This window comes from Ischnura elegans, chromosome X, assembly GCF_921293095.1.
Source record: "Ischnura elegans chromosome X, ioIscEleg1.1, whole genome shotgun sequence".
NCBI lineage: Eukaryota > Metazoa > Arthropoda > Insecta > Odonata > Coenagrionidae > Ischnura > Ischnura elegans.
Window position 1 is genome coordinate 107,495,084 of NC_060259.1, and position 288,358 is coordinate 107,783,441.

The following is a 288,358-nucleotide window of genomic DNA, read 5'->3' on the forward strand; positions in this document are numbered from 1 at the left end:
TTTTTAAGCAATGTGAAATAAGAGGTAAAGTTGCGTGGATAGTAGAAAAACTCTTGTCTTACTGATTTGTAATTGGTCTCCTAATCTCTCCAAGCTGTCATTTAATTGAATTTTGATGATGGTGATGAAAATGTCTCTAGTGGCAATCTTAAATATTCCAGAGGGCAAATCAATGACGTACATTGGATCATTAGGTATTCCTAAGTACCTCTAGGGGTAGCTTCATTATTAAGTCAGTTATATTACTGTTTTCACCAACTCCAAAACTCTCGGCTGAGAATGTGCTCGAGAATATTTCATCAATAAACATTATGTTTGGTTACTGTGTGTCAATCTTTGGTGTATTAAAAATCTAAAACTATGTTAGCATCAATTAACTTCGGTGATCATTGAATAGTAGCATAAACATTGTTCTTAATCTTTCGTAAATTATTTCCATTCAAATAATTTAAATTTAAATTGTTTTCGTCCGTTCGACTTATTTGGGAAGACCGCAAGTAAAACAATATCACGTTAACTGACGTTGTGATGCTGGCATCTAGTATAAATTTAACACTAACATTAAAAGAATCTTCACAGCAATAATAAGATGTCTTGCCGTTGATATTTTTGGTTATCTCGCATTGCTGCAGTTAACCATTTCCTTCGCACACGAGAATTAAGAGGCACAGTAATAAAACGTTTCCCCGGATTTCTTATTGTGGTAGAATTACAAAGCGGTAGAAAGCAATATATATATACGCCTTCTTCCTAATTTCCTCCATTTTCACCCTCGTTGTTTCTTCTCTGACGCAGGATCACAGGTTTTTCGACCGGGTTGACGGCTTCCGCGAGAAGTTCGCTGTGTGTGACGTCAGCATGCCTTCGGCAACCTTCGTGCGCTTTCGGAGCGTTTGAGCCGGCCCTCGGATTCCACACTTTTCGCCTAGCCTTTTTAGGATTAAATTTTTGATTAGAAAAGCGCTGAAACTGTCGCCGGTATCCCCTCGGTGTGTACTTTCATTTAAGACAGTAAAAAAAAATTGGTGAACAACCCTATTCTGTGAAAGACTTGACGCATCTACCCTTGAAAATGAAGATTACAATGTATATACTTTATTAATTTCATTGCAGATTTCCGAGTTGGCCTTAATTGGAGGCAACACTTCTAAATAAATGATTTTAACGAACTATCCGGTATGTCATGAAAGACATCTTGGAAGCCAACTATAGCTGGATAGGCTACAAAAATAAAAGAGTATTTTCTGAGCTTGGCCTGAAAACAATAATTTTTGGTAAGTTTTATATTACATTTTTTCAACATTAGAGGAGAGATACTATCTGAGGCAATTCTAAATCAAAAGGATATTTCTTTGTGAAAACACCCCAAAAAACATCTATCCCTTTCTTCAGTAAGACTTATTTCTTATTAAGCTCTTCATCCCCACTACATAAGTTATTGTCTAACATATCTCTTCCTTATTTTCCATATAAATTGATCCTTCAAAAATTTTATAAATTACTATGATGATTAATTGGACTACATGTTGTTGATATCATTGTCATAGAGAATACCCCTTCTTTTACAGATGCAGTTCGACTTTATCACCTAAGTGCTTCATCTAAGGAATTAGAAAATTACACAAAGCATTCGCTCAGACATGACAAATTTAGGGATGCCTAGAAGAAAGGCCATCATATTGATCATCCTAATCAGTAGTGCAGTTCTCACTTCTTTGTAGCATTAGTGTGTAATTAATTTTCCCATATTATGTCAATTGGTGTTTTAACTTTTAAGTTATATTGAATAACAATATTAAATTTCCTAAATTTGATATCTTTGTGGAAGTATTCTGAAGCTGTTTATTAGTGTGGCTTCTTTTAAAATTCTGCTAGAAAATAAATAGAGTTGTGATAACATAAATGCATAAAATTACTAGAATTTATTTTTCTGTTAATAACCAAATGAGTTTTATTAATGGTTGCACAAAAGTCCGCAGAGGTGATGACCATGTTGTCAAAGCTGGCCAGCGATTTAAATGGAAGACATAACACTGGCTTGGGGAAGAAGAAAATCTCAGGAGCCTGGCTTCGTAAGTTACTTCAAATTTTATTTTACCTATTGGCTTAATATAAGTTGGCTGGAATCAACATGGTATGAGGTAAAATAAATAAGAGCAGTAACTTAAGGGGTTGTCATTTATGAAAATGTTGTGAAAAATAAGGTTCTCTCAACCACTGTTTCATTTCATTAAAAAAAAGAAAGATTGTTTTGACAGAAAGTGTAATGTTATGCATTAAACCAAATTTTTGTCCATTTTATCAAGTTATAAAATTTTGCTTGACAAATGACCTTAATTTTACTTTTTCATTTAACAGGAACTATCAAGATCATCAAGAGGGAGTAGAGGAGGCAACAATTGATGATTTATAGTTCTTCTTCAAACAGCAATAAAGATTGATTTTTAAACATTCCTGCATTTATGTTTTTAATTTTAATCCTAATTGCATGGTACCCTTGTTACCATTATTGTACACCTGTGTACTAAATGGTACTATAGTGTACATCATGTACCACTGCAGACTCTGTACTCACTGTACACAATTCAGCGCCAATTGCTACACAAGTTACACACAAAACCTACACAGATTGGGCCACTTTACCACAAAGTTACACAGATTGTACACTGGAGTTATAACTATGTACACTATGGTTACACACAGCCTTCACAGAGTTTACCATTTTCCTACACTAATGGTACACTCAAAAGTTACCATTAGGTTACACAAATGTTACCATTCTTTTTCGCCAGGGTATTTCTTTCTTAAGGCATATTTAAGGGGTACATTAACACGTACGTGTTAATGCGTGAATGCATGAACGTTTTCGGTCGATATGAACGGAATATTTCACGAATGCATGAACAAAATTAGAACAGGTTCTATTTCCTGTAGATTTCCTATTCGTTTAAGCTGGGTGGTTACATGGCCAGGGCCGGCCTCTGGGCGGGGCGACCCCTTTGGGGGCCCCGCGCTTTGGGGGGCCCCGCGTTCGTGAAAAAATTAAAATATACGATAGTTTTGAAAGCCCAATTTCAACTAATACTGTATTGTTAAGTCCAGGCTAGACAAAAAATAATATCATGAAAAAGGAATAATAATGCAGTAAATTTATTGTGCAATTGCGTTTGTCAGTACAGTACTGTGTCGTGTGAGTGATAACAACGAACTCAACTGCGTGATGGTATCATAACGGCGTAATTACGAAGTCTGAATTTGGGAGGGGAACACATACTTAGCCAGAGAGTGGTAGGGATTAAAAATGCTCGAGTTTGTAGATGGGGTATAGAGTTTAATATTTTAAGTGAAGGGCCCCGCACTGAAGGTTCGCCCCTAGCCCCGCACCTACTAGGGCCGGCCCTGGTTACACGGTGCATTTTCATGTTCATTGACGCGTTTATACATTCAGACATTAAGTTGTAAATGGTCGATGTTCCGTGTAAACAGGCCGTAATTGTCGTTCTCTTGTGTTCATTTTTACAGGTAAATTCTTCATCCCCGTTTTTTCAGGGAAATGATCCTAAGGTTGATCTGCTCTACTGTGTGACGTTACGTCGTAAAATCTGGTTGATTTTTCACGTAAGTCTAGACAAGGGAAATACTCCAACCGTCGGTCACAAGCTGGATCAGGGAAAGACTCCACAAACAAGAAAAACAGCTCACAAGAAAAAGGTAGCAAAAAATAATTTACGAGTTATTACCGTTCGATATCTATTCAAAATAGAGTATTCAAAAATCAGAAGTATTACAGAAAACAATGATAGTAATTCATGATGCCAAAGGAAACATTACCAGCTAAAAACCAGCAGAATAATTGCACAAAATTTGCCATGTCTCACTAGACATGTGACAACGACGACTCCCCGAGCACAAGCGAGCTTGGCTATGCAGGACAAGACAGCATGTGAGGGGAGGGATTCTTCCAGGGAGTGGAGGGGTAGCCAGGCATGCATCAAAGTTCACGAGAATTTTCAAATGCAAGTGAGAAGGCACGGCGGCACGGCCATAGTATAGGTTGCATACTTGAATACATGCGACGGCGTGGTTATGATTCATTTATTGAAGTGCAGACTTATCGGAGTTGTTCATTGTGACTTCAGGGCTATTATTTGATCTATTTCTCCTCCATTGAAAGCGATAGATTGCGTAAAGATAGATAGCGATAGATTGCGCATATGGTTATTCTGAGGCTGATCCTAGCAAGCTTCCTGTTACTGATTCCATCATGATAACAGGGTATTTTAGTGAAACTGTAGACTTCGTCGGCGCCGAAAGTCGATGCCAAGAAATGGAAAGGTAGCCGATGTGCATCTGAAATGTTTTATAGTTCATAACAAAGTGAGACTTGCGTATAATATTGGCGAAAGCGTATACTCATGTGAAATGTGTATTCTTTTGGCAGTCCGGTAGAGAGTCTTATGGTGAACTTATTTCCCCCTCGAAGCTGTCGATGATACTTTCAACTTAAAAATACCTTGCCTGGGGGGCGACAGGAAGCTCTGAGGAAGCCAGACTATCAATGTTTCAATGTAGTAGCGATAATATAGACGAACTTCCAACACAATCTTGTGACTCAAAAACCCCGAAGCCACTTCCTATTCTGCAGAAAGAATCGGTCAATCGCACTTCGATCAATATAATAAACGCAACGTCTTCAGGAGTTAATAAGTTACTTTTGTAATGAAATCATTCCTAAATTAGCATTAAAATGTGAATGTTTTCCAAACAGAGTCTTTAATACATTTTGGGAGCTTTTCTCACGATATCTGAAACCTACTCTAAAGGCGAGCTCATCGTCATTGCGATCGGTAGTCACTTAAAAATTCCGTATCGGAAATCCTAGAGGGATGACCTTCGACGATGACCATGATCACCTGCACTCTCACTATCACTGGAACCCGTGGTGAAAATATCATCCCAATCCTATTTCTATTTGGTTTTAACTGGAGAAAGAGCAACAATGAACTGCACATTCTTTGGGCAACTTTGGGTTTGACTTTCCCTCAAACACCCCATTTCCCCTGTAGTGCACATTAGTCCTATCTTTATACGATGGCCTGACAACCTTTAAATGGATCCTTGGCTTATCCTGACAACCAACTAAATGGAAATTGCTGATCCACACGTCTTCCTCTATCACCACAGTTTCCAAATCAAGGGCCGCTGAACGTTCCTCTTGTGACTCAACTTTTTCTGAAAAGCAACCCAGACGGCACAGAACCCTCCGTATCTAATTCGTATGTACATAGTACCCATTGACTACGGGGATACTATGCCGCTCCGTCGGTTTTCGTCAATGGATAATTTCCATCCGCGGCCTGTCCGCTAAGAAGCACGTACGATAGGATACGAAGTGCGCAGGAACACAGCACTCAGGCTAATCTCAATCGATTAGGTCGAAAATTAGATATATCGTAACTCGCACGATCGAAAAATGTATCGAACGCAACACAATCGATTGCTACCGACCGTAGCGAGGACCTTGATACGAATCATTATGAATTGTAAATTCTCAACAGGTAAATAATACTATATCATGGTATTTAGAATTCATGATACAGTATTATTTACCTATTGAGAGCTTACAAAACTTATTCGGCCACTTAAATAACTGCGAAAAATGAGAATCTCAAGGCTAATTCACGCATCCCCAGCATCCAGCATTCTTAAGTGGCTCGTACTTACTTGGAAACCTTGAGATGTTAATAAGAGTAAATTCTTATTAATTTTGACACTAAATAAGACATCACATAGCCCACGAGCATTAAAAAGCTTACCCTAAAGCCTGACGAAATAAAAATTTTAAATAAAAATTGCCGATGAAACAGGATTGCTGACACATCTGCTATTAGTATGATCGAATTCATCAAAATGCGAGCAAAAATTAACGTATAGTTCAGTCTCAGCTACTAAAACTTACCCATATCAGGCGCTAAAGTATTTGAAAAATTATTTGGGATGTGTAAAAGCCTCTAGGTCACTGCAGTAAATGTATCAACCTATTAAAAATATGAAAGTCCTGCCAAATCACCAGCATAAACACTTGTAAAATAAAACATGGTATCTCTTAGATCACACCTCCGATTTTATACTTACTTTGCATGAAGTCATCACCACAAGAAATTTTAAAGAGGCAGGAAAGAAAAAACCCACAGAAATACAATACATATATTATGTATTTTCTATTGTCAACCACAATAATATTTCCAATTTTCTCTTCTATCCCACATCTAATTTAGCGAAACAATTACTCTTATTCTCTTTCGAATAAAAAATTATTTAAAAGAGGACTAGTCGATACATAAAAACTATCTTCAATACTTTCTCCGACGAACGTCCACTATCACAGCATCAACTTGCACAAATCAAATCCACATCCACAAATATGTCACTTCTGCCACAATGTCTGTCTTCTTGGCGACAGGTAACAGTGAAGCAATGGTACCTTCCTCAAATCTGGACACCTTCAATTCAGCAAGAATTTTCTCCTCGTCTTCTCGGCCAAGGCCACAGATTATTTTCTGATATCACAAGGTGCGATGTGAAGCTCACACACCTAAAATTAATATATATAATAAAATACCATGTAACTTATTAGGTCAAATCATTTCCAATTTTTGGTATTTCTGCATGAGAAATCAAATTACTAGGCTCGTAAATATAGTAAATATTTGTATGCCTGATATTTTTATTGTTTTAAACTATAGCATAAGATAATTTGAAATGATGAAAGCCGACGTGTAATACACCATAGGGCAAGCTAAGAAGCAATATTCGATCCTATAAACTTGGCAGCTTATTCCTAGTTTCTCCTTTAACCACACGTTTACCGAATGAATTAATACAAAAAAGACAACTAAAAGGCAAGAACTTTCAAAAGCATTGCTGCTACAATATTTTGAATCACCATTTTTAGTACTGAATAGTACTATAGTACTTCAGTACTGAATAGTTCGGGATGTTGATGCATCAACATCCCGAAGCCACTTCTGACTTAAAATTACATCCAAATAATTACAGCGAGAATGAGTACATACCTCACAGTTTTTCGTAGGGGTGAAATGTTTTCTTCTTATCGCCCAAATGCACTACTTCTTCAACTCAGGATCTTTTGGAAAGCTAAAAACTTGAACCATGTCCCGGAGTTTCCATTACATCCCGACAATACACACACGAAAGGCATTTTTAACAAAAATATCTCACAAACACGTTTCTGAAGCCCAGTGAATGAAATTAAAGAATAAGGGAAACTTCACCATTACCAGACACTATTTTTCACAAACTTAACCACAAAAATCCCTGAAATGTGGTGAGACGTGACGTAAACGATGCGATCTCCAACGGCTTGTGCCAGCTTGTGATCTTTCTAGGAGGATATGGCACGATGGCACCACCCGCGAAAGAAAATAGTCCCAGACCAAATACAGTTTTATCGATGAGATACAATTTTATCGATGCATATGAATTTGCCAGTCCTCTTACATCTTTTTTCGTCATTAAAGGAAATAAAGAAACAAAACCTTTTTAGTAACTTCCTAAGCGCGATTTTTGTATCTTGATGGTCCACCCTCGTATTCAGGTACGAAAACTTCCTGTACCGTCTGGGAAGCAACGGCGTAGAATAAAATCAAAGAATGCTGCGATTCATTTTTTGTGACCACCTCTGGATTCCATTCTTTTTCCATCTACAACTTCCTATATCTTTCGGGGTAAACTATGGGACAAGATAATGTTTAAATATTTTCATTAATTTATAACAAAATAGAAGTTCTAAAAATACCCAAAAGCCATTTTATTAACCCGCACTGATGAGTGTAAATTAATGTGGAGGATGAATGCTGTAGACGTAGTAGTTTTCCTTAGGTTGAGTTGCAAAGTTCATGAAGTTGACAAAACGGCTAATTTTTCGGTGCGCTGAGTCATTTATTGCACTGACCGTGTCTACATTTTTCAATTTTTTTGTAATAAAATAAATCAGAATTTAGGATAAAATTTCCTTTAAAATGACGTATAGTTCATTATTATAGCATGCAGTGAAGCCGGGATATAAATTTGCAAATTACAGCGGCACATCATTTTGACGCCGACAGTAGAAGAAAACGCTGTCTTCTTGGCTGGCACTCGAATGCATGAGGATCAACGTTGCTCTATATTTTCATATTTCCTCCCTTGATTTTGAACATCATGAAATTTTCTATGTCCTTCCGTAACTGAAATTGAACAAGTGCCATAAATAATTTAAGTCCATCGTAACCATCGAGAAAAACCTATCTCGATTTTTGTTGTGAAGTTGAGTTTTTATTCTACTGCGGCCGAATTATCGAAAAATCTCAGTTTCAAGTTATTCAGTCAATGAAATATGGAAATATCATTTATATTAAAGTTATCTTCGCTCACATAGCACACGGGTTTATCATTCCGTTTATTATACTCTTATTTTTCCGTAACGCTCATCCCGACAGACGGCATACATCTAGGCTTTTCTTCTAATTTCCTCCGTGGGAATGCAGATGAAAATTTTTCTGGGGTGTTATTGCACAGAGGAACAATGCACCACTTGTAATTTTTCCTTACTTCACCCATGTTCTCCTTTAAACGCAACGTGGCTCGTCCAAACCTGCAGTTACTGGCTTACTGGGCTTGGATCTTGGACTCCTACTGAACTATGACGTCACGGCCAAAGATTAGTGGGGGCGGTATTTTTTAGCCCGCGAAACTCGGGAGACTTTTGGGAGTCATTTTCTAGTGCATAAACTGAATTTTAAGCGGAAAAAAGTATATTGCGGTACTAAGTGTTTACTGTAGTATATCAGCATACTGTTTATAAAAAGTATGCAATTTCCCTATTGGGATTTTATGGATTTCAAAATACGGGTTTAATACAGATTTAATACTTTCTGTGTTTGTAGAGAATGAATCGTGCAAATACCATTTTCAAAGTAAATTGAATATATACGTTGTAAGCATGAAAGTTCGAAATCGATGGATTGCAGCCTAAAAAAATATTTTAAAAAATATCCATTGCAATTGAGGATAGACATGTAAAACCTTTACAATTAAAAGTACTTCAATCTTAGTTTGACAAATGCCTTCAAACAGTGCCTAAACATAATAAAGAACAATTCACAAGGCACCAATACAGGAATTAATAAGGTGTACCTCAATATTCATGTTTGAAGGAAATTTAAACGCAATACACTTCACATATTCGTACTTCATGCAATGACATATATGTATTTTTCGATCGCGTCTCGTCGCCCTCATAAAATGTTTTTTCACTTTAAGAAAAAATAGTAAACCTTTCAATTTTTAATTATTTATTGCATGAAAAAATTATTAGAATCAATATATATTTTTACGGATAATTCTTAGAAAATGTCAATTTTTCAGAAATCATGCTTACAAATCTATAAAAAAAAGCTAATTGACTCACGAGCGAAAGTAAAGACTTGTTTTTTGCGAAAATTCCAATTTGAAACTTTCTATTATTTTTTCTCATTTTTAAAGGCATTTGTTCAATTTTTTATTTAAAAAAATAGTGAAAAGTTAGGGTTTTGTGAATGTTTTTTTTTAATTTCCGCCCACTGCACAGTGGGCGGAATACCCAATCTAGGCGGAAAAAAATATTTTTTTCTAAATTTGGGAAAAATATTAACTATCTCCATATTTTTGTTAATTTATTAGTGAAAATTATTAGCCCATGATATTTTTAATTATAAATTCGCTTTAAACTCAATTTTAGCCATTCAATACCATTTAATGGTAGTTAGGGTCTAGTCCTAAACCAGCGGTTTGACAATGGCAACCTTGCATGCACATCCGATAATGGTACTTCCTTTTACTTGCCCAGGAATTGCGATTGTCTCCAAAACTATATCTTCCAAATAGTAGAAAATAATGGCATTTTTGTTTGCGGGGGAGGCGAATTATGGCAGTACATGCGACAGCGTACGTGCGGCTAACAAAGAAACTTACCGTGATCACCCGCCTCCACGAATTCGATTCCGCACAAATTTTGTTGATTTTGACTGAGGCAGAAGTAAAATATAGAAAAGAGATATAAATGATTTTATTGTATACGATCAGGTATTCAAATCATTCCTCAAGACAAAACAAAAACAAATATGAGCAGAGCAAGGCTACAAACATTCATTCAAACATTTCATTAATTCACTCAGTACAAGCGAAGTAGAGCAAAATAATAGTTTTATACAAATGGTAAAGGTGGCTAAAAGTTTAATTAATATTAAGATACGAGTCAAAATTTTTAATGCATGTAATTTTCCCTGCGGCAGAATGATAATATTCACAATAATGTTATCATATTATTAGTCACTGTCTGATGTTTCGATTTCACTGCTATAATCTACCTCACTTTCTCCTGGTTTCGCATGGCTCTTTTAATAATTACAAAACTTCAGCAGAAATACCATTACTTTTCTTTGTACTTTGTTGACGTTTTGATGAAATGAGAGGATCTGAATAAATTAGCAACCTAATGAAGGCATCCTCATGTGGCATTTTTTAGTGTGTCCCCCCCCCCAAAAATTTCTGGTACCCCCCCCCCCCCAGAAATTCCTCGAACTTCCTCGAACTTCCTCCGAACTTATCCGCAGAACTTCTCCCGCTAAGGATTTTTCGCGCTAAGGTTTTTCGCGCAAAGGATTTTCGCGCAAAAGGCCTGAAGCAAAAGGCCCTGTCTCGCAAAATCCTGTCTCTGGAAAATCCTGTCTCTGGAAATCCTGCCTCTGGAATCAGCCTCTGAAACAGCCCCGAAACAACCCCGAACCAACCACGAACCAACCTACCTGCAATGCAAGACTTATATAGGACTACTGCGGAGAAATACTTACTCCTTGGCAAGCAAGGGGAAATCGGTGCTAAGGCCTTAGTATTGGACTTGGAGTGAGAAGTATTACCATCGTCCTATCACAACTCTGTCTCCCTCCAACACCTCACCCCAGTATCTCCCTCCCCTCCATGTGTTCCAATGAACTATCCCTCTGATTCCTCTGATGTCTCCAACCCAGAAGTTGAGGGGAAAATTCTGGGGGCAGTGCTGTTGTCTCAAAACCAGGGGAAGGCTGATTTTGTGGAGCGGCCGTCCTATGCAGAGTGGCGCCGTAGTTGAATTCGCCTGCCTACCCCTCCACTCCCTGGAAGAATCCCTCCCCTCAAAATACTGCTTGTCCTGAAATGGGGAGCCCTCTTTCTGGTCGTGACCTGCTGGGAGTCACATGTCTTGTGAGGCATGGGATTTTTAGAGCAATTTTCTGCTGGTATTTAGCTGGTAATGTTTCCTTTGGGATCATGAATTTACTATCATTGTTTTCTGTAATACTTCTGATTTTTTGAATACTCTACTTTGAATAGATATCGTACGGTAATAACTCGTAAATTGTTTTTGGCTACCTTTTTCTTGTGAGCTGTTTTTCTTGTTTGTGGAGTCTTTCCCTGATCCAGCATGTGACCGACGGTTGGAGTATTTCCCTTGTCTGGACTTACGTGAAAAATCAACCAGATTTTACGACGTAACGTCACACTCAATATTTGCGGAACGAGAAATCTTCATAGCATGTCTACTCCTAATTTTTTAAAATCCTTTTCTCTTGCCTCCTGTGCCTCTTCTGACAACTGTCCAATAAGAAGAATTGCTGATTCTATTATGGAAGCATCATGTATTACTTTTATTGGCCAGCAGAATTCAGTGGACGACGGTTGTGGATTTTTCCACAGTATCGTTCGATTCCCCACTAGTCCCTGCATTTCATATAATTCTAGAGGTACGAGAGAGATGACAAACATGTATGAATCATTCTGAGCACCCTCGTTAAGTTTCATAGCGCTGTTTATATACGCTTTGACCACTACTAGCGTCACACCCCCATTTCAACATTAAATGCAGTTCTCTCTTAATAGTGCACTGCATGAGAACATCCTTTTGCACTAGTGCAATGCGTTCGATTGTGTGGTCCAAAAGAGCTAGTAATTTATTTCTGCACACCTTTCTGGTACTTTTAAAGTTTCCTTAGGAGGATAGCACTGCAATTTTGACTATTTTAACACCTCATAAGACGGGTAAATGTTGCTTAATCTGTCATTCGCTCCTGTCCTGATTCTCGTGTACTGCGCCTTTGTCAATCCAGTTTAAATCAGAAGCGCTAGCGCCTCCTCTCCAGGTATTGTGTGTTATGGGGGCGAATTGTAGGCTTTCTTTAGTTTATTAGCCCTACTAAGTAGTTTGGGTAACTGCTGTCACCATAGCTGCAGCGTCTCGTTTCCCAGAAGAAAGGAGAGAATACTGGGCCGCGAACACGATTTCATCCTCTGTGCGCGACTTAATCAACGGCTGCACTCTCGTCCGTTTCGCTCTATCCGTGCAGTGTTTGAACACTTTTCTGGATTTTGATGGCTTAGCTTCGGCACTAAAGTTAATTTTGAGACGTTTTTCTGTCTCTTTTTTGGGCAGGAGCAATGGGTTTTGAAGCCACGTATTATATTTCTTTAAACGCCACTTTTTTTAAACGCCTGGCGTAATTGTTTAAAAAATTCCTAATAGCTACACTGTTACACTTCTTAGCATCAATTTCACTGTGACTCAACTCAAATTTCTTCATTAAATAATCTGGTAATGAGACTTTTGTCTCGATTTTGTCGTGAAGTAGGCTACATAGCTCTCCGTGCGTCACGACAGCGCTCTCCATGTCGCCAGAAAAAAACACAAAAACTATATTTCCGCACTTTTCCGCACCAAATCCTTTTATGGCCTCATTTTTAAATACATTCTCTAGACATTATTACTTAAATTAGCTTGACATCCCTAGAACATTTTTTTATAAGTCAAACCAAACATTTGGTATCACAAAAAATCAAGTATTTTTGCAATGTTTATTTCAAAAAACAGTAAAAAATTTGAAATGGCAAATGTAACTCTAAATATCATGAAAAACGGTGGAACATACCTTAAAAATAGTAATCCAAATTCTACATATATGCCTTTTGCACTGGTCACCTTACTGCAAGCTCTTCACTTCACTGCCAAAACACAACTGAGCCTGGTCGGAAATTGGTCTAGAAAGGGTGCCTTTAAATGGCCATAGCGGCGCTATTTTGCCGAGGGTAGTGACCTCAATGGTGAAAAGGGGTGCTCCAACTATCCCAGGATAAGGCTAACGGCAAAAATTGTCCCAACTGTAAAGTCGGTTTTTGGACTTTTTTCCGCCTAGATCCTGGATTCCGCCCACTGTGCACTGTGCTCCGTAGAAGGGTGGATTGGCATGAAATATGGTGAAAATTAGTATTTTGGCCAAAAATTATAATTTTATTTCGTATTAGGGCGATAGTAACTCGACTTCTATGATGCTGTCAACGTCCAAGATTCGCTTCCATAGTGAAACATTCTCCATATGTAGCTTCTGATTAATTGTTTCCTTATTTCTACGAAGCATTGCCGTGTATAAAAAATAACTTCTTTTGATTTCTGTAAACGCTGCGCAAATTTCTCTTAATACCTTCTAGGTGTACCTTTCCTCGACATATCGTAGCAAAGGAACGGTTTGATCAGAATCGAGGGCCGTTTCTTTTTTCAACTTCCGATAGCCCATCAAAAACAGAATACAAGCGACGTGCGGGCACTGCGCGAATAGGGCACCTGCATGTCCTCCACACCACACGCTCAAGTCATTTCTGACCGTAAGTTGTTATTTTAAGGTTACAATAGCAATATCATTAACTATATCGCCTCAATTGATTCTCCCGCCAAGTGTGCACTGCGGAGAAATAGACAGTAAACTCGACGAATGGCTTCAGCATTGACATGTCTTCACCTTTATGCCGATAAAAGAGGATTTCAACGTTAATGCAGCTGCTCATGTTAAAAAAATTACGTCCATTCCCATTCAAAACAAAAGAGGAGACATGCTGGCTTCAGGAAGTGTTCTGATATACGACAACGCCCGTCATCTCAGCGCTGATGCAGCCCAACTGCTCCTTGAGCAATTTCAAAGGGACATTTTCGATCACTCGCAGTAAAATTCCGATCTATTGCCGCGTGACTTTCATCTTTACGCTGAATTGAAGAATTGGCGAGGAGGGAATCATTTTAAAACGGGCGATGAGCTTTAGGACGAAGGCGTAATTCATTCGAAGTAACTGGCGGCAACCTATCCTATAATAATAATCAGTCAGAATAGCGTCTACCATTTTCCGAGCAATGAAAATGCTAAAATTTCCCAGGGGGTGGGTTGGCGAATCCGTCGCTGAGAGGGGGGGCCATCATGAGCTTCAGCCAAGGGCCCCCAATCACCTATAGACCGCCCCTGGGTGCAGCGAGATGCTTAGAAGAGAACGGCATAATTACGTAGAGAAGAGATGTAAGTGTTTGTAGCCAACTTAAAGTGGCGACAATACGTGTTTCATATATGTGAGTACATTTTTAATCTTCTGAACAAACAGCCCCTACTTTATGCCTCGTATTTATAGGAGCGACATGGAGATTATCATCATCTTTATTTCCAGGTCCGACATAATAGGGTAGTTTCCTTCATCAAAGAAAACGAAAGGCATTGATTGCGATTCGTTACCCACCATTAGTGTATTCATAATATACAATTTATTTGGTTTTAGAATTCTCAGTTTAGACGAATGACAATGGTAAATTTTAACCTCATTTGAAAAAGGCCAGATTGGCGCCAATGCGATGCCACTCCACGTGACGTCACAGGGACCTAGTTTCTGTACGAGTAGATAGGAGTTTAACATCGTCTGAGATTACCATTGCATGCATGAGGCACAGAGCTCAGGGATGGCCTCCTTGTCGCTCCTGAACATACCTATTCTCAATTGTTCAAGCAATCTTAGCCTGGTGCACAGCCTCCGAGTATCCAGCGCCTACCAACCTAATTTGCTTAACATCTGGTTAATGCTGCCTGTTATCCCATTGCAGTTTTTGACAAATCGCACAGCTTTCCTTTGTATTTTATTCAGTTCACGGATTAAGCCTTTCTGTACCAGATCCCATATGCTCGCTGCATATTCAAGGTGTGGTCGGACGAGTGCTATATAGCACCTTCCCTGTACTTTCTCATCCAAAAATCTTCCCACAATACGCTTGACAAATCCTTACTTCTACAGGGCTCTGACACAAATGTTCCTTATAGGTTCCTTGCCCCACGAGAGGTTCATAGTTATCAAAACTCCCAGGTACTTCACTTCCTCTGTTGCCTTTATGTTAGTACCACCCATATCAAAAACATGATTATATCGTAGTTGGATGAACTCTGGAAAAAATATACTGCCGTGCATTTGCTCAGATTAAGTTTGAGTCCCCACTCTTGGCTCCACAAATAAACATTCTTTAAATCTGATGACAGAATTTCAAAGTCAGAGCATTTACTAATTTCACGATAGAAGACAGCGTTGTCAGGAAATAAACATATTTTACTGCTAATTTTGGAGCAGAGGCCATTAAAATATGTACTGCCGCTCCACTGCCATGTACTCGTATAATCAGCGCCCCTTCCACATGGCTACCTAGGTTTACATGACACTGCCCCCAAGAATAAAAAAACGCTCCCACAAGGGTAAACTTCAAGTCTAATCCAAAGCTCTTCCTGGTTAACAAAATTTATTATAGCACAAATCAGTTTCTGGAGGGATTTGTCTACCACAGAAGTATATAATTTTGAATGTGTACGTATTTTGTATTGACTTGTCCTATACTTTACAGTTTAAAGTTTTAGGACCAATGAAATTAATATTATTACCTACATTACATAATCCAAATGATGGGAAAAGCATTAGCAGCTCTGAATTCAAGGGAGGTAGAATGTTCTAATGCAATTGTTAAATAATTTTTTATAGTATGTCAAGGGTAAACCCCTCTAAATTGATACGTTGAAAGCCTAAGAGTAATGATTTTCTAATAATTCTTCAACCACTCATACAAATTTAATTCAAAAATGTTATCATCTACAATACAAACCAAGCAATGAAACAGTTGCAGAATATTGTCACAGATTCGATATGTTGGCTTGGAGATTAAGGCAAGCTGGGGATCCCATTGATGACTTGAACACGGTCATGTTCTTTTTATCCACAGTGCCCGCATAGTTGGAAAGTATTGTTGTAGCTCTGCAGTCACTGGATCTAGATCGACTCTCTATGAAGAGCACCCAACTTCATATTGAGGAGTTTGAAATGAATAATAAGGGTGAGGCATCTAAAAAGTTCAAGTCCAGAGTAACTCCCAGTACTGTCTTCAGTGGGCACTGTCGGCGAGGGAGGTTCAACTTCACTACAAAGGTCAATCGACCAGTATGGCAAAACTGCCAGAAGCCAGAGCATAAACAGAATGAGTGCATCCTGGTGGTGGTGCTCATGGTTCAAGGGGAGGATTTGCTGTTTGTGGCAGAGGCTGAGATGGCCAAAGTAGTGTTGGAATTCGTGGAGGCCAAGGATCAACATTCAGGAATCAGCACCCAACAGAGAAGGCTCGTGTGTGTGTCCTAGCAGGTTCCTCAGATTAGTCAAAACATTCTGAGTCCTCTGAACTGGTTTATTCATTCATAAGCATCCCATTATGTGAAATTTTAAAGCAAGTCAAAATTAATTATGTTGTCTCTTCTGACGGAGAGACAGCCATGACATCATCTTGGGTGAATGGAGAGACATTGTGGTGGTTGCTGGACTCTGGGGTTTCGAGGCATTCGGTTAGACCAGATCAACCATTGAAGACAATTAGAAAATCAATCCAAATATAAATTGCTAAATCAGAAGTGTTACTCATGGCCTATGAAGTTGGTAATGTTGAAACCTTTGATTTGATTCAGGGTCAGTGCAGGCAGCTAGTGTTGACTGATTGCCTTATACTAAACGAGTTGAAAAATAACCTTTTTTCTATTTCTCAATTTGAAAACAACAGAGGTGAAGTTTTATTTTGGCATAATCAGTGTTTTACTTGTGATAGTAATGTTGATTCAGATGTAGCTGCTGTGGAGTTACATGACCAGGGTCTCTACAAATACCTGCAGGTTTGGCATTCCCAGCAAAAGTTGTTTTTAGGCTGTGGGGGCATAAATTTAGAACAAAAAATGGGACATCTGGGTGAAAAAATCTTCAGAAACTTCCAAATGTGGTGAACGGAGTTAATAAGTTAAATTATAAGGATTTTAAATTTTGTTAAATTTGTGTTCAGGGCAAGCGGACTAGACTGCCTAACCTAGCCTATGGAATAGACCATATACCAATAGGGTGCTTTCCTATTATATTTTTATTGCCTAAATCGAAATATTATTACTCCTGGAGTACGTATTTCACGCTTTTAGACTTTTAAATGACGATGTCTATTTTTCGTGCTTAAATTAAAAGTGAAAATTTTCAAGTGAGTGAAAACGCGACGGGTAAGTATGAATGCCGGGAAAACTCCCGTGTGACGTCGTTCTGGTTCCCGCTGCCGCAAGTAAGGTGACCTTGGGGCGAGGCTCTGAGCACTGTAACGTTGCAGGTAGCGCTTGGCTTAAATAAGGATTAACGAGGACATCTAAGAATGGAAGTTTTCCGCCTTCCTCCACCTCCACGACACTTTTATCATTTGGACGCACGGCAAAGAAAAGCTTCAGGAATTTTTTACTTATTTGAACGGGATCAACAGCAACATAAAGTTTACAATGGAGGTGGAGGAAGGCGGAAAACTTCCATTCTTAGATGTCCTCGTGGAAAAGAAGAAGGACGGAACATTGGGGCATGCAGTGTATCGAAAACCTACAGCAACAAATCGGTAGCTGCACGCCTTATCTCACCATCATCCAGCGCAAATAAATGGAGTGGTCAACACGTTAATTCACCGCTCCTACAAAATAAGCGACCAGAACAACTTTGCCGAAGAGAGGAAGAAGCTAGAGGCCATTCTACGGGCAAATGGATTCGACGACAGAGTTATCTCTCGAACTTTTAATAAAGTTATCACAAAGAACAACGAGATCAAAATCAACACCGCAGAAGCAGCGAACTCCTCTGTAAATGACCTCAGCGACCAGAAGAAAGCCTTCCTGCCATACATTAAGGGTGTTATTTGTAATCTTATAATTGTAATATCTACGCAGAGACACCAAGTGTTATGAAGGTGAACTATCTTCCTCTTTGTATGTTTTTATTTTTACTTGTATTTCCGGTTGTCGTTGTTCATCCGTGATCGCGAATAGACGTGTGAAATTAATATCCGTCTTATTTATTTCCAATCCTGATCCGTTCCTACAGGTTATGGGCCCAGCACGATTAATTCCGAAATAACGGCTTAAGTATTTGTAGCACGGTGTAGCTCGGTTGTGTGTTTATCATTCTTTTTACGTGAAAAGTACGCGATGGCCGAGTCACATGGCGCGAGCGGTGGTTTGCCGGCTATTGGAAAGCTTGAAGGTCGTGAGCATTTTTGTGATTGGAAATTCGCGATGAAAATGTATCTTATACATGAGAACCTTTGGTCTTGTATTGAGGGATACGATGCGGAAGACAAAACCAGCCCACAAATGAGAGCACGGAGAGATCAGAAGGCCCACGCTAAAATTTGCTTAATGGTCAAGCCGTGTGCCTTCTCTCATGTAAGGTCAACGAAAACAGCCTTAGAAGCTTGGGAGAGTTTGTCGGCAGCCTTTGAAGACAAGGGCCTTAATCGACGCTTGCGATTATTGCGGTCCTTGTGCTCGGTGAAGTTGACGAACTTCTCCTCCATAGAGGACTACGTGAACGAGGTGATGTCCCTATCCCAGAAGCTTGCAGCGGTGGACAAGGCTGTGGACGACGAGTTCCTTGGTGCAATTATGTTGCAGGGGCTCCCGGAAGAGTATGAGCCGATGGTGATGGCTCTGGAAAGCTCTGGGGCCGAAATATCGAGTGACTTCGTGAAGTCGAAGCTGCTAGAAGACGACAAGTGGGGCAGTGAAAAGCTAAGTGGTCGATCTGCTCTAGTTTCCAGGGCTGGCAAAAAATCGAAGCCCAAAATAATGTAGAGCCAGAGATGTGGTATTTATTGAGGACTCGTATCATGATACTGATTTTTGTAAAGACACTGGCAGCTCATTCAACAAGAGATGCAAAGTTGAATTGGGGGGTGGAAATGATTGTGTTCTTTTGGAAGAGATGTTTTCACCCAGTACAGGAGAGTTGGTTCCGGAAGATGTGAATGGACTCCCTGAGGAGACCCAGCCATCAGATATTGCCATCCCAGAGGTCCAGTTTCAGGCAAACCCAGAGGTCCAGGAAATGGGTGAGGGTGAATCCAGGTATCCACAGAGGGAGCGGCAGAGGAAAGACTTCCCAGATTATGTCCTGTACTACACCTCTGAGGAATCACATGAGCCTGTAACTGTGAGTCAAGCTCTGTCAGGTAAGGACAGTGCCAAGTGGAAATGTGCAATGGAGGAAGAAATAAAATCATTTCTTGAAAATAATGCTTGGACTCTAGTGGACAAGCCTCTAGACAAAAATATTGTGAAATCCGGGTGGGTTTTTAAGGTAAAAAGAGACTCTGATGGCAATGTCTCGAGGTGGAAGGCCAGGTTGGTTGCAAAAGGTTACTCGCAAAGGCAAGGGGTTGACTTCACGGAAACCTTCTCGCCAGTGGTCAGGCATGCCACCATCAGATTGCTGTTTGCCATGGCAGCTGAGTTGAAACTTGAAGTGCATCACTTAGATGTAGTAACTGCATTTCTGAATGGGGACCTTAAGGAAGAAGTATACATGCACCAACCAGAGGGTTTTGTTGCTAGAGGTAATGAGAACAAAGTTTGCCTTCTGAAAAGGGCAGTGTACGGAATGAAACAATCCTCAAGGAACTGGAACGATAAAGTTCACGTTTCACTAATTGAAATGGGATACAGTAAATCTGGTTACGAGTCTTGCATGTATTTCAAAATTACTGGTGAAAAAATTGTCATTATTGCGGTGTATGTTGATGATTTTTTTGTATTTTTCAACGACTCGACTGAGAAGACACACCTTAAAGAGAAGTTGATGATGAAATTTAAAATGAAGGACTTGGGGGAAGTAAGTCATTTCCTGGGCATGAGGGTTATCAGCAGGGTTATTCCACTAATCGTATAGCCGGGCCATAAGTCGAAATCAACCATAACTACGGCCTCGAGACATACGTATGGCTTCGAGCGATTCTACTCTGAGCGAAAGGCCATAAGTCGGGCGGTAGCTATGGCCTAAAGGCCGTAATAGTATGGCCTGCCTAAGAGGCGGTCATATCTCGGGCCATACGAAATAACATTGCTCGCCTACGGAGTTATAGAAGAAATTTACGGAGTGTCGTCGATTATATAGCGATTGTTTCAAGAAATATATGAATATTGCGGGGGAGCAGATGTACGGATTCAACGGGCATTGGCTAGTTATATAAAATAAGGACGCCGATTTCATCTGGAAAGAAGGAGTATATGGGATACGTGTAATCCGTTCGCATCCGATGATGGATATTTTCGTTAAATATTTCCGCGCGTCAAAAGAAGTTATTCCTTAATTCGTAAATAGATATAGTGGATGAACTAAAAGTTCGCGTGTATTTAAAAAGTTAGTAATACTTTTTTAATGGATGCTCTGTTAAAGTGAACGGAGGAACGGGCTTTTATTTGCTTTCTGTACTACATTTGCTGGCAGATTTCTTACTTGTTTCGAAAAGCTTTAGGTAGCTAGAAATATCCGCTATTAAATGTTTTATATTTTAAGATTCTCGTAGCATTACGGTTCATGAGGGAGGATATCTAAGAAACATAAGGCAACACATTTTTTGGTAGTTAGGCAATCTTCAGTAAGTCGATGCGTAAAGGACAAATGTTGTCCATAAATCAAGGAAAGAATGATAGTTTCATATTGATATTTTAATTTTATACAGCTACCTAAACATAAGCCTCTGATAACAAAATTAATGAAACTTAAAGCTTCAATTTCATCTTTAGATTTCGAGCATTGGCTGGATTTCTACGGCTTTTGAGGGCAAATTATTGCAGCCATGAGACAATAGTTACACTATTGGAAGGAGAGAAAGGGGGTTATAACTACAATAGGATGTCATGTTCTAACTCCATCCATTACAAGAAAAATTCACGAATATTTTAATACTGTAGGGTACAAATCGTGTACAACTTTCTTCTGCTTCTTCTCGCCCGTGATTTGCGTTCTTCACTTTTTTTTAAAGATCTCCAACGTCTGCCGCCAGATCAGAGTTTAAAGAAAATACAAATTCATCCTTTAATAAGAGTCCATTTCAGTTAAGGAACATAGAATTAATTTTTATCCACGTTGGAACAAACTTCCTTCTCAAAAAATGACTAGTGTTAAAAAAAAGTGAACCCAACTTATAGTACCAATTATAATTCTCATACTCGCCTGCAGAAAGGGCGTTAAGACTTTTGGCCGGGCCGTACGATATGGCCCCTCGAGAGTGGAATCGGTATAGGCCGTAATTTCGGGTCGGGCCATAAGAAACTTACGGCCGGCCATACGTATGGCCCCGTTTAGTAGAATAGCCCTGCAGGGATAGATGCAAAAACACCATAAAAATTGACCAGAGGCAGTACATTGTAGAGTTACTGAAAAGGTTTGGTATGGAAGATGCAAAGGCTGCTTCGACCCCCATTGAACCCGATTTGAAATTAGAGGCTTCCTCAAATGACATGACTAATTTCCCTTATCAGAACCTCATTGGTTCACTCTTGTATATATCTGTGTGCTCAAGGCCCGACATAATGTTTGCCGTGAATTACTTGAGCAGATTCAATGTTTCGCATGGTAAAGAACACTGGGAGTACGCCAAGAGAGTGTTGCGCTACTTAAAAGGGACTATTGATTTTGGACTTGTGTACAGACAAAACAGAAGTGACATAAGTGGGTATGTTGATGCAGACTGGGCAGGTGATGTGAGTGACAGAAACGGGTATGTGTTTATGTACGCTGGTGCTGCTGTGTCGTGGGAGTGTAGGAAGCAGCGGACTGTTGCTCTCTCGAGCACTGAGGCTGAGTATATGGCCATATCAGATGCTGCAAAAGAAGCAGTGTACTTAAAGGGATTGGTTGGAGAACTGCTCGGGAACTGTGGGGTCATAAATGTATATAATGACAACCAAACTCAGGGAAAAATTTCTGCTGTGTAAGTCATTTGGAACTGTCATTTATCTGATTTGTACCACTGATTTGTATGTGCTTTTGAACTACTGTGGAATTGAAACACGGTACACAGCAGTTCATGACGTCATAGCATCCTACCATGTCATCAACTCATTTGTAACATATTTTGAACTGCCTTGGATTTCCATTGGAAACTGCTATGGGAATCATTTGGATTTAAATTTGGAACTCGTTTGTACCACTCGTTCATCCGTTTTGAAACTGAATTTTACCAGTTGGACACCCATTTGGAACTCATTTGTACACCATGCCACCTGCTTTGTAGCAGTTCAAGATGGCGTACTCAATTTTCTTGAAGTTTATTTTAGTCTGTTTCGGATATTTAGGCAAGATGAATATTACGAATTGAAGTGCGGCAGTGCCGCCATTTCGCAATAGCTCCATTGCTTTGAACAGCATTAGTCATAAACGAAAGACCAGGCCTCGCTCACTCCCATAAGGCCCTATAGTATAGCTTTTGGCGCTTTTGGCCCTCTCTCTATCTCTCTTTCGACGGTGGAGACATCTGGCTCGGACTTATTTTGCAGCTATCGATAGAAGGTCTCACGATCGATTGTGGCTCTCACAATCGATAGGGGTTCACACTATCGATAGAGATGGTCACCGATTAGGATCGAATTGTCGTTACCCGGATAAATTCCATTGTTTGTTTTGGAAACGGTGATGCATGTGTATCAGTGTGTATCGTTATTTTGATCCCATCACGCGCTGCTATTTAATTATTGATTGTTTTCGTGTGCGTGTGCCTGTACTCCGGAGTGTTTTCTTGCTCCTTGGGAGTTGTGCCGAACTTTTACAATATGAATAGCGGACTTTGAAAGAGATGTATCTGGCGATTATACCACGGACTTGTGAAGTTGAAGTTTTGCGTCTGCGAATACCATCAGTTCATATCGTGATGAAGGACAAAATAGGAAATAGTGACTTCTTCAAGAAATCCAAATTTGATTAGGTTGGCCCGTTAAATGATGCCGTGACTTTCGCATGTTCAGTGAGTAACGCCATTAACAATGTTGTAGTAATGTAAATCATTCTCTTTCTCAAATTGGTGGACACTAACATAGTGAAGCAATAAAATTGGATGAACCAAAAAAATCCATGATTAATGTAAGGTATCCAGCAAATAAATTCTTAAACAACGATTGCTGTCTTATTCTTTATCTTTTGTAAAATTATGTTAGTAACAAGGAAGGAGGAGGAGGATTGCGCTTCCTCTCCTCCTACTTCCATAGTAGTAGTCTATTTCCTTTTTTTAAATTGATTCTTTTCATATTATTGGTTTCATTGCATACAATACCATTTACTGAGATTTTCCTCATATTGTGTACTCTAAATACTATTTATGCATATTAATTTAGCAATGTAGTTTATGATTACAATATAACTTGGCTATTCTTAATGTAAAGGCATGGTATTCTAGTTAACTGCTTACTTAGTCTCGACAGTGGACATGGCCGGGCGACCGAATTTGATTGGGGTTATTCCATACCAAGCCCCTTGTAATTCGGGGATATCTCATGCCAAAACCCCCAGTAGGTGGGCGACAAAACAGCAGTTTTCCGTGGTAAGTACTTTGCCTTGAGCCGGCCCTGACAGTGTACGTCGAGAAAAAGAGTGTAAGAGAAAAAGAGTGAAAGTCAGCCGGTAGTCTTATTTAAATGATAGAGGTATCTTGGCTACCTTCGTTTCCCAGCCGGTGAACAACATGAACGTAAATGTCTCCTGCTACATGGTTGCGGCATTATAGCGAGAGGAAAATCTCAGCCAATAAAGACATAAATTAAGTACGTACAAGGATTTCCCCCGTGGATTTTCGAATTCGCGCTTTAATCAGTGCCGAGCCGCCAGAGGCGCTGCTCGCGCCGACTGCCCTGACCAGCCCCCGGCTTCTCCCTACCTCTCCCCTGCTGGCTCATGCGACCCTTACTGTCCGATTAGTTCGTCATTTTCACCGCTGGCGCTACTTGTGCACTCGTCCGACGTCAGCCTTGCGATTGCATAGGAAGTAATGCGTCTTGGTGATTCATTGCGATAAACCACGTTTTTTTACAGTCTTTTCCTGCAACGGAGGCCAGTTTTACTTATGGTATATCGTTGATCGAGTGTTTAGGAGTTGGAAAAACTCTCTATTTCAGTGTAAAAGGAAAATGGTGGGCAAAAGATGTATCGTGCCAGGTTGTATGTACCTCTGGGTATGACTCTAACTTAGAAAAGGTGCATATCTTTTTGGTTTCAAGGGAAGAAAGACTACGAGCTGAGTAGCAGAGGTGCATTCCTGGTGATAATTTTATCGTCAAGTATCCGCAAGTTGTTTGTGAAAAACACTTTATTGAATCCGATATTCTTCGTGAGAAGATTATCACGGACAACGAGGGAAACGTCGCACAGTGGTCCGGATCGCGAAAAAGTCAGACAAAAATCAGATTTTCGTTGGATGTTTTGAAAAATTGCTCCCTACATGTTATTTGGCGAGGTATTTTCATTTCTGCAGTTATTTTTACGAAAAAACTATTATTTCATGCGATATCGTGGAACTTTAACTTATTAACTGGCTAATTGTAACGCTGACTTCATAGATAAACGGTAATCATGATAAAATATGAAAATAAATGATAATTAGTTGTATAGAATGAGTTAATATTCTTTCAAATTAGTCAATAAACAAAAAAAACGGCTAAAAGTAGGGTTTTTTGGTGCATTGACTTACGTTAAAGAGGTACGATTTCCAGATTTCGAGAGATTCTTCTGTATGGACTAAAAAGTAATTAATAAATTAGTGTCAAAATAGTATTTAAGTGACTCTTTTATTCTCATAAAAGCATGGTTAATTCCTCATAAATTTACAATTATGTATTACAATTGTTCAGCATCAGATTCTTCTGAATCCCTCCCATCCTCCTCTTCTCATTCACTCGAAGAATTTTGAGACTCTTGCAAGACCAAGAGATCACGAACCTCCTGCGGAAGATATTTAAGGCCCCGGCATTTGTTTAGTTCAGTTCCTAATGTGCTAATAAAAGGATCCGATATTAGGATCAGTCTCCGGAAAATATCCTCATTAGTTTGAAGTCGAGATATTTTTATCGCGTGATGCTCACGATATATTCTAATGTCTTTATTGCGAGATTCCTGGGCCTCCTCCGACAGTTCTCCAATACGAAGAAGAGCCGACTCGATGTCATCTGCACCACTTTTTGCACAGTGGGTGGCATGTAAAACCAACCATAATGTCTCACAAAATTTTCCGCTGTATCCATACAGAACTTTTTAAATTTTACTGAATCAATCAAAAATCCGCAAGACAAAGACCTTAAAATTGTTGAGAAGTGAAAGATTCTTCTCAAGATGAAGAAAGAAGAAGAAAGAAAGAGGAAGAAGAGATCTTCCTCTACTCCTGAAAATTAATTAACTATGTTATATCATGTGAAAAATACTGCATAAAGCAATAATAAAAATATGTTATATTGCAACAATGAAAAGAAAGCATTCAAAAATATTGACCCTCGCCAGTAGGCTCAGCCGATAGGCGAGAATTTTTTAAAAAGCCCCTAGCTGAGTTTTCATCATTGGATGTACCATATTTTGGCTTCGGCACATCAACTAAAAGGCCCATTCTCTTTTTAAATTCGTAGGTACCAATTAAAAAATAAGACTACTAGGACAATATCCCAGGGGACCCCATATCACCATTAGAATACAAGGAAAATACGAACCTGAGGTGCTTTGAAGGTTGCGAAATGCAATATCAGGAAAATCAACAATTTTGTCCAACCAAGTGCAATTCCGCTTCAAGTGCGATTAAAAAAATATGGCAAATCCTGGAATGCCAGCGAACTTATTCTTAGTGATATCCCCGAAAGGAACGACCTTCCCTTCCCGTGCAGTGAGCATCGAGAAATGATGCTTGCTGCCATCATTGTCCAGTTTTTGAATTCAAGGATGAGGCAAGCTGCACGGGTGGAGAATGCCGAGGTTGGCCGAGAGTATGCCTCCAGAAGGAGAAACTTAAAGTTTTTGAAAAAATAAATGCTATTCATTTTAGCCTTGTAGAAATATCTTTTTTGATCGTTCACACCATTATATTGTTTAACCATTCCTTTGCTTGTAGTGCTTGTAAGTATAAGTATGCCGTGTGTTGCTTTCCAGATGCTGAATCTACAATTACAGTTATCATAAGGATTAATATTTTCAGTTTATAGGAATTCATATTGGTATCTATCCAAGGAATGGAGCAGCTAATACAGCAGTGGCGAAACAATGGGGGAGGCGTGAGGAGATAGATAGGAAAAAAATTAATGAAAAGTAGAAAAAAAGATGATTTTCGGTGGGTATTGGAAAAGAAAATTAATTGGTCTGAGCTATGGAACTCGAGAGGTAAATATTCGGTCTTAAGTTTTACTGTTGAGAGGACTTACTTAGCAGTTACGCTTGTTACAAATAATCAATGTGAAAGCTGTAGCGGCAAAGTTACGCGAAAGCTTTTTGGCTAGGTCGGCACTCGTTTCTCCTCAACTATCTAGGAATAGTAAAGGGAGATTGCCATTGCTTCTTTATTGCCGCTTCATTTACTAAGTTTTCAGCCTAATACTTGTCCAAGCCATAAGTCCATGCTATTGAGTACCTTACCGATATTCTCCGTTAACACTTCGCAGTTTTGCTTCCATTGCAAGGTAATTTCGACCGATGTCCTTTTCAGGTGGGTATATTATCTTCACACCATCGTCCTATTTGTCTTAAATGGCTCGCGGAAATGGGATCTACAAAAAACACACCTTTATTACTTATCCCCGCTGGATTAAGCATTCAAACACCCGATTTCGTAGACTATTTTATGACCACTACTGCACCAGTTTTCACGAATGAAGCTATTTTATATTCTTTAAAACTGAAGCGCGTAAGAGTGAGTACATGCGCGAAGCACGGCTTACAAAATTTTTATAAATATAGTGCATCAAGTTACCTCACAGCCATATCAACCCATGTAATACGCCCGGAACGACCGGACGAGTGTACTGCTAGCGCTTGACGGCCGGTATGGGAACTAATCGGACAGTAAGGGAACGTACGTGGAGCCGCGGACGCCGGGGGCTGGCCCTGACATCTTCAGGCATTCGTTAGCATCTGCATAGTGAGCGGGGCCTGCGAAAGACCTTCAAGCTCGACAAGCTAAACACAAGTTTTATATTTTCTGATTGCGGAGTGAGGGGTAAGTGACTTTGGTGGTCAAGAAAGTCCTTATCGAAAGCTAAATAATTCCGATCTTACGAGGTTGATGTGGATCATTCAGTGTCCATTTTTGAGTGAAATGCCTTCGTTTCTGGAAAATTTTCTTGAAAACCGTCATGTTACATATCTGAAAATGCAATGGGAAATGCGAAAAAAGGCTTTTCCGGGTAATCGAACTTGTCAACCTCGACATAGAAATATATTTTCGAAGGAGGGATTCATGGCGAAAAAATTCAGCCCTAAAATACGGATCCAAATATGGACATAAACCATTTCCTAGGGATCGCGAAGACAATACATCGGTATGTTTTATCATAGAGTAAGTATATTATATACTTACTCTATGGTTTTATGTATATTAATCTATGCAAAATACTACTTTTCCGGTAATATCAAAGAACGAAAGCAATGAAAGATAAGGTTGCTAAAATGCCGTAAAATTCGCAATATTTATAATTGCGAAGTATACTTTGAAAGTACAGACATTGAATTTTTACGATAATAATATACTTGGAAACGCAAAAAAACGCGAGCGCTATGAATTTGTTATTGAATACCTTTATTATACGCAAACAAAATTCTCGGTACGTAGTGAAGATAATCTTGTCGCATTTCAAATCGGACCCAAAAATACGATTTAAGCCACAAGGAAAATAGAATAATTTTTAATCTAATTCGAGTGATTATTTTTTAGTGTGTGATTGATATTGTGTATGATTTAGAGTGAGTGATATTCGAGTGAGTTCCGTTTCTATTAACTGACTTGCGATTATTCCTTAAACCACTTATGCATTTTTATTGCATATATTAAAGAATTTTCGTTTTCTCGACCAAACGTATCAGACCCCAGACGGCACAGAACCCTCCGTATCTAATTCGTATGTACATAGTACCCATTGACTAAGGGGATACTATGCCACTCCGTCGCTTTTCGTCAATGGATAATTTCCATTCGCGGCCTGTCGACGAAGCGCGTACGCAGCATGTGAATGTCCGCTACTAAGCACGTACGATTGGATACGAAGCGCACAGGAACACGGCACTCAGGCTAATCTCAATCGATTAGGTCGACATTAGATATATCGTAACTCGCACGATCGAAAAATGTATCGAATGCAACACAATCGATATGTACCGACCGTAGCGAGAACCTTCATACGAATCATTATGAATTGTAAGTTCTCAATAGGTAAATAACACCATATCATGAATTCTAATTACCATGAAAGACTCACGACCGACAAAGTTTTTGTCGGTTGTGAGTTTTTCATGGTAATTAGAATTCATGATATAGTATTATTTACCCATTGAGAACTTACAAAACTTATTCGGCCACTTAAATAACTGCGAAAAATGAGAATCTCAAGGCTAATTCACGCATCCCCAGCATCCAGCATTCTTAAGTGGCTCGTACTTACCTGGAAACCTTGAGATGTTAATAAGAGTAAATTCTTATTAATTTTGACACTAAATAAGACATCACATAGCCCACGAGCATTAAAAAGCTTACCCTACCCAGACGGCACAGAACCCTCCGTATCTAATTCGTATGTACATAGTACCCATTGACTAAGGGGATACTATGCCGCTCCGTCGCTTTTCGTCAACGGATAATTTCCATTCGCGGCCTGTCGACGAAGCGCGTACGCAGCATGTGAATGTACGCTACTAAGCACGTACGATTGGATACGAAGCGCGCAGGAACACGGCACTCAGGCTAATCTCAATCGATTAGGTCGACATTAGATATATCGTAACTCGCACGATCGAAAAATGTATCGAACGCAACACAATCGATAGCTACCGACCGTAGCGAGAACCTTGATACGAATCATTATGAATTGTAAGTTCTCAATAGGTAAATAACACCATATCATGAATTCTAATTACCATGAAAGACTCACGACCGACAAAGTTTTTGTCGGTTGTGAGTTTTTCATGGTAATTAGAATTCATGATATAGTATTATTTACCCATTGAGAACTTGCAAAACTTATTCGGCCACTTAACACGCGCAGGAACACGGCACTCAGGCTAATCTCAATCGATTAGGTCGACATTAGATATATCGTAACTCGCACGATCGAAAAATGTATCGAACGCAACACAATCGATAGCTACCGACCGTAGCGAGAACCTTGATACGAATCATTATGAATTGTAAGTTCTCAATAGGTAAATAACACCATATCATGAATTCTAATTACCATGAAAGACTCACGACCGACAAAGTTTTTGTCGGTTGTGAGTTTTTCATGGTAATTAGAATTCATGATATAGTATTATTTACCCATTGAGAACTTACAAAACTTATTCGGCCACTTAAATAACTGCGAAAAATGAGAATCTCAAGGCTAATTCACGCATCCCCAGCATCCAGCATTCTTAAGTGGCTCGTACTTACTTGGAAACCTTGAGATGTTAATAAGAGTAAATTCTTATTAATTTTGACACTAAATAAGACATCACATAGCCCACGAGCATTAAAAAGCTTACCCTAAAGCCTGACGAAATAAAAATTTTAAATAAAAATTGCCGATGAAACAGGATTGCTGACACATCTGCTATTAGTATGATCGAATTCATCAAAATGCAAACAAAAATTAACGTATAGTTCAGTCTCAGCTACTAAAAATTACCCATATCAGGCGCTAAAGTATTTGAAAAAATATTTGGGATGAGTAAAAGTCTCTAGGTCACTGCAGTAAATGTATCAACCTATTAAAAATATGAAAGTCCTGCCAAATCACCAGCATAAACACTTGTAAAATAAAACATGGTATCTCTTAGATCACACCTCCGATTTTATACTTACTTTGCATGAAGTCACCACCGCAAGAAATTTTAAAGAGGCAGGAAAGAAAAAACCCACAGAAATACAATACATATATTATGTATTTTCTATAGTCAACCACAATAATATTTCCAATTTTCTCTTCTATCCCACATCTAATTTAGCGAAACAATTACTCTTATTCTCTTTCGAATAGAAAATTATTTAAAAGAGGACTGGTCGACACATAAAAACTATCTTCAATACTTTCTCCGATGAACGTCCACTATCACAGCATCAACTTGCACAAATCAAATCCACATCCACAAATATGTCACTTCTGCCACAATGTCTGTCTTCTTGGCGACAGGTAACAGTGAAGCAATGGTACCTTCCTCCAATCTGGGCACCTTCAATTCAGCAAGAATTTTCTCCTCGTCTTCTCGTCCAAGGCCACAGATTATTTTCTGATATCACAAGGTGCGATGTGAACCTCACACACCTAAAATTAATAAATAATAAAATACCATGTAACTTATTAGGTCAAATCATTTCCAATTTTTGGTATTTCTGCATGAGAAATCAAATTACTAGGCTCGTAAATATTTGTATGCCTGATATTTTTATTGTTTTAAACTATAGCATAAGATAATTTGAAATGATGAAAGCCGACGTGTAATACACCATAGGGCAAGCTAAGAAGCAATATTCGATCCTATAAACTTGGCAGCTTATTCCTAGTTTCTCCTTTAACCACACGTTCACCGAATGAATTAATACAAAAAAGACAACTAAAATGCAAGAATTTTCAAAAGAATTGCTGCTACAATATTTTGAATCTGCATTTGTAGTACTGAATAGTACTGTAGTACTTCAGTACTGAATAGTTCGGGATGTTGATGCATCAACATCCCGAAGCCACTTCTAACTTAAAATTACATCCAAATAATTACAGCGAGAAAGAGTACATACCTCACGGTTTTTCGTAGGGGTGTAATGTTTTCTTCTTATCTCCCAAATGCACTTCTTCTTCAACTCAGGATCTTTTGGAAAGCTAAAAACTTGAACCATGTCCCGGAATTTCCATTAAGGCCTGTTTACACGGTACATTAACACGTACGGGTTAATGTCTAAATGTATGAACGCGAGAATGAACGCCAAAATGCACCGTGTAACCACCCAACTTGTGCAAATGCATGCACAGAAAATAGAACCTGTTCTAATTTGGTTCATGCATTCGTACATGTTCCATTCCGATCCACAAAAATCATTCACGCAAACGTACATTAACTCGTACGTACGTATACTCGTACAGGCCTTTACATCCCGACAATACACACACGAAAGGCATTTTTAACAAAAATATCTCACAAACACTTTTCTGAAGCCCAGTGAATGAAATTAAATAATAAGGGAAACTTCACCATTACCATACTGTAGCGGTACGGACCGGAGCCGGCCCGACGCATCATGTTTTAACATCGCGGCTGGGGGGGTTACGTCTGCGCGCACACTCACAATTTTAGCATTTTTTTGTTTAAGGAGTTCTATACTAGATTTATGTAAAGGGTTTAGTATTTGTGTTTATTGTAGTATATTTTTTATGTATGTGAAATTGTGTGAGAGTGGATTTCCGGGAGAGGCGACGCAGTGGTTCTCTCCCGGAATACGTTTGAAAACCCGCCTTTCGGCCGGGGAAAAAGAGGGCGTTGTGGTGCACCAGAGGTGATTGTGGGTAGTGCAGAGTTTATAAAAGGGAGAGACGAGAAGGATAGCTCTCTCTCTCCTACGGTCTGGCACGAGATAAGTCAAATAGTGGTGTTCAGTGACAAGCAGCAGCAGCCAAGCTACGGCACGTGGAGGAGGCAGATACGAGGACAGCTCCTCAGGGGTGGCGAGAACATCGGATAAAGGAAGTAAGCTTGGAAATTACCAAAGCCCGAATAGATCCTTTTGTGTCCAGATTGTTCCCCCCTTTGAAAGTCCCAAGTGTGCTCCCCACAATAAGGCCCTTGTGAATTTACTGTTAGCTGGCCTTAGTCACGGCCCTGCAAGACTTAAGTGCGGCACGTGGTGAAGTTTGAGCATAATATCTGAATGTTAGTGTCACTTGGCGGATCATTGAGCCCGACTTCAAGACGGGTGGCCACGTGACCAGACTAACGCCCAATTTATACTTGCTTTGCACGGAAAGTTTTTTTTGTGTAAGTTTGATGTCACTAATTTTTACGTTGCTCATTCGCCAAAGAGCGTGGGTATAGTTTGTTGTTGGAAACATCATTTTTTTATAATCATTGAGAAAGTGCTATTGTAATTTTGAAGGAGAAGCCGAAGGTGCATATTTCATGTTGGAGGTGACGCCGATGGATTTTGGAACGGGGATTTATTGTGTGTTTGGGGAATACTTTAGTGTCAGTGTAAATTTTAGAACTTATGGTAGTTCAGTTATTAAAAATCAATTGTAAAAGGGATGTCATTGGAGTTATTTGTTTTGCTATTGCCACGATTTCCTTAAATCCTGTTGTAAGTGAGTGTGCGTGCAGGCACGAACAATTGGGGAACTTGATTTTAAGCCCGGATACGGTAAGTCTCCGTAGGGGCAATTTTCTATTTTGGGGGAGTGGAGAGTTAACAATCACATGTACGGGGAGATATCGAACGGGAGGCGAGCGGGCGGCTCTCGCGGTTTGAACCGTTACAATACACTCTATTTTTCACAAACTTAACCACAAAAATCCCTGAAATGTGGTGAGACGTGACGTAAACGAAGCGATCTCCAACGGCTGGTGCCAGCTTGTGAAGGCATGTGATCTTTCTAGGAGGATATGGCACGATGGCACCACCCGCGAAAGAAAAAAGTCCCAGACCGAATACAGTTTTATCGATGAGATACAATTTTATCGATGCATATGAATTTGCCAGTCCTCTTGCATCTTTTTTCGTCATTAAAGGAAATAAAGAAACAAAACCTTTTTAGTAACTTCCTAAGCGCGATTTTTGTATCTTGATGGTCCACCCTCGTATTCAGGTACGAAAACTTCCTGTGCCGTCTGGGACTGAACCTGGCCATGGTATGTTGGCGCGTAGAAGACAGTTCCAAAACAAATGATGACGTATATAAATCGCATGGATTTGTTCACAAAGAATTACAAACGTATGGAAAGCCGTTATACATGAATCTTCTCAGTACACAACAGTTACAATACGAATGATGACGCCCGGAAATCCTGTCATCTCGTTCAAAGGGAGTTCCAAATGAATTTTCTCCGTACACTGCAGTTACAATACGAATGATGACGTCTGAAAATCCTGCCGAATCGTTCAAAAGTAGTTCCAAATGAGTAGAAAGCAGTTCCAAACGAACACACTCTGTACAAAGGAGTTCCAAAGGGGATTACAAATGAGTTACAAACGTCTTCATATTTCTAATTTTTGGTACAAATGAGTGGAAATGAGTTTCACAGCAGTTCCAATGCAGATTTTGGTGTTCCAAAGCAGTTTCAAAAGGGTTCCAAAGCAGTTGCAAAGCAAAAATTTTTCCCTGAGAAGTGCCCAAAAGATTGCCTCAAATCCTGTGTTCCACAATAGAACAAAGCATATAGATGTGAGGCATCATTTTGTGAGGGAGGTGGTATCAAGTGAAGTGATAAATTTACTGTATCTTCCCACGAATGAGATGATAGCTGATGTTATGACAAAGGGACTTCACAGTCCAAAACACATTTTTTGTGTTGAAGGTCTTGGTTTGAATTAATCAATATTATTGTGCTTGGACAAATTGAACATACTCTTGGTTGTAGTACAATTAAGCTGGTACATTATTAGATTATAGGGGTGTGTTATTTGTAATCTTATAATTGTAATATCTACGCAGAGACACCAAGTGTTATGAAGGTGAACTATCTTCCTCTTTGTATGTTTTTTGTTTTACTTGTTTTTCCGGTTTGTCGTTGTTCATCCGTGATCGCAAATAGACGTGTGAAATTAATATCCGTCTTATTTATTTCCAATCCTGATCCTTTCCAACAAAGGGGACGACTGACAGAATAGGAAATATCCTACGCAAATTCCAGATAAGGACAATATTCTCGCCTCACGTACAGTTAAAACATCTATTGAAAACCGTCAAGGATAGAACTCCACTACAAGTCGAAGGGGTATACCGAATTCCTTGCCAGACCTGTGGGAAGAACTACACCCTGACAAAAATAAACTCCACCATGGTGGGTACAGGAAGGGTACAGGAAGGGTGGCATCCTTCATGGTGGGTAGTTACCCTTGCACAACCCACGCCCTACCCACCCCTACAAGCACACGGGAGACTGTCTCTTGACGACAGGTAAGAGACCCCGAGGAGATGGCCGCCCTCTCCCCCTTCTCCCTTGGTTCGTCAATTTTCGAGTGTTCACCCCCACCCACTTCCGCTTCTTTCCGAGGTCAACACTTCGCCTTTCCGAAATTACATTATCTTGAAGAGGCATTATGCGGATACCGAGTGATCATGGCAGTATATTTAATTATTTTCTAATTTTATATTGGTAATTCGTCGTAGTACAACACGAATTAGACATTAATTAGTATAGTTATATCACTGACTAAGCCGATACCGGAAAAGAGCCCTTCCTCCCCCTTGCAACATCCGTTTCGTCTCTTTCACTTTGTGCCATAACTCCTCAGGGAAAAATTTTTGCTTTGCATCTGCTTTGGAACCCTTTTGAAACTGCTTTGGAACACCAAAATCTGCATTGGAACTGCTGTGAAACACATTTTCACTCATTTGTACCAAAAATTAGAAATATGAAGACGTTTGTAACTCATTTGTGATCCCCTTTGGAACTCCTTTGTACAGAGTGTGTTCGTTTGGAACTGCTTTCTACTCATTTGGAACTACTTTTGAACGATTCGGCAGGATTTCCAGACGTCATCATTCGTAGTGTAACGGCTGTGTACGGAGAAAATTCATTTGGAACACCCTTTGAACGAGATGACAGGATTTCCGGGCGTCATCATTCGTATTGTAACTGTTGTGTACTGAGAAGATTCATGTATAACGGCTTTCCATGCGTTTGTAATTCTTTGTGAACAAATACATGCGATTTATATACGTCATCATTTGTTTTGGAACTGTCTTCTACGCGCCATTAACATACCATGGCCAGGTTCAGTCTGATACGTTTGGTCGAGAAAACGAAAATTCTTTAATATATGCAATAAAAATGCATAAGAGGTATAAGAAATAATTGCAAGTCAGTTAATAGAAACGGAACTCCCAAATAATCACTCGAATTAGTTTAAAAATTATTTTATTTTCCTTGTGGCTTAAATCTTATTTTTGGGTCCGATTTGAAATGCGACAAGATTATCTTCACTACGTACCGAGAATTTTGGTTGCGTATAATAAAGGTATTCAATAACAAACTCATAGCGCTCGCGTTTTTTTGCGTTTCCAAGTATATTATTATCGTAAAAATTCAATGTCTATACTTTCAAAGTATACTTCGCAATTATAAATATTGCGAATTTTACGGCATTTTTGCAACCTTTTCTTTCATTGCTTTCGTTCTTTGATATTACCGGAAAAGTAGTATTTTGCATAGATTAATATACATAAAACTATAGAGTAAGTACATAATATACTTACTCTATGATAAAACATACTGATGTATTGTCTTCGCGATCCCTAGGAAATGGTTTATGTCCATATTTGGATTCGTATTTTATGGCTGAATTTTTTCGCCATGAATCCCTCCTTCGAAAATATATTTCAATGTCGACGTTGACAAGTTCGATTACCCGGAAAGGCCTTTTTCGCATTTCCCATTGCATTTTCAGATATTTAACATGACGGTTTTCAAGAAAAAATTTCCAGAAACGAAGGCATTTCACTCAAAAATGGACACTGAATCATCCACATCAACCACGTAAGATCGGAATTAAGCTCTCGATAAGGACTTTCTTGACCACCAAAGTGACTTACCCCTCACTCCGCAATATGAAAACATGACACTTGTGTTAAGCTTGACGAGCTTGAAGGTCTTTCGTTTATGACTAATGCTTTGCAAAGCAATGGAGCTATTGCGAAATGGCGGCACTGCCGCACTTCAATTCGTAATATTCATCTTGCCTAAATATACGAATCAGACTAAAATAAACTTCAAGAAAATTGAGTACGCCATCTTGAACTGCTACAAAGCAGGTGGCATGGTGTACAAATGAGTTCCAAATGGGTGTCCAACTGGTAAAATTCAGTTTCAAAACGGATGAACGAGTGGTACAAACGAGTTCCAAATTTAAATACAAATGAGTCCCATAGCAGTTTCCAATGGAAATCCAAGGCAGTTCAAAATATGTTACAAATGAGTTGATGACATGGTAGGATGCTATGACGTCATGAACTGCTGTGTACCGTGTTTCAATTCCACAGTAGTTCAAAAGCACATACAAATCAGTGGTACAAAGCAGATAGGTGACAGTTCCAAATGACTTACACAGCAGAAATTTTTCCCTGAGTCGAATCTGAGAGGTCCTGCCTTCGAAGTTACGATCACCGCACGTGTTTATCCTCATTGTTGGAGCTTGCCGGTTCTTGCAATCGCTTTTTCAACTGCGTCCATTTTCACCGGTTTGAGGTAAGTACTGATTAATTTGTATCCCTGCTAATTTTTATGGTATTATCATATTGTCTTCACGTGTCCCAAAGGACTTAGATTTTGTCATTTATTCGGTAGTGTATTCGATTCGCTTATGGTTGCCTTTTACATGTATTTTCATGTGTTACTCATTAACCTCATTAAGGATAAGTGATAATATTCGTTATCTAATGTACCTACCTTAGTGTTGATCTCAAATCGCCTCGTGCGGGTCGAAAATATTCACGAAGCATGGCCGTTATCCTTCCGACGCTATTATTTACTCTGTGGACTATTATTAAGTTTTGTTGAATTCCCGATAATAAGGAAAATTAATGTAAACAGCAGATTTATTTTGAGACATTAAAATTAATGAAAGTTGATATGTTTAATATTCGGCTAGCCGCCATGTTGTGTGGCACGAGGTGCATTGTCACATTTACTGATATAGATTATAATAATGAATTGATGTCCTTTAGTCTCGCTAATACTCGAGAACCGATTTGGCTCATTTTGATTTTAAAATGTTGGTGAGTGAAAGTTCAGGGAAGGTTTAAAAGGTGAGAATATTATGAGGTAGGGCCCATGTGGCCTTGGAATGGGCCCTGAATATTTTCCGTAAGAAGGACAGGTAAAGTTCGTTATGAACGACTGCAATCTTTTCTTTTGCATATTTAAATTAGTGATAATGGTTGCACATAGTTGGAGCTTATAACATTGGAAAGAAAAATAAATTCCCATTCTTGCACTCGAATTTCGTCTTCTGCGTTATTTACCTTGAATTTGGGGAAAGTATTCGAAAAAATGCTAAAAATTTAGTGAACTACAGGCTCACTATCCCCTTGATTGTTGATTTACCTCATAAAAAGCTCATTTATCATTGTGGGTAAACTTTTCTCGGGATTCCCTCCGGGTTAATGTTTTTATATCGGCCAACGTTTCAAGTACCGTCTCGGCACACATCTTCAGGGCTGAATCATAAGGGCAGCTCATTTATCTCTGTTTATTCACAAATAGGGTGCGCGAAATGATTTTCACATACTTTACGTTACTTTCGTCACTATGAGTTCATTGTTGATGTTTACGTAGTCAGTTGATTTTGTAGTTTGACATAGCGCCAATATTTACGTTTAAGTGCGCGAGAAATTTTAATACTTTGATCATTCATAATTCTAAGGAGATGGCGACCAAACTTAGGTCGTTCAATTCAATCAAATGTGCAAATGAGGTTAATCGGTTAAGACGCAGTACTCATGTGATCCTGCAATGAGTAGCATTTAACTATGATTGGGTTGTAAATTATTGTACCGATAAATCAGTGCAGTTGGGGAAATACTAATCATTTGTTAATATTGCAAGGCGTTTCTCTTCTGACTTGGTATCATAAATAAATATGGAAAGTGGAACTGGTTGATTGGCATCTAAGTGGATGTGCCTGTTAATAGCGGTGGTTTTTTATCTTGGTGAGTGCTTCTTGTGATTTATCAATATCCACCCTTATAGTTTATATGTATGGACTAACAGAAATTTTTCACATCTTCATTAGTAGGTGGTGAAGTAACAACCTTACTATTTGATCATCGTTCTTCTGATTCTGGCGGGCAACAATTACTCCAGGGTGATTCTCTTCTGACTTGGTATCATAAATATCTATGGAAAGTGGAACTGGCTGATTGACATCTCAGTGGATGTTCCTGTTAATAGTAGTGGTTTTTAATCTTGGTGAGTGCTTCTTGTGATTTATCAATATCCACCCTTATAGTTTATATGTATGGACTAACAGAAATTTTTTACATCTTCATTAGTAGGTGGTGAAGTAACAACCTTACTATTTGATCATCGTTCTTCTGATTCTGGTGGGCAACAATTACTCCAGGATGATTCTCTTCTGACTTGGTATAATAAATATCTATGGAAAGTGGAACTGGCTGATTGACATCTCAGTGGATGTTCCTGTTAATAGTAGTGGTTTTTAATCTTGGTGAGTGCTTCTTGTGATTTATCAATATCCACCCTTATATGGGCTACAACCTTGTCGCGGTGGAAAGGCTTGCGCGCTCCTATGACCCCTAGAGCTGCACTGGCGGGATTAATTCTAAATTATTCCAGGTTGGGCCACCCATGCCAGATAGGTCGAAGGGTAGGAGCCAGACGAAAGGTAGTCCGCGTGATGGTGTCACGTAAAAAACACTGTTGGAATGGAAGTGGGAAACCCTACCAACTATCTCTTCCCTGAACACATGGAGTACAACCAAATGAGCCTCGGAATCTCATCGCCCGGGACCCGTCCGCAAAGGGCGGGTGTCGGGCACGGCAACGAGGTCGGCAAGGTCCTCGGGGTCGCCAACATGCGAAATCCTTGCAGAGACTTATCATCATCAACATCAGTGGCAGCAGCAATGAAGCAAGAAGAAAAGAAGACCAAGAAGATGGAGAAGAAGAAGTCTGCTATAAATGTGGGGACGTGGAATGTGAGGACTATGATGAGGGCGGGAAAGTTAGAAAATATCAAAAGGGAAATGGATAAAGGGAGGATAGATATCTTAGGATTATGCGAGGTGAGGTGGAGGGATGGGGGGGATTATTGGAGTGATGGGTATAGGGTTATATATAGTGGAGGGGAAGAAAGCCAGCGAGGGGTAGCTTTAGTATTAAACGGGAAGATGGGTAAGCGTGTGGTAGGTATAGACCAGGTTAGCGATAGGATTCTGGTGGTAGAAATTGAGGCGCGGCCCACCAACCTTGTGGTTGTCCAGGTTTACATGCCCACTAGTAATCATAGGGAGGAAGAAGTAGACGAGGTGTATGAACAGCTCGAGGAAATAATTAGAGACACACCGGGTAAGAAAAATCTGGTAGTGATGGGGGACTGGAACGCCTCAGTCGGGGAAGGGAGGGATGGAAACGAAATAGGAGATTTTGGTCTAGGAATACGGAACGACAGGGGAGAGAAAGCAGCAGAATTTTGTAGGAGAAACAAATTATTCATCACAAACACGTGGTTCAATCATCATAAAGGGCGAAGGTACACGTGGAAAAGTCCAGGGGATGCGGGGAGATATCAAATAGATTACATTATGGTAAGACAGAGGTTTAGGAACAGTGTGAAAAACTCGCGCAGCTTCCCTGCAGCAGATGCGGATTCGGACCACAATCTAGTGCTCATGAAATGCAACGTAAGATTCAAAAGACTTATGAAAGTTAGGAAGGCGAAGAAATGGAACGTAGAAGCCCTGAAGGGGAGTATGAGGAGAGAATATCAGGAGCTAGAGGACATTACCCAGACGGCACAGAACCCTCAGTATCTAATTCGTATGTACATAGTACCCATTGACTAAGGGGATACTATGCCGCTCCGTCGCTTTTCGTCAATGGATAATTTCCGTTCGCGGCCTGTCGACGAAGCGCGTACGCAGCATGTGAATGTCCGCTACTAAGCACGTACGATTGGATACGAAGCGCGCAGGAACACGGCACTCAGGCTAATCTCAATCGATTAGGTCGATCGATCGTAACTCGCACGATCGAAAAATGTATCGAACGCAACACAATCGATAGCTACCGACCGTACCGAGAACCTTGATACGAATCATTATGAATTGTAAGTTCTCAATAGGTAAATAACACCATGTCATGAATTCTAATTACCATGAAAGACTCACGACCGACAAAGTTTTTGTCGGTTGTGAGTTTTTCATGGTAATTATAATTCATGATATAGTATTATTTACCCATTGAGAACTTACAAAACTTACTCGGCCACTTAAATAACTCTGCGAAAAATGAGATTCTCACGGCTAATTCACGCACCCCCAGCATCCAGCATTGTTAAGTGGCTCGTACTTACTTGGAAACCTTGAGATGTTAATGAGAGTAAATTCTTATTAATTTTTAACACTAAATAAGACATCACATAGCCCACGAGCATTAAAAAGCTTACCCTAAAGTCTGACGAAATAAAATTTTTAAATAAAAATTGCCGATGAAACAGGATTGGCTGACACATCTGCTATTAGTATGATCGAATTCATCAAAATGCAAGCAAAAATTAACGTATAGTTCAGTCTCAGCCACTAAAACTTACCCATATCAGGCGCTAAAGTATTTGAAAAATTATTTGGTATGAGTAAAAGTCCCTAGGTCACTGCAGTAAATGTATCAACCTATTAAAAATATGAAAGTCCTGCCAAATCACCAGCATAAATACTTGTAAAATAAAACGTGGCATCTCTTAGATCACACCTCCGATTTTATACTTACTTTGCATGAAGTCACCACCGCAAGAAATTTTAAAGAGGCAGGAAAGAAAAAACCCACAAAAATACAATACATATATTATGTATTTTCTATTGTCAACCACAATAATATTTCCAATTTTCTCTTCTATCCCACATCTAATTTAGCGAAACAATTACTCTTATTCTCTTTCGAATAGAAAATTATTTAAAAGAGGACTGGTCGATACATACAAACTATCGTCAATACTTTCTCCGATGAACGTCCACTATCACTGCACCAACTTGCACAAATCAAATCCACATCCACAAATATGTCACTTCTGCCACAATGTCTGTCTTCTTGGCGACGGGTAACAGTGAAGCAATGGTACCTTCCTCCAATCTGGGCACCTTCAACTCAGCAAGAATTTTCTCCTCGTCTTCTCGTCCAAGGCCACAGATTATTTTCTGATATCACAAGGTGCGATGTGAACCTCACACACCTAAAATTAATAAATAATAAAATACCATGTAACTTATTAGGTCAAATCATTTCCAATTTTTGGTATTTCTGCATGAGAAATCAAATTACTAGGCTCGTAAATATAGTAAATATTTTTATGCCTGATATTTTTATTGTTTTAAACTATAGCATAAGATAATTTGAAATGTTGAAAGCCGACGTGTAATACACCATAGGGCTAGCTAAGAAGCAATATTCGATCCTATAAACTTGGCAGCTTATTCCTAGTTTCTCCTTTAACCACGTCACGTTTACTGAATGAATTAATACAAAAAAGACAACTAAAATGCAAGAATTTTCAAAAGAATTGCTGCTACAATATTTTGAATCTGCATTTGTAGTACTGAATAGTACTGTAGTACTTCAGTACTGAATAGTTCGGGATGTTGATGCATCAACATCCCGAAGCCACTTCTAACTTAAAATTACATCCAAATAATTACAGCGAGAAAGAGTACATACCTCACAGTTTTTCGTAGGGGTGAAATGTTTTCTTCTTATCGCCCAAATGCACTTCTTCTTCAACTCAGGATCTTTTGGAAAGCTAAAAACTTGGTATGTCCCGGAGTTTCCATTACATCCCGACATTACACACACGGAAGGCATTTTAACAAAAATATCTCACAAACACGTTTCTGAAGCCCAGAGAATGAAATTAAAGAATAAGGGAAACTTCACCATTACCAGACACTCTATTTTTCACAAACTTAACCACAAAAATCCCTGAAATGTGGTGAGACGTCACGTAAACCATGCCATCTCCAACGTGTTCCAACGGCTTGTGAAGGCATGTGATCTTTCAAGGAGGATATGGCACGATGGCACCAGATGGCACCACCCGCGAAAGAAAATAGTCCCAGACCTAATACAGTTTTATCGATGAGATACAATTTTATCGATGCATATGAATTTGCCAGTCCTCTTGCATCTTTTTTCGTCATTAAAGGAAATAAAGAAACAAAACCTTCTAAGTAACTTCCTAAGCGCGATTTTTGTATCTTGATTGTCCACCCTCGTATTTAGGTACGAAAACTTCCTGTGCCGTCTGGGTAGTATACGGGAGATTGAAAGTACCAAGACGGTAGAGGAAAGATGGGATAATATAAAAACGGGAATAGTCAAAGCGGCGGAGAAGTCAATTGGTTACGTTGACAGTAGAAGGATAAAGAAGCCGTGGATAACGGAGGCAATGGTTAATGAAATGGAGGAGAGGAGGAAGTGGAAGAACGTGGACACAGAACAGGGCAAAAGAATGTATAGGGAATTGAATAATCGATTACGACGTGAAACTAAGAGGGCAAGGGAGGCTTGGTGGAAAAGACAGTGCGAGGAAATGGAAAAGTTCCAGAAGGATGGAGAAGTAGGCGCGTTGTACGCCAAAGTTAAGTCGCTATCGGGCGGCAAAAGAGGACAAGCCATGTCTAAAATTAAGGCTAAAGATGGGAGGATGCTAACCGAGCGGGAAGAGGTACAGGGTAGGTGGAAGGAATACGTGGAGGACCTGTATGACGGAACGAACAGACCAGAGAGATTGACTCTAGAGGAGGAAAGTGCAGTGGAGGAGGATAATCTTGGGCCGGAGATATTAGATTCAGAAATAGAGAGAGCACTCCGTGACATGAAGGCTAGGAAAGCAGTAGGCGTGGACAACATCCCGTGTGAGCTTCTGAAGAATCTAGGGAAGGAAGGTAAGAAAAGGTTTTTCGAACTAGTGCGCAAGATCTATGAGGAGGGATGTTGGCCGGAGGATTTCGTGACCACCCTATTCGACTGGGGCAGTCAACGAAGTCCGCGGTCCCGCGGTAGCCGAACACGCAGCGCTGGGCCACACAATCGACCTTAACCTAGGATCCGCCCAAAATATTTTTTTTGAGATTAATAATTCATATTCTAGGGGAATGGTAAGGGTCTCATTTTTACTACATTCTGAAAATATTTCGTTGATCGGTGGTGTAGTTTCCGAGATACAGGCTGTGACATAAATGTCACATTGGGCGGATCTGTTGTCTTTTGGTGCAAGGTAATATTTCCCCAGAAAAAGCAAATATTTTTCGCATTTGAGCTGCACTGTTCATTTTAATGATAAAAAACACTATAAAAACATATTATTAATTACGTACACTATTTTCAAGCTTTTGTTTAAATTTAAAGTAAATTGTTTAAAAATTTAGCAATAATTTTCAGAGTTCCATTGCCCGCGATTCATAATTTTTCGATGTAAATTGTGATTTTTTAAGATCTAGAAGTGTTTTGGATTTTTTCAATGCTATTTCACAAGTTTGGGGTATATTTAAATTTATAATGTTTATATTATAAACTTGTCAAATACACATCAAGAAAAATTATTTTAAATTTATGTATAAATTTAAGTTTTCGGCAGTAGTGTTATGAAATTACAGAACCTTGAATTGACACAATCAATGGATTTGTTGAAGGTACATTTAAATAATATTTTTACATGGCTAATAAGTAAAATAGTTGAAAATGCATTTCCCAATTTTGGAAAATACATATACATGTTTGAAAAATATTCTCACAATATATAAGGGTGTAATACCTTATAAAATTGAATTAAATTTGAATCAATTTGTTTCATATAAACTAAAGATTGCTTTAGAGTTCAATGCCGGCGTATACGTACCATTTTGAGTGGTAAATAGTAAAGCAATATTTGTTCATATTTCATGCATCGCATGCAGTGTATTTGACGGAAGCGCAATGTTCTCCAGCACGGCGACGCAATCTTTTGAGACTAATTGATCATTAGCATCGTAACATATTTCACTGCCTGCCTCTGTTGAAAATGAAGTAGTACGGCGGCTATACTTGCCTTTGCATCGATGTATGGTCAGTAAAATTTGAATTATTACACGCCTGATCTCTAATTGTGACATGCAATGACCAGATTTCGCTCGTGAACAGATTGTGAACAGCTTCAGATTGTGAACAGCTACATCCAAAAGTCAAGGAAAATATTCCACCATTACCACCAAAACTGATTGTCCTCCGCCGAATGAATTACATGCAAGGATGGATACCAAAATACTCCACAATCATACTCCTGCCAAAAGAGAGTTTTTTCAGTGGGAAAAATCCCTCTGAAACGTTCTTTCAATTTAGTGATCTACGGCGAAGCTACCACAATTTGTCTATTATGTCGGGCATCGTATTGTCTGCACAGTGAAGGTATCTACTCATCACAAAGAACCTATTCCTTCGCTAGGCTATGGTAACCATTGAGTTGTGAGCACCCCCAGAATCTTCCCAGGAGCATCGCTTGGATGGAAACCAGTTACAACCTCATAACAGTAAAATCCCAATGAAAATTTTCATCTCCTCTTTACTGATGCTAGAAGATAAAAGACAATAGAAGTAATATAATTATCTAATTCTGCCATGAGAAAAAAGAATGTCATCCAAAAAAACTATTTAAAAAATTTCTACACCTAATTTTTCCCTCTATTCAGGACGATCTGTTTCGGGGAATAACCTATTTCTTACAAAATGACCTTCTTGTCACAAATTGGCAGCTTCTCTTTTTACTTTTTTCTATTGGAGAAGTGATGTAAGCTTCGTTGACTTCGAATCCTTTTCCTTACATCTAACTGGTACCGAAATACTTCAGGACTTTTCTTGAAATTCATTAGTATTATCATTATCAAGCTGCAAAACAAGCTCCACTCTTGCCCGAAGTTGTCTTCCCGTTAAATTTTCCACAAGTCCACCAGCCTGGTCATCTGCAATGTCCTTATCAGTGACAATTGCTGCTTCTGGTAGCTCAAGGTATATTGTACTTCGTCAAAGTTTTCGTTTTCCGGAAGCTATTTGGCTTCACACAGTGTAATATCTCGGAGCTATCGATATCCCTAACATTAAAAAATTTAATTCAAAAGTAATTACCGGAATAAAAGTTAATAAATTCAAATTTATCGACTAATTGATAAATAATAAATCTTTTGGCGGGAATACTAAGGAAAAAACGTTGAAAATGGAATAAATTATAACTAGAGCATAAAATTCGAAACTTTGAAGATTTGCATAGGGATCCGCCCAATGTGACATTTAGGTATGTCACAGTAACATTTATCAGAGTATATTACAGAAATGGAAAGCAATACCAAACATATTAATGTATTATTAATAATTTTGCATCATTATGTTCATCCATACCAAAAATTGTCGCTGTAGCGCATATAGTTAATGAAAAAATTAAATATTTACACAAAGCGAACGTCCATTTTTAGTGTCTAGGGAAGGCGCATAAGTACCAGGGGTACTCAAAGGATAGGTCTTCACTCTCACTTGACAATTCTTACCTTGAATTGAAGCACTTAGCTTCCTCTTTCTTATAAGGTATAAAACACAACAATATATACCGTGCCCGAACGATGCAAGAGTCATTACAGTGGAGCGATACAAGGTGTGACATTTATGTTACATTGGGCGGATCCAGGTTAAGGAAGCAAAAATTGTTGCGAGAGTGAAAGGCTTAAAACAGAGACTCGTAAGAGAAGCAATAGAAATATCTAAAGAGGAGAAAAACAACTTCAACAGAGACACTGGCCTTAAAATCAGCCGTACTTGGCAACCCGTAATCGGCAAAAATAATCGACAACCTACTCCTCCAACCTCTCACTCCCCTCCCCCCACCACCTGACACGTATATCTATATATGCTATATATATTAATTTCAAATCCCACCTCTTCAGATTCCCTTGAGAAAGCGACCAGCATCGGTCGGGAAACATTGGAGCCACCCAAAATCTGACGCGGCGACATAGCCCAAAAGTTTTAATTCAACATGACGAGCACCCGCGAAAGTTTTAACAAAGAATTACACTAATGGTGGGTAACGAATAGCAATCAATGCCTTTCGCTTTCTTTGATAATTGAAACTACCCTCCGGAAAGAATGCATAGTGACTTATGCAGGCCTATCACTCCAGGGACTTACAATTAGGTCAAGTATATAGTGACTATTATTGATGATTTTTCACTTTTCTGTAGCGTTTGGCCGGCAATCAAAGAAGTATCATAACCTAAAAATCTACGAAGCTAGGGTAAGAAGCTATTTCTCATCAAGGACGTTATCATTTAGGTGTGACAGTGGAACTGAGTGTATTAGTAGTAAAGTTTATGGATACTCCAATGAGTTTAGAATCATTTTTAAACTGATATCACCAGACACACCTGAGAAAAATGGGGTTGCTGAGCATTTTAATAGATCATTGTTAGGAAAAGCCAGGTGCATGGTAATTAATTCATGTTTGAGGAAGAGTTAGTGGATAGAGGCTGTAATGACTTCTACTTATTTAATTAACAGATGTACAACATCCACTTTTTGGGATTCATTACCAGCTGAGGTTTGGTTCGGGGTCAAATGAGATTAATCAAAGTTAAGAGTGTTTTGGTTGTGTAGCTTATCTCAGGAAAAACAAAATTCAAATTCAAGGTAAATTTGATTCTCAAAGGAAAATGTGTATCAAGCTTGGATATTGTGATGAGGTTGTTAAAGACTTTGGTCTTTTGATGAATGTAGAGTGATCAAGGGGTGTTATGCAATATTTGATGAGAACAAATATAGTAATGAAAATGGGGATGACAGGATATTGGAGGATCCAAGTGATTCCAAAAGTGTAGAGGTTGGTAAAGGTAGAAATTCAGGAGGATATAATTCAATTGAGGAGACAACCCTTCTATCTGGGTTAACCCAAGAAAAACATCTCTTACACTAAAAGAGCCCTAAAATAATAACCCAAGCAGCAATAGTATCTTAGGAAGGTCTAAGAATGTAGGACTAAGAACAAACATAAGCTCCAATATTGAAGTTATCATCAAGCAATCATGAAGATTTGAGTTATCACTTTAGTGTGGAAACTTAGACGTCGACAGAAGAGGGACAAAAAAAGAATGAAGACATCCTAGATGTGAGTATAAAAAAGAACTTAATAGGTGAGATGGACAGAGAGGAAAAGAAAAAGTGCTATTCATAGTGGAGAGATTTGAGGTAGGGGGTAGGGGAAGGATGAAAGTATGGATATGGGTGGAATGAAAAGGCCAAATCCAAATGGGCATTACTGTTCATTTAAGTGGTTAGTTCAAGTTAGGAGGGATGCAGGCTGCATGATTCATGAAATCTGCTATGTATTCCAACATTATCAGGATACGAAAAATACACAACCTTGGTAAATTTTCACTGGAAATTATTTATTGGTACGATGCATTTCGATGCTGAGGCATCATTCTCAAGGTACTTGAGACACCTTAGCGTTGAAACGTGTCATACCAATAAATAATTTCCAGTGAAAATTTACCAAGGTTGTGTATTTTTCATTTCAACATGGATTTTCACAAAGCCAAATCGATTGATTTTATAAGGATACCTTTAATTAATCAAATATACTCCCTTTTTCATTTCAGAAGGGCAGGTAAATTTTATTTTTTCATAACCACCATAAATGGCTGACTCACAATCATAATGCCACATTGATGTTGCTCGAACTATTTTCCTTAAAAAAAACCCCTGAACAGTACTAATGTACTAGCATTCCCCGGAAAGAATAGGACAACACTTTCTATGATGCATTGTGGTCTAAAAGCCTGCCATTTTACACAATGCTCCTAAATATCTCTCGCTACTTCTTTTAGTGAAAAATTATATTTATCTTAAAAGCAACTGAAGCCAATCTGATTGCTCATCTAAAATTAGAGTGCAATACTTATTATCTCTCATAAAAATATTTCCTTATCAGTAGTTTTTGCCAGGTAAAATTAAAATACTTCCTCTTATTTCCTATTTACATCATAGAAATAAGTTGCGGTATTCAAAATATAGGCAATACTTGCATTCCAGATAACCTGAAACTCAGGGAGTAACTGCTATTTCACCTGTAAAGATTGAAAAATGATTGAAAACCCTACGCCGCCGACACAGGTGAACATGAGCACAGACAATATTAACATTGGCGTATATATATTTACAAATTCTTCTCTAGACAATGTGGAGGAAAAATATTGGAGTATTTACTATGCTGGATATGCTCCAACAATTTTATTTGTGCAATATGTGCTGTATAAGTTTACCAAATAACTCAGATGTTCCTCTCTCTTCCTCGGGTGATGGGTTACTTGCCGGAAAAAACCTTTTAATTATTCCCTGCTTTCTTCGATGGTGGAATTGTTTGGCTGTGGGGGAGGGAGGGTTCACGGGGCTTTCCTACCTCTGAAATATTGCTTGGGGTTCTTGGTGAGGGTTAAAGTAATCAAGTAGCACAATTTGCTCAACCTGATCAAGTCAAATCGATCCCCAAAGGACAAGGAACGAGTAAGCAGTACGCTAAGGTCTACTTCGGAAAATAATGGAGATGGCTGTGCCGGGTTTGCAGACCAACTTTTGAAAGTGACTGTACTTGAACCAGCCAGAAATCCATGCTATGCAGTTATTTATATCACTGAAAATTTTTATAGCATATTGGTGGTTAAGTATTTGTTTTCTCAATCACCTAAAATGCTATTTATAAATAGCCCCAAAAAAGTTCATAGCTAACCACTCATTCTTTGCAGAAATTTGATTAGCAAAGGTAAGCTATAATGTCATGAGTCATTCTGCTCACTCAAGCACACCATTTCAGAGGTGTCAATGATGGAATAACATTTACACACAAGCCGTCACGTAATTTAAGATACAGGTTTAAACTACCTCTCCCTTAGAAGTACAATAAATTAACTGATAACTGAATTCTTGCTTTGTTAATAAGTTTACATACTACTGCACAATAAAATACATTTTTCACAAGTTTTTCGACACTGACTCAGACCTGAGAACGATTATTGATCTACATGTCAAAATGTCAGCCATCAGAGCTGGAATGCCCAGTGTTCTAACCAAGGTAACACAAACTCAAATATCTATACGTTTCCACCAATATCTTCCCCATTCAAAGTAACCCATTATAAAGTGGAATCCTAAAATCCTTACTTCCTTCTTCAATGTAATATGATTCCACCAACTTGGCTGTCTTTCTCATGATACATTTTTACTTGCGAAGAAAATCCCACGAGCAAATTTATTCCTAAAGACTATACATATCATGCTAAGATGAACTTTGTTGTCCATTTCATTGAGAAATGATGCTCAAAATCTTAACCTGGGATCCAATTTGTCAATGCTCTCAACTTCCTCCATCACACAAGTTTATTTTCCCAAACTGTTTTACCATGAAATAAGCGTCCATTGGACTATTAGTTAATAATTGATATGTGATGGGATCCAACCACTTTGGCTTTTTGTCTCTCGTAACGCTGCCTCCCATTGCACATCCTTCATTGGGAAAGAGAAAATTGTTCTTCCAACAGGAGATCAAATATGCTGAGGGACTTCCTCTTTCCAATGCATGAGGCTGTGCCTCATTCATTAACCAAACTTCCTTCTAACAGATTTATATCTACTATCTAAATGTTTTAAATTTATTTGGAGAGGTTAAAAACTGTCTCTTTAATTCTGAGGTTGGTACAAAAGATTACAAAACATTGTTACAAAATGGATCCAAAAGTATCACAATGCCAATAATCTCCATTCCTTGTAACTAAATGCCTCATCAAATTACCAATTTAATTGACAATGGAGAGCAATTAAAAACAATCACTGATTGTATAAACTTGACAACAGTCAAAGTGCAATTGAATGTCAAGAACAGATGTCATTCATACAACACATTTCACCCCCTTCCTTAAATTTTGACCTCAAAAAGGCACTTGAATAAACATTTCCAGCATATTTCAAAGCAATAATGATTCCAGGGGATAAAAACTTTAAGCCACCAATAAAAAGGCTTGACTAGGGTATTATAAACATGCATATAAGACAAATGTACACAAAAAAGTGCCAACAGATTATCATATCTGGGAACCACTCATTCTTAAAGAAAACAGAATACACTACTTACTTTTCAGACTGTACAGCCAATGGTAAATTATAAAGGTTTTTAATTTTTATCAAATAAATATACTTTAAATATCTCTGGGCATGAAGAATATTCAGATGACCTATATAGCTATAAAAACTGATAATCTAGATAAAGAAACTTTATAAAAATACATAAAATATTCCATACTCCCAAATACAGCTGTTATAAATTCAAGACTTGACTGTTAAATGTAAATTAAATTAAATTATTTTTAATGCACTCATGACCTTAAGGGATGCTAATGGCGCTGTACTGTGCTATAGCAGGAATTCTTCCCCAAACTGAATACTTTAGGAGAACAGTACTAGTTTTATGTACTCCCTGTTTATATTGAGCTGATAACGTGCCTTTTACAAAATTTAACATTTTTTCTACCAAGAAATACACGTAATTCATTATAAAACAATTTTTTTAAATACTGCTGCAGTCTGCTTCCCATTCATGTGACTGTACTCATCATACAATACCACTTAGCACAGTCCAGGACCACCAGCTTTGGCTGTGCCTCCAAGTTATGGTGCACAATACACTAATTTGCACAATAATATAGCAAACAAGATGCATATTCTAATATTTTAAAGGCTCCTTAGCCCTGAAATACTTGTCAACAAATACATGCACATTCATAATGCACAGAAAAATGTATCCTTTACTGGGAAATTTTTAAGAATGATATTATGGCACAGCAATCGCTCAGTAGAGGTACCTCAAGAGGGAACTGGTAGTGCCAAAAATACATACAAATCCAATGAAAATACGAGTAGATCCTTAAAAGCTTCCAACAATAGTTTCGCAACATATTTCAAAATATTTGGCATGAAACTTAGTTGAACTCCTCATGCACGATTCACTTTGTGCTCCATAAAAGACACTTTACAGAAAAGCCTACCATGTGCAACAGGCCCTATCAGTAATTGTTGTCTTCCTAAGAATATAAAACAAATTATCAGATGCTTGACAATTTTCTCCAATTACTTCGTTGTTTCGCAAGTTTAACATCCATAAAGCACATGATTGTGAAATGCCTTAAATAGCATTTTTCTACACAAACCATACACAATAATTTAGGACGGTATGTATACAACTCAGTCAATATAATAATAAATATATCACCATTTCCATAAAAATGATGCTGAGAAAACACAAAATCACAAAACTAGACTTAGAGGCTTGTGCTCATTTCAATTGCCATATTTAATTTTTAATCGATTGTGCACCACATGGAAAAAACCAACAAAATATCATCTGATCATTTTTAAACAAAATAAATCAAATTAATGAAAATAAATCAATTGATAAAAATTCAAAGGTGAATTTAGAGAATTGAATAATATTGCCTTTTTATCAAGAAAACAATTAATAAGCAAACCCACTAACCCATTTCAAATCACTGCAGTTTCCTTTATCACATATCTTACCCCCTTGGAATCAAAAAATCAATAATATACTTACACAATTAAACATGTTATGTCATAAATGTAAGTGAAAGGGGATTAATTTGAAATGATTCCAAACAATGATAAGAGTATCATTTACCAAAAAGGAAAATACCTCACGCTAGTTGATTCAAAAGTTTCAGAGTTCCTTCACATACCTTGGTAAATTTAGTACAAAGATTCCCAGTATGATTAACAGAATTATGATATATACCCTCATAACTTCAATCATGCAATTCAAGATTTTAAAACATAAAATATTATGGAATGTAAAAACAATTCTAATACTACTATCATTTTGGTAGTTATTTAGCTTTGAAAATAATCGCCCTCCTCAAACAAATGAAGTTAAATGTTACAATTGCACAAATAAGCTAATCCTTGTTTAACAGTAAATTTAAACAAACATAAAATGATAAGCTTCATAATTGAAACAGGATATGAGAGAAAACAATATTCTACACAAAACCTCATGACTTTTTCACATCCATATTAGGAATATAATCCATTGCCATCAGGCAGGCAAACACGGTCATTATCATTTTAGGCTTAACCTCAGTGATGTCTTCAGGGAGTGCATAAACTGTGGCTCCAGTTTTACGAGCCATTGAAATGGCATATTTTGCATTTGCCAAATTGTCCTGGAAAAGATAAAATTGATTATTGATAGAATAAACCAATGGAGAAAGACAATCACAAGCCAATTCACTAAATACCGTATTTGCACGAATCTAAGACGAACACGATTCTAAGACGACCCCCCCTTTTTTGGAACTCCACCATGGGAAAAAAATTTTCTAGGGGAAAACAATCAATGCGCGAATGTTTGGCTATGTTGCCTATGTCCCAGGAAACGCAGGATTTTTGGCACGTAATGACAGGAATAGTGGTACTTAATCAAGACACTTAGGTCTTATTGTTGATTCGACTAATAGTTTCTTCGGAGGGGCCATGGTCCGAAGACGAATAAAATTAAACTAGTGAAAATGAAACCTGACTTTATTAAACCCACACGGAAAACACTCCGTGGTATGAAGGCAAGCCACCCTGGAAAGTATGTAACCACTCGTACGAGCTATGCTATCGCGTTCGGCGTACACAGAGCATACTGCAGGGGGTGAAGCATGACCATATGACTGCGCCATGAAATTTTTTGTCCCAAAGATAGGGCAACTTACCCATTCTTCTCTAATTAGCGTAGCGTCAGATGGGCGGATGAATTCGGATTGTTAGTAGGGAGGAACAAAATATCCTGAGAAGATATCCCTTCCTCAGTAACTCTGACAAGTGAGACTTATGGTATAACTCGTAAATTGATAACTGATAATAACCTGATATCCTGTTTTCGGAAAAAATGCTGCATTAACTGCCAAGAAGCTCAGCAACGAGGATATCGAGTTTTGCCAAAAATCACCATCGTATTTTTCCAACTAGTTCCTTGCTTAAAAATGCTTAAATAACGTTAGAAATACGTCGTGTTTGGTCTCGTTCTTTTTAGAATTACGAGCACATTGCACATATTCCAGCCTAATAATAGTATAATACCAATTGCCGAAATTCATTGTTAGACACCTTATGAGCTAATAGGTGATTGGATGCAGCGGTTGACCTCCAGAAACCGGGAACTTTAAGCAAGTAGGCTGAAAAAGGTCAGTGGGTGAGAAAAGGGGGGCATGAAACGCGTTTCTATTGTTCTCGTGTAACTTGATATTTTTTTCGAAGCTAAGGTCTTCGTAATACGATCCCTGCGCTAGCTGGGACCATTTGTTTGATTTTGGAGAAGAGGAAAGCGTCAGAGGGGGGAGGCGAGAGATGTATGGAGGTGGATAGCGGATCTTGGGAAATGCGCTTATGCTACTACCCCAAGGCTTTTAGCTTCTCCCAATGGTGATTTCATTTCGTGGGGAATATTTAATCTATGTGCCTGTAGTTATTAGCCATAAATGACACATTGTATTTATTTCGTCTCATTTTCGTCAAAAGATTGATGTGGGAAAATTATATGTCGGGACCACCATCTTCAAACAATCAATGCGGTAAAAACGATACTTTTGAGATGCGGGAAAAATTACATCGTCTATATAGAACCTTATTTGTGACCAGAAACGGCGAACGATGAATGCGGAAAAATGATCAATACGGGTACGATAGATCGGAGTTCCACTGAATAACTTTTCTTTTGAAAGCGGCAGTGTAATAATTTCTTTTCTCTGCCATTGTAATACTCTGAAAGGCACGGAATCACAACTAAATCGATTTCTCTAATCAGAGGCAAATCATGTTGCCATCTTACCGTTGCTCTGAGAAAAATGCGACGACTTTGTAGCAGTTTATCCCACTACGGCATTGAGGCTTTAACGTTACAATTTAGGTAAATTGTAACCAATCACACGAAAATTTTGTGAGTTGATCGAGCTTTAACTTGAATGGAGCCGAACCCAGGGTAAAGCAGGCAATCTCGTGGACTCGGCAGAAGTGCACCCAGCAACTGATCGGCACGCGCCGAATCTTTGCCTGCTGCCCAAAAATGGATTTTTTTTACTTGAACGCAAAATTAAATATGCTAAATTACTGTTAAGCTATTTTTGATGTTGATTTTTCGTTGTATAGCTATCAGGTGGCAACCTCAGGTGTCCATGATTTTTCCGACGTAAATTATGCAACCCGCTTGACGTCAAAAATTTTGCATCCGATTCTAAGACGAACCCTCTTTTCCGCAGGAGTTGCGAGGGAAAAAAACCTCGTCTTAGATTCGTGCAATACGGTATTATGTAGTTTATTTTTCATAAAAAAAACTCAACATAGCTGCTCCCATTTATGACACCAGAATGCAGGAGAGGAGAAAGGCATGGACAGAATGAATACAGTCATAAACCTCACGCACGCACAATGATATTGATCCAAATGCTGTATTCCATACCCTAAATTATCTCCCGCATCGATAATTACAAAAATCATACACCTTGGCAAGCATTCACAAATTAGGCAATGTATTTCAAGCCATTTTGCAACCACTTCATCATAATCTTAACACATGGCACTATTTGATTAACACAACCCTTAAACCTTTGTAGCCCAAGGTCGAGGCTGGCTCGACAGGCCTGGTGCAAACATTAGGTCCAACGTCAAGTAGAGCTCAACATCACATGGTTATAGAAGGGGATTATACAAGGGTAATGGTTCATAAATATCACACATGGATAATTATCAAATAATAAACTCTTTAATGGAACCAATGGCATAATATTAGAGACAGTGGAAGTTTACTTGGGCCGCAAAAGGTTAAAGACCTATTCCAGAAGAGAACTTCATCACTGCTTCTCTCTGCCTCGCATATGTATTCATCATTTTATGCATTTTTAATTAATTAACTTTGTAACACAGTAAAAGTACCTACATAACATTATTTTTTATAATTTTATGTATTTTTATAATTTTTAATAAACATAATATTATTCTTCCAAATTGGACAATCTTAGACAAAAAAATTAATCACCTTTGTGTAGAGAGACGAATGAATCACTACAAAAAGTAAGCCTCAGAGGAGTGGACATTTATTGTCAGTGCAGAAAAGGAACAGGAACTGAGAACCGTTGCTTGGAACCAGTGCCTTTGGGAAGTTTATTTTTCTAATTAGATGATAACTTGTCAATACGATTTAATGTCAATAAATCCCTACTTTTGGCATTCACATTTTCCGTAAGTATTAGTACTACCTGTGGTACCGCTAAATCCATTTAGTCACACACATAATGGAAGAGAAGCACATCACCGTAGTTCTCCAACCTTTATAGCCCCTCGAGAGCTCTCTTCATAGACCGTAGGCTCCTTCCTGCATTCTCGGATCTATAAATATTTCATTACTTCTCTAAAAGTTGGTAACATCAATTTGTTTAATGCTGACGAGGTGCCAAATAAGGGACAAGTCGTCTCACTACGCATCCTCTTTTACATTCTACCATCCTCCGATTTACATTATCAAAGATGAACACCCTCCTTGCAGCACACGCGGAATGAAATTTGCTGTATTTGAGGCGTGGGAGGGGGAGAAGCGAGCAGGGAGGGGATGGGATCAGCCTGCCGCTCTTGTATCCGCGACGCTGTGTGGGCATAGGAATATTTTCTTTGCGGACGCGAACTCAAATTAGGCATTTTGTGGCTAAATGGTGGCAGATACGTCAAAATGCACGAATTTTTTGCCCTATAAGAAAAGTAACTCATCAAAATCTATAGGGAATGACCATAAAATATTATGTTTTTAGAATTGTGACCCTCCCCTCTAAATTGCATTTGAGCAAGGGTCAGGGGTTCACGTAGAGGTCTCAAATTTTTCAGGCCTTGTTTTTGATCGGTCCCACAACTTTTTTCATTGGGCCAGATGGATTTGAAAAAAATCGATTTTTTCGATCCGCCCTATTGTGCACGTCCTGGAGATATTGGGGGATCATTGTATCCAGGTGTTACCGTACCACTGACCATTGGAACTCAATCTGAATTATTCTTTTTCAGGAATTCAGCATCAGCATCTATGCATTGTATGTAATTGCATCCAGAATTGAAGTAAAAATGGGCCACGACCATTTCTCTGCCCTCACACTACCATTCCAAATTCTTTAGGTTTTCTCTTTCCTAGGTTTTACGAAGTAGCTATCTGAGCTATTGAGGCATCACCACTTGTTGCCAAACCTTATTGGCCTCCCCCTCACAAATTGCTGACAGCAATGTCTTCCAAAATAGGATATTATTGACTCATTGAAACTCAATCACTGTTTTTCTCTGAAATATCCACTGAATCCCTTCTTTTACCATCTCCATAAAAGAGTGCATTTTCCGCATCTTATCTGATTTATCCATAGTGGTGTTATAACAGCAAAGAATAAATCTACTAATTTGTAGAAATCTGTCACGTCTAATTGTGTTATACACAAGTTCATTTCTGGTGTCTGGTGCTCAGGGACGCCGACTTACAAAAAATATTGGGGGGGCCCAAACCGGGGATCTTGCCACGGGAAATTTTCTAAGTAGTGACTTTTAAGTTTTTTAAGCATTTTAGGAGAGTCATATGACAAACACTAGAACCCTGATTAATCGAATCTCGATATCAGGACACTCCGGGGAAAATCGAGAAGCCTGACACATTTTTTCCTCACACACATAACGGATTTTTGAGGGGGCTCGGGTCCCCTCAAGCCCCATGGAGTCGGCGCCTATGCTGGTGCTACATCACAATAGTACCTTTTATTGGGAGTCGTATTATACCCACTTAGGAAAATAATTGCAACAAACACTTTCAGTTTCTCAGGCGTTATATTTGAGTCATTACAGTTGCAGAATTGTGCATACTCATTCGACTCTTACACTAATTGCACAAGGACTTCTTCATCAAAGAACAGTTCACAAATAGTGGTTGGGGATGGTTCGTGAAACAGTAGGTTGATAATCAGGATTACGAGAAATCCTTTCGTGTGCTACAATCTCTTCATCACCCCAAACGGGTTCTTGCTCCCTTTTCTTTGAGACCTATTGGGTGTTTTGCGGCTCGGACTCCCTTCACTTCACTCTTCAACATTCCTAAATATTTCTTGTGACATAAACTCAGTTGATTGTCCACCTTTTCGAACAACAACTTTAAATTCGAGCATCCACTCAAGCTATTCATCTTTCCTCAGTCATAAGGAAGGTATCGATCCTCTCTTTACAGTAGCACATGCTACATTGTAAGCAGTATCTGTAAGTTATTTTGGCTTTGCAAGCAGATGGAAGTGTGCAAAGTGTCTGAGTGGGATTGAGATACGTAAGACTAAAATAATTGAAATGGTTAGGCTGCTTCTTGTCGAAGAGATGCCAGTCATGTAGTCGTCTCTTGCCGCCAGCTGCCTTTGGATTTTCCCCCCAGCAAGTACCCGCTCATACCCACTTCCTAATAGGGTGGTTTCCTATTATTTTTTTATTGCTTTAATCGAAAGATTATTACTCCTGGAGTACGTATTTCACGCTTTTAGATTTTTAAACGACAACATCTATTTTTCGCGATTAAATGAAAAGTGAAAATTTTCAAGCGCGCGAAAACGCGACGCTTAAGTATGAATGTCGGGAAATATCCCCGTACGTCGTATTTCTGGTTCCCCCTCCCGCCCGGTGAGGTGACCTTGAGGCGAGGCTTAGCGCTGATACGTCGCAGGATGCTAGCGGATAGCTGAGTACCTTGCTGAAAGGTAGCGCTTGGCTTAAAAAAGGTTTATTAATACCTTATCAAACGCAGAAAACTTTCCGAACTTAGCCAGTTTTAATAGGTGATTATTAAGACACGTTTCCCTGAGCTCTGTGCCTCATGCATGCATTGGTAACCTCAGACGATGTATAACTCCTATCCTCTCGTGTAGAAACTAGGTCCCTGTGACGTCATGCGGAGTGGAATCGCATGGGCGCCAATCTGGCCTTTTTCAAATGAGGATAAAATTTGACCCTTGCCATTCGTCTAAACCGGTATTTCAAAAACCAAATAATTTGTGTATTATGAATACACTAATGGTGGGTAATGAATCGCAATCAATGCCTTTCGTTTTCTTTGATGAAGGAAACTACCCTATTGAGTATATATTCTCTTCCTTCTGTATAGGGTTTAGGTTTACAATTATGCATCCCACCTCTTGAGCCTTGGTGAGGGAGTTCACATACGGTATGAGATTCTGAAAGAATGGGGACAACTAGGGGCCTCAGATATTTGGATGACATCATTATGTGAAAAAAATTAACCTATAGACACGTTTTATATCTGTAATAACATTCGAATAATGCTAAATTTATAATATAAATGATGAAAATAAATAATTTCAAAATAAAAAACCGGTGGAAAACAACCACAAAAATATTCATATGGTACCACATAGTACCACCAAAATGTTTTGCATCATAGCATCCCAAACATGCCCCCATGGCCAATAGAGAACCAATGCCTAGAACCTGTGTCTTCACGATGATTTTTTGCTATTTAGAGTCTATTTGTATTGCTAAAATTTACCACATCACCAATAGGCACTACAGGTAAACAGCATATATTTACCTCGTCAGCACCACCATCTCGAACTAGTTCATAGTTGATAGCTCCGGGCTTAATTGAATCAATCAGATCAAGAATAACTCTTGCATCGGCCAAGGATGAATCCTAGAATTAGGAGAACATTGTCATTGACAAAATGTTTTGCATGAGAAAGGTCATTGGATTTGTAATCCCTTCAGACAGTCCGAAGGATCAGGAATTATTATGTACTATGTAATGATACAAACAACTATTCCAAAAGGTAATTACATTTAAATTGGACAGAAAAATACAGTACAGCTTTGCTTAACAATCTAAATGGAGGGGAAAGTCCGAAAGAATAATAGGAAAGAAAATTGATACATTCAAGATTCCTTCCCTTGCAATTTTTACTTTCATTCCATTCTCATGCTTTCTACACCTCATGTGGGCCTTTCAATACAAAAATAGCTGCTATGAGGATGAGAGAGGGAGAATGGAGCAAATTAGGAAATGGCGAGAAGGGGAGCAAGTGGCTAGAGAAGTGATGAACTAACCAAGCAAATGACAAATCAAGGTTCTACTGTACCAGAGAAAGTTGGATCCCTAGATAAATGTGAATCAAGACAAACACTAATATTGCAATAGAGGATTCTACTCTGGCCCGGTATATGAGCTGTCACACAATAAGCATTGAAATGAATTAACTAAAGATGTAAAACACATCCCTGGTGGTAGAGCAATCTGAATTTCAAAGGGAATATACAACTAAGCCTCTAAATCAAAATATAAAATCCTGATAATATACTCCAATAAAATTTCATTACTTTTCAATGTCTTACGAGAGAAAATACTCTATTGCAAATATGCCGACTAAATGGATTGCTTTGCTCCAATTGCCACACTGTGGATAGCATTGAAAATCAATTTAAGACCAATGAAGAGACAGCATACATAGATTTTCTACTGGACGCAATACATATGTGGTACCCATTAGATAAAACACGAAAAATATTTACCTGGAAGCTCTTCAAACTGCTTGTTTTACCTGCCTTTGTCAATTTGTTATTTACCCACTGAACTATTTCCTTTTCAACTATTGGACTGCCAGTGTTAGCAAGCTGGGTGAGTATTGACAAGGTATAGGCTCTCATTAATTGCCAAATCAAAGCTGTAACAAAGAACATCACATAAAATGTGAACTTCTTAAGTTCATGCATCCATCTATTAACTAAGCATGGTTCCCTATCAAAATGAAAGAAGAAATTGGTACATATTAAAAATTGAAACTTCTCTGTTCACAAAATGACTTTCGAAAGTGACCCATAATTAAAAATTTACATATTTGAGTTTATTTGATTGTTCCGCATGCATTTATTACCTTCGGTCATTATAAAAGAAGCAATCTGAAGGAGACAGAAGCAGGCAATTCATCTTTAGCAAAAATAGACATTAATATTTTCAAACTGTGCAAAACAAGAACTGACAAAAGACATAATGATGAATACTGGAGAGGACTAAAGTGAGCTGAATTCAAGTACATATGTGAATATATTATCACAAATGGAGAAGGCACTGATAAAACAATTACTTAACATTGGCTATGTAAAATGCAGCACAATTTCTATGCCCCCAATAGGCTGCTTCACTACTAGCATTAAAAACAGCGATATGACTCAAACAGCATTCAGCGACTAATGAAAAAGGGAGAAGTAAAGGAAAAACAACCACTCCACATTTTTCATTCCTAATTCATTCCATGAAAACTGAGCACTTATTGAAACAGCAATATTCAAGTCCCCTTACGACTAATGCTACTGACTTGAAGTCATCCTTGAAACATCAATTCTCGTCTTAAATTTTCTTATTTCTCTTATGAAAATGACATGATGCTGTCAATACATAAGTCAATAAAATAAAAATCTTCATAAATAGATAGTTTGTCTCCATTTGTTAGACATTCTGCCCATAAATATGGATAAATAATAATAATGGCTATTGATCTATAGGCTTTACCTCAAGCCAAAGGTGGGTCAGTTTCACTTCATTTCAGTTCCGGACTGGTTCTTCCTAAATCATTCCTAGATCATGAGAGACTGCCTTCTAATGCTACATTCTGCTCAAATTTGACTTCAATTATTAACTGACGACTGACGACACCAGTCATTCTACGTTCTACAAGGGCAGCTTGCTTTTGTTTTACTTAAGTGACATCAGCATAATATCTGCATTATATTTTTTCGTGCAATAATATCACGTTAATATATTTTCTTATGTTACCAATTTTAATTCAAATCATTTTTATTGCAGTGCCGTGGTAAACTCAGCGTGTTATTTCAAATTTGTTTAGCAAGCGTAACACTCAAAAAGGAACTTTTTTTAATAACGGCAATTTTAATCACATTGTTTTGCATGCTTAGCAAACTGTTTACCGTGGATAATGAAGATGTTACATTGGATGATAGAAAAAGCCTCCTGAGGCAGGATTGTTATACATATAACCTTCCACCGTTTTTGTCGGCAGAGACAAATGCAATACATTATTTCACTCAACTACCGCTTAACGTACAGGAACAAGAAACATACACTAATGGAAGCATTTGAGGCATTAAGTAACCGTGATACAGTTCTTCAGTTTTTTTTCATTTTCAGGGGAAGATACCCAAATAATAGAATAATCACATTAATGCACTAAGTACATCCATAAATGGCTTCGTTGGTTGTGCAATGGCATGATTGACAAAGCAATGCTTTGTAAGACTTTTATTCAGTACGGCGCTTATAAACTGTTTGAATAGTTAGTTGTTATTTAAGTAAGGAAATTTAGTGATGCAAAAAAACATTGCCTTTCGTCTGGATTTATGCTAACGTTTATCGGATAGAAATTTCTCTGTTGCTGCACCACTCCTGTTCCTGTTTAACTGTTTGCAATAGGTATATTAGCTATTATTTGCTCCACCTCCGGTAAAGCGACAATTCACTATAGCGAGTGTTTATTTGAGAACAGTAGGGTCTCGTTTTATCGAGGTTGCACTGTACTTGACTACCTGGATGAACAAATAGTTGCCATGCATTTAAATTGTAGCCAATAAGAATTATTACTCAACAATGAAGACATGCATTATAACAATTTTTTAGGAATATTACACCTGCCCTTGGAAAGAAAACAATGCTTGTACATTATAGTCCCCATATAATCACCATAATAGGGTAGTTTCCTTCATCAAAGAAAACGAAATGCATTGATTGTGATTCCTTACCCACCATTAGTGTATCCATAATATACAAATTACAGTGGAACTTGGTTAGTACGTTCCTCGTTAGTACGTTTTCCTCCTCAGTACGGCGATTTCTCTCGGTCCCGGTACAATCCGAACAAAATACAGGTAAAAGCATCTGGTTAGTACGTTCGAAAAAATTGCGCTTTCCTGGTTAGTACGCTCAATTGCTTGCCGTGACGCAACCCGCAATTCGTTCTCTAGTATCTTCTTAAGGGTCGTAAACCTCCGAATTCATGATATAACTTATCATTACATTAACAGTAGAAATAAAAGAGATAACATTCTACAATTGGTATTATACTGCCTCCTTTTAAATGGTCTAGATTAGGGATCAGTCGATTCCACTTTTTTTCGATTCCGATTCCAATTCCGATTCCTTAAAATCGATTCCCGATTCTCGATTCCGATTCCATCGATTCTTATTCCTTCTAACAGGTGGGATTTTGATTTGTCTGTAGCATTGCTGTCATTAAAATTTAAGAATTGAATGGAATAAAATAACTAGGGATGGACAGATCCAGGATTTTTGGAACCAGATCTTTCGAATCGGATATTTTCTAATCCAAATGCATTTTCAAATTCCTGCCATTAAACAGGGTCATTATTCAAGTTTATTCTGGATACATGCAATAAATGGAATGAATTTTAGATTTTCATACACATTTTAATATTTTTATAAATTAAAAATTATTTTATGGGCTTTCAAGTTGTTTTTGAAAAACATCTTTACATACTCAGGGCCTAAACTGTTATGTTTGGGTTTGGAAATGAAAATAGGAAAAATCTTAGGATGAACTACTGACCAGTGGCGTAGCAAGAGGACCCCCAAAATATAAAAACACAATTACTTTCCCTCATAAAAGGAAACAAAATATTTAAAAATCATGAATTTACAAAAATGAAAAAAAATGAATCTTTGAAAAAATGAAGTTTTTTTTCTATTATGAAGGGTGTTAAAATTAGTTTGAACCCCTCTCCTTTGTACCCTGCTGTTTAAAAATTCCCCCCCCTGGTTTTGGACCCCCCCTTAACAAAATTCCTGGCCACAGCTGAAATTCTACTCGTAACCTCTGCGAGAGCTTTCAAACAAAACGGTTCATGAGTAGGACAAGAATCGCATACGACGGCGCCTTCGAAGATAGAATCGGTCCACTCTTTCCACTCTGATTGCATTCACTGAAGTTAATATTTAAAATTTCGGATCCAGATCCAATGTCTTCCGCGACTTTGGATCCGATGTATCCGATGAAGGGCAATATCCGCGAATATTTGGATCCGAAGTATCCGATCTGACCATCCCTAAAAATAACAATAGCCGCAGTGGCTATATTCTCGCTTGGCCACGGTGGCTAAATAATGATGTAGCGTTCATTGCGTCCATACATACCAGAGCAGCCTGGCGGGTGTGCGGTGGCGGCCGAACGCAACCTGTCGAGTCCGCCCGGAGACCTATGGCGGCGGCTTATGCCAAGCAAGTATCAACTTTCTCAAGGGTTGATAAAACTGGGTTATATGTCTAATTTTTTTATTATTGACGCAGATGCGTGTTAGTCTAAAAATAGTAGCATAAAAAACCCGCTCTCAGCGCGTATATATAAGAAACTTTTTTTTCACAGGAAAACTCGCTCTCTGCACGTTTTTATTATCATCAGACTTCAAATATCATTCGAAAATAAAAAAATATATTTCGATCTATTATACTTTAAAATTGGTGGTCCAGATGAATTCTCCGAATGTGATTCATAATCGCAATAATTTGATTTGCCGTGACCAGCGGTTAATGAAAGAACTGAAAACGCATGCGTTGCTTCCCGATCCCGTGGTTTCCAATTTTTTTTCTCTGAGAGCTCATGAACACGCGCCATTTCAGGGTTCGTCGATTTGTCGCTCTTGCCGACATTTTCATGTTTCCGAGGCCACTTAGGTATGTTCGTCGCAGCACCCGCGTGCCGGGCGTATCCTCCGTGCGGGCAAGGCTGACACCGCGGCCGCTTAGGTGTGTAGCGGCCTTTATGCCCCAAGCTTATCGTCTATGCTCAAAACATTTATCTTCCTGGAATCGATGGAATCAGAATCGACTTTAGGCAATCGATTCTCGATTCCGATTCCGTGCCCGAGAATCGGTGGAATCAAGAATCGACATCTGGAATCGACTCATCCCTAGTCTAGATTAGGTCTAGCGTATTTGACTAATGCTGCAGGACCAGACGATGCTCTGGATCTCCACGCAAAACTTAGCTTGAAAATACGTTATCTCGGCACGTAAGCAGACGACATTATACAAATTTCTTAAGTAAATTTCAACTGTGTAATATAAAATCTTCTTGTAATTACGTCGTAATATAATAATCTTGCGTGTTATTAATCCATATAATAATCGATATGGTTTTATTTCAGAAGCGAATGTGTACAGCTGTCGCCGTAATTTAAGGTTAATACAATTTTGTCCCATTTTTGAGATGTTTAAAAACAACCAGTGGACATAATCAGGGTTGTTGTTATATTCTCCGAGTATGCTGTGAGAAAGAAGAAATGACTTAGCTTTACTTGTCCTCTTTCTATAAATATATATAGGATAAATCACGGGAGATAGACGCCGTTTTCATGTAATTGTCTTCGGGAAACCTATCAAAACATTGTGATTTTTATTCACATGGTATTGTTTTTCAATGTAGCGCTCATTTTCGTGATTTTAAAGGTGAAAAGAGTTCAGGAAGGCGATCCTACGAGAACTACCGATAGTAATTGTAATTATGACGACTTTTCCACAGATTGCAATTACCCTGACTGGTATTATTTACTTTCCTCGTTAGCACGTTTTCCTGGTTAGTACGTTCATTTTTTGTGGTCCCTTCAGAAACGTACTAAACAAGTTCCACTGTATTTGGTTTTAGATATCCCAGTTTGGACGAATTGCAACTGTCAATTTTGACCTCATTTGAAAAAGGCCAGATTGGCGCCCATGTAATTCCACTCCATGTGACGTCACAGGGACCTAGTTTCTATATGAGTAGATAGGAATTTTACATTGTCTGAGATTACTAATGCATGCGTGAGGCACAAGAGTTCAGGGAAACATCTCGTAATAATCACACATTAAAAATACCTAAGTTCGGAAAGTTTCCTTCGTTTGATAGGGGAATAATAATCCTTATTTGAGCTAAGCGCTACCTGCTAGCAGGGTACTCAGCTACCTGCGTCGTATCAGCACTCAATCCCAAGGTCACCTCACGTGCCGACAGCTGGAACCAGAAGTACGTCACATGGATTTTTCCCATCATTCCTACTTAGCTGTCGCATTTTCGCGCGCTTGAAATTTTTCACTTTTTGTTTAATCGCGAAAAATAGATATCGTCATTCGAAAATCTAAGAGCGTGATATGTGCACTCCAGGAGTAATAATCTTTCGATTTAGGCAATAAAAAAATAATAGGAAACCACCCTATTGATAACCCTTCACGAATTCCATGTGGAAAGTTGCACACATTAATCGAGTCATTGTTGACATAAGAGAGTGGACGAGAAATTCTAGGATATTTTCTGACACTTCCATGACATTTTCCTTAATCAGCATGATGTTAGAGAGCAATGAAAAATTAAGCAAAGAGAAAGTTGTAAAAATAAATTGATATAATTGCTACTCATCAAATTTAAGGAACAGCTAAAATGATTGAACTTTGTGGCTAATTATCCATTGCTCCATTGGGGCGTGCCAGTCACTGGCTAATTATCCATTGCTCCATTGGGGCGTGCCAGTCCCTGGCTAATTATCCATTGCTCCATTGGGGCATGCCAGTCACTGGCTAATTATCCATTGCTCCATTGGGGCGTGCCAGTCACTGGCTAATTATCCATTGCTCCATTGGGGCGTGCCAGTCACTGGCTAATTATCCATTGCTCCATTGGGGCGTGCCAGTCACTGGCTAATTATCCATTGCTCCATTGGGGCGTGCCAGTCACTGGCTAATTATCCATTGCTCCATTGGGGCGTGCCAGTCACTGGCTAATTATCCATTGCTCCATTGGGGCGTGCCAGTCCCTGGCTAATTATCCATTGCTCCATTGGGGCGTGCCAGTCACTGGCTAATTATCCATTGCTCCATTGGGGCGTGCCAGTCACTGGCTAATTATCCATTGCTCCATTGGGGCGTGCCAGTCACTGGCTAATTATCCATTGCTCCATTGGGGCGTGCCAGTCACTGGCTAATTATCCATTGCTCCATTGGGGCGTGCCAGTCACTGGCTAATTATCCATTGCTCCATTGGGGCGTGCCAGTCACTGGCTAATTATCCATTGCTCCATTGGGGCGTGCCAGTCACTGGCTAATTATCCATTGCTCCATTGGGGCGTGCCAGTCACTGGCTAATTATCCATTGCTCCATTGGGGCGTGCCAGTCACTGGCTAATTCATTCACTTTGTCCTACCCAATTTTTCCCTCACTTTTGCATGATTAAGCTGAAGGGTTTCAAATTCCTTGAAATTGCTATGTTTTCATTGATTTCCCCAATTGTGACACCACTGATATTTATCGACAAATGATACTTATTTCACATTAATTCAACTATTATCCAATGCAAAATTAAAGAATAGGAATACAGTCACACTACTCCCTTAGGTGAACTACATACACACTACATTATTTTTAACAGTTAAACAAGTTTATTCTCACCCAGAGTGAGCGTAGCATTTCCATCATTGAGATCCTGGCCTGCAATTCCAACCAAGGAAAATTTCAGTTGCTTCCCAAGTTCAACAGCATAATTACAGTTTTCAAGTTTTTCCATAAACTTCCTCAGCTTTGAGAATTTTCTGAAAGATAAAAAGAGAGTGAACAATTTCACCTCCGCTAATAGATTTCCATTCCAATCATGTTCAGTTGGTAGCAATCATTTCTGATGTAATTTTTCTCTTAACTCATCCTTATTTCTTTCAACAAAACATCACTACGCTAGTTTACTCTAATGGAAATTGTAAGAGGAAAAAAAGTTGATGTTAAACTCGCACCCATAATAGAGCTGAAAAATCTTAAATTTTTTAGCTCATATTTAGACTTGTAAGTGATTTCTATGTAATACAATGTCTCCAGCTCATACAAAAGTTAATTACATAAATTATTTCACCAATAAATTGGTGATTGAATGAATATCAAGAGATAAATTCAATTTGTTTGCTACAGAAAGGAATGGGTCAGCATAGAGGAGCAGTATGACAGGGTATGCAAGAATATTATTGAATACAGGAATGGAAGTCTTCAAAGACAAAAAAGTAAAATTATAAACCAAAACTTACCGATGCACTTTGTTCCAATTCACTATTCCTGGCTTGATAATATCATACAACTGGAAAATTATTAAGCCATCAGCCAAATCAGAATACAGCCAGTTTACATGGGGGGCAACACCCATTGAATTCATCCAATTTCTGTATGCTGAAAGGTTAAAAAGAAAGATATAGGTAATTGGATTTATTTTCTTAGCATACTTTAAAATATAAGAAACAGAAATGTAAACCAGGTCAATCACATGCTGCCAATAAGTTACATCGCCAATAACGATGACAGGATGCCAAAATTTGAGAAAATAGATATTTTTAATAGTGAATGTCAAACTTGAATGAACTTTGAAACAAATTACAGAATACCTCACAATGCTTCCAGTGTACCTACTTGGTGGGGCATTTGAATAATGAAATCTTATGTCTTCCAACAGTTGAGATTATGCATCTTCACCAACGTTTCAAACCAATATGTACTCTGCTTACATTATGAGAACACTCGTGGCAAATGAATCAAAGGGGTTCAATTTATTGTAGGTTTAAATGGTAAGCGTCAACCAGTGGAGGACCCAAAAATATTTTAATCCTAGAATTAAAATATTTTTAGTTTCAAGACTTTTTAGGAACCTCCACCATAGGATAATTGGTGAAAACCAGATTACAATAATTAGACCAATGTATTAGGACAATTACAATAATTAGGACCCACCCCTGCCTCTGATAGGAAAATTATATTTTAATCGACAATCACGCCATTTTGAGACAAGGAATTAATTAGAAGGAAATTCATACATGAAACTTGAAAATCTCTCATCACCCATTAATGAAGGATTCAGGAAGTTCTTACAACAATGCATTCAAGCCAGAAATACCTGATTTGATGAGAAAATTTTACTCTAACTTTATCTATAAAAATCATCACAAGATGTGAGAGGTCCACAGAGTATTTCTGATAGATGCAAAATTTACATGATTAGCATGTAACAACAGCATTAACCCTCCGGAACTCACACAGCCTGCTAGGCTCACATTGTTTATATTTTCTTAAAAGCTCTTGACCAATTCTCATTAATGCGCTCACATTTTCTCTACCTTTTCCTTACTCTTTTGGTTACGTTTTACATATGCAGAATATCCCAATCAACCTATCATAAGGTTCAAATATGATACTTTTGCTTCGTATGCATGCCGTCTGAGCCCCTCAGGATCTACGCGAGTGCTCGCGTTACATTTTTGATTCTCTCCCTAAGTCTATTCTTTTTCTCTGATTGCCTGTATAGACAGAATGTAAGCTGTTATGGATAACTTCTAACACTATACTCCTAGTAAAGGTTCTTTTTCTGCCAAATCAGCTTGATATTTTGAAAGTCAAAACTAGAGATGTGCGAATAGTACCCGCGAATACTCGAATACCTCGAATACTAGAAAGTATTCGATATTCAAGATCTCGAATAGTTATGCCAAAGATACCGTCTCGAATACCTCGAATACTTTGAATTTCGCTTCATACACTGTCACTCGCACGTCGTTGGTAGTTGACTCAGAAAAATTAAGAGAACTCTAGTCGTTTAGTGCATGCAGCGCCGTTTTAGGCAAGCTGACGAAATACATCAAATTCGCAGGTTCGAGCGGTGAAAAGAGTTCGACGTGGGGAACCGAAATTGATTGGGTGAAAAAAAATCCGAAAATCCCAGGTGTCCCCCATCAGGAGAGCCTCAATGCCGTGGGATAGCAACATTGGTGCATTTCCCACGATCCGCTATCCCCCTCCATTCAGCATTCACCCCACCCAATCTGACGATTTCCTCTTCTCCGAAATCAAACAAAAGGTCCCAGCTCGCGCAGGGATCGCATTACGAAGACCTTAGCTTCGAAAAAATATCAAGTTACCGGAAAATAATAGAATCGCGTTTTACCCTTCACTCTTTCTCCCCCACTGACCATTTTCCCGCATCTACTCAGGGCCGTGGGATAGTGACATTGGCGCATTTCCCACGATCTGCAATCCCCCTCCATTCAGCGTTCGCCCCACCCCCTCCGACGATTTCCTCTTCTCCAAAATCAAACAAGAGGTCCCAGCTCGCTCAGAGATAGTATTACAAAGACCTTAGCTTCGAAAAAAATATCAAATTACACGAGAACAATAAAAACGTGTCTCACGCCCTCCCCCCTCAACTCACCCACTGACCTTTTTCTGGCGACCTGCTTCGAAGTTCCCCATTTATGGAGGTCAACTGCTGCATGAGTCATCTACTAGCCCAAAAGTTGTCTAACAATGACTTTCGGCAATTGAGATTACACTTTTATTGGATTGAAATATTAGTAATGTACACGTAATTTAAAAAAAAGAATAAACGACCAAACATGACATATTAATGAGTTTATTTAAGCATTTTACGCTGGTAAATAAATGCCGGAAAGACAAAGAAATACGACGGAGGCTTAGCATTTTGGCGTAATGCTCAAATAGGGGGTTTCCTATTATTTTTTTATTGCCTAAATCGAAAGATTATTACTCCTGGAGTACGTATTTAACGCTTTTAGATTTTTAAATGACGATATCTATTTTTCGCGATTAAATGAAAAGTGAAAATTTTCAAGCACGCGAAAACGCGACAGGTAAGTATGAATGCCGGGAAAAACTCCGCGTGACGTTGTTCTGCTTCCCGTTGCCGCGAGTGAGGTGATCTTGGGGCGAGGTTCTGAGCGCTGATACGACGCAGGATGCTAGCGGGTAGCTGAGTACCATGCTAGCTGGTAGCGGTTGGCTTAAATAAGGATTATTAATACCTCATCAAACGAAGGAAACTTTCCGACCTTAGGCAGTGTTAATAGGTGATTATTAAGACCATGTTTCCCTGAGCTCTGTGCCTCATGCATTCATTGCTAATCTCAGACGGTGTAAAACTCCTATCTACTCATATAGAAACAAGGTCACTGTGACGTCACGTGGAGTGGCATCGCATGGGCGCCAATCTGGCCTTTTTCAAATGAGGATAAAATTGACCATTGCCATTCGTATAAACCGGTATTTCTAAAACCAAATAATTTGTATATTATTAATACACTAATGGTGGGTACCGAATCACAATCAATGCCTTTCGTTTCCTTTAATGAAGGAAACTACCCTATTGTTTACATAGAATTAAAATATTCCATCAATCTGCTAAATTCCTGTTTGAATCCTTTAAAGGAAATCACAATTACTCGCCAAAATCTTGGGTTTCCTGCTGCATAGGTGACCAAGTCAAACATTCCTGCATTCATCGTTTAGTATTCGAGGTATTCGAAATTCGAGATATTCGAATATTCGAGCAATGATTTGATATTCGAATCCGATATTCGAATTCGAGAAATCTGCTATTCGACCCATCCCTAGTCAAAACTATTTACATGGGAGTAGTTATCGTTATAAATAGACCTCTTCTCAAAAAGTGTATTCACTTCGCCACTCAGCGGCCATTAAATTCGGAGGACACGGTCATTCCGACTAGAGATCATGCAGAAATCGGAGGGGCTCTCCTCGCTCAAGTTTCAACTGCACACAAAACTGTGATTATTCTATTTAAGCATGCTGGCAATTATTTTTTGCTTGCAAAAATTATAGAAAATACAAAGAATAACAGCAAAGAAGACCAAAAAATTGATAGGCTAGCTCCAATTTATAAGATACTTGAAAAATTTGACAGTCAATTGTAAAAGTTCTTACATTATTGGTGAACACACAACCATTTATGAAAAAAATGTGGATTTTTGAGGTCTTTGCACATTCCAGCAAGAAATCCGAAGTACAGGCATCCCCCGAGTTACGTAACAGATGCATTCCGGCAGACTCTGCGTAAGTCGAAATTTACGTAAGTCGAACATTTGCATTAGTGCTTCAGAGATTTCGATCGGTGCGGTGAAATTCTAAGCGGACAAATGTGCGGTAAATTCTCAGTCAAGTTTCATTCAATTCACTGCGATATTCATGAATTCTTCCGCGTATTCTTACATTATTAGATACAAAATCAATAAGCATTTATATAGTCTGAGAGTTGCATCTCGACCATTGCCAATCAAAATACGTAATATTATTCCCCAAGTTGACCGACGCTATATTACTAAACTGAATACTTAAATTGATTCATTATGTTATACTGCGATCTACGGGCCCATAGAATGCATTGTCTACCTACCTTTAATCATTATATCTTCTGCCTTTTATGTATTACGTTGATTGATGAATCTGGTGGTTTCACTGTCACAGTTAATACACGTAGGAGGGGTGTCGAGGATTACGAGGAAATAATACACAAAAAATACCAGTAAATCACGACATTCTTAGATACATTCACATGCACATACACTCAATCTTTCACATAGAGGTCCCTGGAGGGGACATAAGTGCTCTGACGTGAAGGTACTCTTGCCCATTTAGCCATCATGCCAGGCCCCGCTTCGTCAATTTGCCGTAAGCGTACATGTAAAGAAAATATTAATTTTTTCTGAAACCAGTGACTACAGAGGTCATATAAAGGTACGTAAATATTTAGTAGTGTGTTTATTTTTCTGGATATTATTATCTATATCCAGAAACGTTCCATTAGGCAGATATATGCTATGTAAACTTTGCATTCGCATATGGTTTGTTGCTCGGCTTACGGGTGCAATAATCGCACAGATAGAAGGATAACAGCCACTGGTGAGTAAAAAAATTGAATAAAATAGATAATTGTGAATTGCAATCGCCTTATACTGTTTGCAGATCGGTTTTGCATTTTAGTCCTCACTAGTCAGCTCATGCATTGTTTATGTTTACATTTGCTGTTGACCTGCCTAAGTTGAATATTGTATTTGATCAATGTAAAAATGATTTTGTGTCATGAATTAATGTTTTTGTAATTTGCCGATTAAATGAATTTTTATGCTTGATTTTGTTTTTCTTTGACAATCATAATGTTTCGACCGTTTCGTCAGGTTAAATTTAGAGGCACGCTCTTAGACGAGTTCACTTGCGTGCAAAGGGGCTTTACTTGATGTAGTATGGATATTTTCCAGGGGCTTAGGTAATAAAAATAAAATAATTTATGTGTAAAAATTATTTTAACTTCGGGTTTGATCAATATTTGTAACGTACAGGAGCAGTTCATGACGAGTTCAATGGTGACTACTATGTTCGTAGAAGAAACGACAGTTGTATAGCAACATATTCAATCGATCTTTAATTTCCGGACTAAGGTTCATACAATTGAAATTAATGCAATTTTCGAATTGCCAGCCTTTGATTTGCGAGTAACATTGGGATAATTACAGTAGACTCTCGTTAATACGAACAACGTTATTACGAAGTTCTCGTTTTTACGAAATTACAAACCTCAGTCCCGGTCCTGGCGGATACAAAATGAACTTTATTACGAAGATCCACGCACAAGTTATGGCATTTAGATGGATATTCACTACGCCAAGTTTTAATAATCACGCCATGTTTAAGTTGTCCTCGTGTACTGTGACCAAGAGCGTCATTTATGGTTATTTCTTCACCATTCGCGCAACGTCATATAATAAGCTTCATTCCTGGGGAATCATGGTGACAGACTCATTACAGCTCTTAAATTTGATGTACAGTGAGTCCTCGTTTAACGTCACTTACCTTTCCTGAAAAATGTGACGCTAAACGAAATGACGTTAATCGAAACATAATATCCCATAAGAAACAATGTAAAAAGTGAATATTGGCTCCTAAACCTCACAATTCCTACGCGAAAAAATTTAAGCGTATCATATCTGGGGCATTTTTTACGATGGGAATGCCAAGCTATGGCATAAATACGAGTTCCTGTCTTCATCAACGACAATAGCAGCACTGACGTAAATCCTTCTCCATTTTTGTATCTTCCCGCGTTTGCTTTTTGGCTTCGCTATGGTGGCCGCCCGGGCAAGCGTCGCCTGGGCATCATCATCGCTGAAACATCGTCGAAGTTACAGGAACCAAAATTATTGTGAACACGGCGAAAAAAGTGACGACAAAAACTCCGAGTTCTACACAGAAAAATTCCTTGAAATCACTTTTTAGGTTCCTGAAAACCATTATGTCAAGTAAAACCTTGCGCACCTACCTAAGAATTCATTTTGCAGAAAATTTGTTAAAACCGTAATTGCAATTAACAATAAACACACAGTTTTACACTTCGTTTAGACTGACTGTCATATTACCGCCGACAAAGCGAACAACCTGCAACGCCCGCCGCTTTGCATTTTTTTCTGGCGCGAAATTTAAAAGCCTTGACGTTATCGCGAAGCGAAGGTGCGATAAACGAATGACGGTCTCAAAATTTTCGTGACGTTATCGCGAAATGACGTTAAACGGGGTGACGTAGAACGAGGACTCACTGTACAGTTAGTTCTCTTCTTACGCACATTCGATTTACGAACTATCAGAGATGACAGCATTCAATAATTTCAAATTTCGAATTTGGTACCTTTTGATTTGGCCGTTGCTACGCCATGCCGCGTAGAGGAAATCGTACTCTAGGCATAATCTGAACAGAGTATCATTCATTCCTGTGTGAAGTTAGGAACTGTTCAGCGTTTCGCCCGTTGTTCCTTGCCGCGGAGAGCAATTTTTTCGGCTCCGGCTGCGTTGCACGCCCAGCTAGATCAATTCGTCACAATCGTGAGTTAGCGCACCCCCAATCGCTGTCCCCCAAACGCACCTCACACCATCGCCTAGTCATACAAAGTTGTCAAATGCATACAGAGCAGCGAAATAAGTCTGATCCACTAAAACATGCCCTTCCTTCAAATCCCTAAAACAAGTGATTCTTCCACTGGGTCCTTCACGCTCTTCGTCCTTTCCGCCTCCTTTCTTCACGGAGGCCATTATAGGCGTTTCACTTTCTCACCTGCCCTGACCCAGAATATCCGTCATCAGACAACTCTCAGCGGCCAGACCGTAGGTTTTTATAAACTTAGGAACAAGGTCTTGGAGCGCATCTAATTCATAAATCGGACTTAATGTACTCGGGAGGATATCAACCCTCGATTACATCATGCCGCATGCCGAAACTGAAACGAATTTTCCTGTTTATATATATTTCCGCGTAATTTAATCGCATTTGTCACATACAGTTTTTTTCGACAATTCCTAAAAGAAACGTTCATACGAACTTCATTATTACGAACCTCTGGATTTTCGGTCCCATGAACTTCGTAATAACGAGAATTTATTGTATGCTTGACTAAATACCTCATTGTCCGTTGATGGTCTTCCTGCAGGTCGCAAGGGCTCTGATCCAGCATAAATTTCTTCTTTGGGCATGTACAGGCGGTCCTCGACTTTCGTACACTCGACTTTCGTACAATTCGCACTTTCGTACGTTCAAAATCGACACCTTTTACTTGACTTTCGTACGCTAAATTCGGACTTTCGGACGTTGGTTTGTAATTTTTTTTTAATTCCCGCGATGTTTATTGTGCATCCCAACATTCAATTGTTTCAAATGGCAGTATATGCGAACAATACGAACGTATATAATAAAGGGAATTGTTAGTAGTTGACTCTAATTTAGGTGATTTATTTGGGAGAGAAACTGCCTGCTACAGACTCCTTTATCAAAAGAAGAAGAAAGCCTTCATTGAAGATATTTTTCAAAAGAAGTTGACTAGACATCATCAAATGGCTTTCAATAAAACTAGTAAGATCTTCTTTCTAATTGTGTTTTTTCGTTTGAGTGCTGTTTAATTCATGTACACCTTCAGCAACGATATTGCACAAAATATCACCCTAATTCCATTTGTCTTTTGTCTTTTTTGAATAACATGCGAAATATACGCGATCACGAATGTCACCTGCCAAATGTCGAATTTTGGTGTAAAAATTAAAAGGTATCCAGAGTGCGGGTTCAACAACTACATTTTGTTATGCTTCTTGATATGTCTTTTTATTTATAGTGGACGTAATAAGTGGAATGTCAACTTAAACGCCAAGAGGAAGTTTCACTCGATAGCCAACGGAGTTCTCGTTTTTTAAACTTTTATTTGCATTTTCTGCATATATTCGAAAGAAATTACAGTGCAACCTCGATATAACGACACCCCACGGTGCACTAATAAACACTCGCTATAGCGAATTGTCGCTTTACCGGAGGTGGAGCAAATAATAGCCAATATACCTGTTGCGGACAGATATACAGAAACAGGAGTGGTGCGGCGACAGATAAACATCTATCCGATAAACGTAAGCATAAATCCAGACGAAAGGCGATGTTTTTTGCATCACTAAATTTCCTTACTCGAACAACGACTAACTATTCAAACCATTTATAAGCGCCGCACTGAATAAAAATCATGGAAAGCATTGTTTCGTCAATCATTATGCTAATGCATAACCGACGAAGTCATTTTTCTATGCACTTAATTAGTTCATTTACGTGATCATTCTATTATTTTGGTATTTTCCACTGAAAATTCAAAAATTAACTGACAAAACAGTATCGCGGTTATTTAATGCCTCAAAGGTTTCCATTGGTGTATGTTTATTGTTTCTGTACGTTAACTGGCAGTGAAGTGAAACAACGCATTACATTTGTTTCTACCGGTGGAAGGTTGTATAACGCTCCCGCCTTGGAAGACTTTTTCTATCAGATAATGTAATATCTTCATCATCTACGGTAAAAAGTTTGCTAAGCTTGAAAAATGACGTGATTAAAATTACCGTTGTTGAAAAAAAAGTTTCTTTTTGAGTGTTACGCTCGCGACGTATTTGAAATGATACACCGAGTTTACCACGGCACTGCAAACGAGAGTTAGTTGTTCTGTGAGTTCTTCCAGCGGCCACCAGGGGATGCTCGGCTACCCACGTAACAAAAGAGAGCGCCAGTACGACTCCGACCAATGACCCGAATAGTTCACCCTTGTAAATCCGCAACGGAGAATAAATACGTCCATCCGGACAATTCACGCTGAGTATCATTGCTTCGTACATTCTACATCATCGCTAAGGCGCACTACCTACCTTTAGAGGCATCATTGCAAGAAATACCTCATACTGCAAGGGTTTTGTCGGGGAGTTGTATGTAAAAAAAAGTTCCGTTTCGTCTATGTTATATGACGCGGGGAATACTTCTAAAGATACTTATGATCGGAGTCCTCTCTTCCACGACTTCAGGTTTACACCGCAGGCATCACCAGGGGAGTTGTGAGGGGAGATAACGCTTTGGTGCTTCGCATTAGTATAATCAACCTTCCGCACTCTTAAAATTCTCGATTCGCAATCTATCCCTAAAATACTCCGCTTCAGGCTTGGGCGTAGCCCCTTTCTCAGAAGTTCCCGCAGATTTGAATGGGCAAAACCACCCGAACAAAGCTCCTTATAACTCTTCATCGTCTGCATTCCTTGGGCGCTTTTGTTTTTTTTAATTTTGCAGAGCGAATAGGAAGATGAATTAATTTCGACACTCATATTACTCCTTTATTTTTATTTTCTCGCTTAGACGTGTTTGGTGTTTTTTGGCCATGGTGACTGCCATCACATGCTTTCTATTCACGCAACTCACGGACGTGCGGGTATGCTGCCGACTGCTTTCTGCCGCCCGAGGAACAAAAGAAGATGAAGCATTCGCCAAAAGAAGATGAAGCATTCACCAAAATTAACTACTTATGTATCGAACGACAGTTTACCACATAAATTTGAGACTGAGCACTCCATTAACTTAATATCTAACAGATCGCTAGCAATTACAGAGGTTAAGGAGTCTTGATGAAAGTCTTCCGGCGGTGAAACCCTCGCTATGGCGAGAGCCAACACCAAAAGGGTCTCGTAAAAACGAATTTTTTAACACGCTTATTGTAGGGTCAATTGACGGTGCATCGGCTATCTCTCGTTATAGCGGGAGTGTCGCTATAGCCCGTACTCGCTTTAACGAGGTTCCACTGTAGATGATTTGAGGAGTTTTATGAACATATTATTAAAATTAAGTCAATTGAAATGAATTCCATGAAAAAAAAGGTTTTAGTACGTATTTTCCGCTCTTTGGGAACGTAACTCCTAATTAGTATGGAAGTCAATGGTTCGACTTTCGTACATTCGACTTTCGTACACGTTTTCGGGAACGCATTGTGTACGAAAGTCGGGGACCGCCTGTATTACTATTTATTTTCATCGTACCTTTCGCGAAAAATGCCCAAAGGCATTATTTAATGAGTTAAGAGGAAAAATTGGTCGTTGCCTCGTAAGACTTTGTGTTATAGCGGGGCCCGGCATCATGGCTAAATGCGCAATTTGGCCATGCCCCCCTTGCTTCACTTCCCGCAATTGGAGAGGATAGGGCATAGAGATAGGAGAGGATAGTAGCCCCTACAGTAACCTCTATAATCTTTCACGCACACAAACATACTTTCATTCTCTCATATCTCAATAAAATAACGTGAAAATGTCATCATTTGAATGTTTACTTCTCTGAAAACATCGAAGAGTATTTCCAATGCACGAAGCTAATTAAAAGTGAGCTTTTATTCAGCCAACTCAGTCATTAACGTGCAACAAAGTTAGTGGGGAAAAGCTTTCAATGACGCAATATTCATTTACATTTGCACACAATATGAGAGAACGAGAAAATGCAGCATAATAAAATCTTTGTAAAATACAACACCGTAACCACCAGGAACATATAAACAAGTACACAATTAATATCGTCCGTCAACTTTTTCTTCACTTTTTCGCAGCGTTCATTGCTAACACTTAAATTTCAATGCCGTTACGTGGGTACTAACCAATTCTTTTCCCCAATAATGATTTCTGCTCGAACTTCATTTTCTTTTAATTCCACAGCTGGAAATGTCCAAACTTAAGGATACAATTTTTAAATAGTTGAAAGTCGAAGTTCGGGTGTGCATGCTGTAAAACAAGCTGTATCATACAGGAGTGAGCGCAACCACTTCCATTGCTAGAACTGCAAATTGTCACGTTGATTGCTGACTTGGGATTTATAAGCAAGTTTTCTACAGATATTAATGAAAACTCCTTCGAGGAATGAAAAAAATGGGTCACTTTGTTATGTTTCGCACGTAAAAAACTCAACAACTATTCGATATTTTTTCTACTATAGGTTGTACGAGCAAATATCTACTTCTTTGGATCATTTTCGGTCAACAACAGCCCATCTGATATTGTGAAGAGATTATGCTCCCCATCAGCAGTACTGGTAGAAATGTTTTGATTGACAATTTGTTTGCCAGTTATTGTTTAGTAAAATGAACTCTTGAAATTCTGACTTGCCGTGGTTGGAACAATTCGCAAAAATAAGCGGGAATTGCCTTTTTTCGTTGAAACAAAAAAATCTATATGAAAAAAGAAATGTTTCCTTTTTATGACAAGACAAAATCGGGAGTAGATACACTACATCAGTTGTGCACGGCATACAATGTATCAAGAAATGCACGGCATTGCCCTATGACAAGTATTTACGCTATGCTAAATATTTCTGTGGTAAATTCCTACATTTTTTACCTCGGAAACAAAAACTTAGAAGTAAAATCTCGGAGAGTGTTATTTAGGCAATTGTCAGCTGGGCTCGTAGATGAACATGTGAAAAGAAGGGGAACCATAAAAACACTCCCCAAAGAGTTAGGGCTAATTATAAGATGAGCCTATCAAGACTAACAGAATAGAATAACCAAAGGCAACTAAAAAAAACAGAGAACCCATAGTGCACTGGAATTAGAAAAAGGTGTGCAGACTGTGGATACACGAAGAATATATTTACAGGATATGTCTGCGAAAATTGTGGAGAGTGTATTTGTCTCGAGCATATACATTTCTTGTATGACGCATGCTTGCAGAATAATGTTAATTTCTAATTTTACCTTATAATGTTCTTTCTATCCTAATATTAACACTGTGTAGTGGTTTTGCAAGTCAATAAATCAATAACAAGAAATGGTAATCTATTTAATATCACACTTGATATGAAGTAATAATTACATATTTTATCAGACGTAAATGGACTTGATTTTCATAAAAAGGACCATTTTGGGATTATTAGTTTGATTTAAACAAACAAAAGAGGAAAAATAATCGACTTTCATAGGTGAGGACCTCAAAAAGGAAATAGAGCCTGACAGGCTCAGCGCGAGTCCTGCAGGGTTAAAACACAACTGATCCCCTACACCTATTATTTATTTGATACTGGTTCTGGAAGGGTGATGACTCACTTTTCTCTTCCCGAGTTTCCTCGATATTCCCCAAGCCTTCCAGGCTTTGCTCCGTTTGCTCCAACCCCGGGTGGTTGTTGAACAAGTTGGCCACAAAAGCCAAGTTAAGTTTATAAATTCCATTCACCACATCATTTGGAGTTACAAAACTTCGACATCCAAGCTTAGCAGCTTCTTGCAACATCAGTTCAGCACGAGCTAAATGATCAGGTTCCTAAAAATAAAGCAGACACTATAATTAAACCATCAACCCACACAAGTATGTGACCAGAGAAAAATTACGCAAAGAAAATGCAAAGCTAATGGAAACATGAACTATGTACTACCTGTATTCATTTAACACACAGTCAACACAGACATGCAAATGTATTTTTATGGCTAAAGGGTAGTTCACAAGAGCACAATGTTGTGCATTCTTTCCGTGATCCAAGTATCAAAGCCTTTGCAAATGACCTTAGTTGTCGAGGCACCCTAAACACAAAGTATCAAAGCCTTTCTCTTTCATTGTTTGACACCATTTGCAGCACTGCCGACAAATTTTTGGTATATTGAGTGGACAACAGCTTTACATAATCAAAAACCATTTCTAAGCCATCTCATGGAAATCACAGGGCCATTGTCAGCAGCGGGTAAATAACTCTTTAGGCAGCCAAAAAAAATCTAGATACTGCATGACCTAACATGTGTAGTTCTTTTATCCCTGCATCATATTATTTAAAAAGGAATCTTTTTGCAAAACTGTACAGCACTATCCAGCTATTTCCAAAATTTAGTACTTCTCTTTCATTCCCCCTTACTTTCAATTTCTAAATGAAAGAAAGCAACTTTTGCAGAATGACAGGATGTGAATAATTACAGTGGAAGCTTGGTTTAACAAGTGCTCATGATCGCTTCCTAATTTGGCAACTCCTTATATCAGAAGATGAAGAATAAAGCCTCATAATTCCCACATTCACCTTTACTTGCTGCATTTCTTTCGTATCAGTGCTTTTCTATTAGGAATAATACCTGCATTTACCTAACTTGTAGTTCACATGTAAATTTTCAAATGAAATATCACAAAATAATTTTTGGTGCTCATTTCCGCATCCATGGCTGTGTCACACAGTGAGTAGCTGCGTGATCACGGACTAGGGATCATTCAGGATTGGTAAGTTGCAATAAATCATTGCTCCAAGGCAGGAACCATATATCCGACACCACACAACAGGTGCATCAGAAAAAGTTACATGAGAGGCAGTCGTTCATAGTAGGATATATTTCCCTGAGCATGCAACACAATCATCCATGAAACTCAAAAATAATAAAACAGAATTCTCTTGTGAAGGTAAGTTATATGAGATTGAAAAATTATGCCTCCTGAAGCCACAAATGTGCAGTTCTTGGATACAAGCACTTAAAGCCACAGATATTTTCACAGGCGAGGTTGCTATTGCTCATTCCCATAAGTCAGAGTTGCTCAACTTTTGTTTTCACACTCAGGGGATAACTTAGACAATCTGACATGAAAAAAAGCTTCTGAAAGCAGTAAATGAAGATGTCACTGAGGCAATTGTGTTTAATTTAATTCAGGTTTACAGATGCAGGTGCAGACTGTTGTCAACCAGATTCTTTTCTGCTTGTGTATTTTCTGACCAGTCTATCCCATGCAATCCCATGCAAATTCTAACTTGAATTTGACTAACCATGCTGATAGACAACAAATTAGTTTGTGCCGAGATCCCTGCCCAGCTCTAGCATGGTGCAGGTGAGTCTGATACAAGGCCTTAGCAGGCTATTGACACTGCCCTTGATCGATGACTGACTGAGACCGAGTCCTCCACCTGTATGAAACTATGCTCGCCTTAATGCTGCAGATCTTTCATAAATACTCCATGTCAATACTCCATAAATACTCCGCAAGCTGTCACATTCAGTAGAGTTAACCTTACCAATTGAATCTGTGCAGTTACATGTATTGTAATCATAATGTTTGGTGGTTGGCCAAATAAGCATTGCACACATGGTTTCACAAATAATTATTTCTGTCATAACCAGTACAATGGTGATCCCCATTCACTTTCAAGCAGTTATGCACCTCTCTGAAGAGTTAAACCTCATAATACCACAGGGACTTCTTGGCCTTGCTGCATCTGTATATTTTTACCTATTAATCATAGGCTCTTGATAGTAAACTGCCTATCACTCGTTATAACATGATTCTTGCCATATGCTGTACTCACTAAAACAAGCTTCCACTGCACGTAATACTAAAGGAAATGACCATTTACTATTTTTTTAAACATTTCATTCCCAACTACTAGCTTCAACATACTGTATCATATTCAAGTACATTGAAACTAATGGTTACAAATAAAAATTTATCCAAAACCCCTCCACACCCAAACTGTACAGCATGCGCTTGGGCACTAGATGAGGCAGCACTTTAATTTCCAGCATGCCAGAAAATTAGCACTGATGCTCAGCAATGAGATTTCAATTTAGATTCTGAATACATGACTCAGCGCTAAATATACTGCAAGTCATTATGCATCTTGTTTCTCCTCTTCAACTCCAAAATATATAAAATGCATACAAAAGGTGTACCAAAACTCCAAGAGGTTGAAGAATTCAACAAATATTGGGTAAGGTTCCAATGAACCCAGATTCCTGAAGATAGGTGAAAGAGCCTTAGCCATACATGCAATGAGGAGAGAGCACTTTCAATGATGGAAAAGTTGTGTAATTATGAAAGAAATGAAATGTGGTCATAAAAGAAAAATTATGAGCCTGCATTGACTTGCACTTGAACCAAGACCCCTGATTGTGAATCGACATTCATGAAACCTTCTCTCAGTACACCAGATGGCTTGGAGGACGGAGATTTTACACGCTACCAGGACATACAATCTGAAGAGGCAATTTCCTCACAAAATTCAACGAAGGGTAGAGACAATTATGTGAAGGATAGGGTATGTATTCCTCCAGAGGTATGCTTAAAGAGTATTGTCATGGATTTTATAGAATTTCTTAAGTACTTACTATTAGTGAAGAGTTAATTTCTTAAGGGAAGGGAGACAAATGCAAACAATTGCTGGTGCTACAACAGTTAAAGCAGTTCATGGATGCAAAACTACATGGGAAAAAGTTTAACAAATTACATACACCAAATCTTTTCCATAAGCTAGAATGCTGTCGTGGTGGTAAGGCATGCAAGTTCCTATGAACCCTAGAGCTGCTCTGGTGGGAGAGTAATTCTCAATTACTCCTGGTAGGGCCATCCATGCCATATAGGCTGAAGGGTAGGAGGCAGACAGAAGGTAGTTAACCAAATAGTGTTAGATTAAAAACCCAGCAGGAATGGAAGTGGGAAACCCCACCATCTATATCTCCCCAAAAAAATATGAGGTGCAATCACATAAACCTTGGAAAGTCATAGAACAGGACCTGTCCACAAAGTGTCGGTTTCATTCACAGCAGCAAGGTTGGCAACAAGCAAAACCCTTGCAAAGATTTATCATCAGCAGCAGCATCCAAGAAATAAAACAAGAAGACCAAGAAGATGGAGACAAAGGCAGCAATGAATACAGGGACATGGAATGCTATGACAATTATGAGGGTGGGTATGGTAGAATAGGATATCAAAAGGGGAATGGAGACAGGGAGAAAAGATACATTGGGACTGTGCAAGTTGGAAGGATAGCGGTGATTACTGGAGTAGAGGGGACAGGGTTGTGCTTAGTGGTGGAAAGGAAAGTCAATGAGGTGTAGCTTTGGTATTCAACGGGAAGCTCAGTAAGAGAGAGGTACGCATAGGTGAGGCAAGCAAAAGGATTCTGGTGGTAGGAATTGAGGGGTGATCCACCAACCATCTGCACCTCGATTATGTAAATGTGACAGCGACCACGGCGATAGATGACCATCACGTTCTCCTATCACGTTCCGCTGTATCACGCGATCATGTAAGCCACCGTCATCGCGCGTATCATACAGGTACGAGCGCGTGAGGTTGGTATCATTGAGAAATCTGAAGAGCCAATGAAATCCTTCGACACATCCCTGTCCGAGAATGCGTCGTCTCCAGAGAGTTTGAAATAACAATAACAAACAACTAAAACATATAATGGAGGCAGTTCAAAGCTAAGTACTTCGCTTCGCCAATAGATAATATTATCAATAAGTACTCCTATTATGGTAAAGTTATGGGGAAAGTGTAGTATTACTTTTCGATGTGTGATAACGTAATCCATTAAGCTAATGCTTGCCGGGAGATGCTGCAGTCATTATATTCACTATATCGTAGAGAATGGCCGAAAAGTCGTGATCTTGGATTGAAACTAATTAATGTTGAAATGATAATGGAAGTGTAATCGCGCTAGCGATTTGAATGTAAGTAGTTAATAGTTGATTTATGATGATTAAAAGTCGAAAAGGAGTTTAACGATGCTGATATGTTGGAGAACGTACTTGGCAAATGTTGATAATTTAACTTCGATATAAAGTAATTGACGTTTGAATCACGGATGTACTTCAATTAGCAGTACTTTCCAATTTGCTGTGTGAAAATAAAGCTGCTCAATCGAATTCACCACCATGCGCATATAACAATTGAACAACGTGGACAACTATAAAGTCAACAGAGCACTCCAGTTGAAATAATTAAGAATTAAATTGGTTTTTAATCGATTATAGGGCATTTTAAATTAAATAAACAATAATGTTTTGCTAATGTATGCATTTAGTGCTCGTTTTAATGTCAGCATATGCTTGTCACCAAGGGTTTCGAACGTGATAGGCCAATGACGCTCGCAGCGTGATAAAGAGAGCGATCACGGTTTCATAATCGCTGCTATCACCTTCCGTCGTGGGAATCGCGTTGCCCCTGGCAACGACATCGCTCTCACCCTTCTCACAGTTACATAATCAGGGTGCTGGTGGTCCAAGTTTACATGCCCAACACCAATCATAGGAAGGATGAAGTAGATGAGGTGTATGAACAGCTTACACATATAATCAGGGAAATCCTAGGCAAGAAAAATGTAGCAGTGATGGGGAACTGGAACGCCTCAGCTGGGGAAGGGAGAGGTGAAAAGAAAATGGAAGAATTTTGACTAGGAATGCAAAACCACCAGGGAGAGAAAGCAGTAGAATGTAGAATCTGAGCTTTTCCCGGCGTATGCTCTGCAGGAATATTTCTCGGGTTTCCCACCGGGTGTCGTATCGGGTTGTAGTTCCCAACGTTTCCATGACTAAGTCCGTCATCGTCATCAGGGGTTAATGTTGAGCCAAGTTTTTTCTCCGGTATTTATACTCATGAGGGCCGTGCAAGTGGGCCCTGATTGGTCCTTTCTGAATTGGGATGATTTATAGTGATTGATCACTGACTTCCACGTATTACTTAACTGGAAGCCTTTGTCTCTGTTTAGGTTCTTTTGGTGTATGTTGATTTGTATGGCTTCTTTGACAATTCGATCCTAGTAGTTGTCTGTGCGGCATAGCACTTTGGTACTTTTAAAATCTACTCGGTGACCGAGGTCCAGGCAATGCTCCGCCACCGCTGATTTCAGTGGGTGGAACAAGCATATGCATCGTTCGTGTTCCGTCAGCCTTTTTTCTATGGTGCGGCCTGTTTCCATTGGGGAAACGTTTACATTGGAAAATACGGAGGGGAAGGAGCGCGCTCCCTCCCCTCCGTATTTCAAGCTACGAAGCTATGAGCGAAGGAGCAAGGGACGAACACGTCCGATCTTGCATGTGACTTCGTTGCCTTCAAAGCGAAGTGGCAAAAGCGCAGCAATGTGATATACGCAGTTTGCGGTGCCTGAAGTAACCAGTCCGTCTCGTCTTGTTTGAATGCACTTATGCTACGCTTGTTTCTTCCGAAAGTGTGCTGTTTGGACTATTTTGAATATTAGTAGCCTTGTTGTAACTATATATCTTTGAGTCAAAAGATTACAGCTTAAAAAACTTAAATTCTGTCAGATATGCGTCGCGTTAGATCTCTTTCTTTTTTTGAACCTCGTGCGTGTCATACAATTATTGAAAGCTATCGAGATATCTTTGGGCTCAGTAGATGACTCGCCTTGCATTTGGCCTCCAGAAACTGGGAGATCGATCAAAGTCAGTTGCTGAGACGGGGTAGGGATGAAACACGTTTCCATTGTTCCCCTGTAACTTGATATTTTCCTGTGGGGTCTCGGAAAGGAAAGAAAACGGCAGAGGCATTGGCTGATGGAGGTCCGAGTGTGGCTCCGTTAAATCTACGACGTGCTTATTATCCTACGGCACTGACATTGCCCCGATTGTTGTCCAAGTTCTTGGGAAGGTTCATGCTATGTGCCTGTTGTGTTTTGCCTTATAATTTTCCACAGCAGCAATTCTATTGCAATACTTCTGCGAGAGCATTTAAACAAAATCGTTCGTGAATAGGACATGCATCGTAGAGCAACGGCGTATGCGAAGAGAGAATCGGAACTCTTTCTACTCCCTCTAATGCCGCTATTACCGCCGCAGTTATCAAAATTTCCTCTTTCAATTAGGATTAAAAGAGGAAATTTCGATAACAGTCGAAATTCCAGGCATACGTCTGCAACACCGCGCGATAGTATTAAAAAAATTCTGCAAAATTTTTTTCTTCATAGCTTCGATGCTCAAAATAGGGGTGCGCCTCTTACACACGCTTATACGGCAATGTCATGAACATAAAATAATACATAAAATGAGCATGAAAAAAAAAATAAACAATGGGCACTAACTAGTAATCCTGTAGTCACAAGCAAAACCCAATCACAAAACCATAGGCTATATGCATTACTCTTTTAGGTTTTCATAAAAAAACTGCTGTTATGCTAGAGAAGAAGTTAATTAGCATTCTAAAACCCTATCTATGAAAAAGGTTAACACAACCTATACCTTGGAAAATTCATAAGAATCACCAAAGCTATTCACTGTTTTGGAATTATATATACCAAATAAATGAATAAAAGAAATAATAATTATTCTGAGGTAAAACATAATTCAATCACAGAAATGCAGAAAATATGTAATCTCATTCTTTGACTATTCATTTTTTTATTCATGCAGCTGATGGATATAAACAGCTAAAAACCTTAGTTGATACCTATGATAAAGGGCAGTCCATTAAGGGCATAAGCCCATCAAATTCAAAACATGAAGACCACTACATTTGCTTCAATAACCTGTAAAATGTACCCAAAAAGACTACACATTTGCTCCAAATTTAACACTGAATCTCACTTCACTACATTCTCATATGCCCTTCAACACATGAATTACTGGTAGTTTCAGCCAAACTTGGAGGAACATGCCCACACTGAAATTAACTATTCTGATTTATAACTTCATGGGCCAAAACCCATAAGTTATAATTTTACTTAGACTCTAAAAATTACAACCCCCAACAGCAAATCATACTTGTGTTTTCAGTGAGTGAAATCCAGAGAGGAAATAGAACATGAGTGGGCTAAGATTTGAACCAGGATCTCCAGACTTTGCGCTAGTTGTTCAACAGCCTGAACTATCAAGGCTTTTTCTTCCGCCATAGAGTTTTCTATTGGCTATAGAGGACGAATTGTAAGACATTTCACCAATAAAAATGAACTAACAATAATAGCTCTTTGTATAGCAGTAGGCTTTTCCTATACCAATAGTTAGATGCATATGATATATTTTCACACATGGATTATTATCACAACAACTATGAAATTCAAGTCTCTATCTAATAATCCAATAATACCTTTAAACACTCTTAAAAATAGCAAAATAACAAAACTTGTATGACATAAGACTTGACTGGATGGTAATTACATACATCCCTTATGCTCGAGTCTTTTTTAAATAAAAATACAAGTGTAGTAGGAAGAATTTAAAGAAAAATCCCTTCAACCAAGATTAAAAAGGCCACAAGGGAGCATCACTGTCATCGTCAAGTGACCTACATCAAGAGGTTGCAAGGGTTTCAACTTCACGCCATTCAGCAATGCATTTCTTATCAGGCTGCCGAGATTCATTAATACATAATTCTAACTGGAAAAAGGATGCTAAAGAAAAACTTTCATTGAGCACTACAAATAACTTATTATGAAAAGATATGCAACTTCTTCCTCGCCATTGCCCACGATTAAATCCTTACATTGAGAAACTTTACCCATGGGACTTTATCCTTTTCTCCCTTGGCATTTCTGCGACATCCCATCACAGTGCCCTGATCTGACTTGATGTTCCCAAATAAAATGTTCAGAGGAACTGTATGAACAAACAAAATTCTCCCCCTCTTTCAGTTGCATATTCCTCCAATTCCATTACGTAATGACTGTGTAATTCATATTCCCCAATGCAGCCTCTCCATATCTCAACACCCTCCTTTCCACTGATTCCCCTCCTTACATTACTATTCCTATCTATTCCTCAACTTCACCTCCTCTGCCACCATTTTCAAATCCTCCACAAACAACTCCACGCCCTCAAACCCCTACTTTTATCTTGATGATTTGTTATTTGTGTATATTGTTCCAATTTTTTTAAATGATATTTGATTGGTCAATTAAGTTTTAGGCCTATTTTCTATTTTTGGTGGTGAGTAACTAATTTTACAAAGTTCAGTGATCAATGAATTACTCCAAGATGTAATGACAAAATCCTTGACCAAACTATTTTGAAAATTATTCTTCTTCCATAAAATGTATTATAGACAATATTCAGGTGTATTCAGGTTTAAAAAAAGGGATTTTCCATTCAGAATTAAATGGATGGCCTCAGTGATAAGGGGTGAAGTCCTTGCCTGTCAATAAAGTAAAAGGTTTGACTCCCACCAGGGTAGGTAGCCCCTACCCACCGCATAGGTGTTTGTGACATTTATTGTCGTTTGTCATAAAAACCTGATGTCAAAGGCCTCTCTCTCTCTCTGCTGTTTTTGGGGGCAATGGAGACAAATAAGTAAAACTTTAGCAGAACACAATTCTGATGGAGAGAAAGGGTGCACTGGGACTTTTGAAGAACAGTTGAGCATTAAACAGGAACAGGGTCTAAAAATGAAATAAGGGCTAATGCAGAAGAGTGCTAATCGGAACAGCATTATTCAGGGAGTAGGTATATTTTCATTAAAAAGCTGTACTGTGTGTTCCAGATTTTTGGAATTGCCCAATAATAAGTACAAATTTCTCAATAGATCAAGAAATATGCCTACAGGTGAGAAAATTTAAAATACCAAGCCAAAGCAAAAGGATATTGAATCACCAAGTTCTCAACAAGTAAAGGGTCCATGAAATCATGCACAGGTACATAATACATCAACAGGGGAGGAGTTAGGTATATAATCACAAGGAACAAGCCTAACTTTGCTGTTAGAAAAGCTCAAACACAAAAATTAAGGGTCTCAAAAGAGCTTACATAAGTGCATACATCATCCAAAGAGACGGCATAATTGGCACATGAGCCAAAACATTTGAAACATGAGTCTGTAAAACAAATTGTGATAAATTAGTATATTCCACTTCAGTATATTTCAGACCAGGTAAAATACTATAGGGATGAACTAATGGAATCAAAACAAACCTATTTAATATTTAAAGAGATTACAGGCAGTCCTTGACTTTCGTACACTCGACTTTCGTATAATTCGTACTTTCGTACATTCAAAATTGACACCTTTTACTTGACTTTCGTACGCTAAATTCGGACTTTCGGACATTGGTCTGTAATTTTTTTAAAGTTCCCGGGGTGTTTATTGCACATCCCAACATTCAATTGTTTCAAATGGCAGTATATGCGAACAATACGAACGTATATAATGAAGGGAATTGTTGGTAGTTGACTCTAATCTAGGTGATTTATTTGGGAGAGAGACTGCCTGCTATAGGCTTCATTATCAAGAGAAGAAGAAAGCCTTCATTGAAGATATTTTTCAAAAGAAGTTGACTAGACATCATCAAATAGCTTTCAATAAAACTAGTAAGATCTTCTTTCTAATTGTGTTTTTTCGTTTGAGTGCTGTTTAATTCATGTACACCTTCAGCAACGATATTGCACGAAATATCACCCTAATTCCATTTGTCTTTTGTCTTTTTTGAATAACATGCGAAATATACGCGATCACGAATGTCACCTGCCAAATGTCGAATTTTGGTGTAAAAATTAAAAGGTATCCAGAGTGCGGGTTCAACAACTACATTTTGTTATGCTTCTTGATATGTCTTTTTATTTATAGTGGACGTAATAAGTGGAATGTCAACTTAAACGCCAAGAGGAAGTTTCACTCGATAGCCAACGGAGTTCTCGTTTTTTAAACTTTTATTTGCATTTTCTGCATATATTCTAAAGAAATTAGATGATTTGAGGAGTTTTATTAACATATTTTTAAAATTAAGTCAATTGAAATGAATTCCGTGAAAAAAAAGGTTTTATTACGTATATTCCACTCTTTTGGAACGTAACCCCTAATTGGTATGGAAGTCCATGGTTCGACTTTCGTACATTCGACTTTCGTACAAGTTTTCGGGAACGCATTGTGTACGAAAGTCGGGGACCGCCTGTATTTGCGAAAAATTCTTGGCTTTCCATATTAAGCTTGAACATCCACACTGCCATGGAAAAATACATCTGACAAATATAAACTAAATGACGTTTATGCTCATTTTAGACACAGCTCACATAAAACAAACCAGCTATACAAAAATCATTTTTTTAAAGCACAAGTTCATAGAATTTGGCTAACTATTTCATCTTGTTGCACTATAGATGAAAAAAATAATCAGTGCAGAAAGAGAATCCAGCATCCAAGCTAGTAGCTAAATTGATATCAAAAGCTGTTTTGGCTATGAAAAGAAAGACCTTAAATAAACAATTTAGCTTCTAAATGAGAAGTCTCACTGTAAAAAAATTATAATTTGCATCAGCATACTAATGCAGCAAGAAGCATGGACAAGCACTATTATGTTACAAGAAGCACTACACCTAATTCTGGAACCTAAGCTTAAGTTACATATCACTATGTACTTCTCCGTTTATTTATATATGGAAAATACTCAAAAGATCCCAGTAATTTTCATAACGGCTACCTGGAGGGAGGAATCAAATGATACCATAATCTCAATATCCCCTATCAGTATCAAGGAGATAAATTATTATTACTACATATGTGTGTGGATAAAATCCATTGATGTCTGCTTTAAGAAATGTTATGAGAAATTTTTCAAAGAAGAAAAATCAAGTTTGCAAAATTTAGCAATATTTATTATCAGCTCAAGATATTAAACAAATCACCAGTGCTTTCACTCTACAGGAAAGCAGAGGCACAACTGACCCTAAATTAATATTACCCGAAACAAAAAATTTCCACTAAAAGCAATACTTATACATAATTATAAAATAACCTTAGAGACCATTTTCAACTTTTTAGCCATGATGGATTACATATATGAATGGCATTGCTGGCAATAATTTTTCAGCCAAAATTAATATTGTGCAAGCTGTCCATCTCATGATAAAAATAATGCTGAGAAAAATACTCCACAAGGCTTCATTTACCATTCCTTTATTTATTACTGCACAAGTTTCTGAGGGTTGTGGCATTCCATGCACACAGACAAGCACCGCTCAACCCTACAAGAATACTCTTTCTCTAAACGCACCAATACTGACAGCATCATAAAAAATGCACATAATAAATGTGCGAAAAATCCACAGAGAAAAAATCATTCACCTTGACCGGCGAATTCATTTTTTTCTCTGTGGATTTTTCGCACAATTGTGCATTGCGGGTGACTCCCGTAAAAGTTATCACCGTGGCTAGTCCCGGTATACTTAAATTCACATAATAAATTCTATACTTGAAAATTTTCAACACTTATTCTTATACATGTTCCAGAATTCCAATATTATTTCTACATTTTCATGAGAGGATATTGATTACCCCTTCCCACGCATGCTAGCTTGTATTATATTATGCAGATATCTCGAATTCCTTAAACTCAACCTCGTGAAAGATAATAAAATTTTAACAAAAAATTTCCCGAGATATTATTCTGACAGATAGTTCCATCCAACAGATAACAACTGCAGGTACAAATACACATCAGCTCTTCCTCATATACACAAGTATTCAGGGTTATAATTTAGTCAACCATGTAGAAAAAATGAGGACAGGAGATACGTCTATTTGGTCAATTGAGTCACCATCTACAAGATGATGCCAACTGCTGAATGAAACCAGTCATCATTAAAAAGAATACACTACAAATATGTATAAAGTATACTAATTACCTCAATATAGATATACTTGAATTGGAGGCCTAGGTATAGACAAACTCGTGTGAAAGAAATAAGAAGTTATAGTTGAAGTATCGACTGAAGATGGAATAAGAAATATGTTTCATGAGAACCAAAACCCTGAATATGCCCTTCACCATGCATAGGATATAGATTCTAAAGTACTGCAAGAAAATGAAACAATTTTTTTTTTTAAATTGAAACATATGTCTTCCCAACTACCACAGCACACTATTAACATGAAGAACCTGAACCGGAGAATATAAATGTTCAAAAATATTCATTGACTCACCATCAATGCCATCATTGACACACCACTATCAGCAGGAGCAATTTGCTTAATAAGGTAGGTGTATACTTCAGAATCTTGGATATCACTCTGAAAGTTATTACAGCGCCTAAAAAAATACCAGTAAAATGCAAAAATAAAAGAATGTTCTGAAAGTTACAATTCCATGCAAACACATGCTATATCAGAATTCAGAATACCATGTTTGTAGACCGACAACAGCTTAATAAACTTATGAAAACCACTCACATGGGAAGGAATTACAATTTTTTGTAGGTAGTTAACCAAGAGCCATCTCTCATATTAAAAAACATTGGATTTGCATCACACTCATTCTGTGGAATATTGCGAATTATGAATGATATAATTTAAGGGGTCCCATTAAAAGAGTGACAACCATCACACCTAGGGTTCTGAGATACATATTCACATTTAAACTTGGTTAAAGCCATAAATATTTGCAATTATTTAACAACCAATTCAACATATTAGTATTAAGTCCATAAATTTAAATGTTAAATCACATGCAAGGTTTATTCCTAGATAAATTAATATGGCTCCTGTATTATTTTTATTGTCAATCCAGTTTTGCCTAAAATGATGCTTGGCACTCTTTTAACCCAATTAATCCCAATTAATCCCTTTTAATCCCTTAAATTGTCATATATATGTCATTGAGTTGAAGAAAAAAATAGGGTAAGTAGAGGTACATTTATGTGACTGCTATAATGAACAAAATTTTCTCACAAGCTAGTTTTTAACCTGGTAACACTTGGGAAAAAAATTTCTCCAAATAACATGGTTAATTAATGTTTAACATCAATATTCATTTTTATACTTCTAGCCCTATTAGTTATTAAAACAGTGCCTGGTACTATATGGTAACTCTAGGTGCTTCAGGGGTGAAAAATTTAGATTTGAAGAACACTCTGAAATTCAAATGATAATGTCAATAACCTAAATATTTCAATTTTTTGCTTAACACTGTTCTTTACATTAATCTATGATTAAAATTATTTATTCAATAAAGAAATTAACTTAAAAACAATTTATCAATATAGTCAAAAAACAATAAAAAAGGCACAGAAATCATTTTAAGTTTTCAATCAGTCACAAATAGAATTAAGAGAAACAGTTAATGCATGCAATGCATGGTACTTAGCAACATGGCATTCAATTAATTCATATTCTTGGTATTTCAAGAATTTTACTCCAGCCTTGATGGTTAAAGAACCATTTTCATACACAAATTGTCGCCACCAGTACATGATTGATTTAACATGTACCCATCATACAGGCACAATGAGGAAACGAAAACTTGGAACTGGTAGTGGTTTGATATTTACGTTGTAATTAATTATTTTTCATGCAGAACTTTTATTACGTCATATCACTCCAAAAAGCAGCACTGCCTCCACATATGACTGATGGAGTGAAGATTAGCATCTTTATCTACCACTGCAAGGACCAGGGTTCAAGGCTTCGTATTGGCAGTATATTATATTGTCTCCAATTTCATCATTTGGCACCCAGTTACAATTATTTTTAACTGTGGCAAGCATAGGTAGGAGAAGAATTTTCTATCACCGTACAGGCTTTTATTAAGGTATTTAAGCAGTCTGATTTTGAAGATGGAGACAGACAGAAAGACTGCACTACAAAGAGTTGGTGTGCACTAAAATGTTAATGTTTTGCATAGCTTAAACAAAGGGCAGAAGAATTCCTGGATAAGGACCAATTTGGATTTAGAAAAAGCATGGGCACAGATAAGCAATTTTGGCTCTTACGCTGCACCTAGAGAAGGGAATAGAGAAGAACAAACAGACTTTCATAGAATATTTTGATTTAGAGAAGGCATTTGATAACATGGAATGGAATTCAATGCTTAGAATTCTGTAAGAAATCAGAATGCTTTACAATGATCGTAGAATTGTTCATAGAATGTATAAAAACCAAATACCTGTGATCAAATGTGGACCCAACGATGGAGAAGCAAGAATAGGAAAAGGGGTGAGACAAGGGTGTGCACTTTCCTCCTTAATTTTTCAAGTTTTCATCAAGAAAGCTACCAATGGAATCAAGGAGAAAGCTTTGGGTGTCAATATCTACGGAGATAACATTATCACGCTGCAATTTGCTGACAACATAGCATTCATAGATGAGGCAGAGAAGGATTTGAAGAAGACTTTGACATATATGGAAAGAACAATGGCCAGATATCAGCTGAAAATCAACAAAAAAATGACTAAGGTAATGGTGTGCAGCAAAAGAGAGGTGGTGAAGACAAACATGAACCTAGGAAAGCATAAGCTAGAAGAAGTGAAAGAGTTTTCTTAGCTGGGAAGCCAAATTACCAATGATGGACAAAGCAAGAAAGAAATAGTCATTAGAATAGCACAGGCAAAAAGGGCTTTCTGCAAAAACGAGAATCTTCTTACAGCTGAGAATACAAGCATAGAACTAAGGAAACAATTCATCATGTGCTACATATGGAGCATGTTTCTCTATGGAAGCGAGGCTTGGATGTTGACAGCAGCAGAGAAGTCAAGAGGGGAAGCATACCGGAGTGCTACCAAAGAATGATGAGGATATAATGAATCGACCACGTAAGTAACAAGGAAGTGCTAAGAAAATTGGGAGAAAAGAGAAGTCTCCTAAAAACCTTAATCAGAAGATGGGACAACTTAGCAGGCCACATAATGAGACATGATGGCCTGATGAAGACAATCGCTGAAGGACAGGAGGAGGGGAAGAAGGGCAAGGGACGGCCCCGAATGAGTTGCATAGAATAGATTATAAAGGATGTTAATGAGAATAAATACGTCGCTATGAAAAGGTGAGCGGAAAGGAGAGAGGAATGGAGAGCTGTGTCAAACCAATCATAGGATTGTTGACTAATGATGATGATAGCTTAAACTGATTAACTTCCAAATTGAAAATGAAAACGACTTTTTGTAGGAGCATTTAACATTAAAGCTCGAGGTAGGTGGCAACATGCACACAAATATACTAAAGAATAACACAAAACACATATTAATTACCATATCTATCAAACACTTGTAATTCACATTGCTGAAAAAGGAGTTTACTAACGAAGAACCTAAACAAAAAAAGGACCATTCCAAAGTATTATTATTTCCATTTAAAATATTAAAAAATAAAAGTATATCATTTAAAATCAACTATTTCCTCCAAATGTGTCTTTTGCTCACCAATTCCCAAAACCTTCAGTAGCCCTTCCTCCACGAATACAGGCAGTCTGCGCGACCGCCTGCAAATGTCACTTCTTTGGAAAAAGCCACAGTTAGGCTCCCATTTAATCTTTCGGCATGTTTTCAGGGAGGGTAACTTTCAAACATTTCAGGGTGCACAAAAGATATGCCAATGCTTCGGCATTCCATCCTTCAACAGGGGCATTGAGCTAACTTACTTAAGCACTGCACATTCCTGTCAAGTGCTAGAGTGGTCAAAACGTGTTATTTAAGTTATTCACTCTTCCTGGTGACCATAGAAATTCTAGAGAAAGCTGAAATTTTCCTTTCTGGCCTTCCTATTTCAGCGTTTGGAATAAGACAGCATAAATGCCTAAAATAGCTATTACGACAATTAAAAATTCTTCTTCTACCCAGGCTAACTACAATTGATATTAAATTGTAGCTGGTTGCCTATTGAAGAAATTGAAGACTACAAAAATAACTGCTGTGATGGGCCGCAAACCCCAACGGCCCCCAACGCTGGGAGTTAACAATGCCAATCACTACACCATAACCCACATGGTAATAATGTAGCTATTTAGGACTAATATTAAACATATCAAAATTACAAAATGGAAAATAATTAGTAACAGCCAAACTAAGGCCCATTCAAAGAAACCACTACCAGTTCCAAGAAGCTTTTAGCATTCCAAATGCTATAAAAAATTTGGCATTGAAATAGGTGCTGCAAGGTACGTGGTCTCCCATTGTAAGTCAGGAATCAAAACATCAAAGGGGATGGAGTTACTCAACTGGTGGGAGAACCAAGAAAATTTCACACATTAATGTGTCAACTCTGCACACATTTAATTATTCATTAAAAAGTATGATATTGTGAAATAAAAAACAGCAAAATACCAAAGCTGCTAATATTCACACATCTATGCTGAAACGCATGCTGGTGCAAAAGCATTACAGTGGAAGAACCTAGGAGTACCATATGGTACCGGAAAAACATTGAACACCCAAAGCTGGAGAGGTCCACATCAACAAACTATCCTCAATGTGAAAGCTGTTTTATTCATGATCTATAATTTTTTTTAAATATGTGCATATTGGGGAACTACCAGCTAAATTAAATTATTCTAAAGGTCTGCAATGAAAATTCCAATATTTTAAGATAACTGAAAATAGTTCATTTTCAAATGGCTGTTGACGCGTTAACCCTTAGACTATGGGAACATTTTTAAATGTTTTGTATGCTGACTGCAGTGAAAATGTTTTTATACGTTTGACAATTGCTCGACTCCCTACTTCAGTTTCCCAAAATGTTTATTGCTACCCAGGCAGAGCCCAAGTGCACTTTCCCTCGTGCACTGTCGTAGGGATTGCCAATACAGCATAACTCTCCCCAGCCATCCCAGAAAAACTAAACGTTTATAAACATTCCCTAAGTGTTAAATATATAATTTTAAAAAAGCTAAATTGCCAGTATCACATACTTTAATACCTACTAATTAATGTCAAATTCTTAAAGCAAAATAAAAAATCAACATGTATCAATACTTGATTTAAAAAATATATAACCAGCTGGTACTGCATAGTACCACTTGACGTTAACGGGTTCATGTATTTTTCTATCTACCCACTGCTTATTTAGGCCTTACAAAAAAACTTTTATGAGAACTAAATTAGACTACCATTCTTGTTACAAACTGAGAGTGAAATTTGAAGGAATGACATCATTAATTTACTCCAGTGGTTAAAAAATCATTAAATCAGGCAAGCATTTGAACAATGGAGGCAACTCATAGCGATACGCACATGCATTTTGAGACTCAGCAGCCTCATTCTTACCTATGGACTCCTGCCCTTTCCAGGTGATGATTGACCCATCTGAGCAGGATAGCCTCAGGAGACAGCTTCATCAAGTCTTCAATTTGCTCACCAGTGTTTAGTAGTGTGGTTAACCCAGGACAATTCTCCAAAGTTATTTGATTGAATAATCCAATCTATCATCAAAGAAATGGCAAATTCATTTAACTCAACCCATTATGAATAAAATTCCTGAGAATATTATGAATGTACCAAGTATTCTGCTTTTATTTCCAAATAATTTGAGAAAGGAAACAAAATATCTAAATAATATTTCTCACATAAAAATTGAGTAATTTTGAATTTAAGAACTTGTTTTATATTAACAAAAAAATTGCTGTATTCAGTTATTTAAGCTCATTCTAGCCACTTTTTGATCTGATAGATAATTTTCTCTAAAAATAAATTGGGTACAGATTACATCATGAAGAAGAAGAATGAAGGTAAATAAAGCATTAAATGCAGTATAGAAAGAATTTAAATGCCAAAAATGATTTTACACGACAATATACACACTGCTGCAACACAACAATAAAATTGTTTCAGATACACAGTTTTTAATAAAGTATATTTCCAATGAATAGAATGCAAATAAATGTTATTGATGTTTAGAGCAGATCATATTCTCATCAAGGCTTCTGGATAAAACACAATGACACCAGAATTCTGTTCACTAAAATACATTTAATGAATGCAGTTTCTCAAGAGTTTATAAAAATATAAAAACAAAGACAACTCCCAAAATGTTTCGAACAATTATCAGTAACTTAATATCACTAAAGCAACATCAAATATATTCTAAGAAATCTCACACCTTATGAACTTCAAATAAAATATATCGTTACCCTGATTATCTGCCAAAGAAGGCCAAGCACCAAGTGTGGTGTTCCATTAGCTAAATCATGTGCATCTATGTTCACTATGTTGCATCCTATGGCTTGAGCAGAGTTGAGGGCTAACGTCAAATTCTCATGTTTAGTGTACAAGGTTAAGTTCTTTTTGTTGATAGCTCTCTCATCAATTGTGTCCGGACAGGAATGATTGATAATTTTACTGAAAAATGAAAGAATTGATTAAGTGATACAATATTCACTACAGCCACTTCATAGCAAGCCTGCCAATAACACAGGACAATATCAACCAAATATTTATAGAGATCCATTACTGAAAATAATGGTAAATATGACTTTAAAACCCTACAAAACTAACAAGACAACCCTCAATCTTGATATTGAGACTTAAAATACACATGGTACAGCCAATTAATCTTCATTCCATCAGTCATCACTAGCTGTAATCACAAATACCTAAATGCATTTAAAGCAAGGCATGCTATAAAACATCGCTTTCAAACAAAACTACTCAAAGACACGGGACTAAATTAAAGCGATGGCATTGGGAGTGATTCCATGAAATGAGACAATATTGTCGACACGAAACAGTCGAGCTTGTTCATAATTCTCCATTTTTTTGCTGTGATCGCAGTTTTCCCGCTTGTTGCTGTTGTGTGCCGAAGCGATGGGCACTGAGGCCCTGTCAAGTACCTCCGTCCGGACCCTTGAAAATGTCGGCACTCGGCAAGTCGCGATGCCAAGGAGAAGTGCGCTGCACCAACTGCGGATCAGAGTGGGTGGAAGCTCGCCCCCCCCCTGCCAAACCCTCACTGATGGGCCCCTCGCCTACCACACGCCGAACTTACATTCCTTTTTTTTCAATTATTTTTTATCCTTGTGCATTGCTTAGTTTTTTCATTAATTTGGAAATAATTTTGGTGGCATTGAATTTGCCTACGAGACGCAATAAAACAAAGGCGAGAACAATAAAAATGGTGCAAGAAAAAGAGAATGAAAATAGTCCATTGAAGAAAAAAAAACACAAAAATTTAGGAAACACTTGACTTGCATGATGGTTCACATAATTTTTCACTAATACTGTTCAAGTTAATTAATATGACCTCAGAATAAGTACTAATCCATTTGAGCATCAATGAGCATCTTGCTTATATGACAAAATTTTAAACCAAAAGCGAAAAATTTCTTTGAACAAATTCCACGATTTTACTATCCCTAAAACTTTCCCTCCACCAATAACTAAGAGTATGATGTCAAAATAGCAAAAACCAACTATTTAAATTCATAAAAGTTACCCCAGAGAAAAATACGTACAGTAACAAAATTGGATCTAGTTGACTTATTAAGACATTCGCTTCAGAAAGGAAAGTCAGGTTTGAAAGACACTAATGAAGTCCACTCACAAACCACATCTATTTTGAAACTAAAATCAGAAAGAACTATCAATAACATAATTTTTTTCAGAATTCATTTGAGACGGTTGGAATTTACTCTGAATACCATATTTAAACATATAATCGTGCCATGAGTAACCAAAAAATTGAAATAATAGCTGACTGTTTAACATAAATTGAAACTATGAACTCTCCTCAAGATGTTTCAATGCATTCAGGTTATATCCACATTCTTATTCACAACTGAGATTTTGATTGAATGCATCACCAGCCACATGTTTTTCACACAATATCTAATGACTATAACACATTTGGTGCAAATTTTAAGATTATACTCACCATAACAGTATTCCATCCTTCACCCTATCATACAAATACTTTCCCTCAGCATCTATGGGCAGTAGGTGTGATAGATCAACATCACTACTAAGATTGGAGTTTATCCAGTCCGAGAAGGCCAATTGCTCCTCTAATCGCACCGAGTGTGTTGTTCCTTCACTGGAAGCATTTGACATTCCTCCCAACGTCTCTAAGTTCTCTTTCTTTGACACTACTTTCTTAAAAGTGCTGCCAACTTCCTTTGCCTTGAGATTGGAGCACATCTGAGGAGTCGAAAGAAAGGTTATTAGCAGAGCATTCATACCTCTTCATAGAAAAATCATTGCACATAAATTATGGTAACACCTTCAAAATGCTGAGAAGATAAGCAAAAGGAATATTTAAAACAAAATTTTGTGCAGGTTTACCATTGGGCACTTAGTTTGAAAATAGCAGGCCTGGAAGTCCTGAAAATCTTGGCCACGATTACATATTTTAGTGGAAATGTACGGAAAATTTCCATTAAAGTTATTTTATGCCACTTTGCTCATTGAAATCCGTAACATAATTAAGCTATGGTAGTAATTTTTGAACTAAAATTAATACTTTCTTCAAAAAAATTAATTCATTTCACACAAACCTAAATTTCAAATTTTCAAAAATTCAAAATTTTCAAAACTAATTATTAAATTGAAATACATATTTTGGTGCTTTTTTCCACTTTCTCTAAAGCAAAATATTACTATTTTTACCGAGGCTTGCCATGCAAAATTCAAGATAGTACAATTAAAATTACTCAAAGGGAATTTGACTTTCGCCTTATACTTCACTTTCAAATTGTAAAAAACACACCCATTATTTCGTTCATTATTTACAGCGATTGTTTCACAGATTTTTAATTTTGTTTAAATTATGTAAATAATGCTCGCACTCTGCTACGCGCCCCCACTTACTTCTTCCATACAAGGCTGGCGCCGTCACATATGGTCATGATCAAGGTCACTCAATAGTGACCAAGATAATATTGCCTCGTAATCTATTTTAATGGCTATTACTAGAGCCTCAAAGGTAGACAAAAATCAATATAACAAAAAGAAGTTCGCAAAGTGACACGTTCTTCGGCGGAAATCTAAGTGGAATGGAATATGGCACTTCATCAGCGAATAAATTTGAAGAAGTTGCGTATTTTATAGACTTATGCCAGTGGCGTAACTATGGAGGGATGAAGACAGAACACCTATCCCCAGAGATCCCTAAAACTTCATGCCATAAAGCAAAAGTTGGAGTATTTTTGGAGTATTATTACTACCCGGTGCGGTGTGCGATCTGATTCATACCCCCTAGTTATGTCACGGGACCCGTGCTAAATTTTTTCATTATCGCACGCATACACTTCTCTCAATTTATGCCAATGAACTAATGCTTTCGGATTAAGAAACCATAGGTCCGGAGGCTAAGTGAAAACAATGAAATCCATTAAGCATAGAAGCTTATCGTGGCACGATATATAATTTACCACACCAGAAAAATTAACGCAAGGACATTCCCAACCCGCTCGCTTTTTTTACTTCTTATCTTCACTGTAATTTACCGTCAAGGTCAAACCGCTAGACATCATCGCATAATTATCTTTCTACCTTTTCAGGATTACACACTTCGCTTCCGTCCACTGATGTTTCTCCCTATGCCTCACGCACTCACGAGGCGAAACATGCAGCCCATTTCGAGAGCCTCTGCCGGGGAGGAAGCTACACGGTGCCGGATTTACGGAAAGGTGCTATATTTAAGGACATTCTGCGCTACTACAAGGATTCCCGTAATTGGAAAGGCAGTCAGCAAGCAAGGTCAATAAACATTGCCGCATGGACATTCGAAGGTTAAATACCCTAAATGTTGAAATGAAACTTTCTTCACTTTATCCGTACTTGGATGAAATGAAGAAAATGTCTTCACTAAGATGACGATCGACACGAGCCTCCAAACTGCCCACTGCTGCCGAAGGCACAACTTGTACATTCAAATCGCACTGCTGCAAGTATCCAAACGATCCACCAGCTGCACTTCCTCCCACGACACGCAATTGAATTCCAAAACAGCAACAGTGCATTTGCAACATTTTTACGACAAACCACTCTCTCTGGACACCTCCAGCTATATCAATTCCATCACTTCAACTTTTTCCGTTAATAATTAAGTGACAATACATAATACCCCCTTTCCATAAAAATAGAAGCAATATATGTGTCATAAAAGGCAGGACCAAAGATATGTAAAATATCGGTTCCACCGATATTTCTTTAGAGTGAACTTCAGCCGTTCAGGAAACCAATGGTTGATTTTCGTATGTTAATACTGTAATAAACTATATTTTAGACTACATGTAAATAAATGTATTGCCTAATAACTAATAAAAATTGTAAAACAGGGGTAACGAAAATTACACCAATTCAATTGCCAAAAAGTACGATGAAAAAACGGCTAACGTTTGCGCTAGCACAAGACCGGAGTGGCCTCCAACTGGCGCAGTGTGCAGACCTCACTCATTGATTATCTGCAAAAAAAAAACCAAAAGGAAGTGGCATAAAAATCATGAATATTGTGTGTTAAAGATTATCCGGGAATTTTTTCATTCGACCCAGGTTTCATTTCAAGTTTTTCGTGTCGATTTGTTACTGCAATATGGAAAAATTATACTCCATCTTCCTATAACCAACTTACTTCATTATCTAGTAGGGTTCACATTCCATTGATGACCAATATTAGCACGCGTTCTTCGCTAAACACCAAAATTTCATCAACAGCTGAACTAATCACCTAACGTCAATGTTGCTTAAGGCCTTGACAATCCATTCTGATGGTGCAAATCTAAATGTGTGATCGGTACACCGCAGGCTCTTCATTCAAGTTGAACGCACAATAAGCGGTCTTCATATTACTGCCCGGATGTTAATTTTGGCATACATTATAATTAATGATAGTAATAAGGCTATTTTGCGAAAAAAATTTACGGTAAGATCAAGGATTATTCTTTAAAAATATTCAATTGATAATTGCGAAAAATCGATGGCGTACATTATAAAAACAGCCACGCAAACAGCAATGAGAAATGAAAAAGAGTTCTTGCTTCAAGGTTATTTTAATTAAATATAAATTTTTTACACTTATTCGTCTCCTCTTGGGACAACAACTAACCTACAAAATACCATCTTTGGATATTTCCTCTCGGATCAAAAGAGGCATAAGTTTTTGCTGTCCGTATGGGCAAAGACGAAGCAAGTTTGTAGGTGCTTTGTAATTTACATACCATGATGAGTAACTAAATGATAAATTACTATTGGTTATCAGAAAACATCGGTTAGGCAGTGAAATAAGTTCAAGCCCAAATCTGCTGATCTACTAACGATTTTAAACGAAGCGTAGCATGGAGCTAATAAAAAATATTCGAAGAGCTACGATAATCATTTGAAAAAGTTACTCCATTAATACCGCCAAAGATAAATATAAATTCTAACGATGCCTTCTCAAATATTTTGCACAACCTTAATGTAGCTCCGTGGCTATCTGTGGCAGTAAGTCACGAGACGTTTTTCTCGATTCCGCTCCGTAGATTCTTGTGTCTTAAATAAGAAAAAATTCATTGAGTATCACAATACAATGATAACATTATAACCCAAGTCACGACTATAATTTCATGGCAAAAATTTTATCCAATTTTATTAGCGTCGTTGTTAAAATGCCAAGTACATTCTAGCACTAATCCAATTTACCATATAAATTTACGAGAAATATTATAAGAGCTTGAGTAAACTTCAGGCTTGAATTTTCTTAATTACAGCACAGAGGGCCTATTTTCGTAGGTGTGAGTCAATGAGGTACAGTGAGACCATTACTCTCCGAAATTTTCACGAGAAAGACGTATGCTTCGTTACTAGCACCCTAAACAATCCTCCTCAATACCATTATAAAACGCTTCGACCCAATTCTAATTCTCCATCCTCGGGAAGCAAGTTTCTGCACCGTACAACACTCCAAACAAGAACTAAACAATGCTTTTCTAGGAATAAGATCAGAGCATGAAAATGAGTGCTGTCTAGTCCAAACGTGGACCCACAGAAGGAAGATGTTAGCGGACTAGAAGTATTGGCATGGTGACCACTCAAATATCAATCTGAAATTAACCGAATTTTCCAGACTGTTACAATGCGCTTATTTTACACGAATAAAATAATAACCTAAAACAAACTTGCTGTAAATTCATGCTAAAATTTTAATTTTAACAGTTATGGAACACAACATGAACAACTACTAGGGAATATGATGATCAGATATCGAAGATTAACCTATACACAGGAGTATATGGACAAATACACTTAAAGACTATTTCAGACAAGATGATTTTCCAGACTTTTTTTGCGATTTCACCTGAAATTCTACGACTTTCCATTCCCTGAAAGTCCATCACTTTCCAGATTATCGACGGTAATGGGAGAGCGGCCACCCTGACTGGATATTTAAGAGGCGAATGGAAGAAGTGAGAGAGAAGCAGGGGAAAATGGGCGACAGCAGAGAGGCGAGGGCGGCGGAGGGGCTTGTGGAGAGAGGGCGACAGAGGGCCGTGGGAAGAGATTGGCATTTCTGCTCCCACCTGGAAAAGTATATCACACAAAATAATGACGGGGATGAACAACGAACGCAGGATCGACTTCCGAAGCCGCAAGATAAATTGAATCGAAAGACTAATGAAAGTGATACCCCATGATTCAAGGGATGCAGCATAAATACTCTACACAGGATTCTCCACTCCCGTGGCTCCAATGATTCCCACCCGTCGCAATAAATAGCGACGCGCCAGTCGCTAGGATACAAGTCAACATGCGAATTGGCCCGCAAGAGATACGCTACGCGTTGAATGCAATCGTTTATTGCTCAAAATCAAGCTCAATCAACTGATATGAAGCTCAATTTCATATCTACTAGTTAAAAGACGCAGTTAAACATTTACAGGTGAAATGTACTCCCTTCAAAAAGACATGCCAATATTTGTAAATTTGGACTAATGGTTACGGAGCTGGAATACGATTCTAAAGGTCCATGTTCGATTCCCATCTATGATAATTTTTTGTTCATAATATCCTTCTACTTTTCCTTTTAAAGAAACCTGCTATTCACAACTATATTAACGATTTTCACTGAAAATTTTAATTCCGTGCGAGGGAATGTTTTTGTTCACTTGCGACGTCTGATGTTTTCCCATTTTTCACACAGAAGCTTTCTTTGAATTATTTTATTTTCGTGTCGCAACACGACGCACGATTAAGATACACATGTATGTATCTGGTTTCCTTTTATGTCGCAATATGATATTGTGGACTCATTCTTACCATTCATGCCTAGTTTTCGAATCGGATTTCGTTATAAGTTGAACTTTTAAGACCCTACGGAGTAGGAAAAACATTACCGAAAAAAAGCTATATTCTTTGATGATTAAAATTGATAATTCTCTTGATGTAAAAAGCAAAATTTACCAACAAGACACTTCTTTGGAGCCTCTTGTTAGACAAGTGACAGCTCGCTAAGTGAAAAGATGATTGACCATCCCCAACGCCAGAGGAAGAACCCATTCCCTCCCTGGCTTCCTCTTTCTGGATTTCAACGGTTGTTTTCCAACGATTCGAATACTAGGCTTGAATTGTTAGAGTCCACAAACCCGTATTGCAATAAAAAAGGAATCCAAGTACATGTGTATCTTAAAAATGCGTCGTATTGCGATAAGGAAATAAAATGATTCAAAGAGAAAACTTGGGAAAACACCACATGCCGCGTGAGCACAAAAAAATCCTCGCAGAGAAAAAGTGAAAATTTCAGTGAAAAATCATTAACATAATTGTAAAAAACAGGCTTCCGTAAAAGAAAAAGTAGAAAGTAATATTTAAAAAAAGTATCGCAGACGAGACTCGACCTTTATATCTCAGCGTAGAAGTCGAACACCTTAGCCACTGGGCCACGACGATGTTTGTTTCATTCAGAGTTCCGAAGGGAATTCAAATACATTGTCAGCTATCGATCCTTGCGCCACCAGTGACTAAAGTTAGAGCGCGAATTTATGAGCGATGACAATTGACAACTAAACCCTAGTGGAGTCTCATACAGTAATATCACCTCTATGGGATGCAGTGCCCTAATTGTACAATATATGGCCAACAATAGGGTAGTTTCCTTCATCAAAGAAAACTAAAGGCATTGATTGCGATTCGTTACCCACCATTAGTGTATTCATAATATACAAATTATTTGGATTTAGAAATACCGATTTAGACGAATGGCAATGGTCAATTTTATCCTCATTTAAAAAAGGCCAGATTGGCGCCCATGCGATGCCACTCCACGTGACGTCACAGGGACCTAGTTTCTATACGAGTAGATAGGAGTTTTACATCGTCTGAGATTACCAATGCATGCATGAGGCACAGAGCTCAGGGAAACATGTCTTAATAATCACCTATTAAAACTGCCTAAGGTCGGAAAGTTTTCTCTGTTTGATAAGGTATTATAATCCTTATTTAAGCCAAGCGCTACCAGCTAGCAGGGTACTCTGCTACCTGCTAGCATCCTGCGTCGTATCAGCGCTCAAAGCCTCGCCCCAAGGTCACCTCACATGAGGCAGTGGGAACCAGAACGACGTCACACGGAGTTTTCCCATCATTCATACTTAGCCGTCGCGTTTTCGCGCGCTTGAAAATTTTCACTTTTCATTTAATCGCGAAAAATAGATATCGTCATTTAAAAATCTAAAAGCATGAAATACGTACTCCTGGAGTAATAATCTTTCGATTTAGGAAATAAAAAAATTATAGGAAACCACCCTATTCACGCTTTCAAAACGAAACGCCCCGGAGACGAAGAATAAATCTCGAGGAAATTTAGTGCCAGAGCTTCATTGGCTCCGTCGAGTAAATAGCACCACAATGACGACATTTTCACGATACTGACATCATCTGATAGACCAAGTGAGACCCAATACCCCGCTTCACTATTTCCTGCCTTTGGCTAGATAAGCACACCCTTTTGGATTCTCCACATATAAAAACACCGCTTACCTTCCACGCAGATAAACAGTCGAAATATTTCATGCCTTTCATTAGGCCCAGGCTAAAATTTTCCGTGAATAGGTTCCACGTAGTAACGATATAAATGAAAATTTCAAGAAAATTCAAGGCACAATCAAACTGCGGAAAAATTGGAATTCCCAAGCTACAATATTTTTACCAATTTATAAAAAAGTATGCATTTTTAAGAGGGTTCGTATGAAGACGCTTTTCTCGGCGTCGCACAGTGGGCGAAATGCCCCAAAAGATGGTCAAAACTAAAAATCATTGCTATATGGCCTAAAAGATGACGTTTTATATGTTTTTGAGGTTGCTGAGTGCGATTCTGAAGTCATAATTTAAAAAAAAGCAATAACTGACTGAATATGGTGGACTTAATAATTCAAGTGAGCGGAGCTTGACTCGTTCATCGTAAGAATAAAGATTAAATAATGTGGCATATTAATTACGTTATAGAATTGAAGAAGTTAACAAAAGATGAATTATGATAAATTAATTAATTAAAGTTCAGAATAAATAAGGCATAAACTATTAAATACATGCAAAGTAAGTAGTTTTAAATTTACAAAAATATGAATGAATAATGGAATAACATAGATGAACAAAAAAATTTATCTGGCATTATTTTATGAATAACAATGAAAGGGTAGTTAAATGCGTAATGATGATCCAAACAAATGTTAATTATTGCACTGACATCATCTTTGTAAGCAATGAGTTTAGGTGGAAATCAGTTACAGTCGTCTGAAGAGTTGTCGGAATATTCTTCAGGAGAGGTCAATGAGGATGAGCATGAAGCTTGAGACATTGTAACACTCGGTGGTATTATCATAAGCAATGCCTCGTTGCTAAAGCATTGCAATTTATTTTTTGGCAATGGCCTTTGGCTGCTTATTAACGGATCTGAAAAAATTAACAGCCCGGAAAAAACATCTTGCATATTTTTTTGGCGAGAACATTTCCTTGAAAAATCTTCACGAACATCTTAAAATATTTATTGCACGCCTCCTGGGCTTCTTCTGGCATCTGCCCAATGGGTAATAAGGAATTTCTAATTAATTCCTTTCCATGTACAAGTAGTTTATGCACCGTTGTTGGCATGTTGAACCAGGGATATAAGCGCACGAATAAACGGGCAGTTTCAATTGCATACTCCTCAAATATGTCTAGATCTATTTGGTGGCCGCAGGATATGACTTACTAAGTCCAAGCCAGTAATGGACACAGAAACGCTGCTTTTTTCAAAGAAACGACGAGCTGTGTTTCGGTCATTGCTACTCCCTAAACTTTGCTTTGGCCTGTCAACAATGAGGCTTATGTAAGACCTGAATCCCTCCTGAATAGATTTCTTCCTAATCTCCATTGCTGATTTAAAACCAGGCTCTCGGACTTGCCAACTTTTTATGTGCACTCTGAAGGACAGATGTATGAAACATTCAAAGCATCGAATCCTACTACATACGTACTAGTAATATGGCATGTGCATATATCCCCCGATCCGCCTCACGGTTGACAGTATTAAATACAATAGAAAGATACAATGTGTCGTTTGTACAGTGAAGGAAGAAACATTGTAAATCACGGACGTGAGCCCACAAACAAGTTGGGGAAAGGGTGCATGCATGGTGCACCCTCCCCGTCCCAACACACCATCAATCGACTCCCTCCCCGTAGACAAAACGGCCGATTCACCAATTGCTGAAAACCAATTAGACTCTTCCCCCAATCGTCTCCAAACCAAGCCCACATTCCTCCTAAGACATATCAAACTACAAATTGTACTTTTCACCGTAAGATTATCGGAATCGTCGAAATATATGGATCGAGAGTATTGAAATCACAAGTGAAATTTATAACGTCTTTCGATGGCCCATTCAAAATTTGAATAGTTAATAACAAAACGTATAAACAATTTTTGAAACTTAAAAATAAATACTTTTAGTTGAATTCCATAACTAAACACATTCGCATAAAAATATTCATTTTTTTAACAGAAACATAATGAGCGTGCAGAGTACCGACTATGGAACCCAGCGCGTGGCCATGTGATTATCTATCTTAATTAAATGGCTTTAACTTCGCGAGGGGCAGTTTGGGGCAGCAAATTTTTGTTTCGTAATAACTATTAAATGTGTAAGATTGATGATATGTTGGTTAGCACGCAGAATACGACAGAATGCTAAACTTATGACTTAATTTTTAAATAATTTTTCGAATATTATTGTATTAATTTTTGTCAAAAAAAACTTTAATAATGCCAATTTATTAACTTAGAGCAATTTAAAAAAATTGTATTTAGATTGCACTTACATTGCTCGGCTAAATCCATTTTACAGAACGATAATCGCACAATTACACCAGCAGTAGCGTTATTATGAAGTACAAGTACTTATTCTTGCGCTGCTCAGTGGCCGTTCTTACTCACGTAGAGATCACTTTCATAGTGGTTTATCAACGCGTAAACATATTCACCAGCCTTTACTATTGTATTTTCAGACGCTTCCATCCTTCCTTTAGCCAATACAAAGTTTCAAAAACCTTATATACTAAGTTCATATTTTCCTATTTTGGCCACCTTTTTGGGCATTTCGCTCACTGTGCGTCGGGGAAGTGTGTACGAAGTACAACAAGAATGCGATGGTCGTTCCAACAAAAATACTGACACCAGATATGAGAAACTTGATACAAATTAGCGGTGTGTAGTTTTACACAATGTCACACAAGAATGAAGCGGAAAAGTAACTAATATATTAAGGCACGAGCCGGCATTGTTAGGGATTATATGGAATCTAATAGCACACGAAAATCTCCCCAATAGTCTGTAGAAATAAAAGGGGCTGATTATTGTAGCATTACTCGCATAATGTTCAAAGTAAAAATTAAGCATTATGGGCGTCACAGAAGCACCCACGTCTACACAAAAGATTCCACAGGCAACGGACACAAAGTGTGCCACAATATCATCAAAGGTTTGTGACAATCTCATCACAAACCTTTTCAAATTCTTCAAACGACAGCCTCCCTGGGTGCTGCGTTTTCTTCTTGTCATCATACTCTTCGATCATCTGGCGCACTTGCCATCCGGGGAGTTTAAAGCCGCACACATCCAGGGCAGTCTTGAGCTCGGACAGGTCTATGTACCCATCTCCATTTTTATCAATCTGAAACATTGAGACAAAAGGAAAAATAAGTACCACCTATACGTTGCGTGGACTTATACACATTTAGCTCGCAATTATTATTTATATCCCGACATTACTCATAAAATATTTTTTTTAATCTACTAGAAATACCATAACGACACTCAATCGGCTAAAACTATCCGAAGTTTTTCTTCGACAGTGTAATCTAAATCGGGACATGACTTACCAAGTAGAAAATGTATTTACGCCAAGTATTTTTCTATAAAAGATTACGGAAGCATGACATTTAAATGTTGAAAACTGACTACCCGAGACAAACCATGGTAATTTACTATATTAAAATATAAATCAAGAGCAGAAAAACCCGCATTCTTTTGCCATGATAAACAGGTGCTTTGCATAAAACGTAAAATTCTACTGCTTCTTCATGCAGATCGATCAAATTTAAAGCAATTAAAACTTCATATTAATATTTAAATTAAGGGGACGCATTACTCTCGCTCGATCTGTCCATTTTCGTTAAGTATTACTGGTTAACATCACATAATACCATTTAGAATCTTTTTAGAAACTGCACAGAATACCTCTTTCAACATTTGCCGACATTTCAAAACTAAAAATTTAACCCCAGTATGTTATCAGATATACAGTTTTTACATTTGAGATACAGGCAAATGATGGCAAAGGTCTAATCTAAATAGGCTGAACATTTTAAGACGATAACTAGCTTTTGAACAACTACAAAGCCACGAAAGGTACACGAGGGACTATTTAAAGTTTTAGTTTGAATTTAAATTTATCCAGTCTCCCTTACAAACTGAAGGCCAGCTTACACTCTAATCGCAATAGCAAAAACAGCAATAATCTTAGGAAGCACTTAGCGTGAAATCCCAGAACCCTTATGCCAATGGCGACGCAAAAAAAATAGCGCCGAACCACAAAGAGTAAAATTAGCGTGGGGTTTGCTCGATTTTGAATTAAGGGCAAAATTTTCGATCGCGCTGTGTCCTAGTCATTTGTTTCGTGCGCTTTTTATCACACCACACTTCTTTCTAGCTGATGCTAACATGGAAAACCAATAACAAAAAAAATCAAGGCTGAAATTTCCGCTTTAGACGAGCTTGCCTATAAGCCAGGACTTTGAGAACACAATTATCAAAGCCCTTCATTATAATCTTTTCGAGTACATTAGCTCATCATCCAGGGACACACGACAAATGTAATTCTTCAAATGAAGCAAATGTCTCACGATTATTTTAACAACTGCTATGTGCCATGTAATAAATTAAAAACAGTAAAAAGAGGCCAAAATTCTTTTCAGCGATACCAAAATTGACCATATAAAACCAGTTGCAATAAAAAAGTCATTCAACCTCATTCCACTAATGCTTGGCCCTTACGGTCTCAGATTTGATTAAACTTTCTATATTGGTGTAGTATATTCACCTCTAATACAATTAATTTTGAATTTTAATACTTAAAAGTTAATTAACTTTCCTCAAGGCATCCATCCCTCTCAGGAACATGCCCGAGATATTTCTGCTCCATGGTCAAGGTATTTAGAGGCACCAATGACAGGCAAATTTACTTGTTCCATTATAGGAAGGGTGGACTCTCATATCGCCATCACCACTTGACACCACAGTTCTACTTATTTTCCTGCACAGCTTCCGCTTAAGGGTTAGGGGCCACGGCTGACGTCCAGTTCGATGGACGCTATGATGTGCCCTATGTGAAGTACCCAAAGTAGTCGCGTTTCGTCGCTAAGGCGTCATTCTCGAGTACTTAGCGACATCTTAGCGTCGAAACGCGTCGTACCAATAAAAAGCTATGAAAAGGTTGATCATCTTCATTAAGCATGATTTTTTACCAAGTGAAAGCAGACTCTATCGATTTTCCCCAAACAAGAATTCGTGTCAACGACATAGCTGCGCCTGTTCACCACGGAAGGACTCGTCATTATTTGCATCAGAAGTTGAAAATTGGAATTCATATCGTTTGAAAATTAATGGAATGCTATTTAAAATTTAGTAAGATTAAACAGTCAATTTTTCCTTCCGCAGCTTCTTCATTTCTAAATTAATCATTTTTTCCATCCACAACTTTTTCATTTCTGAATTGTTCATATTTTTCAATCGAATTTTATAAATCCAAGTTTCCAACGAAGGGATTCGACGGATGTTGATTAATAAAATAGTATAATAATACCTCCCATCAGAGTACAAACATATTTCAAATCTGTTATTAAAGGTGGTGCATGACACAAAGAGTGCAACCTTAGTCACCATTTTTTTGTCTCCTGCTCCTCTTCGGGAAAACTTGTTCTCGCCAAACATAGCAGTTGTTTTCCTCTTCATAAATGGCTTCCAGGCCTAAGCCATTTTGCACTTGAACTAACCACTGAACTTCGGCCAGCACCTAATAGGTTTCTCCCTTTCAATCCGAACGTGACCAAGCTCAAGTGATCTCCATTTTGGGCGATAGCTTCGAGCTGTCTCGTAAAGTGCATAGGGAAACGAAAACGTTTTTCACTGCAGCCTAACAGCTTTCCTGCAACGAAAGTGAATGAAGAGCGTTTTCTCGAGTACACTTCTATGCAGACGACCTACTGCGACAAAGTAAATACGAGCAAATGGTCAAGGGAGACGGCATGGCATGGGGCCACGATATATGTGGAATTCAACATGTTCCGAATAATCGCCCCTTTCTTGATAGCGAACAAATTCGAGGGAAGACGCTCAAATACTCAATTATCTGCCGAAGCCTATCTTACGACCGTATCACTGCTACACACCTAATGTTTAGAGGGGTACTCAATAAGGGAGTCCAAATGCATGCTGCATGCTGGTGATTGATCACCCCCTGCCAAACACCCTAGAGGTGGCTCGCAGAGTATTATGTAGAAGTAGAGCCGATATTACACTTTGCCTACACTCTGAAACAACCTTGATTTCACCCAGAGAAAATTTTATATGCTTATCATCGGATGCATCACCCTATCATGCACCAATTCACAACGAAATCTTATATACAAAAACTGACGGAGAATAGAACTTAAAACATAGTTCACACACAAAAATATAGCCAATCCACAGTGAAACATATAACAGCAACCGGAATAACTTGAAAGGAACTAACAATCCCAATAACACATGGTTCAACGTGGAGACAATGAATAATAATTTATTTTGCAGTTTGGATCTACTTATATTGGACAGACAATTCATTACAATATAAATAAAATGGATACATTGGGAAATTATAAATACAGGAGAGGGGAGAGTGAGTGATCGCGTGGCGAAAGATAACCAGCATGGATGCGGCATTGGTGCGCGTGGATCTAGTGGTGGGCGCTGACCATCCAACCAATCCTGAACGCCTCGCCTAAAGGCAATTCAATATGAGACCAGGAAAATTAGTTTTATTCACATTCCAGGGTGCCCAGCCAATCACAACAAAAAAATTCGCGCATAATTCCAGGTTTTCCAGGAAAATTGTTCAAATTTTCAGGTTAATCTTACGCGATTACTGCGATAAATAATAATTTTAAAACACCCAAAATTGCTTCCATATTTTCAAATTATATTATATTTACGCATTATTTTACGTTCCTGACTTAAAAGACTTGCAATTTGCAATATAAATTGCCTTTGATAAAAAACTAAATCTTCTCAGCGCCAAAGAGTGCTAAAAATTTCGATTCTGTTGTCTTGTCTGACATTCCGATGCGGCTGTAAAAATTCTACTAAGCCGCTGCACTTAAAATTACGACAAGCACATGTTAGGCCAGAAAATGGATATTAAACTGGTAAAACTTTATGTGCAATGAATTTGGAAAATGTATAAGATTCTGAAAATCCAGGTTAGAGCAAAACTTCCAGTATAATTCCAGAGATTAAATTTTCACGCATTATTCCCGATTCTCCCGGTTTCCCTAATCACCGAACGCACGCGAAGAACTTTTAATGCCGTTTTTATAATCCAATAACATACCGTCGAAGTCATTTTCAATAGCTTTTACTGAAAAATAGTTTTTTTTTAAACTGTTATCTCGCCATCAGCAAGGCGACACGCACTGAATAGAGATAATAAAATAAACTTTTAACTCACAAATTTACAATTTATGCAACACCTCTCATTTAAAAGGAAAAGTAAAGGTAGACCGAAAGTCACTAACTCCCCCGAATTACGGCCAATACAGGTTGAAATTCAAATTAGGTTAACAAATTTTCTTCTCAACAAAACTTATCACAAATTAGAAACAAGGTTTTCAAATCACAAAGGGAGCCATTTAGGGCAGGGTACTTCGTGTAAATGAATCGAAAAAGGAACAAAAGGCACTTCGACCTCATCCAGACCAAATTCATCCAAAAGTGGAGCCACAGCAGCAGCCGAGCACCACTTCACGCAACATTCCATTTTCCGGAAAGGAATGCCTGGTTTTCATTTAATTTTATAATATATTCATGATTTAGATAGAATATCTTGCGGACCAGGACCAACCGGGGAGCCCTTCCTTTCACGGAGCCATTCCTTGGCATTCATCGATCGCCTTCCACCACCCACGTTCCTAAAAACAGCTGTCCTCACTGACGAACGTGACTCGGTCCTTTATTGCGAGATTTTCATGTTTCCAAAAATAAACCCGATTCAACATCGTTCCCAGAAATTACCTATGTATTTGAATCTCAATACGAAAATACAACGCCTCAACCATCTACAATAGAAATCATCTTATGATCGTCTTTCTACGTATATAAACACAGTCTTATCATGAGAAATCACATTTGTTTTATCCCTGGATTAATACTGGACTAATAATATACGAAAGAAATATCCACCACTATATTCCATCACTGATATTGGTTAAAAATAATGTTCTATGAATAACTCTCGGAAACAATGAAAGGGCAACAAATTTTAAGAAGATGACCCCTCTCACCTTCCCTCATGTTAATTCTCCGATTGCTTTGATCCGCCCGAAATTCGGAAAAACGCACTCACTCCTCCTTCAGCTGATGATACATTTTTACTGGGAGTAAAAATAGTCATTCGATTAAATCTATCGGGCACTAAATAAACTCCTTAACTAAAGGTAAGACATCATCAATAATACATAGGGGAGACCGGGGCACGTTAGCCCGATTTTTTTTCATTTTTAAATATTATTTATTTATACAGAGTTAAATTTAAGAAATTGTTGCTAGTCTTTCTGAATCTGGATGGCAATAATTAAACTTGAATATATGAGTTATAAATTTTAAAAATAAATAAATACTGGGCACATGCCAGGCGGGCCAATCTGCCCCTACATTGGGGTAAGTTGACCCCGCGTTGGCCCATGTATTTTTTGATAAGCTAAACTCGTATGATTTTATGAAATCAAAATAAAACTAATAGTTTTCAAGGAATATATTTATAGCATGTAAAATAAAGTAAAACCTTTATTTAAATGCGAAAAATCCACAGAGGAAAAATCATTCGCCTTCACCGGGAATCGAACCTGGATCCCTCGATTTCCGGCCGAGTGCTTTAGCCAGTTAAGCTACCGAGGCGTCATTCTCCCCTGTGGAAATTTGTGGACTATACCGGACAAGGTGCTTTATTTAAATGCTAACCATTTTACTATAACAACGGGAAAGCTTTAAATTATTAGGATTTATAGCGTGCTAATACAAACCAGGCAACTTTTGTGACTGTCCAGATACGAAGGATTAGCACAGTTATAGCACTTGTAAAATAGTACGCGGATTTCATTGTTCACACATATCTTATGAGTGCAGCACTTGAAGTTTGTGCATTGAATAGATCGTGCTTCAGGCTGACCGTCGAAAAAGGCACATCTTAGGCACAGTGAATCTTCATCTTCCTATATAGGACGCGCGTATTTAATTTTTTTAGCTCCATTTGACATGCGATACTATGTTACGTTCCAATAGAAGTCTGTCTTCACTGATGCGCTTATTTTTAGTAGCCTCCGTGAATTTAATTCTAGACTGTATGCCCAATCAATTCAGACGCAACTCAACGCTCCCAAATACGACGAATTGCAGACCCGTCGGCACCTCTGGAGTTGACTATTGATGTAAGCCTATCCTCAAATGTATCATAAAATAAACCATGTGAGAGGGAAAGGGGAAATCAAACTTTTGAATTTAATTTAAATTGTAATCCAATTCTTCCTACTGAAGAGGCAATAAAATGCCTAAGTCCACTAGACTTTTTTTCGTTTTTCTCAGATGAACTGCTTAATCACATTTACAGAAGCAGTGACATATATGCTAACCAGAAAAATATAAATCTAGCTTTGGGGAGTGAGGAACGTATGTTATGCTAATGTCAGGCTGCAATAAATACCCTAATAAACGTATGCGTTGGTCCAAAGAGGTAACAAAACTTAACAAAAGGTGCATTCCCACACTCTTATCGGAAAGCATGCATTGTGACAGATTTGAAACACTATTATGTCATTTACACCTGAATGACAGCTCCCTTAATGATGGAAGTGACCGTCTATTAAATATTAGGCCATTTTTGACGAAGGAATGCATAGGACGTGGCATATTGGCCCGGGTGGCCAACGTGCCCCGTCGTAGCTGGGCCAACCTGCCCCATCGCCACGTTTACAATAAATTCTATTCGTTACAAAACCCACTGAAGCAATTTAGATTGTATGCCACACAGAAATTATCCTTAAACTATGACCTTAAATAAAGTACTCGCCTATTGCGCCCAAATTGAACAAAACTTGAATAAAACGCATTTAGCCTGGGAGTAGAATTTTACTGAAACACGCGCAAATACAATTAAACACTGCAACTAGTATCAAACTGCTCCGCCAGTCATAATGGTCTTGTGGAGAAAGGGGAAGAGTGCTACCAACCTTCTGATTGATTCCTAGCACGGTTCAGTGTTTATTGTATGAATTAGCTCGAAATGGCCATCCTGCCCCTATGGCCAACGTGCCCCGCTCTCCCCTACCTCAGCATTTCCTGATACCACGCTAAGTACTGCCACCGCACGAAGCAATTCAAAAACTAGAAATGCTATAAATAGCTATCTCCCTGTATAAATTTATTCTATTGCAATTTTTTTTATATATTGGCGAGTTAGGATTTAGTAGATTCGTGAAAGGAGCTTCATTACATCATTTACGCACGAACTACCCTCCTTTTTTAGCAATTATTTTTTTCCTCAAGTGATAAGTAAGGTAAGAAAGACTGAACTTGGGAATTAAGAGGAAAAAGGTGAGTTTATGGCAGGTTGACACTGATATAACAGCTGCCAATGACTATATTCTAGTTGCTAATTCGCCCGGTGTGTGATCCAAGTCTTATACCGGTGCACTCACGAAACTCGCTGGGCAATACGACGGCTCGTACATCACTTCACGATCTATGAAGACCGCAACGACGAACGAAATAGATTTACAGTATTGAAAATTATTTGCACAAAATTATTTATTAAAATTGCATGGCGCATAATATGTTATATTTCCATGCATGTAAATGGTCTGATTTTATACTAGTGCAGGGGTACCCTCATGTATCATGGTACTTATGTTAGTGCATTTGTTGCTTTCTTGATGTTTTCTCCTCTAAAATCAACGATTTATATTGAACGCCAGAAAGAGAAAAAAAAATGTTTTTTGGCACTTAAAATTCATATTTTACCTACAGCTCTGTTTTCTTCGCCCCAGCCAGCTAATTTTCAAAGAGCCTGGAAGAGGATGGAAACCACAGCACTGGTAATATACCACAGGGGTGCCTGTAATCCACTTTGTAATGCTGAAGTGTAAATAGCATTATGTAACACTCAGTGGAATGAATACTTCCAATTGCATAATTGTTATCGCAGGGCATCTTCAAAATCGAATACATCTTGTTCTTTTGTCCTGGGCACTTCTTCAAGAGCACCTTGCTAACGCTCGCTCCCGTGTCATTTGTTCCACACCTCATTTGCGCATTTCCTGCTTCACGCCTGCGTGTTAGAAATTCAAGCCCTTCCGCTGATTAGCAAAAGTGAGGATTTTCGTTGCAAAGCAGAATATTTGTACACTTTTACCCCACGCTTCGTCTCCAGTGTCTTTCCGTGAAGCCTAATTTTACAAGCAAAAGAAAACTGGCAAACTCACATTGCAAGTCTAGAGTCGAAGTCAGCATTTTTTCTTACATCGCAGTCGTTATTACGAAGGTAGCATGATTGGACATTCTTGTTCGTGACGAGAGCAGTCCGCAATTTGAGGAACTAAGTGATCTCAAAGTATACTTCAAAAAGATATTCAACTTCGACGAGAAATTGCCTTCAGCTCCAGCATCTGAGCTCACAATCCGCCACGAAGAATAGAGATTCTATGCCCTTCAACATCTTGTTCTGAATAATTCGTTAACAACAATTTATCCAAAACGGTAATAGCGTTTACCCAGAGAGCTCCTGAATTGAAGCCTCAGAAAGCACACTTCATAAATTCACATCCAAGTTCCGCATGACAATTCAGACCATAAAGCCAGTTGAGGCCCAAAGTAGATGACGCCTGTTGCACGCGAGACATCAATAGAAAAGGATAGATGGGTCCGATTCATTTATTGAAGAAATCAAGTCAATTAAAGCAATTACAAATAGAATTAGTGATCATTAGCAGAGAAGTTTAAAATTATTCCTACCATGCTTCAACGGATAAATTATTCCAATTATCAATCACAAAAATTCTATAAATGCTGATGACAAAATATAAAGATGAGACGAAATAGCAAGGTAGAGAAGCAAAAACGAAAACGTGACAGAAACAAGGAAAGTAAAATATAAGCTGTTTGCAATATAAATGTATTTTCCTCAGAAACTTAAAATTTTACAAATATAATTTAAACCGAAACAAAAAACAATTTGTAATTACATCTAACCGGTAACCATATATTCGAGCCATTACCTCAGTAACGGATAGCGTAGTATCCTAGTGGGTAGAGCAATTGGCTGATCGAGGGGTCCCGTGTGAACTTCCGGGTGAAACCTCCGGATATCCCCAAACAAAAATCCTCGAAATGTGAGGAGGCTCAAGGAAAGAAACTGACCCCCTACCCAGAATTTGCGAGGTTCGCACATCAAGGAAAGAAACAAACCCCCTACCCCCGGAGTCCCAGTCATATATGCTATGCACAATGAAAACGACAATGAGAGGAACACATCCTTGCTTAAAACCTGCGTCACATGAAGCTTGTGGCCTATTATACCCTCAACTAACCAAACAAACCTTCGGTTTGAACCACTGAGTGCTCTCAGTACTAAACTAACGAAAACAATGGATTTACAAAGAGATAAAGTATTACGTATCTAAATAGGGCATTCACCGTTGTCTTACTAGCACGAACAACAAGAGAGAAGCCAGGTCGTTTCAATGGCAAAAAGTTTTCCGAAACTCTAAATCAAATAGTTTTAAGTTGCCATCTCGGCCTTTCTATTGAATGCCACTCCCTCCTTTCCACGTCTCCATTTTCCATTACTAGTCTGAGTGCGACAAAGAGCACGTGGGTTGGCGTCAGCTATGAAACTCCACCTCCTCCATGTCACAGCCACGCAACCATCGTCTACAAAAGGACAGTCCAAGCATAAGAGTAAACTAGAATTTTCATAAGCCTGTAACAATAGCGAGATTATTCGTAGACATCCGTTCAGCGCACGTTGTGGGTGTAGCGTATTGAAACAGACACAAAGCATGGGTCACTTTAATATCAACCCATAATTCCCCAACTATTACAGAATTTTCAGGCATTTTCTGCAACTTTCTGACTATATTTTAAAATTTATTTTATGGCACATACATCTTTGTATAGATTTTAAGGGATAAAGGTATGACTAATAGTATAAACATAATTACCTAATGAGAAATTTATTACACGATTTAAAAATGAATTTTTACAGTTATGAAGCGCCATCTCAAAGATAATTTAGGAGCATTGGATGCACAAATATCGAAGATGCATATCAAAGCGTAGGAGGCAGCGGAAAAATCACCACTCCACCTCCACGGCAAATATGATTTTTCCAGGGTCTTTGAAATTTTCTCTGAGATTGCATGGATTTCGAGGCCGTGAAATTCGATGACTTTCCGTGTTTTCCAGAGGAATGGTCACGCTGATAGAGTTTGAAGGCACATCGCCATCTCAAAACGGTCACTGTGATAATGGACACCATGGCAAACAGATATTCAGGCATCCTGAGCAAGTGAGCCGCTCAGATCGTCAGCGCGGGCCATGAGGTATTCCGCGCAGAACCAAATCGCATCAGGGGGACGCATGGAAACGATCTGCAACGCGAACATGATCTGTAGCGCGAAGAACTACGGACATAGAGATAGCAGCAACCACACGAGATTTACGATCGACAACCGAGGCCGTTCGCGCCACTAATGGATGCAGTGGGTGAGGGAAGGATTTTTAGGATACGGAGGAAAAGTGGAGAAAGGGCTGGCGGCGACATTGGCCTACTCCAAATGAAAGGCGCCAAGAGACAAACGTCCCATTCGATAGATAGAGGATGGCACTTAGCATAAAACCGATAGCTTTTCTAGATCGAGATCCACTTGAGTATCACCTTCGTTGCATCGAATGAAATCAGAAGCCTAGAAATATGTTCGTCGAATGGAACAGAAGCCTACATCGGAGACTTTGATAACATGCCAACTTTCGATATAGATGACAGGCATAGCCTATTTAATTTTCGAATGACGATTATCATAGCTACTAGCGGTCAGCCAATGAAACGGTCAACGGCCGTTCAAACAACGATTTAAACAACTTACTGTAATGAAAATGATGGAACCAAACAACCACTTCCATGCCCCCTCCTCCGCCCTTCAACAACTTTTTAATGCCTACGATATTTGTTTAAGACGTAAGCCTTCATAATAAGCTACGCATCAGGAAAACGACATTAAGAAGACCACATCTCTGCATAAAATCTGCACCTCATAAAATTCATTATGTATTGTGCTTCGCCCGGTTTGAGTAAAAAATTGATATTAAATAGGCGCTTCGAGCTACTAATAAGCTGGGATTGTGTATCGCATAAATTATGAAAATTTACACTTACGTTTTCCTTGAAGCTTTTAAAATATCCAATTATTAAAATTGATATCAAGCAGCGAATAACTGACATTGGGTAGGGAAAATCCACAAGCCGTGATGGCCATCCGTGATTGGCAAGTGTTGAAAATTATGGATCCGGTATACGGTTTTTATATATACGTCATCAATATCAAAATCAATATTTTTTAGGAATAAAAAAATTGTCAATTAAATACGTATTTAAGGATTCCATCCCATGGTGAAGGAAAAGCGAGGAAATCGTCTCTTGGCGGCGAAGATGAATGAGCTGAGAGCATCATACAGTACCAAACATATTTGCTGTATACTTATCATCAGCTCCGATGGGGCAATTGCGGAGGGAGGGCTCCCAAATTGCCGCGTGACCGGAAGCCCTAGCTCAAAGGAAGCGAGATGCTGAGAATCCACCTGAAAATGTCCGCAGCGACAAGAATGACTCGAACGCAATTGCCAACATTCCCCAGAACAAATTATCACCACTTCACATTCACACCATTAAAATATACGGTAGTGACCATTTATCAAATTAACGACCGTCATAAATAGCAAGTCACTACCTCTGGAAAGCAACGTAGGAGAACTAAATACGTAGCAAGACGACGAGCATATTTAATATAAGCAATTTGAAATTGATGAGTTATATGCAAGGCTATTAATATTAAACAATTCCATTTTGACCTCGGAAACAATAGTTCGATACAACTGAGACAAATTTAAAGGTGATTTGTATCCCGCATTATATTATAGCTTAACGGTCCAAAATTCCCCATTTTATCTTATTTACAACAAAATTTTCATGCCATGCCCACATTTTCTACCAAGCAAGTTTTTATGCTCTGCATATGTCAGATGTATATGCACGCGTACAAGACGTCTTCAACAAATTTTACAGTCGCTCTTTGGACACAAATAGCCAAAACGTCATCCACGGAAACACCGGGGCCACGCCACGGTTGGCGTGATCACGAATGAAAAATATCATTTCGATTGGCCAGTAGCAGAACGGTACAATCACTTTCAAAAGTCGGTCCCCACGGCTAGCGCGAGCAACTACGTTTTCCCCTGAGCTCGAACTTCGGGTATTGCCTATCGGGTATTGAACTTCTGAGCCTTGAAATGGCCAGTTTGATCAACTCTCACCGTCCGCGAAAGTCTTACGGATACATTCTTCTGTAGTCCTAAATTCTTCGCGACTTCCCCGACTCCCGATGCCTGAACACAGGGCGAAGCGTAAGTTCTCAGTCACACGATTCTCACCCTGATAATATTCTGGGATAGATATTCTATCCTTTTACTCAAAAATACCTAGACGTATCTGCGTCGTCACGCAAATATAAGGAAGAAAAAAAATCGGAATTTAGGTCTGATAGATTATATTTTAAAAATAGTTAAATCATTTAGTACAGCGGTTCCCATCCTTTTTTCCGCCCGTACCCTCTATATGTATAAACTAATATTGTGCCCCCAAAATTGTAACGTGCAAATTTTATTACATAATTTCACTCCCTTGTCAGGTTGCCTACAAAATAACTTTCTAGACTATACCTTCAACACATTATTACCAAACACCATAAATGCGCATTGCTTTATTTTTAAGTAATTTAGACAATCTGATCGGCGCATTCATTATTTCTACGCATTTTCTTAGGATATATAACATCTTACTATTTCTACGTGTCTCATCTCATGACAAATAAAAAACACAAATGTGCGCTGAATTATTATGTTAACTTCGGTATGATATTTATTCAAGTCGTTACTAAAATTTCCCTATGCAAGTATTTAAATATGTCTTAATACATTGGTAAACAGTGCAGGTATCAGTACGTAATTAACCCACATCTTCATGTTCATCGAAAATTCGAATGACTATATAGTTTTCATAAATATATTTACGATAGTTGAAAAACCATCGGAAGCATTAATAAAATGAATTGTTTGCCTATTTCTTACCATTTTATGGCACATTTAGTATATATTTTATCTTGCCCCTTTCGTTGAGAGGTCGAACTGAGTCTTACGTTACTTTTTTTCGTTTCTTTTTTCTGCTAGTAACTGGCGCCTTGTGATATCATGCATGTCAATGTCCTCCGTATTATTATTTTAAGTGATTTCACAGCAATAATCGAAATTACACTCACGTAATGAATACCTTGAGTCAGTCTTATGGGTGAACAAATACTGATCATATTCCTACTAACACTAAACTACGCATGCATTATTTTCATCCGATAAATATATACCGTGTTGAGTATCTGATTATTATTTCTGCGCAATTAATACAAAAGGTAGTTATTAGATAACAAATATACTGCTTAGGATGTAGCGCTTTACGGTGCCGAAACTTACACCACGACGAAAGAGGGACAATAAAATAATAAAGACTTCCTAAAAGCGAATATAAAAAAAGAACGGAAAAGGTGAGATGGACGGAGAGGAAAAGAAATGAAGAAGTGCAATCCATAGTGGAGAGATTTGAGATAAGGGGAGAGGGGAAGGATGGAGGTAAGGATATGGATAGACTTAAAAGGCCTAATGCGAATGGGCAGTACTGTTAATTAAATTCATAAGTTCAAGTTGGTGAGGCGCAGGCGTGGTGATTCGTGAAATCTTCCATGCAATCCAACATTATCAGGATACCTTTAATAATACTCATATATGCCTCTTTATCATTTCAGAGGGGCATTAATTGGTTTTCCATGACAACGGTAGACTCACAATCATAATGCCACGTTGATGTTGCTCGCACTATTTTTCTTAAAAAAAACACTGAACTAATGTGCTAGCATTCCCCGGAAAGAAAAGGACATCACTTTCTATAATGCATTGTGGTCTAAAGGCCTGCCATTTTACACAATGCCCATAAATATCTCGCTACTTCTTTCAGTGAAAAATTATATTTATCTTGAAAGCAATTCAAGGTAATCCGATTGCTCATCTAAAAAAAGTGTGCAATAATTATTATCTCTCATAAAAATATTTCCTTACCGGTAGTTTTTGCCAGGTAAAATAATTAAATACTTCTTCTTATTTCCTATTTACATCATAGAAATAAGTTGCGGTATTCAAAATATAGGCAATACTTGCATTCCAAATAACATGAAACTCAGGGAGTAACTGCTATTTCACCAGTAACGATTGAAAAATGATTGAAAACCCTTCGACGCCGACACAGGTGAACGTGAGCACGGACAATATTAACATTGGCGTACATAGATTTACGTATTTTTCACAAGACAATTTGGAGGAAAAAATATTGGAACATGTATTATGCTGGATATGCTCAGCGAAAGTTATCATTGGGGAATTACATACCTTATCAGATTCTGTAACTTACAAGTATCAATAAAGCATACCGCCGTGGGCTGTTTGCTCTCTCGCGAGGGGAGACAATTAAACGCTCACTGAGATATTGCGCATGGAGGGCTCGCAAATGCTTGAGCCACTCACTTCTCGCGATGCCCATCATTCATGAGCACGTGGTGTCTGCAGGGGGTCGCACACATGCAGCGGCTGGTGCACAGCGGAAGGAAAGTGACTCAAGGCTAAAGCCAGTCGGTCAGGAAAAATAGACTCCGTCTCACAAGAAACACTCCCGACCTCTAGTCCTGACTCACAAACCCCGAGGGACATTTATTCGTCACAAATGCAAATATCTCCGATACATACATCTCTCACGAACCTTTCCCTCCCTTAATCTTCATTACCTTATCTCTTATTCACCTTCGACTTACTGTTGACCAAAGGAGGCCGAGGAAAGGACAAATCGCAACATTTCGCTGGAGTCTATTCTCTCAAGCAATAAACGATGAACGGCTGCCATTTCAACTCAACCGAGTCACTTGAAAGCGTCATTGAAAAATCTGCCACAAACATCGCTCGCTCTTATACAATAACGCGTCCCGCAACTGCGCTGGCAACAAGCGCTGCACATGCACCAGAAGATCATTCGCCCTTAAGACAATTGGGCCACAAAATCTATTTTATCTAAGGGCAAAATCAAAATGGATAGGGAAGGCACCGATAAGAGCAAAATGTACACTCGGAAAAAATAATATCTCAAAAAAACACGAGGGCGGATGAAGACGAGAAAACGGAAGTTTCGTAAAAAAAGAACCATAAATCTCAAGCTGACTAGAGAGAATCAATAAATAGATACACTTACTATTACATTAAAATAAAGTATGGAAAGGGGTCGTCGAGGGAGACTACTTCTCCGAACCGCATTTAACCATTCAACACTCACGGATGCGTTGAAAAACGGACTCGGAACACATTTTTAATTAGAAATGCTTTTTTAAATTTTCATTAAAATTGTCCCTGCCGGAAAATATTGCAGTCATTTTTGTTTCATAAATCTGGCAAGTCTTCCATCATTTAACATTTCCGAAAGGAGGCTTATATCGATGGTTTCAAATTTTTATTTTGTGAGACATCTCGTCCCGCATTAAATGTTAGCCAAATACAATTTACTAAATTCATGGTTCAAATAATCCAGCACCAGAAAAAATCCGTGTCTCTTTAAATTCTACCCCGGAAATAATTTACGAACCACGGGAACTATTTTCTATTTCCGCGGTCTCACTTCACACCTACCGATCTTTTGTGTTCTCTCCCATGTCATTTTATTGAGGGGCAATCCCAAAACCAGCCTTTAGGAGAAAAAGAACGAGAAAGTTTCGAAACACGCAGGTATTTTTGTTTAAATCACGCAGGAGATAACCCGAAAGACCGACTGATTACAAAACATTGATTTTTAAGTCAGAAGCAGTATTAGAAGGCTTGAAAGTAAGTAATTATTTCGATCGCATAAAACGCATGTTCGTGCGTCGACTAAGCTTGGATTGCTCACAATTTCTCACATTGAAAAGTTCAGCATCCCTCTGTTCTTCCAAGTCATTTTGATTTCTTGATATGAAACCGAAAATGATTCACCCACCGCGGCGTAAGTGCTGGGACAATTTAACACTCATCCGGCCCTAGAATTCATAAATTATCGCATATATCATCGCATTATCAGTACTTAGCAAATAGAAATGATCCCTAAAAAGATCTTCACGACGGCTTCAATCTTTTTCAACCACTTCTCAAGACCAGAAACGGGATGAACTAGGAATGACTCTATAAAATAGGCAGCGCAAAATGAAGTTTCCACGGAAGATACAAAGACAACATAAGACAAACAACAAGTTCCTCCTGCGAGGTCCTTTTTCACTGAATAAAGGGCGATTCGGGCGTTTTACAACTCAACTCTCCGTAGAAGAGATGGACGAGGTGCACGCTTCGAAGAGTTTGGGATAGTACGTATTCAGAACGAGGTCACTCACTCCACGACTGTAAACAATGCCCATTGAAAAAAGAAGGGAGCAATACTCAAGGTCCATACTGTATTAGAGCTCTAAGGGAAATGGCCAGTTCAGACAAAAGGTTCCAGCATTTCCACTGAGGAAACCAATAAGGTAGGATGAGCCGTAAACTGACGATAATAGCAACAACTCCCCCAAGTCAATTCTTTCCGTTGTCAGTCACTTAGCCAGAAATATGCAGTGGGGGTACTAGGGTAGCATGTGGGTGGCCTATAATGATACGCTGTACCAATTCGCACGCATCGGAAAAGCATACATTTCATTTAATTCCCTATACATTTAGTTTCGCATAATGCTAAACGTTTAATTGATTGATTGTTATCGGCAGACTTTATCAAATGCATATATATCGAAATATGGCGTGTCTGAAGAGGAATCGTGTCCCTGGACTATCGGCTTTCTCAGCAGATGAATCGCGGGAGGTTACAAGGAAAACCAATTCGAGGAGTTGAAGCCCCCAAAGACCCACCCTACCTGCCTGTCTGTCTGTTGCAGACATTGGGCGCGTTCCGGAATCCGCTGGCAGTACTGCTACTGCTGCTGCAAAACGGAAAACAGTACTGCCACTGTAAACAAGATAGTGATTTCGGAACGGTCAACCGTTCCAGCAAAGATATAGATGAACTAAGGAATGACCTTGCTGCTATCCAAGCGTGGTGCGATGCATGGCAGTTAGAATTAAATTTGAAAAAATGCGTCGTAATAAAGTTCTGGAAGAAAAATAACTCCCTACAACTCCCTACGTAGCTATATAATTCGGGGTATCCAATTAGAGATTGTTGAATCCGTGAAATATCTAGGAGATGGACTCAATAATGATCTATCGTGGAATAAACATATTCGGGAAATAACCGGTCAAGCTAATCGTAAAATGGGTTTTGTTAAAAGAATATTAGTAAAGTGCGACGACGAAGTGAGGGAAATTAGCTACTTTTCCCTCGTTAGACCACATTTGGAATACGCTGCCAGTGTTCGGGACTCTCGTGAAAAAGGCTTAATAACATAGTTAGAACGTGTGCACAGAAGAGCTGCCAGGTATGTAAAAGGTCGTTACTATAGTCTTGTTAGTGTAACTGACCTCTTAGATAAACTCAGATGGGAATCTCTGTCGGATCGTAGATTGAAAAGTAGACTAAATCTTTTAGATAAATTCAAGAGCAGTGTCTTTTCTAACGAAGTTAACCATATTTTACGGACGCCAACATACTACGGAAGATCAGATCATATAAATAAAATCAGAGAGATAGACTGTAGAACAGACAGATTCAGAATGTCTTCTTTTCCACGATCAATAAGAGACTATAACGGCAGCGATAGAACTCATAAATAGATTGCATGACTTGTAGTTTAGCCTACTAACCTATGTAAAACTTGCATGTTTCTTAATTTTATTATTATTTTTAACAGCATAGGGTAGTATAATTTGTTAGTATTCGTGACGCTTTTTGGACCGTGTGGTGTGCATGTGGGAGTCCAATTGCATGTTGCATGCTGGTGATTGATCACCCCTTGCCAAACACCCTAGAGGTGGCTCGCAGGGTATTATGTAGATGTAGAAGAGTAGCTGCCGTTGATGATTTCGCGGGAAGTAATGAATCGTGCAAATGCCGCTTTCAAAGTAAATTGAATATATAAGTTGTAAGCATGAAACTTCGAAATTGATGGATTGCAGCCAAAAGCAATATTTTTTTATATTCCATGCAATCGAAGAGAGACACGTAAAAACTTTATAATTAAAAATACTTCAATCTCAGGTTAAAAATACCTTCAATTTTAAGGTTTTCAGTGCGTGAATATAATCAAGAACAATTTACAGGGCACCAATACAGGAATCAATTAGCCGCCTCTCAATATCCAAGGTTGAAGCAAAGTTAAACGCAATACACGCTATACTTCACATTATCTTTCGTACACCATGCACTAACACAATATAAGCGAGTATCCTGAAACTTAAGCAGAGGATAGCATGCGTACAGCTAATAAGGTAGAAGAATGTTAAGGGAGACGAATATCCTGAGTTTAGTTAAAATTGCGTTTGCCACTGCCTAGGGTATGCTCACATTTTAAATGGTATGGTACAACAAGAAAGTTTATGTATCAATGGATTGCATTGATGAAAGAAATGAAGAAAGTTCATGCATGCGTTTATGTAACACATACACAAGAATGCGTGGTATACGTATTTTTTAAATAATAGTTCCTTGCGTTGGAGTTTTCAGGAATTACTTCTTATCCACCACTGAAGTTTGCGAGACATTATTCAAGACATCATCGGTAAATCACACATGATTAGCAAACCAAATATTTCATATAGCTACTCAGACATTCATCCGCACACAACTTGCCATTTTCACATCAAATACATATTTATGAGTGGATATTAGAGTTATTTTTCTCCGTTTAAGTGAATGTTCTGAATTATGTCGATTATATTTCATTTAATTGCGTACCATGGGTTATTAAACAAAGCGATTGCTATGTTCCAAAAACAAGTGAACAATGGCTTCCATCAGTTTACTGCAGCTGTTCCTGCCCTCGGCAGGAGGCTTTTCTCGAGTGTGTTGCATCTTCATTCTCGAGACAATTTTTTAAGAATTTTCGGCAAGTAGGATGACAAATAGAGCCCCGATTTATCATCGTTTTAACATTGTCTCATAAAAATCATATTTCATTAGGCTTTAAAAGATGACTAGGAGTAATTTAAGATCTGAATTATCTTTGTCAAAGTTAAGATATCATGATTATATTTCGATTTTCCACTGTAAATAGAATGTATCCAGAAACGATGGACTACATGTTAACTTTGATTGGACCAATAATTGAAAGAGAACATGGCAAATCAGCCTTATAAAATCATCTTTACCCGTTGTTTTACGAACAATACCTACTTTTAAAAAGTAGATAGTCGACAAATTCAGACATTCAAAGTACATATTACATATGCTTAACAAACATTTTATAAACCTTTCCACTTATCCTTTAGCGGCAGTGAAGAGCATTCATAGCACTCGGGCATTTCTTATAAGTTGCATCTTCTCGCACGCGCAATGACTACATGAAAAATCCAAATTTAATCCAAATTTACAGCCCAGCTATTCGACTTACTAGGAAATAAAACAACACTTAAATTCAATTACCTTTCTATTTCTGACACCTTCCCTAGAGTTCAAATTAGTGATGGGTCGGTTCGATTCCTCGATTCTTCGATTCTCGACCAAGAAACGGAATGGAAAACGAGTACTTGCCAAGGTGAAAAATCGATTCCGATTCCAGTAGTACTTCAAACCACAAAATATACGACCGCGTTTCCAAAAGTCATTTGAATTTTTGCGCCACGTAATCGTGATAACAAAACATATCTTCTAGGGATGTGCGAGTACTCGAAAATTCAAGTAGAGTCGAGTAGTTGGTACTCGACTCGAGCGTTTCGAGTAGTATTACGAATGTCGAGTCGAGTAGTTAAGGTTACAGAGCTTTCGAGTCTAGTAGGTCCAGCGATCTACCGACAGGAAGCGCTATCATGAAACTCATGTAATAATGCAGTTTTTAAAGCCGATAAGTCATTCTTACGCCTTGGTCTGGTAGTTTCAGCTTGCCGAATGCACTATAGTTGTCGACATGGGCGTCGAATACCTTTGCGGCAGCCGCGGCGGCCGATCGTCTTCCTACCCGGCGCGCACTGGTCCGAAATCAGAAAAAGCTGGAATGAAGTCCAAAATGACCTTTTTGGGGATAGCGTAAATACTCATAAATAATTACCGGATATAGATTTATATGCCGTTTTACATAAATACGACCCTTTAGTGAGATACAGTGGCCCAAACATGATCAATTTTTCAATGCCACGCGAGATATCGTTTTTCCTCAAAAAATCTTTGAATTTATCCAGGTGGTTTTGCGTTGGTATGAGTTTTATGGAATAAAAAAACGCGATATTCCTTTGACCTAGTGCTTTTCCTATAGTTTCAATGACGTTTGAAGATTTTGGCTCTCATCTGTCTGGTTTTACAACGCAAAATGGCCGACTCGTTTTGCACGTGAAATTTGACGTAAAGTAGACATTATCTTTCGTTTACGAAAAATATAACTCGGAAAATTTGAACCACAATATAAAGTACAGATTTCTAAAGATTACTAAGTAGAAATCTTGGAAAAAAGTTTGCGAGGATTGGATATTTTTCGGAACCATCCCACGCATGAGAAATATGGCTCGGGTATTGAAGTAAAGTGAAGAAATTAAGTCAGCATGCTTAACCCTAGAAGGGCACACTGGGGTCCAGTGGACCCCAGGAGTTTTTTTCTTTGCTGTAACTTTTGTAATGCACAAAATATTGAGAGCTCATACCAATGTAAATTTCCTTTTATATCTTAGTAAAAGTTTCTAGTGTGTGGTGATTTTTTCAACGCACTTATTGCTTTATAATTTAATATTGAAAATGGTCTGGGGTCCATTGGACCCCAGTGTGCACTTAATGAAATTTTTTTGAAATTGCGAAAAAAAATTAACACATTTGTTTATTGCCTTTTTTGCTGCAAATGTATTTGTTATAATCCTATTTATACGTTTAAAGTAATTAAAAATCCATTTATCATTTTTTATCACTTTGGGATATTTGAGGACATCAACTTTTTTTGTGAAATATCTTGGTTTCCTCTTTTGCAAATAATTTTGGAATTTCGGAGTGAAAGACGTACGAACAAACTTCACTGGAATGGATTGTAGAGCAGTAGTTTTGAACATATATTACTCATAATAGTAAACTATTCATCAAACATTGACGTTTGAAATCATTTGGAGATCGAAAGAGAGAGCGAAATTTGGTTTCGGATCTGCCTGGACCAAAAGGAGCAGCGCGCGACTTCAAAACTCCCCGGCAAGCTTGGGAATTACTGTTGGATAGCGCTTTACGAAATAAAATAATGACGCACACAAATGAGGAAATACAACGGCAGCGTCAAAATGTCACAATTCCTCAATCGCACCACGGTGATGTAGATGTTGAGGAGATTGAGGCTTTTTTTGGACTTCTATATTTTTCTGGGGTGCAGAAGACGTGCAACACTAATTTGTATGAACTGTGGTCAACTGAGTTTGGATCTACGTTGTATCAATGCACCGATTCCTATTTTTGCTGTCAACCTTGCGTTTTGATGATAAAAACACGAGAATGCAGCGCAGAAAGATCGATAAATTTGCGCCAATTTGTGAAATTTGGGAAGGGTTTGTAGATAATTGCAAGAAATATTACACTCCTCATGAGTATTGTACTGTAGATGAACAACTTCTCGGTATTCGAGGCCGTTGCCCCTTTCGGATATATATGAAAGGAAGGCCAGATAAGTAAAGCATAAAAATTGTAATGATGAATGATGCAAAAACGTTTTACATGGTAAATGCCTGTCCTTACATAGGAAAAGTAGTAACCAATCCAGATGAAACTGTTCCGAATATTATGTACGGACATTGTGAAAACCAATTCATGGCACGAATAGAAATATTACGCGCGACAACTGGTTCACTTCTGTTGAGCTTATAAAGGAGATACTAAAAGATTATTCAATAACGATGGTGGGCAGCATTCGTAAAAACAAGCGTCAAATTCCAGTGGATTTTACAAGAAGTGCTGTTGTTCAATCTTCACGATTTGCCGTTGACCCTGACATGACCCTGGTGTCTTTTACACCGAAAAGAAATAAAATAGTGCTTTTGTTGTCATCTTTTCATTTGGATGGAGCTATAAATGAAGAGAATGGAAAGCCCGAGATTATTTGCATGTATAATGCCACTTAGGGAGGAACAGACACATTTGATCAACTGTGCTATGAATATACAACAGCCAGAAAAACCCTTCGATGGCCAATGCGGATTTTCTATGGCATGCTAGACCAAGCTGGTATAAACGCAATGGTTCTTTACTCTCATATTGATAGTAATGAAAAAATAAATCGGAGAAAAATTTTGAAAAACTTGGCTTTGTCACTCATCAAACCTCATTTGCATCAACGGATTTTGAAAAAAAACTTGTGTTCTTCAATCAGGAATACCATTGCGGAAATTTTAAAAATTGAAGTATCAGCAGTTGATAAACCTGAAATCCTTCAAAGCAAAATACGATGCAGCTTATGCCCAAGAAATAGAGACAGAAAAACAAGAATTATATGCTCATCGCGCCGCGCTCCGATGTGTCACGAGCACCGAAGTTATCAGTGTACTACCTGTACTGGAGTGAGAAATTAACAACAAAGCATTTTTTTTCTAAAAATTTATATTTTACTTGTTAAATAAATAATAGTAATGTACATTTTGGAGCAATAGGAAGTCGTAATGAAATTTGTGAAAAAAAATTTTAAAAAATACACTGGAAAATTTTGTTGTTTTCAATTGTTAACATTAATACCCTTTTATGGAAAGAAAAAATATGAAACATTTTTTTACATGAACTACACAATGTAATACTTAAGCTGTTAAAATTATTTGTCTGTACATCTACAACATTTGTAAGAGTAAATAAAAGTAGGATTAGTGACTTTCTTAAAGAATTTTTATGTCTTTAGAATGAAAAATATTGTTTTACTTCCATTTTAATATGTTTAAATAACTTATATTTACATATTTGTGTAAGAAACACTTCTATTATTGATATTGACTATATTAATAGTAAAAAAATATCAGGGGTTTGAAATTAAAAAATTTTTAAGTTATGGGGTCCGCTGGACCCCAGTGTGCACTTTATGATTGAAAAAAGAAGTGTGCACTTCTAGGGTTAAGTGAGAGAAAAATGAACTGTTTCCATGAAAGGCAACAACTGATACCCTTTTTCCCTTTCCACCTTCGCCGAGGTGAGTCGCGCGGAAGGGGGAGTTTTCATATCACAAGGCATATTTTAGCCTTTTTTATTACTGCGTCCGTCCGATGTGATATTCATTTGTAGCGTTTAGTTTCTTTCTTGAACTTAAAAAAGCAAGAGATTTTAACGCTGATTAAATGACGTGAGAAGTATAGAAGAACCTAAAGTTTAGTTCTATAGTTCGTTCGCGTCGTCCACTTGAATTCCATGAAGATTCAAGGTCCAAATAAATCGTTTATATAATTTTTAATAAAAATTCCAGTCTCCAAAATCTTGCAATTTTGGTAGGAAAGTACTTGCCCAGTCACACAAGTGCGTAGCGAAACCCAATTTTCTGCAGGCAGTAATACTGTAACATGGAGACGTCAAAACCTGCTGGCTGAGCATGTACAATAATTGGATTTTCTGCTTGAGAATTTGAAAGGACCAAATATTATATGATTCATATACTTATAATGTAATCTTTATTATAGCTGTGAAAATTACTATACTCAGGGCTCTCCCTTGTAGTTTGGATACATATATATGCTCTACATATTACTTGGGGTTAATTAATTTCAATTTTCCCTATGGAACAGTTGAAGACACATTTTCATTCATCTCCTACTTCTGGCAATAACCATCAACGATCCTCATTATATTTTCCTTCTTACATTAGGCTAGACATTCATCATAGAAAATAGGGGCAGAATAAATTGTAGAATGCATTGCTGTATTGCCTGGTTCAGAAATTATCATACTCAACTCGATACTTGCGAGTAATTTTCAACTCGACTCGAGATCAAAAAGTGCTACTTGGAAATCCCTTTTATATTCCGAAGGAGCAAATGCAGACTAGGGAGCCTGTGACAGGTACATAGTCAAGATACAGTGATGCATTTGGAAAAGTACCCAAAGTCACCATAGCAAACACTGTTGAAGCTGAAGTGGAAGCTTATTTATCATAGATGAATTCACCACCAAATTCCTTCCCTGGGAAAATACTGAAAGACTTATATCTCCTACCCAAGGCTGAAAGTATTAGCGAAGAGGTTTCTTGCCATACCGCCATCCACTGTGTTCAGTGAAAGACATTTAGTTCTGCAGGAAAAATATGTGATGTAAAATGCAACAGGCTTTATCCTGACAGAGTGAAGATGCTTTGCTTTCAGAGCAAAAATTTAAAGTCTGTAAAAGAAGACTAAATTTGAGAGACATTATTGATAATGATAATATATTATCAATAAATGGTAGATATTAAAGGAGATACTTTTATTTTAAATTTAAACATGAGTGCTAATATTCTAAAGTAATACCTATCATGTAACACCACTTTTCAGGTATGTTCTGTTTTGAAATTTAGCTATTATATTTTAATTAGATAGTGATGATATGAAAGATGCTTTTGTTTGACTGACTCTTGAACAGAGTAATATTTTTTAAAGTGGTTTTCTTGTTGCCTGGAATTAAGTGATATTTTTCTTGGAGCCTATGGCATCAGAATCGATATTGGTAGAATCGGAATCGAAATGTCAGAATCGGAATCGGGATCGGAATCGATAAAATTTTGGAATCGACCAATCACTAGTTCAAATACTTTATTCAGATATTGAGCCATTACTGTTTACACATGACGTTGAAATATTGAATTTCATCATTTACGACTTAGGTTACCTTACCCTAAGCATCCTCCCTCCATCCTCCTCTGAACTTGCCATGACATGGACTACACCATACACATCACATACTAGAATCTAAATAATGACGAATGTCTTTACGTTCCAGCAATTATGCCACTTACGACTAGAAATTAAATTTTCACTAACTTTACCATGCTAGTTTAGTGATCTGACAACGGGCCGGGTTTTAAACATAACTTTCGTAGTACAATTTCATCTTGACCTGAGATAAGGTAGATTACTACATTATTCTCAATCAGATTCCATAACGGTCGCTCGAAGGAAGATGATTTTATTAGAGAGATAACACCCATGGTGGCCTTTGCCCACGCAGCATTATTTTGGATTGAATTTGCCACAAGCTGGATGACAAGCATTCTAGTCATCGTGCACAGGTTAATCGGTTATAATTTACCTTCACTCACCCAACCCATACGTTGGTTTAGATAGATTAGGGTAGATCTCACCACAGACTAACCCACCCCGAGGGAATAACGCTCAAACTGACTGGGGAGAGGGCAGTTCTTCACCCAGCACAATCGGTATTTGAATGAAATACCCGTAAGCGTCACCCAGGATTTGTGGACCAGACGGTCAGCAGCCACGCGCTCTACCAACAACCCTCACGCGCGAATGGAATAAATACTGACATCCTTCACCCTCCAGCCACGAAGGCCACAACAAGAACCGTGAGGTTTCTCGCCGTCCACGGAGAAATCCCATCGCGAATCGTCCCTCCTAGCATGCGATTCCTACCAGATTATGACGTCACTCTGAGCACGCAAGATATCTCTCGACATGCCGCCAGTAGGCCCGTGACAAAGAGGGACGCGTGACCCTCATTCTTGGAGCGAGGAGTCGGACTGCGGCAGGTCGGCCACTTGACCCAAAGCCAAGTAATGCCCGCTGAGCTCTCTTGCATGTGCCCCCAACGGTGTCAACACTGCCATTGGCCCCCATACGCAACCGCTGCAACGCCCACGTGCGACTTCATGCCTACAAGGTGGCACGTGATGATCAGCTCGGCGGTGGTTCGTCCCGACAGACAGCGACGACGGCATACTTCATTGACGGCAAATGCTTGAGAAACTCGAATGCCTAGCTTGCTGAGACGAAGAGGTTTCTTCGCGAAGCCAAGCTGCCACGGTTTTCAATACGCTAGGTTGAAAAATCGCCCAGCTGAAAATGCATCTTTGTGTGTTGCTGCAACTTTTACATAACCGAAAGGTGGGTTCGTGCGAAAGTAGTTTAAATGAAAGGGACTAGAAGGGTGAAGAAGTGGGACAGCGTCTAATAAATCTGATTAAGCAGTACTGTCCACTTGAATGATTGCTTTAAACTTTTCCAACACCTCGGCGACATCACCACGAAAAATTGACGCTTACTCTCAACGCCTTGAAATAAATCAAGAAGTCAGAGCGATAGCATTTGCTGTCGTTATTCATGAATTACTTGTCATGTGATTGCCGGTATGCCACAAATATTATCAGGTTTCCAAGCAACTTAGTATCCGCGAGAGAGGACTAATGGCTAGGGATACAGAAAAGGCAAAATAGATTAAGGGGTGAATCACACACATTTCGTGTGTTGCGGGGGAGAGGCTGGAGGAGAGACCGCCAATCGGTTTCGTCACGGCGGCGAGGCGGGGTTGAAAATTAGAAATGAATGGGAGGAGTGCTATAGCCCATTTAAGGGCATAACGACCAGAATGCAGGGGGGGGAGAAATCCAGCATGGTGAAAATAAGACTCGCACCGCACGCTTTGCGTCGCGAGGTGCCGTATTCAAATCCATATACGTCTTCAGAAGCGCCAATTCAACCAACGATGGAAACTATGTTAACACATTGCCATTTCCAGATAAATATATCGAGAAGATTTAATGATCCGAACCTTCGCCTCGTAAACCTCGATCGCTAATGTAAAATCGGCCACTATCACTTTTCATTTATAATAACAACGAGTGGATCCCGCCTGATCCCTAATGATACGCATGCTATATGAGGTTTGGCCGAGCGCAGCGAAATTGCTATCCCATACAACACATTTAAAAAAACATAACATCCATACTATAAGAGGTCATAAAGAGGGTATCATTCCATTTTTACAATTGCTTAAATGATGTGGACATTTATTGAACGACAGCAAATGAGTGAACTAAAATAATCTGGATTAACTACAGGAAATAATATCTTCCACGATAATTCCAACGCTAAAATAAATATGAAAGCAAATCGGTAAAGGACTTTTGAATAGTTTACCAAACATTTTGACAAGCGATTCCGTCTATAATTCGGGACATATTCAGCAGATGGCATTTTCGTTTAAATGAAGAATATTTAAGAAACCATAGTTTTCAGAAAAATTTTTACTTTGACATAAACCATCCTACCTTATAGTGCATGATACATATCAGGCGTGTAGCGAAGAGCTCCTACATAATGTAAATACTTCAGAAGTATAAGACAAAAGTTTGATCGATCTTTGATTAAAAGTAGCAATATAAATTGCAAAAGGGCAGCGCTAACCGCAATTCAGATTGCTTGATTTCTGAAAACTATAGGGATATGAATAAATGTTTATCCAGACACCCCCGGCCATTTCTTTTGTTTCAAAATTATTCCTCAATCTTCTACATTATTTCTACTGTATAGATACCTTTTTCTCAACTTATACGCAACCAAACTCTACAAATGAGGTACCAAAATGCTCAGAATTTATCAGAGAACATGCGACGGCATATCTTACTCCCTAAATATTGCTATTTTTCCTTAAAAAAACAAAAACCGGTAAATATTCCTGACGTTAACGGCGCACAAACTGATACATTTGTTCATTTGCAACAATATCTCGCATTCTTTAAATAACTTTTATCAAAATGCGGCTGATTCCACATTCAAGTCTCCTGTTGATACGTAAGTATGAGTCATCATGTGCGTTTAACAAAGGATAGAGTAATTACTTCCAATGTTATGTTTAAAGAGGTCCTCTCCCCTCAATGTGTACATGAACATTCCAATTAAATTTGCACATAAGACCCTGCCTTTTTTTCTAAATTTTAAAATTAGAAACGCTCCCTCTGTGGACCTGCATTGAAAAGAGCGGGGGAAGCCCGCTGGGAGCGGGCGCAGCACGCTCGTACCATGATATACCCAAACCACCGCTGCTATCAATATTTTAACCCCTCCACTATAAGCATCAATAGGTAAACGTCAATAATTAATTACTAGTAGGTGTAAAATATTACGTTTGAGCCCGGCATTGAACGCGTTGCATTGGTAAAACCAGTAAAAACTCCTTGATAAGGTGTTAAGATTTAAAAATATACCTATCATACAAAAAGCATTTTTTTAAACACGCCGTTTTCAAAAACAGTATAAAGGGCACTAAAAATGAAAAAGGTTTTCATCACTCGGAAAATAAAGGGCGGATGCTGGTTGAGTTTATATATTAATACTGCGCGCCAATCCCTACTCACCTATTAGCCTCATGTACACTCATCTCTGATAAACCTAATCAGCATCCACGCTTCCTTATTCGTGTGATGAAAAGCTTGTTTTTTACTTTTGAGTGCATTTTATATTGTTTTTTTAAGTTTGTTTTTAAATATATTTTATCATATTTTTATTTTCTCCTTTTTTAGTAGTGAATCATACAATCGATTAAACCAAGGCTGTCAAAAAAATTTCTGCCAAAAAAATTATAACTAATGCCATCCGAGAAATTTTCTAAATATTCTTCGATATGGAAATTTAGTTAATAAATTCGAGCACGATGGAAGAAAATTTCAAACGCCTGATTATTGACTAAATGTATTGTCATCAGCAGCAACCAAGTGTGCAAAATTTCAAGCCGATCAGAAAATGGGAAGTGGGTTAACTTCCATTGCAAAATGTCATTGATGAAACATAAAAACTGACGAAGTGAAGAAAAAGCGTCATCATAAAGTAACTTATTTTTAAGCGCAAGCACTACAACGATAGGGAAATCCCGGGATGTAGACAAAACACAAGTCAGTGGGGCAATTTAAAACCACGCCTTCGAAGGGACTTGTGTCTAAAGCAAGCGCTTTAGACCGCTCGGACACGCTACCACATTCTTTGAATAAGCAAAATTAACTCCTTTTCTTCCATTTAGCGTTTCCAGTCAAATATTTTAGTAAAATAATTAGAGCATTACAAAACAAAATTTCAATGGTCTGATTATTGGATATTGCATTGTTATTAAAAAGCAAGCAAATATGAAAAATTTCGAGTCGATCCGACAATGAGTAGTGGGTTAAAAATTAGTTCCAATATTCCATCGATGGAAGAGACGAAGCTTACTTACAGAAAAATCGTGTAGTAAGGAAATGCGGCAATATTTACAAAAAATTACGATTTTATTTCACTTGGTACTCACACGATAACAGCCAAAATAATTGAAAGTTTGATGGCACAAAAATAAATCTGGCATTTGCGACGATTGACCTGGCGTATCTGCTCACTGAAAACTCAAAATATAACCCTAACTCCCCTTCCAACTTCACACACCTGTTCCAGATTAACGGCGAGTCGCAATTTGTGGAAATTAGAATGTCAATGTGATGGCGCAAGTTGTTAAGGAGTAATTAGTTGCGAAAAATAACCGCTCGAGCGGGAATGATGCGTTCTTTGGCCCCCCGCAAAGTTCCCAAGCCAACCACCACCAGAAAATGTCCTCAACCACCATGGATCGAACCCGAGCTCACTGGATGGGAAGCGTATACACTGGACACCACACCAAGCAGATCCTCCAAAAAAGTCGGAGATTAAGATGATGAGAAAGAGGACAAAATACATATCCTCTCCCGTTTTTTTTTGTTCGAAAGACGATTACGCGCAGCGAATATATTCACAAGCTTAGTGCACTTGGGTCGTTACGTCTAATGCCCCGTTCACACTACGTTCTTTTTACGCCGGTTAGCCCCGACCATGGTTACGAAACGAGGTGTGAACGCAAGTTACCGTTAACCGTGGTTGGGATTCTGACCACCGTTTTCCGACCATGGTTGGCGGTAGTTTATGCGTTTGTGAACGCAAGTTGGTTAAAAGATGGTTAGAAAAAGAAGAAGGCGAAGTAGCAACAAGGTGGGATAGGAGGAAAGAAAACAGAAAGTAAAGCATTCGAAGAGGAGACGGCCGTTATTGTTGAACTATATTCATCAGAATTAATTCTAAGGAAAGTGTTGTAGATTCATTCCGTAATTTTCTGTATATTGTGAGATTTTAAACCTGTTTTAAGTTATGCGATATACTATATAATTCGTAGTGAACTACATTAGCTCCCATTGTATTGTTACTGACATATTGAATAATCTCTATAAATATTTTGCTAGAATTATGTAAAATGTGCGAAACTACCTCAATAAAAATCAAATGGTCACAATGATTTTAATGTTTTGGCATGAGTTCTTTGTCCCAGTTCGAAAAAGATCACTTATGTTCATCCTAGAACAAAAGTTCCTCCCATATCGATATAAAATATCAGGCTAACGGCTAGTTAGATATAACTATATAAAATGAAGTTAGAAACGTCGGGTGATACTACACATCACAAAAAATACCACGTTCTCTCTAATTTCATAAGTTTAATTTCAACAACCAAGTTACATTTCCGCTAGTTATTCGTCCACCATTTAATTGAAGTAAAATACTTTTAATTTACGGTATAGCATCAGATTGGATCATGTCCTTTGTCAAAATCAGAAAACAATAACTGCTAAGACTGTAATGCAGCGAGAAGTATATCTTAATTCCAAATCACCACAAGTGTGCCTCAATTGAGACACAAGTCTCAAGATTAGGTCCTCTTTTCTTCACCTACATCAATGATTTGTCAACACATCCAAATCAAGGGCAAGTAGTAGTATAGGTTGTTGATATCAACCTAATTATCACTAATAGTCGCTTTAATTCGTATTCAATGGAGCAGTAGAAAAATGCAAACACACTATCGATGAAATGATTAGTTGGACGAACACATCTGAATTAACTTCTACGAAGCCAGGAACAATGCTTGACGACGCTGTAATGCAATATTCAATTCATAAGCAGCTCATAATATGCACCTGCGTTGAAAATCATTGCAATTAACACACGAACTTTGCCCTGCACATTCTGTATTTCCTTCCACCAGGTTATTCGCTCTTGTCAATAGGGTAGTTTCCTTCATCAAAGAAAGCGACAGGCATTGATTGCGATTCCTTACCCACCATTAGTGTATTCATGATATACAAATTATTTGGTTTTAGAAATACCGGTTTAGACGAATGGCAAGGGTCAATTTTATCCTCATTTGTAAAAAGGCCAGATTGGCGCCCATGCGATGCCACTCCACGTGATGTCACAGGGACCTAGTTTCTATACGAGTAGATAGGAGTTTTACATCGTCTGAGGTTACCAATGCATGCATGAGGCACAGAGCTCAGGGAAACATGTCTTAATAATCACCTATTAAAATTGCCTAAGGTCGGAAAGTTTCCTCCGTTTGATAAGGTATTAATAATACTTATTTAAGCCAAGCGCTACCAGCTAGCATGGTACTCTGCTACCAGCTAGCATCCTGCGTCGTATCAGCGCTCAGAACCTCGCCCCAAGGTTACCTCACTTGCGGCAGCGGGAACCAGAACGACGTCACACGGGAGTTTTCCCGGCATTCATACTTACCCTTCGCGTTTTCGCGCGCTTGAAAATTTTCACTTTTCATTTAATCGCGAAAAATTGATATCGTCATATAAAAATCTAAATGCGTGAAATACGTACTCCAGGAGTAATAATCTTTCGATTTAGGCAATAAAAAAATAACAGGAAACCACCTTATTCATTTTTCACTTGGAATTAGTTTGCCACTCATCAGATGTCGCCAGTGTCTAACCATGGTAAGTGTGAACGCACGCTGGTTCTGACGTCATCTTACGCTGGTTGAGAATAATGGTAGTGTGAACGGGGCATAAAGAGGGATCATGGGCCGAGTACCTCATGGAACGCATCCAACGGCGTGGACCCCAAGTAGGAATGCCTCAAGACCGCATCCATCGTCGTGCACTTGCTTTCCAGACGGGGGACGCCCGGCCAACGCTCCAAGGGGAATGAGCGATATTGGGAGGAGAGCGGAGATTGAAAGACGCGAATTCCGCCAAGCTAGGCGAGGGGAGGAAAAATGAAACACGGGTGACGCACCGGCGAGATAAGCGGCACTTGCGCGACTAAAAGCGCACCGTCTCCGATATCTTCCGGGCTCCCTCAAATCTGGAGATGAGAGAAAAGCACTTTGATGGGGGTGGAGGACGAAACGAGAGATTACACGAGAACTACTCTCGATTGATCCCGCCCCTCCGATTCACACTGGACGAGGAAAAGAACAGCGGATGAGACAACTTATCGCATCTCAAGTGACGAGTGATACGATATCATGACCCATCATACCGACGGAGGTAATGCCTCATTACTTTAATTAAGAGGAAGCGTTCTGACCCACAGGGCTGAGGGTTTGTCTTCCGAGGCCGTAGCTAGAGTGCGCCGTGGTCCAAGGGAATGCACTGGCCTTCTAATATGAATATGTGAAATTCACATTCCTGTGGCCTAATCTGTGGTGAGCTCCACCCTAATCTATCAGTGCTTCTACTCAAGCGGATGATAAGGTTAACGATGAGTTCATCCCGAACTAAGTCACAAGCACGTGCTAGAGGAAAGGGATAGTTCCTTTGCCAGTAAGTCCTCACACTGCATTTACTTGCAGTGAGTCTCCGACGCATCCGCCTGGATTTGAACCGCGACCATTTCGTTATCGCTCAACCTAGAGGTCACCCTTCACTTCTTTTTTTTTATCTGTAAACGGCTGGTGTCCTAACACCCCCTGCCACACGCCTTTTAGGCGGCTTGTGGGGTATTATGCAGATGTAGATGAAATATCCAACGAAAGATTGGGAAAATAATGTATTAGCTGATTTGGACCGTGATTGTTACCACTATACACGGATAACAAACTTCGGTGATAGTAAGGAAAAATATACATGAACGTGAAATGTAGAATAACCTGAAAATAAATAGCAGTGACATCATCTCGATGACAAGACAAAAGTCACAATCTAAGATAGAAATTGCATACTACTCTATACTACATGCTGGATGTACAACCATTCTCGCCGGCCGGGCTGAAGTCCGGTGAACCGACTTGAGTAAGGACTGAACATTCGTGGAAATTTCTTCCTAATTGTCTCCGTGGGCAAACACAACGGCTAGATGGCAGAATCGGCGCTCGTCCATCGTCAATACTCAAGTAATCATTGCGACACAGCTAAGAACGTTGAATTTGACGAAGCAAGCATGAATTTTGGTACAGCTATCCCTTAGATGTGAAATATTATCTTTCTCATCAAGGCAGTTACTGGTCACACAAAAATCTGAGAGTTGCCTCTCCCTCGAAAGAGTGCAACTTCGTTCAATTGTATTACGCTCAACTATGTGGAAATTATTACACGAAAATGAAAATTCATTTTCGAGTGCAACTTATTCCCGCCCCACGTTTCACGTGTACAACATATACAAAAGCAATGTGACTTTGCATAAATAACCTCATCAATAATTTTCAGTGTATGTTAACAATGTCTAACTAACAATACGAACGATACATTTTCCCAAACGAGGTCCAAATTGCAAAATATGTATGACAATCAGTGTTTCATAAGGCCAGCTCTGCGGTCTATTAATTGCGTAAATATTGCAGTAAAATTCCGTTATGTTCACCAATTACGTAATTTTGACCAAAAACACCTACTAGCATTAAGTTATGAAGATAATTTGGTAATTATTCGTTTCTACAAAGTGTGAGATTTGCAAAATACATGGGTGATCCAAATTTCCATCTTAAATAACGGATGGTGTATAATTACTTGGGCATGGAAGTCCTCGTTAAAATTGCAACAGTATAGAAGCAAAGCATTGAGGAACCATGTGGTATTCGTTTCGACCGAGAAAAGATAAACTAATTTGGAAACATACGCATTGTCCTGATGAATTCCGAACGTGAGCAATGAATGCTTTCCATGGGCGACTGTAAATTCTACCACCTAGCGGACGATCGTTTCAGAGATGAAAGTAAGGCGGACAAGTTTTAACACAACGGGCAAAGGAAGGTTAACAGGCGTGGTCAGGGGCTGTATACAATTTGTAAGCCGGAGAATTATATTATTTATGAAATTTTCTCTGAGGTCTCAAAATACAACTTCATTTAATTTTACACCAATTCAAGATAAATTAATACGAGTGACCTTAACCTTTAACAAATTCTACATATCACTAAAATAATTCATTACGTTCCATATGATGGGATGCTCAAACTTTTATCTTGCTCTGAGAGAATCACGCTCGTTCTACGCTCCCTAAGAGCGGGCTCACAAACGGGACGAAACACTTCTAGGTATCAAAAAATTATCGTCCTTATCTCTCGTTTCCTGAGTCAACAATCATTCGCTAACATTGAGCCTCTTAACCAGCCTGATACAGAGCCCCTTCAAAGATGGGTGCGCTCAAATCCCGACCAAATTTTAGCGAAGAATGAGTCATGACTCCCGACTGAGGAGACTGACCATGAATAAATATTTCATCCTTAAGGTCACCTCCTGCTATCATGAGAGAGACAGAGGGTAAACGACAGCGTATTTTAAATCTGCCGGGTACTACTGACCGGAAAGATTGGTAGTCGAGGAAGCGTGGCAAAAAGGTAAAAGTAGTAATCATCATCTAACTCAGCAAGGCTGTATCACACGATCATTTACAGGGATAGCTCAAGGGCTTCACACCTCTTTTCTCGTTCCTTTTTCATCGCAAGTTTCTCCTTCTGCCGCTGGAAACGTCATTTGGGCAATCAAAACCAGAAACCGCAGACAGTGATTTTAACATCTAGTCTGGACTTCAAAGAAATGAGAGTTGCGAGCACGAATATTACAAAAGAGGAATCTCAAGCCAGCCTCTAAATGTATTGTCAACCACCGCGCATTTAAATGGGTTTACAAAAGTCGCCACTCGCGTAGCTGACGGACAAAATTATCTGAGTTTCATGAGGACATAAGGTATAATCAGCAGTTTTAACATAAATTTATATACATGTACGAAATGATGTGATTTATCAAATTCATAACTTTCCAATTCTATTCCTCGCAATGACAAACATTATACAGCAAAATATTGGAAATAAGTGGATCGCATTGCACTCATCACCGCGCCGCGGACATTTTTGAAAATCGGTTAAAATGCAACCGAAAAGGCAACAGAAATCGCCCTACTATGGGATGAAATTGGGCCTCTTCTATGCAGTCCTCTTGGTTGCGAGCGTTGAGAGGGAAGTGTACACAATAAAAAAGGGAGCGGATAAATTAGCGGTATGATCCAGAATTGTGAGAGCTCAGCTACGTTAATAGGCGAAAATTGGCCAAGAATTTACGTCCCTTGCGACGGGCAGAGCGTATTTGCTAGAGATAACAACTTTCAAATACAATAGCGCTTATGTATTCTTCCAAAAAAAATAGAGAAAATTGATAAAAGACAGACCACAAATACAAATAGTAGACGTAGTTCGGCTTAAACTGCGAGGATAAACGAGTCCAGCAGAAGATTAAATATCGTACTAAACAAGATTCTTCGTATACAGCAGAAAATCAGAGCATATATACTTGAAATGATCGTTAACGTTGAACTCAAAATTTGCAACTATTTTCATTCTGTTATTTTTATGAAATCGATAGTCTCCAGTTGAAAAATTCCACTGCTAACATTATTCACTACCATTCGATTCTCGATAAATACACATATCTGCAAATTTCCATTAATATAACCTCGCATATTGAGTCATACCTTACCTACATCCCATGCCCACTTATAATCTTCAAGCAGGGCTATCACCACTTGACTGTTCTCCGACTCAATTGATTCGAGCCCCACCTACGTATGAAAAGACGAGGGGGGTTAGGGACGACGTCTGCGTCGTCATGACAGCGGAGAAACTTCGCCGGTAGTGAGAAGCTCCGAGCTCCGGAAAAGTCTGAATAATCGATTAGCCGCGCGCTATTGGCCCTGCTGAGCGGAGGCATTGAATCGGATTTGACGGTCTTCCAAACATGGTTGAACAGTTAACTGGCTGAAATGATACCCTATAAACGTACTTCCATGAATTGCCTATACATACATCACGTTCCAAATGCGCAAAATACGTGCCCAGTCACGTCATCAGTTTCCTCTTTCAGCCATAATGGTGTAAGCCGTAAGCTAACTAACTATGAATAAATTAAATAATAAAGTCAATGCCATCAGAATGGACAAGCAACTACTTGGACGGTACCATAATCAGTAAAACAATAGCATACAAGAAAATACGTTTTGAAGCGATTTATCAGATTCAACTTAAATTTTGTATTTCCCGAAAATTCTTACTGTAAAACTGGGGAAGGGCATTAATTGTATCGCACGTCAAATAAACAAGAACGAAAAAAACTAGGCGCAGATGACTAATTGATGAAATAACGTAGGTTTCCCCGTAATAAATAGAAATGAGGACTATTCAGGGAAGTAGGGAACTTCTTCTATTTAGTGATAACAACAGTCGTTCGGACGTCATTGTAAGATTAATTCCTTATGTTGCTTTTACAACCAGGATACACACATTAACCATTTCTACAAGCCATAATTCACAGAGCACTTTCCAAGAATTTCACCGAACATTTCTTCACATAAGCAGTATGTAGCCACCAAATAATAACTAGTGTGGCATCGACATAACAAGCAAACGAGTACGACGTAAATAATTAGAGGGCCACTAAAAAGTGGGAGAAAACAAGGATAGCATATTGAGGATGAAATTATATGTAAGTATATTTAAAATTAAGAAGCAGAGTCTTCAAAGCGATAACGCCATGGCCGCCAAACATCCGAAGAGGTTCCGAATCCTAAGGATACTGAGCATCGAACTTAGCGGTTTAACCACAGGCCACTTCTGAGCCAATGCATCTTAATCCTCTCGCGAGTTTCTGCAACCTCTTGCCTCTATTACGCTAAGGATTATCAACCACAGGCATAACTAAATGACACCTCACAGCCGTTTTCCTCCTTAAGCAAACCCTTCCCTGCGCACACTCTGCGCTGCGCCACTTCCTCCTTGATAACACGCAACGATAAGAGATAACCAGCCTCACCGCACTGGCTAGCTGCTACCCGTCCACATCCGCCGCCCATACTTAGCCACCTCGAGTCACCAAAGACCCCCACGAAAGCACCGCTATTTCCCTCACCACTGATGGTTATCTCAAAAATCGCCCATCTAAAACAGCATCTGTCTATGCTTTTTCCATTGTTGACGACAACATCACTCGTTTTTAAAGAGAAGGAAGCGTTTCAAGAATATGCAACACACACTTTTTCCCCTTTCTTTATTTCAGAGCTTCATTTTTGTCACAGCAATGGGTAAGCCCTTCAGTAACCATCGAAGGGTCGCCGGTAAAGCTTCCGCACTCTGCGAACAAAACAATCTTGAAATTCAAAGTGCCCGAGGAAAAGGGACGGTATCCTGGATGTGTGAATTTAACACGCCAATAATTCATTCTGGGAAAAGCTCTAGCCGCAACAATCCAAACCATTTCGTTTAAGAAAACATAAGTATCATTCCGAGCGGTCCCGAGAAAAAAAAAAAATTAGAAGCACACAAAATTTCCGAATACGACAGGAAGGATAAAATCAGAGAGTAGTACTTTGCCGAACGGAGATTCAGGAATTCGATTTCCCCTCGAAAAATTAAGGACCTCCATGAATTTTACGTGGAACTAAAGTCAAATCACACCAAGGCGCACTTTTCTCAAACGACTGGTATCCTACACCACCGCCAAACGCCTTTTTGTGTAGATGTAATTGCCATGAGGAAATCAACACACCACCTCCCATATCAACATTTAGAAGTAGTGGCAGGTTCAAAACCTAGAGCCTTCAATAATTAATTTTCGAATTTCATTTTTTTACTCAAGAAGAAATTTCCCTAGAATTTTAGGAGGCGACAAACTGTCCGTAGCTACTTGATGAGAAGTAGCAGTTCACCAGAAGGTACTGATGGCAAAGATCCAGAGTATCGGTCCGTTATCAGCAGCTTCGGACGAGAAAGAAGTTGGCGGACTCAATGGGAGTACTGCGAGAGGAAGGCAACGAGATTAACCATCACATTTTCTTCCCTACAAGATGCAGCCTTGCATTCAACATGACAAATATTTCCAAGGTAAAACAGTCCCCCAATCGGGTCTCCGGGTGGATAGTGATGGGAAAGATGCACCCATCAAAAGATTCAGATTCGGTGGAAAAAACCATACTGAAAAACCATTTGGCTAATTGTCATGCCTACACCATTTCCTATCGATGAAGATATCTCAAAAATACAATTTAAAGGTTTTTTTCAATATAATATGGAAATTTTCTTTCATATTATTCCCAAGTCGCAACTATAACTAGATAGAGGCAAATACGAAGTAGCGTTTCATTTTCTGTTTACTTCATTTTTGTTTACTCAAGGGCACATTTCAACTTCAATTAATTTACACTACACTGCCATAAACCCGTTGCCTTCCATTCGCAGTACTCCCACCGTCCGTCAACTTCTCTCTCGCCCTAAGCCGCTGATACCATAATGTTGTATTTGCATGTAATATGACATCAGTTTTCTTTTAGTAGGTTTTCGCAGGTTTTTCACGCCCCCTTCTTATGGGGGCGTTTTCCTCCAGTGGTTTTTTCTCTGAAGGGTACTACACCCTTATCCTCATGTTTTTTCCTACAAACAGAAATCTTTTTCCTTACTCAAAAACAAGGCCTTTATTGTGAAAACGTCCGCTCTTGGCAAGATTGAATTTCAAATTTAATAATTTAGAAAAAACACAGCCATTATCTCCTTAATTTCCATACTTTCATTTCCGTATCCTCGTAACTGCACCGTAGGAGAAGAACACAATTAAAGCCAATTAATATGGAAACGAAATATTATTTACCGCCATTTATTATGGAGTAATTGCTTACAAATACATAACACTAAAACAGGACCAACTATCAATTTCTGACCCTTGGGTATTAAGAGCAAGCATGTCAATATGACGTATTCCAAATATTTAACGTATCGAAGAAAACTTAATATCACAGTAACATAATGCAGCGCATGAAACGAATTTCCTCATGGAACGATATGTCGATAAAAATTAAGGCAAAGTAAAATTACTTCAACGTGATGGCTTAGGTAACTGAAAGGACTACCATCGTACGCAAGTATATTGTACACCACAACAAAAAGAGGCAAAATTAGGCATTAAAAAAAGGCATTATATTTCCAGGTGCGAAAGAAACGATGAAATAAGAGATTTTACCAAACAGATAAGTATTGGAATTTATTTACCCCGACAATTTAGGACTAAAACTAATCGGTTAAGTAGTCAAATTTCCAACAACCAGCACCCATTTTCTTATATAATGCTTGGTTCTTTCCCGGCGAACAATAGAATTAAAGATTTCTCGGGTTTTGCTCCGGGTCATGTCCTCCATGTCTCCTTCCTTTTCTTTGTATTACCTTATAGGGTAACGGTTAATGTCCGAAGACCTCCCGCCACACCCCTACTGATGCCGCCTGCGATTAAAATGCATTCCAAGTCTATACCTGTGTATTGAGGTTTTCCAGCTCTGAATCTGTGCGAGGATTTTTTTTTAACTGTGACAAAAATACTCTACATACCTTCTCCTTAAGATCCGGAGTGAGCAAAAAAGTACTTTCTTGCCTTCGAAACGGTATATCCATTTTGACAACGGTATTCCAGGACAACCTTCCAACAATGAGCGTAAAACTGAACTTTTCCAAAAATAATCCTCCCTGTAGGAACCTATTCACCAGCCAGCAAAAGGGAGACTAACAACTAAATTAAATGGCAGTTGAGAAGCGTTCCTTAACCAACGGGAAGTATGATAAGGAAGTGGTCGGCAGCTGACGTTACCAACGAAACATACATCCTCAGCTAATTCCCACTAAGGCCGACAAACAATCTGAATGGGAAAAAATAATTTCAAATACATTCGGATCCCAAAATAGCTTAAAGGGTTTAGAAACAAAATCTCGCCCCATATTTGGCTTCTACAAATGACATGTCCAGAAATAAGATCTAACAATGGGTCATTCAGACTCGTTGAGGCACAGTTTCTTCATTCACAGCAATTTCATTACATATTCCCCGTGGATTTATTCAATATTTGGCTTATTTCAAAGCGTCCTTTCACTAAGCCTTCCTTTCATACGGAAGCTAAGAATTAAGCTTCTACAATTATCACCAGGAGACTAGTGCGCGTGAACTCCAGAATTATAGAAAATACCACAGAAAGAATAGGAAATAAATACGAAATTCACAAATTGAAGAAACCGTCATCAGTAACAGCCTGAAAATTCGGGCCTCGGCAACCCAATATTAAATAATATGACTGAACTGGAATAGAGACTATGCCGATAGATACCGTAGTGGTACAGGTCTACATGCCTACGACAGACTATGAGGATGAAGAAGTTGAGGACGTATACGATGATATCAAGGAAGTAATCAAACTGGTAAGGGGTGAAGAAAACCTTATTGTTTTAGGTGATTGGAACGCTGTCGTCGGCGAAGGTCAGGATGGAAGAATAACCGGAAAATATGGATTAGGAAATAGAAATGAAAGAGCAGAAAGGCTCCTGGAATTCTGCACAGAACACAAATTAGTGGTTGCCAACACACTATTTAAGAATCACGTGCGAAGAAGATACACATGGAAAATGCCAGGAGACAAAAGACGATTTCAACTAGACTATATTTTAGTGAAGCAGAGGTTTAGGAACCAGATAAAGGACTGTAAAAGCTACCCGGGGGCAGATATCGACAGTGATCATAATTTAGTGATGATGAAATGCCATCTGAAATTCAAGAAATTGAAGAAATCAGCAAAGAACCCCTGGCAATTAGAGAAACTAAAGGAGCCAAAAAATCAACAGGCCTTTCAAGAAGTAATGGAGCACAAGATAGGATTAGATCAGCCTGAAAAATCAGTTGAGAATAACTGGACTAACATAAAAAGTGGGTTTCCGGAGGCCGCTAGAGAAGTTCTAGGGAGAAGAAAATGTGTTAAGAAAAAGCCATGGATCACAGACGAAGTCCTAGACCTCATTGAAGAACGGAGAAAGTATAAAAATACGAATACTGAGGAAGGACAGGCTTGCTACAAGAGAATAAAGAACGAGATTTGCCGCAAAGCGAGGAAAGCCAGAGAAGCGTGGATGAGGAACATATGTGAGGACGTACAAAATAACCTCGTACAAGGGAAAGTGGATGCGGCCTATAGAATAGTGAGGAACCATTTCAAGGAACGAAACACAAAATGTAATACCATAAGGGACAAGAATGGAAACATTCTAATTGAAAACGAAGACAAAGCCGAGAGATGGAAGGTATACCTGGAGGAATTATACAACGGAAGCAAGCTTAAATCAAAAGTTATCGAAGAGGAAAGTGAAGTTGAAAAGGATGACATTGGAGCAAGCATCTTAAGATCGGAATATGACGCTGCAATAAGAGACCTGCGAAAGAATAAGGCCCAAGGAATAGATGACACTCCAGTAGAGCTAATAAAAAATGCAGGAGAAAAGGTCTTAACTCAACTGTATAAAACTATCTGCGATATGTACTCAACAGGAGATTTACCTAGTGACTTCGAGAAGAACATCATCATTCCCATACCCAAAAAGAAGAGAGCTGAGAAGTGCGAAGAATTTAGGACCCTTAGCCTGACGACACATGCGTCGAAGATTCTGACAAGAATCATTTACAGGAGAATTGAACGAAGACCAGAAGAATTCCTGGATGAGGACCAATTCGGATTTAGGTAAAGCAGGGGCACAAGGGAAGTAATTTTGGCACTCAGGATGCTCATAGAGAAGAGATTGGAGAAAAACAAACCGACTTTCATAGCATTTGTCGATTTAGAGAAGGCATTTGATAACGTGGAATGGAATTCAATGCTTAGAATACTGAAAGAAATCGGCGTACTCTACAATGATCGTAGAATTATTCATAGTTTGTATAAAAACCAAGTAGCTGTGATCAAATGTGGACCAAACGGTGCAGAAGCAAGAATAAGAAAAGGGGTGAGACAAGGTTGTGCGCTTTCCCCCTTAATTTTTAATGTTTACATAGAGAAAGCCATCAATGAAATCAAGGAGAAAGCTTCGGGTGTCAATATCCACGGAGAAAAATTAGCATGCTGCGATTTGCTGACGACATAGCAGTCATAGCCGACACTGAGAAGGATTTAAAGAAGACGTTGACAAAGATGGAAAGGACAATGGCCAGATATCAGCAGAAAATCAACAAAAAGAAGACTAAGATATTAGTTTGCAGCAAAAGAGAGGAGGCTAAAACAAACATCAACCTAGGAAAGCATAAGCGTGAAGAGGTGAACGAGTTCTCTTACCTGGGAAGCCGAATTACCAGCGATGGACGGAGCAAGAAAGAAATACACAGTAGAATAGCGCAGGCGACGAGGGCTTTCTACAAAAAGAAGAATCTTCTTACAGCTGAAAATACCAGCATAGAAGTAAGGAAACAATTCATCAGATGCTACATATGGAGTATGTTTCTCTATAGAAGCGAGGCTTGGACGTTGACAGCAGCAGAGAAGTCAAGAGTGGAAGCATTCGAAATGTGGTGCTACCGAAGGATGATGAAGATAAAGTGGATTGACCGTGTGAGTAACGAGGAAGTGCTAAGGAGAGTGGGAGAAAAGAGAAACCTCCTAAAAACCTTATGCAGAAGAAGGGACAACTTAGTTGGCCACATTTTGAGGAGCGATGGTCTGATGAAGACAATCGTTGAAGGAAAAGTGGAAGGGAAAAAGGGCAAGGGACGGCCCCGAATGAGTTATATAGGACAGGTTATAAAGGATGTAAAAGAGAAGAAATATGTAGCTATGAAAAGATTAGCGGATAGGAGAGAGAAATGGAGAGCTGCGTCAAACCAATCTTAGGATTCTTGACTAATGATGATGATGAACTGGAAATTACATCTCACTAGCAACTCGCAGTCAGTGAATGCAAATGCAATTTGTCAGGAGTTTCGGTTTAAGCCCGTATGACTTTTTCCAATTTATTGGCCAATATATCGGCGCGCAATATTGGTTAAAATATTGGGCTTTACGCATCGTACGACACGTACCAATATTTACACCAATATTGGCCGTTATAGTGTTCTAATACCCCGCTAGAGAACGCCACATAACACAAAATGACAAAAGAGCATCTCAAGACGTAGATTGATTGCCAATGAGCTACAGAATGGAAGGTGGCATAATAATTGTAAATTTCATAACTATTTCGAGGGGCTGCAAAGATATTCTCGAATTGCTCGAAATGTCATTCGGGTGAGTTTCTTGAATGATTAGAGATAGGCAATATTGTGATCTCATAGGTGAGCCAAGATAACGTAGTGGCTCGTTTTGGCCGGAATATGTTCATCGAATAAACAGAGATTGTGTCATCAACTGGGACTTTCACCCGAAACTATAGCGCTCAAATCATGAAATATAGTTTAATAATTGTAAATTAAACAAAATATAGACGCAATAGAGGAGCTACACGACGTTTTTATTCATTAAATATCCGAAATGTTATTTCCGAATTACCCACTTTAGACAGTTGATGTTTGTGAATTTATGTTCTCTCAAAGTACATATTAATTATTTGAGCTATTTCATGGGTTGCTATGCTTCTAAAGTTTTTATATATGATATTAAAATTCCGAGGTGGATGTCAATGGCAAGATGGACGCCGTGCGCTCATATCATTCACGGAAATCATTCAAGCAAATTAGAACAGGCCCTTGAAATTTCATTCGAATGCAGGAAATTTCCGTTATACACGGTGAATAATGGTCATTCGAATGATCCTTCGAAAGATCTTTCGAATGATTATTCACCGGGTAAAGCGGCCTTAATAGCCAAACCGAATGTTTTGCAAATAACTTCTAGTTTTGGCCACTAGGAGTCGACAAGACTGAGTTCTGATTGGAGATTGGCAGCGAGAAAATAGAACCTGTTCTAAATTCCAGATTGGGCGAGAAATTGTGTCCAATATTGTGAAACGGATATTGGGCTAGAAATTGGTGTGTGTCAGTCGGTCCACAATCCAATATCCAATGGATTGGCCAATAAATTGGGAAGTGTCATACGGGCTTTAGTGCGGAAGCCAGCCTACTTTGCGTTCCCATCATAAAACATTGCGTCTAAAACCCGAATATCAGCAATGAAGCATTCAAATCTTGGAAATGCAAGCATATTATTATCGGTACCAGAATTGAATTCCTTTTCTTAAGAGGTTGCATCACCCGCTCACCCACTCTGGTTCCCAGAAATTTTATTTCTTTTAAAATGTACGCCACCATCTTGGAATATTGATAGCGTACGGAGTCGGCTCTCGTCAATAATCGTCTACTTGAACTAAATATTAAAAGTAGATATCGCACGTTTTAAAGAAGCAATTCTTCAGCGAATCATATCGGCCGAGCAGGAGCGATGCATCCTCTTAAGAAGGATGCTAACTCATCTGTGACAAAGGAGTCCTTTCTGCGTTACTGTCTCCAGTGACGCACGGAGTGAAACGTAAGGACGAAATTGGCTTTAACAAATGGAAATAAATCGAGAAGGGCACCCAATTACAATGTTTTCCCACTTCAACCCCATTTACAAGCCATTCCTCCTTCACATACACATCACTCGAGTCACGCCCAAATTTTCCCTTTTTTTCTTAACATTTTAGGAACATTTCCCCATTTCTACATTCATTCTCCACGAGCGACACCTCAACTTTCCTTACTCCTTCAACTAACTACGAGTAACTCCAATTCAACCACGTAAAAATGCTGCTTCTAGGGCTTTCAGCATTTCTTTATTAATTAGCTACTAGGTTAACCTGGTGTCCTCCACACCCTGCAATGCCTTCAGAGGTTGGATGAGTGGCAGTGTGTAGATTAACACTCGAGTTGAAACCCGAACCGGAAAAGGGGGTTTCCCGCAAAGATTAGGTTTTTTATCGATATAAGTTCGGGTTCTTTACTTCCCAAAAGGAAATCCACTGTAGACTTCCTTTATAGAAGGTAGTGTGGGGGCCGAGAGAAGAGAGGGGTTCGACTACTAATCGAAGGGTCCTTCCTGGGTTCAAATGTGGGCAAAGCCTTTCGACGCACGTAACGCTGAATTCTCGCGGCGTAAGACAACTCCTATTTCAAGAATTTCTCCCCCAATTCGAATGCGCCAAATTCGAACCCATACCGTCCGAACTGTTGCTGTTGCAAAGGGTCAAAATACCCGGGACTGCAATCGATCCGTTGCGATTAAATAAACCTGAAAGGAAACTCTGTTGTTTCCACGTTTCCTCCATCTCATCAGAAAATCAGCACTAATATTTTAAATCCCTCTTTGTAACCAAAAAGGTACGGTTTTTGACGTTAGGAAAACAGGAGCTCCACCTTGAACGCTACTTGTTGAAGAAAGTCTGTACGCATGGGTACGAGATTCCTCACGAGGAAATAATAGGCACTAATTAATGCATATTCTAGAGAAGAAATTCTTAATGAATGTACTAACGACAAACATCGCAATTAAATAAATCTAACGAGCAAACACAATAAAGGTAAGTAACATGGAAATATAACAACAGGTTCAAGCAAAATTATTTTGTCACACTTGATTAAAGATTTTGATTATTGGCACTTCTCGAACAACCATGTTCTTCACCGACGACTTTCCAAATGCACTGTTTCTATGATTCAATATAAAACGCGCTCGCAATGAGCACGGCATGTGTGATACTGTGGTCTCATATAGTAACAACCACATAATTTATTACCAAGGCCTCCGCGACGTAAAGTAGATGCTCTCATGGTTTCCGGCAGTCCACCACTTTGTTAAGGACCGGTGACATTATAGTCATTTAACATGAAAAAACGCGGTGGTAACCCGGAAAACATGACAGCGACCACGAGATAAACCTTATCAAACACGATTTCCAATTTGCTTTACAACGAGCTAATGTTCTTGTAACAAGAAAACATTAGAATATATTAGGTATACGATGTGGCTCCCTTAACCTGTTTGAAAGTTTATCTTGACAAAGGCAACTATCGCCTAAACGGTATAAATTTTTTCGAGAGCAATCAAAGGTGATCAAATCACATGCTACCATTACTTCCTTGACGTCGGACAGATTGTGATTGATTTTTGCGTTAGATATAGGTCACGCCCACAAGAATTCCAGCAACTGCATCAGAAAAGATATAAATTATTCTCTCCCGATAATATCGATTATCAGTGGTGATTTCGGCCACATGTCAAGCACTGACAAACACTTAAAAGAATAGAAGCGTTAGCACATTGTTTCAGCACATTTAAATCAGCTTAAAACTTATAATTCGACTGTAAGAACGGAAATTTCCGCGATGAATTCCACATTTTCGGTCACTACCGCGTCGGTTTGTCGCGGTAGTTTAACGTAGTCGCGGTTGAAGACATAAGTTTTGCTGCCACTACTGCCAGCGAAACTGCTATCACCGCAACCAAAGCGGTAGTAGTCAAAATTGAAGAATTTTATAACCAGGCTATTAAGGGGACATAAATGTGTTAGCGGGTACGCCCGTTACCTTTTTTATTTTCAATGAGTTAACACTTCGCTAACTATATCAAGTTAATGATAACACTGCGTGCAAGTATTTTAATAGCATTAAGAAGAGTAATCCTTCTTTCGGTAAGGGTAATTACACAAATTAAACCTTAATAATGCCACATTACAATGTGGGCCTTAATTAATATACCCCCAGCAGCTCGATTCTGTAAATGTCATACCTGTGCTTCGCGTGGTTCGAACCACAGTGGAGTTCTCACGCCTCTCACCGTGAAAGACGTTCAAGCGATCCTGTAAGCCTGTGTCGTGAGATGTTTGACGGATTGCGAACGATCACTTCAGTTTCTTATGTTGGTAGCTGTGCGGATGCGAGGAACGAATCAGAATCTCCGACACAAACCTACTTCAGCGGCCAACTGCAACTTCAGTTACCATAGAGAAACACATACAATGCCGTGGAATATTCACTCCCAAAGTAAATAATACTTCTTTACTCAATTTTGAGTGAGGTCTTTTCTTTTAAAAGTACCTATTAATGATAAGTTACGGTTGCTTAATTAGTTAATAGCTATAAACTGTATATTCCCTCTTTTATATGTTGTCAAGTGCTGCGTATCAAAGTCAGTTATCACGTAGAGGGCTCGTAATTGCACAATTAGCTCTAATTTCCTCATGATATGGAGCTAATGCTTACGCGGAATGAGAACAAGTGTTATTTTATTATTTAATAATGGTTCACTCTCGTATGTGTTTGAGCTGTTCTCATCATTTCAGTACATAATTTTAAATGCGCTGTGGTGCGTATACATATGTCTGATTGTGCAAGCACATGCCACTATTCACGATTTATACTGATGAAAATGTTTCTGGCGCGAATACGAGTAGATTATTAACAGTTTCTGCTAGAGGACGAGATGTTTACATGTCTTAGTATTTCTATTATGTCAACAGAAAAACGAATCATGTTGGTCGTGTTACTGAACGGCAGCAATAATGCATGGAAGAGATGGAATAGATGATCAATGTTTATCTTAACGTACTAAAGTATGCCCCGGCAAGCCATCTAAACGTCTACGAATTAATCGTGGTGTGAACTCAGTGATCCATCGCCAATCTCGCGTCTCGAAGGGATTGTTGATATCGCGTATCTGCCGTCGAAGTATGTGCATCTATTGCCTCCGTCGACATTGATGCTCATGCAAAAGTAGCGGAGGTATGTAAAGAGCCTCCATTCTCGTTAATAAAAACAAATCGAAGGCTTGAACTTACGAAATAAATATTAAATAAATCTGTTAACATTCAATACCGCACAATACTTTTACCGTTGGTTCTACTCCAAATTATTATGAACATTAAGTTGTGAGTATTTTACTTGTACATTCTAGAAGATGCACAAATATAAGATAATTGTCAAACCCTCAGCGCAAGGTTTAACTTCCCACCAACTTCAATCGCAATGAACGCCAATCAATTTAAATAGGACGCGAATGTAAATTTAACTTTATGCATTTCTTTTATTTGTTTTTAATACATATTACTTATGCGAAGTGACAATATGAAATAGCCACCATCGTAATTAATGAATAATGTGCTATTAATTATCAATCACAGCGTAAATTCATAATGAAAAATTAGAGCGCATTGCCGCGACGAAGCTACCACGGACCCTCTTGGGCGTGAATACTTTCACGGACGCGGCTGTGAGAGTGACGTCACTAAAAAGTTTCAGAATCGCTCCAGCGTCAAAGCCGTGAATACATTGACGAAATCCGCTTGTGACGGCCATATCACATTTACAGAATCGAGCTGCAGTGGCTAAACTATGTGTGGGATGAGGGGATAGATACATTCCCCAAAGCCTCGGAGAAATAAAAAAAATATTCAAAACCGTCGACTAGTTTTGATATATAATATCTGCCTCTGCTTAAAGTTCAATTTTTAGTGCCAAAATGGTGTAAAATGTATTTCCTGGGATGTCATTTTTCAAAAATTTACCACATTTTGCCCAAGGGGGAGGAGTTGCCACCCCAAGCCATCCAATTCCCCCCCCCCCCCCCAAGGCACATTCCTAGTTACGCCACTGATACCCCCCATTACATTCGCCTTGATTCTAAAAATACTGACTAAATACTAAAGAGGAGATAAACTCTCTCAAAAAAATTTATTTTAGATTACATATACATTGGTGCGTTAAATACACCAAAGAAGAATATGTGTGCTTTGAAACATCAACACCAGTTTCGCCATCATTGTCAGTTTTTTGTACATAGTGAGGCAAGCGCATGCTTTATGAAGTAAGTTTACAGACTTACTTTAAGAAGAAGTGAAAAAAAATTTGAAAATTTTAATACCACATTCAGTAGTTGAAAATTCATCTACAATCTTATCACCTTTTAGAAACATGGCCGCCCTACTGAGGTTTCATAATTTGGAAGATTAATGTCGGGCTCAAAATTACCTGAGTGCAGAAATGATTAGTTTCATGCCTAGTGATACCATTTCAGTTTGCTTTCATACAAATAATTACTCTGACAGATAAGGAAAATTGACTAAAATTTCACTCGACGCATGGAGATAGTCCGAAAAGGTTTTTTGGGAAAAATAAACATCCTAGCGATCCGTGACGTCACGAATTCACCAGTCCATAACAGCGACAAGTCATTCGATCAGCAAATCCGTGCTCCGGGCAAGCCCACCTCCCTTACGTTCTCCCGCTGACTCAGACCGCGGGAATGTCTTGGGATGGACGGAAAAGATAATGAAGAGCGGTTGAGTCGGCCCCAGAGGCTACCCTTGCCATTTCCATCGCACTGAACTGCATTCCGAGAGACTCAATCACACAAGCCGACGCCAAGGACTCGGAAATGATATCAGAGAAACTTCTTTGAAATTCGTTCGTGGACACTTACACAAATTCTCCGTCTAATTGTCAATGTCTTGACAATTTTGAATGCTGCCTGAGAAGAAACATCTACAGAGAATTTTCAATAAAATTATACCATCATATGAATCTTTCTCACGAAGCAGTGCGTTTGAGATTTCCAATTTACGATTTCGATCATGAAAAATGCGCCCCATTCAGGTGTTCATCCGGGTACCTTCGTATTCCGTCACTCAAAAACGGATGCAGAAAAAAGAAATAAATCGGACTGGAAATGGAACTCCTGCGATCAGCTAAATTCTCTCAAAATAGAAAAAATACAAATCTTAGTAAGCGAAGTAAGTAGCCTATCCAATTCAAATTTTTGTCATTTTTCAAAGATATTAACTTCCATGGGATCCTAAAACATTTATTTACAAAGGCAAAAAAATCTCTTGTGCTCTTGACATTTTCATTAAACTTTTTGGCTAAAATTACAGCAAGGCAAAGTGTAAATTAAGGCAGTAATTTTTCGAGAAATCAAAAAATGTTTCGAGAGCAAAATCGATTATTCGAAACGTCAAATTTGGTGCCGCGACATGTGACACGTAAGTATAGCGCCTGAGCTTATCTCCCGGGTTTCCATTCGAGTCGGTCGTCCTCGACAACAACAGTTGGCAGCAAACTGACGTCACCGAAGCCAACGAACGACATGGCAAACCCTAAGAAGGTGTCACATACACCAGCAGTTGCGGACACATGCAATGTTACTGACTCGAGCATGAGAAGCATCGATAACTGCGAGGAAATTGTAGAGATCACGAAGTAAATGACTTGGCGTTCTTTAACTTCCAGGAAAATAAGACCTCTCGTTAATCCGTCGCAGTTGTGTTCGCTCTCGGGGATAGACCGTGAAGTTCTAAGTGTCAAGCCAACGATAGATTTGAAGAAAACTAAATAACTTAAGCATAATACAACTAATAGAGGAAATTTTCTTCCATCGATGAGTCTTTCAAGACGTTGCTCAGGCAATCACTGGCACAAAATATTTGATGCCGACGATGATGATTAAAATACATCCATTGACAACATTAACGGAAAGACTATGAGGACTTGTGAAAATAGGTGATAGGTCAATAAGTGTTGTAAGCAAAAACACGAATTTTGGGCATCGCTACTACCGCACCATTCGCTGGAGTGTCGTTAATGAATGACTTGACAACTTTTGCTCTGTTTTGAAGTTTATCGGCCCACTCGTGCTCTGCTACACGGCGTTCCCTTTATCCTCCGTATGGGACCCATTCCGAAGCATAATCTTACAGTCGTCTTCACGAACGGAATCAAGGTTTCCACGACAATACGATGATGCTTCCCCGTACGCGAGTGCTATGATCCGCCTCGTTTTTATCACGTGGAGGGAATTCCCGTTCCAGAAAGCTCCAGATACGAAGTTTTTCTTCTTTTATCCACCCTTAGATTCATTCTCCATGTAAAAACAAGTCAAGGTTAACCATCATACCGCAATTGGCGAAGCAGAGCATGGTAGAGGAAAACAAAAATTGAAATCAGCCTTTTGTAGAATGCAGCCACGTTTGAGAAATCTTCACTCTCCTAATGTGAATAAAAAGTTAATCTTGGTATGGTATGGTATTTGGAGGAGGCGACCGACAGCTGAGGCCATTTGCGCCATGAGGGAAGGGTAGGTAAGGAAGGGTGGAGAGAAACCCGGCGTCGGCATTAGCCTGCTCTTAACGAAAGGTGCCAAGGGGACCACGGCTTAAAATGTCCTCTTGAAATGTCCTCCACACAACATTCAAGCAGGGATCGGGCAGTCTCTGAAAATTCTCTGCTACTACCGGGATTTGAACCCGGGCCCACCGGGTGGGAAGCCAACACTCTAGCCACCACACCAACCCGATCCCCAAAAGTTAATCTTAAAGCGGCTGAAATACGAAAACAGCAGATTTATCTTTCGGTATTTATCTCATTCACAGAAAAAAAGCGAAAAATCTTTCTGAGCCCTCTTAGCGTAATGAAGTACTGGCGTTTTCACAGTTTACCGCACGTAACCCCGTGCATGATTAAATAATCAATAATTAAACATTTACAATAAATAAAACCTAATTAGAACCATGACTAAACTGTACTACGGTGAACTCTCACTGATCTAAATATAATTCTTGTTTTTTGATTCCATTATGTATATTGAATATTGATGATGCAAAGCCTTTCAAAAGAAATAATAATAATTTTATTTGTCCAAGGATCTACAAGAAGATATAAGACACGTCAAAAAAAGGGAGAAGGAGATTCATACAATTTAGTAGATTAGAAACATTTAGTTGAAATGTTATGTACAAGTATGTATTTTCACATATAATATATTTTCAAAACATGAAAATGAAGCACTAGATTGTGGAGTCCGTCAGGTATTCCGTAACAGAATAATAATTCTTTTCGAGCAGGAATGCCTTCACCTTCCTTTTAAAATATACCAATGACTCGCATTGATTTTTAAATGGCGCGGGAGTTTATGGTATGTTCGGAGTACCATTTCTCTTGGACCTAATTTAGATCTATTGGTCCTCACTGTATTATAGTGAAGACTATGCCTATTTCTGGTTTCATAATTATGAAAACTGGAGTTAATTTCAAACATGTTCAGATTTTTACAAGTAAATATTGGCAGAGATAATAAATAAACACATGGTAATGGGAGGATCTTCAAAGTTTTAAAGATGGGGCTAGAGGGAGCATCATAAGGTTTTTTATATAATTTTAATTGCCCTTTTTTGTATTGTAAATATTTTGGATGCGTGAGGTGATGAGCTCCAAAAATTATGTTATACCACATCAAGGAATAGAAAGCACCATAGCATACAGTAAGTAAGACAGATATCTACATTAACAGAGTTTCGGAGGTGGCGTAAAAGGTAGCAAATAGAGCTAAGTTCATTGGCTAAATATTCAATATTCTTAACCCAGGATATATAACCACTTATAAATGAACCTAGAAATTTAGTTGAAGTAACATTCCCAATGGACTTTTTATCAATTTTAATTAAAATACTTTCCAGATGACTTTTACAACCAAATTGAACAATATGTGACTTTTCAGTGTTTAACCCTTTCGAGACGGCGGAGTTTTTGTCTTAGCACCACTGCTGTACTGAGCTCCAAGGGACTCTTCTTTCTCGTGGCACGGAGCATTTTTGGTTGCATTCGTTAAGAAGGGTCTCGCTGAACCTTTTCCGACCCCTCCACGCTAAGACTTCGCATTATCTCGGACTCCGAGAGTAGTTGTGCTCCCTCCTTTCCGGGTTTACGACCATCCCTGCGGCATTGGTTCGCGGTCAAATTATGTATTGCTTATATGTATTTAGCAAATGGATAATTGTTGCTTGCACGTAAATTCCAGACTTTGAATTGAATTCCTCATTATTTTCTGAGCATTGTCAAATTTTTAAGGAAGTTCTAAGGTCAATATTAATGCATTTAATGCAGCAACAATTTCCATGTTGATATTTATACATAACTCGAGATATAAGTTAATATTTATCGCAGAATTTCGTTCAAAAACTGTAAACGCTGCTCAACAGACAAATAATTCAATTCTTAGTTTATTTTTTTTATGAGAATTGAAGAAATATTTATTTCGAAAACTGACTAGATAAACAATTGTACGACCAATGTCCCCTACCGCTAAGAGGGGTAATAAAAGACGAGGGGTCCGGGTACCTGCTCCCGGATTACGAGGGTAAATCCTAAACCCCGCAGGGTTGGGTCCCGAGACGACGTCAACCCGCGACCGTCCTAAAAGGGGGAGAGCTAGAAAACGTATATATACGGCTTTCGTTCTCCTGGCCAGGAAAATTTCACACGTAAATGTACGGCCGTCGTCTCCCGGGTCAGAAAACGTCCACACGTATATATACGTGTATAGTAGGGAAAAGTTTCAGTTCATTATCAACGAACCAGTGAAGAATGATTTCATTTGCTGACTAGACAACTCATGATAAGGTCATTTTGTGATGGGGCAGAAAGTAAGATGTTTGTGTCATCAGCGTATATTATGACTTCAGCATTAGGAATATAGGAAAATGATGCTGGCAAATCGTTTATGTGGATTAGAAAAAGAACTGGGACCAATATGGACCCTTGAGGTACGCCAACAGAAGTGGTACTACTCTCCGAGCAATATCTATTACCCTTCACGGAGAATGGCACAGCTTGTGTTCGATTGGTGAGGTAGGAGTGAAGCTATTTGTTAACTAACCTCTCACGCCCACATTATTAATTTTGTTGAGAAGGCATGAGTGATTAACATAATCAAACGCCTTAGAAAAGTCATAGAAGAATCCCATTTCTTTTTTTTGTGGCCAAGAGAAGACAATAAGAAGTCAGTGGCTTGAAGTAAGGCAGTAGAAGTGTAACGGTTTTTTCGAAACCCATGCTGATTAGAAGACAATTGGGCAAATTTTTCTAAGAATGATGTCAATTGGTTACAGAAAATTTTTTCAAAGACTTTCGACAGAACATTTTGAAGTGCAATAGGTCTATAATTATTTAAGTTATTAGAGCATCCCTTATTTTTATAAAGAGGGATGATTTTTGAATGTTTCAGAGAAGATGGGAAGATGCCTTGCCTGAGGGATTCATTAACAAGAAATAAGAGAGATTCTTTTATATAGGTATAAGAAAGATATAATATTTTCTCTGGGATTTCATCAGGGCCTGAGAAGTTTTTTTCTGGCAAATGTAGATATTATGGCTCTTAGTTCAGGTTCCGTACAGGGGAAAATGAAGAATGAAGAGGCCAGAGGGGGGGTTACATGATGGAGTGAGTTATTGGAAGGGGTAGAAGGTGAAGTGGTAGCTGATTTGAGTGTAAAAAGGTCGTTAAATTCAATTGCTAGGTTTGAACATTTAATGTGCAAGTCATCCTATGACTGTACAATTCCAGGGAGTATGTGTTCATGGAATGTCCCTGTTGACTCACGTACAATATTCCAGAACACTTTGGATTTATTTTTTGATGCAAGGACCCTATTTTTGTTATAAGATATTTTGGCATGTTCCAAGAGTCATATTTCCTTTTTTGGAAAGTGAACTCATCCTGTAGGAGAGGGTCATTTTAATGTTTCACTCTTGCAGAGAGATTTTCGGGGGAAACAGAGTACCATTGAATTTCATTGGTGACCCAGGATTTACGCTTAGAGCAATTCTGGATTTTTTTGTATCTAGCGGAAAAGCCAGATCGAAGTGATATTGGAAGGTAGTGTAAAAGGTCTGAAAGCTTTTCTCAAAGGAACAAGCGCAATATACCTCAGACCAATCCTGAGCTTGAAGAATGTATTGAAGAAGTTCCATATATTTTTATATAAGTTCCACTCGTGGGTTTTCTGAATAATTGACAGGTTTTTTCACAACTAAGCCGAATTTTTTTTCCCATAATTGGTTATTTATCACTAAAAAGGCACATCACGCCTTACCGTTACTTACAAGGAAAACCTGGGCCCACTACAATAGACACCAGGGCAAGTGGCTAGCAGTAGTTTCCATTGTTTGCAACCCACTGCCGACACGGAAGTTTTAGTGGAACGCAAGGACTTAAGCGTTCGTAAATACGAAGTGAGGGCACAAGATGCGTCTTCTTTCACGACCAACAATCTTTCGACTTTGACGGAAGATTAAGGAGGAATGCTTATGAAAAGGTTGACATGCATAACAAATATTTATTTATTTTCAACTTCCCTGTAAACAGCACATAGAGGCCTTTACAACGGAGAAATTAACAAAGCATGACACAAACATCCATGCCCTGGATAGGAACCACCGATCCAGGAGGGATTCGAACCCGCGTCCTACGGTTTGACAGGCGACGACTTTACCTTCACCGACGCCGGCAATTGGAACGATTTTAGCAATAGGGTGGTTTCCTATTATTTTATTATTGCCTAAATCGAAAGATTATTACTCCTGGAGTACGTATTTCACGATTTTAGATTTTTAAATGACGATATGTATTTTTCGCGATTATATGAAAAGTGAAAATTTTCTAGCGCGCGAAAACGCGACGCGTAAGTATGAATGTCGGGAAATCTCTCCGTGTGGCGTATTTCTGGTTACCGCTGCCGCCTTGTGAGGTGACCTTGAGGCGACTTGAGCGCTGATACGACGCAGGCTGCTAGCGGGTAGCTGAGTACCCTGCTGGCTGGTAGCGCTTGGCTTAAATAAGGATTATTAATACCTTATCAACTGAAGAAAACTTTCCGACCTTAGCCAGTTTTAATAAGTGATTATTAAGACATGTTTCCCTGAGCTCTGCGCCTCATGCATGCATTGGTAACCTCAGACGACGTATAACTCCTGTCTTCTCGTATAGAAACTAGGTCCCTGTGACGTCACGTGGAGTGGCATCGCATGGGCGCCAATCTGGCCCTTTTCAAATGAGGATAAAAATGGACCATTGCCATTCGTCTAAACCGATATTTCTAAAACGAAATAATTTGTATATTATGAATACTGTAATGGTGGGTGACGAATCGCAATCAATGACTTTCGTTTTCTTTGATGAAGGAAACTACCCTATTGGGTCGATCAAATTTCCTTCGTCAGGGGGATACTTCATTCTGAAAAAATACTGAACTTCAGCGCTCGCCTCAAAAGAGACGACGTTCTAACTCCAAGGAAATTAAATAAAAAACCATTTTCGGCCCAAAGCCGAATTCCATTACACATATGCCACCTAATTATTCACCATGCACTGGCTCAAGTACATCTTCGGGCGTACTAGCCAACAGTTTCATGTGTTGGTAGTTAACAGACACGGGACAACTATCGCTCGCTCTATAATCCACACAATCAAACAGGCTGTGAGACTAACAAATCCAGATATAAAGACGTACAGTACTCAAAATCTCACCATGAATGACTTGTGTGTTTCCGAAAAACCTGTTGAATTTTTAAAATCACTGCAGTGTCTTTAGAAGAGAATGACATTAGTGTCTCGTTTATGCATCCACATGGTCCATCAAAATGATCCACATGGCCAAAGTAGAAGACTTATGTGAAGTGCCATTGAAAAATACTCTGTGCAAATTGCGACTCATTCACCGTTTCCAGCCAGTAGCAGTGGGTGTTTGCACACATTGGATGCCATGGAAGTAAACAAGATTGAACTTTCTTTCACTCAATAGATGTAACCAATCATTCAGATATGAACTTTTCACTATTATGAATGCTAAGAAGAATGAAACTTCATTTTTTACCCCTTGAAGGTATGCAATCTTGGTGTAAAAGATTCGAAAACATGCCTAACTTTGACATGCCTTAAAACGAATAGTATAAAAATACTACCTTTTTTATTTTTTAAATGAAAGCACAACATTTGAACTACCCGCTGATAAATTGTAAAGAAAATAAAAGGTGGCCTTTTTTAGTAATAAATTGTTAAATAATGACTAATTTTTATTGTTTAAACAAGTCCTATTTGTTTATTATTGCTTCGAATGACTTGCAAGTTATGCCATAATGTGCATAAATAAATTATCTTTAAAATGAAACAATAACCACTGCTTTACGGGCCATGGCTCCGTAGTAATCAGCATTTATGTGATTTTTCATTTTTTACTCTGAGGCCTGACACCGCAATGTTCAAAGGACGGTAACTTTATGACGGTTCAGTTCTGAGCTGAAATAAAGGCATCATTATTCATCATAAGGATACTGCTTTCACATATATAAATTTCAGAGAAATCGGTGATGGTCACCTGACATGATTTTGCACTATCTGCCTGATTTGAGATGAAATGGCCCTACAGGCTAATACTGACTCAGATTTACTCTATATACCATGAAAATTACAAGATTGTGTAAGTATAGAACGAGCTGTTCGTCGCGAAAAAATATACTAAACGAACAGTGGAAAGGGCCTTTTAAACCGTAAGTTCTGCACGAGCCAGCGGTTACTACAGGAGGACCTACTGGTACAAAAGAAGGCGTCAAGCTTAGCCACTGTTACATTTTCGCAGTGCTCTCGGAAAATTTCACCCCTGCCCTTTGGTTTCGAGACAGGATGTAGCACGTGGCCACTTGAGCAGGCGACGAGGCTTTGCGGAGTGCCACCGCGGCGGGATCGCTGCATCGTCATGATCTCTAGTTTTACGTGCCGTCAACCTTTTTACTGCGTGGCTCTCTTCTGCCATTGCGTCCATTCCATTCAAACTCTCGCGATCCAACGCAGACTCGAAAATAAACTCCGCTCAACGAGCCTGCATTCCTGAATAGAATTCCATGGAGCTAGAACAACGAAGTTTCCCCAGCCTGCATTTCCTAAACACCCCAATGCCCCCTGCCATTCGCACGGGGCAACGACGACGATGAGTATGTTCTTATCGATTTCGTCCATGGGATTCTCTCAGGAGCCAATTAAAGCACTGCCAACGCACTTAAGGTGTCTTCTGAATACTGCAACTCAGCTAGGATGCTCTCGAGTACCACCACCGAAAGAATTCGGTAAAAGTTGTTTGGTGACTCACTAATCGTGCATTTGTATCACCGCGCACTCAAAAGCGAAATACTCTGAAGTCGCATGCCTTGTAACACTGATTAATGCACTGCAATACTAATGACTCGCTCCCCCACTTTGCCGGACAGATTATCATTCCGTCGTAACAATGTATCCGAAAATTGGCAAAAAAAAATATTTGAAAAGATCCGATTTGAACATCGAATTTTGAAAAGAGATCGAATAAAGCAATTTATTCTCATATTATAAAATGATTGACCCCCTCCTTAATGGAACATCACACGATCCTTCGCCTTCTTCACGGATTTCTTTCACAATTATTATACAAGAATATTTAGACCATTAGAATATTTTACATCAGTAACATGCGATGCATTGCCCCAAATTTCTCACAGGGCCAACATCTTCTCCCTAAGAGTGTACCTAAGAACATCTGATCGGCTTTTAACTCTATATATACATATAAGGCTAAATAACACGTAGGAAACTAGAGTAAATTTACGGAAATTGAAAACACATTGGTGAACCTCAAAAACTTCTACACACACACACACACGCATGAAATGCAGGTTGAGGCAATCTTTCTTTGCTTATCGCTTATGGAAACCCCCCAGTGTACCTCGCCGGAATTTATTTCCTCTATTTAGAGTAAATTTAAGCTATAAACAATTTTGAATCTACGAGTAAAATAAATAATACGATGAAGATGAATAGACATAGATAAAAAATAAAAACGCTTCGACCAGTCGAATTCGACAATTACATACGAACTCGGAGAAACTGTACGTTCTCAGCATATGATACACATGAATATAGAAAATAAAAAAGATGGCCAATGCGTAAAGACCATCCAAGGGATTCCAGTGCCCACCTGGCAACCAAAGTTGAAAAGTTTACCATGGATTCCCAGCAGCCTTACATTGCTAACATGGGTACGTTGCGCAGAGCACCGCAGGTGCTTCGGAGGGCGATCGGACGTGAAACTGCTGAGCACTTGTCACACGGGGAAACCTTATACCTCTGCCTCCGTATCCCGATCCAGTTCCGTGTGGTCACCCCTCCCACAGTCCCCATTACACCCAAGCCCAATTGGCCGAGGGCTCAAACACACGATGCTGTAGACCACCCACTCTACACACTTCCACTGCTGGAGCCAAAATTCAAAGATTTTAATTAGCATGACGCGTCCACGTAACACCCAAGGCATTCCGGAGATAAACCAGGTATAATTTACCATTTTACTGGTAAACAGTTCAGCAATGACACGTATACTTATGACAAAGATACATCTAATTTATTATTTACTTCTATTTTGCTCTTAAGGAAAGCAGTAATTGGTCAGTTCATAACTCACTTCAATACTAGCAAGTCCTTTTATGACACCTATAATTTATCATACCAAATAATTTTAGTAGCATGTTTACTTCATAAATGGCGTACTACAAGTTCAAAAAAATTAAAACATTTTCACTAGGGACAAGTGAAAATTTATATCAGCACACGACAGTGGATGGCGATAGGCGACAGGAGCTTCAACTCCGGCGTGTACGGGTGTGACGAGGGGTGCGGGGAATTGCTCGAGTAAGAAGAGGTACCTCTAGAAGAGGTACGGAGTGCGATTGCTCAATGGCACGGGAGCGGCGGGACAACGCATCGAGAGAAGACGCCGAGGAATTCGTGTCAGGGGCTACCATATATGGCCGCCGCGCGCACCCACCGCCTCCCACTCATCACTGCCTCCCTCCGCCAAACACCTCCCAGCGACCCCTCCCCCCCCCCCCCCCCCCCGGTCCCGGCAGCGTCGTGCCCGCGCGATGGCGGGGCTTCCCAGGACGACATGACAAAAAAATAAACACTTCGGAGAAAGTGAGAGATATTTCCGAAAACGCTTGACCCGCCGCGCCTCCTCTGTTTCCGTTGAACACAGTGAAGACGCCTCACGAGTCCAGTTCCAGTTTGGCGACTCACCTCTTACGCTAGGGTGATAAGTATCCACGAATCTCGCATATTGACAGCTACAATTTGATTTCTACCCCACAAATAAAGACTTGGGCGTGCGTATTTTCTGTATTTTCCCCGAGCGACTCATTTTTTCACTATTAACGAAGGCTGCGTTAATTTTCCATTATTTTTCTTTTGATCGATCCCTCAAGACACTTCCAGTATAATGAAGAAAAGGAATTTTATCCCATTCTGATCATCTGAAAAGCCTAGGTACTAAATCAGGTACAGGAAAGGCAAATAGGAAATAGAAAAATATCAAGCTTAAGACTCACACGAAGGATTGATAATTTAAAGAGGCATGTACTTAAAAAGATGATGACTGACGAAATATTTTGAATTTGAGCAAGCAGGGCTTTCCTATGCCAGGGTTTCTACGGCAGGGTTTTCCTATGCTGTTGGTTAAGTAAAAAAAATCATTCGGCATCCTTAATGAATTTACATTCTTAAAACTGTAACCAAGATTTTTCACGTCACAGCAAAGCCCTTTGACCACGCTAGTTATACGCGCGACACACTTCAGCACTGAGATGAATCCGCTCACCCAGAAAAAATGTGCACACGTTATTATTTCCGGAGTGCATAAAGCAGAGTTGGCAGCGCATCGGCAGACATCAAAGCCATCTGCTCCCAAGATGCGGATCCAGAATTGACATTCCCCACACTGAACGCATTGTGATCCCTTGACATGCAAAACACGCTAAAATTTCCTCTCGATATTGTGTGAAAGGCTATGGCACTTCACGAGAGGTCCCAGAAGAATCACTAAGTAGATTGAAAATCCTAAGATCCCGCAACTCGGAATTCCAAGATACATTCCAGTTTACGACAATAAGTCACTTGGATAAAAAGAAAATGTGTCACAATACCTTCAATGCCCCAATTTCTTGTGTTGACACTAGGCCGATTTAAAAAATTCAAAATTCGCGAAATATTCCGCGAGGAAGGTAATCTATAATAAGGAAATAAGAGTTTTTGCGTTCCACAATATCGGAATCGTGGATGGCAATTGAAACGAAACAAAAATGTTTTTTCGACCCGGAGGCGAACTAGGAGTCATAGGTTTATTTTCGTTCCCGCACGAAATTAAAATCACCACTTTGAGTTGAGCACTACGACCACTACGACGAAACGAACGAAACTTTACTCCCGGGAATGTAACTAAATTAATCGAAATCCCGTTGCTCATAGTGAAGTTTCGATTCCAGAAGTTGAGTGGAGGGAGAAAACGGAAAAAGCATTTTTCGCGCCTCACGCAAAAGTAACGGCTGGAATTAAAAACGACGCTAACCCCACAATACGCAGGTAAATGAAGAACGATTTGTAAATTTGAAGAATTTGAACGCTAAAAACGAAATGAATGCGACTTCTCAAGGAGTCACATCGTAGGCCTATCAATGAATTTCGGCGTGACTATACTTGTTCACACAGCTTTGCTTGGATGACGAACGCACCTCGATAGTAGCATACACCTGTGACGAAAACTTCACGAATAGGGTGGTTTCCTATTATTTTTTTATTGCCTTAATCGAAAGATTATTACTCCTGGAGTACGTATTTCACGCTTTTAGATTTTTAAATAACAAAATCTATTTTTCGCGATTAAATGAAAAGTGAAAATTTTCAAGCGCGCGAAAACGCGACGCTTAAGTATGAATGCCGGGAAATATCTCCGTACGTCGTATTTCTGGTTCCCCCTCCCGCCCGGTGAGGTGACCTTGAGGCGAGGCTTAGCGCTGATACGTCGAAGGCTGCTAGCGGGTAGCTGAGTACCTTGCTGGATGGTAGCGCTTGGCTTAAAAAAGGTTTGTTAATACCTTATCAAACGAAGAAAACTATCCGACCTTAGCCAGTTTTAATAGGTGATTATTAAGACATGTTTCCCTGAGCTCTGTGCCTCATGCATGCATTGGTAACCTCAGACGATGTATAACTCCTATCCTCTCGTGTAGAAACTAGGTCCCTGTGACGTCATTTGGAGTGGAATCGCATGGGCGCCAATCTGGCCTTTTTCAAATGAGGATAAAATTTGACCCTTGCCATTCGTCTAAACCGGTATTTCAAAAACCAAATAATTTGTGTATTTTGAATACACTAATGGTGGGTAACGAATCGCAATCAATGCCTTTCGTTTTCTTTGATGAAGGAAACTACCCTATTAAGGAAGGACGTGGAAGAAGTTCATTATAAAGAAAGACAGCTTCATAGACTTCAAATATCCGATACCATGCATGAATATGGACGTATATTTTGTTTTATGCGTAATATTCTTATGATGGTGCATTTGAGGGTCCCCTTGCATGCTGGTGATTGATTGCAACGCTCTGCAAACGCTTTAGAGATGACTTGGAAGTAGTTGCCGTCATTAACGAGGAGGCTAAATTTCACATAAGAACTTTAGGCTGAAAACCGGTAAATATCTGTCTCAGCCAAATTATATTTTTCATTCCAGTCAATTCCTAATGCTACTCCTTTAATTCCTACATGAAGGACAAGGTTGGTACATTTCTCGCCGGTAATACTTTCACACGCAGCAAACGGATACGTTAACCTGAATTTCCCTGCGGGTGATGAATTGCAGGTCAAGCGAGATTACAGTGGTCCCTTCCAGACGATGACGCTTCGGCATGCACCGTTGCAGAGCAGCGCACAGTGGGCTGAAATCGAAAAAAGCTGGACAAAAGTCCAAAATGACGTTTTTTGATATAGAGACTTCAAACTTGGCTTAAATACGTATAAATGATTACCAACTATAGATTTATGTGCCATTTTACATCAATACGATCCGTTACTGAGATACAGTGGCCCAAACATGACCAACTTTTTAAAAACACGCGCGGTCTCGTTTTTCTTCAGAAACCTTTAAATTTAAGCAGGTGGTGTTGCATTGGCATGATTTTTATGGAATAAAAAACGCAATATTCCTATGAATTGATGTTTTGCCTATACTTTCCATGAATTTTGAAGATTTTGGTTCTCATGTGACTGGTTTTACAACGCAAAATGGCGGACCCGTTTTTCACGTGAAATTTGACATAAAGTAGACATTATCTTTCGTTTACGAAATATATAACTCAGGAAATTCACATCATGGTGTAAAGTAGAGATTTCTTAAGAATACTAAGCAGAAATCTTGGAAAAAAGTCTGCGACGAAGGTAATGAGAGCGATTTTTCGATCGCGAGTAAAGGCTGAGCTACACGCCGCGGGACCCTGAGGCTCGGTAACCGAGGTCGATGTTTCAAGTTTTTTGAAACTTTATTCTTGAAAATCGTCATTTTAAGCACAGAACCTAGTCATTAATGACCTAAAACACTATATTGATGACATTAGCAAGGATTTTGGATCGACCGAATTGACCATTTAACGCGTTACTCGAGTGGAAATGCTTGGGATTGGATATTTGTCGGAACCATTCCACGTATAAGAAACATGCTTCGGGTATTGAATTTGGGTTAAAAGATTGGGTTGGCATGCTAAAGAGAGAGAAAAACAAAATGTTTTCCCGAAATGCAACTACCGTTACCCTTTTCCATTTCCAACCTCGCCGTGGTGGGTCGCGCGTTTTATGACGACGCAGGTATTTAACAGATTCTTCCTCAAGGGTTTTTCCCTTTTCTCTACAAAAATACGTTTCAACTTGCAGTATCAGTGCGAAGGAGTGCCGTGTTAGTTCTCCTAATGTCGTGTCGTTCAGTAGTGTGATAGTCAAGTTCGTTTTGCCTATTGATATGTTTCGGGATTTGCTGAATATCTATCTTTTCACGGAGTTTGACGGCGCAGTGATTTTCCAGCCTGAATTTTGTAAGGTGAGTTTTTCATTCCTTCCCTTTCAAAGATGAGTTTGTTTTAGTACATTTTCAATGAATCTTTTAATTACTTATGAATTCTTACTATGTTTGCCTCTCAGTAACCATGGCAATTATGATGCGTGTTCTCTAACATATATTTCTAATTTTCAATTCACCTCGCAGGGTTTCGAGTGCTTTTTGACGTACTAATTGATTCTAACTATGTTACTCGTTTTGAGTTTCATAAAGAATTATTAGAAACGAAGGGAATGACATCAGGATAAAAAATACACTTGTTGGATTTTTTGTAGCGGAGATTAAATGTTGAGAGCTACGAGTCTGCTCTTGAAGGTGTCCGTGAATTACTTAAGTTGAGATTCTGGTCTTATTACGAAAAAATGTGGAGACAATATTGCTGGAACAGTAAAAGATTTTATTGCTACATATTCGGATCAACAGCTATGGAGATGAATGATTTGAAGGCAATATAGAACCGACTTGTAGGTGTGACAAAATATTCTTTTGGATTATCAACCTCACATTGCTACATCCGATTTTTGTAATGTGTGCTACACATATAGTACAGGATAATTAAAAAAGTTGTTGGTAAGAAAGAATACAACAAAGCTGGAATCCAGTTCAATGATGAAAATGCCTTCTAATTACGGCCAACATTCTTTACATGCCCGAGGATATCTGAAAACACTCCTTATAGAGAGAAAAGTTAGATTTCAGAATGCTTTTAGAGGAAGGATGAGGGTTTATTGTTGATATTGCACTGTCTGTATCAGAGAACACGAATGACGGCAACACCGCAAGGCGTTTCTTCGATTCCCCAGCATTGGCCGCTTATTTGAAGGGATATTGAGTAAATGTAGACTGCAATAGGATATGTACACCATGCACTGTAAAGCAAATGTAACATTCACGCATGTTTGCATATGAAATGGTTAAATACTTCATCTAAATTATATGTTTTCATAGGAAAGTGTAATGTACCATCAGAAGAAAATTAATTCTTCATAATTACAGGTATCAATGTTGACCTAATCAAACATTTTTCCATCATTCTGCGCATGCGCATTTATTTATGAATTTACACATGTCCTTATTCTGGGCTTCTAATGCCTCTTCAGATAATTTATAATAATAATGCGGAGTTATTCACTAAGATGTATCCCTGGTATTATATATACTTACGAGTAAGTACCTATATATACTTACTCTATGGTATTACATAACAACCACGGTACATAAGGTGCTTCCGCATATAAGTAATTTTACAAAAGAGTTGACTCTTCCTACGGGACAAAGGGAGACGACGAACGCATGCATTAGCTGCGCCGACACACACTTCGCTCAAGCAAAATCCATAGCTTCTAGCGAAAAGATCGACACTCCGGATGCTTGAGCAACGCTAAGAAGTAATTATTTCACAACACTAACTGCTATGTTAGTTTCAAGGGAAGAAACTTATTCAGTACATAGGATAAATTTTTAGATCGCCCAGGAATGGGAAACTAATTGTTTGCTAAATAACGATCGCTACCAGATAATCATCAATAGAGAATTCAAGGCCAGAGAAAACCAAAGTTAATGAATGGAAGTAGTGAAGGCATACAACACCAAATTAACAAGTTCGAGTGATACTTATACAAGAGCAGAAAGACATACTATGGAAGATCAGATCATATAAATAAAATAAGAGAGATAGACTGTAGAACAGACAGATTCAGAATGACTTTTTTTCCACGATCAATAAGAGATTATAACGGCAGCGATAGAACTCATAAAAAGATTGCACGACTTTAGTGTAGCCCACTAACCTATGTAAAACTTAGGCCCGTATTCTTAGTCGACCCTGTAGGGCCAACTGACCAGTTTATGTAGGGGCTGATACGTCACCAGCCCCTACATAAACCGATCTCACCCTACATACGCCACATCGAGCCCTACATATGGCCGTTTTTGGAACTACACGGGCCCTACTTGATGTAGGATACCCGAACCAACCCTACACCCTACAAAAACATGGCGGCCAAATATCGTCTGCTAATCACCTCGATTAAATGATTTACGTTGTAATGCATATTAAGGGAGACGAGCTCGAACAACCCATTTTAAAATGTACAGTAACACAGCGGAAAGGTAATAATACTATAGAGCGTTCCACATTTAGTTGACAGTATGGGCTCTTATGGAGAATCGTTTCCCATGTTAATCTCCATAAGGCCAGGAGCGCGGTGTTGTCAACAACAGCACGAAAATTAAAGTTGCGTTATGCACTGATTAAAAATTTTATTCTAATGTAGAAAAAGGTGCTGCATTCATTGGCGCCAATAGTTTTTCGATAAAAATTATAACAAAAGCTATAAAAAACATTTCCGTAAATTTCCGTCAGAAACGTGTATTTTTTTACTTTATCTTCTTCTCGCAATTTCTGCCTGACCGTTGACTGTATTGAATTGAATTTTTTTGCAAAAAATTCTTCACACTATTTTCTGCTTGAAGATCTTCACCAATTGTACAAATATTGAGTTTAAATGTTGTTATGCCGACGTAACACACTTTAGGACAAGAAAATTTTGATTTTTGCAAGGTAAAAAGTAGTCGCTTACTAACTTACGTTTCTTACGTCGTACGTCCCTATATGCTGCGTACCAAATGTGGAGAAAACTACAAGGTTATTTTTGGTGAAAAAATCATTGACTTACATCAATTCTGAAGCGAGTTACAAGGTTTTGATCTTAAGAAAAAATATTACGGTGCCGCTGGGCGGGCTTCTTGCTTTTTCTTGCGCGCAGAGGGAAAATTCTCGGGCGGAAAAGGAGTTTTTTGTCAATGCATACTATGAAATGTATTTATGTATTCGTTTGATATCCTAAACAGAGAATACCTACTTATACGTCGTAACAGCAGTGTTTTTATCTGAATACATTGATACACGAAAGTAAGCAAGCGGCTTGGAAGTAAGACTCTTTCACCTTGGGTGTTTAGGTCCCATCGGGGAAACCAAGAAAAAGAATATCTCATAATCTGTACCAAACACTACCCCATCCAGTGCACGCATTTACAAAAGGGGGCTTGGGTTTTTTCTGAGTTCCTTTCATAGGGTACCATAAAACCTGCCCCAAAAGCGACCCAGGCCGAAGGGGCCGAGGGAAGAATTTACGAAGGCGTTCAGTTTGTCATTGCATTTTTTTGGAGTGAACAAGTGTTGTGTGGTGTATTGAACTTGAGAATTGTGAAGTGTGTTTTACACTTATCTCTGCTGTAACACGCCCAATCAATATGTCCGATACAAAGAAGAGGAGAAAAGGTGAGAAGCTCATAAGCCACGAAAGACAGTTGGTGCTCAAAGTCTTCTCGTACATAAGGAAATCTCTCAGCATTAGTGAGGCCTGCCGAGAAGCTTCGAAGGCTACTGGGTGCTAGGAGTTCACTATTTACAGAGTGAGAAAGGAAAGCTCCCGTGGTCCATTGGTAACTCCTTCAAAAACTAAAGAAATTAGACAGCCTTACAAAAATTCGAGGGCAGTGATTTTCGACGGTTTGGTGAGATCGGGAATTAGAAGGAAGGTACATGAATCCTTCGTGAAAATTATTCCTCCGACTTTAAAATCCATCTGAAACCCGGTGAATATGGATAGTATTCTCCCAGATTACAAAAGGACAACACTATATCGTCTTCTTTTGGACATAGGCTTCGTGTACGAACGCAGGCGGAAAAGAATCATCCTTATCGAAAGGGATGATATTATTCGTTGGTGGCACAATTAATTATTATTTAAGGCAGCTAAAAAAATATCGTCGCGAACACAGGACGAGAGTATTAACAGGCGAAAGTTGGATTAATGTTGGACAAATAGTGAACATTAGTTTGCGAAACAAACAATTAGAAAATCCGCGTCAAGCTTTCCTTGCTGGACTAAATACTGGGCTTGGCCCCCACTTCCCGAGGAGGACGATTTGCAATTATACACGCAGGAACGGAAAATGGGTTCATAAAAGGAGCATCGCATGTGTTTCTGTACAAAAAGAACTCAATGAATGAGCATGAAGAAGTGGGTGGCGAGTGTTACGAGAGATGGTTTGAGCACTCACTTCTTGCAAACTTACCCGAAGGATCAATTATAGTGGTAGATAATGCCTCTTATTACTCAAGGAAATTGGAATCCTTGCCTACTACAAGGTGAAAGAAAGAGAACATTAAGGAAATTAGCTTTGAAGATGTCAGCTTGAAAAGAGATCTTTAATTAACAATAAACCAAGTACGGGAAAATTTAGAAAAATTAAAGATTGATGATGTCTTATACAAAATCGCCTTTCATGTAATACTAGCTAGAACCAACAAATATTGTATAATATGGAAGGAATAGAAATTTTGTCTCATTCAGGAGCGGCTATAATTTTTATTATCCTTCAATTTATTGTTATTTTTTACATTACAGATTATTCATTATTCAGTTTGTGCATTGAATAAGTACGTACATGAAATAACAAAAGACTTTTACTTTTATACTGCCGCAAAGGTATTGTAATATACGCTAAAAAATTCCTTAATTTACGCAGTCTTTCGTGCGATCCCTAACTCCTTTTTGAACTAAACCGTTTTGGCGCCATATTATGTGTGGTTGCATACGCTGTTAGGATGCCTGCCGGCGGAGCGGAAGCTTGGCAACACTGTTATCCATAAGGCCCGTACTGTCAACTAAATGTGGAACGCTCTATACCACTTTATAGCCACCAAGTTAAATAAATTATAAAATTGACTGAACTTGTGGCGGCCGCACGTCCTGCCTCGCCGCCACACCGCTGGCCCGGAGGCAACATAAACCGCGCTCCATCATCGCTTCTCCTCAACAGGCCAGCTAGCCCAGCGGTAGAGCGGTCGCCTCCCAAGAGGGCGGCCCGGATTCGATTCCCCGTGCCGGAAAGTGTGATTATTTTATTTTTTCTTGATTTCTAGAATTCCTTTCTAGAAATTTCTTTCATGTTCAAGAACAGTAACATAGAACATTCTGGAAGTGCACCAATAGAATAAATACTGCGGCCTTTCGGCCGGCAAGTCAGTCTGGAATATGGAACGGATCAATAAACATCGTCCAAACCATTACAGTGCCTTATCATTGCTAGCAGACAATTCCTACGCCTGCTACAAACTAATAAGAAGAATATAGCGGTATACAAGCATCTGGTTTCTACGAATATATAATATTTTTCACGTTTGGCACTTGGTGTACTTTTGGGAAACCAATACTTCGTTTACGTACAACCATAGAAAACATATTTTCATGCCACTATTTGCCACATAATAAACTTAACTACGGAAGGTAAAAGCGAATGACGAACCTTGATGATGCAACGTAAGTTCCCACGTCAATGATCATATTTGCTCCGTACTTATTACTATCTTAGAGTTTCAAGAATCAGTATTAAAGTTAAATGTAGTGAATACTTGGAAAGCTTTTCTTTCGCTCGTAACTTCGGGAATAAATAGCTACATCCCCAGTAAAATAGTAAAAGAAGGCAGCGAACCGAGATGGTACGACGCGGAAGTGAGAAAATCATTGAGGCGACAGAGAGCGTGTCATGCTAAAATGAAAAAAGTCAGCACGGATTTATCCGCTAATGAACGCGAGCTAATAATTAAAAAATATAGGATGACTAAAGCCGCCACGAAGGAAGCGTTCAGGAATGCGTTCACGAATTTTAAAAGAAAAACACTAGTAGAGCAGTTACAGGATAACCCAAAAGCATTTTGGTCATATGTTAGGGAAGTTCAAGGTAAACGATCTACCGTATGTTCGCTGAGAAACGACAATGGAGATGTGTTGACAAGAAGTTACGATAAAGCCAATTTATTAAATTCCTACTTTAAGAGCGTGTTCACGGAGCCTTCCGAAAACTCACCCGGGACCGATGACAATCCCTGTATTCATAAGATGCCAGCTATTGACATTAGTACGCTCGGAATAGAAAATATATTGAAATCGCTTAGTCCAAATAAATCACCTGGTCCAGACGAAATCCCTTCTCGTGTATATAAAGAACTAGCCTCAGAACTTGCCCCCTACTTGCAGTTAATATTCAGTAAATCCATCAAGCAACACGAAGTACCTAATGACTGGAAAATCGCTAATGTAACGCCTATATTTAAAAGTGGAGACAAGGAACAGCCATCTAATTACAGGCCGATATCTTTAACGTCCATCTCTTGCAAAGTCATTGAACACATCGTAGTCAGCTCGGTAATGAAACACCTAGACGCGCAAAACTTATTAATGGGAAATCAACATGGATTCAGGAAAAGCAGATCGTGCGAAACTCAGTTAGCGCTTTTCGCCCACGATATTTTAGTCTCCGGGGAAGACAACATTCCAGTAGACGCGATTTTTCTTGATTTCAAAAAGGCATTTGATAAAGTACCCCACGGAAAGTTAATATTAAAACTGAAATCTTATGGTCTAGACGAAGATGTCATTTCCTGGATTAGAGAATTTTTGAGCGACCGCGTCCAAAGAGTAGTATTAGACGGTGCAGTCTCCAATGAGGTTAGAGTGACTTCTGGCGTTCCTCAGGGTAGTGTCATTGGCCCACTCCTATTCCTTCTTTATATAAACGACATTGGCGAAGTAGTGCAGAGTAAGTTACGATTATTTGCAGACGACGCTGTAGTTTACAGAGAAATTCGTTCCAGCAAAGATATAGATGAACTAACGAATGACCTTGCTGCTATCCAAGCTTGGTGCGATGCTTGGCAGTTAGAATTAAATTTGGAAAAATGCGTCGTAATGAATTTCTGGAAGAAGAATAACTCCCTACAGCGTAACTATGTCATTCGGGGCGCGCAGTTAAAGGCAGTTGAATCTGTGAAATATCTAGGGGTTAGACTCAATAATGATCTATCGTGGAATAAACATATTCGAGAAATAACCGGTCAAGCTAATCGTAAAATGGGTTTTGTCAAAAGAATATTAGGAAAGTGCGACGACAAAGTGAGAGAAATTAGCTACTTTTCCCTCGTTAGACCACATTTGGAATACGCTGCCAGTGTTTGGGACCCTCATGAAAAAGGCTTAATAACAGAGTTAGAACGCGTGCAAAGAAGAGCTGCCAGGTATGTGAAAGGTCGTTACGATAGTCTTGTTAGTGTAACTGACCTCTTACATAAACTCGGATGGGAATCTCTGTCGGACCGTAGATTGAAAAATAGACTAAACCTTTTGGATAAATTTAAGAGCAGTGTCTTTTCTGACGAAGTTAACCATATCTTGCGGACGCCAACGTACTACGGAAGATCAGATCATATAAATAAAATAAGAGAGATAGATTGCAGAACAGACAGATTCCGAATGTCATTTTTTCCACGATCAATAAGAGATTATAACGGCAGCAATAGAACGCGTAAATAGATTGCATGACTTGTAGTGTAGCCTACTAACCTATGTAAAACTTACTGCATGTTTCTGAATTTCTATTCTATATTCTATTTCTAACAGCATATAGTAGTATAGTTTGTTATTATACGGGACGTTTCTTGGACGGTGTGGTGTGCATGTGGGAGTCCAAATGCATGCTGCATGCTGGTGATTGATCACCCCCTGCCAAACACCCTAGAGGTGGCTCGCAGGGTAATTTGTAGATGTAGATGTAGATCTTGTACAGACCGCTTTTGAAGTAATTTGAAGACAATAAGGTTCTACTTTTGGCTCGATATGAGTGTATTTGTAGCGATAATAAAGGTACCGACACGACCTGGCGGACGACACCGATTGTTTATTTACCTTGAGCTGTTGCCCTAACGATGCGCCCGAAAATTATCGGACGTCTTTTCTTACTTTCATAGTTAGTTCCCATTACGCCACCAGAATGGAAAATTGGCGCTGCGCCATCATCTACGTCATCTCAGAGAACTTGACGACGGAATCACCCCCCACCACTTATGTAGGGTCGACTGAGAAACGCATGTAGGGGCCTTTTGTTATGTAGGGACGGATATATAGGGTCCACTAAGAATACGGCCCTTAATGCATGTTTCTTAATTTTATTATTATTTCTAACAGCATATGGTAGTATAATTTATTAGTATACGTGACGTTTTTGGGCCGTGTGGTGTTCATGTGGGAGTCCAATTGCATGCTGGTGATTGATCACCCCCTGCCAAACACCCTAGAGGTGGCTCGCAGGACATTATGTGGATGTAATGAAATGTTTTACATTAACCGAACTAACTGCCCCAAGTCTCACTCACTAGTTCACTAGGCCCCTTGCGCGAAAGTAAATAATGACCAAGGTATAAAATTAACGCATAAGAAGATTCACGCAATGTAACGAGTTCTCTGTAAGAGCATGAATGTATAAACATTAATTATCAGATGAGTTCGAACCACTAACATTTCATTACGATGCAAAAACATGAGCTTTAAAAAATCCAATACGCCCATTAAATACCTGGAGGAATAACAAACACTTATCAAAAACAATCATCTTATACAGATTGAATATTTTTCGCACTTTAAATAAATGTTACAGAAAATATATACAATTTTCACTAGCAAAATTACACAATGTTCACTAAAATATTATTACTGCAACTCGCCACCGCCCTTCCACTATCGTCAGTGACAACATATGGAACTCCCTTCCAACTCATAAAAAGCGAATGAGTCACACAACCATTACGGACCATGCACACAAACATCAACTTGAATAGGAGTAGTCATTCGATTAGAAACTTTCCCGATTATTGACGAGAATAAGAAAACCCTCACTGGACTTCCGCCAGGTCAGGTGTACTGGCACTCCCGATGGTTCAATGACTAACTCCATCATCGCCCTCGGGACATCTGAGTCACGGCGAGCCCACAGGGGGGTTGAGTCACTTCAACGCAAGTGCTGGGGAGGACCAACCAGATCTATCGGAATTTTGACGACTCTTTTGCCGATCAGAAGACGCCCTTGATCACTAAGTATGACGCTTTTCAAATTAACAGAAAAATCAATCACGAAATTCCAGCGTAAAAACGGTCCAACTTGCAGGAATTTCGAATGAAGTTAAGTTTGAAGTGACAAGAACGGAAAAATGAATGACACACATAAACTAGTATTTAGCAAAAAAATAGACACTAAAGTAACCTTGGACTTATATTAACCGAAGCCATGTATTAATCATTCGAAATACTAGCTCCTCACCAACAATTATCCGTTGCACATTTCTCTCCGCCATGTTTCCCTACCCTACCCCATGTATTTGATATATTCTAAAGCCATTTTCAACTCTTAGACAAGCACACATCGGCTGATTTCGCCAATACTGGGCCCAAGAAGTTTATGAAATAGATTTCGTCAAGCGATTTGACTTCTATCGTGGTAAGTTTTCATTCAATAATAACTTCCCAGTAGTCGGAATGAATTTATTCCCGATATTGAAAAAAAACATCATTCAATCATTGATTATCTTTCATGATAGAATTAAAAAACCCTCAAATGCTTGCCAAGAGAGACAAGCAAGAAATAGAACATAATCAGAAAAATCCACTATCGCCGTAAGGTCGATTACTCGCAAATAAAAAATAGGAGGGATACTGGTCATCCTAACTCAGTCTGAAAAATCTCAGTACTGCCGGCGTAAAATATAAATAAAAAATTACTTTACGAGAGAAGTCTTCAATAGAGCCACCACATACGCTTATAAATAATCCTCACGTACGCTATCTACCACTGTCAATTCCACCAAAACAGATTTTTTTAATTGTCCCCTTAGGTATAACACATGCAAGAGATGACATTAAGGAGCGTTGGCCTGCCTGCTAGTCCCGATCAAGGTACGCATTTGAAAAAAAATATCGGTAGCACAAATTGAATAAAAAGCACTTTAACCGCTGACGATGAAAATAGGTGGAAGAGAACGAGAAACAAGTAGTCTTTAAATAATACATTAACTAAAAAGGATTCAACCATGATGTTACAATTTACCATACCGTGATCTCATGGCTTATATTAGCGATTAAACTGGACCAATATGTTGGTATAAGGAAAATAATAAAGGAATTCAAATCGGAGTATTGAAAAGGGAAAAGTATTTATCTGCTACCATCATGCAGTATTATTGTCAAATTATACAGAATAATCAAGCGTGATGGAGTGATTTGAAATAAAACACGATTATCGTAGAAAATTGCAAGCGTTAAATTCAATAAAATGTCATAGTTAAGCTTATTTTCGATGATCATAGAAATTTGATGTGCTTAAGACGTAAATGATCAATAAACTGAAAGTAATGTAATACGAGTGATTACCTAGTAATCTTGATTCATTGCGATTACTGTCGAGTGCAGAAAGATAGCAAGTTTATCCTCTGAGGAATTTTACTAAATATGCTTATCATTCCTTGATCGAGAACGAAAGAAGATTTCAACACCATTGGACAATTACAACTGATGATCAGTTGGACTACGAATTCATATGAGAGCCTTGAAACACACTGATAAGATAATGACAAAGCCCTTGGAGAAATATAACCGATTACAAGTGCTTTGTTTGCCATTTAGCAGGCTATCCTACTAGGTGAACATCCCAATCACTAATGATATACGATAAATATATATCGTTATATAAAAAATATATCACGATACGGCCGAGGCAGAGGCGTAAAATTAACCCGACTATGATTGCCGAACTGCCATGAATAAGTTACCTATCTCCTCAATGGCCATATTTCACGTATCTAGCTATAGTGCACTTCCCGTACTAGACGTAGAGCGCTAATTAGAGGACAGAGGCTGCGAAGGAAAGGTAACTATAGAATCCGCCGTAACATATGCACACCACACGAACATAAAAATGTTACACATACTAACAAATTATGCTTCAACATCCATGCAAAGGCAAAACCCTTACTACTACTACTACTCATGAAGGCAATCTACCAAAAAAAGCTGGAACTCACTAAACATACTGTTAGAAATACTAAAGAAATTCACGAACTTGTATTAAGGAATACATAAGTCACTACACTACGCTACAAGTCAACCAACCTATTTGCTCTAAGTTCTAACGCAGTCGTTATAGTCTCTCATTGATCGAGGGAAAAAACGACATTTTGAATCCATCGGTTTTGCAGTCTCTCTAATTTTATTTACATGATCTCACCTGCCGTGGTATGTTGGCGTTCGTAAGATATGGCCAACTTCGTCGGAAAAAACACTATAAGGCACTTTGAACAGCAAAAAGGACATGGAGCGCAGAGCGTCAGGCGCATTAAGGAGTGTGGGCACCTCACTCATTGTAGGTTGACTGCAATCTTCCGCTCCAGTCTCGCGTACGCATAGGTCCACAAGCATTATGAGAGGATTCTCTGCGCTTTACAATTACTCTTTGCTTACAAGAGCGGCAAGTTAGAATTAACCTCAAGGGACGGCGATGGAGAATTTGTCAAAGACTCCAATGATTCATGTCTCCATCGACCAAATAATGCTCTTCATACTCATAAGATCGTGATAATGAGCAAAATCGACCAGTATGACAAAAGTGATAGTCAAACCGTCGCATATTCTGGTCTCTCCGTTCTAGTTCCAATCTTCCATTCCCTAGGATAAGTTAATAGGAATTCTATCCCCAGCCAAGAGCCAAAAATCTGAATATGGGATTGCGTCCTCTGAAAGGGGTAAGTATGCTGAAGATGGAGACGAAGCGCTTCCGTGAATAGAGCCAATGAGGAAATGTCATTTACCCAGGCCTTGCCGGATTCATTCATGGACTATCACTCGCCGACGGTTTAACAGCAGCCTTAACAGTCATTTTTGGTCGCTGCTTTTATACATCAATGACGTGATCTCTCATAGAATCAGGAGCGGCATTTTCAGCTCCAGCAAAAAATAATGAGGTGGTATTTTCTTTCGGCACAAATGCTTGCTATATTCTGACTTAATAATATTTTAGCCAATCGAAAGACAATACTTGGGCAGCCACTTTAAAGAATATTTATTGATGAAAAAGGTATTCAAATATTGATCAAAGAGGAAAAATCTGTTTAGAATAGGATTATGCGATTACATTTCAATTGGGGGTTCCCAACCATAGGGGTGCCTCACCTTCGAAGTCAACCGAGTTGTATGGCCCGTGATGGCCTCTCCCGATATCTAGGCCGAACTTTCCTCGGTTTGCTTCCCATTTCGATATACTGCCAGTTGGCATGACAAGAGCATAACAAGCATGAAAGTTCGTTGGCACCACGACGTAAAGAGCCCGCTGGAAACCGAGCGCAAGAGAGTCACCGAATAATTGAACAATTGTGAGCATACACCGACAACAGAGTAACTCGGACAGAAGCTAATACATACGAAATATGAATGCATACTGAAATACATCCAAAAACACGCTATGGACGAAATAAAATAAACAGGCTACGAATATCATAAGATGGGAAAACGCACTGAAGTGAGCAGTGCAAGTTAGAGAAAGCGAAGAAAGAGATTAAAGAGAATATATTTCACAAAAAATGCGAAAATAACGCTTTAAGATAAAACTCCGGAGTTCGCGGATCTTGACCGCGGATTTCACGGATGAAGGGACAAAGGGTTAATACAAAGCACTGTCACAAAACTACAGCTTTCCTCTGAAGTTAGAAATACAATTCTGAGCAGTATAACATTCCGTAGAAAAAATAAAATGCAATAAAAGTGAATTCGATGAGCATTTTTTTCCAATAAGAGTTCCAGAAAGTTATAATAAGAAGACGAGTCACTTCATTAAAACTTTATCATTCATAGAAAACGTTTCATACGTAAAACTTACTTCATCATTTTCCTCGTTCTTTACCGAGAGAGACTAGACTCATGAAATGCGCCCCTTGGCTCAGTCTTAAGTTCTAAATATTTGACTCCAGAACCTTAGCTGAAGGATTGGCTGTGTCGCCCATCTTCGCATGGTTCTCCAGAGAACAGTTCCCAAGAAAAGTCCGAACGATAACATAAAAAACTCTAAAGAAAGCTAAGCATTAACGACCTAAATATATCTCTAAGACAATTACGAGAAGAGTTACAAAAAATGTGACTCGGGGCACGCATTTCGGAAGGACAACATGAGAACGCCCATTCATTGCGAAGTTTTAATTCCCGCTTGGGGGTATTTCTGTTGAGGGGCAAACGCCTCATTACATACATTTGGAGCGACACCCGAGACCGTGGTTATGCTGAACACCATCATTTGTTTGGTGTGAAATGACTCGTGCTAACAAAAAAAACATATTTACATTCTTCATGGATTACACATATAAGGTTAAGCTATGGAAACTGAAATCGAAGGAAGGCAGAGCTCGGAATATCGAGAGAGTGCGACGAACCAAACAGCCACGAAGGTATGCGCACTTCAATGCAGCCGCCTGAAGATAACCCGATGCACACACACACACACACATGGTTAAAAATCTTTCAATTTCGTTCCCTGCCAGAACCATAACAGAGAACATTAAATTGATTGAGATGCCCCAGGCAAGTGGTTCTGCCAATAATATCGCCTCAATCAGGTAAGTGTGGTGGGTCGAGTGTTGGCTTTTCACCCTGTGGCCTCAGGATCAAATCCTGGTTGTGGCAGAGGTTTTTCACAGACTGCCCCATCCCTGCTCGAGTGCTTTCTGGAGGGCGCTTCCAGTAGAGCACTCCGCCCCTCGGATGGCACGTAAATCCGCGGTCCCCTATCGACACCGATAAAGGCCGCAACGGTGAATGATCATTTGAAAGATCTTTCGAAAGATCATTCGAATGATATTCATTCGCCGGTACCGCTATACACGGTGAATGATTTCGGCGAATTTTCTGCGCAGAAATGATGCGCACTGGTGCGACTATCGATAGTGTATTTCGATTCTAACGATATTTCCGACCGTTTCTGAACACATGATTTGTTTTGGAAGTCGCAGACGACGGAATGATTCGTTTACATGTGCTCTTCAATATACTTTTGTATTGCTTAGTCTTTCGGTGGGGTATGACGTACTAAGTAATGAGAGGAATTAGAACGGTACGAAGTGATAGCGGAAAACCACTATATTAAATCGTGCGTTATGTGATCCCGTAACGAATTATATAATAAGTTGTTTTCGCTGCAGAGCAATGATAATTATGCTTCAAGATAGTGCGCTCTAGAACATGATCATAAGGAAACTTACTCTTCAAATGGCTATCCGAAGTCTTTTCCGTTCCGATTCAGTAAATTATAAAGTAAGTGAAAAAATAATTTGGGGCAAAACTGCACGTTGTTTCTCGCTCAGAAAAATCCTACCTTATGGAGACGAGTCCCGTATTGACGCCGCAGAGCCCAGCTCCAATAAAAAAACAAAATAAGCTTAAAGCAAGGGCTCCACAAGGGTGAAGGCCGGTCGACAATGAGTTTTTATGTTTGGGGTCCCTTCGGGTGCACAGCCTTCACAATGCAGTCGAACAAAGGTCATTCCTGTGCGAGAGAAGAAAAGTAGCTGGAAGAGAAAAAAGGAAGGGACTTGCTCTATTTTCGAAGGAGTGCGCTTCAGCATCCTCATACTTTCTACAATGAAGTTGGCTCAGTGTTTTCTCTGTGTTGTCTCATTGCTTGCTATTTCCCCATTAGCTTAAGGCTACGAATGCTCTCAAGATATCTTGTGGGATATTGTGCGCAATTACAGTTTAAGGGTTTATCAGTACCTAAATTATTTACCACAGAGAATTCACTGTTCTTTAAATATCGATGCAGGGGAAGAAAGTGGACTGTGACATTCATGGGCTATTTTATGGGGTTTGCTCCTTGACTTATAGACAACCCTGTGAGATTGTGACTTCCCATTTTTATTGTGAAATTACCCCGGACTATTATTCTTTACGCTAGTTACGGAACATACGAAAGGGCACATAAGCCTCGCATACGCACTGCATAGTAAATGATGTTTCTAACACTTGTGAAATTGTTGCGAAATTGAAATTAATAATAATTAATAATAATATATTCTTCCATGCATACATATTTTTTACAGATTATTACATCCATTCAAGGAAGTAAGGAAGCCTCTAAGGCAATAGGCCTGTGTTTAGGCTAACTTCAAATTTCATAAATTGCGGAAATGATAACACATACAACCAAAATACACAATACCTTGAGAAAAAAAACATTATGTGCGTAATAATATAATAACAGAGCTGACCGTAAGATGAGATACAACTTGTAATGTACAACACATATGAAGCCTAGGGTATTTTCTGCAATATACCGACCCTTTACCATAACTTTTCGATGTCATTATCCATTTTTTTATCAACCTTTTGTAATTACCAAATTTTATTTGGTAGCATATTATACAATTTTGGTCCCATATACAAAAAAAACCTTTTATAAATCGTTAAATTAGGCTTGTGCAAATTCATTGTGAAATGAAAGCGAGCTGCTAATAAAGTATGGGTAGCCGTCACAATAAAAATTCTATTGGAGGCGTCAAGCTTAAATAGCTATAACTCGTACCTTAAAGTTAAAAGAGGAGATGGAGAGAGAAGTTTGAATACATGTTTACATTCCAACGGCATCACATCTTGAAGTCAATGGTGCAAGCTGAGACGGGATATATATTATGGTGGTGCGAAAAAACTCAAGTTCCAAATTTCGTGTCGTAATAGTGCGGAAAAGTTGCGATACGTTAGTACAAGAAAAAAAAAAAGAATTATTAAAATCGGACGTCATCTTCCGATCCCGCAAAGCACCTGAAAAAATGACAAAAATGAAAAAAACTGGTTTTTTTTTCGTTGTAAAAAAATTAAATTAAATTAATATCTTTTAACGCTGTAGCAAAAAATGATTACAAATAGCATAGGTTATTATTTATATATGCATATTTATGACTTTTAACTGTTATTACCGATCGCACAAGATCAATAAAAATGTATAAATTTCGCAATTTAGCCGGTTTTTCAGAGTTGTGTCATAATAACTTAAGGTAATATTTTAGTCTAAAATACATGTTTGATTATGCAGCTCTTCCTTTGTTTATATATTATTTAATAATATTTAAACAACCCAGAACTCACCGCGGAGAGGTGGCTGCACTTAGAGTTCTACCCACACCCTCCATTCATCCAACCAATGAGGGTTACTGCTTCTACGATATTTAAATTTTTTGTCCTTCTTTTAAATTTTAACTTTTGAAAACTACTTTGTACTACGATTTAGTGGTAAGGTCTGGCATAATGGACCTTGATTTGAATTAGCCCTAATAAATCCATCACTGGATCGATAGCCACAAAGCTTAAGGGATGCCTCCGTTACCAATTTCACACACGGCTCCATTACTTGCGTTTGATATGGGAAGTTATAATGTCCCAATCTTGTTTATCGCCAGATTCAATGAAAGAAGCTATTTTTTCATTAGTAATTATTCTCATAGGAAGAGGTGGAGTAGAAAGTTTGACTACATTCCAGTCAATCAATTCTATATGGTCAGTTATTTAGAAGTTCGTGGTAGGAGTAATGAAGTTTACGATAGGTTTGCCTTTTGGTTAAGTCTGTCGGGCTTTAAATACTCTTTTTAGCCCTAGCTCTCTAATGTGCCTTCTGTAATCAAAAACCATCGCCATTAACACATTCTCTTCGTGATCAAAGTTAGAGTTCCGTTCAATAACAGGGAAAACTACTTTCTTTTAATATCCAGGTATGTATCGAGAGGTTTCCTTTGCTCTGTTCACACGGGCCATCTAGCATGTGAAAATGGTCCAGTATCCCGGTTTGCTAAGTCATTTGGAAAGTCGCCACTTGTGATTGCTTGACTGATGTCAATAAGGTATCTTTGGTCCTTGCTCAAAATTTATCTATCAACTTGTAGAATTTCACATTCAATTGTTTGGAAATGCAGTTTGGAAGCTTTCCATAACCATTCATATTAGTCCAATTGGCCCAATAAATGATTTTTGGCCACTTGTTTCACCATCTAAATACTGAAAAATATGACAAAAGTAATTCAATGAAATGAAGTAACCCAACTGCCCACTGCAGCGGGTGTCATTGGTGTTTTACGAGCTTTCTAATAGTGCAACCTTTCCATCTAATGTTGATGCTCGTGCCATCACAGCAAACTAACTCTAAGAACTCTAATGATACTCCTTGATCAGAGAGATAAGATAGTATGGAGACCACTATATCTTTAGCAGACCCGGAGCTTGGAGAAACATAACTCAAATACACAAAATCCGGTTCTTTTATTAGAGAATGGTGTTCCGCTATAACTGTCCGACAGTACTCCTTCGATTCAATCATTTCTATGACTATGGTATTGTCTACCCTTCCGTCAAAGTATAACCGAGTAGCTCACCTAAATCAAGATGGATTTGCTGTAAATCGCTTATAATATTTTTCTTTTCCCTTTTAATTCTACATCGGTCAATGAACTTAGAAGTATATTCTTCAGTTATAACTCCAATGTCTACAAGTGCACTTGATGCTATAGCAGCAGCTGTACGGTGAGACACCCTTATCATCGTATTGATCACAATGAAAAGTTGTACTTTGGAATTTTACCCTCATTTGCCATTATGATTTATATATTTTTGGATGTACTAGGCATGTAATCTTCCTAGTCAACAAATTTCTCCTTGATTGTTGAACTTCGCGTTGCGTCATTTAAAACCTCAACATCTTCACTTTCGGTTTCAATAAGGTTAACATGCTGACTTTTTAAAGTGTAATTTTGCCTTTCAATTCTAGTGGTCAGTTTTATTGTCATTTTTGATCTAAAGAGCTAATTAAAACTTCTCAAAAATTATCCTCAAGTAATTATTACAAAACTCTGAAAAATAGGCGAAATTGCAAAATTTATACATTTTTAATGATCTTGTGTGATCGGTAATAACAGTTAAAAGCCATAAATATGTATATATAAATAAAAACCTATGCTATTTGTAATCATTTTTTGCTACAGCGTTAAATGATATTAATTTAATTTAATTTTTTTACAACGAAAAAAAAAACAATTTTTTTCATTTTTGTCATTTTTTCAGGTGCTTTGCGGGATCGGAAGATGACGTCCGATTTTAATAATTCTTTTTTTGTTCTTCTTGTATTAACGCATCGCAACTTTTCCGCACTATTACGACACGAAATTTGGAACTTGAGTTTTTTCGCACCACCCTAATATATATTGAAGAGGAAGAATATCCTACGCTCGTCTACACTATAAACTCCGGTATACATAAAACCATAACGTTGTCACTAAAGGTTAAACTGATTGAAGATTAGGGAAATATACATATTACATCATATGCGGGCTAAGTCTTAGTATTCCTTACTTCAAGTCATATGGCTTCTAAAACGTGGAACTGTGCCCAACAGGATAGAGAGCATAGAAACATTCGGGAGAAAACTGCAGGAGAAGAATATGTCATGTTCGCTTACATTACTCACTCCTGCCTACTTCCTCCAACAGTGGTACCTACAGTGAAACATTCTCGATCATAAGATACTTCAGGTAAGTAAGGGGTTCCAGCACACGGGCCTAGCGATTGCCAAGCATATAACTCTCCATAAAAATCCTAAACCCGGATCTTGAAAAGAAAGCCCTGATGCGACCGAGCCACAAATATCCGACATATCTCATTAACCGATAAAACTAACCGATCGCATAGATAATTGTGTGGGTAAAGAGCTAGTGTTCAGGAGATATGGCTATAAACACATGGGCAATAAACTACTCTGCCTAGTGACCGAGGCCAAGAAGTACGACACGATTCTTGGAATCAATAATAGCCACGGATTTAATGAACAATGAATCTGATGGTGGGCGATCACGAAGGAAGTGTGCAGAATGAACCGCATAACAGACATTCAGCGGATATAATATTCTAATTCCCTGAGGGTTCTAAAGTACTCAGATAAGTATTATAGCACCCGTTAATTCGTTGTACTCGATCATGCAGAAGAATACATGGGTAAGCGGCTGTATTCACGGAGGAACCCGTATTCTGGGAGCCCAGCGGACCTCGATTTTTATTTTCCCCTTAAGTTATCCAGGCAAATATCAGGACGGTATCACACTCCACTTTTTTGGCGACACTTTCCATTGAGATCCAACAAAATCTTCATATTGCACTGATCCCAGCCACCCAAATTTTTGGCGGGAGATTGGGCACAGTCGTAGCAGAAAATCTCGTTTCTTGGAGAACGTGCACACCAATATGAATTCGTGTAGCCGGCCTGACTCGAAGACGAGAGCGGAGAGGGAATTGGGAGGGGGAAGGAACAATCGGAGATCATACTGGAATTACGACTTCAGTCCAATGTCACGAGTTTTACTCATCAATTATCAACCGTTCGGGTTTAGTCACTGTTACATCCATTACTAAAATACATTATTATAATTTATCTTTTTAACACAACTGAGTCTGAAGAAGATCCTGAAGGAAAGGTTGAAGATAAATTTTTACGAGCAACTACGTACTGCATATTTATAATGGAAAATATTTTATGACAAAAAACTCATTTAAAGGTTTTCAGGCGTAAATTTAAACGATACATGATTTAACCGGACGATTCTTTATGTTTCATCGGCAAACCATATTTTGAATTCTGCTCTACGCAATCAAAACAAATAATTCGTGGCCAATGAAAACATTAATGCAGTGAAAAAAGCCACTACGCTCAAATAGTGCATGGGCCACCAACCGCGCAAAAATATTACAAGGGTCATGTAAAAAACACCGCAGAAGATGTTGCAAAGCTCCAGTAAATTACTTTTGCATGCAACTACTGCCAGCCATCACGATTTTGAGTAATCAATAGGAGTGATGAAATAATAAAAGCATTGAAGAAAGGAATTGGGTAAAAAATCATTCCTAACTCAACAATGTGCGATCCTTCATGATTACACTTGGTTAAAATTATAACAGCGAATTTCCTTTAAAAAATATAAAAATGCATTATATGCTACCAATTTTTACAATTTTACATCTTCAGGCAAAAAATTATCATTTTCAAAGCTGGAAAGTCAGTAAGAGTTTTGTGCCAAGAGATGATGTGCCTACTGTCAAAAGCTGTATCAAATAAAGAGCATTTTCATATTTTTAGAGAAGCTTGAGGATGTATTTTTTACTATTTATTTTATGCTGACTGAATTAAACTACGACCACGGAGTCAGGTCACATGGCCGTTTAAGAGACAGCTGATCGGTAAAGACCTTAGAATACGGTTGAGACACCCCTTACGACATAAATATTTGACGGCTTTTGTTTACACTAGGTGATTGGGTAGACATCGACAATCTCCCATTATTTAATTGAAAATACGAGAATATTTCGCACAAATTTTGTTCGTATCTTCATTAAATTTCTTACTTTTCCACAATTCATCAACCTTGAAAACTTATGCTAGGTAACTTTAAATGACTACTTTTACGCTCCGATTAACATCTTCTGCGTCCAGTGACCTATTAAGTGGAATGCGATTAATAATCACTTTTATGATTATTTGACGTATTTTTTTGCTTGTATTACTGCCATTGCTCTTTTATTATTATGCACATTCCTAGCTATAGCACGACAATCCTTTGCACTCGGATTTCCTCCTTTATGCATGCGTTAGCATTGATACCCTCACTATGGAATGGTTATCACTTTAAGTAATTCCACGGATTAATATTACATCTTAAACGATTTTTACCGAAATCTTACTAATTGGAATGTACTAACTCATACTTTTTATTCCAACGTAGCGTCAGGTACAAACAGTGCGACAAAGCGCGATGTATTAGAAAAAAACGGAAAGTGTTTCGATAGAGGCGATTCAAGCTCAAATAAAAAATAGCTGCACAGGTAATGGATTCTTAATCATTTAGGAGATTTGAGACCAATTGTGATTCTTAATAATTTAATTTGAGTAAGGACGGGTAATAATACCTTCCAAGGGAAATACCCACTCGTTATCCATGTTTACACAGCACCGTAAGCCTAAGATGGCAGCCACAATTTGAAGATGATAATTGCATACTTTCCATCAAAATATTATGCATTTTACTACCTTAACTATATTAAATTGCGAATAGTTTATTGTGTTGTATTGTACTTCAGTTTTAGTAATATTTTGTCCTACAAAATAACACAAGCAGGACCGGATGATCGAGGCCACAAATCTCAGGACCTGAGATTTGATTGACGATAGTAGTTGATATTATGCTTTAAATAGTATTTTATAATAGCGCAAAAAAATTATTTTCCAGGTACTTTATATTAAATTCTGCAAAGCGATATCTGAGGACAATTTCAGCTTCCCAATCCGGGTGACGGTAACGACGAAGAAGGATTAAGTCGGGTAGTAAATGAAGTTGAGAAACACTTCGCGAGAAGTGCACTACTTCACAGAGAATATAATTTTTATACTTATATGTACATTTCAAAAAGGCTGTAACATATCAAGGCTCTTGGCATTATTTAATTGCGGCTGAACATACAAATCCCCAAGGCCTTTGCCTATAATCGTATATCGTGCGTCATTTGTTTTCAATACAGAGAAGAAACATAATTCCTCATTCGTTGCACAGCTTAAATTAAAAACAGTAAAATGTGTTATTGTTTTATTAGAACTCAGGTTTTCATAAAAATGTACAAAACAATAAATTATCTTACAATTAAAAATCTTTAGGGCTACCCATTCCACTATGCCTCGACGGAAGGGGCTCATGATCCAGCGCTACCCATTGGTCGAAGTTTCGAATGACCAAACAATGTAATTCGGCATCCGTGACATTAAAATAAGAAAAAAGAGCGATGACGACAAATTACACAATGGTTATGCGTTGCGATTTAATTAACAAAATATATTACACCAATGTATTTCGCCCTTCCAATGTATTTCGCAGCCTAATGCCGTCGCCTGGTTTCTCTCCACCCTTCATTCCCTCATTTTGCTCATACATATCACACCCGTCGCCTCCTACAAGCACCAAAACCAATTGGAACGAACCCGTGAACCGAAACTTTTACGCCTGATATACTGGCTGAGCTATATATATTTCTTCTAGATTGGTAGTTCCCAAGCGCGGAAGATGAGCGCACAGGCCAAGTGACCACGCCTACACCACCACTGGACACTCGCGGTGACATTTCATTCATTTACATTAGGCGGCACCCTAAGCCTCTGATGGTAGCCATCATTTGGAGATGATAATTGCACACTTCCTATCTAAATATTATGAATTTTACTATGATTACTATGCTACAACGCGCATAATTTATTGCGTTGATTGTTTCATTTATTATTCGTGTGTCCGATGGTATAGTATCCCATAGAGTCAGTAGACTCACCTCCTTCCCAATTTTTTACGTTTATTACAGCATTCCACTACCCTCGAAACCGCTAGTCCGAGAGCCCGCACCTCTAGTTGGTCCAAGGTGGCCACGGATTCCTTCACCCGCCCTTCCCTTAAGGCTTTTACGTAAGTAGACCTCTGATTACGTAGAATAACTGATGCTTACAACCCATTAACTTCGGGTGATTAGTGTATCACCCGTGTTACAGAGAGACAAAAATACAACACCCGCATTTAGATCCAGAATCTCTATTTTCAATTAAAAATTACTGATTATAGCACATTCACTGCACGCCCCCTGACCATAAATGATCAAACACTGCATTTCGAAAGAATAATGGGAAGCCACACCGACCACAGCGAACCGAAAGCAAAACCTTAACTCACCCTCTCTCGAATGATGCAACATAACAATATTAAGCACAAGGCATTCATCCATGCCCACGAGTGGGTTGACGCCGCAAAGAGTGCCACTGACAATTTAACTTGGAGGTGCGCTAGTGAAACTGTACTTGGGCATTCACAGGGATAAGATTATATTTTAAATTCAATAAAATACATTTGTAAAAATTAATGAAGGATGGCAATCGTTATGAATGTAGAAATGAACGTTAAAAAAATTCGGGAAGGAGGTAAATCAACTGACTCAATGGTATGCGTAAGATATACCAACGGACACATTAACGAACAATAAAAATATTACGAATTAGAACCTCATTCGTCTCATACCAAAAATGCTAGCTGCAGCCGCACAGACGTGTACTGCGAATGCTTGTCTAACGCTGAAAAACCAAGTACGATGACTGAAAAATTATGTAAAGAGCATTCTCACCGCTTACGAAGCGGTTTATGACTGCAAAACCAAAAAGTGACAATTCAGATATAAACAATGGAACAATTTTAATTCGGATAAATGAAATAATTCCACTTTCGGGAGCACCCTTTCAAACAAAAGCGTCACATTGGATCGTGAAATATCACACTTCCATGGTTAACTCGGACCCACCCCGGTTAGTAAGGTCACGCACGGCCTCGCAACGCTTTCAATCTCTTTCGGTAACGCAGCCAACAGTAAACATTAAAAACCCATGAGTGAAGATCCCTTAAGCACACACAATTATTGGGCCTTATACCAGGTTCATAAGGAATGCCATCCACAAATCCAATGCCACTGAAACAAGGTGAAAGACAAAATTACAGGCAAGGTCTTTAAACAAGCAACATGAAAGGTAGCCGAGAAATGGCTTTCCAGCCCACGATGAAGGCATTAATACTGCTCCAAACGACAGCTACCTCACATGAGCAACCGCATAGCACTTCCATCGCTCTAGGACTTCATCCATTTCCGCGCATATGTCAGCCCGCGTTAAATACGCGATTCCTCGTCCTTAAATTACGAGGCGTACTCCGATTACTCAAGTCGCAAAATCGTTCCCTAAACGTTTTAAGCATTTCAATGCGCAGATGGTAATATAAAAAAATCAAAAGAAAAATATACACAGCGAAGAGAAAAAGTTAACTCAAAACGGGAGACGCCCATTACCCCAGCTATTGTAATAATTTCGGCCGACGGTAATAGCTTACAGATCATCTAAAACGCTCAATAACTGGGAAAATCATTGTATTTAGACGAAATTCGAAGGCTACGGGTCTTCCAACGGTGGCCCACCGATTACTGGAAATAATTCCACATCAACAGTAGCGAAATGTAAGTAGGGACTATAAGAAGGAAAACGACTGGGAGCAAATCCAATGAAGGACCGCTTCCATTAAAGCCACATACCCGAAAGAAAATGGTTTATCATTCTCAAAACGAGGAGGAAGAATAAAGTTGCAGACCTGGGGCCTTATTCAGGAACAAATCGGAAATGTCGCCTCGACAATGATAAGCCGTCGAGGCGACAATGTCGAGGATCAGGAAATCGCGTTCCGTGCTATTCACGAAGCGAAAATCGAGGACTCGATGACTTTAGAAGGTGGGCGAAATTCACGCTTGTGACGTCATGGATTATCGAGGGATTGATATTCGATGCTCTTCTTTTTCCCAAGACTTCTCGCTCGAACTTCAATTAGATTCCGAATAGAGAAGTAAGTTTGAATGTTTTTCCGCTGATATTCAATGATTAGGGAAACCAATTGAAACACATTTTCATAGATTTTGGGTAAATGGTTAATTATTTCAAATATAATAATTGGGGTAGTTATTATAAACTAGTATCGACGTACAATTTTTCAAATATAAGAAAATGATGCGTGTTATTTAACATTCTCAACCCAATGCTTGATAATTATTGCGAACTTTACCGTAACATTGTATATTGCAAGCATCAACGATTTTCCTAAACTGCAAAGTAATAGAATAAGTTCTTCCACAAGGTTTTAGGTAAATATGTGGACCTAATTCCCAATATATATTATACAGAATAAGACGTAGCGATATCATATGATAGTTGCTAACTAGCTCATTAGAACTAAAATTAGCTAAACATGTATTAAATGCACATTAATTAATGCATTTCACACGGTGAGAGTCGAGTGACAAGAGTATGTCTCCTAAAGGCACATCTAGCATAAGCAGAGGGAGATACTTCATATGGGAGCACCCAGTGGGAGTTCCAATTAACTCCTTTGAAATATTTGTGGTATCAACTGAATCCCACCAACTTCCATTCCAAATCCCTGTAAATTTTGAATTCATCGAAAGCCATGTATGTATTAGCACTTGCAAATACAATTACCAAGCACATTGAAATATAACCATTGGCTTCAACCTTAAAAACGTTCCCAGCAGTAGAGAATCATTCCCCTGCAGCCCTTCCTTACCCAAATCCTCCAAGTGTCATATAAGGGCCAGAGAAAGGAAGCTGCTATCTACAGCTTGTATGAAATATTAATTACAGATATAGTAGGTAAATAGGGGATAAAAATATCCCTAATTACTCGGCTGCTATTGCAATAATGTCATGTTGCCTTACAACTCATTAACAACCATTAGTTAATATTATTATGTATTCTGGTATCAATGCATAATCCAGGAACAATCCATGATTGAGTTATCAGAAAATACATGGCATTATAACAATTTTTTAAGGTACTGGGGGTAATAATTACATGAAAGACTTCAGATTATTATAGAACAAGGCTTTTATTTCTGCAGATGATTTTCCCAATTATAATAGGTATGACATCAAGGGAAAGGGCAGACCAGGGGTGCCGACTTGCAAAAAAAATTGGGGGGGCCCAAACCGGGGACCTTGCCCCAGTAAATTTTATAAGTAGTGAATTTTAAGTTTTTCAAACATTGTATAAGAGTCATATATTCAACATTAGCACCCTGATAACTCGAATGTCGATATCTGGACACTCCGGGGAAAATTGACTAGCCCGACACATTTTTTCCTCACATCTGTAACGAATTTTTGGGGGGGCTCGGGCCCCCTCAGACCCCATGGAGTCGGCGCCACTGGGGCAGAGCACAGCAAGGCATAGGTTACAGCTGTAACTAGTTTGGCAGACACTATGAAAGAAATATCAGTATATTTTATGATAGCCTGCCGCATAGAATAGGATGCCAGTGACAAGTGTAGGATTATAATTCAATATTGAATGTAATGCATCCAACTTAATGAAATGAAATCCCTCCACCACATTTTGTTCCCATTAAAATCACTATTTTAAAGTATTCCAAGGTAAAAGATTATGCCGGGAACAGGGTTGAATGTAGAATATCAATAAAATCACCAACAGGGAAGAGAGATTCTGAGGGCAGTGAAATATTTAACTGAGGCCTTTAACTGAGGTGTGGAAGGTTGTATATGATACCCATAGTCCACCATATTTCCACCTCAAGTGGGGAGGTGGGAAGGGACCATCTTTCTTCACTTGTGCTGGGACAGGTACTTCTCTACAAACGCAGATAGTCAAGCCCAGATGAAGTAATTAGTAGGCATCAAATATGATTCTTCATCACAAATTGCTCCTAGCTTTGGTGAGTGAAGAAGTATGCTATTCTTCTGAGGGACCCTTAGAGTTTTCAACTTTAATTGATGAGAGTAACTGAGTGGCCCATAAATAATGAATCTACCTGCATGTGGAAATAAGATAAATGAGTATAGAAGATTGATAAAATATATGTCATTATAAATTCATGTGACATAACATTGAAATTTACATTCATCTTTTAATCATGCAAGGCTAAATATTGATTTTTTTGTCACATACATAGCCAGAGGAGGGCCAACATTGATTTCATTTGTAAATATATCATTTGCTTCATTAAAATATTCTATATGCAAATGGTGTATTGTTGACAATATCAATCCCAATTTCTGCAAAAAGATAGTGCCTTAATGATCTAATAATAATGATAGCACCTTACCCTGGTATGACTATTCTGTAAGTTTTATGACTTCATTAGCATACCTGTATATCACATGCATTTCTCAAAAGTGTTTTTCAAACCCTTTGGTAAGTCTTCATTATCACATAATGACATATTTTAATGGCTATAGAGGCATCAGGCTCAAGATTTTACGAAATAAACTTTATGGTTGTTTTCTTATGTGTTCATTGTCCAAAAGAAAGCGATGTAAATGCAATGCATGAACAACTAATAAATATCCCTTGTAAAATATTCTTAAGTATGGTTTAACTAACAATCCATAATATTATTCTCTCTCGCCCATTGTGCCTCATGAATTAACTCTGTTTCTTGGATAATAGGGGGATTAGGAGTAGAGATGAGTTTATCATCTTCCTTTATATGCTGAGGGAGAGATATACTTCCTCTCACACATGTGTTATGTAGTATGCAACATGCTGTTATTATTCTACCAACCTTAGAGTAGAGCTATAGTGCAAAAGATGGTGTTTTAAAAGACATCTAAAGCGATTTTGAATTGCTCCAATACACCTCTCAACAGTGGATCGAGCTTTGCAGTGTAGAGCTTTGTGTTCGTGACACAAAATTAACTTCAACCTTTACAAAAGGCTGTACTAAAAGCAGCAATTTAATAGTTGTCTGTCCATAGTACTGTTAGAACTATATCATTCTATTATTTTTATGTAAGAATTGGTTGAAATAATCATCTATAATCAAGACTTACTCAATTACATGTTCTGACCTAACACCGCTCTCCAATACCCTCTCATATCATCGTGAGCTTCACTATGGCCCCAGACATATGAATCATGAGAGCTTCAAGAGAATCTTGAGACACAATTTAGTATCATGAGGTCACTATCACATAGATATAGAAAGGTGAACACTCATTTTATTCAAGTTGGTGAAAAAAATTATCTATATAATGAATTAATCCAGTACATAATGATCTGGGCATACAAAGATTAACTAACTGTTTTCAATCGGGTTACTTATTGAATGGGCGTACCCTTCTCTTCTATTTACATTTATGTGTTAGTATGTAGAAGGAGCCCTTATAGAAATATAAGTTCCATCAACAAAGCCAACTACCCCAGGGAACCTAGATTCTCTGTAATTCCTGTAAAATAATTGTGGTACATAAAATTTATCATGGTGTTACATTTAAAAAAAAAATCTAGATAGAGGAAGGAGTTAACATAATTTTCAAAGTATGAATTGTTACAGGCAAATTTTATGAGACTATATTAATCTACTCCATATAAATTACATAAACATGCTTTAACAGCAGTTTCTACCTCCTTACACTTTGAAAACATGTATCTCATATGACTTTACACTGGCACAAAGATCCCAGTAAATTTGCTCATTAAATAATTTTTACAAGATCATCAAAGTATTTGAACTAACTCTCGACTCATCTCCCTTCTTTCCTCTGCTCTCACTATAGGAAAGGTAGCCAATTTTGGCAACCATATTAAAGAAGTTAATAGCTTCAGTCAACTCATCCATAAAGCATCTTATTGAACTTTGGCTCAAACCTAAATACCTGTCACTGCCAGCTGACTTTTGATATGACCCTTGGCCATGAAAGTGGAGAGTGCAAAGTACCTACTTCATAAAGAAAATTGATTTGCTTACATTAAAAAATGTAGTTGCATCAGATATTAAAAAGAAGCTTAAAATTTCTTTGATAGTATATACATCCCCATAAAAGCTTCATCAGGCATTTCAAAAGGTACATATCCCCCTCTATTCCTTAAATTTCTTCTCTTCCTTAGCCAAATTAGAGCGATATCATCATCCATTAATTGCTACAGAGGTTCATGAAGGGTTTAATCAACTTTGAATGTTTAATCAACTTTGAATGTATCATCATTACTTTCAGCCTTCTCATAAGTTTGCAATAGATGGGAGCATGAAAAAATTATCAATATGCATGTCATGCAAGAACACTTATCATTTAGAACAAAAACTTATTATTCATAAATGAGTATCAATTTATCATCTAAGCATTCAAAAGTAAATAAAACCATCACTTATATTACATGATGTCACCCAAACAATATTCTTACTTGCCTATTGATGCATCCTGTAAACTATCCCTCTTACAATTACATAGTGCTTCAATATCTTTGTTTTTCTCATGCTAAATCTAATTTCTGATTCTAATGATAAGTCAGATCATATACCATTAAAAATAAAGCTCATATTTATATGTTACATGCATCGAGTGCATTGATTACATTCTTATCAAATAAAATATTCATCTTTCATCGTTAAAAACCTGTGCTAACGTTTATACTGTGATAACGTTTATTATGATTTCTGTTTCATCATTCAAAAGAGTGGTACTTACTCTCAAATGTTGCGAATCTTAATCTTTAGTAAAAACCTCTTAGTATGTAAGGGTATTCTTATCAATAACACTCCAGCGAATTTTATATAAAGCCTTAGCAATACCTACGGGTGACGCAAAAACATCTCACAATTATCGTCCCTTAATAGCTTAGGAAAGTGTTAGTGAAACGTAAACACTATAGGATTTATGATAAGGTACACGGTCATAAAAAATGCAACGTCAGGAAATTGATACACAATGAAAACAATAATTTATAGTCCACACGAAATCACAAGGTAGTACCAATCAAATGAAAGGCTATGCACAATATCATGAACGAATATTATGAACACAATTTGTAAAATTGTAATATCATACTACCCATATATACGTATAACGTACTTGGTACTCTATAAATGATGAAGTTCGAAGAGAATAACCACGCACTGTTAAATACAAACACATTCACAACCGTCATTTACATCTAAAAGTTGCTCCGATGTTGGCGAGCAAGCGTATAGGTAAAAAAAATAAGCCTCAATTAAGTAGTTCATTTTCTCAATTATACAACAGAGATTTTCCAGTATAGCTACAGCGATCACCGACAGCAGAAAACAGAGCTAACATACAACAGAATGAAGAACACGACCCCAAATAATAATCACAAAATCAACACGAGCGAACACAACCCAAAATCAGTTACCGGGAATTCATGAGTATTGCCTATCCCCAAAAATTTAGGGGTTGTAACATCCGCTATAAAAACATAGTTCTATTGTGACTCGTGGTGGCGAATATTTAATCACGATTCTTCACAGAAAATAACGGAAAGGCTAGTTCACAGGTGATAGCTCACAAAACAACCGTATGAAACTTCTGTTTTTGGAATAATCACATTATAAAATTATACAACTATACGTATCATTATATCTATTTTGCCTTCTTAAATATATGAAATAAGACCGTGATCACCGTCGTACGTACGTCAACTATTGAACTATGAACTTCTAAATACGCCAGCTGCAGTTGCACTCCTTGTAAATCGAGGATCAACAAGACTCGGAATAATTGTCGAGGCCTACGTCGCCTCGATATTTATTCCGTCTGGCGCGGCCTCGAAACGGCGACAATAAGCTTCGTGAATTGCAACTTACGGAAACGTCGAGGCTTGACCGTCGCCGCCTCGACATTGTCGAGGATTCGACAAAATCGAGGCCTTCGTGAATAAGGCCCCAGGGCACCATAAGATTTGATGAAATGAAAAGATTCCCACCCAGTAAAAAAGGAACGAAATGAGATTGTATCGCAGCCTTAGGTCGGCGACCCGCGGATAGTTGTGTCTCACGGACCAACATCATTTGCGTACCACTTCGCCGTATCATTAAGTACTCCCATTCCCACTCGAAACCGGTTTCAGAGTACGGAAAATAGCAGCAATGATACAATTAACGCGCAAGGGAAATGCAACGTGCGGCCATAACCAAGTAATAGTACATACCTTCCCCAAAAATAGAACATATAAAACATAACCAACATAAACCTTAAAACTAACCTCTAACAGCCTGATACCCACAGAAATGTCCGATTAAATTCACGGCGACCGAAAACACCTTCGAACCATTAATATTTATGATTAAAATTTGATCCACGCGCTCAAATTACACAACTTAAAACGGAGCATAGGAGGTACACGAAGGAAAGCACGTCCTTGCACAGCAATGTAGAAGTTAAAAATAATCGCACCCACCGGAAGTAAATAATATCCCAATTATGTGAGAGAGCCAGTATGAAATAGACCGCTAGGAATGCAGCTAGGTCACACTTATGATGGACAAATAGCCTTTTCTTAGACAAAACCAAACAGCAAGTCATTTCTAAAGAACATGGAGCGAAGATTCCCAAAATTTTTAACACTGAATTAATCGAACACTATCAATTTCTTGAATGAGGCAAACGATAACTTTATTCATGGACCATGGGAATTATTCGTGGTATCGGAGTTTACTTCCAAAATATGTTGCTCATGATTAGCGACAAAAATCCCGAGGATATTCACTCAAAAGTGGGAAGTTAACATTTCGGCCACGCCCTCCAACCGGCACCACAAATACAGGCATGCGTGTTGAACAGGTGTTTGCACGAGCCACATATACAACCAAATATCTACGAACAAAAGAATCATTTGATTATAAGCATAGTAACAGTCATAAAATCTATGAAGATATCTGAATGAAGTAGGCGCTATGGTAAAACCTTTTAAACGTGCCCATTGCAAATATGTTCGAAAAACAAGGGCATAAAAAAATTCAAATAATTTGGAAGAAAAATACCACCAATATAAAGGACATTCCAGTTACAGCATCATCGTCAGTGTTAACTACAGAACAAATATCACATATAAATGTCAACGAAAAAAGAGAGCGAGGGATTTCAGTGTTTGGCAGGAAATACATTATGGATGCAACCGAAAACATTTCATTACTTCAGCTCCTTAAGACCTGAGGCAGTAAAAAGCGAATAACAGGACTACATTTCGCCGCCATAAAAGCAGATTCACCATAAAAGCAGTTTAAACATGATAGTACCAAACATACCACTGTAATGTTCCTTGCAGTATTTTTACAAAGCTACAATCACTAATTAGTTAAGATATTTCAAGCAGAATATGAAGTCACAGTTTTCTGCAACTTAACCAGAAACCAAGAGCTTATTAGGACTGTAAAGGTTCTCCCCGTTGCAAGAATAGCTGGTGAACAAAAGTGAACTTCCAGGAACAGCAGCAGAAGCGATGGCCGGTTAGCAGTATACACGATCGCAATTTCTAGTAATTAGCCGCCCCTGCATCTACGAGAATTACTTGCTTATGATATTCTACACACACAAGGAAAATGTTTAATGCAACAGATAAATAAAAAAGCATAACATGTACTCATATAATACTTGAGAATATATTATCAGAGGCCAATCAAAGATATATCCGAATGAATTTGCATTTGTGGGAGAGTATATCCCATACGAAATGCAATCATAATTTATACCTATAATAATATATATTTTAAAGATGAAACCACAAAAGTAACAACACAATGGATTGCTGAATATTCATCCAGGAAAACACAAACTCGCCTCTCTTTTTCCATGAACTATACGTATCACTTAAGTTCCTGGAATCAACAACTAAGTTCTATACACCTAAAGAGCAAAACAGTTTTACAACCAAAACTTAGAATGAAGTTCTCATGAACTCACTGACGAACGATGCTGCAAGTTACAGTTGATGACTGACTCCATTGCGAGAGTTCAATACGATGGAATTCTTTAGATATAACGCGATTATCATGCAAACACTTACCTCAGAAAACTGCTCCTTAATTTCAGCCTTTTCTTCTGCACTCAATTTCCCAGCTTCAAAAATTCTGGACGCCATCTCGAACTTCAGCCTGAATTAGGTACCCTGAAGCCGACCACTCCAATCCGCTCGAATCAGACATGTAAAGGACGTAAAGGAAGTGTACGTAGTCACGTGACGAACTTGATATTCGTTCGTCATCACGGTTTTCCCGCCGTTGCTCGTCAACAACCTGTGGGAGTACTCAGAACTTTATTTTATTCATATCATGTTTCTAGTTCTCCTCTACCGTTTCTCTCAATTCATTTATGGTAAGTATTATACTATGCATACATTGGATCTCTCCTTTCCATTTCAAAACATAAATATTTTAGTTATTCATTTTCATACGAAATTGTTTTTTCAAGTTTCCAAATGAATTGTCAACCATAAAGTCGCCGTATAAAGAGTTAGATCGCGTTAAGAAAGTTCGAAGCAGTGCAGGTAACTTATGTCGTCCCAGATATCAGTTTATTTGACCCTGGGAGCAATTTATGTTAGTGTTTACTAATGATTTATCTGGAAGTCATTTCTTCTAAATCCATGTTAATTCTTCAAAGAGGCGCTGAAATTTGCTAATACTCGGTGAGGCAGGAAGTGGCATTTAATTTAATGAATGAGTTACTGCCGTCCAACCTCTTCTCACCGGATGCAGATCTTCTGTGGGTCCTTACTTTTCTGTGGTACTCCAACACGGAAGTCGGTTGTAATTAAAATGATAAGGAACAAGGTATCGGACGACCCCAGTCCAACGTTATATTCTTTTATTCAGTGGCGTAACTAGGAATATGCTTTGGGGGGGATGGGATGGCCTGGGGTGGCGACCTCCCCAAATGAATTGTCAACCATAAAGTCGCCGTATAATGAGTTAGATCGCGTTAAGAATGTTCGATGCAGTGCAGGTAACCACTGTCGTCCCTGATATCAGTTTATTTGACCCTGGGAGCAATGTATGTTAGCCAACCAACGGTTTATTTGGAAGTTATTTCCTCCGGGAAAATTTTAAAAATTGACATGCCTGGATATACATTTTAAATCAATTTGGCTCTAAAAAATTAATTTAAGCAGATGAATTTATTAAATTTCAAACTTGGCAATAGGTTTAAATAACTTTTTTATTTCTGTGAGACTCTGGGAGGGATCTATCCCCTCCTCCCCCCCTCCCCCATAGTTAAGCCGCTGCTTTTATTGATAGCAGCTGATAGCAGCATTTTTAGTGTGAAATAGTGCATTCGAGATATGCAGTTTTCTTCAGTTTGGAAAGTTTGGTACGTCGCCAAAATATCACTATTGAGGCTTAAAAGCTAAGGTGTGTGACAAATTTCTTTGCCAGATATATATGACTCAGATATAAGTCATGATTTTTTATTGATTCACTCTCATAGTTTTAAGCCAATTATCAGCTTATGAAAAGTTAACATGGCAATTAATTAAAATTGTAACAATGGTTCATACGCTAGTTACAAAATTTTGAATCTTGATGAATGAATACTTGACAGAAATTTCTGTTTAAACTATGCAACTACAAGTAACTCTAATACTTTCCCAGGCTACGATCAACAACAATAAAATGTTATAACAATGTGAACAAGAGTTGCCACTAACAGTAGTAACGAGAGGGTTATTTATAGGAAATAAATTAACTGTTATAAAAATAGTGGAATAAATTGTAACGTACAGTAGAATTAATGAATTAAAATAAATAGTTACATTACCATGCAGTTGCATTGTAATACATTTCCAGGATAACCAATTTTTTAAGTATGGGATATGAGCCCGTTTAAACCATTTTTTTCTTAAATTCAAATTAGCAGAAAAGATTGATATTAATAGGGAGCTCATTATCAAGTCGCATTGGCCAGGAAAGAGCACTGTTGTGAGCACACTGAGTTTGTATGGAGCCTGTTGGAAGGGCGTAGCCAGGATCAGAACTATCAGATCAGGGGGAAAGTCATGGTTGTTCAAGTTGTGGGTAAGATTTAAGCATGGAAAATGTGAATGAAATCAACATTTTAAGGAAACTGAAACAACTCTTTATTAGTTTTTAAAATCATTTGCTTGAAAAAATATTATCTTCCTTAAAGATATTTGCGATTTTTGCTTCTATGGAGGGGGGCAGCTGCCCCCTCCTGCCCCTCGCTGGGTACGCCCATGTCTGTTACAAAAATTTCTCCGCAGATCATCTTCTTCTACTAACAGAAACGCATTAGAGGAAAATACACTCACAGGAGGAAAAACTTTTACTGGAGCTTTTGAAGCATCTGCTTCATTCATAACATCCAAGAGGATACTGGTTGGGTATATGGGAGGGATACAATATATAAAACACAAATATAGAGCATGACAATAGGCTGTCGTTACTCCCACGGCTAGCAAGTAATGCAAGTCATTGGTGGGTACGTGTCAGGATGTGTTTTCTAAAATTACATGGCAGATGGGTGTGAGGTGCCTTTGCACAGAGGTTTTGCTGAGTGCCGAAGCCTGAGTAATGCCAATTGCTCATGAGTTGAATGACTATTCTCACAACGATCCCTTTTCTTCCAAGTACTGCTTTCACAGCATCAGCAGGAGTGGAGGCGGGCAGGTTCCTGATGACATACTCTGGCATGAGATGAGAAAGTTTTTGGTCAACTGAAGACCACGCCTTCGGAGTAAGTCTCGTGCCTCATGGTAACCCTCAAAACTGGCACACTAGATGTTTATTGTTGTGGTGCTCTTCATCATGTATCTTGATATCACTGTCAACATTGTATCCAAGAGTTCGGCTAGCAGTACCCAGTTGCGGATCATTGGGGGGTGGGGAGGGCAAAAGAGGCTATTCGCCCCCCATTGGGCCGAAACACACACAAGATAAATATCAAAATTTTTGGAGGTTGCAAATTTGTACAATAGTATTTACTTTTATTTTCCAATATATTTACCTACTTAAATGAATTGAAGTACAAATTAGCATTCAAGATATACACTATGTACTTCATTCATTCACACGATGCCTTAAGCGCAAGCATACCATTAAATTCACAGGTAAGGAAAGAAAGGGATAGGAAAATATAATAGAAAGAGGATGAGGACAACATTGCATTGCATACATAACGTTGCATAGGCATGCTTGAGTGCACCCATAGATGGACAGACTATGCAGAGTCTTTATACCTAAGGCAGAGAAAAGAGCCTTTCAGTGATCTCTTGGGTTTGGAAATGAAATTAACCTAACTACTAACTATTTGTGGATGATGAGTGACCCTATAGTTTGACACCAAAATTAATGTGACATTGGATTAAAGCATAGTATACTCAAAAGAGTTACTCTTTTGGGATGATATGCTTACATTTACCAATCATGTACACTGTCTTAGCCAGTTTTCTAAGTGTGCTAACTACACGTGGATCACAAGTCAATTTTTGATTGAATTCAAATCTAAGTAACTTCATGGTTTTCGATATATTAATGGTGGTACTTGATGAGAAGGCCAGTGACTACGTTTTGTCATTACCTAGGTGAAGTCCTTTGGTGGAAAATCAGTTTAAAGCCTCTGTTAAGAACATATTAGAAGTAGTGCTGGTGTTGTGCTTATAAGTTTTGTGAATACTAGTAGTATCATCAGCATAAAGTATGGATTAGCTGGAGATGTTGGAAGGTAAGTCACTGATTAGAATAAGAAATCAAAGAGGCCCAACGACTGAGCCATCTTAGTTCTCTGTAATTCAGTCTGAGGGTCAAAGAAAGAATATTGTTGATAGGAACACTGAGATCAATCTGTGAGGTGTGATTCAATGAGTTGCAGTTCTAGTATATCGAATACATATTATCAAAGTTTTTAAGGAAGAATGAGTTGAGCAACATAGCCAAATGCTTTGACAGGTTGCAGGCAGTTGCTTTGTAAGATTTATCATGTAAAGCATTCAGAATTTGTTCAATGGTATACTCAACAGCTGAAATGGTGAAAAAGCCTTTAGGAAAACCAAATTGTGAAGGAAAAAATAAGTTGTGATCTTGAAAGTGTCCTTATACCTGAATCTGAATGGGCTTTTCCAAGATTTTTTCAAAAACTGGAATTATAGAAATTTGTTGATAATTGGAAGCCCGCTGATACTAAAAGTGCTAGTATAGTTTTTGATATTTTCAGTGCATGAGGAAATATGCTTCATTAAAAGCAAAAGAGTTAAAGATTAATGCAAGAGGCTCAGGGAAAGTGTTAATGAGATCTTTAATTATATCAACTAATGGCGTGTATACATCAGTGCTCTTGCAGCATTTTAAGTTTTTGATAACGTGTCTGATTTTATATTTTGTTTCCCACTCCCATTTGTTGGTGAGAAAGTGTGTGCAGGAACTTTATGGAGAAAAGGGACTTCAGTGTAATGAGTAGTATCAAGTTTTGACTCCTAGTTGGCTCATTTTGGCTGAGAGCATTGTCTATGAGATCACAGTTAAATTAGCCTTCGATTGAACTATCATGTTATTGGAGAACAATTCAAGTTATTGCCATGCACTTCTATCCCCTACATTACCAGTATTAGTGTACTTTTGACAAAGTTGAATTACTTGTTATCTTCACATCTGCATCTACATACTAACCCGCAAGCTGCCTAAAAGGCGTGTGGTAGGGGATGTTAGGACACGCATAAATACTTTATAACAGAAATGAAACAGAAAAAAAGAAACAAGTATCTCATAATAGAAAGATCAGGTGTGAATCATTTCAGGGACTGTTTTGGGGCTGCATGATTGTTTTACGAGTTTCTAGAGAAAGCACTAATGGAAAAATAGCAGAAAAGTTTCAAAAAAACATGTAAAATTGGCATTCCCACCAGCAAAAGTGAGCAATGAATGCAAAGATACAATTGATAGGAGTGTTTTTAATTCACAGATTCCTTTTGGAAAATAGGATTACTAAAAGTATGAGTATTTCTAACTGCTGATTGCCTTCAACCCTTTTTTGTTGTGAATTGGATTTTTCAATTCAAGAGATAGATGGTGGGTGGGTGGGTTTGTGACCATGACAGTGTGCTGAAGGATCTAAGGTTTTCCCGGCGAATAGACTGGAGGAAGAGTTATCAGGTTTCCAGCCGGGTCCAAGGGTTTTTCTGCACCGACGTTTTGATGGCAGACTTAGCCTTTGAAACGTCGGTGCAGGAAAACCCTTGGACCCAGCTGGAAACCCGAGAACTCTTCCTCCAAGAGTGTACTGATCAGTATTGATTCCAGTAATGATACTGTTTAGACAAGAGTCATCTCAGTTTGGCTGCATGACAACATGAAAGCTACAATTTTAAGATCAGAATTTGATGCTGCATTAAAGGACATACAGATGAATAAGGCGACAGGAATTGATGATATTCCCGCAGAGTTTATTTAAAATGTAGGGAAGAAGATTTAGCTCAGCGCTACAAAACCATCCACACAATGTATGCCACTGTATATAATAATCTTTGGAGTTCACGCATAAGTGTAGAAGTAAGGAGGTAATACAGAAGGACTAAAATTTGGAGCATGTTTCTCTGTATTAGTGAGACATGGATGATAAAAGCAGCTGAGAAATCAAGGCTACAAATGTTTTAAATGAAAGTGTTACAGAAGTATATAAGGGTCATATGGATAGATCACTTGATTACCGTGGACTTTCTTAGAAGAGTAAGAGAGAAGTTTGACAACAAAGAGAAGGAGACTGGACCACTTAATTGGCCACATTGGCCTGTGGCATGATGGTCTAATGAAATGAATTGTTGAAGGACGGGCAAGGCAATGGCTAAGGACAGCCTCGGATAAGATATGTATATGGAGATCACAATGAAGGATGTGAAACAGAAGAATAATTAAAATGGTAAAAGACTAGGTGTGTGGAGAATTGGAGTAATAAATAAATCCTTGTGGTGCAGCATGGCCCAGAAAATAAAATTAACCCCTCTGAAACTGAATACCCTACCCAAAGCTTAGTCAGGCCTGAGCTACAACCTCATCCAAACCAAAATTTGGATTGACGCACTGAGTGACTAACCACCATTCTGATTCTGAAAAAGTATAGCACTGCGAAGGCAAGTTTCTGGTATGTTATATGAATACGGAGTTATATTATTGTTATGGCATTGTGATTAAACAAAATTAGAACATGTCATAACAACTGATTCATCCATTTTTATGATAAGTATATGCTTCTCCAACATTAACATTGCATTATAATTTTCTATTCATAATAAGCACCTATTATAAGATGCAATTAATTTTGTATGAGCATAATAAAAAACTGATTACAGTTATGGTAATACCTATTTGACTTGAGCAAGACCTTTGATCAAGTGAACCATTTTTGCTCTTGTGTAAACTGATACATTAGAATTTCTCCAGTTCTGCCCTAAACTGGTTCCATTCCTACTTGTTGGGTAGAACTCGAGCAGTTTAATGCCAGGGTAGTGAGCTATGTATCTTCTTGGCTCCCAGTTTCATACAGTGTCCTGTATACTCTCAATCTGACTAAGAACATCAGTCACTGTAAATATGTACATTCTTTATGCAAAAGATTTACAAATCTATGGTCAATATACCTAAGAAGAGCTTCCATGCAAAATTGACACTTTTAATTCTGAGATTCACTCAATTGGCGATTGGACATTACTAAACTGCCTCCAATTAAACCTAAAGCAATAATGTTTGCTAATAAAAAATTTATAAATACAATTATATACCTTTCAAATTTATTTGTTGATTCCACCATTTTGTCATTAACTTAGGCAGTCCAACCATCTCTTGCATCTATCATGGGATCAGCCTGTGCTTGACGCATGCAATAAAGAGACGGAGATAATTTATTAATTGAAACTACAAAAGTAAAATCTTCTAATACTCACTAGTATTATTCTTGTAAGTTGCATTATCATCCCCATTATTCATTAGTGCTTATTAGTTTATGATGATGTGCGTAGTGTACTTGAAAAGTGTTTGCTGCAGGTAATTAACTTCTACAAAGGTTTTATTTTTTAATTATGTCGGAAATATCATTTGTCCATCTTTTAAATTAATCTGAACTATTTATCCCACTACAGGGCTGCCGAATTATAAAAAAAATATTGGGGGGCCCATACTGAGGGTGTTGCCCTGGGAAATTCGATAAATATGTCGTGAGTTTTCAAGTTTTTTAAAAGCATTTTAGAAGAGTCATATGATCACCATCAGAACCCTGAAAACTCGACTCTCGATAACTCGACACTCGGGTAAAATCAACAAGCCAGACATCTTTTCTTCCCCCCAATATCAACAATAACAAACACAACAAAATCAATCATTTCGGGGGGGGGGCTCAGGCCCTATGGAGTCAGTGCCACTGCCCCTCCAAGGAATTACTTCCTGGGATCATTTCTTTTCTCCATGAACCAAAACCAGATTCCTGTATACTTGTGCAAAATATTCTTCCGCTCCAAGCTGCAATCTCCACCCCATCTAATCCTCACTTCCATCAAATTCCTCAAGCCTGCTTCAATATGTATTTCAAACTTCTTTCAACTTACCTCTTCAATTTTAAATTTGTTTAACATTTTTCTGTTTGGAGTTGCCAAATAATTCTATTCTTGTGAGTGCTCTATATGATTTCTTCAAAACCTTAAAAATTATATTTTTCGTATCTCTGACTTTAAATATTTTGTTCACATATTTAATTGTTTCTGACCAGAATATAATATGCTATTTCTTTTTTTTTGCTCTTATAGTTTATCTCAGATCATTAATAATCATTAATTCATTCAATATGAGAATTCTCCTATTCTCATGCAGGATACGCATCTCATTTCATAAGGACAGCATTTTCCAATGCAGTGTTCCAGACTTCAGACAAACAATACGGAAGAGGGAAGGTGGCGCGTGAATGACCTGAGCACCTCTTTTCTTTGGGAGAGTTGTGGACTACTTTTTGGGATACCAGGGTGATATGCAAATCCTTTCAAACCTCCAGTTAATGGGTGCAAACCCGCCTGACAATTATCATTTCAATTTCCTGCTGTAAGGTGTGCAAGAAAAAGGTTATACATATTATCAGTATTTCTTTACATTACATGAGCATGAATTGTGACTGAAAAAATTAAAGTATAAAATAATAATTTAACCATATTTAAATCTATTAAAAATATACTTTGGCCATTAAGTGAAAATGCAATGGAATAAGCAATTGATTTTGCTAATCAAGCTCTAGGAAAATATTGAAAGATTTTCAGTGTTCTCAAGAATGTGGAGCTTGCAGAATGGCAAACTGTCATTAGCATATTAATGATCTTACCAGTACTATTCTCTCCTTCAGATTGAATAGCCAAGATAATAGTAATCCGTCATAAGTATGATGAAATTTACCAATTGTTTTTTTAAGTTTGGTTCTTGCTACGTTTTCTTTCCCAAGTGATGTAAAGAATACCTGAATAGATTAATTTTAATGGACACATTTTACTCTCGCACCTGAGCTTTAAGCCACCGAGTGCATCCACCGGGTTGAGGATGGTGGGTCGACCTCTAGATAGAGGTTAGCTATGGGATAAGTGGGTTCTCTCGTCGAATAAGCAGTCATGGAGAAAAAACTACGGTGTTCTGAGGGGGTATTGCTTCATCCTTGGGTTAGGTAGGCCATTTAAATGGTACCAAAACCTGTGAAGATGCAGTGACTTGGCGATTGGGGGCCACCAACGATTATGCCTCCCATCAGCCAGGGGAGAGGGTAGCAGCTCTTCTTCACATGTGGGAAGGTGGAGACCATATTGGTCGGTAAAGCAACACACATTTCACTATGGGCATGGTAACATTTACTTTAACGCCTGTAGTACTGCGATGTGAAAGGCAAGAGGAAAGCACCACATGATCATTCCAAGGAGTCGCAGCCAGGAGCACAGTCGCACTCACTCACTTTGTATCATGAAAGATAAGCTGATAAAGGAACTGAGTGGAGAGCTGCATCAAACCAATCTTAGGATTGTTGACCAGTGATGATGATGAAGGACACTAGGTCCAAAGCAAGCTGGATGTCTAGGGGTTCAAACTCTTCCTGAAATGTTTGGGAGATGCAATCTTAAGTGCAGCTCATACTCTCCTCAAAATGTTACTCCCTGTTTACATGATACCTCTGTGAAATGTTTCCATGGAAACAGTCTTCTACAGACATGATATAGTCAGTGCAGTTGGTGAAGAGAATTTAATTTTTTCTGTTTATCCAAAAAGCAACAGAAATATAAACAAATTATTGATATTTCACAAAGGGTCTAACAGGTTAAGATGGTGAAAAGTGCCCCCAGATATTTAAAAAAAAAATATATACACTTGAATTGCATCCAAATTATGTGTTTTCCCAAAGTTTCAGGCCTTAACTATGGAAAACAACAAAAAAAAATTGAAACACGATTATTAGTTTTCTAACCATATCTCCAGTTTTTATTTTTGTAAAACCGTTTTCTTGATTTTAAAGTGTATACATTCTATTACATTCTACCATCCTGATTTTTTCAAAATTTTTTGACCGAAAATTTAACTTCTACATGAGTTTGAAATTTTCAAAATTAAATTAAAAATTTTAGGAAACCATAGACATGCCAAAAAATATATGTTGTTACCCCTACCTTAAAGTATAATCTCAATTTTTTCAGATTTTTAAAATTGGCGGAACATGGTCAAAAACACGAATAACTGCTTTGCAACATTTGCAACTATGAATTCCAGGAGGATATTTGATTTGATTGTTGAGAGCAGCGGTTGTTGATCAGTTTCTAATATTATTGACTAAGAAAAAACATTAATGTAAGCAATGCCTATCACACTCAGATTAATCATAATTATTGTTTATAACCATACTTTTAAGCTTTAATTTCCTAGTTACTGGGCGAATATGACAGAAGCGGTGATAAAATGGTATATCGTCTTTTCGAATATGCATAAAGGCTGTTTTACATGGGGAAAATCATTGCACAGTTTACCATTGAAAACATTTGTTGAAATAGTGAGAATCCGATCCAGCAATTAGAGCAGGAGCTATTTTGCCATCTCGCAATGGTGCATTCTTTCATACGTTGAAGCAATTCACAGCTTTACATGAAGCAATTTTGACTGCGCCTTCGTACGTATGTAAGATTGCGCAATGATGTTCCCTGAGTGAAATGGCCTAAGTCTAACTAGAAATGCATTTACGGCATAAAATATCATTAAACAAGACCACGTCCTTAATTTCCTTAGAAATTCCTTCATAAACTAAGCTGTGTCAGGCAGCTTTTTGTGTCAGATTATTTCCTTACAGTGAATGCCACGCCTTACACATTTTTATCTATATTCTGTCTCCTTGTAGACCTGATTGTCCATTAGAACAGATATATTGGCTTTAATGTAATACTCTGCCGATGAAGTTAGAAATGGTCAATCTTTGATAAACCAAGAAATGGAAAGGGTGTGCAATTTGAAAATGAATTCATATGTTAAAGTAGCTATGCTTTATTGCAAAATGATTTTTTATATTACATTTAAAAAATAATTTTAAACAATATCTCCATTATATAATACCATTCATAGAAAAGAGCAATATTTAATGAAAAAAAAACTATATATGTTGTTACTATAAAAGTTTCTATCGTTAGCATCACTATCTCTAACCCTGTCAGTTATTTACTGTTGGAAATCGTATCTCTTCGCGTTCCTCAACTTGGAAATGAAATGGAACTTGGTTCCTTTGGAACCAGGCAGCTGCCCTATGTCACTTTTTTCCAAATGTGGTGTCTCTGGTACCTTTCCCCTCACAGAGAATACCAGGTGTCAACAGACGAGATCCTTCGACTGCCCCACTTATTTCCATGGAATTGTACTAACCCTTGCAATGTACATGCATGTAGACTGATGTGCAGCAGAACATTGATGGAAATTATAACATTCATAGAAATTATAGCATTCGTGGAAATCAGCCTCTCATTTAGCAAATTTATCCAAATAATTTTCTCTCTCGGTGCTGCATATGACTCCTCTGTATTGTTTAACATTCTCCAATTGAGAAATTAAGCATCAGTGAAAGCATATTGCTGGCATCAACAATAAAGAAGTGTCATCGCTTCGTCGAAAACTGGTCCCCAAAAATTTAGTTATATTCTCGCACTATTAGTTGGCTGAAAGGTAGGCAATAACTACATGGTAAATTAGAGTCAGGAGATATGAAAAAAATCATTTTCCGCAGGCGTATATCTCGAAGCTTGAAGACTAACTTAGCCTTTTGTCAGGTGCAATATTGGAATTGCTGCATTCAGACCCAATGTGCCTAACAAACACAGATGTAAAATAACATAATTAACTCTAAGTACAGCTCAGTGGTACACCTTTAAACTTTAAAGCACCATTATTAGTGTAGTCTAAAATATATATCATGTCTTATTTGCCATGTATATACCCCTATACACACCGTCATCCTGCCCCAGACCAATCCAGCAAGGTGGGATTTGATCTGATATTTAGGCTATTAGATATTATTGTATGTAATTATTTTATCATGTGAATTCTATATGATTAGTATTTTTTATTTTGCTATATTATACATCCAATAATGCTTTTACATATTTACCTCTATTTTACCATTACTTTGCTTGATTATGCTAAGAAATCCGCCACTGATCTCTCAGCTGAAAAGGCGAAAAAAGCAAAAGGTGGCATGTAGCGTGCCAAAACAAATAGCTGCTGTGAGTGTAAAGGGCCAATGCCACCTATTGGCGCGGAGAAGTGAAAAAAACTTCCCTTGAGCCAATCAGATCCATTGCGGCCGACGGAAGGTTGAAGCTTGACAGTATGGTTATAAACAATAATTATGATTAATCTGAGTGTGATAGGCATTGTTTATGTTAATGTTTATTCTTATTAGAAACTGATCAACAACCGCTGCTCTCAACAATCAAATCAAATATCCTCCTGGAATTCATAGTTGCAAATGTTGCAAAGCAGTTATTCATGTTTTTGACCATTTTCCGCCAATTTTAAAAATCTGAAAAAATTGAGATTATACTTTGAGGTAGGGGTAACAACATATATTTTTTGGCATGTCTATGGTTTCCTAAAATTTTTAATTTAATTTTGAAAATTTCAAACTCATGTAGATTAAATTTTCGGTCAAAAAATTTTGAAAAAAATTAGGATGGTAGAATGTAATAGAATATATACACTTTAAATCAAGAAAACAGTTTTACAAAAATAAAAACTGGGGATAAGGTTAGAAAACTAATAATCGTGTTTCAATTTTTTTTTGTTGTTTTCCATAGTTAAGGCCTGAAACTTTGGGAAAACACATAATTTGGATGCAATTCAAGTATGTATTTTTTATTTTTCAAAATATCTGGGGGCACTTTTCACCATCTTAGCCTGTTAGACCCTTTATGCAAAACTGCTAAAAAAGCTTTCCATCACCGGCAAAAGTTTGGTTAATAAAGATTGTAATCTCATAGAATCAAACATTCATGAAGAATCACCTTATTATTATCTTTTTCTTTCAATTATGTTTACCCAGAATATATTAACCAAGTATGATATTGTGCTTTCCCAATACATTATGTAAAAAAGTTTTCAATCTGTAATTTCCAAAGCCTCAAGGCCCAACCATGGCACACTGACTTTGCAAGCTCTGAATGTATTAGCCTAACTTTAAGTACCTACTATGAAATTTCCTTCACATGGCATTAAAAGTTTTAGGTCTTTACTATCATTGGACTAGTATATGCAGGTACTTAAACATTTTATGATGAGGAAGTAAAATGAAATAATTCGCTGAGAGAGGAACATCTATATCAACTAAATCAAGGCTTGGCCATTTATTAATGCCTGCAGACATTATTTTCAAATTGGCTACAGACTGTGAATTGCTGCCCTCTGATCTAAATCATATGCAGTATTTTTTCTAAAAGTTTTTCTTTTTTTTAACTTGAGAAAGTTTGAAAAGGATTCTATGATCCAGATTTTCAAGTGAGTGAGAGATCCTATCATAAGGCTAAAAACTGAAAATTTTAGAGCTGCTGATTATTTGTCATGGGTTTATTTGGCCCATTCAAATTTGTTTCTCCAATTAAGTCTGTATGATATAGAGTCACTAAAAGGAAATGTGGAGATAGGATTCCACTAAATGCTTCACCATTTAAATCATTCTGCTAACAAGAATATTATAATTCAAATAAAATATTATGGGATTTCACAAACATTCTATCTAAATCTTTGAGGTCACATTGTTTCTATTTGATAAACTACATGATGTGTTCCCATATTTTAGGAGAAATGAATACATTAAAAATATCAGTGCATGATGGATTACACATAAAATAATGAAGTGATGGAAAAATATATATTTTATTTGAAGATTGTCAACCATTAATCTATTTAAAAAATCAAAAAGGCAAGGAAAATAATTTAAATAGTGGAATTTCAATTATGCGATAGCTTTTAATATAACCAAGTTATACAAATTAATTCAATAACTGACTAAGAGAAATAGTTCAACATCTGTAAGAAAATATACATTAATATCCCTTCTCAAATGAAATAATATACAAAGGAAATTAAATTAAGTTTTACATCAACAACCTTGCACATTTTTAGTGAGTACATGAATTCTGATCAAGTATGCTCCTAGATTATCAATAATACAAAATTGCATTGAAAATAATTGCGATAAACAAACCAGATTTGTAAATTGACTAGCAATATAATTGGTAGTCCTTAACTCAGAAGATGGATGAGGTGAGGCTGCACTTCTGTCTTACCTTCGGAGAGATGGATGCAGGGGCAGATTATGGTTGTTGTGTTTAGGGGGGGAAGTTATTTATTGATATGTATGTCTGGTGCTGGTTAATATAGTAATTCAAAGCAAATGATAAGTACTAATTTCTTTCCTGAAGTCAGTTTTCCTCCCCAATACTATCATCAGAGTTCAGTACGCAGTTCAGTGCTTTCCGAGGCCCCTTGGTGGTGCAATACCTCTTGGCAATGCATCCAGGTCTCAGGATAGAAAAGTGGCTTTTAAATAATCTTTAGTTATTGCTAAGCATTGTGGATAAAGCTGGAAGAATAAGAACTTTCATGGGAGAGTCAAATTAAAGATTATCAATCATCTTTACAATCCAGGGGCCCTCTTAATCCACCACTGAATGAATAGAGGGTGCAGAAATGAGGAAACAAAGTATTCTGATTGAATAAAAGGAACATGATAGGAAAATGACCATAGAATAAAATTATGGGATGGATAGATGAACCGGACCTCAAGTAAACAGCTTTGTGCACTTCACAGACTCCACTGACTTCATGTATGAAAAACTTAAGTATCAGGTACTTTGAATGCTAGCAGTGAGATACACCACAACAGCAAAAATGTAATAACAATAAAGAATTAATTTAAATAGGAGATTTCACCAATTTAATGTGTTAGTAAAACCCTGAAGCACAGAAGACTTACTTTGCCCAGCTACTACACCAAAGGCAGCTATTGATCTGCATTTAGCTAGAAAATATATGTCTATTAGGGCACTAAGCAATGCTTTTTCATTATTTAATAGTTAACTATGAAGAAATCTGAACCATATTTGTTTCATTAAATTTAAATATTTCTCAAAGGAACTTTGAAACATAAAGAGCAACAATTTGATGATTAATTTTGAATGGGATTAAATTTTGATGAGAGGCATCTTGTCAGAAGATGAAATTTAAATGACATATATTACAACCTTCTAAGCTAGTAACCTAATCCTATTAGACTTGATTAGCTGTACACTGAAATAGCCAAAATTTGGAAAAGGAAAAAATATTTTTCCGGTGAAAACCACCCAAATTTTACAGTCCTAATCTCCATTTTCTTAACTTTTTAAAGTTACTTATTGATATGTATGTCTGGTGATGGTTAATATGGTAATTCAAAACAAATGATATGTACTCTTGTCTTTCCTGAAGTCAGTTTTCCTCCCCAATATCATCATCAGAGTCCATACTAACTGGCTTATGGTTGACATTTTTATTGCTTGACCAACAGCACTCACACACAGCCGACCGAGCAATGTCCATCGTTAGCCCAGGCAGCTCATCATCGACAAGCAGGTACACAAGGGGGGAAGCCACACCTGCAACAATAACCAGGAGGGCTGCCCATGGTAGCATCGAATCCGCCTCCAGAACAGCTGCTATGCCTCCAATCCCAGCCGATGAGTCTGGATCACCAAACTTTGAAAAAAAGTGCCAAGTAATGGGCACATAACAGACAAGCAAGAGGCAGAAGTGGATGAAGTTGGCTTTTGCCCTTCGAGGAGACGGCATGGAACGGAGCACTGGAGGGTAATCGTCTGGATCAGAGGACTGGGAAGAAGGTGGCTCACATATCGGCATCTCCTCTGACGAAGTTCCTCCACGCTCCTCGCACCTGACCGTGGGCGAGCCTCCCCTATGTTTCATAAATATCCCAGCGTACAAGTAGAGTGAGAGTAAGACCAACAGGAGCACGATGGCAGCCACGACTGCCGTGAACGCTTGTGTCCAAACCCTGGGGAGGACGCAGAATCCAAGCCAATGGGACCCCGGACCCATGACGGGCAGGGCCGGCAAAAGCAGTGCCGCGAGCCACACAGCCACTAGGCCCACGGGCACTGCACAGCGGAAGGCGCGGGTCAACTTGCGGCCGTCACCCACGGCCGGCCGCAAGGACGATGGCGTCAAGAGACGCTGCTCCAGGGCCATCAGGGTGTTTGTGCCGAGGGCAGCCAGTACCGTGGAGAGCAGGGGGGCCGAGGCGAGGGCATAGCAGGCGACCCGCGATGTAAAGAAGGCCATGTCAGGCGGGGGTCGGGCGCTGCTGTGTCCAACGGCCTTATGGCCTTCCTGGATGGCGGTCACCTCGAGCGGATACACAGCGGCGGCGCTCGCTAGGATCCCGGCCACCGCTTGGCTCAAGTGGAGGGCGTCGCTGGTGAGGCGGTGTTCCGAGGTGCGGGTTCTCCGGCGGCACGACGGCAGGCAAAAGCGGCGACTCAGGAGGGCCACGATGACCACGGCATTGACCAGGAAACACGCGGTGGCCGCGGCCACCGACACGACAATGAACAGCTTCTGGTCATCGGAGGGAGCGCTCCGTCCGTGTACCTCAGCGACCTTGCCGTGGAAGCCCGAGGGATGGACTGTGTTCCCACTCATGCCGGCTCCCTTTACTCTACAATTTCGCTGAAGTAGGTCCTCTCCACGAGCTCACCTCAACATCAAACGCGGCGAACTAGAGTCCGTGGTCATTATCAAACACTGCATCATTCGGAAACTGTTTATGCGCGGCGATTATACTCGCACACGGTGGTTAATTCAGCTATAAAGTGGTACTGGGGACCAAACTTTTCCCAGGATGCAAAATATTTCTTCGAGATATTGTTCGTGTACACCTCGGATGAAGTGGCCGGATCAAACGGGGATAAATTTCAGGAATCTTGCTCGGGACATCCTCTGGATCTATATGTTTGAGCTTTCTCCCCGACTAGTGCGGGAGGGGGGCACTGGGGCAGGAGGCAAGCGCAGCAGCATCCACAGATCGATCTCGAAGGGGGGAGCGGGGGTCAACGCGCGGCCGACGCCTCTCCTCACGGGCGCCGCCATATTCCCACCCCGCCATATTGTCTTCATTCACCCCGCGAAAAATGAGCGCATTTTTTTACTCCACAATAAATTCTGATTAATATAGCATGTATATCAGAAGGGTTATTAATTATTAATACGAAACATATATTCAAGATCTAAATGCGCAAATAATTTAGATCTCTGGTGGATATTTTCGCAATTCTTCCAGGAATTTTCTACATGACTTAATTTGAATGAAACAATTAAATGTGCACTAAATAATCTGCGTTGTGAAGCCTCGCGTTTTTTAAACCATGGTCACCATATTGCGAAGACGATCGCAATATTATTGCTAAGAGCGTAAAATAGGGTTTTGTAATGAACATGATATTGTTAATTTGTATTCAAAACCTAGGCCGTTCTATTTGGGTCTAGCCATGGGTACATTTTTAGGGTGAAATCGGTATTTTTAACAATGAAAGTATAAAAAACAACGCATAAAACTTGCACGCCACTTACGATATCATTATCGATTTCATGAAATTGGAGCTACATGTGCTTCTTTCTTTTCCCTCGAGTTAAATTAATTTACTGACACCTTAATTTGTTCTACGCTTCAATTCCTGTACAATTAGCCATTATTAGCATGCATTTGAAATTTTTCCTCCCAATGCTATACAATATACATAGTGTTGCCGCGAGACTCGAGACTTTCTCGTCTCGAAAACGAGACGAGACTCGAGACGAGACCGTAGGGTAGAATTCGAGACGAGACTCGAGACGAGACCACCTTTTGACGGGACGAGACGATACTACCTCCACGAGACTCTCGAAAGTCTCGAAATTTAGATACACGTCCTTAATTGATATTTGGTATAGTTTTATGCCTAAAACTATATCCTTCAGTTAGGACGAAATAAATTTTACGTTTTTCTTAAGCATTATATTTTAAATACAGCTGAATAATAACTTTTCGATAGATGATCAAATTATAAACTAGAATATTTGCTGAAAAACCAATTTCTGAATGCATGAGCGACACTTATGGAGCAAAGTAAGGGAGTGTTAATGGCTGACTACTTTTCCTTGTTTCCCGGGATAATTCATTTGGAAAATTGGAGCCTTATTTTAATGTAAATAAGTTCGGGCTAAACTCTCGAGAGCAACAGCATTGTGTTACAAAAATGTGTTACGTTGGGTGGTCAGCCCCTTGCTCGGTATCTTTTGCTTTGGGTATTTCCTGCATTTATTTCCTCTTGATTTCTTCAGGGCTCCAAGGTCTTTCTTCATTCTGCACTTGTGAAAGCATCGGTGTATCGTAAACAAAAGACTGCATTATACAAATATAAAATTAGGACGCATGACGAGACTTATTCCGCGTCGGTAAGCAATACCGCACAACATAATAGATAGTTACGAGAACGCCAGAAATCGTGTACGACTTTCGTAAATTGCTGTTTCCTTCTTCTTTCTACCGTTTTTTTAGCAATCCATCACAAAATTCACGTTTATATTACTTCAGTAATACATATTACTGCGCCCTTCATTTCTAAATTTTTCCTAAGATGGCAACGACAGTATAATTTTTATTACAGCTGAGAGGAATCCTAAATTACCTCTATTTCGATCGCTTCAACTCTAATGGTGAAAGGTTTTCACACGCCATGCTAACTCCAAGTTATACATTAAGTAGGAAAAATATATTAAAATTCTAAAATTTTTACAATTAGTGAATTTCATGAGAGACATAAACGTGTTTATAATTATATTCATAAAATTCATATATAGTTATTCAAGCTGAACTCCTCTAAGATCCTGCCAACTTCATTTTTTTCTTAACTATGAAGTCTGTGGTGCTGTCATCGGCACTAAAATCTCAGTAAGCTGAAGAGTCATGGTATCCTCAATTTTTTATCTCACTCATTTGAAGATACTCGGAGAAAATGAAAGTCGTGCCTCAGCATTTTATCTTTTCTGGGAGAAAAAATTCGAATTGGTTCATAATTGGTAGAGTGTATTTCGAGGTGGTATTAGTATCTTCGTGTATTGCTATCTCATTACTCTATTGGACCTCTAAGGCCATGTCCGGAAACATTTGATCCGCATGTAATTGCAAAACAATGTGGCTCGCGCGGCTGTCAGCAAATAATTATTTCAATATATTGCATATTGTAAGAACTTTGATCGATTGAACTTTGATAAGAAAATGGAGAGAAATTTGTTCTTAAATTTTTTACAATTTTAATAAATTTTTAAAATTGGCGGTGAAAAAATGTGTCGTACACAGTTATGCCACACTTGTAATAATCCTGGAAAAGCCTGTGGCGGCGGGCAGGAGGCTGCTGTTGGCCGCACCGCGATGCACAGAGATAAATATAGTATCAATTATAAATGAAAATATTCGAATTAAATATGACTTGCAAAGTCATTTTACGAGAATTTCAGCCAAATATCCTGTTCAAAATGATTACGTGTTTTGACTATGGCTACATGCTTGACTGTTTTGACTGCTCAGGGAAAAATTTCTGCTGTGTAAGTCATTTGGAACTGTCATTTATCTGCTTTGTACCACTGATTTGTATGTGCTTTTGAACTACTGTGGAATTGAAACACGGTACACAGCAGTTCATGACGTCATAGCATCCTACCATGTCATCAACTCATTTGTAACACATTTTGAACTGCCTTGGATTTCCATTGGAAACTGCCATGGGACTCATTTGGATTTAAATTTGGAACTCGTTTGTACCACTCGTTCATCCGTTTTGAAACTGATTTGTACCAGTTGGAACTCATTTGTACACCATGCCAACTGCTTTGTAGCAGTTCAAGATGGCGTACTCAATTTTCTTGAAGTTTATTTTAGTCTGTTTCGGATATTCAGACAAGATGAGTATTACGAATTGAAGTGCGGCAGTGCCGCCATTTCGCAATAGCTCTATTGCTTTGAAAAACATTAGTCATTAACGAAAGACCTTCAAGCTCGACAAGCTTAACACAAGATTCATGTTTTCTTAATGCGGAGTGAGGGGTAAGTCACTTTGGTGGTCAAGAAAGTCCTTATCGAGAGCTTAATTCCGATCTTACGTGGTTGATGTGGATCATTCAGTGTCCATTTTTGAGTGAAATGCCTTCGTTTCTGGAAATTTTTTCTTGAAAACCGTCATGTTAAATATCTGAAAATGCAATGGGAAATGCGAAAAAAGGCCTTTCCGGGTAATCGAACTTGTCAACCTTGACATAGAAATATATTTTCGAAGGAGGGATTCATGGCGAAAAAATTCAGTCCTAAAATACGGATCCAAATATGGACATAAACCATTTCCTAGGGATCGCGAAGACAATACATCGGTATGTTTTATCATAGAGTAAGTATATTATATACTTACTCTATGGTTTTATGTATATTAATCTATGCAAAATACTACTTTTCCGGTAATATCAAAGAACGAAAGCAACGAAAGAAAAGGTTGCAAAAATGCCGTAAAATTCGCAATATTTATAATTGCGAAGTATACTTTGAAAGTATAGACCTTGAATTTTTACGATAATAATATACTTGGAAACGCAAAAAAACGCGAGCGCTATGAATTTGTTATTGAATACCTTTATTATACGCAACCAAAATTCTCGGTACGTAGTGAAGATAATCTTGTCGCATTTCAAATCGGACCCAAAAATACGATTTAAGCCACAAGGAAAATAGAATAATTTTTAAACTAATTCGAGTGATTATTTGGGAGTTCCGTTTCTATTAACTGACTTGCGATTATTTCTTAAACCACTTATGCATTTTTATTGCATATATTAAAGAATTTTCGTTTTCTCGACCAAACTTATCAGACTGAACCTGGCCATGGTATGTTGGCGCGTAGAAGACAGTTCCAAAACAAATGATGGCGTATATAAATCGCATGGATTTGTTCACAAAGAATTACAAACGTATGGAAAGCCGTTATACATGAATCTTCTCAGTACACAACAGTTACAATACGAATGATGACGCCCGGAAATCCTGTCATCTCGTTCAAAGGGAGTTCCAAATGAATTTTCTCCGTACACAGCAGTTACAATACGAATGATGACGTCTGGAAATCCTGCCGAATCGTTCAAAAGTAGTTCCAAATGAGTAGAAAGCAGTTCCAAACGAACACACTCTGTACAAAGGAGTTCCAAAGGGGATCACAAATGAGTTACAAACGTCTTCATATTTCTAATTTTTGGTACAAATGAGTAAAAATGAGTTTCACAGCAGTTCCAATGCAGATTTTGGTGTTCCAAAGCAGTTTCAAAAGGGTTCCAAAGCAGTTGCAAAGCAAAAATTTTTCCCTGAGTGTTTATCACTATGGCCATTTCAGATTTTTTTAGCCAGGGAAGGCAAGAATTTCAATGTTATTGAACCGTACAATGTATATATTTTTCTAAACTAAATATAAATGTGACCTACACATCTAATTTTATTCGATCGCAGTATTTTAGGCATAACTAATTCCGAATCTAGAAATGTAAAAACTACAATGTCTTCACGTGAGACAAGTGTAAAAATATTTTTACACACATAAATACAGCAGAAATTAAAATGACAAAAGCTTTCTCGGACACCAAGTGAGTGGTTGTTGTATAAGTAGCCAAAGTTTGTGTCGGAATGCCACCGTCGGGTGTTTGAATAAGAAGACGTTCTACTGACAGTATCTTTTTCTTGTCTGAGAGATCTTCAAATTTATCATTCGCTAGGAAAACACCAAAAATTAAAACGTATGCCCCGAAATCGTTTGTATAAAGTTGCCTTTGACAACTACATCGCTATCACCGTTCAACAATTCGATAATCGAGCCTCCGATGAAGTTTTCCGATGGGTTTTCATATAAATGCCTGTGAATGACTTTTTCAGTGTAATCGTCCCGTATAATAATCTAATTTTCGGAAACACCGGATAATTATAATACATTAATACGAACGTTTATTTTCAACTTATTAACAAATTTTATAAGTTATGAATGTACCAGTATACCGGTATTTTTTCGGTGGTACAAACGAGGGAGTACTATTATTGCTATTTAACTCCTCTAGCGTGACTTTAAATGTGGTCGATCCCTTAGCGTGCGTCTGCGTCTTCTGAATGCCATGCTTCAAGCGTGAAAGACACACTGTATGAGTTTGAAAGTTTCATTAGGTATTCCTATCTCTTAATCTTCCATATATGTACTTTCAGTGAGTATATATGTGAGGCATATCTGCCTGATTTCGGTCTGTGCCTCTTAATTCCTCTGTTTGTGTGGTCGACTTCAGGGGCGGATCCAGGATTTCTTTCTGGGAGGGGCACAAGCAAGGCCGTATCCATGATTTTGTTCAGGGGGGGGCACAAGGATACCTCGTAATACAAAACGAACGAAATGATAATGGGACCGTATTAAAAATCTAGCATATTTTTAAGGGTCTGGGGGGGGGCACGTGCCCCCGTGCCCCCCCCCTGGATCCGCCTATGGTCGACTTTTTTTAGAATATTTTTTCCAGCCGATGCCAGGATGCTTCCTCTAGGAGCGGCGACTGGTGGACGCCCATGAAAGATAGTCCACCACTTACGCTCCGATTTATGTGCTTTCTTAGCGATTGTATGTTCAATGTGGGGACGCTGAATGCCTTCCTCTGTGGTTCATTATCATCTCATCTTCTGTCTCATCTTTTCCTTTCTCTTTCTTCGTGGCAATGATAGTGAAGGCTTGGACCGTCCAGGCATTGTCACTCAATAGTTCTCGGAGCCTCGAAGACCTGCCAGCATATGGTATCTTATTTATGACGTTGGAAGCTGAGGGTTGGAGTTTTTTCATGCTTACGTTTGCTTTGGTGGTTTTATTTTTTTCGGCCTTGGGCCCCTTCCGTATCTGAACCCCTTCTACTAACCAAGCCTTCTAGCTCTCGTGAGTGGTCCGATCAGAGTGTGCTTGACTTTCGGGAATAAAAGAGTGCAGAATGTTCTGATACCACTTCAGAAGTTTCAACTGGATACTCCTTTGACTCCAGGTTCGAAGATTTATAACATCTTATTTTTCGGTGAATTTTCAAGAAAATAATTGGGAAGAGATCGGCTGTGAAGACGCGCCTCTAACCTTTGCGTGTGATTTAGTTGAAAAGAAATATCGCCTATTCGTGTAAAAAGGATCCTTGGAATTGGAGTTATTTTTCGATGATGAAATAATTACAATTATAGTGACTGAGACAAACCGCTACGTGGCATAGTTTCTTTAAAACTTACAAAGAAAATTCCAAAGCAAAAAAATGCGCTTTCACTATAACATTTCGCCTATTAGTGAATATTTGAATCATAGAGAACAAAATTATAGCAGGACATAATTTATAACAGCACAAAGGACGGCTCTCGGATACCGATACGGAATGTGCTCGATCGACCAGACGGCATATTTTGCTCAACAAAACGCATATATTGAAACATATAGGGTTGAAAGAAGAAAGTGTGCAGTGAGTGAGATAAACATAGAGAGATACGAGACAAGATACAGATGTAAAACTGCCCAGGAACCTGGGTTTTGAGAAACCCCACAGACTTTTGAACTACTAGACACGGCATACAGGGAGCAGGCAAAAGTAAACGACGCTGAAAATTGTAAGTACGTATTAATAATAATCAATTTCAAACAATGTTTAAGATAATATATTTTTTTGAATTTTTCTGGTGATCGATTAGGGTTATGTCTACATTCCATTTTTAGACATTTTTCGTTTTATGTTACTATTTTATTCATTGATTATCAATAAAATCAATGATTTTAGCACCAGTTTGATGCAATTGGTGTCCAGATAAATATGTGCTTGCAATTTATATTAATGGCTTTCCTATTTCTAAGACTATCGATTAAGCGATTAAGCACGCTAACGCATGAAAACGACGCTAAATGTACTGTGGGGGAAACGAGACGAGACGAGAGTCTCGCCCGAGACTCGAGACCGAGACGAGACTGGGGTTCACGAGACGAGACTTGAGACGATACCAGAGGTCAGGAAACGAGACTGAGACGAGACTGGCGAAAGTCTCGTCTCGTCTCGTCTCGTCTCGCGGCAACACTAAATATACAGACCTAATTTCTACCAAAATGCATATAAGTACTATCATTTACTTCGCTGGTGGAAGGAATGTCTCTATAAATCGTAGTTGGTCTTTGATATATAGTTACCGAATTAGCGTAGTAAAACATCATGAGGAGATAATAAAAGTCATCATTAGGAAATTAATGATAATTGATCAGCAACACAAGTGTTGAAGACAACAAAAGATTCGGTGATAATACATATTTAAATCTCTGAATCTTATTTTATAAATATCTACAAGAATTTATTCCTCTGTTTAGCAATCAGGACTGAATTTTACATCTAAAATGCCAGGGATACATCGCCATTTTACGTCACGACCGCAGGGGGAGGATCATCAAGGGTTGCAACCCACTCACCCGAAATTCTTGGGTGATACAGTTTCAACCGTGCCTCCTCCAACTGAACTCTTCCCCCGAAAATGTTTTCATAACTATCTTTACTCGCGTGAAGGCTGTCGTGAGAACCGATTTCAGAGAGAAGAAATACCTCGCCAATTTAACCGTTTACAGTCCAATCTTTCCATTTGGGAACAGCTTTTTATAAAACATTCATGAAAATTATATTTCGTATCTGTGATTACTTTTCCATCTTTTGTTGTGTAAATAAAGATCGGAAGTATTTTTTTAAGTTAATCGCATGACTTAATTATACATTGGTCGTTAATTATACCTTTTCAAAATTGTTTACTTTGATCACCCCTATAGTAAATAGGCGGTTTATACGATATTTTCCCTACACTAGCTATCCATTAACAAATACTCATTTATTCAAAAGATCAATATGTATTACGATGTTAATTTTAGTTTTTTGGTCAAGTGTATATTTATTTTACAAGCGAAAGAAAAACTGTGTGCCGTGTTCCCATTTGGGAACATGCTTGAAAACACATTTAAAAATTTTTGCTCGGGTTTTCTTTCATAATATCTCTGAGTAAATTGTGAAATAAATAGGATATGCAAAAAATAAAAAAAACGTTGATAAGTTAGTTCGGTCTTATAATTATTAACACATTAACCCTTAAGGGTTAATGTGCGTTCCCACACAGAAAATAAACATCTATTAGATATCTAATAGATATCTACAGATAGATAAATAGTTATCTAATAGACATCTATCATAGATATCTATTAGATATATTATTGTCAAAATAGCAGCAGTTCTAATAGATATCTACGGTAGTTGTCTACTGTAGTTGTCTATTAGATATTTAATTATCTGTTTTATACTTATCTATATCTATAAAAAAATTTCTCATGCCTATGCTTGATGCAATTAACATTAATGAAAAAATTGTCGCCGTATGATCAAAATGAAAACTACAAAAAAAATACCGCGACAAAGCATTGAACTTGTGTTCCCCACTCCGTAGCCAAAAGCGCTCACCACTACTCCAGCAGATCTTGTTGAGAAAATTGTGCTTTTTTGAAATATTATAACAATTGTTAAAATAACACTCGGAAATAAATTAATTACAGCCAAACTAAGGCCCATTCAATGGAATCATACATCTATTCATAGATGAAAATAGGCAATATATAGGTAGATACAGTTGGCATAGTCGCCACGCATCGTTCTACGCGTCGCAAATTTTTTCAAGTCCGCCATCACTCCAGTAAGGAACCAAAAAATTTGTCCCTAAATCAAATGTTATATCGCTTCCATAGCTCATGAATCGCGTTTTAAAACACACTTTCGGAGATGTATCCAAAATCGCCCCTTGTCACCTGCACATCTAATAGATGTCTAATAGATATCTATTAGATATACGTCTATTCATAGATGAAAATAGACAATATATAGATATCTATAGATATCTATTTTCCGTGTGGGAGATGTCTAATAGGCAACTATTATATATACATCTACCCGTAGATAAAAATAGACAAAATATAGATACAGTTGGCATAGTCGCCAGGCATGGTTCTACGCGTCGCGAAATTTTTTAAGTCCGTAATCAATCGAGTAAGGGACCAAAAAAAATGTCCCTTAATCAAATGTTTAATCGCTTCCATAGCTCAAGAATCGCGTTTTAAAACACACTTTCGGAGATGGATCCAAAACCAGCCATTGTCACCTGCACATCTAATAGATGTCTAATAGGCATCTATTAGATATACATCTATCCGTAGATGAAAATAGACAAAATATAGATATCTATAGATATCTATTTTCCGTGTGGGTTCTGTCCATTATTGTCCATTAAATTCCATCATAATTGCACCGTGGATAGTTTTTCAATTCACTTTATATCTTCCTAATATATACTTAACAGTAATGTTGATAAGTTAATGGTTCTTAGCGGAGGCTGTGCAAATTCTGCTTTCTGTGAGTTAGGCAACACACCATACGCTCCTGCAAATGCGTTAATAAAGCCTGCTTCGTCTGCTTGGGTTGGATCTGATTAGTTTGGTTGATCGAATGCCTTACCCCATTTAACATGATTCATTATTTTCATTATGTCTGATCATTGATTGCAGCATGTAGCTGGAAAACACTCTTTACATACTGAAACAAATGGAAACGGAATGATGCTAAGCCAGCTGGCAGAAGCTTAAGGGCTAATAATCAAAAGTACCTGTTTTGCTCACAAAGATATTCATAAGGGAACATGGAAAATGGCAGGTACAGGAGTGGTCAACCAAATTGATCACGTTCTGGTTTCCAGAAGACATGCATCTTCAGTCATTGACATAAGGTCTGCAAGAGGCCCAAACTGTGATTCAGACCATTATTTGGTAAAGGCCAAGCTCAGGGAAAGAATTGCGAATGTGGGACGTATTAAAGGACCCAAGAGGATACAGTGGAAAAGTTCAGACAACCAGCAGCTGTAGCCCAATATCAGGAAATCCTGGGTAAGAAACTAGAAGAAGGAGCAGAGAACCTGAGTGTAAATGACTCGGTAGAGAGAAAATGGCTTAATATAAAGAAGGCTATGGAAGAGGCTGCAGAGGAGACCATAGGAGAAAGAAAGAGAACAAGGAATGAAGAATGGTTTGATAATGAGTGCAGAAAAGCTATAGAAAGGAAGAATATAGATCGAAGGAACACCATCCAGAAAGAGACAAGACAAAATGTTGAAAGATATAAAGAAAGCAGAAGACAAGCAAATAAAATACTACGAAAAAAGAAAAAAACAGTACTTAAAAGGGTTTGTAGAAAAGATTGAGGAACTGAACACACAAAATGAAAGTAGAAAGTTATTCCAGGCAATCAAACGGATGACGAATAAATTTCAACCAAGAACAAACGCATGTAAGGATAAGAATGGGAGGTTGGTTGGAACAGAGGAAGAAGTAATGGGAAGATGGGCCGAGTACTTTAAGGAATTGCTGAATGTCAATGAGATAGATGAGGAGGATGGAGAAATGTTGGACATGAGGGTGGACACCAATATTAGTAGGCCATCAATTGAGGAGGTGGAGGAGTCGTTAAAACGGCAGCGGAATGGGAGAGCTCCAGGGGAAGATCAAATTGTACCGGAGTTAATCAAGTATGGAGGAAAACATTTAACAAAGAACCTACATATACTGATATGGGAGAAAGAAGAGATGACTGAGAAATGGAAGATTGGTTTAATTTGCCCTATATTCAAGAAGGGAGATTAATTGCAATGCAGCAACTATAGGGGAATCACATTACTAAATGTCACTTATAAGATACTTTCTTGTATACTGCAGAGGAGACTTAACACGTATGCTGAAGTAATCCTTGGTGAATACCAATGTGGCTTCAGGCCGGGAAGAGGAACAACCGACCAAATCTTTGTAATGAGACAATGCATGGAGAAATGTTATGAGTACAACATTGACCTACATAGGCTTTTCATTGATTTCCAGCAAGCTTTTGATAGTGTCAATAGAAGAAAAATGTTGAAGGCATTGGAGGGATTTGAAATACCAAAAAAACTAATTAAGTTGGTAAATATGACTATGGAAGGATCTCAAGCTAAGGCAAATATCGGGGGCAAGACTAGTGAAGCCTTTAAGATAACAACTGGAGTAAGACAAGGAGATTCTCTATCAGCAGCACTATTTAATCTGTGTCTACATGAAGCCATGAAAGAACTGGGGTTAGAGGGGACAATAGAAGGGATTACACTACCAAATATTATGCTTGATTTATAAAGCAATGGGTGTAAGAAAGCCTCTCACCAACTTTTACCACTGAGCGCTGGATAATTTCGCCCCTAGAAGAGTTTGAATTTTCAACTTGAATTCCGCGCCAAAAACGTATTTCTAGGGCGACGCCATGTTGATGACGTGTGAACCTCATGATGTCTGCATTGCTTGCATAAGGAGTGCATTATCGTAGGCGTTATTTCGAGTATAAATAAATGGTAGATGAAACGGAGAATTTTAAATGAGTGGGAGGAAACCTTACGTGTACTGTTGTGTGCCTAATATGAATCTACCTCTCGTTAAACACAAGGAAAGTATTTTTTTGCTGTACCAAACGACCCAGACCGAGGAAGGCGGTGGTACGACGTTGCATGGAGACAGCATATTCCTTCAGAGATGGGCTGTTATAGAATTAGTGAGGGCCATTTTAATGTAAGTCTCTTCTGCTTCTCAATGGGATTTAGTTTCCATTACTCCTTTTGTTATCTTTGGCTACACATGGCAAAATTTCGTATTTGCTAAAATACGTACGCGCTCAACGGGAAATTTGACTTTTTAATTGCAAATACATCATTATGTTTCAATTAATGTTGGATTTAATGATTATTTCGTGTGCATTTACTACATATTTTCCCCGGTTTTCACTCTTTGTATCTATCTTGCGCATCAAAAGCTAACTACTGTAACGGAAAGGGTCTTCGACGCTAACCTGGTGATGTGCCAAATAGTACAAAGTAATACATCATAATCACAAATTTGTACTCAAGGAAATACTACGATATCGTATTACTCTAAGCAAGCAGAACTAAGCACATTTGAGTCACCGTGCCGCCAGATTTATAAATGGAAGCACAAATAGTAAATAATAACTTTTCTTTCTTTTTTAACTTTTCTAATCTTACAACAAAACAGAGAAACCAAAGGCAAATGCGTACTGAATGAATACTAGCAAATAGTTTGAACTATCATCAATCGAAAAAGAATAAGTGTCAAATTATACAATGTAATGTGCGACTCCTCTCGCCAGACTTCAAACTGTAGGTACGTTAACGCCGACCTCAGGATTTTATCCACCATCTTTTTTATTAATTTAAAAAATTTGCATTAGCTTCAATTAAATCATATTGGCATTGACAGCGAAATTACGAATACAAAAAACCTGTAAATAAGAAAGAAAACGAGAGAAAAAGCTGAAAAAATTATGAAAAACAGTCCCGATCCTTCAACCTTCACTAGCACAGCTCAAATCGATGGCCACTTGGCCGCCTCGGTTACATAAAATTACTCAAAAAATAAGTATTATAAAAAGTAAAGGTGAAAACAGGTTCAAGTATGCAGTGAATGCATACGAAATAATCATTACATCCTGCATAAATAGAAGCGGAATGATAAATTTGCAGTATAAAATAATTTATCCCTTTGATTGCATATATATAATTTCATTCACAAGCGGAATGTTAGTGGAGCACAGCAGAAAACTACGAAAGGAGTATAGGATACTAAATTTCCTTTAGAAGCATAAGTGGTGCCACAAACTTTGTCCTAAAACTTTTGAAAGAGGCTGTACGTGTAACTCAGATGTAAATATAAGGGAACTAACGGATATTTTCACGTAAAAATCCCGATCTCTGAGTTCCTCTATCATTTTGATGACAACTGTTTACCATTTTTTATAGTATGAAACTGACTTGAAGAATTATCAGGAGCACAGTTGACCAAAGCGAGGCTTCTCTTTTAAAAATGCTGTTCCAACGAAATTTTAACGCTAATCCTAAAAGAAAGGAAGAGAACCCCGAACTTCCTCACTTCAGAGAGCATGAAAACAGCTATAACTAAAGCACATTTTTTAATTTATTTCATAATTTAAATCCGGAAACTAAAAACCATTAATAATTAAAGGATTTTACGATGGTATGTCAACAAATTAAAGCATCCACTATAATTGCCGTGTTTGCTGTCTCTCTGAAAACTGTAAAAATTTCATCTTACGAAGTTTCATTTCAATGAAATGATTCGTTTTGGGAAAAAAGAATTGTTCAGAGCCTCGGTTGATAATGTCAGTACATTTCGATAATCAGCCAGAACAAAATTAACGTTTTGTTTCACCATGATGATAAACTTTTGGCCACTATTTCCACGAACCCAATGTGTTTACGGCTTCTTCACGAGTTTCTCCCGCGGCATTCATGAGGTTCACACGTCACACGGCGTCAGCCAATAGAAATACGTTTCGCGTCGTGGGCGTGGCCAAAGCTCCTAGCGGACTTTTAAAGCTACGTATCTCGGTTAAAAATCGAATTTGAGCTCTAAAATTAGGCGTGTGTGTTTTTCATTCATATCTTTTTGGTTTAAAATAACTAAATCCAATTTCTAATTTTGAGTGTTCCCTCCTAACTACTCACGCATGTGCCTATGCCGACGATATAGTTCTAATGGCACGGAATATGGATTCTCTGAAAGAAATATTCAAAATCTTAGAACAGAAGAGTAAGAATGAGAGAAAAACGAAATACATGAGAATGTCGACCACGGAAGACAGAAGATGGACTCAAAACGTTACATTTGGGCAGTACAACTTTGAAAATGTAAAATATTTCAGCTACCTCGGTACTAATTTAAACTGTAAGAACTCAATGACGGAAGAGATCAACAAGAGGATAATGGCTGGAAATAGGGCTTACTTTGCTAATATTAAGCTCCTGAAGTCAACTCTTCTATCTAAGGAGATGAAATTCAAGATCTATAAGACACTTATCAGACCGGTCGTGACATATGGAGCAGAAACGTGGAGCATCTCCGCTGGAAACGAGCAAGCTCTGCGGATATTTGAACGGAAGGTTTTGCGAAAGATATATGGTCCCGTGACAGATGGGGTAACTTGGAGGATAAGAGCAAACAAGGAAATAGACAATATTATCCGAGGCGAAGACATAGTGAGATTTGTGAAGACCCAACGGCTAGCTTGGCTAGGTCATGTAAAAAGAATGAGTGAAGAAAGGATGCCTAAGAAGATTCTACATGGAAATATGGATGGAAAGAGAAAAAGAGGAAGACCGAGGAAAAGATGGATGCAGGATGTGGAAGAAGACATAAAGGCTATGAGGATTGTCAGATGGTGGGAGAAAGTGCAGAACAGGAGAGAATGGACAGGCGTCTTGAGGGAGGCCAAAGCCCATACCGGGCTGTAGTGCCAAGGAAGTAAGTAAGTAAGTATTGATTGGTAAAAATTCATGAAAATATTTTATTTTCTTCCATAATCGTAGGAAGAAAAAGAATTTAAGAGAAAAATTAGGCTGAAAGGATAAAATTGGTGCGGTTTAAACGAAGGCATTAATGCTGATATTCATTTCATTTGAAATTATTAACCGTGTAAAATGTGGTTAGAATATAATTTTGAAAGCAAGAACACAGTTTCTTAGGTTTCACGCCTTGGGAATTGCGAATTATGAAGCTGCGCTCTCTGGAACCCGGGCGGAATAAATCATATCCCTTTGAATAACTATACCGCAACATGGCATCGATGTTTTGAGGAGAATATTTTCATTTTCTTTTCAAAACTTATATTTGGTTATTTCTCACCTCATCCAATGCGTACGCCACAGTCATTTACGTAACGTCTAAAACTGGTCATGATACTTTTGAAAAATTCTATGTTATTTTCCTTGATGTCGTTTATCACGATCACTTTCTAAAATTATACTTTTCCAAATCAATTTATAATTACTTGACTAGGCATGTAGTGACAGCTTGCAGGCTGTCTTTTTATAGCATAGCCGTGGATGCGCGAGATTGATGATGCTCGGGTGCCTGATTACGCTATTTTTAGCACTTATATTTCTCACTTCAGCCTTTTTCTTCAATTTTACGCCACGTAATTATTCTTTCTGTAACCTCCTTTTGAATAAACATTAAAATTGACAGGCATAGACTAAAAGCATGACGAAGTTTAATCCCCGACCCACTGACACCCAAGTCCTCTACTTACGAATATCCAACTGACGACTGACTTTCCGAGATACGAGCAGTAATGCACAAACGAAAAATTCAAGACTGCTGAAAAATTCAAATTTGGCGCCTTTGTAGTAGGCCGATGCGACTGGCGGTGTGGCGTAAAGGAACTCGCACTTACAGCCTAACGTGTATGTGACGAATTCTATGAAGTTACGAATTTTAACCATATTATATGCTTACTATCCCACGGGGACGCGCGTTCGAAAATGTTGCTAGATAAGCAACGTCAAAACGTATGACTGATAGACTATCGCGTTGCTGATGGCCAATACAGGGGCCATATTCTGTAACTCCAAACCGATCGGTGCGGCACCGATTCGTCGGGTGCGACGTCACACCGACTCCCGGCAAGCAGTGGTGCGATTCTGTACGAACCCGATCGGTGCGGCACCGACGCGTCGTGAGGACGGGAGATCGTCGGTAGCCGTACCGATAGCAAAAAGGTGTCGGTACGGCCACCGACTAGTGGGTTTCAGTGGGTGCGCATTGTACGTGTTATTTTGTTTTTACCTCATCACCGAGTAAATAATGAGGTTTTCTGCAATGTTATCTTTTTCTGCCCCTTCGAATACGCCTCTATAATTCACTGTGTCATTATCTATATTGATTACCTCGACAGAAATATAAGATATTGGTTAATAAACATGAGGTTTGCCACCATATAATGATTTTCTCTCATTTGTGTTACCACTTTCACTTGCTATGCTTTTTGATGGATGGATAGATAAAGTCATTGCACACGAAATAGGGTAGGATAGGAAAAATCGATTTTATAGATTTTGCCGAGTCACCGCCCGTCAGGGCAAAAATTTGAGTGCGCGTCCGCGAAGAAAACATTCCAGCAGGCCGTTCGCGTCCCCTCCCCGCTCGCCCGTCCCCCTCCCAAACCGCGGACACAGCGAAATTCATCTTGCGCGTGAGGCTAGGAGGGCGCTCATCTTTGATAATATGTATCGGCAGATGGCAGAGGGTAAAGCAGAATGCATAGTGAGGAGAAATGCCCCTTTTTGGCGTCTCGTCGGCATTAACCAAATCGATGGTGCCAACTTTCAGAGAAGTGATGAAATATATTTGTATTGTTCGCGATATTTTTAGATCCGAGAACGCAGGCAAGGAGCCTACGGTCTATGAAGTGGCCAATCGAGTGCCTGGAAAGGTGTACGAACTTAGGGGACGCGCTTCTCTTCCATAATGTCCGTAACTTCATGGATTTTTCGGCACCATATGAAGTACTAAAACTTACGAAAAAATGCGAATAGCCCAAACAAATGGTTACATTGACTAACAATACTCACAAATTTTAGAGGACCCTCTGAAATTGAGCGATATTTGTGCGTGTAAAGCAAATAATACCATAAGAAGCATAAAGTTCCCCCTAATGAATAAGAATTTTTGAGAGACCAGCGGACGAAACGAAAGATGATGGCTGCTGGATTAAATCCTACAGTAATACGACAATTGAAGAAGAATTTTCAAGAATTTTCTTCATCAATTCATACAAAGAAAATTAAACAGACGAGAAATCAGCCGATTTGTATCTCTACGTTCCTCATTAAATGAATATTAGGGACCAAAATCATCCTTGACCTTGTGTGGGGAAAATGTGTCCGCCAAATGTGATGGAAGTAAATGCAATAACCAGCGTGTCTCTCCGAGCAGCAGCAATAATGATCATCCGCGCAACTTTAGCTGACGCAAAGGTCATAACTTCATAAGACACAAACGAGGTGGTGAACCGGAATCATTTACCAATACAGAAAAAGATGTTAGATACTGTGACAACAGAAAGAGAGGAATCAAATAGTGCCATCAAAGGGCTTCATTGTGAGGGAAGGAAAGACTACACTTATACTCATGAAAACAGACAAGAGGACTTATCAATTTTAGGTTAGAGAGGAACATGTGGTGTTAGTTTAAGGACTGGAGTCCCACTTTTTTGGGTTTGCCTCCCCTGTAGGAGGATCAGCAAAAGCTATAAAATCATGCAATCATCAAAATCCTTTGCCAGTGGAAAAGTAGATACACAAAATCAAAAAGGAATTGGATATGATGGTGCCATATGAATACCCCCACAAAAGAGGCATCATCCTTCTGCTACAAGCACAATTCCAACATCCCTTGCAGCGATATTTGCTAATTGCACTAACAAGTAAGTTGACTTAGCGTTACAACATAAAAATTGGGAGGGCGAACTAGGGGCTCAAGTTTGAGGACCTATTTTCTCATTGCTTCAAGAATGCCACAACCATGATGTGGTAGGATTTGAACCTATATCATCAACATTGTCTACCGAAAATGACTTAAACATGCTGAGCAGTATCATTTGGAAAATTTCAGTGCTGTGTTTATGAGAATTTACAACAAAAATTTGGCAAAAAAACTTCAGGAAATATGGGAGCTAATTCAATTTCCAGTCAATGCTCTCTGTAAACTTGTTTTCCTAATTTTCATTGTCTGCAGAAGGCAAGCAGCCGTCCAGGAAACCAGGATTCAAGGATGGGAAGAAATCCAGTAACTGGGGGTTTCTGACAGCGTAGGATGTCTCAGCGTTAATTTCTATGGACTGCCATATGCGATGAGTAGAGACATGCAAAAGGTGGGGTTATTTTATAGCCAAAAGTGGTGTTATTTTTTTCCAAAAGCGATGTTATTTTGCCCTGAAATCGGTGTTATTCTAACGGCAAAATAATTGATGTTGATTGAGAGCCATCCTTTCAGTGGCCCACCTATTGCCCTAAATTAAGGATATTATTGACCAGGAATAATTTAAGCAATAATATACATGGAGTATTGACTGAATTCACTTATTTTATGTATATTATCCTTCATGTATCAATATATCTATCTTACATAGAAAGAAATTACTTTTAAATGTCTGTAATTTCAAATGAAATATTGCTATTGTGATAAGCTGTAATCTTTTACATTTGTTCTCTTCTCTGTTAACACAGTGCAATAGTAGGAAAGAAATCTTTCTCAGTCCACGTTTGCAGAGGGGATCCGAATTGCTTAAAGGCGCTTAGATGCAAACGATGTCTCAGACATTTGAGCTCCTGGATTGCTTTAATTACTCTGTTATTCTCCCCGCCCCAACATCAACTTCTCTGTCTCCATTGATTCCAGGCCATGATTTTTTTTTCTTTAAGTCAGGGTTCATGTCTGTAGTCAGAACTTCTTGGGGATCAAAAACTGAGATCTTTTCAAAAAACTATTTTTCCAGCCTTTATATCAACTCACCAACCTGTCTGTTTGTTTGTCTGGTACAAATCTTGTAACTCAAATTTGACTCACTTCCTGTGAAGCAAAAACGCTGAAATTTTGCACACTTCTTCATTTCCGATGACAATACATGAAAATATAACTTTTTCTCTCCAACCCCCCTTTAACCACCCCCCAGTCAACCTATAGCCCCCCAAAACATGTTTTTGATCAAAGAAGTTCCAAATGGTCGATTTTCGTGTTTTGCGACCACAGTAAAAGTTATCCACCATAAAATTTCCCATCGACTCAGCCCTAGCTTGGGGGATTCGTCTTGCTTTACTCGGCGAGACCCCCGCTTTCGAAAATTTTTCAAAGTCCCTCCGTCGTCTCGGGTCCGGCTTCGGACTTGGAAAAATTTCGTCCGAATTCCGTCGTCCCAGGTCCGGACTCTGGACTGAAATTTTTCGGCACTTAAGATTTTTTTCGAAAATCGTCAAAAATTTTTTCTTCCCTTCGAGCGCCTGCAGATTCGTAGTAATAAATATAGTGACTTTTTTAATACGTCACTTTTGGTTTTTCGGGGTCACTGAGTTTTTTTGCTTTGTGTCATATATAAACGTTGCTCATCCCCTGTAATCTAAATATAAAGGCTGGTTTTTAAAAAAAAAATTTTTATAAGAGCTTATTTTGTTTAGGCTCTCCACCATAAGAGAACTAAGTTTGGTCGATGCCTTGTCAGCCATCTGCATAATTGACTTTACAGCAGCTGTTTGAGAGGTTGTCATGTTTTGCAGATGGAATAAGTGGTTTTATAAAAAAGTACTCTAATGAATATTCTCGAGGCTCATTTTTAACTTCCTTAACCCTTTCAAAACGGTGGAGTTCTCTTCTTAGCATGAATGCAGGACTGCGCTCCGTGAGACTCTTCTGTCTTCTCTGTATGGAGCATTTATAATGGAAATTTTTTAAGAAGGGTCTCGCAGATAATCACACACTCTCAACACCAACCTTTTTTGATCCTTCCTAGTGAGGATTTCGCATTATCTCGGACTCCTAGGGTAGTTGGGCTCCCTCCTTTCGTGATTTATAACCCTACCAGCGGCATTGGTTCACTGTCAACTCATGCTTTGTTTATATGAATTAGCTATGTGGATGATTGCTGCTTGCATGTAAATTGCAGACTTCCAATTGAATTCCTCGCTTTATTCTGAGAATTTTAAAACTTTGAATGAAGCTCTACCGAATTAACGCATTAGCGAATTTCCATGTTGATTTTATACTGAAATCGAGATGTAAGTTATTACTTATGGTAGAATTTCGTTTAAAAATTGTAAACGCTGCTCAAAAGACAAAGAATTCAATTCTTAGTTTATATTTTTTGAGAAAGAAGCATATACATATTTATTTCGCAACTAACTGAATGAACAATTGCATGACTGTGATCCCTTGCCACAAATAAGGGGTAATATAAGATGAGGGGTCTAGGTTCATGCTCCCGGGTTTCAGCAGTTACATTGTACATTGTTACGTTGTATTGGGTCCCCAAACTAAGACTTTGCGAACCCACGAATATCATAAAAGGAGGAGAACAAGGAAACGTGTATTTTCGGCATTTGTTCGCCTGTGTAGGAAAATCTCAGACAAATATTTTCACCTTTCGTCTCCCGGGTCAAGAAACGTCCTGCTGCATATTTTCATCATTAGTAGCAAAAGGGTTAACTCTTTATAGAATGTGAGCATTTGGTTAGTTTGAACCTTCCAGTAATTTAATTAAGTCAACTATCAGATTCCCATGGCATTTTGGCTACTTCGTAGACATCGTGTGAACGTGGTTTAAGAGACATCCTCCTGACAAACAAGTCGCCTTATTTCCTTGAATGTGTTTCTTTGTGGAAATGGGCGATTCTCACCAACTCAGACGCGATTTTCATCATTTTTTCCTTATGCTCATGTTTCTTCCACGAAATTGTTTTTTGAGGCGTATATTTAAGTCGTAATTTTTTCACTGGATTTTTTCACTGCACTACTTTCAGACGCGACGACTTTTCGCCGGTCGCCGTTCACTGCACGGTGCCGTGAAATTCAGGCCACTTTCAAACGAGACATCTCTCTCACTTTCAAACGAGACATCTCACGGCGCTATGCCGTGAACGCCGGCCCATAGAAATTCGTCGCGTCGGAAAGCGGCCAATGCAATGAAAAAATTGTCGCTTAAATATACGCCTCGAAAAGCAATTTCGTGGTAGAAACATGAGCTGAAGAAAAAAATGGTGAAAATTGCGTTTGAGTTGGTGAAAGTCGCTCATGAAATGGAGAAAATCGCAATCAACATGAAATTCGCATTTTCGCGGGAAAACACCGGAATTCGCGTTATCGCATATGCGACTTTTGCATGTCCCTAGCGATGAGGCACCTGAATCAATATACCAGTAGGTCATGGGCGTACCCAGCGAGGAGCAGCTGCCTCCCCCCCCCTAGAAGCAGAAATTGCAAAAGTCTTTAAGCAAAGTCATATTGAATTGAAATGAAAGTATTCAACTAATTTTCTTTGAACCCACGAAAAATGATATATATTTATTAGTATAAGACATATAACTAAAATAAAACTATTTTTTCAAGGAAATAATCTCATAAATCCCATGGCTTGCGCCCCCCCCCCTAGTTATGATCCTGGGTACACCCTAGCAGTAGGTAGAAATGAACGCCGAGACACCCAGTGCTGTCAAATACCTCCAGTTACCAGATTTCTTCCCATCCTTGGACCCTGGTTTAACCTGGACGGGTAGAAATCCAGTAACTGTGTTACCTTTACTTCTATCGTAATAAAAATAATCAAGTCATATACAAAGTTTAAGAAGGTTTTAATTAGAGTGATTATGTAAAAATATAAGACTATGCCATCTTATCAAATAAAAAAGTTACAATTGTGGTTCTGCAATGTTTGGCAATACGGGCGGCCCCACAAGGGGGGGTGCGCACCCCCATTTGAATTCACCTCTGGCTGGGTGTCTCAGTATTAAATTCTACGGTCTGGTATATTGATTCAGGTGCCTCATCGCATATGACAATGCATAAAAACAGGTTGCATGATTTTTAATTGAGGGAAAGGGCTAAATTTGATGTTAATTATGCCAATAGTTCTTCAAAATTGACCAGTGCTGGGAAAGGGGTTGCATTCATAAAAACTGAAGATGGAAGTATTAAATCCATATCTGACATTAACCTTTCTGCTTATCTCCTCTCTTTATCGAAAATTGTTGGAAAGGATTTTACAGTTTTATGTATTTAGTTCCACAGGTTGTAATAACTATATAAAAGCTGAGTGTGATGTTCAAGGTGACCCAGTCATCTCAGGGTCGGAGACTGGTGAGATCTACAAGATGGATGATGTTTAATCTGTTCTAGCGCAGACTGCCTTAGAGGATCTTTCCCAGATGGTATGGCATAGATGGCTTGGCCACTTTAACTCTAAAGGAATGTTGGAGCTGAAAAAAGGTAATGTGCATGGCTGTGATTTTGATGTTGCAGATTGTGAAAAATCTTGTTTGTCATTTATCAAAGGTAAGCAGCATAGACCAGTGGTGGATCTATGGGTGGAGGCTAAGGAGGCTTTAGCCCCCCCCCCCCCCTTGTGCATCCAATTTACACTAGATAGAATTGTAATTTTTTCGGACCCCCACTACTACTGGTAGGTTGACCCCCACTCAGCCCACCCCCCCTTGTCCCTATTCTGGATCCATTACCGGCATAGACTGCCTTTTAACAAATCTGGAGGGACTGGGGCATCAAATGTGACTGGTGAAGGCTTATTAAACATGTGCCGTTTTATATCTTACGTTTATTTGCTAATCCACCATAAAACCAACACAAATTGTGTAAGATAAGGGCTATGACAATATTACACTTATGGCAGCAAATACTATGAAGTGAGCCTCAATAAAAGGGTTAAACATTAAAAGGACCTCAGATGACTTCCTACCAATGACCATTACCTATTGTAGAACTTTCCACCCTCAGCTGTAGCGGGTGCGCATGGCAGAGGTCTTTCCGTGTGTGCAGAAATAATCAAAGGAGGCCAGACCCTGTGAGGCAGGGGCACAGCCTGGAATTAAGGCTGGGGGGTGGGGTTTAAGGTGCAACTAATACCGAGGTGTGTGGAGGTATGGAATACCCACCAGGATAATTGGTAGGTGCGAGATTGATAAATTGCGGAATTTTAAGACAAATGGTTCAAAATGATGAGTTTTACGGCTTTCTGAGGGATATGTATTTCATTAATCATTAGACCATTCTATTAGTAATATGAATTCAATTAAGTAAAATGGATTGAACTTAAACATTTCTCTGAGCTTTGGGGGGGGGGGGTTATCCCCCAAAACCCCCCTCGCTACACCACTGCTGTGAGGAACAGAGAATATGTACAACCTTTCAACTCCAACCCTTTCATTCCAAAGGGAAGGCCAGTGCCATTCGGTGACTTTTTATATAATCTTCAAATCACTGTGTCAGCAGTCAATTTTTAGCAGGTGTGAAGCATCAATACTAATTAGTTAACTTCTTTTTGGTAATTTTCTGTTTGTTTCAATCCCAAAAACAAAGAAAAAATGTTATCAGTGACCCATTTCAAGGGAGACTACCAAATACTACAAAAGATAAAGGAAAGAAAGGTTTGAAGATCATGGCAATGTAATACCGCTCGGACAGAGTGAGGGTCTAGTTTGGGTGAGAGGGGAGGGTCACTAATTATCCTTCTCGAGAAAGAAATTAAGTTTGGGTAATGACAACAAAAAGGTAACAATGGGGTGATTGAGCACACAAGCAGTGGCGCCGACTCCATGCCCGAGCCCCCCTCAAAAATTCGTTATGGGTGTGAGGAAAAAATGTGTCAGGCTTGTCGATTTTCCCCGCATTGTCCAGATATTGAGATTCGAGTTATCAGAGTTCTAATGTTGATCATATGACTCTTCTAAAATGCTTAAAAACTTAAAACACACTGCTTATAAAATTTCCCGGGCAAGATCCCCGGTTTGGGCCCCCTCAATATTTTTTGCAAGTTGGCATCCCTGCATACAAGCATTTACGTATTCCCCTTGAATGGCATTGCAATTCCCCAATTGGCAATTGGCTGAAGGGTTGAGTAACCTCGCACTGATAGTGGTTATGAACAAACTGGTTCATTTGATTTCCTGACATATTTCTAACTTTATTTAAAATAAAAAAGCTAGACTTGGTAATTTTTCTTTCCTTTAATTAAATGAGCACTGCTGACATTGCACAGCCTACAAGAGTTCTCCATCATGAGGATATCGGTGCAGCATAATCATAGTCTTTCCATTAATCTACTGTCTGTCCACTTGTTCGTCTCTCGGAAATTTCTAACAAGCATCTCAATATTCCAATTTCCAGTGTATGAGAAAAATTATGCTAGGGTTCTAATAAAAGGAATTAGTCCTCAAGGAATCAATGGTTAATGAATGTAAGATTTTCTTCTATTAACAGCCGATTAATATGGGAGCACAAAAGACTGTAATTATTGATACCGCACAGATCCTGGGCTATTTATTTACATGCATGTAATTTGGGAAATAGATAGGAGACATTGGTTTGGTCAAAAGGGAAGAAAAAAATCCATTCGCACTGTCACAAAAAATGTGAATAAGAGGACATACATGAGAAAATTGATACACGAATGAGGCCAGTTCTTGAATACGTGCTTTTTGCCTAGCAACCCATTGCATTACAGAACATGAACATGAATGAACACACACACACACACTAAGAGATATACAGCACAAAGATATGATAATAGATATAAAGCATCATATTTGGTAGAAAACAACTAACTAAATGGCAATAGGATGTTACAATGTTCAATGCAAAACATTATGAGCTACAATAAATGCCAATATAAGGATGTATTTTGAAAGTAGAGATGTGCGAATAGTATCCGCGAATACTCGAATACTAGGAAGTATTCGATATTCGAGGTCTCGAATAATTATGCTAAAGGCACGCTCTCGAATACTTTGAATTTCGCGCCGTTTTTGACTCGGAAAATTGTAAAGAACTCTAGTCGTTTAGCGCATGCAGCGCCGTTATAGGCAAGTTGACGAACTACATCAAATTCGCGGATTAGAGCGGCGAAAAGAGTTCGACGTGGGGAAGCGAAAATGATTGGGTGAAAAAATCCGAAAATCCCCAGTTTCCCCCACCAGAAGAAACTCAGTGCCACATTAGGGCATTTCCCGCGATCCGCTATCCCCCTCCATTCAGCACTTGCCTCACCCACTCTGACCCTTTCCCCTTCTCCGAAATCAAACAAAAGGTCCCAGCTCGCCCAGGAATCGTATTACGAAGACCTTACAAAAAAATAGCTTCGAAAAAAATATCAAGTTACACGAGAATAATAGAAACGTGTTTCGCGCCCCCCTTTTCTCGCCCACTGACCTTTTTCAGCCTACCTGCTTTAAAGTTCCCAGTTTCTGGAGGTCAACTGCTGCATGAGTACCGTGGGATAGTTACATTAGCGCATTTCCCAAGATCCGCTATCCCCCACCATTCAGCACTAGCCCCCCTCTGAGGCTTTCCTCTTCTTTGAAATAAAAAAGGTCCCAGCTCGCGCAGAGATCATATCACCAAGACCTTAGCTTCGAAAAAAATATCAAGTTACACGAGAACAATAGAAAAGTGTTTCGCGCCCCCCTTTTCTCACCCACTGACCTTTTTCAGCCTACCTGCTTCAAAGTTCCCAGTTTCTGGAGGCCAAATGCTGCATAAATCACCTATTATCCCAAAAGGTGTCTAACAATGACTTTCGGCAATTGATACTACACCTTTATTGGATTGAAATATTACCCACACAGCACAAAGTGAATAATATGCACATAATATTCAAATTTTATGCGAATATTATGCCACCACAATGGTATAAATTGCGGATAAAATGTGCATATAAATGGCATAATGTCCTCATAAATTGCGATATATGCGCATAATATGCGGAATATATGCACTGATGGAATGGCATTATGTTTGCATACATACGGAATATATGAGGACATTACACCATTTATATGCTCTTAATGTACATTTTATGCATGATTTATACCATTGATGTGGCTATATATATGCACATATTACACCCATATATACCATTTATATGCACCTTTTATGCACAATTTATACCATGGATGTGGCCTAAAATATATGCGCATATTATGCCCATATATACCATTTATATGCTCCTTTTATGTACATTTTATGCACTATTTATACCATTGATGTGGCATTATATATATGCACATATTACACCCATATATACCATTTATATGCACCTTTTATGCACAATTTATACCATGGATGTGGCCTAAAATATATGCGCATAGTATGCCCATATATAACATTTATATGCTCCTTTTATGTACATTTTATGCACGATTTATACCATTGATGTGGCATTATATATATGCACATATTACACCCATATATACCATTTATATGCACCTTTTATGCACAATTTATACCATGGATGTGGCCTAAAATATATGCGCATATTATGCCCATATATACCATTTATATGCTCCTTTTATGAACATTTTATGCACGATTTATACCATTGATGTGGCTATATATATGCACATATTATACCCATGTATACCATTTATATGCACCTTTATTGTACATATTATGTACATTTTATACCATTGATGTGGGCTACCATATAGTTGCATATTATGCACATATATACCATATCTACGTATCTTTTATGCACATTTTATACCGTTGATGTGTGCTAATATGCAGTTGCATTATATTTGAAAATTACATAAATAAAATGAGTGATTTCTGGAAACGAGGAGAAATTTAATGAATCATTCATCTAGAGACAGCATAGGTACATTGCACTAAAACAGGGCACAATCCTCCTACCTTCAGCGTTGAATCACAAATTTACAAATATTCATCTAGAGTCCTATATCATCGCAAATTTGGTTGAAATAACATGTAAATGACATCTAAAGGCAAACATTCACCCTTCCATAATCGTTACTCATGAAATTGTGATTAGAAAGCACTAATTGTAAGTATGTCACACGAATTCACAATCGCAACACTCGCGATGATTCCTTCCATGACATCCGCATGGGTGAACATCTACGGTCTTTTCTAAACGAATTTATTGTAAATGGTCCAAAATGTGATTCCAAGCCACAAAAAGATCTTCTAATCGCATAATTATCTCTGTGAAAGTCTTTAGAGTTGTGGCGAGCAATCACGCAAACGATGTAAACAAGCCGTTCTTGAAAATGCACTCCGAAACAATAAAGATAATATTGTCACTAATAATCACAAATTAAAATAATTATATGCATATATGATCAAGTATGTGATATCCGTGCAGGGCCGGCCTTAGGGCTGGGCGATCGGGGCGATCGCCCCGAGCCCCGCGCTTTTCGTGAAAAAAAAATTAAAATATACGATAGTTTTGAAAACGCAATTTCAACTATTACTGTATAGTTAAGTCCATGCTAGACAAAAAATAATATTATGAAAAATGAATAATAATGCAATAATTTTTATTGTGCAATTTCGTTTGTCAGTACAGTACTGTGTCGTGTGAGTGATAACAACGAGTGAGAGAACTTGACATGAGTGGGAGCGGGCGCTTTTGAATTTTATGAATAAATGTAATTATAAATTTTATTTGTATTATACTATTTTGAACTCAACTGCGTGATTGTATCATAACGGCGTGATTACGAAGTCTGAATTTGGGAGGGGAACACATACTTAGCCAGAGAGTGGTAGGGATTCAAAATGCTCGAGTTTGTAGATGGGGTATAGAGTTTAATATTTTCAGTGAAGGGCCCCGCACTGAAGGTTCGCCCCTAGCCCCGCACCTGCTAGGGCCGGCCCTGTATCCGTGATATCTTCAGGGCGAAAGTGCAGCTCACAACCTAGATCAGTACATTAGTGCTGAAGGGGGTTAGGGTTGTGCGATATTAACCTCGCCTCAATTAATACACGAAAGTATATTCGACCATGTTTATTCCGATTTTGAGCGATACAGATCTCTCGACACGCGGAAGTCCTTCTCTCCCGCCTTCTCTTCCGCGTCTCTCTCTCGCGCGGCGCCTTGCTGGCGCTATCTTCCGCGTACCCTGGCGGCAGCGGCAGGGACCTCAGGGTCCCAGGGCAATGACCTCAACTAGGTCGCTGACCTTGGTGACGGCGCTCGTAACGAAGGGCTCCGCCACAGTGCCAAAACTTCATCTTTCCTTGGAATAGCCTTCCTTCACTTTTCAAGCTGGGACTCAGACTGAAAAAGTATCGTCATAATATATACATTTAGGAAATTTAAAAAATTAATTAAAATACTGGGAATAACGCACAAAATTAGGGGCGTAATGATTTCAGATTTGCTTGCAAATGCTATGACATACGACAGCGACTCACGTCCCAGGCGGCAAAAACCATCAAATTTCTTTTTGGCAGCTGGATGTCATCCAGATGCAAAGAGTATGAGTGCATCCTTTCATATAGATGCCCATGGTACTAATATATCAGGTAGGTCGTTGCGCATCTCGTCACATATCGATACTCGTGAGTTTCGATTGTGTGACGTAGTGTGGAGAGCAAAGTGGCCGTGATGAGAGCGTTTGAGAGTGACACACTGTGTTGTAGATTTATAGTTGTGAAAACAGCGATTCTTGAATCGAAATGTCTTTATGTTCTGTGTTATGATGCAACAACAGCCGCAGAAATGGAAAATTCAAGTTTTTTCGTTTTCCTAGAGATAACAACATGAGGATGAAGTGGCTAAATGCATGCCGGCGAAAGGACAGCTTTAATTTAAATACGGTTAAGTAAGAGCGGAGAGTCCTTGTTTTTAATGCATTTTTTTAGTTTTGAGTATTTGGTTGATATCCTCGATTGTTACCGCTGAAACGGACGTTTATGAGGTCGAAAATTGTTTTTGAAAAGCACGGGCATTAATGGAAAAGTGTCCTTCTTAGCCGACAATTGCCAATTACTATTCACGCGATAATAGGTGGTATGTGTTTTTAGTTGTTCTCTCTTTTAAGACCCGTTTATTAAGTATTATATCTTTGAATTAGTTTTTAAATGCAATTTGAAGTGAGGCATTGTGGATAGACGTTAACAGTTGGAAATTTGGGCAAAAATGAAAATATACAATGTATTTATAATGCAAAATGCATTATAAATATTTGCATGTGTGAACTTCAGAGCCTGAAAACTTTTGCCCAGAAATTATCATGTTTTACTAAAGCAACATTTAGTAATGAAGTTCTTTCGTTAATATCACGGGAGTTATTTGTATTCCAAAATAGATGTAACGTAGACCTCTCATTTTGCAATACGATGATAGGAAGCCTTACATGGTGAACTACCCCGGTAAATAATGAATATCTTAACTTCTGATGACTGCGATAGAAAGCATTTCTTTTGAACATCCTTCATTACTTTTTAAAGTAATGTATATTCATATTGTTTTATTTAAAAAAATTACCTTTTCAGCTCTGCTCGATTCATTTTGACGAGACTTCATTCTTCATAAGCCTTCAGCAAACTCTGCTAGGCTATTCGCCAAAGAATAGTAGAAAGCTGAGGGATGATGCTACACCGACCCTTTTGTTACCTTTCTCATCTAAGGAAAAAGGAATGTCTACATCAACAAGGGAAAGGCATACCAACAGGGCCAAAAGAAAGCTGGTGGATTCTTTGTTCTTTGCAGACATCCCACAGGGGCATTTAATGTTTTTCCACATGTACTGTTTATTTTTTGGGGTCCTGATTCATTTCTATCCGAGCAATCTAAATATTATCCTTATTTAGCATTTCCGCATTTAAGGTTATAAAGATTTTTCCTGCTCAAGATTTTTTTGCCTGATTTAATGTTTAGTTCACTGTGGTTGATTCAAATGATTGTCGAAATCTATGAATTGCTACTCAACAAGAAGGATTCTACTGTATTTGTAAATGGTTTTCATTTGACTAATCTTGTAAATTTTGTTTTAAATATTTGTGCGCAGTGAATAAAATATCAAAACTGTCGATCCTGTATTATTGTATTTTTGAACTCCTGAGTGGCGTAATTAGGAATATGCTTATGGAATATGCTATGAATATGCTCAATAGGGATGAGGGAGCTTTAGGGGGGGGCTACCCCCCCAGGAAACGGTGATTTCAGGAAACTTTTTGAAAAATTACATGCCTGAAAATGCATTTTACATCATTTTGGCACTCAAAATTTAACTTTTAGCAGATGCAGTCATAATATATCAAATCCAGACAAGATTTTCAAATATTTTTTTAATTTCTCTGAGGCTTTGGGGGGGGGGGGGATACATCCCCTCATCCCCCCCCCCATAGTTACGCCACTGCCTGAGTGTAACCTACATTATTACCTCTTCTTATTATATCAGGTGTAAGGTCTCTAAATAGGCTGACTTTCCCAAGTGACTTATAGAAATTTAAAACATCATTTCCTCCCCATATATCATGATAATGAGATATTTCAGATGAGCAGAGTACAGGATTGTGAATATTAAGGTAAGTGCCCCAAACAGTGAATGAATATAGCAAATACTTGGGTGGGTTTGGTAAGGAAGATGCTGCTTCGACCATAGGTGGATTCAGGGAGGTATGGGGGCACGTCCCCCTGCAGATGCTTAAAAGCCATGGTTGCTCAAGTTTTAGGGAAGATTTAAGCATGTAACAGGTGAATGAAATCAACATTTACGGAAACTGCAACAGCTCCTTATTGGTTTTTCAAATTATTTGCTTGAAAAAATATTATTTTCCTCAAAGACATTTGCGATTTTTGCTTTTATGGGGGGGGGGGGCTTCGCTGGGTACGCCCATGTCTCGAAATAGGAAGCTTCTCTGAGGTGATTCCGTACGAGTTGGTATATCTTTTGATCTTTCCAGCTTCATTTCACCCAAAACGCCATAGGGTTTATAGTATTTATGCGAAACGTCATGACTTAAGGTCGTATTGAACGGGGGGCGTAATTGCGCAGGTTGGAACTGTAAATTCTCATTATAGCATGCAATTGCTTGAATGCACTAAGCATTCTCGCATTAGTTCTAAAGGCCTGGTTACACGATGCATTAACACGTACGGGTTAATGTCTAAATGTATGAACGCGTGAATGAACACGAAAATGTACCGTGTAACCACCCAACTTGTGCGAATGTATGAACGGAAAATAGAACCTGTTCTAATTTGGTTCATGCATTCGTACATGTTCCGTTCCGGCCCACCAAAATCATTCACGCAAACGTACATTAACTTGTACGTGTTAATGTACCGTGTAACCAGGCCTTAAAAATTCACCGCTTTAAACAACACAATTTTGACTGCGACTTCGTACACACGTCAGATAATGCAATTATTTGCCCCGTGTAAATGGCTTTTCAAGATTCTCTCAGGTTAACTTTGCTCGCGAGAGAGAAAGGTTTGCCAAGCAAATGTCGAATGCGGAGCGAAAGTAGTCTTCGTAATCTTGAGTTACTTTCAAATGCTCCGCCACTAACTGCTCTCCACGTGACGTCATGCGCAGAACGGTCTCGTTCTCGTCCTCGGGAACGACCTACCTTATATATTAGTATCATGTAGATGCCATCCATATGCCGGTCCGCTGCCGAGGGGATGCGGAAGAGAGATACCGCCGCACTTAGAGAGATGCCGTGAGGATGAGGATGCACGAAAGTGCTGCCATCTAACGGCCGAAAATTGAACTCGGTCGAACTAATTTCCTATATTGCTTGTTTGGTTCTCTTTATCTCATGATTGTTTTTCACTACTCGGGATAAATCAGAGCACGTTTTATTTCAAGAGTATAACTTTATTGACTCAGCATAAAACAAGAGACAGGCGAACACAGAAATACAGGCGTACACAAGACAACATATGAAAACTTCAGTACAACATTGCTATCCATCGGAGTCCAAAACAAACGCAAGAGTTCAAATCCAGGAGAGTAGAGGCCAATGAGTGCGCGAGGGTCGATACCGGGAGATTAGACAAAATTGCTGCAATGGTCAGAATTAAAAAATATCACTATAAAACACGCCCAACACAACACTTAATCTACGAGGTACAACATAGCTATCCATCGGAATCCAAAACAAACGCAATTTCAAATCCAGGAGAGTAGAGGCCAATGAGTGCGCGAGGGTCGATACCGGGAGATTAGACAAAATTGCTGCAATGGTCAGAATTAAAAAATATCACTATAAAACACGCCCAACACAACACTTAATCTACGAGGTACAACATAGCTATCCATCGGAATCCAAAACAAACGCAATTTCAAATCCAGGAGAGTAGAGGCCAATGAGCGAGCGAGGGTCGACACCGGGAGATTAGTCAAAATTGCTGCAATGGTCAGAATTAAAAAATATCACTATAAAACACGCCCAACACAACACTCAATCTACGAGGCTCCAATACGTCGAGATAGGGAAAGATGGCTACCAGACAAAAAGTCCATACCTACTGCTGTAGTCATTGCCCAGACGGCACAGAATCCTCCGTATCTAATTCGTATGCAGATAGTATCCATTGACGAAAAGCGACGGAGCAGTAGTCAATGGATACTATCTGCATACGAATTAGATACGGAGGATTCTGTGCCGTCTGGGTGGTAGTACCGTATGTTCGTGAAAATCTTGAATACAATGAATTATTATAATAATAATAGTTCTTGAAATTTTATAATAATTAATGCGAGGATTTGCAGATATTTTTAAGTATTAAACCACATCATGAAAAATATGGCATGCATAGGCGCAACTAGCAAAGGATGACAGAAGGATATTTGGTACCTAACGCATCCTGTCACACATTGCATCCACTTCACATAAAGATGCAGTATGGGCTGTGCCGGCTGGGGTGTACTTCCTTTGATTTTAAATGAAGTCCTGTTCTTCATACCATGAAGTTTGTAATTCCTTATCGTATATGCGTTGCCAGAATAGTACTCTGGCAAAAAATAATTCCGTAAACCCATCTTTTCCTCATTAATCTTAGATTTTTCAATAGACGTTCAATTCACCAAACTACGGCAATTTGGCTACGGCAACAACTAACAACAACGCAACGGCAATATGGCTACGAAGCTACCTACCTCGCCAGACCGGAATATTCCGGTGTGGAAAATAAAAAAATAATAATTGTGGAGTATTCTGCGAACGATACGAAATTGTTAGTGATGTAAGTATCACGAAGATGGGACGTGACCTCCTTTTTCCACCTCTCGCCACCCACCGCCCACGGGCCGCTGCATTGGCGGTTTGCGTCTCGTCTTATCACCCTTCCTGTCACGTACCCCACTCCCCATCGCCTTATGCGTGAGAACCGTGCAGCGTCAGCAGAAGGCAGCCTCTTGGGTGGCCGCGAGTGAGAAGATAGAGGAGATATCACGCGGAGAGGCGTGCTATGAGAACGGCCATCGGAGTTGCGTCCACGAAGAGCAGAGAGTGTGTTTTGGCGGCTGTAGAGTGCGGATGTGCCCAATAAACCTGCTTGAGTAATGGAGTTTTTCCTTTAAACTAATCCTGCCTTTCCCTGATGCTATCGATATACTGAACCTTACAGTGATATATTAAAACATCATTTTTCACATTTTTTGATACAGAGGATGTATGCCATCGATTTTTACGGATACAATCACAGTTTACGACGGCATAATATTTAAATATAATGTGCATATAATTCGAATTTTATGAGCAAAATCCACGGAATATTATTTGCATTTTATGCGTATCCATTTATACAACTTTTATACTGAATAGAATTTTGAGTTTGCTGGGTGGCCGCTAATTAATGATTCTCATAGGAATCATAATTAACGATGAAATGTTGCTATAACAACGTAATAATATACATATTATGTCAATATTATTAATACTCAAAAAAGGCTATTCGGGCTTCCAGCCGGGTGGTCTCCCTATTATTAATAGTTTAATATTATTAATAGTCTACGGCGGCATAATATTTAAATATAATGTGCGTATATTATTCGCACATTATGTGCATAATCGACGGAATATTATTTGCATATTTATACCTATCCATTTATGCAACTTTTATACGGTATAAATCTAATTGAGTGTGCTGTGTGGGTAGTAATGTGCGCGTAATTTAAAAAAGAATAAGACCAAACGCGACGCATTTCTGACTTTATTTAAGCATTTTACGCGAGGAATTAAATGTCAAAATACGACGGATACTTAGCATTTTGGCGAGACTCGATGTTAGCAGCAGAGCTTCTCGGAAGCTGATGGGATATATTTTTCCGAAAACATGTATCAAGTTACAATGTATGAGTTCTGCTATAAATCGTTACAGTCACAGACGAAGGGATATTTTCTCAGGATATTTGGTTTCTCCCTGCTAGCAATTCGAATTCATCTTCCTATCTCGTGAGAACTTTCAAAGATGGACTGAAAATAATTGAAGAAAATCCGGTGGAAAATCGCGTGTATTTTGCAAAACGCCTCAGATTGTCCGCTAGCACTTGACAGCAGGAGTGGGGGTAAAGCGAGCTACCTGTTGAAAATAAGAAGTTCGATAAGGCCGAGTATCAGATGGGCGTGCCACTGAAATGGCGTTTGGTAGATAAGAATGTATACATCAGACAGAAATCCATCGTAGCAGTGTAAATGCCGAGACGGCATGCAATCATTTTTCGCGAGGTGGTGTGCCCCCTTAGAATATTCGAAAGAGATGTTAGTTGAATCAACTATATGCCTAAGTGTTTCCATAAAATTAAAATATTCCATTAATGAGCTTAATTCCTGTTCGAATCCTTTAAAGGAAATCAAAATTACTCCCCGAAATCTTGTGTTTCCTGCTGCATAGGCAACCGAGTCAAACATTCTCGCATTCATCATTTAGTATTCGAGGTATTCCAATATTTGAACAATGATTTAATATTCGAATTCGAGTTCGAGAAATCTGCTATTCGACCCATCTCTATTTGAAAGCAATAAGATGGTTTTTTCTTGAATAGGGTAGTTTCCTTCATCAAAGAAAACGAAAGGCATTGATTGCGATTCGTTACCCACCATTAGTGTATTCATAATACACAAATTATTTGGTTTTTGAAATTCCGGTTTAGACGAATGGCAAGGGTCAAATTTTATCCTCATTTGAAAAAGGCCAGATTGGCGCCCATACGATTCCACTCCACGTGACGTCACAGGGACCTATTTTCTACACGAGAGGATAGGAGTTATACATCGTCTGAGGTTACCAATGCATGCATGAGGCACAGAGCTCAGGGAAACATGTCTTCATAGGCTGCTATTCTGGATGGAATAGAATTATGCTATTCTCCGTTATTGCAACCGATGTTGCTATAATATAGCGTATTGCAACGCCTATGCTATTTGGTATTCAGAACGGTTGCAATTCGTGTTTTTACTACACCGGAAGACGTAATTCTCAGAATAGCTTAGGCCCGTAGCAATTCACTATTCTGAACGGCGAATTGCAACCGGTAGGCTTGCTATAATATTACGCGGTCTTCGAGGCCGAGCTATTCGGTATTGCAACCCAGAAATCGTGCGCATTGCGATGTCGAATTGTTTTTCTGAGGTTAAAGTAACATAATCAAGTATTGAAAAATGGAATAATAGCCTAAAATAAAATTATATCTGCTTTATTTTAATTAAATAATAGTAGCATAAGTGATGAATATTTAACTAGTTAGGTGAATTGGTTAGAAATTAACATTCGAGCTTAATATATGAAGCACAAGCTTGCTTCATCGACAGTACGAAAACAATAACAATTAATGCAAAGAATTACTACGATTAGCCCAAATTTTCCGTGTTTTATTCATATTTACAACTCATAATTTTATTTCATCACTTGACTTGCTACTAAAAATATCCTCAATGTAGGCTATGAGTGCTTGATTCTTGAAAAATTTCATGCTTGTGTTAACACACTAACTCGCCAAATATAATAATAGTTATAGCTTTCAATGAAAACCATATATTACCATATACTTTGATCAGCCGTTCATTTCCTCAATTGGACAGTATATACAAATACATGCAACGAGTCGAAATTATTTTCCCCACTATTCGCTACCTTCTACAATTAAAACTTAAAATTTACTAAATTATAACAGGGGCAGTCGACTTGCATTACTTGCTTGAAAACAAAGGATTTCTCCGAACAGCAATAAAGTTTCCGAACAAATATGATTCACCACCAACGTTTAATGGAATATTCATGTACATCATAAACGCAATATATATCATGTGGAATTCAATACAAATTGTTTCCTCTATAGCCAAGCAAGTTATTCACACAATTAATTTTCAGTATATCGGCACAGTTCAGGGTCTATAAAAAATTTCAGTGAGCACATTAAAATCAGCTGATACGAAAACAATAATAAGAGACACAACAGCACTTTCCACACGATTCACTATTGCTAGATTCACTTTTTCACAGTTGTTCCATCCATCCTCAAATTCACCATCACATCCCTCTGCTTTTTCCAAATCTGCAGCTGAAATATCGATACTATTCCATCATATTACATGAAAGCACAGCGGTGACGTTGCCACCTACTTCATTTCCTAAACAGAGAATGAATACTGAAATTAGGGAGTCGTATAGTATAAAGCTAAGTATTAAGCTAAGTAAGCTATAATAGTATTAGAAACGAAAGCTTCTAGTTCATACAGTAAAGCTATATCGTCACGAGCAAAGCGATAAAAGTTGATACATATTTATTTTGACATGCAACGAACAGACTTCGAAGCCTAAGACAATTACGAAGAAAATCAAATATATTTAGCTTTCAATGATTACCTCGCATAGCAAATATCTCACGTTAAACAACCGATCGGATATAGGTAATTGATTCAATATTTATGCGCGATAAATCATCATTATCATAATCAAATTATAATCTAACCCACCTGTCTGAAGCCATTGTGAAATCTATCACAGCCACAACAAACAGCTGATTTCCTAAATGAGATTTTCAAAGCGTATTATATAAATCCAAGATTTTAAAATAATTTTTGAATGTAAATAAACCAATTGTTTATAATTGCAAGTCAATATTCCGTAAAATACAGAAAATTTTATAAAATACTTTCTTCCTCATTGGTTGCGCAAACTGTTCAGAAAGTTTTTCATACGGGAAGAGGCGGAGCTTCCAAATAGCTCACGCAAGAAATAGCATGCTGCTATTCCGAACAAAATTACTACTACGCTTCATTCTGAATACGGGGTCGTTGCAATAATGACCCGCAGAATAGAGTTCTCTCTACCGAGTTACGGACTTGGGTCGGGAGACAATTTTGGGCGACAACTCTGCCCGCATTGGAACCTGCCTTGGTGAACCATTCGGTCATTAAGTGTGTGCCAAGCTGCGACAACGTACTAGTATTTTTTTAAAATAGTGCATCTTAACGCGTCAACGACAGAGTTGCTGAATCCGTCAACGGCGCCACAAGGCGCCATGGACAACGATTCGCCGGAGTCGCCGGACTCCGTCTGGGAATTCGAGCTTCCACAAGAAGATACAGCCAAGTTGCCACCAGAATCCGCGCCATCATCGCCAGGAGAGAGCCAACAGCCGGACAACCCAGTTCCTGTCTCGGTGAGTCATGGCATTAACCCCACTCCCTCCCATGTGGTCCCAGAGTGTAACAGTGATTCAGTGCAAATTTCGATCCATCCTGACAAGCTCTTAGATGCAAAAGTGCGCGTCATTCTCGGCCTTCTGCCAATTAGTCAACCACCCTGTTCATCTGATGATCAATTCGTTCGGCCAAAAAAGCGCTGCCGCGTCGGAACTCCACCGCTGCCAGAGCCAGTGACTACCGTCAACCAGTTCGCCGCCCTCGACGACAACGCTGATCAATTAGGCCCTCTTCTGGACCGTTACTCAGAAAATCACGCGGCATCAACTTCTGCCGCCGCCTCTCGGCCCAGATCACCTACCTTACGTACAACAAGTCAAAACGACCCTCTTCAGAACCGTCAAAGTGGAAATTCATCGCAATTTCAGGCTAAACGATCTAAAATTCCACCTATTTTTCTAAAAGATTCCACGCAATGGTCAATCAAACACCGCGCGATCATCTCTGCATGCAATTCTCCTCCGATTAGTCACTCAACGGGCAGCCAGATCAGGGTTCAACCTCAATCAGTGGACGATTACCGCGCCCTAGTCAAGCTTTTTGATGCAAAGAAATGGGAATATTATTCCTACCAGTTGCCTGAGGATAAGAAAATATTTCTCACTATTCGCGGCTTACTGCATGACACAACTTGCGAAGAAATCCATGAATCCCTTCAACAAGAAGGACTCACCGCTGATGACGTCGTGCAACTACGCACAACCGGGCCGACAAAAGCTGAAAGAGAACGCAGAGAACGTCTCCGCCGTGACAATCCTGATGCAGAACTGCCACCATTACCCACCAGATTGCTTCCTCTGTTTCAAATTAAGCTCTCCAAACCGGAAGACAAGCCGAAATTTATGGAACTTACATATTTATGCGGTTTACATGTAACAATTGAAATCTTCAAACCATCCACCGGCCCGCCGCAATGTACGCGCTGCAAGCGTCACGGTCACACCTACAAAAGCTGTGGAATGCAGACACGTTGCGTCCGTTGCGGAGACTTCCACTCACATAAAGGTTGCACGCTCTTCAAGCCGGAACCGCCAAAATGTGCCAACTGCGCCGGAAATCATCCAGCGAATTACAAAGGCTGTCCTTCATACAAAACCTTCGCAGAAAAACTTCGCGGCAACAGAACTTCTCCTGCAAATACAGCTACCGTGCCACCGCTTGATAGCTTTCCTCCTTTTCCAAATCAACAAAACCCTGTTCCCTCTACTTCCCAGCAAAATCCAACATCCTCCGACTTCAACCTGCAATCGATCATTTCGTCCTTTCTCACTCCTTCCGTTAAACAAAAACTTACCTCTTTCCTCTCCAACTTGGTTAAAAAACTCCTTGCTCCCTCTACCACTCCTAAATCAGAAATCATAATAAACGAAGTGATTCAAGCGGCGGTTACTCTCCTAAGCGATGGCTAGTCACCGAGCGACGCAAGTCAGAATACTGCAATGGAACATTTGCGGAATAGCACAAAAACAGGAAGAACTCCGACACTTACTTTCTACGCACTCAATCGACGCAGCTTTCATCCAGGAAACGTTTCTTAAGCCAGACAAAAACTTATATATGCCAGGTTTCACGAAATATCGACGCGAGCGTGAAGACCCCAGAGGAGGAGGCGTTCTTCTGTTGATCAAGAGTTCCGTAACATCAACACAAATATCAACCAGTCATGAATCGTCAGTAGAAGCAGTTGGAGCCAAGATCCGAACCAGCATTGGAGACATCAATCTTTGGTCTGTCTACCGGCCTCCGAAATGTCCAAAGAAGGAAGATATTTTACACATCAACTCTCTTCTCACCGGACGAGCCATCGCCGGCGGGGACTTCAATGCAAAATGTTTCGATTGGGGCAGCAATTCGTCGAACAGAGCCGGATTAATGCTGCAGCAACTTCAAAAAACCAGAAACCTCAACGTCCTCGCTCCCAGTACCCCAACCCATTTCACTCCGCAAGCAACCTCTGATATCCTAGATATCTCTCTCACCTTAACCCTTTCACTGCTGTGGACGTACCTAGTACGTCCGCACGGCAGACTGCGGTGGACGTACTTTTTCTTCCTCCCTGTCATGCGGTCAGCACTTTCGCTGAAGCACTTCGAAGGGACCCACTAATCCGCGACCCTATCCTCGACGAACTCACCCTCGCAGGACCGTCTCATCGGCCCTACCGGCGGGGGCCCTACCTCCGGAAAAGTGACCGCTCTGACTGCAATTTGAAAATCAATCAATCAATCCGATCATCACAATATGATTGTTCTCATCGCTTTCCTGCCAATCAAGCAATCAAGTACGTCTTTGAACCGTGTCTCTGCGATAAAAAATAACGTTTTTGTTAACTTTGCAACAAAATGTGGCTGCGGACCACCGGAAAACGGCCATTATATCAAAGTTAATAAAATCGTTATTTTTTATCGCAGAGACACGGTTCAAAGACGTACTTGATTGCTTGATTGGCAGGAAAGCGATGAGAACAATCATATTGTGATGATCGGATTTATTGATTGATTTTCAAATTGCAGTCAGAGCGGTCACTTTTCCGGAGGTAGGGCCCCCGCTGGTAGGGCCGATGAGACGGTCCTGCGAGGGTGAATTCGTCGAGGATAGGGTCGCGGATTAGTGACCCTTCGGAGGGTGTACCACACCCATCCTGGAAGTACCTGCTCCTTGGGCCCAGGAAATGCATTTTAACATTTTCGCCGCATGTGTGGAGAAGGTTTTCGGAGATTGAACAGCAGCGAAAGGGTTAAACCTTCCCCAAACCAGCCATGCAATTACCCTAGACACTTCCTCCTCCGACCATCTGCCTGTCCTTTTCACAATAAACTGCTCACCGGCTCATAAATCAACGACATCAAAGAAGCGTGTAAATTACAGCAAATTTGCACACTTTCTCGGAGACAATTGCCACCACTTGCAAGATATTCCTTTAGAATGCAGAAGTGACGCTGATAATTTAATTCATCAAATTACCTCCCTGATTAAACATGCAGAAAAAGAAGCCACTTATTCACCACCACCGGAAACTCTTCCTGATGCTGTTCCGGAGGACATCCTGAAAACCATCGCGCGGAGGAACACAGCAAGAAAAATCTGGCAGCGCACTCGACTAACAAGGAACATTCACGAAGTGTCCTCCGCCGATTTCGTTCAAATTTGGTGGGATGGTAGTGTTCCATAATTAATGGGAATTTGCAAAATTTCCCGTGCCCTTAAGCCCTGTGAGCCGAGATATCTGCATCCAAAGTTGCGCGCCGGCCACCCTTTTTGAGGCGAGGGGCCCCTCACTACGGGCCGGCAGCGAGGCGTCTCTGCCGGCAAGCGCTCGGGGGAAGGCCTGCGGGCGGTCCGGGCGTCAGCGGTCTACTTACTATCTTCCCACAGACGAAATAAGCGGTGGGTGATCCGAGGACTAAACGATGGGCAATGTTTTCGAGGAATTTTTGAATAGCTTAAATTTGTACACATACACTTGCCGGCTCCTGCTTCTAGTAAAGATTTTCAGAAAGGTTTGAGAGGAGTCATAAAACCCATTCCTTCCACCCTCAACTATTGTTGACTGAATGGGAAAACCAAAAGGTCTTCTCCATCTGGCGAATGACGTCGCCGTCTTCGGTACCTCTGTTTAAGGGTGCCTTCATAGCTCGGCGTTGCGTACTTGGGGGCGGAGCTAACTCATCGCAGCAAGTTGGAGCCCTTCACAGCTCTGCGTTGCGAAAACAAATGAAAGGCAAAAAGCGTCGGCTCCTAAAAATCAGCCTGTGAGCATATCATCTTATGATTTCGAACTAAACGCACAATACATACGTTGTTTTCTGCATGTTAACGCAATTTCATTTCTTAAAATATTCTTCTTAACTATAAATAGCATTTGAAGTTAATATGGCTACCATTAAGTCGATAATAATGCATGTAGTGATGGCCCTTGCCTATGCATTATTATGACCTTTAAATTTTATTTCCTAACTCGGAATATTCGAAAGATAGCTAATTACATGCACTCAATGAACATGAGTAACGTGGAATGTTATCAGGAATATTTATTAATGATATCTATTGTTCAAACAGATTGTCCTAGTCATGTTATCTAAATAGCTCTGAGTAGATCATGAGGGCACAATTATTGGATATAAAATGGAATTTAAACGACCTTATTTCTGCATGTTTACCCAATTTCATTTCTTAAAATGTTCTTCTTAACTATAAATAGCATTTGAAGTTAATATGGCGACCATAAAGTCGATAATAATGCATGTAGTGACGTACATTATTTTAACCCATGTAAGGTCATCCCACGCTCGAGGAAATAACGCCGATGTATATGCCAAGTAGTATTTCTTTATATTAACGTTATTAATGCGATTTTGGAATTGAAACAAAGTATAATGCCAGAATAACGTTTATTTTTTCATATAACCACATTAAATTATTCTTTTTTATATAAAATACGCGAAAATGAGACTTTATCATATAAGTGTAGTCAAAGTTTCAGTGGGTCATTCATAAATACAATAAAGCCAGAATGCAAATGAAACCAGCTTAAAGGTAGAGAAAAATGATCAATATTTATGAAACGTCCCATTACAACCATCATGCAGCATAAATAAATTAACAATAAATCATTTATTACTAGGACGCTATCCTAAAAGCAGTGCCGTTGGGAATCGAATAACTGATGCAACTTATGACATTGGATTTTACAAAACATAAACGCCAAGCACGAATGAAATTTCTTATTAATATACTTTACAATAAATTAATCTATTAAATGAATCATTAAAAACATTGTAGTATTAAATTTAAATGTACAGAGGCCATTATAAATACATGGGCGCTATCGGAATCTCGCGACGGGGAAAAAGCCATTGCAGACCATATTTTACTGGGTCATTCACTGTCAAACCAATATGAAAAATCTAAAACAACGCACTTTATATGAAAGAAAAAGAATGAAAATTAATGAAACAGAGGATCCCCATACACATATAGTACGAATAGAAAAACCTTAGTTATTTAAAAAATAGGGCGCTATCTCATTTCAAAAGCGAATTAATCACATGCAAGGCAAGGGATTTGCACTGAACTATTCATAAATATAAGAATGAATTTTCTTCAAAACGCATTCAAATTTGGACATACTTTAAGGAAATAAAGTGAAACCGGAGCATTTAATAAAATTGGATCTAACCTAATAGGACAATATAAATAATAACAATTGACATAACAACAATTCGGAGTAAAGTTATCAATGGGTCATTTAAAAATTACTGAAAGCGAACTTCACATATAAACTACTATAGATCACGAGATAAAACATCAAATATAATGAAACGTCTATAGCCCACACTGTTTTTTCGTATATAGAGTAACATGGTGCCATCGAATTCTACGCCTCACACCCGAAATCACCCGCACGATGGTGGAATGACATGACTTGGAATTCATTTCTTTCTCACCACTGCGATGAGCCCACACTTGAAAAAACGCTTACATCATTGAAAAAACATAATATACCACACGCTGGAAATTAAAAAACTCTAATAATTCATTTCCCTCTTTGAAAATTAGGCATGGGCTGGCCCTACCCACACCCTACGCAACCAACTCGCGTCCAGGAATAGAAAAAATTTTTAACTTCGTTGTTTACCAAAGAAATTCAACGATTTTTTCTGCACACGTAGGTGGAATTAAACTACAATGATAACCCCTTCTTTGACCTTGAAAATCGACTTCAAGGTCATTTTCAATATCACCATCGTATGTCCCTTTGTAAACCCTATAACTTTTATCTGAAACATTTTTTCTCATTTTGCTCAGATTTCAAGATATTCGGGGTGGGAACTTAAAATGGTACACCCTGTATATAGAGTAACCTTGTGCCAACAAATACTACTCCGCACACCAGAAATCACCCTCGCGAAGGTGGAATGACATGGACTTGGAATTCATTTTTTTCTTACCACTGTGATGTGCCCACACTTGATATACCGCATAGATCATCGAAAAGACTTATTATGCCACATGATGGAAATTAAAAACACTAATAAGTTTCTCCAAAATCTGAAAAGAAGAAAATGATTTAAATGCGAAAATGAAATGTTTTATGTTGACGGAAAAAGGAAAGCGTTCAAGTGATGATCCTCATTGAAGCAGTGGAAATGTAATCTCATCCTTCGCACATTTAAGTCCCAACGCAGGCAATTCATTTATTTATTTCGACATTTGTTTTTCGCACTTGTAAATAAAAGTAAGGTGAGGTGGGGTAAGTGCGACTGCGGGGTAAGATCGACCCCCCTTCAGGAAAATCGTATTTCCGTTCTCGAAGCAGGTGGCGGTCGTGCAACATATTCCACACATTGTTATGAAACCAGAGCCAACGACTTTGTAATACTTATCCCTTAATTTCTCGTTCCACATGCTTAGGAAATATACCCGTCCGTTCATCTCGCAGTCTTAGTTGCTTGTGAGGAGAGGCTATACCGCAGTTCCCTCTGAATCAACGCATCGGAGGTGTTACGTAAGAACTATATTTTGTTTTCTCTTCTTCATGGATTGGTTTTCCTTGCTTTACTTTAAATTTAGGAACTCGGGTCATTATATTTAGTTTCGATGGGGGGTCGCACTTTCCCCGTCGTAACCATTCATTCCTACCTTCCGGGGCAAGTGCGACCCCGTTGCCTGGGGTAAGTGCGACAGTGGGTCGCACTTACCCCAGGCAACAGGCCCTGCCTGACAGGGGGTCGCACTTACCCCAGGCTTCGAGGTTGAAGTATGGATTGAATTTTTAGTTTCTGTCTAACAGTTCTTGCGGTAAACTTTTCGTTTCTGCCTGGCAGTTCTTGCGTTAAACTTTCTTAAATGTTGCAAAACACCGAAGTTTATAAAACTAGGTCTTCTAATTAGATCCCTCTCATCAACTTTTATTTTGAAGGTTTATCTGATAAAGATAGCTTACTTCAGTTTGTTGATTGATTATGATAGGGCATTGGATATCATGTCTTCGACGAGGAGGATGTAGACGACATGGTATTAATGCCTGAAACAAGATAGCATGAGTGGAAAAAGCTTAACAAATTCGGTGACTAACATTCAAAGCTGAGATTGGATTCTGGCTAGATTCAGCAGCAAAAAGTCAGTTGCTCACTATGTAGGGAAAATTCTGGAGATTAATGAATAAGGTGATGCCGTGGTTTGCTTTTTGAGGACATTTTTTGGAACTGAAATAAGTTTCACCTGTCCACGGATTGAGGATTCCAGCGAAATACTTGGGGAAGATGTTGTAAAAATATTACCAAAGCCCTCTGTCGGCCGTCGAAGAAATTTAACATTTAGCCTGTCTTTCTCGGGGTAAAAGTTAAAATAAACGAATAAATATTCAATGCTCTATTGGTTGAAGACCATGAGTTTTTCTTCATTTTACTTTTTTATATTAATAACGTCAATTACATTAGAGAAGAAATTCTTTGTTCATTACAATATAGTTTGTATTCAGATTTGCTGTCATATGCAAGATTTATAATTTTTTTATTATTTTTTATTTATTCAGCTTTCCTGCACACTAGATATTTTAAATACACCTTTGAGATAATGTGTAACTATATGCAGTTGTTACGAAAAAATGTAGCTCTCGTACTAGTCTCTATTTCAAGATTTCACGTGTTGCGTGATGCTGCGAATTTAAATAATTTAAGCATTTATTTATTTAAGGGGGCGCCCTAGCACGGTCGCGGAAGACGATGCAGACCCTTTCTATTAACCAGTTTGTGCTTCGCTTATTATAGGTACATAGCGGTTTCTTGACTCAGAATATTTATAAAGCTTAAATCTGTGCCTTGATACGAAGACGTGTCTTTTACCAGGTTTCCTACAGGAGATACTTGACGCTTAATTTCACGAATTTCGATTTTTTTCAATGACTAATACCACGGCGCAAAATCACGTAAAGAATATCCAACCAGCCAAATTTTAAAATTTGGCTGATTACTGGTTAAAATAGCTGAAATTTTATTTTTTAATTTTGTTTTATTCCAAAACCACCTAATACAGCTCAAATTGGGCCATTTTATATAGATTATTCAAAAAGTTTAGCAATTATTTACACGAACAACCAAGCCCTGGATAGGGGTAACCTACCCAGCCGGGACTCGAACCCGCGAGTTCTTGTTTGGCGGGCGAGGACATTACTCAGCCGACACCGAGGTCGGCGGTGTTATGTTGACGACATGCTTGTTTACGTAATGAAGATATCATCGCCAACAATTTCGGAAAAGATGTTAACTCAAAAGGACCTTTGCATTCACAGGCCTATTTTTTCAGCGCATGAGAGAGGAACAAGAAGTTGGCGTCTAATATTTTTAATTGGCTCGCCCCTACTTAGGTGTCACATATCAACTCCGACTGCTAACCCTGTTCCAACGACCCGTATCAAGTTTATCCTTAGCATCAAATTTCTCCTCGGAGTCGTCGCGGGTGAAGTTGGGAGGGGAGTTGCCTTTCCCCCCCTTTCTCTCCCTCGAGGCTCTTCGGCTTCCGTCTCCATATCCCGGCGCTGCAGCTAGAGGCCTTCGTGAGCCATTATTATTATTATTATAGTGTTCTTCCGATTAAGGTAGGTTTCCATGGAGTATTCGAGAAGCGATCTGGGAGCCTCCCTTTCCTTCCTGCACTGCCTTCTTTAATTCACTGTAAGGTCTACTGTCTTTCAATCTATCCAAAAATTCTATTCTTTTCCTTCCCCTCCCTCGTTTCCCTAACATTGTACCCTCCAACACCATTTTCAACATCCCCTCCCCGCTACGACTCGCTCCATCCATACCTTCCGTCTCCTGCGTATCTCATCTAAAAGCTGCCTCTCCTCGCCAACCATATCCAGCACTTCGTCGTTCCTTTTCCTCTCCGTCCATTTCATTCCTCTCTCTCCATTCTTCTCCATACCCACATCTCGAATGCCTCCAATCTTCTCTCGTCTTCTTTCCTCAGTGTTAAATTGGGAAAGTCAAACGCTAGGGCGCCCCCTTAACGTGGTTGAGAAACAAACGAAGGAAATCATTAACACTTTTCAAAAATTCGTCCGTTGGAACATTGTTCCCAGCGTCCCCTGCGTCACTGGCTGCCGTTCTCTTTATCGCTGGGTGGTTGGGGGGGGGGGCTCCTCCCCCACCACTACCTGTTCCAAGCGTGGGAGCCGCGCGTCACACAGATTCCCATGCTAGTTCTCTCTGCGTAAGCTCCTCCCCCCTTCCCTCCCGAATTCTTCCGACTGTAAAAACCCATAAACATTACGTAGTCCTTCAGTTTTCCTCGAAATAAGACATATAGCTAATAAAAGCACTTTTTCTATATTTGTAATTTATTTATGATCCGTAATCTATAAAAATACTGATATTTGTGAATATTCATCAATTCTATTGATGCCATGTTGCCAAATGTGGCCGCAGCGGGCCGCTTCCACTTCCCGGGAACGTGGTTCCGCAGCATTTGTTCACTCCGGCGTGTTTTCTTAATGTCCATATATAATTTATGCTACAGAAAATCATGTATTTTCTGGTCATAGAAAAATTGCAAATACTTCCTTTCTGTATCACTAACCTACGACTATTATTACTGTACGTGGCAACGGGAAACGGAGCGCGGCGATGCTGCCAACAATTGTAAATGCTTGCTGGATTTATGCACCAACAATTATTGACGTTATTTTCTTTTTTATTAATCCTTCCTGCCATTCAATGGAAACGTAACTGTTGAGGATACTTTCAGTGAAAATAAAGCGTAACGTAAATGTTTGCGGTAGACATTCTTTCTCGCTCTTCTTTATTTCGTTCGCCAAATGTTTTTAGGCAATACGCGTCGTACACTGACTTTTTCCGGGATGCGTGTTCTTGCCGTACCAGGGACCAAAGTCGGAAGAATTCGGGAGGGAAGGGGGGAGGAGCTTACGCAGAGAGAACTTGCATGGGAATCTGTGTGACGCGCGGTTCCCACGCTTGGAACCGGTGGTGGTGGGGGAGGAGTCCCCCCCAACCACCCAGCGATAAAGAGAACGGCAGCCAGTGACGCAGGGGACGCTGGGAACAATGTTCCAACGGAAGAATTTTTGAAAAGTCTTAATGATTTCCTTCGCTTGTTTCTCAACCACGTTAAATAAATAAATACTTAAATTATTTAAATTCACAGCATCACGCAAGACGTGAAATCTTGAAATAGAGACTAGTACGAGAGCTACATTTTTTCGTAACAACTGCAAATGGATTTTCGGTTCATATCCGTGATTCGATTCATTCGGTTCTATTCACGTGAATGAATCGTTCTTTCATGTCGTTCATAAAGAATCACATGAACCAAATGAACACTGCGAATCAAATGAGCGCTGAGAACCAAATGAACAATGGGAACTAAAAGAACAATGTGAGTCAAATGATTGCAATGAAGCGAAATAATCCAGAGTTAACTGAAAACATTGAAGGCTGTGCGCATGAACTTACATAATTATATATGTAATTACTAGTAAGCATATCTTCTTATAAAAAATTTAAGGTAATAATTAATAAATACGACTGAACATGTTTCCTTCCTTTTTGGTGATTTATTATTAAATTAGATTATATAAATTAGCGTTACACCCTAAAGGAACTTTCCCTAAAAACAGACGGATTTATCGGGAGCACAGTGGTCATGACATTATTCCGCGTAACCCACGCAACACCTCTGACTCAGCGGTGTTAGCAATATAGGCCCATACATTCAATTTGATTGTACAGAACTCACTTACTGGGGTTAGAGACCTCCGAACAAGAGTGAAGAATGTTGTTGAATATTTTAAAAGGAGCTCTTCAGCCAACATAAAATTTAAAAAAAATCATGGTCAAGGAAACTACGCAACATTGAAACAAGAAGTTCCTACAAGGTAGAATTCTACATTCCTCATGTTCCAGTCAGTAATAAAAAGAAGAAGAACCACTACTAGCAGCTCTTACACTAACACACTGTAGAGTTACCCTTCCTTTATTTATCCTTGTAATTTAATCGCACCTACGGGTGTGGAAAATTTCTATTAATATTTTCGTTAAACTACTAATTGTAAGTTATAAAGTATTTACTTCTTCTGGACGCGACTTGGGTGCGGAGAGTGTGGGTTGGGCCAGCCCAGGCCCAATTTTTAAAGAAGACAATGCATTATATGAGTGTTTTTAATTTCCAGCGTGTGGCATAATATGTCTTTTCGATGATCTATGCGGTATATCAAGTGTGGGCACATCACAGTGGTAAGAAAAAAATTAATTCCAAGTCCATGTCATTCCACCTTCGCGCGGGTGATTTCGGTTGGGCGGAGTAGTATTTTTTGGCACCAGGTTACTCTATATATAGCCAAACCTTGTGGACTATGGACGTTTCATATTATTTAATGTTTTACCTCGTGACGTGTAAGTGCTTTGATGAGAAATTGCCATTCAATTATTTTTAAATGACCAATTGATAAATTTACCTCGATTTTTCTGTTGGTAAGTTAATTTTCTATGCTGTCGGATATGAACGAAATGCAATAGTAAAACTTGTTATCCTTGTAATTTAATCTCACCTACGCTTGTGGAAAATTTCTTTTAATATTTTCGATAACCAAATGAGTTATAAAGTTTTTACTTTTCCTGGACGCAGGTTGGGTGCGTTGGGTGTGGGTTGGGCCAGCCCATGTCTAATTTTCAAAGAATAAATTGAATTATGTGAGTTTTTTTAATTCCCAGCGTGTGGTATAATAGGTCTTTTCATAGATCTATGCGGTATATCAAGTGTGGGCACATCACAGCGGTAAGAAAAAAATAAATTCCAAGTTATGTCAATTCACCTTTGCGCGGGTCATTCCGGGTGGTCGACAAAATATTTGCTGTCACCAGGTTACTCTACTTATTAAAAAACGTTGTGGACTATGGACGTTTCATTATATTTAATGTTTCAGCTCATAATGTAGAGGTATTCTGATGAGATATTCGCTTACAGTTATTTTTAAATAACTCATTAATAACTTTACCACGATTTTTCTTTTGGTAAATTATTTTTCTATGCAGTGGAATATGAATGAAATCCAATCGTAAAACCTGTTATCCTTGAAATTTAATCGCACCTACGCGTGTGGAAATTTAAAAAAAATATTTTCGGCAAACAACGAAGTTATAAAGTTTTCACTTTTCCTGGACGCGAATTGGTTGCGGAGAGGGTGGGTTGTGCTAGCCCAGGCCTAATTTTCAAAGTAGAAAAAGAATTATATGAGTGTTTTTAATTGCCAGCGTGTGGTATATTATGTCTTTTCAATGATCTATGCGGTAAATCAAGCATATGGGCACATCACAGTGGTAAGAAAAATGTTAATTCCAAGTCCATGTCATTTCACCTTCGCGCGGGTGATTTTGGGTGTGCAGCGTAGTAATTGCTGGCACAAGGTTACTCTATTTATGTGTAGGTTTTCCAATGATCTATGCGGTATATCAAGTGTGGGCACATCACAGTGGTAGGAAAAATATGAAGTCCAAGTCATGCCATTTCACCTTCGTGCGGGTGATTTCGGTTGGGCGGCGTAGTATTTGTTGGCACCAAGTTACTTTATATATATGCCAAACCTTGTGGGCTATGGACGTTTCATAATATTTGATGTTTTATCTCGTAATTTAGAGGTATTACGATGGGGATTTCGCTTTAATTTTTTTTAATTACCCATTGAAATTTTACTTCGACTTGTTGGGAGGTCAATTTTTATTATATCTATATTGTCCTATTGGGTTAAATCCAATGATATGAAATGCTCCGGTTTATAGTTTATTTTCTCGTTATAAGTGGAAATTTGAATGAGTTATGAATTAAAATTCACTTTTATTTTTATGAATGTTTCAGTGCATATGTTAAGCTTTACATGTGATTATTTCGGTTCCGAAATGAGATAGTTTTATGTTTTAAATAATTCTGGTTTTTCTATTTTTACTTAATGGCCACGGGGAATATCTGTTTCATTAATTTTGATTTTTTTTCTTTTTTATTTAGTGTTGTTTTTGATTATTGACATTGGTTTGACAGTGAATGACCCACTGACATATGGTCTGCAATCACTATTTTCCACGTGGTGACTTTGCGATAGCGCTCAAGAATTTATATTTGCTTCTTTTTGATTAGCGTTTATACTATGATATTTTAAATGATTCTTTATGCACATTATGACATTGAGTATTATTTTAAGGAAAAATTTCATTGGTGCTTTGCGTTTTTGTTTTGTAAAATCCAATGTCCTAAGTTGCTTCAGTTTCGTTTCCCAATGGCACTGCTTTTAGGATAGCGCCCTAGTATTAAATGTGTTATTGTTAATTTATTTCTGCTGCATGGTAGTTGTAATGCGACGTTTCATAAATATTGATCATTTTTCTCTACCTTTAAGCTCGTTTCATTTGCATTCTGGCTTTATTGTATTTATGAATGACCCACTGAAACTTTGACTACACTTATATGATAAAGTCTTATTTTCGCGTATTAAAAATAAAAAAGAATAATTTTTTGTAGGTATATGGAAAAAATAAAAGTAATTTTGGCATTATACCTTGTTTCAATACCAAAATGTTATTAACAACGTTTCATTATATTTGATGTTTTATCTCGTGATCTATAGTAGTTTGAGAGTGAAATTCGCTTTCAGTAATTTTTAAATGACCCATTGATAACTTTACCTCGATTTTTCTGTTGATTAGTTTTTTATCTACGCTGTCGGACATGGATAAAATCCAATTGTAAAACCTGTTATCATTGTAGTTTTCCACCTACGTATGCAGAAAAAATCGTTGAATTTCTTTGGTAAACAACGAAGTTAAAAATTTTTTCTATTCCTGGACGCGAGTTGGTTGCGTAGGGTGTGGGTAGGGCCAGCCCATGCCTAATTTTCAAAGAGGGAAATGAATTATTAGAGTTTTTTAATTTCCAGCGTGTGGTATATTATGTTTTTTCAATGATGTAAGCGTTTTTTCAAGTGTGGGCTCATCGCAGTGGTGAGAAAGAAATGAATTCCAAGTCATGTCATTCCACCATCGTGCGGGTGATTTCGGGTGTGAGGCGTAGAATTCGATGGCACCATGTTACTCTATATACGAAAAAACAGTGTGGGCTATAGACGTTTCATTATATTTGATGTTTTATCTCGTGATCTATAGTAGTTTATATGTGAAGTTCGCTTTCAGTAATTTTTAAATGACCCATTGATAACTTTACTCCGAATTGTTGTTATGTCAATTGTTATTATTTATATTGTCCTATTAGGTTAGATCCAATTTTATTAAATGCTCCGGTTTCACTTTATTTCCTTAAAGTATGTCCAAATTTGAATGCGTTTTGAAGAAAATTCATTCTTATATTTATGAATAGTTCAGTGCAAATCCCTTGCCTTGCATGTGATTAATTCGCTTTTGAAATGAGATAGCGCCCTATTTTTTAAATAACTAAGGTTTTTCTATTCGTACTATATGTGTATGGGGATCCTCTGTTTCATTAATTTTCATTCTTTTTCTTTCATATAAAGTGCGTTGTTTTAGATTTTTCATATTGGTTTGACAGTGAATGACCCAGTAAAATATGGTCTGCAATGGCTTTTTCCCCGTCGCGAGATTCCGATAGCGCCCATGTATTTATAATGGCCTCTGTACATTTAAATTTAATACTACAATGTTTTTAATGATTCATTTAATAGATTAATTTATTGTAAAGTATATTAATAAGAAATTTCATTCGTGCTTGGCGTTTATGTTTTGTAAAATCCAATGTCATAAGTTGCATCAGTTATTCGATTCCCAACGGCACTGCTTTTAGGATAGCGTCCTAGTAATAAATGATTTATTGTTAATTTATTTATGCTGCATGATGGTTGTAATGGGACGTTTCATAAATATTGATCATTTTTCTCTACCTTTAAGCTGGTTTCATTTGCATTCTGGCTTTATTGTATTTATGAATGACCCACTGAAACTTTGACTACACTTATATGATAAAGTCTCATTTTCGCGTATTTTATATAAAAAAGAATAATTTAATGTGGTTATATGAAAAAATAAACGTTATTCTGGCATTATACTTTGTTTCAATTCCAAAATCGCATTAATAACGTTAATATAAAGCATTAATTCTTAGCTTATACATTGGCGTTATTTCGTTGAGCGTGGGATGACCTTCCATGGGTCAAGATAATGTACCCCATGTAGTGATGGCCCTTGCCTATGTATTATTATGACCTTTAAATTTTATTTCCTAACTCAGAATATTCGACAAATAGCTAATTACATACAATCAATGAACATGATTAACGTGGAATGTTATCAGGAATATTTATTAATGATATCTATTGTCCAAACAGATTGTCCTAGTAATGTTATCTAAATAGCTCTGAGTAGATCATGAGGGCACAATTATTGGATATAAAATGGAATTTTAACTACCTTAGCTACCAAAAAGCACCTCTCACGCTGTATTTAGCTTTTGATGCCATTTACGGGTATGAGTTACGCTAATCTATGCTACTCAGTGATTGTAATCTAATTTAGGGTTAACATTTGTCTTATGTTTAGGAAAGATGCGAAATATCTAAGCTGAACACTTCAAAATAATAGTAAATAATGAAATAAATAGCATTTGCCACTCCCATTAGAGCTAATCTTGCATATTTGTATACCCAGAAACAAACACCAATTCGAAATCGTCGGCGTACTGCCGCCTTGACGCAGAGAAAATCCGACAGTTTCAGTTTTTCTGCGACGACGCAGCGAGCTGGAGACGTGACGTCATCAATTCTCAAAGACGGGCTCTGATTGGCTCGCTAGCCGCGGCGTCAACGCAACGCCGAACTGTGAAGGCCCCCTAAATCAGCAAAAATGCTTTTTCTACACCATTTGCGAAGTGAACTCCGAACGAGAACGAACAAGCGAGAGATTTTGTAGACGCGTGACCTGCAAAGCCGTTCCTTTTATTTTCATTGAAATGGTGATTAATCCTAGGAATGTAGTAAAAATATTGGACAGCAAGTTTACTGCATGGATTTCCACAGAAGAACCAACTGATTACGAAATCGAGTTGGCGGAAATTTTAGCTGGTAAGTTTAATTAATTTTTCCTTGTTTTTCTTACTACGGTGAAGTTAATCGCATCCCATCCATTCTTTATTTTCCCCTGTTGTAATACAATTTTCCCATTTTCAGATTCCTTGAAGTCCTGTGTGGAAAGCGAAGGATCATCCTGTGTGGTAGAGGAGGATCTAATTTTTGACTTCGAAGGGAGGACGGAAGAGGAGGAAGTAGTAAGCGAAGATGAATGCGACAGTCCAGATGGAAATGGAGACGATGTTTCTCCTTCTTCTTCGACATCGTACGAGCCATCTCCATTGAAAAGGAAGAAAGAGGGTGATGTTAGTATGTCACAGAAGAAGATGGCAGTGGAATATTGGCGGTCCGGAAAAACTGGGCCACTAAAGATAGATACTGTGAGGCACCGTTTTAGGTTCGTGACCTCAAGAAAACAGCTTGTCCGGTTTGAGGAGCAAATTAATCAGGCTGGCTCTCGGAGGGAGAAATTAAACGCAATTTCTTCATGCTTAATAGAAAGATTTAGAAGAGCAAAAGAAGATTTCCTGATAGTGCACGACAGTGACTTACGAAGGTGGGCGTATGAGGATAATGGCAAAATGACTAATCCCTTAGAAAATTTTTCTGCTTCATCAGGATGGTTGTGGAAGTTTAAAAAATCATATAATATAGTGTCTAGGAAAGTTACCAAAGTTGTTTCTCGGAAACAGAACTTTGACTGGCAAAAGACATCCGAAAAGGCACATGCTTTTGTAAACGATATCCGGCTATTATTGGCCCAGAAGCCAAATTATTTTCTATTAAATACTGACCAGAGTGGGTTTAAAAAAGAATTACACTCGGGACGAACCTTGCATTTCCGAGGAGTGAAAACAGTGGAGTCAACGGTGCAGTCCCTAGGAGCGACGACCCATTCCTATACCATACAGCCGACGATCTCGATGGATGGTGAACTTCTGTCTCCTTTATTTATTTGCCTGCAGGAGAAAGGTGGAATTTTTCCAAAAAATGTTTCTGTGTTTGAAGCTCCAAATCTTCACGTCGTAGCTTCTAATTCCGGTTTGTTGACGAAAACCATTTTGCTCGAAGAGTATTTTGGTAAAGTGCTGTTTCCAACTTTAAAAAAGGATACAATTCTCTTGGTGGACTCGTGGAGTGCCTTTAATGATAGGGAAGGAATTCTTTCCATGAAGACAGGATCATTTCACTTTGAAATGCAGCAAATACCGCCCAAAACTACAGGCATCATACAGCCGTTGGATGTGTATTTTTTCCGTATGTGGAAGAATTTCGTGAGAAAATTCTCCGACCGTGTGTTGCTGGACCAAATAGACTTAAATTTATTTCAAAGAAATAATATTTTGAAACTTCAATCTCTGACTCACTCACAATTCTCACAATTGTAAGAGAAGATCGCCAACTGTTAACGCGCTACGCAACAAAGTACAACGAATGTTAAAGGAACATCGTCAGAAATGCTGGGACCGAAAAGTGGAATTACTTCGCAGCGAAGACGGCACCATTTGGCCGGTTTCCAAAGCCCTGCGTAAACCGAGACGCCAGATTCCTGCACTACAATCTTCAAACGGCCACGCCATCACGGATAATGAAAAAGCAGAACTTTTTGCGAAGCAGCTGGAACTCCGATTTACAAATGATTTACAATCAGAAAAAGAAAGTGAGTGCACAGAAGCCTGGCTGAGTCTACAGTTCTGCCCGCTGTCTGAGCCACATCTTATCACGTCTGCTGAGGTGAAAACTACCATCAAAAATCTCAAGCGGAAATCGGCTCCTGGCCCAGACGGGATCCTAAACAGGCTTCTAAAAAATCTGCCAAACCCCATCATTGACCTTCTGACTAAATTATTCAACTTTTTGGTCCAAATTTCATACTTCCCTACATCTTGGAAGCTTGCGAAGATACTTATGTTACCAAAACCCAATAAACCGACTTCAAGGCTGCTATTCTGGATAAGCGTTGCAAAAAAATAGCATATGCTATTCTGCGGGTCATTATTGCAACGACCCCGTATTCAGAATGAAGCGTAGTAATAATTTTGTTCGGAATAGCAGCATGCTATTTCTTGCGCGAGCTATTTGGAAGCTCCGCCTCTTCCCGTATGAAAAACTTTCTGAACAGTTTGCGCAACCAATGAGGAAGAAGATATTTTATATATTTTTCTGTATTTTATGGAATATTGACTTGCAATTACAAATAATTGCTTCATTTGCATTTAAAAATTATATTAAACCGTGGATTTATATAATACGCTTTGAAAATCTCGTTTAGGAAATCAGCTGATTGTTGTTGTTTTGATAATATCACAATGGCTTCAGACAGGTGGGTTAGGTCATAATTTTACTGTTATAATGATGATTTATCGGGCATAAATATTGAATCATTTACCTATATCCGATCGGTCCTTTAGCGTGAGATATATGTTATGCGAAATAATCATTGAAAGCTAAATATGTTTGATTTTCTTCGTAATTGTCTTAGGCTTCGAAGTCTGTCTGTTCGTTGCATGTCAAAATAAATATGTACCAACTTTTATTGCTTTGATCGTGACGATATAGCTTTACTGTATGAACTAGAAGCTTTCGTTTCTAATACTAGCTTTATATTATATGACTCCCTAATGTCAGTATTCAATCTCTGTTTAGGAAATGAAGTAGGTGGCAACGTCACCGCTGTGCTTTCATGTAATATGATTGAATAGTATCGATATTTCAGCTGCAGATTTGGAAAAAGCAGAGGGATGTGATGGTGAATTTGAGGATGGATGGAACAACTGTGAAAAAGTGAATCGTGTGGAAAGTGCTTTTGTGTCACTTATTATTGTTTTCGTATCAGCTGATTTTAATATGCTCACTGAAATTTTTGATAGACCCTGAACTGTGCCGATATACTGAAACTTAATAGTGTGAATAACTTACTTGCCTATAGAGGAAACAATTTGTATTGAATTCCACATGATCCCTGATAAAAATAAACTCCTCCATAAAGGAGAGGTTTACCCTCCATTGAGGGTACAGGAAGGATAGGTGTACCCTTCCTGTACCCTTCAGCAAGGGTACACGAAGGGTATTTTAGAACATTGGTGGGTACGCTCTCTCCTTCCTGGAGGGTACGGGAAGGGTTTGGCCAGCCTCGATGAAGGGTACAGGAAGGATAAGTGTACCCTTCCTGTACCCTTCAGCAAGGGTACACGAAGGATAGGTGTACCCTTCCTGTACCCTTCAGCAAGGGTACAAGAAGGGTATTTTAGAACATTGGTGGGTATGCCCTCTCCTTCCTGGAGGGTACGGGAAGGGTTAGGCCAGCCTCGATGAAGGGTACAGGAAGGATAAGTGTACCCTTCCTGTACCCTTCAGCAAGGGTACACGAAGGGTATTTTAGAACATTGGTGGGTACGCCCTCTCCTTCCTGGAGGGTACGGGAAGGGTTTGGCCAGCCTCAATGAAGGGTACAGGAAGGGTAGGATAAAATAAAAACTAAAAATCCATAAATTAACATAAAAAATTTAAAAAATCGCTAATAAACTAAATTAAACGAATGGGGATGAGTTGCAACAGTGATTTCTAAAGTTATAGGGCATAAAAAAATTAGCCTTCACGTGGACTTAACCCAGGACCTACATATTACAATATCACGAACTATAGATTTAACAACCTCGGCTATCGAGGTACTTGATAGGAGAAGTTTCTCAACGGAACTTATACTACAAAATCTTAAGATGAGAATCGCACCCGGGCCTATGTGGAAGAAAGCTGTGACTTTTTTCTACCACACCTATTTCGTTTCAGAAAATAAGATCGGCATTCTAATACTGAACATCACTCTAGCGATGTCTCATTGTCAGCCACACAAATAGGTTACATCCTAAAACGTGAATGGAAGAACTTCTAAATGAGCTTTTTTCACACAATTACAGAAACTATTGTGTACAGTGGCGTAGTCAGGAATTTCGTTTTGGGGGGGGGGGTCCAAAACCAGGTGGGAAAAGTTTTGAAAAACAGGATAGTAAGTATTGGAATTCAACTTATTCAAACACTTTTCATAATCGAAAAAACTTCAATAGTCAAAGAAATATTTTTTAAATTCATTATTTTTTAATATTTTGATTTCTATTATGAAGGAAAATGATTGTGTTTTTATACTTCGGGGGGGCGGAGGGTCCGAACCCTCCGGACCCCACCCCTGGCTACGCCACTGAATATGTATACTATTGTTTTCCTTAAGGAAATTTTAAAGATTAGTTGTGTAGCCCGTCTATATTTGCTTTCAAAGATGCTTACGTTCTTGTACGGAACTCAATACTCTTTAGCAGGAAAAAGTAGCTAAGGAGAGTCTTTCAGGATATGTTTTCTTCAGTTATAAATGCTAAGTCCCAAGGAAGGGTACACGAAGGATTTTTCTCTCCTTTCCTTACCCTTAATGGTGGGTAGAGGAAGGGTACACGGATGGTAAGGGAAGGAGTTCCAAGGAAGGGTACACGAAGGATTTTTCTCTCCTTCCCTTACCCTTAATTGTGGGTAGAGGAAGGGTACACGGATGGTAAGGCAAGGAGTTCCAAGGAAGGGTACACGAAGGATTTTTCTCTCCTTCCCTTACCCTTAATGGTGGGTAGAGGAAGGGTACACGGATGGTAAGGCAAGGAGTTCCAAGGAAGGGTACACGAAGGATTTTTCTCCTCTTCCCTTACCCTTAATTGTGGGTAGAGGAAGGGTACACGGATGGTTAGGGAAGGAGTTCCAAGGAAGGGTACACGAAGGATTTTTCTCTCCTTCCCTTACCCTTAATGGTGGGTAGAGGAAGGGTACACGGATGGTAAGGGAAGGAGTTCCAAGGAAGGGTACACGAAGGATTTTTCTCTCCTTCCCTTACCCTTAATGGTGGGTAGAGGAAGGGTACACGGATGGTAAGGGAAGGAGTTCCAAGGAAGGGTACACGAAGGATTTTTCTCTCCTTCCCTTACCCTTAATGGTGGGTAGGGCGTGGGTTGTGCAAGGGTAACTACCCACCATGAAGGATGCCACCCTTCCTGTACCCTTCCTGTACCCACCATGGTGGAGTTTATTTTTGTCAGGGATATATATTGCATTAATGATGTACATGGATATTCCATTAAACGTTTGTGGCGAATCATATTTGTTCGGAAACTTTATTGGTGTTCGGAGAAATCCTTTGTTTTCAAGCAAGTAATTTAAGTCGACTGCCCGTGTTATAAGTTTGTAAATTTTAATTGTAGAAGGTAGCGAATAGTGGGGAAAATAATTTCGACTCTTTGCATGTATTTGTATATACTGTCCAATTGAGGAAATGAACGACTGATCAAAGTATATGGTATTATTATGGTAATATATGGTTTTCATTGAAAGCTATAACTATTATTATATTTGGCGAGTTAGTGTGATAACACAAGCTTGAAAATTTTCAAGAATCGACCTGATAGCCTACATTGAGGATATTTTTAGTAGCAAGTCAAGTGATGAAATAAAATTATGAGTTGTAAATATGAATAAAACACGGAAAATTTGGGCTAATCGTAGTAATTCTTTGCATTAATTGTTATTGTTTTCGTACTGTCGATGAAGCAAGCTGGTGCTTCATATATTAAGCGCGAATGTTAATTTCTACCCAATTCACTTAACTAGTTAAATATTCATCACTTATGCTACTATTATTTAATTAAAATAAAGCAGATATCATTTTATTTTTGGCTATTATTCCATTTTTCAATGCTTGATTATGTTACTTTAACCTCAGAAAAACAATTCGACATCGCAATGCGCACCTTTTCAGGGTTGCAATACCGAATAGCTCGGCCTCGATGACCGCGTAATATTATAGCAAGCCTACCGGTTGCAATTCGCCGTTCAGAATAGTGAATTGCTACGGGCCTATGCTATTCTGAGATTTACCACTTCCGGTGTAGTAAAAACACGAATTGCAACCGTTCTGAATACCAAATAGCATAGGCGTTGCAATACGCTATATTATAGCAACATCGGTTGCAATATCGGAGAATAGCATAATGCTATTCCATCCAGAATAGCAGCCCTAATCCATCATCCTACCGGCCGATTAGTCTTTTAAACACCATCGGGAAGCTATTCGAAGCAGTACTTCATTACCGTCTGAAGAACATCCTCATTGAACAAGACTTAATCAAGCCAGAACAAACAGGTTTTCGCTCCAAGACATCAACAACCCATCAAATTGTCCGACTCACTGAATCAATCATTGCCGGATTCAATGGAAAACTGATCACTCATGCCGTCTTCCTGGACCTCGAAGCAGCATTCGACCGGGTCTGGACTCTGGGCCTAATATATAAGCTTTCCTTACTCCCAATTCCAACCTACCTCTTGAAAATCCTACAGTCCTTTGTTTCCGATCGAACCTTCTATGTCCAAATTAATTCCGCTTCCTCTTCCTTCTACTCCATCACCTCTGGCGTCCCACAAGGAGCCATACTCTCCCCCACCCTTTTCAACTTATTTGTCAACGATACTCCTACCTTCCCCGAAACCAAACTATTTCTCTATGCTGACGACATCACCATATTGGCCCAGGGTTCCGACCCGGAACGGACAGCGGACCAGCTTCAAGACCATATTGATTCCTATGAAGAATGGGCAGACATTTGGAAGTTATCCATCAACGCAACCAAATGCTCACATCTAGTCTTCAGCAAAAGAAGAAAAGTCGGCGAAGGACATCGCATCTACTTCCGAAATAAAACAATTCCAAAATGCCAAACAATTAAATACCTCGGAGTTCTACTAGATAATAAACTAATCTGGTCCACTCATATCCAATCTGCTGTTCAGAAGGCCTCAGGAATCAGCTCATCTCTCCAGCCCTTATTAAGGAAGAGTTCGCCGCTTTCCATCAAAACTAAACTTCTGCTTTATCATTCTACAATCAAACCAATACTCACATATGCAGCACCGGCTTGGCTTCATGCAGCACCATCTCATCTCAAGAAAATTCAGGTCGCCGAAAACAAGATCATTCGTAAAATAATAAATGCGCCATGGTTTATGAGCAACAAAGACATCAGGAAAGACCTCAAACTATGTCCAGTTCTAACTTATCTAAAATCGCACTTGTCTAAATTCGAAAAATCTTTCGCTGCTACTAAAAATCCATTATTAGAAAATCTCTGGGACTACGAAATACCTGTTAAACCAAAATACCTTTATCCCAAATCTGCCCTAAACCCTACCCACATTCCCAATCCCTAACTCCCCCAATTAACTATGCCATGACTCATGTAAAAATTTAAAAAGTGATTGTCTTTAGCTGCAAGAAACAACAAGAAAAGGGAAACACCCAGGAGACAGCCAGATTGGCTGGGAACTGCGGACTAAACAATGAGAGAGATACTTGCGAGGACTTGCGAGGACCCGCAGAATAGCATATGCTATTTTTTGCAACGCTTATCCAGAATAGCAGCCATAATCACCTATTAAAACTGGCTAAGGTCGGAAAGTATTCTTCGTTTGATAAGGTAGATATTAATAAACCTTTTTTAAGCCAAGCGCTACCAGCCAGCAATAGGTACTCAGCTACCCGCTAGCATCCTGCGTCCTATCAGCGCTCAGAGCCTCGATCAAGGTCACCTCACAAGGCGGGAGGGGGAACCAGAAATGCGTCGCACGGACTTTTTCCCATCATTCCTACTTACGCGTCGCGTTTTCGCGCGCTTGAAATTTTTCACTTTTCATTTAATCGCGAAAAATAGATATCGTCATTAAAAATCTAAAAGCGTGAAATACGTACTCCAGGAGTAATAATCTTTCGATTTAGGCAATAAAAAAATAATAGGAAACCACCCAATTGTTAGTTGATCATATATTAACAGCAATCAGATGGAAAATGGACACAAAGAAATACAAGTTAGATGAAAAAATACAGCAGAAAAAGAAAGTCTTAACCCATTTATTCCTAACATTGTGTGAGGGCGACACAAATTTTTCGATTTACTGCAATAAATTGAGCAATATGTAGTTTTCAAATTATGTATTTAAGAATAAGCAAAGTGTTGCATTCACGCTACATTGGACTCCAGTAATCCAGGGCAATGGCGCTAGTCGTCACGAGTATTTCTTTTGGGACTTGAAAGTTAAATGCTTTTCAAGAATAAGTTACATTTTTATGGCTATACTTTAATGTCAGGCAGTTGTACAATATTTAAGTTCCCTCCAAATGACTTCAACCCACATTTGCAGCTTATTAAGTAGCTCATTATTGGCAGTGACCACAGTGCATGAAATTAACATAAAATATTGCAATAATGTGGGGTTTCTTATATTCTGTTGTTTAATGGCTATCACACCTTACCTCAAACAAAATATTACTGGAGTAAGAAAGCTGATTAAACGTTGAATGGTTGCAGTACCGTTTAGTTGAAATTATAATGTTCTTATGCCTGTCAGATAACAGAAGTTTGAACAAGGGGGATTAGTTTTCTAAGATACGTCCATGCTTTGACAAGCTCAACTGAAAATTTCTACTGTTTGATATACTTGCTTGGAAATCATCTATTGTCGAGAAGAGGATGCCATACAGGGTGTGTCCTGAAAGTAGTAGGACTGAGTCGAGAACAAAAAATGTATTTCTCATATAGGTACATCGCTTCAAAAATCTTCTAAGTGGGCATCAACACAACGCTGCCAGCGAGTTTTCCACGCAACATACGCTTCCTGGAAGGCTGACTCCGGGATGTCCTTTACAGCGCGCGTCACGGCCTTTTGGAGAGCTTCCACCGACCCGTGGTGACGCCCTTTCAGAGGGGTCTTGAGCTTGGGAAAGAGAAAGAAGTCCGGGGGGGGGGCAATATCCGGGCTTTAGGGTGGGTTTCCACGCCGTGTTTTGCCAGTTAGTCAACGACAATGAACGCGGTGTGGGCCGGCGCATTGTCATGATGAAGGATCCACGAAGCGGCGATGGCTGGTCGGACGCGGAAGATGCGTTTTCGCAGTCTTTCCAGTACTTGCGCGTAAAAAGCTGCATTAACGGTTTGCCCTGGTGGCACAAACTCACTGTGGATGACACCTTTCGAATCGAAGAAGCACATGAGCATGGATTTTTGCTTCGATTTGGACATGCGAGCTTTTTTGGGTTTCGGAGATGTCGCTGTGTGCCATTCTGCACTTTGCCGCTTCGTTTCTGGGTCGTATTCAAACGTTGAGCGGTTTTTCTGCTCATGGCACTATCCCCGTAAGCTGCCTTGATGAGTTCATGGGTCTCCTTGCCGCTTTTCTCGAGTTTAACGCAGAATTTCACTGCGTAACGCTGCTCCACTAAACGTTCCATGACGCACCGTGACGAGGACACTTGACAGAGGTCTGGAAGAAATACGATTCACACTCCGCAAGAGCTCAGAGCCGACTGCCGCGTGTTCGCAGCGCTTTGTTAGAGTCCCTTCCACCACCTACAACCCAGAAAACTCCCGTCCGACCGTCCGCGTGTGTGGGAAAAAATCAGTCCTACTACTTTCAGGACACACCCTGTATTTTGGGCACCATTCCAATGTTTATAAGAGGAAAACCGGTATGATTTGGTTTTAAGTTGTGGTGAACAACATCTTCCACAGCATAGTTATACCAATTTTCTGCCAATGGGGGAGCATCCCAAAAGAAGGGGTACCTCTTTCAGTTTAGGGGAAAGGGTAGCAGCTGGCCTGGCAAAAGCCATTGAAATTCCAAGAAATCACATTTTATTTGGAGAATTTTTTGCAAGTCAACTGATTTATTTGTCAAAAATGGGATTTTTTGACCCTGATACTGTGAGAGAAAACAGAATCACAAATTGCCTTCTCTACAGTCCAAGGAAATGATTTATTCTTTGTCCGTTGGTGTGATAATTCAGAAATAACTGCAGGAACAAATTTTGGTAAATTGGACCCATTTTTAATTTTGAAGTTGCAGTTAGATCAACCATCAGCCAGATAGATTTTCGGCAAGAAATAGTGTTATCTTTCCTGTAGAAAGAAGAAGAAAGTGAATGTGCTACCACTAATCACTAAATAGTGTCATAATATATGCGATAAGTAAGTGTCATAGTGATATACGGAATAAATAGTTTGCCAAATGCAGTTAGGAAAGACAAGGTAAGCCACAATATCATTTGTGAAGAAAACATCCATGACAAAGATGCCGAGTTTGTAGCAGCCAGATGATGTGTTTGCCAAAATTGCAGTGTTTATTTTTTATTCTCAAACCACCGAATATAGCTCCTATTGGCCATTTTAAATTGGGGCGTTTCACAGATTTAACAATTACTCGTGCACGAGCAACCATGCGCTGGAGAGGGGAAAACCTACCCAGGCAGGACTCGAACCGGCGACCTCTTGTTTGGCAGGCAAGGATTTTACCCTGCCGCCACCGAGGCAGGCATAATACCCAGAACTTACTGATTACTTTTCAAAATTTCATGGGTAAAACAAAATTCAATGAATATTTTGTGTAAAACATATAGTTATTTGTGTTATAATAAAAAAATTCTTTGCAAAAATAAGAGTTCCGAAAAAAGAGATATTGACTCATTTGATCCGTGGAACTTGTGTTATAGCTAATTCATCAATTTAAGTTTTTAACTTACTTGGGATTTATTGGGTTAACCCAGGCCCACACTGAGAGCTCTTGATTTGTTATTGAATGCCTACATATCTGAACTAGATACCAATGTACTCTATTCCCACGATGATTTGAAAATTTCTTAATATGCTGAAGGACATAAAATGCCATTAGGCAGCACCACAGCCACTCATGAAACAATAATACATTAGTCAATTACGAAATTTACCTCATAAACTTGTGTGAGTGATGCCACACCTTTTTTCTCAGAAATTGCAGCTGAAAATGGGGGCTGCATCTCATCCACGAATTCTGCCCGCTGGTTGCAATTCCAAAGGAGAACGTAGTGGCCTTCATTTTCAGAGTTAATTAGTCACCTAAAAACCTAGGTGAAACAAGCGGAAGGCATGGGAGTTTCTCCCTAGGTGACATATTTTTACAATGATCCTGTTCCTGTTTCTTAATCATAAGCATCACATCGTCTCATCGATACATCAGATGTGAACATGATAAAGATCAGGTGGGGTTTTTCACTAATGCTCCCGTGGGCACTAATTTTGCTGCCATGGGGGGGTTAACCAATGACATTAATACTCCAAATAGTAATCACATATTAAAGTTAGGGAAAAGCATAGTTTTGAAAGACAATAGCTGGCTAATAGTTAGTAGTTCTTACAAGACTGAGTCTGATTTTTCAAAAATCATATCCAGACTCTATTATATTGCAATTGAAAATTATATTATTGTTAAAACCTGCGGTTTCAAAAATTCAAATTAGTGTGTACATTGTTGTACTAAATGGCGGATAGAAGAAATCAGGAATGCTTGTCATTAAAGAGCACTTGCAAATTTCTATTCCAGTAAATTACACACCAAGCCTACAGCAAAGAAACTGAACTTAGAGGCAATTTGCCGTGAGCACGCCTACCGAAAGATTTCCTTTATGCTTTCACTTATGTTAGCATTATTGAACATGAAAATTTACCCCTTTTAGAGGAGGTAGAGGGGAAGGAGCATGCTCCCTCTGTCAAGGGACGAAAACGTCCAATCCTACTTGTGACGTAGTTGCCTTCAAAGCGAAGGCGGGCAAGCTAAGCGATGTGTTTCTTCGGAAATTGTGGTGTTCAGACTGTGTTGCAGTGGCACAGCAGGGTTTTGGGGGATAAAACCCCCCCAGAGCTCAGAGAAATTTTTAAGTTTAATCCATTTTACTTAACACGTTGCGTACCAGGGTATTTAAATTCCTAGGAATGCCGATTTGGAAATATGTATGTGCCTATTAGGGTGAAATGCCTTTGGTTTAAACATGGTTAAAAAGATAATGTTAAGAATATAACTTTACCCAATCAAACATTATGATGCATCAATTCATTATGAATAACGAACAACAACTGAAAACGTACTAACGAATACGTATTGTATGCTTTATAATTGTTAAGGTTGACGTGCCTAAATGACAAGAATCTTCGTCATCCATCTGGCACGTTTGGGAAAAAAATGATGAGAATTCTCGCCATCTG

General features: G+C 38.7%; 1 protein-coding gene across 3 annotated transcripts; it reads right to left on the minus strand.

Moving 5' to 3' along the window:
- Positions 1–50,063: 50,063 nt before the first annotated feature.
- LOC124171925 (plastin-2) lies at positions 50,064–206,589 on the minus strand. Of its 3 annotated transcripts, none has more exons than XM_046551352.1 (12): positions 206,438–206,589; positions 110,041–110,208; positions 99,963–100,225; positions 98,224–98,431; positions 97,361–97,515; positions 92,313–92,418; positions 79,757–79,970; positions 67,580–67,718; positions 66,960–67,099; positions 60,028–60,179; positions 59,054–59,155; positions 50,064–52,631 (listed from the first exon to the last, which is right to left on the minus strand). In XM_046551352.1, the coding sequence occupies exons 1-12, from the start codon at positions 206,510–206,512 to the stop codon at positions 52,461–52,463; spliced, it is 1,893 nt and encodes a 630-aa protein (XP_046407308.1). In that variant the 5' UTR covers positions 206,513–206,589; the 3' UTR covers positions 50,064–52,460. The 3 variants fall into 3 exon arrangements, with proteins under 3 accessions (XP_046407308.1, XP_046407309.1, XP_046407310.1); XM_046551353.1 differs by lacking the exon at positions 206,438–206,589 and adding an exon at positions 149,923–150,069; XM_046551354.1 differs by lacking the exon at positions 206,438–206,589 and adding an exon at positions 142,155–142,301.
- Positions 206,590–288,358: the final 81,769 nt, after the last annotated feature.

Excerpts from the sequence above, each read along its gene's own strand:
- LOC124171925 (XM_046551352.1), bottom strand. The coding sequence starts at position 206,512 with ATGGCGTCCAGAATTTTTGAAGCTGGGAAATTGAGTGCAGAAGAAAAG. Across the intron at positions 59,156-60,027 it reads GCAGTTTGAAGAGCTTCCAG|GATTCATCCTTGGCCGATGC; the intron begins GTAAATATTTTT and ends TCCTAATTCTAG. Across the intron at positions 52,632-59,053 it reads GAGATGGTGGTGCTGACGAG|GACAATTTGGCAAATGCAAA; the intron begins GTAAATATATGC and ends TATCTTTTCCAG.